A 275,972-nucleotide genomic window follows, 5' to 3' on the forward strand; every position below is an offset into this window, starting at 1 on the left:
CCGGGGAGATGTCACGCCGCAGAACTGCAGCTTATCCTACTCTTCTGAGCAATTGTTCACAAATAACTTTGACAAAAGGACCTTTTTCTGAGGCAGTCACTGCACTTGGTGGGGCTAACAGTAAAACAGTCAGACAGCCTGAACCTTGGTCTCAGCCACTTCACATCTTCTGGGGACCCATCTCCTTGCCTTTCATAGACCACTTATCCCTAACCATGCGGCACCAAGGCTCGGTGTCGTGCTCAGCTCCTGAGCTCACCTGGCTGTCGTGACCATACAAAGAAGTGGCAGAACGGACAGGGTGGTGGTGCTGGGGAGGAGGGTAAGGAGGAAAGAAGGAAAGAAAGGAGGATGTAGCTGCTGTGCAGAATGGTGACAGGGGAATCTCATCAAACATGGGAACACAGTGTCTGTAGGTGATTTGATAGTGTAAAGGCCAGTGACATTGGCCAAAAGAGAAATAAGAGCATGAGAGTGAGAAAGAGGGGTGGACAAAATGGTGGCCTTGCACAATCTGGTGCAGTGCCTGGGAGCCACAAGAGCGAGAAGCCATTTTGGGGTAAAAGACAGACAGTCTGGGTTTTCTTTTGGAGACACTGGACTATTAACAGCCATTGCTTGTCTCCCCTTGTCTCCAGTCCTTTTAGCCAAAGCAGCCTGCATACAAAGGGAGCCAGGCCAGGGCTAGCAACCTTTCAACCAATCTTTTTCACTTCCAAAGGTGGACCTAAATAGGCAGATGAGGAAAACTAGATGTTCCCTCCCAAAGGAGCAAGATCCTGCTATTGAAGGGTGGCATGGTACGCTGTTCTTGTGTGCGGACTCCTGGCACCAGTCCACACCCTTGTCCCTGACCATGCTGTCTTTGGTGTCCATGCTGTGAGGTGCTGGTGCCTGTTCAGCGGCAGCCCGTCCAGCCTCCATTGGCACGACCTTGTCCCACTAGCCCAGATGTCTCTAACACGCAGAGGAAGGTTACATCCTTACTCCCACGTGGTTACTGCCACCCATCATCTCCCACCCCAAGCTTGCACTGCTCTTTACACAAGCACAGAATAAACCCACAGCCACTGCTGCCACCACAAACCTCCTTGTAGTAATGTCCCCCGCCCCTGTCTAAATCATAAGCCAGGGCATGCCAGAACCATGGGTGGGAGGTAGAAATTGGCAAGAGACAAGGGGATGAGGAGAGGATGCAAAATCTTCCACTTTGAGTAGCTGGCCGTAACCAGGTCTCAGTCAGGGTCACCCATCTCCCCTTGCATCCTGGCCATGAATACTACTCTGTCCTTGGGGAAGGAGCCAAGCTCCCCTCTCCATCTCTTCTTCCCTCATCTGCATCCCCTTCCAAGCAAGCACCACGTCTGAACAGGCTATTTTTGTGCCAGTGGTTGTTAACTTCTCAAAATTGCCTTGACAATGCCTGTGGTGCCCACTCCCTGCCTCCTGAGAGCAGCTGCCAAGCTGAGGTTCCCCCTCATCCTCCATTAGCCACACGAAAAAAAAAGACCCAGAAAGGTTTTGTATTCTCAGCCCAGTCTGGACGGATGGGATTCAGCATCTGACTCAGCCTTTCCCCAGGTCGGGATTATTTCCTGCTCAAGTGAGATGGGCTATAGGGAGGATGCTTCTGTCTCTCCCTCGCTGTCCCCACCACCCCCCTGTCGCTGCCTGTCAGGCCTTTATCCTCATTGAGATGCAAGGCTGGCCGCTGCGGCCATCCGCTGAGCCGTCTGCTCCTGAAGGCACCTTCCCCCCCTCCTCCCGGGGCTGCCTGTGGAGCTATTCTTCAGCCTCTGCATTTCACAACAGCTCAAAGGCAGATGCATCAATCCTTTCAGGGGATGGGGACGTGAGGAGAATGGCAAGGGGGCTGCAGGCAGGTGTTGGTAGGTTCCCAGCCATCTCGCAAGCCTTGTCCCCCTCCCTGTCCCCCACTGGCTTGTGCCTGAGGCTTGGACTGAGGCATGGGGCAGGGATGGGGAAGGGAAGAGGATGGGGAGGAAGAGCGCTGGGCTATGCTGGCCCCATAGGCATGCCCAGCCGGGATGCAGGCAAGCTCCCAGCTGTCTGCACACTACAGCCTTTCCCCCATGAGGGGAGCAGGGATCCAACCCTGTCTGCTGCGGGTTTACACCAGGGACCAATTTGGCCCTGGTGCGGACAGCTGAGGGAGGGGGAACAACCCCATGGCCGCTAGCAAATGTGAAGGGTGGGGAGAGAAAGGAGGGGTGGGGACGGAGGGTTGTTCCTCCCAAAGTCGCCGCCTGCGCGAAGGGCACTCCTGTCTCGCACACTGAAATGGGTTGGGGATGATTCAGGACTGGGTATCCAGGACCCCCCCTCGACTCCCTCACGTAGCTGCTTCGGTCCCGCTGCTCTCCCGGCCCTGGCACGGGGCAGGAGGGAGGTCTGGGTCTGGCCGGCTCGCAGTCTGCGGGAGGGCAGCTGGTTCCTGGTGTGTGTTTTACCCGTAGGTGCCACAATCCTTTGACTGTGTGTTCGAAAGCCTTGAGTCTATACATTTAAGAATCAGCAAATTAGAAAAATTGTCCTGAAATGTTGGAGGGAAGAAAAAGGCAGGAAGGCAGAGAGGGATGGGGAAGGACTTAGAGGGAGGGAGGGAAGGGGTTGGTAAAAGAGAGTTCATCCAGGGGCACTGCCCTGGCTTTGTGCCCATCACCTGCGGGCTGGGAAGGAGAGAAAGAGGCAAGGACGAAAAGGGAGGACTGATTTCACACATTCAGTGCATATCATACAACCAGGGCAAGGCTTTCTTCCCAGGGCTCCTACCTGGGATGGCATCGCTGCTGTAGCCAGTCTAGAGCCCTGCCCAGCAGCCCGAACCGTACTCACAGCAGGGTTACAATTCACTGCTTCATTGCTCGGGGGAAAGATACCTTCTCCTTTCTTTCCTTTTTTTTTTTTTAATTATATATATCTTTTTAAGTACTTTTTTCTCCCTTTTTTGTTTCTTTTTTTTAAGTCTCATGATTTTCTGTAACAGCAGCTTCTTTCTGTATTGGTGTGGAAGTTATATATAGAGAGATATCTATAAATATATATAAGCCAAACTGCCTTACAGGTTGTTGTTTCGTGGGATTTTTGTTGGTTTGCTTTTTGTTTTGTTTTTTTCAGTGTTGTATGTGTAGCAGGCACTTGAGTTTATATGAAGATGTTTGCTTGGGAGCTGAGGGGCAAAGGACTTGGGAGAGGGAAAGGGAAGGAAGGACGGAGAAAGGAGCAGGGACTTTCGACGGGTGGCCACTGCTAGCCAAGGATGTCCAGGTAGATTGGTGTGGCCTTGCCCAGAGCATGAAGGATCTTGTAAATCTCCTTGATATTGAGCCGTTGCTGAGGTTCTCTCTGCCAGCAGCCCAACATGATGTCGTAAACTTCCTTGGGGCAGACTCGAGGCCTTTCCAAAACTCGGCCTTGGGTAATGCACTCAATGACCTGAAAGAAAGAAAAAAAAAGAGGCATTGAACACCAGCTGGGCGGTTCCTGGAGGATGTCCTATCCCAGCTACTTCTTGGCTGATGTGGTACCATTTAGTGAATGGGAGCACTGAGAAGCCAAGAGATCTGCAGATCCTCAGCGCTCACCTGTTTGTGTGTGGTTAATGATAATTTTACAGTGAAAAGTTTGTCTCCAGCTGCAGTCTTGCAGTTCCCAAAAACCTTCCTCATTTGACACCTAACTACCTCAATTCACTCTCCAAACAGGATTTCACAAGCAAATGGAATGAAGTTTTAATTTATGATGTCAGTTTTTTCTGCTAAATTGAAGGAGGAAAAAAAAACCCCTTAAAATCCCCAAACTAAAGTAGTATTTTGCACAGCTGAAATGATATTTGTCTTCCCTGAAAATCAAGAGTCCTTTCCATTGCAAAGCCCAGGAGAGTTCTATAAGAGTTCAGAGCACCTTTTCCTACCTCTATCTCCAAGGGCAGATTTGCCTCATTTTGACAGAGAAAAGCAGCTGAAGGAATGAAATTTCATCTCAAATCACATCTGTGATGGAGAAAAAAATTTGCAGTGCTAAGACTCTGTTCTGGGTCAGGTCGGTGCTGCTAATGAGAGAAATGTGAGCTCTTGGACAACACTGAAGTCTCTTCAGAGGGATGCCATTGGAAAGGGCTCCCCTAAGCGTTTGTTTGTCTTTTGCTCACCGGAGGAATGGATGCAAAGGGAAGGGGGGTATGATTTGTCAAAGAGCTCCTATTACCGTCTGGCCTCCTTGGTTGGAGTTGACGAGTCCCAGCATTGCAGTGTGCGAGTGACCTGCCACGCTCTGCAGATAAACACAGATCCCAAGCAGTGTGTTGAGGGAAGCCACCCAGCAAGGAGTGTTTGGAATTTATCATTTATGAATAGTAATGGGCCTGCCACACAGCTCAACAGATACTTATCGCTTTGCGTTTGCATATAAATACAGAGGGGAGAGATTAGGACCTGCTGAAAGCTGGGCGAGGAAGACACAGCATGCAGAGAAGCCTGCATCGCCATAAAGCTGCTGGCAGCGGTGACCTGTGGGAGGAGGTGAGTTACGGTTTCTGACAGGACATCCTGGACATGCACAGGAGCCCTGTGTTGGGTCCTTTGTCTCCAGGACAAAGGAAGGCCATAGACAGAAGTTAATGGACTGGCTGAGGCTTTCAGATGAGGTGGTGCCCTGCCTCATCCCTCTGCTCAGGCAAGGTCTCTTCCAGCCTTGAACAAAGCTACTAAAAATGCTCTGGGGGTATGAGGCCATGCGGATGCCGCAGGAGGGAGCGAGCATCCCAGCCTTGCTAATGCCCAACAGCCCAACAACAGCGGTGCTCCGCCAGCCTGGTGATTGCTGACGCTCCAGTCGTGGCAGCCTGGAGCCTGGCACAGACCCATTTAACCTGCCCCTCCACGGGGGTCTGCAGCTGCGGCCAGGCTGCCACTGAGACTTGCTCTGATGCCTCACCATCCAGGAGCTGGTGGAGGTGTCAGTCCCCTGCAATCAGCCAGGTTCTGCCCACCTCTCACAAATTGTGAAAAATGAGCCAGGTGAGAACTAATGTGGCTCCCTCCAGGATAGTGTGGTCTGGGGTGGAAGTCTTCAGCTCTCAGAAAGAAGTGGATACAACAATAGGAAAGGAAAGGATAAGAGTTTTCCATGGATGGTAGAAAAACCAATACAGCTGTATCTGTGCAGATTTTAGCCAGCCCTCCTCCCTCAAGGTTAGGGGTGACTATTCTCAGTCCTACTGCCCTGCAAAGGAAACTGAGGCAGAAAGCACAGGAGCAGCTGAGCTGTCATATTCCAGCATGCCTATCACCCATGGACAAGCTACATGTGCTCATTTGTGTGTGTTTGTATTTACCCTCGCAGGGAAATGCAAGAGCAGCTCATTAAATAGCGTGACAAATAACTTCTGTCGCTGTCGATTCCATTGTTTGTGTCTCTAAAATGTTTGCGTGTGCTACTTTGGGATATACAGTCAGGCCCCATTGAGCACACGAATGGGCAAGTATTAGAGCTATAAAGCAACACCTTGGATTTGCCATCTCTGCAACTCACTTAATTAAGGGATCTGTATCCAGAAAGCAGAAAATGCACATTTCTCATTACAAAAGGTGAAATTTCTGAAATCCATTAGATACACAGTAGGATAAAAATGTGCAAGGTTCCCACACACCGCTATGTCAATGCATCTTGTTCCTCTTCTATAATACCCCCTGCTATTCCGAGCAAAAATCTTCCAATCCATTTCTGCTGATGTGCCTCAAACCTCAGCTCTGACACTCCGCTAATCCCAGCCAGCCTTTCCTCCACACTTTTACAGTACAGCTCTATACTGACGGGCTGCAACTTTTGCTATTCAAAGAAATAACAAGGACGAACCTGGTCCTTGGGTCCCACCCTCAATGAACTGGGGCAAACCATGCAATAGATATCCCTATGGGAAAAAAACCCCACAGAGATGTGCCATGTGCTATATAACAGGCTTCAAACACTTTCTCATAAACTGAAGGCTGCAGTAAGGGCTCAGCTATAAAGTAAGGAGAAAGAGAGCAGAGGAAATGCAGGGCATGACAATAACTTAGATCCCAGCAGTAATTTGGGTATCCTCAGTTCTGGCAGCACCCCAAGAGTTTCTCAGATGTGGCTGTTACGGAGGTATGTCAGGAACTTGGAAGGGAGAGACTGAGGATGAGCCAGTGCACAGCTGTAGCAGAGCTCTTTGATTCCTGCATGCCTCAGTTTCCCCAGTTCTTAAAAAGTGATAATGACACTTCTCCCATGGTGAAGCCATGGGGGTGCCAAGGAGGGGACTATCTATGTACGAACTGCTTTGCAAGCAATCTGGAAAGGCGAGATGGTAAAAAGTACAGTTTCCAGCTGAGGTGTCTCAGCACTGTTGTACCTCTGTGTTTGAGAGCTGAAACCAGGGCTGCTTCCCATACGTGAAGATCTCCCAGAGGATCACCCCAAAGCTCCAGACGTCACTCTCTGTTGTGAATTTCCTGTACATGATGCTCTCCGGAGGCATCCAGCGGATAGGCAGCATGGTGTGTCCTCCAACCTGGGTGAGGGCAAAGGCACAAGGAAATCTGAGTGATGAGAGCCCCGAGGAAGGGGTCAGCCCTGACGTGACAAACTCAGGGCCTCCCTCTGAGCTACATCAACAAGGAGCTGTTCAAAAAAGCTGGGCTGGCTACTGCCTCCCCGACCACCCATGGGCTTACCCGGCAATCCCACCTGGTTAACATGACGGATAGGGAGTGAAATGTATCAAGATAAATGATGTCCTCTCCTCCCAAAATGGGCTTGTAAGGAAATCAAATTACAAAATGCCAAGAGTATAGTCCAGCCCTACAGTCTGATGAAGCAGGAGGCAAGGCAAGAAACAGTGTTCAGCAAAGTATCGTGTTGAGTTTTGCAGGGCCTCAGTGCTCTGAGGCACCCACCAGAAATACAGCGTGAGGTTCGTCCCTCTGCGGTGAGGTTTTCTAAAAGCCATGCACAGGCATCTGCACATCACCTAATTGCATGAAAGATTTTACGCTCATAAAACTGTGCTACAGGCCTTTTCAAAGAGCGCTTTGCATATGTAAATGACTGCAGGACCGCACTGCAAAAAGGCGGTCTGTTTGTAAAGAACAAGCTCTTACAGGCAGGGATATGCCCAGCTTTTAATGGAGGCAGGAAAGCCAGCCCCTGTGGAGGGTTTGGAAATGGAAGAGCCCATGGGTGAAGTCCCACTGGGGTACGCCAAGCCATGGAAAGGCACTTTCTCAGTCAGGGTCTTCCCTTCTCTAGGGCACATGAATCCAGCAGGTATACAGCAGGTTTGCAGGATACACGCAAACAGTTTGAAAGCAGATGGATTTACCTTCGGATTCACTAGAGATTTCCAAAAAAGTGTCTCTGAGCAGGACAAGTTTTTCTCTGTTCTGTCCTTCTACATAAGAAGCACCATCTGTGGGGAAATAGCTAATTGATAAGACCAGCCGGTGCTGGAAGCAGCATGGCTGCAAGTCTCCAGCACTCGTTTCTGCTGAGGGTAAAGTGTCCTAGGTTTTAGTGGTGATGAGAAAGAGGGCGTTTTTGGTACTGCTTGGAAGAACGCTTGTCTCATTATGGACTCCAAAAAAGCAAGTGCTAATAACTTTGTAGCACTGCAACTGAATCAAACAGACAGAAATCTCTCTGGTCCTATGACAGATCAGGAGAGAAGGTATCTGGTGTCTAGGTTTCCAGCATATGTACGGCTATTCAAAATAATGAGATTGTTGCGCTTGCTTGGATGAAAACGTTTTTTGTACAAACAAAAGCTATCCTCCAAGCTGCCAGTTTTCTCAAGCTGCCACAGGTTTCTTTGCCTGATTAAAGAACTAGCGTGGGGAAGGGTCAGTACAGAGGCACGCTGCAGTGCTTGGAAAGCAAGAGGGACAACGCTGGGGAGGTATGTTGGAAAAGGGTGTGAAATGGGTATGATGCTTAGCAGGCTTTCTGTACGGAGAGTGCGAGTCAGACTTCTTTGGGGTTTGACAGAATTCGGACCTGGGCTTGCAGTGTTGTACCCAGAGGTCTGCAAACCAGCCCTTTTTCTAACTCTGAAACAGCTGCTTCTTACAAAAAAGAGAAGAGTTTTTAAAGGTCTCGGGAACATCTTTCTTTCCTAAGTGCAGAAGTGCTCACAAGTGCGATGCATGAAGATAAAAAGCTCATTGCAGCTCTACACCTCCTATTTAGAAATGGCTTGGCTGGCATGTTCTCAGCTTGCTGCTCTGAACTCCCAAGAATGTTCTCCCGTAATGGAAATGGAAATATGCTTTTCTTTCTTTGTTCCTTTGAAACGCTGGCTGCAATTTTAGCTCTTTCCTGCATTCCCAGCTTTTACAAGTTGCTTTCCCTTCTTGTGAAGGGCTCTGAGGAAATGTTATCGACAGAACAGGACATGCATCAAACTTGATTGTTGCAAAAACTGTTTTGTGCTAACGCTTATTTTGTTCTCCTTTAAGTAGCACTAACTCTTCAGTTTTCCAGCAATCTCAAAATGATTACTTATTGCAAAGCTCTCTACATTTCAATATCCTGAATCTTGCAGGATCATTTGAGATTACAGGTAGTACAACGTATTGAGCGCACACAAACTCCCTTTTGAACAGGTCTTACGGCAGTTCAGAATCTATGAACCAGGCCCTCAGCTTACACAAACACAATTACAGCAGTTTTGCTTGAATGGGAGGGCCCTGATTTGAGAATCTGGACCTGAAAGCAGAACGGAGAAGCCAGTAGTTCCATCTCAGTTCTAATAAGCTAAGATAAAGTCAAGGTCTTTGGTCTCCTCTAGACACATCCTGGTGAAGAACTGCCAGTCAAGTGACATACACAGTCAACCGTTGTCCCAAGAATGTGATGACACAATCTTAGCTCATATGGTAGAGCCCAGGGACTGCCAAAGCATTCCTCTCAGCCCTGTATGTCATGTGAGACATATCTTTTACTAAAAATTAATCCAGTAATAATTAATAATCAAACTAATTTTGGGGGAAAAAAAAAAACAAGCAACGCCCAGAAATGTGTGGATCCCAAAATATGGCTCAGTTATGCTCATAGGTAAGGAGGTATTCTTTGCAGAGGTGTTCTTTGCATCTCAAACAAGGTGCCACATTTTTGAGAGGAAATGTTAAGTCTTGCACTCACTAGCTATAAGCAGAACAGGCATCAATTAAACTGTGCCATAAAACACTCCAATGTCTAGCTTAGCACATAAGGCTGACTATTACATTTTAAAGATTTGACTATCCCATACTGCTCCCCTTGCAAACTGATTAGGATTAAAATTCCCATTTAACAGATGAGAAAACAGATGCAGGAAGGCAGGGAAAGGCCCTGCTCTGAAGCTGCATAGTAAGTGAACACTAAGTCGAGTCTTCCTGCAGTCAGTGGTACCCTGTTATTTGCTGATGTAGCAAAATTATTTAGAGCTGAGCACAGAAGGATTGTGCTACTGATGCCATAGGGAGCAGAGTGTGTCCAGGGGGACAGAAATCCTTTGCATAACAGGTAGTGGCTGTGATCTGTGTTACACCAGTGTAGACTTACATGTGATTCCAACGGCTACATACTTCTTTTACAGGACCAGCCGTTGCCAAAAGCTTAAAAGCAAAACGGTGCTATTAAATCAGGCTGAAAAAAAAAAAAAAGATGCTGTGTTTTTCTTTTGCAAAGACAGTTTACATGGCATGTCCTTGGCTCTGGAAAGAATCGTTATCATGTCTTTAGAGAGAAGCTGAAAGTTTGCTTCCTTCAAGCCCCTGTTTGCTCTGAGCTGGGCCTGGCAGGTTTCAGAAATAAGTGACCATGCAGGACTGATGCTTGTCAGGAGCATGCTACTTCTGAGTCTTTTCTAAAACAGTCATGTCATCTTCCTACCCCACCTTCCCCACCCCATTCCCTTTGGGAGCCAGGGATGGGGGAGCCCAGCCGTCATGCAGGTTCATCTTCTAAACGCCCCTAAGGGTGATATGTCCTCAAACAGTGGCATTGCAACATCTCCCCTGGAGACACTCCGCAACCTGGAACAGGGATTTTCTTTCAAGCAAGTAAGGCAAGTAAATCCTCTTCTGTTCCTCCCTTTAAATCCTATGATCGCCCTTTCTCCTTGTAATTTTCATGCTTCATAGACCTCCAGACTGGCCACTTCATCCCATTGCCATGGCTGTCTAGCTTTGCCTGACATTTTTATCTCTCTAACTTTCTCTCCCTAGATCAACACCCCATGCCCACATTGCCATGTTATTCCCACTGCTTTGCTCTTTTGGTTTGCAGTACTATCCTGGTAATAAATAGAGCAATCAGTGCATATCCTCCGAATGGCCAAAGTCTCCTTCTTCTGTCTCCATTTCAAGATCACAGTATCACCTACTTGTTTCCATCCCTTTCTAATGGATATTCCCAAGACCAAGACCTAGTCTACAGCCACATGTTTCTGATAGTCCAGGGCACCTGGCCTCTGCTCTGAAGCCTCATTACACATCCAAGTCCGTAGACTTGCAAGATAACCAGCCACTCCCTTTGAGGAGGTTATTGCTGTATTAGATATGAACCTCGGGGAGCTGGGGGAGGTTCGTGAAAGGCAGTATTAATGGCCATTAGGGAGAGAGATAATTACTTAATGCTAGTGCAGCCCTTTGACGATGTAAAGCTATATAAGTGCTATGTACAAGCAGCATTATAAGGCTCGAGGTTTGTCTGCTATCAAGGAAAGCTGGTGTCTGGGGAAAAAGTTCTCCTTGTCCCAGCTTTCTGAATGACATCCAGCTGATTAGGAAGGGACAAGATGACATGTTATCCCCAACGAGTTCGACAGTACAGCAGCAGGTAGTGGAGCAGCAGTGTTCCATGAAGACTGTGCAATATAGCCACAGTTTGGGCCACTAACAGAGAAACCATGGAAATGAAAACCAGAGTATGAAAAACCCTCATGAGAACTGTGGACTGGTGGGAATGCAGATCTAACATGTTAAAGGCAGCTCTTGATGGGCAGCCCTGTTTTCCCCCTCCCGGCTCACATACTAGCTCCAGGGCTGTAGCCCAAAGTAACATTCAGAGGGGAGCTACTGAGCCATCCTCTCCATGCTCACAGCTGAGGGTTGTTTCATGGATCTCAGCTAAGAATGGAATTTGGTCTCTGGCATACTCTAAGGCTATGTTTTATTTTAATTTTTGTGCAGTTTCCTTCCCAACTTCGAAATAAAATAAAAAATAAATCAGTGCTTTTGTTTTCCTTGGTCATTTGACATTTGTTTTCCAAGGTCATTTGATAGCTTTCTTCCTGTTCTTGGCATACTTTAGAGAGGTTCTGCTCCTGCTCCTGCCTTGGGAAAGTCACAAGAACCACCATAGGTGTCTTCATATGGTGCAGCATTATTTGAACTTCCCTTTTATGTGCAGGAAGCTGAGACATTTGAGTTTGTACAGAATCACGTAGCAGTAGTGGAGACCTTAGCACCGTTTCTCTCCAGGAAAATCCACTCAACACAATCCACACGACCTAGCGATAAGACACACATTCTCTGATTGCTGTGTCTGTTCCTGCTGCTATAGGTAGGGATGACCTGGGATCTTCTTTAATTTCAGACCTGGCTGTCGTCCCAGGCTGGGCTGCACCAGAACATATGCCCTTTAGACCTCAGCTCTAGGAGCTGGGCGATCCCTGGAAGATACTTAGCTTCCCCCAACAGCCAGATGTACGTCCCCATCAGGACACATTAATTCCTGCTGTGGGCAGGATGTGTTATTCAGCAGTTCTGGACAGCCTTGTATGAATAAGAGCCACAGGTGGTTGGGTCACCCGAGAGGACACAAGGGCAAAAAAAAGCAATGCAAGCAAGAAGCAGGAAAAGCTTCTCTGTTTGGCTAAGTTGAGCTCCTGGAGAAAAACAAACAACCAACAAAACTGCTGTAGATCACGCCTTTGTGAGTCGAAGTTTGTCAGATCAGGTTGGGGCATGCAAAGGTGGTTTCTCAGGGATGAGCCAAAAGTGCTCATGGCTGGATCTCCAGGAGGAGACAGTCCTTCCCTGCCTTCAGTGCTGGATCCAGCAGCACTGAGAGACATTTCTCTATCAGATGTGCCAGTATTTTGCCCGTGTGACTCCTGACAGATTCCCGGGCACCTTTTGCAAAGCAGAAGGATTAACCCTGACATGCCAGGCAGAGCTGAGTTTTGCTGAATATTAGCTGTCCCACACTTCATAGTTTTAACTGTCACCTTACCAGGCTCTTACGTACCCACGTAGTTTACATCAGAGGTAGCTGAATTTAAGTGCAAGTTGTGACTGGATGCAATTCCTAAGTACTTTATCTGTAATTTCCTTTCAGCTTACCCAGAAAGAAGGGTAGCTGCTATAGGGTAGCTAGCTATATCTGAGACTGCACCATTGCCAGAATTACTTTGGCCTCAAAAAATCCCCAAGATGTTCCCCTGACAGAAAGGCATCGTGCGTTATGGCCATACCACCCCCAGGCTGAGCCTCTTCTAAGAGATTCAAAAGCCATCACTGCAAACTCTCAGCGTAGCCCTGTGCTTGCCTTCAGGTCTTGTGCCTTTGCTGTCCCTGCTGTCATAGCCAGTGCTGAATGTGACCTTAAAACCAGTCAACAAGACCCAAAAAACTTCCACCAAGCATTTTGACTCACTTGACTTCTTGTGTCCTCACCATGCAGCACTCCGCATGTGTCTACTCCGCTTTCTGGGAATGGCAGATCTGATCCCCTCCTAATCCTCACTCTGCACCTAACCATCTCCTCCGTTGCAGGCTCTGACAGTGCCGCAGTTTGGGGCTTGCTGCTCCCCTGCATGCCAGTGACTGAAGACATCTCACAGCAATTTGCAAGGGATCACAGAGGGGTTTTGGAGATTTACAGAATACTCAAAGCAACCTGTAGCTGTTTCTCCTACTTGCACGCAGCTGTGCTGGGTGTCCCAGCCTTGCCCAAAGCAGGGGAGATGCAGATCACCTGCTGCCAGAGGGGAGAGGTTGGACTTACCCAGAGAGAGCAAGGGGAAAGGAACCAAACGTCCCTGCCGTGAGGTGATGTAAGGAGCCAGATGGACCTGCTGAGGAGCAGGAAAGACTGACCAGGCAGGGTTAATGCGAAACTGAGAAGGGGGCGAGACCTTCCTGCTGTCAGTAGGACTGTTTGGCAAGGGACTGTTTGTTCCCCCCAGATGCACACACTGTGTTTAAACATGAGTCTAAAAATAAAGCCTGCCATTGACATTGTTTTTCCTTACTTCATTTAACAATCTACTTGCTTTATGACCTGTAATTCTGAATCACGTTGAATCGAGCGGTGTAATTTGCAAGCAGGGACAGCGGCCTTTCTCCCCCTTCCCCTCATCTCTGCTCCACTGAGTGTGTTTTAATCCCACGGTTTTCAGCATTCCTAATGAGCCATTAACAAGCTGCCAATTACTTATGCAAATGAGAGGGGGCAGACATGGAGGGGTGGCTGTAGCTAGAGGTAAATTCTGCTACCTCAAAACAGCCTGAGATAAATCACTGCTGCCTGTACCCAAGAGTCCTCTCAGTTATATTATCTGCCATCTAAAAATGCCAGAGGTAATGCAGAGGATGGTTAAGAAAAGGGAAACAGAGGAGTAATCAGACATATATTTTTAATTATGTTTGCCAATAATCTATTTGGTGTGCTCCTTACCACAGATCACCCCTCCCCCTTTCTTCCCAGAACCCAAAGCAGCAGCACCCACTGCTAGGAAAGGGCTGCACAACCAGCCTGCAGAGGAACAAAGGCCAGATTCTCATTTTCATATAAGTAAATGCTCCAAAAGCCATGACCTCCAACATCAGGACATAAATTGTGAGAAACCCCAGCCATGCCTCATTCAGCTGGGGAGATGTGGGAGCAGCACAGCAGTAGTTTGCAAAGCACCTAGTAAAGAGGCCACCACCAGGTCCCAGCAGGTCCTAAACCCCCATCCTAACAGTTGCTGCTAGAGCCTTCCCAGGTGAAGGAGAGGTCACCAGCCTCCTGATCCCCTGGGCCACCTATTGAAAGCTTCTTGTGGCCCAGAACAACAAGACCCCACACTAGGTTCTCAGACAGTGGAGGAAAGTGGTAGCACTGGGGAAGGATTCACTGGTGGGAGACCCAGTGGCTTCCCAGGAGTCCCACTGCTTGGCTGTGGGTTGGCACTGGGCAGCTGTGCAGAGGGGTGCATGCAGATGGTGGCCTCTGCGGTCTTCTGCACCACAGCCACAACAAGGGCACCACATCTGGGCTGTTCCAAAGCCACCAACTAAGCCACCTTTCTCCTGGTCACTGTCCAGATAACAGCAGAGTCTGGGAAGGCCACTAAACCTATTCAAACTACTGCCATCAGATAGTTTGTCAGGGACCGTATGGATTTACCAATTTGTCTCCACCAGGCTGGAGACCCTTGCACCACACCACACTTTTTTAGGACAGGTCTGCTCAGAGACATGCAATCCCATGAAACATCGCAGCTGTCGGCTGGTTCCAACTTCAAAGGGGATCTGTAGTCTGCAAAGACTGCATGTGCCAACTGAAATTGTCCATGACTGATCTGCATTATCATTTTGCAGTGAGCTGGTAATACTACAAGAAGTGTTTAATAGCTCAAAAGCTAATCAGATAGAGGCTAAGTTAAACCATCATGATGCAAGAAACGCGTCCATCAGGATTCTGCTCTTTTGGCGACACAGAGAATGAAAATCAGCTCAGTTTCCAGCTTCGGAAAGTAGGAAGATTTGCCCGATAAATCTTAACCTGGCAATATAATAGCAAAGTCTCAAAACGGCCTGAGAAATGCAGCTTAGGAAATAGGACCAATAAAGCACTTGCATGTGCGATCGCTCTATGCTAAAATGCTTTCAGATCGGTATCTCATAATCTCCCCTTCCATAGTCCCTCTCTGGCCTGACAGTGACTCCCCTCTGGGTAACCAGTAATGCTCCGGCTTTGTCTGCAGCCAGAGCCATTCCTGACTGACGACTATACATGATTTAGATAAGGCTCCATTACTTAACTTCTGGATGCTGGATAATCAGTTCAACTGCCTTGGTATTAATCATAATAATATTCAAAATTCATTAGCCTAGATTGTTTAGAAATCTATTTCTTGTTAATGTCAGATTCACTGAGCATAGGCCTGGCAGCATACAGACAGAAATATAATACAGTGCAGGGTATGGGAACTCCCTATAGAAGCAGTCCCTTTCTTTACGTGCAGCTAGACCGTGATCTGGCAGCTCCTGCCTCGTTTGTCATTTGTGAATCTTGTTAAGTAGCGTGAAACACTGTTGGTTGACCAAGGGGCATCTATAGAAATATATAGCTGAGTATGGAGTTTTTAAAGGGGAAGGTTAGATGCTCAGATCTGCGCCCACAAATCTTAATAGTATCTTTTATATCTAAAACCTGGGCAGGCAACCCAGAGACTTTTATGCGCAATCATGGTATGGAGGTACAAAAACCAAAAGTCTTTTTAAAATAGAAATCGGTTCCTTGCTTTCCTGAAAACTTACAGTACTTTAGAGGATGGGGCCTTACTGCTTTACCAAGCTGAAAAACTTTCAGCAATAAAATAGCTGGATCGTTCCTTCTAGCCAGTTTCCTGGCTGGGCCAATTGAGGACAGTTCCCAATGGTACGCTTCGTAATGGTTTATTTGGCCTGTTTAAGCATTTTGGGTGATGGTGCTTTCCTTCAGGTACGAGTTCTCACCCTCTGGTTGAACAGTGGTTTCTCAGCAGGGAAACATCACAGAAATATAGAACAACTTCGGAAGATGCATACGCTTTCTCTCCTAATGAAGGCAGTGCAGGCACAGATGGCATCTCAGACAAACACGTTGCAAGCCGCGCTAAAATAAAGAGCTCATCATCAGAGGCTGCAGTGTCACACCTAGTAATGATGTGATTAAACTCATCAGTGCCGGTGGGAAAGCTGTGCCAGCTCTGGCACTGCTGAATGGCGAGCTGCATTTCATGGCAGAAGCAAACCCCAATCCCCCTCCCACCCATGAGTTAGGCCACTGTAGAGAGACATTGAATATATGATGCTGATGGCTAAACTTCCTGAGATCTAAAATAGGGGAGGTTGCCCTGGACGTGCCCGTCCCATGCCTGAAGCATCCCTGTCAAAAGGTGGTGTGGCACGCAGAGGGGAGGCTGCAGACGGTGACAACAGCCAAAGAGGGACAGGCACAGGAGAAGAGAGTGACTGCACCCATCTGAGCACAGCTGCGATGGGGGAGCAGCAGCAGCACTGGGAAGTGGCAGAACTAAAACCAGCAATAGCCAAGACGGTGGCACGTGCAGAAGGTGAGGCTGGGGTTTGGCTGTAGGATTCTGCTGGAAAACAAGCTAAATTTGAGAATTTGAAGGAATCAAGCATTGCATCCTCTTCTACTCTATTTTTCCACCTGAGACTTTCTGTGCATTGAAGTTTCCTCCATTCTTTATCAAGTTTTCCGGATGCCCTTGAGTAGGACAGAGTTGCTGGAGCCCCATGCATTTTAACCACTGTGTTAAAATTCTTCCTCCCTACTTTGTTTAGCCAGGAGCGTAAATAAATAAGCAAACCCACAAACACAGGAACCTGGTTCCCAGGTGCCATTAGAGCCTTCGAGCACTAAGTGGCCATCGCAGATATCGCTAGTTGCCTTCTGCTCCCCTTCCTGCAGCCAGCCAGACGCTCCACCCCAGTGAGCCCCGCTGGGACCATTTCACAAACCCAGCACCCGGTAGGACACACCTGACTGTTTTTGCCGTAATATAGGACTGCTTCTAGATGGTCAGCTCTCCGAACGAGGTTAGTTTTCCTAGAGGAGTCTCTAGCCACCAGCTCTCCATTAGGGTTAGCCACAAGAGGAAGGACGGAAGGAGAAAGTGAGTCTAAAGAAACCGCTAATGTTCTGCAGTGTCTGATAGGATGAATGACCCCTGCAGACATATGCTGAGCAGACAGGACAGTCCTCAATTATGTCATTGCTGGAGCATTTACTTCAAGGAGAAACGTGACTACAAGTGCTGGGCTTAAAGCCTTGGCTGGTTTCACTGCCTCTGGATAAGCCGGTCTAGTCCAAGAGCGTCAGGTATGTGTGTGCAGCATGCACAGGCAATGACACATGTGTCTGCGTATGAAACAGCTTTACAGCCCAAAGAGTAGAGCTGAAAAAAAAAACCTATTAAATTTCATTCTGTCCTCTTTTCTTTGTGAAAGAGGGCCCTAAAGGATTTGTTAAGGTATTGATGGGTGCCAATCCATATACCCCACAGGGCAACCCACAGCCTCCCTCAGGAAATCACAAGCAAATCTTGCCCACGTGATGGAAATTTCCTGCTTGCCACACTGTTTTTCCCCAGCCTCATCCCCACTGCATCATCCCTGTGCTAACTTCTATATACTTCTCTCAACATTTTCTAACCTTCAAGCTCACAACTTTGTAAATATTTGCAATCAGGTAGCACATCTCCTCACTCTGGTCATTCTTTAGACAAACTATTTACATACGGCTCTTTCTATCCTCAGCAGTCAATTGCTTCACACTATCTTTGTTTCTGCTGCACCTCTCCAGAAGCTGTCGACCTTTGGATACTCTTTGTGGGGCTGAGTGAGGGACATGTAGTTGAGGAATAAAAGAATATTTAAAATAATGATTGCTGTAGAGGCATACACTTTGCTCTTTGACTTGGGTTCTTTACATGGATGGTTTCAGAAGAGCATTTGTTTCACTGGCACACTGAAAGCCACAAGCTTGCTGGGGAACTGCCACCCCACAAGGGACTCTGCTTGGTTTGAAGAGGACAGGGTTTGTAAAGACAAAGTGCAACATGGCCTGGGGTGGGCACAATTTCACTTTACAGCGATACTTGCTGTATATTGATCAGAACCGGCTCGGTGCTTTATTAGCCACCCGAGAGGTGCAATGAGCTGCTACTGGAATTTGTGCTTAATAATCAAAGGCATTTGTCATTCTTCAAAATGCTCCATGAGTAGGTGTTTGATTTGAGTGCGTGTGAAAAACAGAGGACAGCAATCCAGAGCAAGAGGCAGGGAGGCAGTAGGCACAGGTAGGGTGTCCTGCTGCCCACCCCTCGTCCTGACCCACGGGGCATCCCCGCTGCAGCATCCTACATGGCCCCGTGGACACCATCCCACGGGGCAGGACCCAGTGGCCGTGCAGCTCTGTGGCTCAGCAGAGTCCTCCACTACTGGCAAAGCTCTCCCTGATGAAGCTTGAAGAGCAGCCGCCGTTGCTGCCGTTCAGCCCCCAGCCGCCTGGCACATGTAGCTCCCTCAAAGCCCTCCTTTCTTTTTTGGCTTTCCCACATTTTCTAGACAAAAACTGCTCTGTTTTTTTTGCTCCCTCTCACTGACAGGTACAGGTGGCCTTGCTGCCCTCTCATTCCACCTCCCCAGCTTGAATTTTAAACTATTTAACAGCTTTAAATTCGCCTAATGAGGTTTCAGTCTGCACTTTGCTGCCATCCTTCTGCTTCTCTGACACAGGGAAGAAGAGTGGTTTGGAAACCTATCGTGGACTTCCCTGCGTTGGAGGTCTAATTACATGGTAACTGGTGACCTTGTAAGTACAGGGTAATCTGCTGTGTAATACCAGGGTAAATTATCCCAGTACTTCTGTCTTTTCCACTGCAGCCTTCTGCAGAGATGGAAATACAGCCGGTTAAACGGTAATTAATCTTTGAACCGTTTGACACTTGCCCAAGCTGGTGAGGAGTAACCAGCAGAAGCACTCTGGCTCTGCGTGGGGCAAGGGACCGGCTCAGGAGCCACTGCTCTGGGAGTGTCTGGTGTCACCCAGCCAAAGCAGGGGCCACTTTGTCACCCAGACTCTCCGCCTGGGGAGCTGGCTGGGGCAGCGGGTACGGGCTGCTTTCTCAGAGCTGGATGCGGCTGTCTCCTCCCTGCCCTGCGTTAGGCATCACTTACTTGGAGGGACACATCCAGAGTCATCTGCAGGAGGAAGGGGGCACCAGGGGCATGGGGATGCCTGAGGGGAACAGGCACCCAGCCTGTCTGCGTTAGCAGGATGGGGCCAGAGGTTCAGAGCGGCTCATCCGTGATGGGGGTGAGCCGTCGGGAGCGCTTTCTTACCCTCACTCCGAGAGAGGTGCGTGGGAACGGCACCAACGCCTTCCTCTGAAACCATCCAAACCAGCCAGGCACAGCCCCAGGCATTCACCCTGCAAAACTCCAGGAAAACCAGCCAAGAGATAAGTTTTCTCCCTCCCTGCTGTGAGATGCACTTCGTTCCTTCCCATGCTAACAGCCTGTCGCCCCGGGGCTGGGGGTTGCCTGTCTGACCCTTGGTACCTTTATGGCAATGAAATATATTTGCACGCATTTTAGACCTGCTGACATCATTCCCTCTGGAGAGCTTTGGGTTTTTATAGTAACCACGGTAATGATTTTCAGATTATAGACTAATAAAATATTTTAATTTGTTAGGAACATTAGGGTGGGCCCTGTAAGATTCTTATGACATTTAAATAATGCTTAAAAAAAGCGGGGGGGGAGCAGGCTCTGCGTGCATTTCTTTTCCAAACAGGAGCACTGAAATAGAAAGTCAAAATCCCACATGCTGGTACCAAGATCAGCTCTGACACTTCCCCTCCGTGCCTGTTTCACTTGAATACCTGCCAAGTTAAATAAGCAAACATAGGATTTTGGTGTCCTAGTTGCAAACCTGTTTTTGTCAAGTGAGCCCTCCTCCTTCATCACTGGCTGATTATGCTGCGTGACAGTGACCCGATCTAAGTGCGTGCGACTCCCTGTGCCATTGCCCTACGGGCTGGGTCAGAACTGATGGGTGCTGCAATGGGTAACACAGCAGTTTTGCACTTCTGCCTATACTCACCTACTTCTTTCCCCCCCCCCCCCCATTCATTGCGCACTCTGATTAACTAGCTGGACAAGATTGTAAAGCAAGTAAGTCATGGGTCTAGTGCATCCCACCATTTCCCCTGCATCAGCCCCTTTCCTCTGGCTGGGTAGCAATTGCATGATTTGGAGTAAATAAGACTGCACTGAATAAAGCAGGGGCATTTTGGAGATGGAAAGTTGCCCTTGCAGCTCTAGGGGTTGATAAGGCTGATAGCTCTGTGCTTCGTTTCTTAACCTGTAAACTGGGGCAATGCAACTCACTGACTTCTCAAAGATGCTGTGCAGGTAATGACTTGTACAGTAAAGTAAAAAATGGCATGGAAAAGCCTGCCAAGAAAGGGAAAAATAGTCAAATGTTTAGCTCAGGGTTAGTTATACCTGGTAAAAGAAACAGAAGGTTACACAATGAATATTATGGAGAAGAATAGCAAAGAAGTTCCTTTGTTCTGTGAGTACTTCTGCCTTGTACTTCAACTGGATCATATAAGATTAACGGCAGGTGATTATGTAAAGTCTGTACTACGAGGCAGAGGCAAGTGTCAGCTTGGGCCTCCCCATTATCATTACCTGACCTTGCACGTTCCCCTTTGCAACCTCAGCATTTTTTTGTGGATAGGATTTCTGGGTGATTATTTTAAGAAAACTGTGTTAAATTTCTTGCTTCTCTGCCAGGTACCTGCTGTTTAACAAAGGGGCCATGACTAAGCATAGACTGGAAATTAGAAGCATCTACGAGTTAAAGCAATGAGATGCTGGGACTGTCTTCCCTCAGGAGCACATTTAATAGTAGTGCTTGATTATGAAAAAGATAAATCTAACGTGATTGATACAACAGGGGATAGGATTTGATGATCCAGGGAATCCCTTCCAGTCCTCTCTACTCCTAATGAATTTATTTTTTAAGGGCGGGGGGGGATGCAGTGCTCTACTGATGGCAAATCAACAGTGAAGTGTGTAGATACCTGCTGATGGTTAGTGGGTCTCCATCCCAGATTTAACCACTTCCCATCACCAAGAAGATGGGGCAGGTCTCTCTCCTGGTTCTGCCCATCCTGAACATACCAAGCAGAGGTGGGCACAAGAATCCTACCTGCTTCCCTCTTTGCATTTTCCAACTACTGAGGACTTCCAAAATTCACTCCCCTTGAACCAGTGCCACAAATGTCTCAGCTCAGAGGTTCCCTATGTATTTCTAAGGTACTTACCTGTCTCCCAACACCATAATGACTGTGTCCCTTGCAATCTTTTTTTCATGTGAATCTCCTTGGTGAAGATGAGCAGGGATCACCTTTTAACAATGGGAAACTGAGGCATGGAAGGGCTAACTGAATTTCCTGTGGCAACAGAGGACATTAATAGCATGGAAGGGACCTGCAGCCCAATCCAAAGCTAGATCTCACTGCTGGGACTCTTCTTCTTCTCCGTACATCTAACAGAGCTCTCCCTTTAAGAACGGGAATAGCAGAGCAGAAAGCATTTTTCAGCCCAAGTATTCACTGGTCTGGGATTCCCATCCTCTGTCAAGCCAAAGCGGGGTTTCTGAGGGCACAATGCAAGGTTGTTTCAGAAGGGATGCACAAGGAAAGTGGTTATGTTCCTTTTTCCCCCCCGAGTAGTTTTAATTTTTTAATTCCTACTTGCTAATAAGATAAAATGCTGTGATTTCTGCAGGATTAAATGGTGCAGGATAAGCTAAGGGAGTTTATTAATTAGCATGCTTTCAGGGCTGGTAAAAAAATAATAAAAACAAGCAACACGGTTGTAGATGATAGCTGTAAATATGACTCAAGCATTACTTGCCATGACATTTTAGCCAAGGGGAGGCTGTCATATTAGTGCTGGGCATGGCACTCTGATAGTGAATAAAAATCATAAATGAGAGGGCAAGGTTTTCTCTCTCCAAAATGTGGCTATTCACAGACATGTGCTACATTTCTCCAGGGCCTGATCCTGCAAATAATACCAGGTATAGCAATTCTGTGTGTGAGTGCTCCTCTGGCTTCCCAGGGATTGCTTGGAGCAGTGAGTGCTAAGCCCAGTGGTAAGCGGCTGCAGGATCAGATTCATAGTGTGCCAAGAATTTTGGATAAAAAGAGCCATAAAGAAGTCACATATTATTATGTCACATTGCAAAGGTCAACCCCAGTATTTGTTCTGTCATAAGGACATGATTGAATGGCAAAAAAAATAGTGTCAGGGCACAAGGGAAAATAATTTTTTAAAAACTGCCTTCAGGGCTGAGGATACAAAATTACATCAGTGCTTAGAACTAAATTCCCATCCACACCCCACAATTCAATTTTGGCTCAGAAAGGCATAAACGTAACAAAATCACCTTTCGGCGGCACGTCTTCTTATCTGCTGACATATCCCCTGTAAAATCAGCGATATCTAAACTCACATTCCCATGTGATTCTGGCAACAGTCAGGAACTGCCAGAGCCCTGCTCCGTCACGGATCCCGGGAGGGCTTTGAGAGATCCACTCAGCTGCTTAACACCGTGTAGGCATTCGTTTAATCCCCGTCACTGCTGGGGCAGGAGGAGTGGTGGTGACGCTGGGAGGAGGCTGGGCGGTGGGACAGCGAGTCCTTCATCACCTGGCCAGGAGCATACACCTCACCTAGCAACGTCACAGGGAGGTTTGGATAATTGGACCTCGGTAATTTGTCCCAGTCATGGTTACTTTGCAAATATTTATGTCCATCTCTCTGGGCTTGCTGGCACAGGGAAGCTATTGAGAAATAAAGTGTGGAAGCCATCACTTTCCTGCCTTAACTTATGAGGGGTCATAACTGCTCTGCACAGACAGTGTCTTTGGGTGGATTACCTCAATCCACTTCCAAAACGGACTCAAGCAAAGGCTCCCCAACTTTCTGGATCAACAGACCACTTCCTTGTGTGCCAGCAGCAAAATGACACAGGACAATCAAGTTCAATGTTTGCCCCTCTCACAGGCTTCTGCAGCTCACCTCCAGTAGCCTTGCAGCTTGCTGGCGGTGGCTTCTGGGATGCTGTGACAGCTGGGGACCCACTGGGCTGAACATCCCTACACAGAGGCTCCAGCATGCAGTGAGCACCACGGGATGATGGCTCGCCTCTGTGGGAGGGACGGCAGGGTGAACAGAGGTGTTACCAGCCCTCAGCTGGCTCGCACGGCTCCTGTCAGCCACCACCTTGGCAAACCCAAACTCCTTTGCACTGCCAGAGCATCGAACCCGCACCGATCTCTCACTGCCCCTCCACTGGGCAAGGGATGGGAGGAGCAGTGGGGCAGTCATGGTTGACATCCACTCAATCGCAGCTGCAAGCACCCAACCGGTCAGACACCGAGGCTGTGTCTAGACTAGCGGACAAAAGGCGTCAGGGCTGGCATATGACGGTCCAACTGTTCAAATGGTCTGGTTTTATTCCACGCCAATTTGACAGCGTCCAAACAACTGTTGAGAGGACAACACAAGTCAAGGACAGTTCCTGGTGAGCAGTGCAAATGCCACCCTGCTTGGAGGCACGGAGCTGTTTAGCTGCATGGAGACAAACCATGCTGCGCTAGCTGCCATCAGAGCCAGAGGACGGCCCACACTGTCCACTAGTGCAGACACAGCCTGAACACCCACGGAGGAAGATTGCACTGAGGACTTTTGCATTCATCCCATATTATCTCACCGTACAGACAAGCCCCAGAGAGTTGCTACAGTAACATGTGCAGTTGCCATCACACGCAAGAGCCCCTTCGCTGCCAAACACACTAGACCCGACCTAGTCCCAAAGCCGCTCAACCCCACGTGTCATTTCATGCTCAAGCGGCACCAGTCCCCCGCTTCCAGCTGCCCCAGGGGTCGAGATCCACTCACTGTTGCAGCTGCCGGCGGTGCCAGTCTCTGTCGCTGCCACGCTGCGCTGAACTGGCCCTTCGGACGCGGCCCTTCCTGACAGTGAATGGGTGAAAACAAGGGAAGGAGACAAACAAAAGAGAAGGGAAGGGTGAGAGAGGGAGGGAGGGATGGGGGGGGATGAAGCAAGAGGACAAGAAGGGAAAGGGTATGTCTTTAACCGAACCGTACGTCTTTCACTGGCTACAACATCCCAACACTGCACAACCCTTGCTGCGAGGGCACAGGGCGGGTGAGACCCCCCTGGCCCTGGTGACCACCACCTTGGACCCCACACCATCACCTGCACCAGTACAGAGGGAGGGCGAGGGACGAGCACTGGTGCTGGGCAACAGTCACAAGGTGCTCTGGCCTCCTGAAACTTCTTCTTGGACTGTGAAGCCACATCCCTTGGGGGACCCAAAGTCCCTCTCTGACAGGAGAAGTTTCAGGAGGCTTGAGTGTTTCCTCTGTATCTGGTACTTAACCATCCTGCTCCTTGGCCATCGCCAGCCCTCCTGGGCACAGTGCAGGGACCCATCTCTCTCTGCCAGCAGAACAAGACCCAGGCCTGATGTCTTTACTCAAGCAAGTTTGGGTTAGCCAGAGTTAAGGGCATCGTTGGCCAGATGTCCCAGTGAAGAACCTGGTACATCACCCTACGTTTCCCCAAAAGTCTTTGTCCCATCAGTACTGTTGCAGGTTGGGGGAGGAAGCAAAAAACTCATCCCACAGCTTCCGATCACCCGCAAATCTGCCAGCGCTTGCAAAACTGAACCTTAGGAGGGGACAAGGGAAGCGCAATGATGGAGCAAATAATGCAGCACTACTTTTTCCCGTGTATCAGAGTAGGAAAGATTTGGGGAATGGGAGGATAGAGAAGGGGTAGGGATCTCAGTGTGCAAATTAGGAGTGAATGACGAGCATAAGGTCTGCTGACTTTCTAGTAAGGAGTTTGTGTTCCCACCGGGACAAAAAGGAGACAAAATCCCAAGATGAAAGAGCAGTTGGTGAGCACGGTGGTTTGGGGGAAGACTTCTGGCTGTGCTACTCAGGCTGACAGCAGCCCAGGGAATACCAAAAATATGGCCTCAGGGTGTGTCCAGCTAGTCGTCACCCTGGGCGCCTTCCCACCCCGCACCAGAGGCGAAAATTGAGCTGCTAAATGTAGCTGACAGCTCATTCTGCTTGGGGAATTGCCCCATGAATGACTGACTCGCCTCCCTTCCCAAAAAGTTGAGGTAGGAAATGGGTGGGGGAAAGGCTTAGAAAATTGTTTCATGATGGTTGTTTAAATTACCTCTGCATTACAATGTTACAGTTAGGGAAAAAGAAAAGAGAGATCTATCGCATAAAGCTGCATCCTAAAGCCAGCTGTGGCAGAGGTATGGACATTGGAAAAAAGCAGAGCAAATGAAGTCATCCAGCAGTGGGAAAAAACATCAATATAATATAGTGCAGAACAAAGCAAATTCTACCTCAAACACAGAGCTGAAAGAGAAACATCTTCCTCTGTCAGATCTATTACCATGCATTTATTCCAATAACAAATAACTAACCCAGAGAGTAACCCAAACCTGATTTATTCCTCCATCTAAGTAAATATGAAGAGGCAGCCGAATCTGACTGTAAAAACCACTGATCTCATATGTTTTCCTTGTATGTATTGGAAAAAATAGGAGTGGAGTTTCTGCCTTGCTGCCAGGGGATGCTGGCAAAGCATTTGAGCTATAGATATTGTATCTTGTCACTAATGACTGCAGGGAACTAAAAGGGATTTGGATTTTTTAATGCTTCACATTAATTGATAATTTGGTCTCAGAATCCACAGCGGAACACAGGATTTGCTATATTGGATCAGTCTAGTGGCCCATAAAATCTGGCATCTTGCCTCAGTGATGCTTAGAAAAATTATCATCCAGTGTCTTTGCTTATAAGGTTGCTGGCCACTTCTGTAAGGCCATACAATTGTAACAGAGGAAAGGTCTGTCTGGCCTGCCAACCCCAAAACGTGGCTTTGGCAGGGCTATATTACATCTTTTTTTTTTTTTTTTTTTTTAAATGCAAGGAAGAAACCCTGTAACTACAAACATTTTCAACAGACATGCTGCTGTTTTTCTTCTTGGTCACCACAGCCCAAATAGCGAGAAGGTAAACTTGTGTTTTCAGAGGGCAAATGAGAACACGACTGGGGCCAGAGGAGGGGAGATGCCTTGTACTGAGCAGAACAATATTGATAAGGCAGTGTAAAGATTTCCCTCACTAATTCCTTTAGCAATCTTACCATGTGTTGCCTGCGTAATTGGATGGGGAAGAGAGAGGTGGAATCACTTAAGCGTTCAAAGCTCAACACACACCGAGAAAAGATTCCTATTTTGTGTGTGTGTGCAATTTTGTGCATCGTTGCCCCTTGATTATACATTGAACATGCTCTCTTTGACAGCCTAGCCCTAAACAGCCTGTTTATTAAAGACAGCTGCTTGCAAATAGGAGCTTTCTCCATCCAGCTGGCGTGGAGAAGGAGCTCGCTGTGGCTGTGAGGGAGGCAGGACTATGAAACAGGGCGGGGATCAGGAGAGGAAAGCCTGAGGAAACTCTGACCACACAGGAATCAGGAGGAAAAAAGAAAGGTAATGGTTTCTCTCCATGCAAACATCTTAATTAAGGAGGACAAAGAAGATATTTGTGTCTTAATTTTTCTAGGGAGATCTTCAGTTTGTCTTGAAGCAAGGCTTTTCACACTGGGGAAAACCTTTAAGTCCATCTATCTCACTCAAAAAGTCACTACTCCACTCCAAAAATCAGAAAAAAAAAGCAAGCCAAATCGTAATTTATCCATGTTCCCACTAAACTGGCTTATAACTTCTCTCCCTCCAGTTCTTTTGCTGATCATACTGAGGTTTGGGGATGTTCCCCACCTTTCCCGACTGATGTGTGATCTCATGGCTGTCCCCATGGTAAAGGAGAGCTGAGATCATGGTCCTGCAGGTGGGAAGGCAGGAGGAGGCCAGTGGCCAGCTGGGATGCAGTGGGGAAATGGGTTCAACAACATAGAGAAGGTGAGAGGGGAGGGTTTTACACATCCAAGTCTCCCCTGATTGTAAGTGGCAGTGCCCTTTCCAAAGCGTGAACGCTTTGTTTCCATATGCTCAGGAGCACACACACTGTTTCTGGTCCACCTGGGGCTAGAATAATGAAACTCGCTGGCATGTGGTTCTCCACCTTCTTCTGCTCTAGCTACAGTTTAAATCAGGCCATCTTGGTAAAACACAGGAACCATCAGCTCCTCTGGCCTGCCCTGTACAAAATCCTTCCTTGTTTCCAGTGATGCCACAGAGAAACATCTTTTGGCTGGATCTCCACCATGGAAGAGTCTCTGTGGCTCAAAACTAGGCACTGTGCTCTTTTCCATGTATCTCTCAGCTTTCAGGCTAATGGGAAGTTCAGAGTGGGAACAGCGGGAGGAAGGGACCACATTGCATGCAGGCAGACACTAGCAGGTGGTTGGGAACCATACTTGGACAATACAAATTAGAACAGGGGAAAAAAACAGTTTCACAGTCAAGGGGAGGGGGAAACTACTCAAGGATGGGTGGAGATCACCCTTTCTGGATCTGTTGGCTGTACTCAGGGAACACTGAAAATGGAAAAGAGTCCTGCTCTCCCTAGTTAAGTTTTATGGGAGGGGAATTGCTTTGAAGGAAAGGGTTCCTGAAATCTCTGCAGGAAACTTGCTGTCTGAAGTTTTCACAGCAGAGGTGAACAGGCTTTCTGAACTGACCTGAATCTCTGACTTCCTGGGGACGGTGTCACTACCCCTCAGTTGGTCCAGCATTTGACTGGTTACTCCCAGTACTCTCTCCAGCTCCCAGTAAAGCAGAGATCAGCCTGGACAGTTTTTAAGAGCAGCCAAAGTCCAGTCAGCTGGGTCCCTGACCTCAGCCAGAGATGCATAGGGGGGGAGTATGGAAACAGAAAAGCCCACAGTATATGTCCCACAATATCTTCCAGTCCTCAATAATCAGTGGCACAGGGATTTCCTGAAACAGGGGAGGTATTTTGTGTTTGATAGCCCCTGATAGATTACTTTGCTTCTACAATTCTGTTCAATCGCTTTTTCAATCCATCTCAGCTGTTGGCACTTACCATCTCCTGAGACAAGGAGTCCCACCACTTTACTACCCACTGTAGCATCTCCATTGGATCTGAACCTGCCATGAACATCACCAAGTCTTTTAGGTCAGGAAATACTGAAGAACAAACAATTCCTTCCTATTTGACTACATCTATGATCTCCGCAAATGGAAGGTCAGGAGTTAAAACTGACATCAGGAAACAAAATATCAGGAAGCTAAACTGAAAGGCTTTGAACTCCCAGCTCTCTGGAGCTCAGTCTAATGGTTGGGAGAAAGCAAAAAGCTCAATTCAAATGTCTGGGAATGGGGCTGAACTTTGATTAGCTCTCAGTAAGTGTGTGAGGGTTTGAGTGGTTTGGGGGGAACATAGAGGGGTTAAGCGTGGAGGTCAGTGTTCGGGTGAATATTGAGACTATATTAAACAAAAAATCTGAGCCAAATGACTTGTAATGCAGCAGCAACATATCCTGAGCAGGAGAAGAGGTGAGCGTGGAGGTCAAGTACCATAGCAGGGAGTTTTTATTTCCCAAAAACAAACTGCTCTTTTGTGCCTGTGCTTCAAAGAAGATGTCACCAGATTGTGAGAGCTCTTCACCTGCCACATCCCTCTCATTACTGGAATGAAATAAATGGCAACAGCATGAAAACAGCAACTCAAGCAGGAGAAAGACAGGTAGACAGTGAGGAAAAGGGGAGGAGGGAAACAGGGTGGGGGTGGATGTCTTGGCAGGGTGGAGAATTAAGGTAATTACCATCTCTGAGAAAATGCCAGAAATACAACTCAACCTAATTTCCCCAAGTAATTCCTCTGCACTTGAGCTGCTTTGTGTGAAGGGCTCTTAATGTTTCAAACAAGAAGAAGGGGGAAAAAAAAAGGCTAAACATTTGTTTTTCCCTCAGTGTAAAAATGGGGAAGTGTTGAAAAATGTCTGGCTAAAACACAAGATGATGCTGTTACATCTTCCTTTCAGGAGATAAGGAACTGTGCCGCGAATTCAATTTGCAGAGGTTTTTATAGGAGCCACAGAGATATCAAAGACCAGCACGTCCGATATCACACCGACTTTTCCTGCACACAGAACACACCAGGACAAGCACAGAGACACTTAACCCACGCACCCACATTGAGCGGTTCCCTCACCTCCCCTGTTTCCAGCCCTACTGCAGGTTAGGGGGAAATTGGTTCTTTTGTCCCCAAACCACCAGTCAGGGCAGTTGTGAGGCACCATGGCATGAGCCGTCCACACCTCACGGGGCACAGAGGTGTCATCTAGGGGGAAGGGTGCAGTGAAAACAAGGAAAGAAATAACAAATCAGGGGTTGGGGTGATGGGACACATGGGGTAAACAGACGCTGAGAAGGGCATGTAATACTTTCAACAGCAAACATGGGCTCTGCCTAGCTGGCCCCTCTGTATCAGTACTAGGGGTTTCCAGGTCACATCTCCAGGTCACTATGAGACTATCCTGCCCTTACTTACATAGGTAAGCAAGACATGTTCTCCAGGATCCCACTTAATACAGGAGAAAATTAAAGTATTTTTCACTTCTAAGTCCTTTCCTTAGTGCAACATATATTTACAGATATGAAACCTTCCCAGCACCTTGGCAGAAAGGATGGGGAGAGGGTAGCACATTATATTTTTCACTTCAGAGAAAGGTTAGAAGAGACAAAAGGCAATGCTTAGCTGCTTAGCATCTGCACAGCACTTAGGTGCTGGAAATGGTACTGGTGTCGGAAGCTGAATGTGGCACAGACATTGTACCATCCACACAAGATTACACACAACAGTCAGCACAGCCAAGGACTGAACTTGCTTTCCCCACCCATCGACATTGAAACAGAGCCTGAGCACACTGGCTGGGTGCACAGAGCCTGGCTTGCTCTCTGTCTGGAACTAATCCTGCCAGTGTACACCAGGTCTACAGTAAAAGAGCTGAGAGTGGTAGCTTTTTTTTTTTCCCCCAATGTGAGTCAGTACCATATCCCAGATAGAAATTCAGAGGGAATTTTCCTCCCCTCTGCTTGTTGGCATTCCCCTTCGTAGGCGATGCTGCAGAGCCCCAGCACGCTCATCGCAGGGCTCCTTCTTGGTGCTAACAGGGCTGGGCAGCAGTTTCCCTCTGCTAGGCTCGATCTCCCATGCTATAAACGTGCTGTGTGAGATGGACAGCAAAGCAACAAAGAGAGCATTAGAGGACACGAAAGCGGGTGTTGTACAGCTGAAGGATACACACGGGCATTAAGGAGCCCTGGCAAGGTTGCACAAAAAAATGCCAGTGGGAGAGTACAGCTAAACCTCTGCAGTGAGTTCAAAGCTGGTGGGAACAGAGCACCGTTCAATGATGGTCTGCTCATTTAGGGACCCTCTGTCTAGGAGAGTGTGGGTCAAACTAAATTAACTTTCAATGTAAGGCTTGTCTATTTGTCTTATCTACCATGCTGAATGAGCTTCCAAAGGAGCACGACCCAGGCAGCTGCTAATCCTTGCTGATCTATTACTTGCGTGGAAACTTCATTGGAAAAATAACTGACTGTACCCAGGAGAAAGAAAACAATTTTGAACTCCAGAGGAGAACTAAAGTAAGAGATGGTCTAGATGGGAGATGGTCATCAGGAAGCAACCTGACAATGGGTATTGAAGATTATAAAGAATATGGTTTTTTCTCTAGCCATTTTAAAGAAAGAGAAGAAAGAAAATGTTTACACAGTAAACCTCCATGCTTCAGAGGAGGAGATATCTGCCAGAGGGATCCTCGACTTTTTAAAGAGCACTGACCTACGGCCAAAGTCATAGCAGAAATGTTGTTTTGGATCTGATGGTCTAAGAATGCGAGAGCCAAGGTTCATAGGAAAAGATATTAATCTTTTATTAAACCAACTCATACTACTGAAAAAAAAAAAAACAAAAAGAACCCAGAGAGGGTTTGTGTGTCTAAAATTCATTCTTTTTTTCTCCTCCAACAATATCATATGTTCTAATAAAAGATATTACTTCTTCCTGCAAACCTTGTCTCTCCCAAATCCAGACAATGCTCCAGACTGGTGAGGACACAGAAGCAGGGAGCGGTTTTTGTTATTATGTTTAGCTCTGTGTTGCTAGAAATAGAAACATATTTTCAGAGCCCTTTGCAAGTCCTGCATGTGTCTTTTTTTTGACAAGCAGGTGTCCTCTGCATGATGAACTGTGACCTGGAGTACACTCAGGACAGACCTCTGGGAAAGGACGGAGCTAAATCCCCTAGAGGTTTCAAGTCCAGCCCAGGATTTGGGGCAGGATGCCAGAAGGGTAGGACATAAGAGACCTGGGCAGAGGGATGTCTTAATGAGGTTTAATGCCTATAGAAATCCTTCCTCTACTTGACATGTGTCTTCACTGCTGGGTTCCCACCCATGTCAGGACATTACCTTGGAAGTTATTACGGACTGTTGACTATGATTTAAGACTGTATTCTCTTCTAAAGATGAAGAAATACTGCCCTTTCCCTGGGCAGCTGCCACATGATTTTGTTTTGGAATGGAATTACACATTTTGGGGGAAGAAAGGAAAATGATCTGGATTTTACTGGAGCACAGGTGAGTTCAGAGGCACAGAAGGGCTCTGGGAGCAACTAAACCCCAGTCTGCTGGGTGAAAGAGCTTTGGGGGTTCTAAGCCCAGCCCCGGTGATGCCCCCAGCTCTGGACAAACCCCGTGACAGCCTCCAGCTCCCCAGGCAGCGCTGGGCAGGCACCGTCCGCCTGACTCACTGCAGACTCCATGCCACACTCAGCTTGGCTGAGGCACAACGTCCCCGACCTGCAGCGTCCCACCACCTGCTGTCACAGTCCTGAGTCATACCTAAAAAAATCGCCTACTCACACCTTTTTTTTTAAAGAAAACAACAAGGAAAACAAAATCCACCCAAATCTTTTCTCTGCAATATGGATATATTCCATCCTGCCTTCCCACAGAGACCCACACCAAAGATTGCACAGCGCATTACACAACACATCACAGAAATGCTTCTTTAGCATCCCCGCCTTTACTCTTCACACAGATGCTGGGCTACTTCTCCCCATCTCCCCAGTCCCTCCACTTTCCTCTGCTTTCAAATCAGATGCTGTTCCACCTCTCCCCAACACCTACACCTCCACAACCATCTTCTCTCCATCCTGCCTTGTTGAAAGAAGGTTTAAAGGCACCAGCTGACGGGATCCCTCTGTGATGCACAAGGAAAAGGACGCATCTGTCTTCAGGCAGAACATGGAGAGCCTTGCGGAGAGGGGAAACAAGCCTCTCTGCTGCTTTTGTTACGCAAATGTTTGTTTTCTGTATCCAAATGTGTAACAGGAAATTAAGCAGTTCACCTTTGTTAAAGCACTTTTGCATCCCACAAATGCAGGAGCCAGATGGTGTTCTTTCTTTGTTTTAAAAGATTAAAAATGGGAAAGAAAGGAAATGGCTAGGAGCTAATTCTCAGCCTGGAACACACTCACATATTTGCATGCCCAGTTATCCATGCTCGTGGGACCTGGGCAGGAGCAAACACGGGGACCCAGCAGACTAAAGTGAATCTGCTTGCAGAGAGCTCCAGATCTGTCACTTTGAGTCAGCTTTGAGGTGGAATCCTTCACTGTGTTCCCAGAAAATGAGAAATTACGGTATTCTCCCTGGGCTGCAGCTTGGACACACCAAGCAATATTTTCTAGAAACCACCTGAAGCAGAACTTTTCTCCAGGTCCTACTGGTGGGAATGGCAGGCTGTCGACAGGAGAGAGCTGCTGTGCACAAACACTGACAATCAGACTTGGGAATATCACCAGGCAGGCTGTAGATGTGACCAGGGACAGCACCAAAGAGTTTCAAAGTTAAACTCTTCAGCCACATCTCCACCTTCCATAGGTGAGACCCAGGAGCAGTTTGGTTCTCACACTTGAGCTCATTTGCTCTCTGTCTGCATCCATTCAAAAGCCCTCCCTTGGGGTACCTTGGTGGATTTTATGATTTTTGAGTGATTTTATGCACTCAAAAGGATTGTCTCAGGAGCCTTGCAGAGCCAGTTTTCATGCAAGGGATGTTACGAATTAAAATTGCGAGGAAGATATAGAGCACGAATGCACAACTGTTGTGAAGGTATATAGTTTTTCTCACCTACGTTTGCAGGAGAAAGTGCATGCTGCTTCTTACCAGAGTTAAAGTCAAGTCTAATACAGTCATTTCACACGAGCCCTGTGTAGCTTCATTAATGTCACAACCAGGTTTCTGTTCAAAGGGTTGACTACTCTTGTTCATGGGGAACTTAGAAGTGCAGGTTGCTATGTAGAAACCAAATAGATTTCCCAGTCCAGAGCCAGCAAGGCTCACACCAGTTCTTGCAGAGAATTAATGCAGCGGTGCTGTGCAAAGGCAGAGGGAGAGGAGAGGACAGGTACGAGGTAGTGGTGGATGGGGAAGGACAGAGATTGTCACATAAGCGTAAATGCACCAGAAGGATGAATAATGAGATCAGCTGCACGTGCTCTCCCGGTAAACATATCCTACAAGGTAGTGGTTAGAGAAGGAGACTGAGAAATGAACCGATCTGGGTTCTTCTCATACGCTGGGAGTAGTGTGGCTGGGCTGTGGCTGGAGGAAGGACGAAGGACACTTGGCTCCTGGACTTCTGCTCCTTGCTGGAGGGAATATATGGCCTGGATGGGCTTCCCAGCTCTGCCACTGAATCCTGCTTTGGCCTTGGGCAAGTCATGTAAACCCTCTGCTCCTCATGCCACCAATATAAATATGGGCAATCAAAATCTTAATTTGCTAGGACCCCTCTTTGGACTGTAACAGGAAAAGGTCTCCATGCATGCAGAGCATGGACTTACTGATCAAGAGTTTTAAAAGTACCAAAAGTCAGTGAAAACAGAGAAAGGAAAATCAACTAAGAACAAAAGGTCCGAAGCTCAGCTCTTGCTCTGGTAAACAGGTGATAACTAGTTATTGCTTTGGTCATGCATGGCAACTTGCGTTAGCAGAGAAAACTCCACTAGAAAAGCCTTACGACACTGCACCAGGTAGCATGGAACAATCCTCAGCAAAGCATTTTGCACAGACAGGATGAGGTCTACAGGACACCACCACAGAGAAGACAAAAAATCCCACAACACTGAACTGGCCTATAAAGATCTTCTCAAGTCTCACTTTTTGGAGGCCCTCCCAGCCTTCACATGGCAATAGCAGCAAATTCTCCCATTGCAGAGAGAAAGTTTGGTGCTGCAGGAACACAACCTTGGCTGGGATTGTCTCCAGCGGTGTGACACTGACTGTGGTTGAGGTAGGTCTAACATGGCAGAAGAAAAGGAGCCAGGCAAGAACGTGGGTAATCACACAGGCTGCTTCTCATCCTCTCCTGTGTCTTCTCTTCCCCACTCGCTACTTCCTGAAGTTTCTGCAGTGATGGGACTGTCGCCACCTCTATTCCCTCATCACCACCCAGTAACTGCACCGAGATCTTTTCCCAACATGGGTTTTTGTGCTGCACAGTGAAGATTCATTCCCTCACTGGTAATTAAACTTAGTGATAAGCCAATGTCCTGGGCTGGGAGAGGTGATATGTCTCAGCAGAAATCTGATCACATTTTTCCTCCTCCCCAACACAGTAACTCCACTTGGCAACTGCTTATCACTTAAAGAAAACCTTCTGAATCAGATCAAGACCATAGGTCAACCCTTTCTCGGGTAGCTGATAGAAATCATCCAAAGCCGAACATCCATGTTGTAACCAGAAATAAACCAGCCTTAGTCCAAGCATCAGGCTAGAAACCACTGCTCCTTAGCCTGAAAAGCCCTTCCCTGCTGATGGATGGCTCAGCGACAAATGCCTGCTCCAGTGCGTTTCAAACTCTGCACATCACAGCTTCTCCTGTGGCTGAGGAAGGGTGAGAAAGACGCCGTCCCCCCAGGGAGGCTGCCATCCTTGGCAGATAGGGCAGTGCAGACAGGTACAAAGGGAGTGTTCAAGACAAGGGGACAGCACGAGCACAAATCACAGAAGAAAAGGCTAGAAAGGCATTCCTGACTCATTGAGTCCATCCCCAGAGACGAGTGCAGGATTAGCCTCTGCACTAAACCCAGGCATTTTTATCTAGTTGCTTCCTGAACTTCTTCAATGACAGGCCCTCAGCAACCTACCTCTGGCAAATTATTCCATTGTCTAAATGATGACCCTGCTGGAAAAAAAGTGTTTTGAGGTCAAACCTAAATTGCCTATTATTTCCTCTTCCATATTTTATGCACTTATCAGTCAGTCTTTCAGTTGCCTTTTCTCTAGGTCCCTGTATTAAGTTTCTTTAATCTAACACCAGAGTTCACAGCCTATAGTCTTTGTCATCTCCTTTGATTACCTTTAATTTATCAGTCTTCAAAAAAGAGGGAGAAAAAATAGGAAGGAAGTGAGAATGGGATTCAGAGCCATCCCAAAGCACATGATTGTGTGCTGGGGTATCACAGAGAGCTCTGTGTGTAGGCATCTGCATGGATGTCTGAACTACAAGCATGCCCAGGACTGAAAAGGAGTGAGGCCAGTGGTTCAGGAATGCCTGATCGACATCTGTGTGCATGTTTCAGTGAGGGAATAACCAAGGAAGTGAGCCCAAGTGCTCCAAAAACTGATTTATTGTAACATTTCCTAGCCTCCCTTTGCTCTGAGCATCAGACTGCTGCTGGAGCTGCCTTACCCTGTAGTAATCAGTGCTGTAGACATCTCTTGACATCCCAAAGTCTCCAATCTTCACCAGCAGGTTGGCTCCGACCAAGCAGTTCCTGGTGGCCAGGTCTCTATGGACAAAGTGCTGGGAGGCAAGGTACACCATTCCAGAGGCGATCTGGCTAGCGATGTGGAGCATCTGGGATAGCCCTAGCTCCCCTTTGGCTTGTCGAGGCTGCCCATCCACGAGGATCATAGCATCTGGGCCATGTGCCCTATAGGGAGGAAGAAGCAAAAAGCATAGAGTTGGGTCTCAAAAGTGACCAGGAGATAGGAATCCCACACGGTCGCTGCTCCTGCTGGGGTAGGGACTAGCCCCCAACTCTGCACTGTGAGGATGTACACACAGCTCCAGTGGAAAGAAAAAAAGAAAAGCTTAAGAGAATAGGAGGTTGGGGGAACATTTGGTGGGTGAGAAGGTGCCATACATCCTTCCCCTATCCTTACTCTTCTGCAAGCAACCTTTTACAGCCACAGATGGAGACAGACTGCCAGGACAGAGGGACCATTGGCTTGATGCAGCATGGACATTGTTGTCTCACAAGACCTATGCAAAACTAATGAGCCTCCAGATATTTATATATGTGCTCCCATTAATTCTTACACCTTGGAAACCTTCCCAGAGGTAGAGATATCACCCCCTTTTCTTCCACAGCCATCATATTCTTGCTCCCTAGTCTATTAATCCCAAACAGCCTCCTCTATTTCCTCCAAACACCATATCACCGAACAACCTCCCCCTGATCAATACCAATACAGCCAGAGATCACATAAAAGGTTTCAGAGGAACACCAGAAGCTTCATCCCTGGAAAATACTTTTTATACCCTAAGCTATCCCAGAGGTAACACAGGTACTGTAAACTGTGAAGGCACAAGCAGAGGTACAAAAGTTAGACCTGGATGTCAGCAGATGCAGAGAACATCCTGGGCAACAACGGGAAATATTTTGCTGAACCAAGTGCATTGTAAATGCAGGACTGAAGGTCAGTCTCATTCTTGTCCTGTCCCCTTTTTAGTCCCCTCCCTCGCTGTGCACCAAGCCTGTCTTTGTGATGTCTCTTCCCCTGGTAGAGCTCACCCTGTAGTAGCCTGTGTGAAGGTGGAGTAACAAAAGCCCTCATATTCAGGGAAAAGCAAGAGATTTTGCTGTGACCTTCCTCCTTGTGACTAAGATACAGTACACCATTTCCTCTGAGGCTTTCATACTGTTCTCTTTAAAATGATTCTTGGCATTTCACCCCCGTCATCAGCAGTAACCCCACAGAGAGCTAGCGAATTGAAACTGCACGTACAGAGCTTTTCCTCCTTCTTGACATGGGACTGAACAACCCACAAGATCCAAACTGTTTCCCTCCTTTGTCTCTGTTCCCTAATTGCTCTGTTGGGCTTGAGGATGCACCAAAGGGATTAGCGTCCAGGCATTTGGGGCTCAAACGATAGTTTTTCACATGCCCTCATCTTCAGCTACCTCCTGATGCCCTACCACTGGGAACATGGCTCTGAAGGTCCCCTCCTGGTAGAAAGGACAGCTGGAAGAGGAGAGCAACTCGAGAAATGAGCGCTGACGAGTCAGGAGTGTTTTTTGGGAGCCACAAGTGGGTGATGCTGCAGTGAATGTGGGATGAGCTGGCTGGGAGCAGCTCTGCAGGCGGCAGCGGGGGAATCTCGAAGGCTCGCAGGCATGGTGAGAGCAGCAGCACTCTGGAAGAACTGCTGGGGGCAAGGAGGAGCTGCAGAAGAGTGTATGCAGAAATGACTGCCTGATGTCTTATTTAAACAGCCCACAGGCGGGTTTAGCCTAGGAAATCACCTGGTGGTGACAACAGATGTTGACAGCAGGTGAAGCTGAGCCTGGACTGAGCAGGTTAGCTAAGAACAGCAAAGCAGGACAAACAATAGCTTCTAAAACTGTGCCGGACAGTTTGTGCCAGTCATGCCTTGCAGTTACACCATATTTAGCTGCAGTTGATACCTGTTGTCATCAAAGGTAAACATTCCTAGGGGAGAAGTGAAGGATATATTACTATCTCATTACTGCCACCACCTTTTTCAAATACAATAATGACCCCCAAATAAATGTCTGTGTCTGAAGGGAACAGGTGATGTTTAAAAAATGGTCAGCCAACACCTTTATTTCACTGGCTCTTTTTACATCCTACTATATAGGACACATCTCGGTATGTCCTATACAATACATACACCTCCCTCCCTCCCTTTCTCCATCCCATGTAGGTATAGTCCAGAAGAAAGATGTGTCAACACATTTATGAGATTAACAGGAGGGATAATAGCACATTTAGTTGCATCAAGAAGCCTGAAGGGAATACAAGAGGGGTCTGCATATCTCTTCTTGGGGAAAGGGGCTTAATTCAGCTTTACAGAAAGGCCAGAAGATTGGGTGGATTCCCTGTTAAAGAACAGTTGGTGGTTTTTTCAATTATGGAGTGATGGAGGCTTTTGCCAACATGGGGAAGAAAATCACCCCTCTGGCTTCCCCTGCTGAAATGCCTCCTTCTGTCCCAAGACAGTCCGACTTGGGGGGCTGCTCCACGGGAAGGACCGACACAAAAACATCAGAACTATGCAACTTTTCTAACAAAATCTGCTGCCTTTCTGAGTTAACAGCAAATGGCAACAACTTACTAAAGACTGCAAAGAGGGTTTGTAATGGCAACATGCAAACATCCCTACTTCCAATTTGCTGCTGCCACAGACAGAAAACAAAGGCTAGAAAATCAGTGACAGAAGGAAAGGGAGGAAGCGATGGAGATATTTGGTGAGCAGAGAGGGAGGGCGGTTGCTGCAGACCCCGGAGCAGCGGGTCTGTGTGCCCGGGAGCTCCCAGCCTTGCCACGCACACAACGGGCGGGCAGTCTGCAGCCCCTGTGTACACCATCCCTAGGGATGCCGTGCTCCCTGGAGAGCAATGCCTGTATTTCTCCACGGCAGGATCTTTTCACTATCCCTTTTCTATTAGCCAGGACACCACAATTGTAGTCTCCCTGGTGCAGAGTGCAGGGTAAGTTGTTGCACCACCAGCAATGGTCTTACACACGGGGGCCCTGGGAGGCGTGTAGAGCCATCCCGATACATGCCACCTCTAGCCCAGCTGGCAGGGGTTGATCCCAGTGCTTCCCCTTGCCACACCAGTTCATTTTACAGACCAGCAAAGTTCTCTCTCTTTTCTGGGAAGCCCACAAAGGTCTAACAACACTTAAGGGAATATATGTATTGTGCTTTTCTCTAGGAAACTGGGTCTAAAGTAAGCCTCTTCCATTTTATCGCTTTTCCAATTTCTGCAGTTAAACTGGGAAAAGTCCATCTGAGTGTTTCTTACAGAGTCCCAGTGCCCCTGGCCTCCGGTGCCTGGAAGGAACTGTCTCCTGCTGTGGGCTGGGTGAATCACGCCGCAATAAAAACTGCTACTCACCAGGGATGCCAGGCACTTCTGCACCACCGACATTCTCTGACACCCTTGCAGCCCCCATCCCTCACCATCACTGCTGTGAGGATAGCAGATAGCTGACCTGCCAAACAAAGCCCAAGACTCTCTTTCCATATGCCCCCTTAGGTGTTTTGCTGGGTATAAGCTCCCTTGTTCCAAAAGCCAGCTTCCTTTGGGACACAAAGGGATTTCGCTGCCTATCACACACCAACAGGCAGAGAAGGGAGCTCGTAGCTGCTTGCTCCATAGCTGCATGAGAAGGAAAAGCTGGCAGCCAAATGCAGCTGGAAGATGTGGGGCTGCAATCCCGGGGACCGCACATCTGGAAAGTTTCTTTTCCTTCATAAAGGCCAAAGATAATACAACAACGAGCTTTCTTCTCCGGTGACACCGGGTCAGGCCCTGGCCTCCCAGGGCATGAGCGTTTCTCAGACAACCCAGGGCAGGGGTGGGATGTGGGGATAAGGGGGCACATGGCTTCAGCACGATATCAGCCTTAGGACCACACTGTTGCGTGAAGCAATTACACAAGGCATTGGCACGAGACATCCCTCTGAGACAGCAGGAGAGCCTGTTTTGGACTATACTGTTTGGGAGGGCAATTAGAGCAGTGAAGGAGGCTATGCCTCAGCTGTAATGTCTACCTCCTCTAAGGAGAATAAGGTTGCTGGTTCTGCCAGGAAAAAAGATGGGGCAATTTTCTGCTCTTCTTTGTGAAGCACTTCAAGAACGTGGTCTCTCATGCTCTATTTTAGAATGCCTTCCTCCAGTCATGAGGCTGAGGCACTGTCCTTAACTCTGCGCCTCCAATCTGTGCTAAAACACTGTTTCAGCCCAAGGCACGGTTTCATGCCAGTAGGCAGAGTTCAATCCACTGCTGCTGGGAGGTTGCTGAGCACTAAGACAGGGTACCACAAGAGAGGGTCCTGGGGTAACCAAGGCTGCTCCCCTTTGAACATGGGTCTGAGGAGCTCTGCAAAGCTAGTGTAGCATCAGCCTTCACTTGTCCTACCTTCTCAAGGATGTCATCTGTCCAGAGCCTGAGACAGGGACTGAGCTACAAAATCATATTTCAATCTATCCACAACTATGCCGAAATGAGGAGGGAAACTAATGCAGGGATGTTCCCAGCCCAGCCACTGCCCTGCAGATGCCCCAAGGGAGCTGCAGACAGTTGACACTGCTTGGCAGAGGAAAGAAGAAACCTTTGAGGTCCCTCCCCATAGCTCTTCTGGTGTAGGTGATTGCTTAGAAATTAAAACCTCGGGGAAGGAGCTGTGTTTCCTGGTCAGAAACTGACTGTGATGTGGAAAAATAATCACCGACTATATCCCGAGATCTAGACCTGCTGTGCTCAAGCTTCTTGTTCCTGCTGCAATCATGTTCACACTTAGCAGTCAAAACAGGAAAATATCAAGGGGCCAATTTTCTAAATACTGGGAAATAAAACTACTAATTATTTCAAGAGGTAAGGACCACTCCACTTGCATGCAGGTTTCAGAGCATAATTTCTGTATCATGGGAGAACAGCACCACAAACATCCTCCCACAGTTGCTCCCCGTCCCTTCACCGCTGGCGGATTGAGGGCACACAAGTGATCTGCCTCACGCTGATGAAATGGTTGAATGATGACTGGGGGGGCTCCAGCAATTTGCATCTCTCTAGAGGCAGGGAAGGCAATTTCAGCACTTTGTCAGGCCTTGCCTAGCTTCTTGTGTAGCGTGGTGGCACAGGTTAGGATAGTTTGTACCTCAGTAAGCATCTCTGTCTAATGAGGCTTAGGGAACAAGGACGAGGGATGGACTCCACAGGCACTGCCTGAGGCCCCTCCAGCATTTCTCAGCTCTTTCCTGAATATAGGAATGAGAACTAGAGAACAGTAAATGCCCAGGATACCAATCAGAACAGGGACTACAGCAAGTTTCTCAAAGGAATATTTTGGTTATGGTGCTATTGAACCAGGAGCTGGGTGACATGGGCAGGATGGCTAGCGGCCTTCCTGCTTCAGCAGGGCATGTCTTTGCTGGGTAGATGGGACTCGGAGCTGCTGACAGCCATGGCTCATGTCCTACCCCCGCAGGGCAGAGAGGGATTGCAGCCACGCTTCCTGCAGCTTCAAACTTGCTGGGGTGGGAGAAGACAAGTCTGGTTTCCATAGCTCACAGGGACCACCCCTGGGACTACCTAAGAGGAAATGCTGGGGTAGGGTTAATAAAGCACCAAATCTGGTGAGGACCATCATCTCCTACAAGCTGTCCTTGGAACAACCAGCTCTCATTACCCAGCCCACCAGCATCCACATGCAGGGGCATCACTGGTACACCACAGACCTATAACAAGCCACACTGAGGCTGCGGAGCAGTTCTACAGTATCTCCCGCGCCCTCCTTTGCACGTACCTCAGGAACTTGTTCAGGTCCCCGTGCTTCATGTACTCGAAGACCATGATGAGGGGGTCGCCGTCACCACACACGCCATAAAACTTGACGATGTGCTCGTGCTGCAGGTTGGTGAGCAGCTCTGCCTCCCTCTGGAAATCCTTGCGGGCTGCCAAGGTGGGGTCTTTCAGCGCCTGAAAGAAGGGGCACAGATACGCACAGGGTGGGCTCAGGCAGGGCCAAAGCCAGAACTAACGGGTCACCGTATCAGAGAGGAGCTGATGAGGAAGGGAGGGGAGAGGAACCGCTGCTGCCAGCCCGGTTACACTGGGAGGGCTGGCAGTAGGTGCCAGTGGCACCACCTCGGCATTTCGTTCATGTAGTTACCGGCCCAGCAGGTTCCCCAACTCATTTCCCATGCAGCAGCAAACATACCTCAGAGGGTAATAGCTTCCAATTATTCCCAGCTTGGGCAGGATTTGTACTGGTGACCTAGGGGTGAATGGCTTCATATCTCATTATTATTAAATTCCTGAGCCAGCCAGTCTTTGCTATCTGCCTTTTATTTTGAAATAGCTGACTACACTGCCTTTATTCAGAAGATGGATTTGCCTGGCTGTGCAGTTATTGTGTGGATTTTTCAAACTGCTTCTGAAGAAGGACACTGTCAAGTCTTTTTTCATAATTTTTAAAATCATGTTTTTATTCCCTGCTGTTTATAATAGCTCCCCTGGCAGACTGATGCTGAAATCGGTATCCTTATTGAGGATATCTCATCTTCCACATTTGAGCGCACCACTTTGCCGTTGCAGGGTAACTTGCAGGCTCCAGGCTGCGTGAACCAGCCTGACATCGCAGGGTTGCTATGAAGATGTTGCCGTGGGTGCAGCCGGTGATCGGGGAGGGTTCCCCAGGGTTGGAGGCCACTTGTTCGTGCATTATCGTGCAGTTGCATTGAAGAGCTAGTTTGAAAGCAGCATGTTATCGTCCCAGGGTATCAAGGGAGGGCTCTTCCATGAGCACTTAGTAAAAAAGTTGAAGTTCAGAATATCTGACAAGATGGGATGAAGATGGGATGGCCACGAGAATCAGCAGGGTCTTTGCAAACATTTAAGGAAATGAAGAGGCAATTCTGGTTTTGAGTTGCTGGGTCTCAGTAATATTCTCCCCATCCTCCACATGCCAGGCCAAGACTGTTTAATACCAGTGCTGGCTTTAACCATGCAGCCTAATGGGAGTTGAAAAGGATTCAAGGCAACTTGTTTTAGTTACCCCCAGATTCAATCTGATGTGCACCGGATCCCCCTCAGTGGTGGGGAACATAGGTAGCTCTCCCACAAATACGCCTGCCCCCTTTTCCCCATGCCTTGAATCTCCCCGTGCTGCCAGGAGAGGTGGCGTCAGCAGGTGCAGATTCCAATTTAGGTGCAAAAAGGGATGTTAAGCATCAGAAAGGGGTCAAATATGCTGCTAATGCACCTCCGGCTGGTCCATGGCACTGCTGGGTGCAATGCCATGAGCAGCGGAGCAGTGAGTCCTCCAGAGTAGTTGCTTTTCCCCTTGGAGCAGATCTCCTGTGAGGTTTTTACCCAAGCCTTAGGACACTGCCTCATCTCCTTCTTCTGCCCCCAAATTGCTAGTCACATGGCATAATTTTAATTCTATGTCCTCTGGGATAGCTTGACTAGAGATATTTAGATGGATGTTACACTGTGCAGATGGCAAAGCATCCATCCTCATCTCAGGCACCCAATTACTTTTAGTCATTTAAGATCTTCATAATGTTGATGCTACCCTATTTTTCCCCAGGAAAACAGTCTCCCTCCCCCATCACTCTTTTCTCCTCCTTTTTCCTCTGGTTGCATGTAATATTTCAAGCTGCAGTGAGTTTACGCTTCCCCTTCTTCACTCGCAATCATTTCTACAAGGTGTTAGGACTGTAACTGTGTAAGTATCACACACCAAAAAAAAAAAAGATATTCAAAATAGCACATTACTAAGGTTGCACAGCCAAGCATTTAGAAATAAGGGAAACAGGAGCTGGAAGTGGTGGAACAGGGAAAGAAGACCAGGACTGGAGGAAGAGAAGGGATGTCTCAGCAAAACCACTGAAATGCCTCTCCTAGGAAGGTTTGGGATGGGTTTTATTTGTGCCTCCATCACACAATTTCTGTGACATCTGGCAAGTCACTCAGCATCTGCAGGTTGCAGCCATTGTCATGAAGTGTCAGTTGTTCCAATATTACCTGGAAAATCCCCTCTCACGTGTCATCAGGACCAGGTCTGCTCAAGCTCCGCATGTTCACTGCAGCAGCAGAAGTCAATGTGGGTCTGGTACCTGCTGTCCACGGGGCTGGAAAGGCAGGTTACTAACTCCATCCTCCACCTAAGTGGATCTTTTCAGCTCAGTTTCCTTGCTTATCCATCTGCCCTCTGCAAAATGGGGATGATACAACTCCAGCACCTCGCTGGGAGGCTGTGAAAATGAGCGCACTCGCATCTCGGGAGCCCTCAGACACAGGAGTGAGCATCACAACGAAGCAGTCCATAGAGAAATGAAAAATACGTGTTCAAAGGATGTGCCCTGAATACCAGCCCCTCCAACATTTCTGCTACCTGACTTTGTAACCTCAAGACTCTTCGCTGAATATAGTTTTTGTGCATTTCTTGGGATGTTTTTAGAAGCAAGCTGAATAAAACAGGAAGCTTGTCCATGCCATCACATCAAAACTCAGCGTATCTGCGTGGCTGCAACCTTTAGATCCGCTGAAAATCTGAGTCCATATAACCGAGTGAGTAACACAGCCATTTTCTTTGACCCTGGGAGGGAGACCCTGAGCGTGCAGCAGAGGCAGACTCTGGGCTGTGGACTCAGCTGCCCTAACCAGCACGTCCTGCTGCTGCCCTGAGCTGCAGTGACTGGGGAGGTAGTTCTCAGCCTTTGTCAGGAGCATGAGATCTTCAGGAAATGCAGCCAAATCTCAATTTAATATGTAAAGCCTTTTTTTCTTGCCTATTTTTTTTTCCCCTGAGACTTATAATGTGGCCCAAATTAGAGGGCTTTTTCCCCTCACCCCTCCTTCCCCTCGAGCTGGCAAAAAGCCAGATTTCAAGGCCCTGCTCTAAACCGGGATCTGTATGATCTTGCAGGATGAAAGGCACTCTGGAGATGTAAGCTCATAGTAGCAATTAACAGAAACAAGTTCGGATGCTGTTTTTGCCTACATGCAAATGAAACTCAGCAGAGACTTGAGAGACAGGATCGCGTAAGGGATGGCTGACACTGATAGACAGGTATCAGCCATATAATCAGGCAATTAATCATATGGGTAGCTGCGCTACCTCGGCTTTAACCACTCTCAGAGGTGAAAGGTGCAATCTTGCAGTTCACAGTCAGAGCATAAGAGGACAAAAAAAGGCTTGAACTGTCAATGACTAAAACAACTCTCAAGTAATTGAATGCCTCCAGCATCCTGGAGAGAGTGCTGGAACCTTTCTCCCTGTAGAGCACCAGTTCAAATGCAGATTGACTTCTTCCAAGCAGTTAGGAGGCATCAATTAACTCCCGGGGATTAGACTACGTGTGTCTGCCAACTGGTGCCACTTGAGAGGAGAGCACATTTCTGCACTGAGTGGTCTCCTCTGCCCAGAGCCACACTGATGGGGCACAGCTCACATGAGGACCCTCACAAGGATGCAAACAGCACAGCACAAGCCAAGCTGAACTTGTGTTGGCTCAAAATCACCAAAACAGGAGCGATCTGTGGTTAGGCAAGCAGAAGCTGGGTTGCTTCACTCATCTTGCAGCAAATTGATCCCAGTAAATTGGTTTGTCGTGCTTAGTTTTTAAGTGCTCATTTTTGCCGAGGTCTTTTTCTGTTTCTGCATGTTCCACAAAGAGATAAAATCCGGAAACATAAGAGCCTGCTCCCTCGCGGAGGGAAGGTGGACTCCACACTGCGCTGCTGCAGCTGCATGGGAGCTTACAGCTTCCAGACCAGCTTCTCCTCCCAGTCTGTCTCCTGGCCACGTCAGCAGGAAGAGAGGCTTTGGCATTGGCGAGAATAGACGACCTTGAAGCTAAACACTGAAACTTTGTGTGACTAAGTGGATTTACCACAGTCTCCGGCATCAGATAAACCTCCGCCTCTGGCCCCCAGCCCCCCCCGCTTCCCTTTCCCACGCAGGCTCATCCAACCTCGCTTCGCTGGCCAGCCCCTGCCCTACTCTCTGCCATTCGCCCTTGGGATTTACCTTCACTGCCACCAGCATTTTGTCGTTGGTGGGGCTGAGGTTGTAACACTCGGCCAAGAACACCTTCCCAAAGGCACCTTCTCCCAGCTCCCTCTTCAAAACGATGTCTCTTCTCTTAATATGCTGGACATCTGTTGGAGGGAGGGGAGGAAGAGGGAGAGGGTTGAGGGAAGAATGAATCAGGGTTAATTCAGGGAATGGAAAACAACTAATTCAATTTTCTAGCAAGCTGCAAAGGATCTGAAATTGCTTTGCAAAAACATCTACAGGGATCTTTTTACCCACCCATGGAACGCAGCCATCTCTGGGATGGAGCTAGTCTCATGCAAAACATCTGCGAGGAAAGTACTTGAGGTTTATCACGTTTTCACTATAAGCTCGCAGCAGGCTTGTCCTCAGGGAGAGGATCCTTTGGGGCAAAATCTGCTACAAAGACCTGAATCTCTTTGGAATGTTCCTGGAAATAATTCATCTCCTGCGAGGCATAGCAAAGGTCACATACTTCCAATGCCAGGCCAGGCAAGATTAGAAGGTCCTGTTGAGTTTTGCATTTCAATCAGGTTCAGTTTAAACCCAAACTCGGGCAGATTTTTGAGGCTGAACCTTGGCAAGTCAAAGCATTCCCAAGGGGAGGAGGACTACTGATCCCCGTGCACCTTAGGGCACGAGCAGGAGCCAAGCACTGCCCCGCAGCAAGACCCTGACCGTGCAGCCATCTCTTACATGACTGTTCCCTCAGACACAAGGTCATCCCAGGATAAAGTCACTGGCACAACAGGCAAACTCAACCCATTAGTTTCAATGATCATTTCCACTAACATTTAGGATGGCGAGGACTGACAGAGAATAGCAATCGAGGTTTCAGGAAGAATCAAAAGAGCAATAGCTATTCATTTTACAAAGGTACAGAGGCCTATGAAGATTGGTCTGCCCAGCTAACAGGGTCATTCATAAGGGCTAGATCTACCCACGTACTAGGCACGTACAAGGGAAGATAAGTGACTAGCAGGATCTCCAGAAATGATGGGTCATCATGATTAGATGCCACTGGTTGCTTGGAGAGCCTGGGGGTCTCCATAGTCTCTTTTGGGGATGACACTAAGGCACAGCTACTTGCTGCCAAACCTCTAAGCACCTTTCTGGCATCACAGTACCCGTACAGCTCCTCTGGCAATACAAAGAGGTTTTTTTTAATGCCTGGAATGAAGCAGCTAGAGATGCACAGCCATCATAGCATTTTCTGGAGGAACAGCACCCAAAACTTCATTGCTCTAAACTGCCCTTTGCTGGAGCTTACTGCCTCCCTCAAGAACTGTGGTAGCACAGACTACCCTCAGCTTCAGCCTGGTGGTCATGGCAGGGCAGTAAGAGCTACACACTCTTTTCCAGTGCTTGGTGAGGAAAAGCTGATGCATTAGAGGTCTCCTCAAGCAGAGGCATTAAATGGGACAGTGCCCTCTTTCCACTCCTACCCTGGGGCATTCATAACTTGGCCTTGCATCTGCTTGCTCACAAACTGGACTGCTTTTGAGTCTTTTCCACCTCTTCCATGTGCCACAGGAGCTGTACAAGCATGCACCCCCTAGCTCAGATGCATTTCCCTTGGGGCACTGCAGATGCAGGAGGTGGAGGTGACTAACACTGGGTTTCAAACTGGCTGCAGGGAAGCATCATTAACAGCGATCACAATCTGCCACCAGCTCTTACCACCCAGGTGCCCGAATAGGCACCCACATCGACCCGAGGAACCATATGCCCCACAACAACATGGGTACCACTTAATGCATCAAAAAGCCAATGGATTGGAAGACTAACATCCTTATGGCTTTCATACAATTAAGTTTTTTAATTAGGAGCTCTCAGGCAGGTTTAAGGAGCTGCCATCTCTGGTCCTTTTGCTTGTTTGGGAAGATGGATGCTGCGAGATTGCATAAGCAATGGGCCTTGTAATGAGCGATGTCTCTATAAAGAATTCCTGTTGACCTTTTCATTAATTGTTCAATAGACTGAAAACTCTTAGTTACCAATATTAATAATATTAGTAACGTTAAGGCACAGGATGGTAGGCACATCCAAAATTACTTTGGTTTTAAATCTGCAGTGACAGCCAGGGAGAACAAATCACATGTGGATTTTGCCTTCTCCACCTGGTTTAGTTGACTGTTTAAGGAGTACCTTGAGGAATCTGAAATATTATGTGTTGAAATGTTAAGTGATGCACTTGGGTGAGGAAAGTCCTAATCTAAGAGAAGCTCAAATGGCACCAATTTACTTAATAGAGGAAAAGGGTTTTTTTCCTCTTTCTCTTGGCAAGCATTTCTATAGCACTCATCACTATAGTACCTAGGATTTGCTGTATTGACAAACCATGTATTTGCATTCTTGGTCTCCTGAATAGCAGCAGTCAAGAAAGCTGCGGGGAAACGATCTTGCATTAAAAGGAGCCCAAGGACACTTTAAAAAACTCATAATCCCAACAGAAATGTAGCAATTGCAATCCTATTGCCCCATTTGATGTGAGATAAAGTCAAAAAGGAAACTGTCTCAGAATAACCAGCGATACTATTTGAGATTATTTACACTTCTGATGAGTAAGTGGTAAGATCATGAGAACTGAAGCAAACCTCTCTTTCTGAACTCCCCAAGGTCTTGCCCAAAATTTTCAGCTCCCAATTTTTCCTCCCAACAACATCTTAATAAATGATAAGAGCCAGCATCCAGGCTGTGTAATTATGTCTACATTATTAAAATAATACCGCATCTGTCTTCAAGACCAGATTTCGCAGCAAGTGGTTAGGGTCACCTGAGAAGCTTCAGGGAAAATATGTATGAAGAATTTAAGGAGATATGGTGGCAGACGGAATTGAACTGAGGGAGGAGCAATCCTTTTGAAGTAGTAGACTCACATAGCACTGCTGGATTTAAAGTAAACTTGGATGGTTATAAAAAAAACAGGGTTCATGAAGTTGATCAGTTTGACAGCAACTGGACAATCTTAATGTAGAGTCAGAAAAGTACTTTTGCTGATCACAATTTCTCTCAACCTCAAATGGCCATAAATTTTGCTTCACAGTATTTTAGACACAAATGGAATAGTGAGTGAGTTATAATAAATTGCTTTTTCACATGCTATAGGCTTAAAATACTGAAGTTTACATCAAATTCTTCCATTCACGGTGAGATCAGCATGATGATTAATTCTACATTACTATTAAATATGGGCTTTAAACATAAAGCAATGACAAACCTGCCCTGGCACTGTGCGAATGGCTGTGTTATTGTGCTAACCTTGCATCTCTTTGCTCGTCTGTCCTGGCTGTAACTCATAAGGAAGGCCGAGTAGCCATGAAAGATGCTGTGCTGCAAGGGCACCTGGGAGGTTCATCTGCATAAATCTGTTTACCTCCTCCTGGAGAAAGCTGAGCCCTGTCTGATAAACAGCTGGTGTTTATTTGTTTTAGGCAGGCAGTGGTGTGCTAATCTGTCTCAGCTGTGTTGCAGTCAGCCCTGCCGACAAGGTGTATGCAAACTGTCTTCCCATAAGTACCACTCTTTTTTTTTTCTTCCCCCTGTACCATTAACTTATAAAAACAAGCCAACAAGACAATTCAAAAGAAGAATCTAGGCAGGAGCCACAGTAAGGCCTGACAGGAAAATAACCAGACTTGACAGCATGATGGGAAGTCATTCAAGGCCGTGCTGTATCTACAGGAAGGATGTGAGCGCACGACACTGAAGTAATTCCAGTTTTAAATGAAACATCTTGCAGTTCTTGTTTTGGGATTACTGTGTTGCTGCATGACACAGAAGGAGCGTTGGGCAGATTCCCCACCTTTCTTCTTGTCCATCAAGATTTAACATATGGAGAACATGTTTCAGGCTCTTGCCTTCACTGTTGTTCTGAATAACACATGAACCACATCAGAAAACACTTGACCTGCAAGTGGTTGGAAATGCCTCACGACTTCAGTTCAGTGATGTAACATGTGGGTAAGCAAGAGTATCAGCAAGAGAGTAAGTCTGGGACACTGCACTCACCTTTACAAATTGCCTCCAGATCAGAAAGCTTTCCTTTTCTCTGGAAGAGTCAAGGCAGAAGGGTTGCGGCTTTGGATCTGCGATGGGATCTTACCTAACCTCCTCTGAACCTTTTGCAGGATGGCTGACTTGACCTGTGCTTAAAGTGCACTCAGTCAGAAAAGTGGCTGTCTAAAAACAGGAACTTCTTCCTCCCCGTATTTGCTCCCATGTGTCCCTTAGTCATGTCTGCTCCTCTTCTCGACACAAACATATTCTAGTTTGCTAACCTTGTGAACCAGCACAGCCATGGGATATAGGGGAAGAAGAAGAGGGAACAAGATTCATTCTGCTTTTCTCATACATCAATCTACCATATCATAATGGGTCACTTCTGCACTGGCTCCTGGGATGGAGCCTGGAAAAGCCAGAACTTCTTAATTTAAATCACTGATTCAATGAATCTTCACCCATCTTTTACACTCATACTGTAGAATCTCTCTTCCTTGTGACAAGGTCAAGGCAAAAAGACCCCAACTCAACCTCCAAATCCCCGGTAGAGCATACAGAGCTGGTAACAGACTGCGTGCGATGAAAACACACTTTTTCTAATAACCACCACATTTCAATCACATGAGCAGAAATCGGGAAGTTGCATGGCTACATTTAATGAATCTAATTTTCCAATTATTGTCTCATTTCCAAATCAGTCCTGGGGGTCAGGTGAGGAAGAGGTGGGTTCAATGACACTGCAAATTCTGCATTTCAGATTCCCATCACAGCCAGCATCCTTAAAACCCTGGTTTGATAATAGTCTTGAAGCCTGGATGCACATGATGAAGTGTTTGGGCACAGATGACTACAGTGGGAGGTAAATGGACAAATCAAACTCCAAATAGAGTAAACCACGAGCAGTGCCAATACTTAAGTTACAGCTAAATGCAAAACTACTTCTAAGCTGAATCATTTACACCAGGTCTGAAATTAATTTCTCAATCTCCTTCTTTCAAACTCCTGAACAGTGGTCTATCTGGTTGCTGTATTTCTAGTGGGTTTCCTGTCCTTGGACTCTTAATTCACGAACAACATGTAGCTCACTGGCGAAACAGAGCAAACCTATGTAAATCTTTCCTTTTATTTTTGCCACCCTCTGTATCAGCAGCTTTCTCTTCTAGCCTAGAAAAGACAAATATGGATTTTCTATCAGTTTCTTTTCTCCTCTACACATGGGCCCTGTTTTGCCTAGAGGCAGGTCCTTTCCTGCACCTCTCCATCACCAGCTCCTCCCTCCCTCAGCTTTGTCACTTCATGCCATTTCTTCTTCTTCTCTAGTTCTTGCTCCTCTTGCTGTTCAATCCCTGTTTTAAAACTGATTTCTTTCAGATGTTTTTCTAGGGTATCCTATTTGAGTCTGATCCTGGGCTCTTTGTGGTAATGGTCTTGATTTTCATAAGCTTCTAAAGCCTCATTTGCATCAACAGCACTTTATAAATGATAACAACAATGACATTTTTCAGTAGCGGTTGAGTCATTTGCTGTAACAACCAATTTATGCCAAAGAGTTGTCTCTTTTTTCTTTATACATGTTGTCCACAAAAAGGTAGCAAAGTTCTGTTAGTCAATATGATTCATTCACTTCTTTCTTGACTCACTGCTAAAATAATTCTTATGAATAAAACCTGCATAGCTTCCCTGCTCCATGACAATTAAAATCAAATAAACAAAGCTTACAATTTACACTGGAAATCTTGTCATTAAGACATGTAACTACCAAACAGAGTGCCTTTCATTTCAAGCAGTCAACTGCAACCTGGATGTCAACCAAACATGTTGATGGGTTACCCAATACACCTGATCAGAGCAAAGTGTGCAGATCAGGTAGGACCAAATCAAAAAGCCTTGCCGCTGGAGGGCTGATAAGTCATTCTCTCACAGATCTGTCTCATAGTGAGAGAAGATAATGCATAGGCTAGCTGCACAGAGTCTGAGTCTCCCTCCTGGCCTGGTGCAAATCTATCAAAGTCAATGAAGGATATTGTGAAGTACACATAAACAAAGGGAGAATCAGTCCCATATAATTTAAAAAAATAGAGACATAAACAGGCTGTTTCTTAGCTCCGTATGGACTCTGAGTAGGTAACCCTCCACTTCTGGTGGCTCCTCTCTCAGCTCAGACATAAGCCACCTCTGGGAAAAGGCCAGGATACAGGCTTCAGCAGCTCGGCACTGTGCCCAGGTGCTGGTTCTTTGCCAAGTTCCTCTGTTAAGGCACCCTTCAAGGACTCAGCTTCAAAAGAGTCATGATTATAAGCACCAAGCAGTTCTGACAGTCCTTTCAAAGAGACCCCAAATCACAGAGGTTTATGTAAGGCATATCTGAATCTCTGGGATCTTCGTGGAGCAGGCACAGTCCTTGGCCCATCTGGGCTCCAACACATGGGTGCACCTTCCTTCCTACCCCCTTCTTTGCAGGCCGTGTGGACAACACCACCTCGCTCAGACCTTTCTCTTGACTTTGGGGGCAGTATTTCAATCTTACTAATTCTGCATGACAGCTTTAATAGCCATTTGTGTGTGTCCACACAGAAAAGTATAGAGAGAGACTTTCTCACATCTTCCATCCATCTCTCCTTTGGCCTTGATGGAAACAACCTGAAATGCAAAGAATGCTTTCCCTTTTACTGTGTTACTCCTCTTTTTGCATCCCTTCTCAAGCTTTTCGATCTCCAGCAAACCAATATACATCATTGGCTTCACAGCCTCTCTTCAGACTGTTTTTCATGTCTTACCAAGATGCTGGCAACTTGCTTCCAGGCAGACCCTGGTGCCTGACTGTATATTACGTAATCAAACAGTTGTGATCATACTCCTTCATAAAGACCTTAAAAGACAATAACTTTATGTTTCTGCATTTCTTTGCATTTTCTTACCATTCCCTTCATTTCTTGGGAGCAGCTGCAAGGCATGAGTGCAGGTCCCAGATGTGAAGGAGGCATTATTGCCCAGCTGACCCAGCAGACCCGGAGCTAATGCAGTACATGCTGCTAAATAGACCTTGGTAAAAAATAGCAGGTCTTGATGCATTTAGCTGGACAATCTGGGCTAAAAAAAATTATTCAGGCATACCAATCTGCACCAGGAGCTGACGTTCAGTGTAATCAAGCTCAAGAAAACAGGAGAACAGAAAAGCAACCTGTTCAAGCCAGATCTCTGATGCTTTGAAAATACCTTACATCCACCACTTCCAAGCATACCTCCAGCAATTAGGAGATCATCAGCTCCTCTGGCTTTTGCTGTTGCAATAGTAGGTGGAGAGGAAGCCCTGACCCAAAGGGCTGCCTTTCACTCGCCAGCTAACTCCAGCCAGCCTTGATTCGAGGGAGAGCCCGCGTTTCTGCAAAACAGCCCTCAAGCTCCACAGAGTGATTTGATTAGCGGCATGGAGCGACTGGATTAGCACCCGCTGAGCTGCCGTAACTTGAGCTGCTGCATCTCCACTGCAGCACCAGCACCGATTGCCACACAGCAACCGCCGGCAATGACAGTCTGTAAGTACAATGCCCTCGGAGCTAAAGGTAAGTGCAAAGGGAGTGTGTCTGGGTGTGTGTGCATGTGTAAGGGAGCTAACAGAAGGGCAAAGCACAACCACCCCTTAAACAAACGACTCACCAGATGCAAGCCCAGAGCCCGCCAGACTCCCTCACCACATTACGCTGAAAACCATTTGGAAGCAGGTGACATTACCTGGCGTGACATACCTGCAAATCTTAAACCCAAACCAAAACAAACTCTCATTTTCTTCATGAAAAAAATCTGAAAAATAATAACGTTAGAACACACTTGGCACCACCCCACAAACACTTTTTAAGCAAAAACTTCTGTCCCAGCTTAAACCACCTGACACTCCTATAAAAACAAAACGTGATATCAAGCTCTTCTCACCCATTTCAGTCTCATAAATCTGAGTACTAACTACTTAGTAGTTATTTTATGAAGAGAGCAATATAAAGTGTCCCATGGCTACTGGGTGCTGAGCAGTCTCAGCAGGGATGCGTAACACCGCAGAAGCACAGCTATCCTGGGGAGATCCCAAAGCAAAGGAGCTGCAGCAAGAGGAAGGCTCCTGCGTATCACCCCCAAACAATGTTTGACAATGACTAAAGCAACAAAGAAAGGAAGCCTCCAGCACATCTGGGCCTTGCACAGCAGTGGGCTCTCCCCTTTAAGACAGCATCTACCTCCTCCTCTTTCTGCAGATTTGTGACTTACTGAAATTACTCAAGCAAGAGCTCATCATATCAACAGGACCCTTCCTTGATCCAAAAGGTAAATCTCTTTACCTATGCTGTTGTCAATGATTAAAATGTCCTTTAGTATGGAGACCTGGAAGACTTCCCAAAAGAAATCTAATGTTCACAAGGCTCCCTGCAGCTGCTGGGGTCGGGGTTAGGGAGCAGGCACACAGCTGTAAGCGGGGTCCTACTTGTGCCCCAACCCAATCTCTGCCCAACCTACTTGTGCCCAAGGCACATGTCAAGATCCCCTCAGGTTAGGACAGACATCCTGGTCCCCCTTGCTGCTCTCACTGCTGCAAAACCTGACCCATGCCTCTGTATGCTCCGTATACACCAGCTCTCCTCAGCTGGCTCCCAGGGGAACACGAAACACTGCTGATGGGACCAAAACCTTATTAACATTCCAGACAAAAGACTTAAAAACCGACCAATGATTCCCATCGTCTCCTGCACCTTCTCAAATAATTTCTGGCTGACACTAAGCTGCAAAGCCAGATTGCCTCTCCAGCTTCAGCAGTCTGTCTCCTTAGACATCCAGCTTCACATCCCGCAGGGACGCTCGGGCTCTGCCTTTTGTATACAAGGGTTAACGACACAACTGGGCTCTTCTGAGGAGGAAGACTAAGCCCAGCCCAGATAGAGGAGGGACTGGAGTGGGCTGCAGAGGTCTTTGCATTGGGTGAAATGCCCAAGGTCATAAAAGGGACCTTACACAAAGCATCATCCTCACCGACTCACTGGTACGCTCCAGCAGCTCTTGGAAACAGGGATTGGGATTCTTGGCAGGGTGAGAGGAAAAGGGGAAGAGAAAGCGGAAGGGAGTCTTTCTGGTGAACGTGTTTTCCTTCCACCAGCCAGGCCCCTAGATCCCCCGCTGCCAAAGCACTCAGAATAAAACATTAATTCAATACCACACATTTAATTACACATTATTTGAAAGTGAATTTATTTAACGGAGGAAAATAGTCTTCAGAGAGCATCTGCCTCCCTCAGACTCATGCGTCTACAGGGAAGGGGCTTGGAGAGGAGATAGGAGGAATAATGGTTTGTTTTACATCAGCAGCTATTGCTGTTCAGTTCATCCCTTCAAAAGGGGAGATTTAAAGAGATAGAGTTGTGTTTTACAGGAACTTACCAGCTGATTTGATTTTCCAGCTAGTTTTCACTTGATTGGAAAGCGCTACTGCAGACAGATATCACTTGTCTTTCTTTTTTATTATTTTTCCGAGGGAAGGGAGGGATTACTGGTGGAGGGATGGAGGAGGATTCGCTGCCCCTCGAGGGACCACGCAGTATTCAGATTTCAGGCTTAAGGCTTTAACAACGCAGTAATCAGACACTTAACAGCATCTTATTGCCGAGATGGATAATCACAAGAAAGCTGGAAGCGACCAGGTCTCAGCAGGAGCCTCGCAGCTTTGAGACCATCTCCCACCAGGAACACTGGGGCTTACCTTCTGCCCCCGACGTCTCAGAAGCTCTTGGCTATCGGCTCCCCCAGCCTGCGAGTTCACTGCCATGGCTCTGCCTGCTCTAGCAGGGCCAGAAGCCCGGCAGCGCCTGCTTTCAGGCAGGGTCGAGCCTCATATTTCCCCAGTCAAAGCTCCACTGCAGAGAGATGGGGACCGACTCCAGTACCTGGCACAGGCAGCAGCTTCTCGGCGGCGTGTGAATCACGCTGAGCTGCTGCAAGGCCAGAAAAGAGCTGCCAGGTCCTTTGTAGGAAGGAGTTTGCTCTCAGTAAACTCAGCCTGAGCTTTCGCCTTTGCTCTCCTCTGGGTTTTGGCACTCCTGCAACATCCCAGCAGGAGGTTGTCACTCAGGGCTGGGTTAATTGGCTCATGCCACAACAGGAGCCTTTCTCCCAACCCTCATCCCTGTGCTGGGTCTTCCTTCCACTCCTTAATTTGGGAGCAGCACCAAAAAACTCCCTCATCTTTGCAACAGCCTTGATGAGACAGCAGTCCCCACCTGGAGTGACAGGCAGACGCCAAAGGTGCCATGCATCACCGCTGCTAGCACCCAGTGCTCCCTCCAACAGGTAACAGAGAGAGCTCAGCCCAGCTAGTACTTACCCCCACAGCAGGGTACATCTCTGACCGACAGACGTCCCACGGTCAATCTATTGCCCTTTTTGGCCTCACCATCCAGATCCTGCTGGTGCCATCCCGGTCCCAGCAGTCAATCTCAGAGCCATGCTGCAGTTTGCTTGCACGCCCAGGTAGATATTGCAGCACTGGGTTCAGGTCACGGTATTAAGCTTTTCCTTGCAATTTTGAGGATTTAGGGGGTTTTGATACTACTGTTTCAATGTTGTTCAGTCTCTGGCCTGATCCATGGTTTGAAGGATTTAGCCATAGGTGTATGCTGCTTCTGCCTAGTCCGACTCCGCTGTCATTGTCTTCCTAACGGCTTCTGATCTTAATGTGCCCCCACCATAAAAAATTCCAGATATATTAAATATGCTCTGGGGACTATGTGACCATTAGAAGGGTGGCATTAAAGAAAGAGGTATGGTTTGGAAGTGGTTTGAGCACTGAACTACAGTTGTGGTCCCTAGTGCAGAACCCACTCTGAACAGAGTAAGAGCTGGCCCCAAAGTTGGGTGCAAAATGAAGAAGTATTTTTAGAAGCAGCGCAGTTCCCTCCAGATATGGAAGTGTGAAAAGACTTTCAGAAAAATCTGTTGTGACAGAATTTCTGGACCGTCTCAAAGCAGGAAATTTGGTGAGAGGGCCTGGTCTTCTGCATTTCGCAGCTAGAGCTCCAGGCAGGTTGGAAACGCTTCTGATTGTTGCCAGCCTCACCATCACCATGAAGTAAAAGGACAATTTTGGACAAAACATAGCATCTTCCCAAAAAAAGGGGTTTTTTTCCTTTTATTTTTCTTCTGTTATCTCTGGGTACCTATTTTGCCCTGTGTCTTTCCTTGCCCTGTGCTCATTCTCCCAACCACAACTTCCTTCGGTGGTCATTAAACAAGTGGCTAATGCAGCCAAACTCATGGAACAAGAAAATTCCAGAAGTGAAGCCATATGGAGTAAAAACATGAGGTGTTGAAAGACAGATCTCAGGCTCAAGTCATGATTTCATTAGAAAGCCTCTCTCCAATTTGCCCAATTTCCATCTCTCCCCTTCCTTCCCACCTCCTCTGACTCCCTTTCTCGCAGGACCGACACAGGAGGTGCACTTACGTCTATGGCTTGATGAGGTGTTCCCTCGGACTCATGTTTTCCTAACACCCCAAATGGACCTTGCTCCATCTTTGTTTCTGCCTGAGGTTTCCTTGGCTTTCTCTCTACTTGTTCTGTCTGCACAACCCCATCCCTTTCTTCATCCTGCCAACTTCTCCTGCAGAAGGAAACCCCTGAAGGAGGAGTAATGTGAGACAGCTCTGCCTGCTGGGCTCTAAAATTACTGTGGTTTGGGTGATTTCGGCAATTGTTATGAGGCAGCAAATTATGCAGAGAGGAATAAAGAGAAGGACGGATCGTACAAAGGAATTAGCTAATCTGATGGGAATAGCAGCTGGTCCTTGTTTAGCTCTCCAGGTCTGTGCATAGTTGGGCCTTCCTGTACTCTTTTGGTCTATGTCCGAGTCACAGGTAGGATGCAATGAATATTGGGCTGGTGCTCCTGTGATGCTTCACACAAAGAGAAATCCACCTTTCCTCTCAGGTCCCCCTCGCTGTTGAAAAACGAGCAGGGTAATGGCAGGACAGCTCTAGACGAGAGAAAGGAGCCTACTAGTACCCTGGGTCCATCCTGCAGAAGAGGACCTCTGAAAGGCAGCGGCTCGGCCATGCATCGACTCCAGAGCTGCTCCATGGTGGGATCCGACTCGTTTTACAGACACTGGCGGAGCGGAAGCACTGTCGTGCCAACACTACCTTCCTCTCCTTGGCAGAAACAGAGCGCTTTGAGGAGTGAGAAGTGAACCAGAAAAAGTTCTCCTTGGACAAGGCTTTGGAAATCCCTCATCACCAGGAGTTCAGGACTATTTAAGGAACGACATGCTCTTATTAGGACACTGCCCTTCCTCCCCTGCTGGTACTGCTTTACCGTATTCCTGCCGTGTCCTGCTTTATTATTACTATAAATGAAAATCCATCTTGGTTTATTGTCTCTGACAGCATGGGGAGAACATGGGGTAATAAAACACTGTATATTTGTCCATTTGTCTGTCTGTCATCTTTCAGTGATGTCTCATGCCATTATGAGCCAGACGGTTGGGGTGAATTTTCACAGAAAATCATCACAAACTTCACTGCATGCAAGAGGGGAAGAAAAAAAAAAAAATCCTACAGTTTTCTCCTGTGGCAAAACATCAGTGTCTGCACCAGGGGAAAAATACCCAGTTAATTCTTCTTAAGGGCCCTGGTGAGACTTGAGAAAACATTCTGCAGTGCTGGTAGCCTCAGAAGACATGATTAATTGCAGATGGTGAAAAGGTGCATGTTCAGCTTTAACCGAACTATGTGCGAGGACTGGATGATCGCTATGTTGGTATTCAAGACACAGGGGGAAGGCAAGCTACTAGGATCTTCAGCTACAAAAACAAGATTTTATATATATATTTTTTTATATATATCGTATATGGCTTAATAGCTTAAATTTAAATGTGTATACCAGAGTTTTACAGCAAGAACGTACTGCTAATGGAAAGGACCAAAATGAGCAAGATTGCTGAGAAAAAACGGAAAGGTAAATAACATTTTGCAGTTAGCTGAGGATGCAGAGGCATAAAAAGGACCTCCCAAAGCTGGCAATAGCAATTTGTAGATGAATACATGTAGATGAATGTGGCTGATGCTGCAGAGCACGGAGGGGGGCATAATGGTGGAAAGATCTCCAATGTGCCATTAGCTGTTGCTCGTCACTAGCCTAGGATGGGTCTCATTTAATCGGAAAATGTCTTGAGCAAGGGTATACATGTTGCTTTCCTGAATTGTCTGAATCAGAGGGCCAGCATCAGATATTGGGATGGTAAATGGAAAAATCAGAGGCCAGTTTCCACTAATCTAATCCATCAGTCTGCCTGCAAATCCTGTTTCATTATTGCAATCTGAGTTTGGAAAGTCACCCCAAATTCAGCTTATATTATAAAGGTCACCTTGATGTCTTTTCTTTATCAATCAGAGTTTAAATCAAGTCCGTTAACCTTTTCCCAGGGCAGAGATTTTTCAAGCTGGTAATGGGCAAACCTACCAATATCAATATCTGAGTGCAGATGAGCACCCAAAGTTCAAAACTTCACTCAGACTTCTTGCATTTACACAGCCATGCTGCAATTTTCCTGCAAACAGAGCTCACATCAAGTCATCCGAGGTCTCCAGACTAGAAACTGGAATTGTAGAGAAAGCAGACAAAATTAAAAAATAATGAAGGAAAAAATAATTACCAAGCTGTTCAAAATCACATCTTCATTTCTGGAAGGAGTTCAATGAAGGAAAAGATTCCTATGCTGTCCAGCTTGCTTCGTTTATCCTTTCTCCATAGATAGCGCTGTGTCTCTGTTGCATAAATTGCGGTCTCCCCATGCCACGTCTCCTCCAGTGTGGCTATATTCCCAGTGCTGCTCACAGTATTGCAGGAGGGTCAAAGAGGTCCTCTCTCTCTCTCTACTTCTCTTCTCTCGCTTGGGATTCCTCTCGCAAACACATCCCAAATCAGGAGAGGCACTGGGCACGTTTGGGACCTCAGCCATAGTCAGCGCTGGTGAAAAATCACTGGCGTCCATGGTGTTACAGCAGGGATGACTCTGCCTCCTGCTTTCAGTGTTTCCTTGCAGATCGTTAGCAGACATTACGAGAAACACAGCTGATTAGGACTGACCTCCAGGACATCACCTTCTACCTCTTTCCAATTGGAAACACTTTTAGCAATAGCTCCTTTCTGTCTCTTGCTCTTAGGGCAGATTTCCACCCAGGCTTTTATTTTAAATCCTACACCAATGCTTCTACCCGCAGTCATTAATCTCTGATGCTGGTCCTTGTCAAATACTTGCTGAAAATCTCAGTGTACTATATCCACTGAATTTCGCTTATATATAGTGGCAGTTAGCTCCTCGGGGAACACCAGCAGATTAGTTGAGTGTGACCTCCCACTACTTCAAGCCACATAAATTTGGCCTTTATAGAGCGTTACTTTTCCAGGTGTTCTCCCACAACATCCCTTAAAGTTTAAGAAGATTTCCAAGAATTTCCCAGAGCAAACATTAAACTTACTGCTGTCTCTTGTCCCCATTATGTCCACCACCTTCCAACTCTCATCCATCTGCCCTATTTTAGACACGCAATTTAAAATGTCAGCAAAGAGCTTGGCGAGTCGTGTGCATGCCCACAGGTGTGTATGTTACAGCATGGGCTCTCCATCTGTAGAGGATGCTCACCTTGTCCCGTGCCCTTGAACAGCTGGCCACTGATATGGGGAGATGTTTCTCTTCATCCTCTATAAAGTTGGATGCAATTTTGGCAGATGAAAAATATTTAATAATCCTCTCTTCTTATCGCTGATATAAGCTGGCTTTTGTTCTGTCATCAAAGTTCTCCGTATATCACTCTCAAGATAAGCACTTTTCCTCTATATCCTCCGTACCAGCTCACTGTTCTCCTCGAAACTCCAAATCCCTCCTTGCTCTGAGGCCAGTTTCATTGTCTCTCAGACATACTTATGTGCAAAAGGACCTTGCTGTCTGAAATACATTCTCAGAATCTTCCATGGCTGCTGCTTTCCGTCCCTTTATTTTCTCCTGTTTTCTTCTTCCTCCCCTCTCCTTTCACTGTGATATTTAAGCTGTGCCCCATCATGGTCTCTCTCTCTTGCTTTGCCAGCCTGGCATACGTCAGTCCTTTCATCCCGTCTTTTACTGTCTTTATTTTTACTAGACTGAATGTTTAGGGCAGCCTTCCCAACTGTATCTTAAAGACCTGCATTAAAGCCCAGCCAGCTTTCTTCAACTCATTTTGCATTCCCTGTGAGTCTGCTCACCAAAAGGCCAGTGGTTTTGTTCGGCTGCCCTTTCTGCAGACCCTCCTCAGCATTTCAGCTCCGCAGGGAATATAATCACTGCGTCCTAGGTGCTCTTCAATTTCAAGTGTATTTATTACAGCTGCTCAATTTCCTTTAATCTCTCATTTCTCCTTCTCCTCCCCCCACAATTTGCCTTCTTTTCACTGAACTGTAAGTGCATTGAAGGAAGTTTTTACCTCTGACCCCCACTGCCCGCTCCAGCCCCGTCCCTGCACTGACTCATACTGGGTGCCTTCTGCACTGATTATCGCTCGTTACCCGTGTGGCTTAACGAATGTGCCCAGTCCTTTGCAAACAAGTGCAAATATCACAGACAGCACTCTCCCACTAGTGACCCCTCGGGACTAATTGAGGGAGAGAAGACAACACTTTCATGCACAAATTGCCTGTATCATCAGCATCGAGATGGAACTGAAGACTGAGAAACTCTCCCAGGCCTGTCTGAGAGAAGGAAACCTTAATGACAGAGTGCCCGTGTCTGCCAGAGTCTTGTGAACCAACATACTTCTGCAGGGGGTTGAAGTATGTTTTTATGTAGGGGATGCGTGCCCCTTCAGTGAGAAGGTTGAGCGTAAAACCACAAGCGTCCCTTCAGAGCTGGAGCTGAGACAGCCGGAGAAGCCCCAGCTGATATGAAAGACATCAACATGCCTTCCTGTATGTTAAGCTGTGTGAGCACACACGCACCCCGAGGTTTAATTGGTGTATTAATGTATTAAAGCACTGACACAAACAAACAGGGACCGCTTTCATAAGCTACAAAATCCTTGAGTACATTGTAATTAGCTGGGCTTGTTAAACCACTTAATAAGCAATAGATAGCATGTGTCTGATGCCCCCGTGCCTTGGCTCAGTGGGAAAGACAGGCAAGTGCTTAAATACGAAATGAGTTCGGTTCTTAGGTGAACCCTCAAGAAAGATCATTTCATTCCCTGTCATAGGGAGCTTCTGCCCAGGGCAGACACTGCTGAGACCAGTGCCAGGGTCACAGGTTTCTCTGGTCGCAGTCTCCATACTTCCCCTGGGGTCCTGTTCCCTGTCTGGCCATGCACTCCCATGTACTCCCATGTGCCTCAGTTTCCCTTCCTGAAAATGGCCTCCAATACCCTTAGCAAGTCTTATTGACTGTTGATTGCAAAAGTGCTCTAAAAACCTTCAAATAGGACAGACACAGAAAAATGGAAGCAACGCAGCAGGACAAAACATCATGTAGACAGCATTTCTCAGCAGATCCCAAAGCTTTACAGACTAAATTTAGATTCATAGGAGTCCTTTCTCCTTGGCAATCCTGTCCTCTCAACTCACTACACAGCGGTTTCACAGGAGCAATCTCACCCCTCAGCCTTGACTGGAAGGGGACGGGGGGAAATGCATTTCCCTGTGCTTACCCAGGGCCTTTATTTGGGGACCAAACCTGGAACCTGTTGGAGTAGAGACTGTGTGAAGCTCTCTGAGGGTACGCCTGATTCGGTTAAAGAGGAAAGAGCTGTCATGTGCTCCCTCCACAATCAGGTGGCTCCCAGGTTGCGTCTGGTGGTTTCCAAGGAAAGGTGGGAAGGGCAGGCAGTGGGAGCATGGGGGAGAAAGCACAGTGTCGGATACAGCGGGGGTTTACCTTTTCAAATGTTGGGCTTCTTTCCTTGCAATGTCTCATCTTTTGGGTATTCTGGAGAGGAAATTCCTAAAAACTGTTTCTGAGGCAGGTAACTGAGGAGTGTCAAGCATTTGGCAGTGTCTGAGCCTGCGGGATGTTGATTTGGATGAGGTATGGTGAGGGGAATAGACTCACATACAACACAGTGGTGCTACCTCAACTTTCACCAGCTCACAAAGTGGACCAAAGTAGCCAGAGCCCAGAAATCATCCAAAACACAGCCCAAAATCTTTCTGTCCAGCGAGTCATTACTAGGACTCATGCTGTGATCACCCTTTTCTCACTCCTGAGGGGTTCCAGGAAGGGGGAAAATCAGCATGAACACAACCAGAGAAGGCGAAACATCTCTAGGGTTACTCAGCATCTCTGAATGCGGAATGGGCAGGCAGTACCTTAATTTTATCCTAAATTCCAGCTTACACCCACAACAGTACCACCAATGAACGCGCTCCTGCGCCGTGGGGCTGGCTATCCAGCACCTGACTTAACTGTCCCCAGCACATCACCACGCACAACAGCAGCTTTCAGAGAGCGAGCTGAGAAGCTCCTTTAAAACACCGCCTCCACCCAAGTCCTCCACAGGCACTTGCAGCTCTGCAGCTATTCCTAGATCCCCACTGGATTCTTCTTTTCATCTTTGTTCTGCCTCCTATTCTAGCGCTGAACCCCAGGTCTGCTGCCTTGGAGCTTCCTCCAAACGCTGCATTCATCCATTTTTAAAGGTGACCTTCCAACTTTAAAAGAAGTTAGCAAGCCTCACTGTCTTCATTTGCCCTCTCCTTCTTTTCAACCTGCTCTTTATTATGAATTAAAAAGGGGCCTAAAAGGTTTCTCTATTAAAAAATAAAAACTTTAGAAAGAGCACATGTTTCCAAATCATTTCTCTCCCAGTTTTGGCAGAGGCCTTCTTGGGTGTCACGGCGCTTGCTTGCTGCAAACTATCAGCTGCCAGCTCTGATGGTGAAACCTGCTTGGGTGTTTGGCTTCCTCGGGTCCCCACGGATGCCTGCCATCCCCACCCCACCACTGGCTTCCCCCTCCCTCGTGCTGTCGCTGCTGTTTGGCAAAGCAGTGCCCTGAAATGTTCTGGGTGAAAAATAACCTTTGAGGGAGCAGGGATGGAAGTGGGGTTATTTTTAACTTGGATCGTATTAGACACCCGGGTTACACTGTGGCCTCAATAAGCTCTTGTGCTGGCACAAATGAAAAGCAGCAAATAAATGAAATTCTCTTTATCTCACCTTCCTGCCAAAGCTGCATCTTACAAGCCCTGGGGCCATATAGCAATGGAAAGGGAAGGTGTCTCCAGCCTTAGCAATAATAATATTACTCTTGCCAATGAATTGGTCACAGTAATTAAAAAGGCAGTAACAAAGCAACATGGTAGTTTCCTGCTGTTGTGGTACAACATTTTGCTATTTAATCAGGACAGGCAGGACCTGAATTTTTACTGCAATACAACTGAAATAAGAAAGAAAACTATGATTTTATAAAATGAAAGCTCAACTTCCAGCCCTTCTCTTTGATTACAGAATCAAACCAAAAAAACGCAAAGGAAAAACAACCAACCAACCTCTCTTCCACCAGTGTTTTCACTTTTTTGACTATGAGTTCTGGTGCTATTCTGACTGGTTATGTTGAATATTTCTTTTTGCCAACAGGTCAGGACGCCACAAACCAGTGCCATGCAGCCACGTACTGGATTTAGTCATTGGCATCAGCCTCCACCCCAGAAACTCTAGACATTTTCTGTGCTATGGACATCTGGCCAGGAACAAGGCTGACACCCACAAACTCATTTCATGCTGACCACCAAGTGACCACAAATGAGCAGGAGCCCTTATTCACAGGTGCCACACCGAGCCGGGAGGTGCCTGGCTCAGGCAGAAAGCAGCCAGCCTCTCTTTCCAAACCATTCAATTATATTTTCCCCTGCCGTTGTTTGCCAGACCTAGTGTTAACCCTTCAACCCTGCTTGACCCCAGAGCATATCTAGGACTCTTTCATTCTCCATCCAAGCCAACATGTCCATGTTTTTCCCAGGAGCCCCGCTGTGCTCTCACACGCTTACTAGGACATACCATTTGCTCCTTTAAAGGCCGACCATCAAGCTGCACAAGGGAAGCAGCTGATTACAATTATCTACTGAAAGTGGGAGAGTATTTCAGATTTTTAGGAGAAAAGAGGGCTTCCCAAAGCAAAGGTAGGATTGCAAGGAGAAGGTGCTACCAGGTCAAGATTTAGTACAATAAATAATGGAAGGTTCCTTGCCTCACACCCTCGTCCTTTCCTTAGCTCTGAAGCTCAGTTTCATCTTTGGGCTATGAATGATTCATGGAGCCTTAAAATATATATAATCTATATCTCCTAGAACAAAGAGTCTTTATTCAGGGAGTTGTGAGAGAGCAGGGAGCATCATGTGCGATGCCTGCACTTGGGCTGGGATTTCCCTTGGGAAAGGACACTCGTGGCTCCCCGTTTCTTTCCAGACCCAGAAGCTGTTCCGAGCTTGAAGCTCAGCTCTGCAGGAGACCCCAGCTCTGTCTCTACGATACAGGGATGTGCTTGCTGCTGAGGGTTTCAAGAATTGCTTTCTTGAATCACGCCCAGGAGCAGCTCAGAGCCAGGCTCTTCTCATCCATCCCTGGCAGCTGGAGTGTACAAATACCACCAGTGCACTGCAAGGGACTTAAATCACTTATGCGGGATTACAGATGGGGAAACTGCAGCAAAAACTTACCTCCATGTCACAGCCTAATCCACTGAGGACTTTACCATCCAACTTCCAGTTCTCTGCCTTGGGCAGTAGATCACATTTAATGATTGTCTCTTCCCTTGGAAATCCAACACCACCTTTCCACCATCAATATTTGATTCCTACTGTGCATACAAACACAAACATACATGCATCCCTGAACCATGATCAGCAAACATCTACTTACTTCTCCAGACAAGAACATCACTTCGGGCAATTCCATGGATGTTATGTCAAGTAACCTCCTTTCCGACCGAAGAGATGGCCATCCTGTGATTTCTTGTTGGGGAACCTAAGCACGGGCCTGGCTAAGATCTGGTGAAAGCTTCAAGCCCATGTGGATCCATTCTTGCTCAGAAGGGAGCAAGGCTCAGAAGGCAAAAGCACAGGCAAGAGATGGAGAGGTCTTTAACAGGGCAGGCTTGGCAGCAAAGTCCTCCGTGGCTCGTGTCCAGCAAGCTATGGGATGCCTCCTTCCCCGTGCTGGCAGGCCAACAGCCCAGGTAGCCGGCAAACTGGAGCTTCATAGTGCCATAAACTAATGGCACAGACATGCCCCAAAAGGTTGAACCATCCTTTCAAGGGATCACCCAAATATATTCCTGTGCAGCCCATTTGTTTTCAGTGGTCCTTTCAGGATCAAAGAGCCAAGTTTCAGTCTATGCTGTATCTACAGCTCATGATCACCACATTTCCTTGCTCTTTAGAGTCTTAGAGATCTTCTTCCTTAGAAGGGACATTGTCGATCCTTACCCATGTGGGTGTACCTGACGATATCCTTCATGCTCAAGAGTCGTCTTTATTTCCTACGGGTGACTCTGGTTTTTTGGTGAGAGATATTCTCCTTCCCTTGTAAGACTGCTATTGATATCAATCTGCCCGTTTTCTTTGAGGTTTAGGCCAGCACCATTGAATCCAAGGAAAGGAATTTGGCACAAGATTAAATGCTTCACGCATTACAGTCATGCAGAGGAGCTTAAGGACCTACACAGAACAGTACCCAACTCCCAGGAGTCCCCTCTGAGGTTAACAGGATTAAACTGAACTTTCAGTTTAGTCACAGGACAGGGTTTTCATCCAAGATGCACTGTCAGGGACTTTGCTGCCTTATTCTGAAGCTGTGGCTACAGATCTTCTGTCGGGATTGAGTGCCAAGTGTTTCATGTGGCTGCAAAAGAGGCGATCCATCTGAAATGCACGCTCTGCTGGCACCAGACAGAAGGGTTAAGGCACAACAGAGCCTTTTACTGCTTATTGCCGATGAAAATGAGAGCCTGGCGCTACCATCAAGTAGCCACCCTTGCAGTTCTGTGCTCCCGAGCTTTCTAAAGGAGTGAACAGCCATGCCGAACACCTCCCACAGCTCTGCCATACCTTCTGGCACCCTGGCAGCATTCCCCAGGCACCAGCCCTGACCTGGGCGGTCAAACAGGAGCAACGGTGGGGATTAACCCCAGTCTCCAGCAGCACTTGGCTCTTCTGGTTTTCGGCTCTCACACAGTGCCAGATCTGCAGCATATCCAGCCAGAAAAGCCCCTGCTAGTTCCTGAACAGGGACTGACAGTTTCTGACTGATACTGTCTAATGCAGTCAGTTATCCTTTATGCATTTAGAGCAGATCCATCAAAATGATTCCTGCCAGAGGTCTGAATTCAGCATATTTCACACAATAGCTCCCTGGAAGGAGAAGAATTACACTTACCTGTCTTTAAGCAAGTCCTTTCTCAGTCGCCTGCAACGTCTGTGCACCATGAGATGTGATGGCTCTGGGGGACGTGTACCTCTGGAGTTGTTCTAGCAGCGCTGAGCATATGACTGGAGTTTAAACACTCTTAAACTTGCAACCCCCCGGCACCATTCAATGAACAAATGGGTCTCAGGAAACACAAAGCCACCTTCAGCAGTCTATGGGGGACTGGACCATGCACTACCAAGGAAGGAGTGATTGCGCACAGCTGCTCCTTTCGTCCCCAAATATTGCTTGGCACTGATGCAGCAAAACCAAAATGCTCTGTTGATCCAGAATAACTCTAAAATTACCAGGCAACAAGGCTGCATGAGGAAATCTGAGCAAAGGTACAACTCTCTAACCTGGTAAGATGAGCTCACATTGGTGGTGTTTAAAATGTGCATGCTGCATTATCATGATGCCACCTTACATCCCTGTTACTGGCACCAGGGACTGAATCCCAGCAGGACCAGGCCCTGGACACATGCAGAACATCAACTTGCAAGACCACGAGCTCCTTCTCTCTTGTATCAGATGTTGCAATACGCTCCACCGCCTCACCGGTCTAGTCCACTGGTCTAGAGGAATGCAAACGTCCCTCCCTTCCTCTCCCAATTATCTTAATAAACAGCCTGGACACATCTCTGACTCACTTAAGATAATGATGACCTGGCCATGATTAGCTTATTCAGACATCCTGGCAGTTGACCGAGCCTAATGCGACTCCAGTCTGGCTTTTTCTGACTTCTCATGAAAGAGGCTGACCTCCAGCAGTGGCTGCACTGCCATCAGCGGATGGAGACCCACATACAGATCAGACACAGGCTGCTCCCAAAATTCAGGCTGGAGCCATGAAGGCTACTTGCTCTGAAAACAAGCTTTTAACTACTCCAAAGGCCTGGGGAGCAGCAGTTTTTCTTGCCTGCAGTCAGACCTGGTGGGGTGGTACCAGTCCCAAGATATGAAACAGAAACATGGGGTTAAGGATAACCCCAAACACCAGATGACCGAAGATCATCTCTGCATATTACATTTCTGGCTGCCTGTCTGAAACATTCACTCATCCAACCTGAGAGCAAAAGCAGCACCAGTCAGCTAGTCACACAACAAGAATACTTGAAGCAAACCCTTGGAGGAAAAAGGCCAAATAGTCTGAAATCATACGCAAATCCTTACAAAAAGTCAACTCATCTGCAGGAATCGGGCACAGGTCACAAATGACTCACTAACAGCAGAGCAAATCATTTAACCAGTGCTTGGAACAAAACCCTCCTCTTTGTAGAGAACAACCAAAATTTATTCCTGCTGATTAGTCAGCAGTTCCACTCACAAGTTCAAAATTAATATCAAAGTTCAAATGTAATTGTCTTGTACTTGCACTTTGCTTTACTGCTGGAGAGACCATCATCTTCACTTAGCGAAAGAATCATCCCGCATTTATTTACCAGGGCTGGGAGTGTGGGTTGGGATTTTTTCTAGCTCGTAACTTGACAAACTCAAAGCCTGAACTCCACCTCAAAGTGCTGTCTGGCAAAAGCTCAGTTAACACTCTTTTGAATTTCAGTATTGATTTCAATACGAACAGACACTTACCATTTCTCTGGAAACCAGTTACCAAATCTCAATAAGGAAGACGGAAGAAAAAAAACCCAAAACTCCAATGGTGTATCTGAGGAGGTGAAATTCGGAACTGAAGAATGATGTCAGGAACTGACACAACCAAACTGAGCTGCCAGCAGAAGCAGAAAGGTGTCGTATCTGCACCCCTAAACCCTCTGTGTCTTCCCCACATGTCAGTTTTACAAGAAACACAAAGGAAGCCACATTGGGCAAATTAACTTATTTTTACCATCGGGTTTCCTATGTTGTTTTTTAGGGGTCAAGGCAAAACAGTATCTATGTAGCTATGTACTACTCATGGTAGGATGTCCTACAGCCTGTGGTGCACCCCTGTGGCACAACAAGCTCGGGCCACCGGAGATGTGGGGCTGGCAGCTGATGCTCTGTAGCGTCAGACCACATGCTGGCACCACCAAGGAGCCTGCCTGTCATGAGGAGAGCATGGAGGGGAAACCACAAAAAATACAGGCAAAGCAAAATGCACCACAACAGCAGAGGAAGACACGTTGTTGCTTCGCCAGGTAAAGCACCTTTTCCAGCTGTGCATGTGCCAGTCTACCCTCACACTCTTTCCCCTTCAAAGCAGCTGTATGCACTTTCCCACAGCTTGTTACACTTTTCTGCTAATTGATCAGGGTCTGCAGGCAGTGGTAAATACACAGTTAGTAAGGACTCTGACTCATTGCATAAACCGCACCAGAAGCGCTTCAAAACGTTAAGCAAAAATGAAGTCACCCGGCATTGATTTCTTGCATGCTCTCTTCCTGCTGCTCCTCCAAACCTGTGGTTTTTAGCTTTACTACTGTGTCTAGGCCTCTTTATCCTCTGCTAATGCCATGGCTTAACCCTCAGGATCCGCAGCTTGTTCTGGGTACAAATCAGAGCAGAGCAGCGATGCACTGCTGCAGTTTGCTGAAATAGCAGAAGCACCTTCCTCTGACTGTCCACAGCTCCTGGGACTTCTGCCCTACCACCCCAGCCACAGACATATGCTGGAAAGGCCAAAGACCTGGTGGTAGAGAAAACGACCACCTTTGAAGAAGCTCCAGCCTCTTGAGAAAGAAGGGTTGATTCCTTAAAAGCACATCTAAATAAACAAAAAAGCAGCAAAGAACATCAAGACTCAGCTGGTCCAAGTTGGATAAGCAGCTATGGAGACTCAAGATACCCCGATCGTGACCTACAGCATCAGACACATCAAACACTCGCCTGCAGCAAGTCCAAGGCCAAGGTCCCACCAGACTATGCGTTGCTTCCATCATGCAGAGAGGTATTGTGCCAGAATCACACCATGCCCATCACACTCACTCCAGGCATGAACTAAAAGAAATGTGACTCCATCTTTTTAGAGTCAAAACACAAGGAAACAAAACTTTGCTTCTCTCCTTGTTCACGTGCAGGCTCCACACTCTACAAGAACCAAGAAGGCAGGGTTGTGATTTTCAGGAGGAAAATCACCACTGCCTGCACCCTACCAAACCAGTACCCCAAGCTCCTTCAGTAATAAGCTCTGTAAACAGCTCAGGAGTCATTTGCAACCAGTGTGGGGAGGGAGAGCAGGACAGCAGTATCAACTCACGGTCCAGCTGTCTTGAAGAGCACAGAACCTTCACATGGGTACATCAGGCAACAGAGGCAACCAAGAAGCAAGCACAAGGAGAAACAAGTGCCCAACCCCTCTGCAATGCATGCCAGAGCCCATGGGCATAGTTAAGGTAGCTCCCTGGGAACTAGCAGCATCAAAAACATTGTAGGAATTCATATCTAAGGAATCGGTTGCCCTGAAATACAAAGCAAAGTGAACTAAGGCTGACCATACCAGCAACCTAAGTAATTGGCTAATCAGCCCCCTGTTTGCAATGTTTCTGGGCTGTGAAACCTGATAACAGACCCTGGAGTAATGGGGAGGAGAAGGCAGAGCTTCCAAACCATGTTTGTTTTCCACACCTCAAAAAGGAAAGGGAAATAGGGATGAAATCCAATGCAGCTCAGCTGCCCATCCCATGTGTAAAGTTATATGTCAGGAGACAACCATTTGTCTCAGGCATCGCAGACATCCCTGGAAAGGTAAAGATCTCAGCCATCACCTAATCCTGTGAGCCAGAGCACCCAATCCCTTCCAGAGGCATACTCATTAGAAGGGAATAACGTGCAGAAATTCACTCATAGCATTGTTTTGAGACATTTACTTGAAAGTCATGCCAGGAAGTTATAGGCTGCTGGAAAACATGTTTCTATTTTGCTCATCAAAACTCTCGCCAGGTTTTCTAAGAGGGTTCCAGCACCATCCACCAATATCAGCTCAAACACACCCCCAGCCTCATGCCCACAGTCACCTGCAGCTTAAAGCACAGCAGCTTTAAGTCACATTAATGACATCTCCCGTTAACGATATTAAGACACAGCCACTAAGACACATCCTCATGCTGAGCCCACACACTGCAGAGTGGTTCCTCTCTCCTCCTGGAGCAACCAACCGTCCTAACATGAACTCCTGATGTGGAACCCAAGTGCAGCACTCACCTGTACCCCACCACCTCTGCATCAAACACATCCTTGCTAGCTTAATAGGAGACTAATTGTCCCTGATGAAGGTACAACAGTCCAACACCCAACAGGAGAGCAATTTGCACAGCCAAGCAGGGAGACCTGCAGCAACAGCATGTCCTGAAACAAAAGCACTGCAGCCAGAACAATCTTTTAGTGTCAAGCTTCCTGAGAGATAAGGCTCCTAATAAGACTCCTTCCACTAAGTGTAGAAATTTGTCTTGGCAAATCCTGACACCATCTCCCAGCAGTACCACCTTGTCCCTGAGGATATGACCACTTTGAGCTACAAACAACAACAGGTTGTCAACTGAGATCATCAGCAGCTAAGCTCTCAGGCAAGAAAACACCTTTGTGCCTGATGAGAGTGACAGAAGCAAGAGCTACACCTGAGCAATGTTCACATCACAACTGTAAAACCCACCCTCCGCACCCCCTGGAGAAGCAAACAAACCAGACTCCCCACACATGGACCATCTCATGAAGAAGTAGACTATAGGACGTGTCATTCTGAACATTTATTTATTTTGTCTTCAAAGAAGAGGCCTGATGCAGCTGTTTCGTTAGAAAATAAAGTGTTTATTAAGAAACTAGACATTGAACACCCCTATAGTCTCTGTGAAAAGGGACCGTCCCATTTCCCATTAGCACAGGATGATAGTTATGGCAAGATAAGAATGCTCAAAGATGAAGGAGTCTCATTGACAGAAAATGAGGTAATGATTTACAATAATTAAAAATAAAATAAAAATTTAAAAAAAAACATCCTTAGACTTGCTACTTAAAGCCACCAATCGCAAACGGCCATGACTGGCTTTCGTTTTCAGCAGTGAGGAACCAGAGACTTTAATTGGTGTTAAACAAATTGAGACATCGATCACAGTGGGGAGAACTGCTTTAAATTATGCTGTACGGTCCGGAGGATTTCTTCTAAGCAGAGATGGACCTGAGCTGCAAAATTCAACCCTTCCTCTGCTAGGGTGTTTGGATATAGGCTTCTGGTCCAGGCCCACAGATGTATCTCTACGACTGATACACACAGTTGAGAGCAGAGTCCCCTGAACAGTGCTAGGGAGAGGAGACAGTTCAGACGGACAAGACATCCCCAGGTCAGGTGGGCGACTTCCAGGAGATGGGGAAATTCAGTTCAGACAAGCACCCAGTGATTCACACGCTTGGCGAAGCTCCTCCTCACTCTGTGAATCTGCAGAATTGAGGTGTCAATAACACATGGCCGCAGGTCCTCTCTGGCGGCGCACCTCTTGCATTTCCAGCTCCGATGTGGGCAGGAAACATTGTTGGGAGTTTTGGTCATGGTTTCTGAAGCCATCCAACCTGAGCCAGGCCTCCTCGTCCTAACGCAGATGCCCCCCTAAGGCATGTCCGTTAACTTAAAGCAATCTGCTACCGTTTCTCCTGTACTCTTCTATTGCACTTTACCTTTTTATGCGAATGAACCAGGAGAAGAAGCAAGAGAATGGAATATTCCCAGGGACATCCCTCTGGGAAAGCTGATAATAAAACCTCCTGGCAATCTCCAGGGTAGTTCATGCAGGTCACCTGTAAAGGCAGGATGAAGCAGAACATCCCATTCTGAGGCTTCTGCCCAGTTCTGGCGGAGGGGGACCGTGACTCTTTCCAGTGGCAGCGACCCTTCAGGGCTGGTGATTTAGCGACATCCCTGAAGTGATAAGGTCGTCCCGGGCCACCAAGAAGGCAAGCAAAGCTGAGTGGCTGGTGAGCAAGCTCCTGGTTCAATACTCCTCTCAGAAAAGGATCTGGCCACACCTGAAGCTTTTGGAAGAGAAAATCTGCCTTGCTTATAGGTTATCACTGATATGTGTGAGCAAATCTGTATTTCCCGTACACGTGATGTCCAGAGAATCCAAGGAAAGCCCTGCAAGTTGCTGCGAGGGCAGCTGGCTTCTCTTGAGGACAGGCTCAAAGGGTTTACTTTTCCATCTGAGAGGCTTTGGATGAAGTAAGACAAAGGTGGGATGGGAGAGGGGGAGAGAATACGAGTATCGGCCAGAGAACAGGATCGATATTCCTGTTTATGCCAGAGAAGAAGCAACAGAATACTTATTTTTCCTCTCTTTCAGTCAGTCAGCCTCGAGCTGATGGTTCTGGGTTCGAATCAATCTCTAGTTGGGTGAGAATACAGGGGAGAGCTAAAGGGGGCTGGAAAAGGCCCAGCAACTGGGACCTGTGTGCATCTGATATGTTTTTCCACTTTGCTTACTGCTCTAGTCCTGGCAAGGACACAGACCCTCCTGCGCTATGGATTGTCCATCCATGCGGGAAGTCCAGGCAACTCCTCAGATAAAGCTCATCATTCAAGCAGCAGGGAGAGACCAGAGTACGACAACGATATAGTCAGATCCAACGAGCCGCTCTAACACACACAGACAGACAAACAAAAAAAGCCTCCTAGAATATGTGCACTTCAAAGATAACCACATTCTCTTCCTGTCAGAGAAGTAAGATTTTTTTTTTTTCCTTCCATTATTATTCCTTCCAACATTATTTTCTGTGCGAGAACTGGGAGCGGGGCTGCCTTTGTTCTTACCAAAAGTCTTCGTTCTGCTTTAGTTTCTTCCAGGCTCCCCGCCTCGGCTCGCTCTGGGAGACCTCCCATGGCGGTGCCACACAAGGGGTGATGGCGGCATTCACTGGGTGTTGCGAAGACACAAGCTTACAAGGAAAACTCCAAGCAGGGAGGACATGACTAAAGATGTCAGTTTGGTTGGCTTGGTTGGTTTTGTTTTGTGTTTTATTTTAAAGCAAAAGTACAATTATTTACTGTGTTATTAGGATGACTCCTTTCAATTGGGTTTTAATTCTCTTTATTTGCTCTCATTGCTGCTGTTGTGCCTTGCAGGAATATGTAACGAACACAGCGACCATTGGAGGAAAAGAACAACCCTGTTATCTGGTGACAGAAAACCACAGTTTCAGTTGGCTTTAACGTGTGTACAGGCAGGGCTGTAGAGTCCTATTAGGAGGAGACCTCAATCCATACAGACCACGCTTACTGCTTCCCACCATTTTGAGGGCACAGCCTATAAACTTGACATCAGAACAGGGACTTTTAAGGAGTTTTTAAAAGCCATGACGTCCTTTGCTGAAATAAACACTGACATCCTCAACATAAATGCCTTGGTTAAGAGGTTTGGAATGTCCAGGGAGGCTTATTGGATTCAACATAATTTCTCTGAAACCTAAAGGGGAAAAAAAAACAGAAAAAAGAAAAAAGCAAAATAAAGTAAACGAAAAAACAAAAAAGAGCAAAACTAGAAAAAAAGAGAGAGATATCGACACACATGTAATTATTAAAAAAGAACCAAATGAATAACCAGCAAACGGCTGCCGTTAAATTAAAGCCAAAACGCCCTCTCCAGGCAGGGCTACCTCGCTCTGTCTTTCCATAAAGAACAGGCAATTATTTCATGTGGTGCGTGCAGGCACAAGTGCTCTGAGGACAAGGGGCATGCAAGCAGTCTGGACAGAGAACCTGGAACAACTCTCTTCTAGAGGTTCTTGCTAATCAGGGGTGGAAAAGTCCTAATTCCTACCTCATCCATCTTTCCCCTAAGCAGGGAGTGAGGAAAACAGAGAATCCTTCCTATGTGTACTTTTCTCTGATGATTTATTTAGTCTGGTTTAACATTTCTGAAGCCAAAGAGTACCACTGCAAGGCTGGGGAGACCTGACTCTCATAATCCCATAGACTTCCTTAGCCCCAGCTGTCCCATCTACACCAAAACCTGCACACTAGAGGCATCTTTTCCTTGCACAACCCCACCTCTTTAAAAGTAATTTGAAGATCTAGGATTTGCCAGAAATACTGAGCAGGTGAAAAGGAAAAATAAGTGGAGCAGAGAACATAGGCATGCTCCTTCCTTCAGTCCCAATGAAGTTACTGGGCAAATATAATGTTTTCAAGGTCCGTATTAACCATCTTTTCATAATGCTCCTGCCTTGGGATGCCCCAGCCAGGGAAACCCACTACTAGCATGTTTCTAATATAGAAATGATAAAATTACTATTAAAGATGAGCATTATTCTCTGAAGCTAAATAAGTGCAAATATTCAGGACTTGTCAGAGCATAGTTCTCTGGACTGGAGGGAGCGAACCTGTTGTGGAGCGCTGTATGTGAGCTCCAGGAGGGAATCCTTCTGCCGAGACATCCAGTCCCACGGCTCTCTCCTCAAGGTCTGACTGAAGGAGGGTACGTTCTGGTTCACTGTTAGGACACATCCTCATGTTTAGCCTACATTTTCCTTCTTTCTGACTTGAACTCCTGTTTTCTATCATCTTTTGTGTTAAGTCCTGCAAATTCTTGCAGAAAAGACCCATGCATTTGTCTTCAGGTGTCAGCTCATAATTTTTTACATTACTTTCTCAGACACCTGTTTGTAACTATTTCTACAGCTGAGGCCATCCCAACGGACTGGAAAGAGACATGGTAGGAATAGGCATAGGTCATTGAAGGTAGCTGCTAAGACTGCAGTGAAGTTGCTCTTAGCTCAGATCAAGTATGTGGACATCGGAGGCTTCTACGCCGGCTTACCAAAATCCCCAATACAGATCCACCGAGCTGCCAGCTCCAAGACATGCATGGCAGGATCCTGGGGATTGCTCTTATCTGTCCCAACTTCTTATGGGCCCGAAGGGTTTTTCCAAGAAAATTACTGGGATGTCTTGGCTACACAATTGCTCTAAGGTCTGGAAAATACTCCTGCTCCTCATAGGCTCACAGGATCCTCAACAAATCAGGTAAGTTAGTCCAAGTCTAGAGCAGCATGGAGCAGCTTGGATGCCCTTGTGAATTGATCTCAGTAGGAAAGGTGCTTTCCGCTGGGCTAGGAACAGAAAGTTTCTCACATTGAATCTACACCAGCCAGACGATTTTTTTTTTCCTATTTCTTCTTTCTATTTTTTCTTTCGTATCTATTTATATTTCTTCCCTGCACTATCTTATTCCATCTGCTCATCAGACGCATGCCTCTTTTGATAAACCTGAGGATGCAGACAAAAGCTGTTTGTTTGGTTTGGAACTGTTTAAGCTTATGGGGGGGAAACTATCTGTTATTCTCAGTGGCCCTGAAGGGCTGATCCACATGGGAGAGTAAGCCAGGCTCGGCTTCAGTTCATGTGTCATAAACAAAATTCATAGGCAAATTCCAAGTGTTGAAATATCATTAGTAGCGAGAAAGAGCCTAGCTCAACTCTCAGAGCCAAAGCAGAGCTTAAAATGCTGATGCTTGGAAAAGTGTATGTAAACTAAGTCCATTTTTTATCAGAGTCACTGGGAGACAAATAAACATGGCATCCCTGAACGTCACTATTTATCGTGTTTTGTTTTTCATAATATAAATATATTTTATGGCCACCAAAGGATAGCTGGGAAAGTCTATATTCAACAATACCAATTATCTCCAAGGAGCACTCCTGTCTGCTTTATTTTCTTTGCAGTTCTTAGCTCTGCTAAATTAAGGCAATTCCACTTCTGCCGGACTACATCCAACAGACCTAAAAACCCACTGGGGACACACAGCCTCAGCAAAGGGACATGTGAAAGATCAGCAAGACTGAAGGCTGGGGATGCTGAGGGCTTTGCTTTTTGTCATCAGCCCTATGCTCTGAATCCCAGCTGCAGGGATCTCCATTGGCAGCATGGTCTTTGCAGAATGGGACTGCAGTAGGGGTTACCCCATAGTAGACATGCAGTCACTACTGAGGGACGGTGAGGAACGTGGAAGGAGGACAGCCTACGTTTCTGAAGCTTAGGGGCTGAACACACCTACCGCTGACTTGGGAAAGCAGTGCAGCATCGGTCATTTTGGCATCCTCTCCTTCTGATTTATTAAAGTTCCCAAAGAATCTGAAAAAAAACATGCTTCTCTCCTGACTGGTTTTCTCTCTTTCCTCACTGCTGTCTCCCATATTGTACTGCTACCTTCAACCCCATTCTCTTGTATGGAGCAGAAACCAAAAAGGCTCTTGCTAGGTTTATGTCTTCGCTGTCAGATGTGAGATGGATGATGTTCACTGAGATGTCCAGGGTTAAAATGGGTGAATCTCAACAGGTTCAGCATTTGGATGCTGCTATGACAAATGTCATCTTTCTACCATCAAAGCTATTAGCTCATGAAAAACTAGCTTGGAGTCTTAAAGAATGTGGGGTTTTGTTTTACCTTTTTCCCAAAAGAAAAAATAAGAGAAAGAAAAGTGTTCACCTTCTTAGAAGGAGTTGGGAAAATTTTAAAAACAATCCCTTTTGTGGAGTTTCACATTTGTCAGTGCTAGTTGGAAAAAGGGAGTAAAAATACTATCTTTGACATTGGTTGTAGGTTTGGAGGGAAACTCCAATAAACAAGCCTGAAAATAGTAAGGAGGTAAAAAATCCCATCCTGTAGATTCCAATCAAAAGCATTGCCAAAGACCTACAAAGTTGGGAAGGGTCTGACAGATTAAACTTTGTGCTTCTCCCTATTCTAGTGAGACCACTTTTTAAACTAAAACATGACACTGTCTCTACTGTTAGCCATGGTATGGTTATGGAATAAATGTATGGAGAGTGTTGGAGAATAGGGAAGGAGGAATGAACTCAGATTTGCTGTGCAGCTCTAACAGCTTGAGATGGAGGGGGCAGATGGGGCATTTCTCTAAGCAGGCTGGAAGGATGTGGCAATGAAAGGACAAGAAAATTGAAGGCAACCGAACCATGCAATCAGTTTTTGTCCTCAACCCTGGCCATCCACTTAGTCCTCCAGAGCTGTCTTGTGTTTCCAAACACCCTGGCTCGTGGGTCTCAGCCACCTCTGCCCCATGCACATACCCAATCCAGCCTACAGACAGTGCCCTGCAAGGAACACCCTTCTCCACTGACTGAGAGCAAGACTAAGGAGACAAAGCGGATAATTTCACCTCGCCTTCACTGTTTGCCTTCTGGTAAGATTGCAACCATTCAAATATACCATGCTTCTAGGGCTTTTGAGATCTGAGGCTGCTCCAGGTCACCTGAAAAGAGCAGCAGGGAACGTGACACGGGCAGGTGAGGGAACGACGCGGAAAAAGATGCACAACTCCTCACGGCAGCCCCATCTGCTACAGCAGGAGTGGTGCAGCCCAGTTTTGAAACCCAGGGATGGAAACTGCTTCTAAAACAGCAGCATAAATTGCTGTGCAAACGGATGAGAAAAGCAACGGGATGCCAGGTAACGCCTGGCAAAAAAGGGTTAAACAAAAATAGCAAATTTGAGGCAACGAGCTAGCCAAACACAACACTGCTATCCACACAGTCCACGTTAGGCAATGGAGCTTTGATCTCTCTTCTGTGTTACGGCAGAATTTATGATATAAGGGAAAAGCAATAGAAGGCTCCAACAACAGTGTACATTTTATCTTTCTCTATGCACAGATATGAAGTATGAATAGCATCAAAGAAGGCATGAAAACCATCAAGCCTGGCCAGCATCCAAAGCGAAGGAAACAGCCATCCGTCTAGTCAAAGCCAGGACTGATATGTCTATGTCTGAGGAGAAAGCAACACAGCAATCCAGGTTTCCTGTCATGGATGGGTTCATCTGCAGGGCTAGGATACAAAACCCTCTTTTGTTTCTTCCCCCCTGCCCTCCCCTCCCCCCTCCCCCCCCCCCCCCCGCCAACATATAGCAGGGCGAGATGCAACCCAGCCTGAGGTCTCGCTTGACACAACAAAGCAGGTCAGAGAAGCTCAGCAGAAGCACACCATGAGGTTCTCCCTGATGCTCTCAGCTGCAGATAAGCACATCATCTCCTCTACTGTCCAAGGTAAAGCCAAAGAGCCTAGACCTCCTCTCATTTACACCAGCCCAACACTGTTGACCACAATGGAGAACCGCAAGAAAATTCAGCCCACAGATGAATTTCACACCAATACACAGACCTCAAGCAGATCTTCAAGTAGATAACAGCTCTTTTAAGATTCACAGAAAGGCTCCGAGAGCTACAGAAATGCTTATGATTGTTCATTTTCATGGAAACAGGATCCTTATTCCCCTCCACAGCAGCTCACCTTGTATCTTTGTTCATTTTCCATGGTTTAACCTCAGGCATAAGAGTCTCCCACTTTAGTCAATGAGACTTGACGTCACTGGAAACCTCTTGGGAATGTGCTAGATGGAGCTCTAGCTACAGTTTGTGACATCTTCATCTTCTCCACAACCCAAAATCATGAGCAGGGGATCGCAGCACTGCATGTGTTTTTGAGGGCAGGAAAGGGAAGAGACGGCTGAGAGCAAGAGAAACAGCAGAAGCAAATGGGTCCAGAAGATCCCATTTCCACACAAATTTCTCTCTTACTTAACTAGAGCAGAGGAAGGGGTAGGAGAATACCGCAGGCCCTCAACAGCTGAACAACGTTCCTTGAGAAAAGGGCAGCATTCGCAGCTTTCCACGCAGTGAACTCTTTAAGACTATGTAAGATTCATTAAACCTTTGGTCGGAGGAATTCCAGTATCCATTGCATTTCTACTGTTGCCGCCGTTAATGCGGGCCATGTCCATATTAGCTGGGATCACTAGTTTGTTTTCTCTGGAACTCTTTCATCGATGGAGTAGTTCCAAGATACTAAATGATGTAGCCTGATAGCTCAGGAGGCAGAGCTCCAAGATTCCCCACCGATCCCCCTCAGGAAAAGCCCCAAAGTAGGAAAGAACTTACCAGGGTATAAAATAAAAAATAAGAAGGAAAAAAAAGAATTAAAAAAATCTATTTAAGACCAAGGACAAAATAAAAAGGCTATTTTCAGGTCTGAGATGCCCTGTGATTTGAGTCAAAGCTACCCTCCCTGGCCAGAGGTACAGCCAATGCTTTTCTCCAGACTACACAGAGGTGCAGCTATTTAAAACCACTCGGAGGCCCATTGCACGATGGAAAGCAGCCAGATCAGTTGGGCCTCATCGGTTTTGTTTTCGTTAGACTGAAGCCAGAGTATGTGAAATGACTTGTAAGAGGACCAGGGAAGGGGGAAGGACTGGGCACCCAGCAGTTTCACCCACAACATGCAGAGCTTAGTCTCTGCCTCATTTAAATTGTACTGGGTCAAAGAGAAGGTACCTGAGCAAAGAGGATGGATGTTTTGTCCCTCGCAACACTCACGGCCATGCAAAGGTGTGTGGCAAACCTCTTGGGGTTTATAGGTCAGCCATGAGAACAAGCTGCAGGAAAGCGTTTGCAAAATGCCTGAGAGTTTGGTGGTAGCTGACATCCTGGGCATTATCAAGCTGTTGCCCTGCCTCTGTCCCTCTGTATGCTTGCACCGCTATGTCCAAGAGCCTTCTCCTCTGCAATTCTCACTGCCTGAAGGAACAACCGCGTCTCCCTACCTCCGCAAGTCCCCATTTCTCACCGCCATGCACTCGCTCTGCCTCTGCACTCCACAAAGCCCACGGGACCCGGCATGAAAGATCCTATCACAACAAGTAATACATCCTTTTCATCGCTTTGGTTTTCAAATATATTCTTTTGTCAATTTTTAATTTTTTTTTTTCAAGTCAGCCCTTAGAGTGCTGCCAATTTAAGCACTGTGCACAGTGTTACAAGAACTCCTCATTTCCACTTTGCCTGACAGGTATCCACATCCTTCTGACACCGCCTCTGTTCCCCAGCCGCTTCAGATAGCAATAGTTACCGTAAGCGTTTTACACAGAGTTATTGAAACCACTGACTAATCTGCCCAGAAATGAATATCCACTGGGAAAGAATCTGGTTGGGCTTGTGTTCCTTAGTTGCTGATTAATTCCAATTATGTTACAGCTGATCCACCAGTATCACAGATTGCCACATCAAAGAGCCAACCAGCAAAGGAAGCCCCTAAGTTAGAACAGCAACAGCCCTGTCACAAACTTCTTTTCAGCCGGAGAGCACTTCATAAACATTAATTCGTTACGCCTTGCTCATTCCCTGGGGAGGCAGGACCTGTTATATTCATTACGCAGGTGGCAAAACAGTGGCATGGAGCAGGACCACAGTTTCTCCAAGGTCCCCGAAGGAACAAACACCAGTCGTGAGCACTCAACAGGGAACAGCCCCAGCTCCCAGACTCCTGTCCTCTCCAGGAGCTCTGGGGTCTAGAAGGGGACAGATGTACTTGGTAAAGCCAGATGGCTGGGATATGAGAGCAGACACCAAAAGGAGACACACACAGTGGGTAGGAAAGCACACAACTGCTGCAGTCTGCAGCTGGGACCTTCCCTGCCCAGGCAGTGCCAACGATCCTCTCCTGCTCTTCAGAGGACAGGAGGAGGCTGTTGGAGGAGCTGATCAAGGCCCAGGATAAATCCTTGCTTGCTCAAGTCACTTTACTCTGCCATCTGCTCCAGCAATACCTTACGTCATCTAGAAAGGCCAGAGCTGCCCTCCAGGAAGCCCAGGAGCGGTACGAGTCCAAGAGCCTGAAGTGTTGGGAGGAGCATCCTGTGGGGAAACGTGATTTCGTGGAGTTTACAAGCTGAGGATGGAAACTGAGGAGCACGGGAGATCTCGGCAGGCAAGGAGGCGCTGAGCACTACCGAGAAGTTGTAAATGGGAGCAGGAAGAGCTGAGGGCAAAACCACAGCGTGAGCAGTGGGGAGCCTTGAGGAACAAGGTTTTGTTGATTTTTTTAGGCTGTTTGAATGCTGTGTTGTCTGGAATTATTGTCCTTCATCTGTGTCTCTCCAGTGCTCCTACTCGGCTGATTGTTTTGGAAACGAAGGCTGCCACCACAGCTCTTCTCTTCGTAATTGCCCCACTAGATGGTTCTTGAAATAAGTTGCCTTCTGCACCAAAGTATATTAGAAGAGTGTCATTAATCTTCCCAGGGAAGAGCTCCCAGCTCCAGATTTTGTTTCGAGATTATATTTTGGTAGCTGCCAGTATGTGGCAAGCTCTAAAACACACACCCCAGGGCACAGGGAGGGCTGTGCTTTCCCCAGGGGAAGAGGGGACAGCAAGCAGAGGAACGCAGGTTTGTGCTGGGATCATGCTACCCCTAAGGAACAATTTGGGTACTGCCCACCAAATGAGGGGCAGGTATTTGTGGTGGCCTTCATTCTGCAGGAGGGGAGAAAGGGATTTGCTCCCACAAGACACACATGAAACATAGTATGTCTTTGCAAAAGAAGGTATGAAATGCCTGGAAAGATCCTTGCAACTAGCAAAGCAGAGATGAGATGAGTGGGGAGCCCCCCAGGCAGTGCATGGGGGGGGGCTTTTGGAGGGGGCTGCTGCTATGCAAGGAGACCCTCACTCCACCCAAAGTGGAGGGTGAGCTTTGCAGAGCAGGGAAGATCTGGCACATCACAGCAGGGCAGCAAATGAAGACCTAAGCCCAAAATGCATGGTGGCTGTGAATCACCAGTCGTCTTTCAAAGGAGGAAAGAAGGATCAGGGTCTCTTTCCTACAAGCTTTTTCCAGCAAGTGGCCTAGCTGTGAATTTTTGCTCCAGCAGTCAGCTCCAAGCTTAATGAACTACATCACTGCCTGACCCTTCTCTGACCCAGTTTCATTTTGGGTCTGAAAATAAGTCTCCCTCTCACATCAAGTCACCTAAATGTACAAGGCATTTAAAGCACTTCAGCCCAATCTTATTTCACACCATTAATTCTGTGCAAGCCTTTGTGTCTGTCTGCCCCCCTTGTGTCATTGGCGTGTGCTGATGAAACATCAGCAGAGATGAGGGACAGGGAAGGGGGCTGAGCTCCCAGGCCTCCAGATGGGGAGGCACTGCAACATGGAAACTCCCAGGATAGTGCGTATCCAAAACCCATTTTCCCCCTGCCAGAGGATTTCACGCTTGAGAAAAAGGGAAACAGCTTTACTTAAAAAATAAGTTCTTTCCTTTTCTCCATCATCTATCATCAGAAGTCCTGCCTGCCACCACAGCCAGGACATGTCCTCCTCTACGTACGCTGCTCCTTGAAGCAAGAGCTGCCCACACCAGGGCAAAAGCATGCAAATACATACACTTCTAATGACACTTTCACATTTGCACATGCAACTAAACGTAAGAGATCACAGTCCACAGCCCTGAATTCAACCTCAGTGTCAAAAACAGCCTATGCACAGAGGAAACCGAGCTGAGCGATACCAAAAGTGCCGGCAGAAAGCGGGGAGAGTGTGCACACAACCTGCTGCATGTGGGACACGTGGGATGGCCAGTGGGGAAGCGTGTGAGAGAAAAGCGGCGAGCAATGCTGCAGCGCGGAGCACGTGGCAGGGAGCAGAGGAGCGCCAGAGAGGGGCCGGAGAGCGCGCGAGCGCACACGTGTGGGGCTGAGAGCATAACGCTGCTGAACATTTACTCTCGCTTTACATTACGGATTTAATGGCTTTTAACAGGAGACTTTGTAAGCGATCAGGAATTGGAACAAAAGGAGCTGGGGGAATAATTATTCTAACCAGGGGAGCTAAAGAACATGGCAAAATCGCGTGCTGAGCAATCATGCTAATTAAAGGCACCCAGAAGAATCAGGATAGAAACGCCAAATGGTTTTCACTCTGCTGCCCTAATCCACTAACTGCCTCATCACTTTGACTCCCACCAGCTGTGGGAAGGACGGCTCTGGGTGAATCAGTTTGTAGCAATAAAGGACGGAGCTAAACAAGTGACACGGGGGAGTTGGTTCCCTCTGCAGTGGGCTGAAGCGATGCTTGGCCTGCCAGACCGAAGAGTGGCTGCTTTGCACTAGCAGCCTGGGGGGGACCAAATGCCCCCACTGCTTCCAGCTGAGCAGCAAGGATCCAAACACACTTCCCAGAAAGCAGAACAACTGCTGGCAACTACCAGCATGAGGCTAAACACAGCTGACAGCCACAACCCTGGTCCTTTAGGGCCGGTCAGCCCTGCTGCGTGACTGCCTCTGCAATTAGCTCTGTTACGTGGCTCGGCACGGTGGCTGTCCTGGGCTGTGTCCGAGGAGCGTGTTTCCAGTGCCACAGCAGAGCTCTGGCAGCACTGAACGTGCTGCTTCCTTGTCTACACAGCTTTGGTCATCACTGGTTTGGGTCCACTCAGGTTGGTGCAGGGGCTTTCAAAGGTAAGGACATCTTCTATGCAGTGGGCATCATCCTGATCTTCTACTGCTGAAAATGCCAGCTGGGGTTCATGCCATGCTAGCGTCAGAAAAGGAAGAACTAACACTGCAATATGGGCAAATTTTCACCCAGAAAAAGTGGAGATTAGGAAAATGTCCGTGTTGTATGGAAAGGAAATGAACACAATATTGCTCCAACAGACTAGAGACTTTACAGGCCCAAATAAAAACTCCCAATGCACTCAGCCTGGTGCAAAACCCAAGACAGACTCCCCAAGGAGCTGCTGAGCCTCGACCTGTTGGGAATATCAGGGGAAGATCTTCCTCGGACATTGCTGGAGTCCAACAGGGCATTACATGCCAAGGCAGATGGGTGCAGAAAACACAATTTACAGAACAAGACACACAGCGGTGAAATCACACGCTGAGTACAAAGAAGTCTCTCTCCTTTCCAACCTCCAAGAGAAGGTCCACCTCTGATAACCCCTTGGGTGAGATGCTAGTGCTTTTCTCTCCAGCAGTGCGGACCTGGGGTTTGTTGCAGCAGTCGCCTGCGTTGGCACAGAGTGAGAGCTGTACGTAGGGGAGCTGGGGCAGCAGAAAAGCGAATGCTAACAATTGCCATCAAGTAACAGCTTTCTATTTAAAAAGCAATGGTTTGTTTGTTAATCAACAGGTCCATTAACACGGAGCAAATGCCTCTCTAATGGACACCCACAGGATCACAGGCTGAACTATTTGTGTGCAGCATCTTTTGATTGATTCACCCTAAAGATCATCAAGTAAATGAGAGAGGATGTAATATTTCTGCAGGAAACATTCCACAGCGGATACATTGATTGCGACACTCAGCCAGCTGCTGTGTGCCAGTCTCTTCTGAAAGAGACTTCATATTTGATTCTCTGATTAAATATTTCGAAACCGAGAACAAATCAGGGACATTGGCTCGACCGTGTCAGGCACTTGGCCCATGGAGACCTGGTACCCTGCCAAGGAGGATCACATGAGTGGCCAATGTCCAACCTGCTCCCTTCTTTTCCTGCCCTCAAGGCTCACGATCCCGTTCCCTTGGTCCCTGCCCAGCCACACAGATTACTGCCGCTCCGCTGCCTGGCCTCTCCCTGCCACCGCTAAATCCTTGACCCAAGCCAAGGGACCCACCTGCTTGGTGGCACACCAGGAACACAGGTCTGTTGACCCATTTATTCAACTCCTACCTGCAGCTAAAGCTGCAAAATCATGGTCCGTTTTGCCTGCCAGTGCCTCTCTGACTCCTGCTCTGTCACCACAACGAATCCATTTTTCATCGAAAACCCACTGAAGGCCCAACGGGACAGGAGCAGGCAGGGCTGAGAATGAGGAATACCTTGAGAACAAAGGAAGAAAGTCCAGGACCCATAAGGAAAACAGCAATGAAACCATCAGCTGAATAATTTGCCACACCAGCAATCTCAGCTGGCAGAAATGGCCCACGAGCCAGATCTAAGCAGTTGCTGCAATCTTCAGTTTGCAAAAGCAGGTTCTTTTTCCCACAGACCAAACACTGGGCTGGCACCTCCTTTATAAGCTGCTGAAAAAACACCATCTTCTGAATGAGCTCTGCAAAAACACAGTGACACTTCCAGTTTATAAGCAAGCCCTGCCACCTCTCACCAAGCCACAGCCTTGGAGCCGTCGAAGCCGCCCTGAACAAGACCAGCGGGGCCAGGAGACCAGGGCTGCTGCCACCGCTTCTGAAATGACATGCTTATTTCACATGCAAATGAGACCACAAATTGAGACCAGACCCTCCTTTTCCCCTCTGAGCTACTCATAAATAACAGAGGCGTAAGGCAGGTGAAGGGTCTTTGAGGCAGGTGAAACACAGAGGTACAAAGGACCGAGCATCTAATTGGAGACAAAAGGAGAAAGCTAAACACTCACCCAGGTCCCACGGGGAGACACAGCTAACCCTCCCCTCCAGAGATAAGCTCCATCAAAGGGCGTCCAGCCTGTTGGAATAATGACTCCTTGAGGTAAATCAGAGGTGCCAGCAGCTACAAATGAGGGCCTTTCTCTGCTGCAGCTTCCATCCTTTCTCCCCTTCAGTACCGGCAGGAAAAAAAAATAAAAAGAGCCTGCAGCTCCCATTCAGGTTGAACTACATGTGCCATCGCAGCCTCACAGCCAGGCAACAAGGTAAGAGCTGCAGGTATAAGCTTGGCCGTGGATGCTGGGCTCCTGCCCCCACTTCCTTTCTTTTCAAAGAAAATAAAATTGAGTTTGTATTGACTACCGAGAAAATAAGACAACATTATACAGGACACGACCCTTCACAATCAAATTAGGTCATTGCAACGCCATAACTAGCACGGAATATGTAGCCCTGATAGCATATAGGATCAAGGAGAATGATTTTATGCAGCAAACATTAAAAGACAAAAGGAAAATGAATCACATCAGGACATGAAGCAGAACCAGAGTGTGAGATAAGTTTAGAGCGGCAGGAACAAGCAGCACTCCTGTCTCAGGGCTTCCCTCCCAAACCCTTCCTCTGGCCCCATTCAAACTGACCTGCCACTTCTTAGAGCTCATAGTTAAAAACATGGCAAGTGCTGGGAAATATCTTTGCCACTTCCTGCACAGCTTCCTCGCTTCCCCATCCCCAGAGCTCTGATGGTTTCCAAAAGAGTAAAGCCGCTATTCACAGAACAGGTTTCCAGCTGTGGCCCTCGCTGTGTCAGCAAAATACCCAACAGCAACGCACTCAAGGTGCTGATTTCAGGAGTGCTGAGATCTGTTTAGATAGGGGATTTAACGTCCTACTTTTGCTGTAAGTCACCACTTCTGTGTCTATATATACATTGCACACAGATCATCAGAAAATAAAAACCAAACGCATGGTCCAGCTGTGCAGACTTTCACCATCATGGTTTGGCACTCAGCTCTCCTCCCATCTCCCTCCCCCACATCTGAGAGAGCTCACATCTCTCAAATATCCCTTGTTCAGACCCTGTTCCTCAGTGTACCCCTACATAGGTCCCCATCCCAGCTCTCTCATACCCTCTCCTGGGCGCTTGGTCTCCCATAGGAAAGCCCTCATCACCCAACTGCCGAGTGATCACCAGCAGAGACAAATCCATAAAGCTGCTTCAACCCAAACATCCCTCTATGAGAGGGGAGGGCAGTCTCCAGAGGACCCGCTGCACATGTTGGTAGGTACTTATGGTGATGTGGAGGCCACCGCGTGTCTCTGGAAAGGTGAGGGTGAGTAGCACTAGGTGTAGCAGCAGTGCTGTTCATCACTATATCGAGACTGTGAGGATCTAGATGTGGAGCCTGGGCTCTGCGTGAGCTGGGAGGTGAGTACTGTCACCCCAGGCAGGTCAAAACCCAGCTCAGCACAACCCCCCCGTGCCTGTTTCACCCCATCAAGCAGAGGAATATGCACCCAATATATTCATCCTGCTACATGCAGGAAGGAGGACACAAACCTTTATAAAACCTATGATTTACATAGCAGTCTGTGGCAGTGGTTTCCCAACTGCATAATGAGTACATTAACTTTAGCTAAGCTGATTCTCCAGAGATGAAGAGATGGAAAAGAATAATCGAAGCAAACTGTTATAGAGTTTTTGATTAAGCAGCTGATGATCAATAAAAGTTATCTGCAGGGCACAGAGTGTTAATGAGCTACCATTCCTGTAGCAAAGAAACACCTGAGCCCATGTCCCCCGCTCGCCACAGCCCACCGAGGTCAGCAAGACCTGCTCCTCCAGGACTGACAACACGAGAACATGGGCCATGGAGTCCACAGGTCTCTTCTGCCCTCGTTCCTGTTAAAAGGGCGATGGTGGAAGAAGGAAAAGAAATAACCTTAAAGAGGAACGTGGCTAGAAAGAGAGGAATGAAAAAGGTTAACAGCCTGATTCAAGGCTTGAGATGCTATGTTTGGGGGAAAAAAAATAAATTGAAAAGGCATTCATCACCTTCTCAGACAGCTCCATTAATTTAAAGAGGCCTTAGAGCTCTGCAGCTGTAACGCCGGCACCCAGCACACCTACAGCAGGCAGCAAGAAGGACCAGCCAGCCGGGCTACCAGCTCTCTGCAACCAGTGATGCAAGGCACAAAATGACCCACAGCACATCTCATAATTACTATCCCGTTAGCCCTTCCCCCACAGTGATGTCACTGCAAAGAAGTATTAGGTGTTAAATCTTAACACTTATCAAGATCTTAAATTCATCCCCAAAGATTCTAAGGCATTAAAGAGTGGACTTTATAGAGAATTTCTCATAATAATGTAGCCACCTGTTTAATAGCAAGGCTGCACAAGGGTTTCAGAGAGCAAGTGGAAAGGAGAGCTTCACATTAAAGCTACAGAGAAGAGACGAGACTCACATCAGCAGACATAGAATATCATTACCTCTGCCTGAATTTAGCTATTTCACTGTAACTAATCAATTTTACTCTCCCAGAAATGTCCGGAGAACTGTTAGTGACCACAGGGAGCTGCTAGGATCTTTGTTTTACATTTCCTCCCAAAGTTGCCTCCTCTGACAGCCCAGCCCAGCCTGCCCACAAAAGGGATTTGTTTTCCCAAAACTCACTTAGCCTTCCCGTCTTTGGAGGGTCTAGGGAAAGCTGAGAAAAAATCAGCAGACAGGATACTCTTTCTGGAGTGTCCCAAAGGGAACAGAGGGGATGAACAGCACATTAGGATTTCTCCCCCAATTTCTCAAATTCTCACGGAACTGGGGATTGCAATTGCCCTCTGCAGAGACTGCATCAAGACAGATCATTAATACTACTCGATGCGGAGGATCTTTTGTATTAAAAAAGCACTGCAATTACTTAGTTCAAATCTCTATATTATTCATAAGATCCATATCTATCATGGATATAGTATTTACACTGCTATGGGGAAATGTAATAAATAAGGCAATAAGCGCTTCCTTCCTCCAGATCAAGATGAAAGTCTGCATCTTGGAGAGCAGCGCTTTCCTTGGGCAGCGAGGCTCATATCCCAGGCTCCCCACTCAATTCCTTCAGCCAGGAACTAAAGCCAAGGTAAAAAATAACTGCTCTTCCTCTGAGCCCACCACTCGGGCTCCAACTCCAACCAAGCGGGCCAGGAGGCAATGCCTAGGTGGAATGAGGTCGGCAGAGCTCCTAGGAGGTCGGCAAGGAAAGGTCTCTTCAGAATTAGCCAAGAGAGCAAAGCAGAAACATGTTAGACAGTAGCATGGCCCCCATGGAGGTGGAAAGGAGAATTTGGTCTAACATGTCTGGAAAGGAGCAGGAATAGCTCTGAATTGCCGTTTTGTGGGATCATAGTATACAGCTGACAGCTCCAAGAACTTGTTTGTCCATCTAAACCCCTGACTCCAAAAGACTGGCTCTGAAAGGACTTCAGGTGGCAACTCATAAACACGCAACACGGTCCGGCAGGCTGAACATGGGCCAGACTGCTAGGTGTCAGCAACCTGGTGTGACCTTGAGCAAATTGATGTCTTTCCAGCTGCCTTTCCTCATCCATAAAATGGAGATGAAGATGCTTGGCAGCCCCTTGATGGGCTGGAAGGAGAAATGCCTCTTTCCAGGAAATAGTGGAGGTGCAAGATGCCAGGTTACTTCTCCTCATTAAGGTTAAGACATACCCCATCCCTCAAATATTCAGCTGCCTGCTATGCTCTTAGTAAGATTCCCCTGACATTTGGGCTCTGCTGGGATCTGGCATAAGAACAGGACAGTCCCACCCCACCCCATTTCTGGAATTTGCCCAGAATTTATTTTTAACACAGCCTTCAGTGTGAACATTTGTGGTGGGATTCGTATGAATTCATGCTGATCTCTGACTCTAAGCTAGCCTCATCCCGGCTGCGCCAATAGCCAGAACCGTCGAAAGAACAGACGGCACAATCTCCCCCATCCTGAACAAGGTGTCTAACACAGGGCAGACCCAAAGCATCCTATCTCCTTCCACACGTAGGAAGGAAGCTTTGGGCAGACACCTCAGAAGGAGCTTCTCCTGCTGTCCGGGGGTCACTAACTTGGCCTAGAGTATAAGACACATCAAACAGGGCCCTAAGCTGGGCTTAAAATGATCTTTCAAAATCATCTAGCCCTTTGCCAAGCTCTTTATTTCTTTTTGGTTTTGGATTGTGAGCAATGGGATAGAGCGGAAGCTGTGGCCCATCTGAGAGAAGACTTGAAGATTGGGCTGCAGCTTTCTGGTATATCAAGACCTCAGGTATGGCTTGAAGCATGAGGTCCTTTGCTTTGGTATACACCTGATGGCCATCATCTCCCCTTACTCAATGCTCCACATCAATTACAGTGCAGAATGTAAAATGACTGATGCTTTTAATACAAAGGGCCTGTCATTTATTTATTAGCTGGCGACAGGCCCTGCAGTCCAGGATGGATGCATTATAAATCAACTGCATTTCTAACCATTAAAAATTAATCCAATTCATAATGTAGGACACCCATAATTTCCTTATTAGTGTTGAGTGTGAAGGATTTCTCTTTCTCCTCCCTTGGTTTTACTTTGCTTCTTTGATTTCCCAAAGATCTTGCTCATCTGAGGATTAGCTTAGCTTAATCCTGTAAGAGGGAGGGGGAGGGGTGGGAAGGGCTGGGGGAAGGGAGACAAGAGCTGAAGTCATTTTGTTCCAGTGTTTCCTTCTAATTGCAAATTTGCCGTATATACTTAGGAGACTTAGCTGCCTTGTCTCCTAGTCACACTTATGGGAACCAGAGAAACTGCTCGTCCTGAATTTAAGAGATGCTTGTAGGGAAAAAAAAACCCACATAGATCCCTTTTCCCATGCAAAGGGAAAAAAAGGAGGTATGGTGGTGGGACAGGGAACGATGATGTAAAACCTGTTAAAATGTATTAGCAAGATAGGAACAGGTGTCCAAACATAAACCAGTACATTTCAAATAGATCAAATATATATATATGAGATATATATATAAAAATAGGTAGGTATCGTAACCTTCAGCCTCTGTGTTCCAATTCATTGAGGAAAAATAGGTTAGTAGGGCTGAAAGAAAGGTGTAGCGTTTTTGCAGACCCACAACTGTGACAGAGAACCGCAGGTACTGCTGCAACATCAGCCACAAAAAGGAACTTGGAACTAACATCAGGAAAAGCTGAGTCTACATGAAGCTGTAAGTCATTGTTTAGTTTGAGTACTGCATCCCATATTGACCACGCTTAACTGCAGACGGCAGGACAGCCCGATCGTTGACGTACACACAGAAATTTTCATGCTTTCACTGAGTCAGTTTGTTCCTGTCTCTTAAACAGATCTGTCTAGCTAGGGGCAGGGAGAAGGAGCCCGAAAAACAGATTCAAGCAGGGTTCAGCATTAGGTAACTTACAGTCTGTTTAGGAATGAGCGTGCAGGAATCTAAAAATGGATTATGCAATAAACCCTGCTTTAATGGGAGACAAGCCCAGGCACCGAGAGCAATCCTTACATGCTGTGAATTCAATGTACTTTTCACCTCAAGACACTTGCATACAAATCTTACATCAGCTACATGTGGAAATGGGTTTGCTGAGTTCTCAGCCGGGTCTGTTCACTTCAGTAAATCATGCCAAGTTCAACAAGGTTAGTGCTTTACTCTTAACCGTGGTGCGAGACAGCTGCTTCAGTAGCACACCTGCAGAAGTGGTGCCTTCATTAGCAGCAGCATCTTCCTCCATCCCATCAACATCAATGGCAGTGAACCTACTCCCTGTCCGCACCCACAACCGACGAGAGCAAGACAGCCAGAAGGATGCTGAGGCGGACTGGAAATGTTCAGCAACCAAGAATGACAATTTCTGCGTTTTTGTTGTATTGTACATGAACTAATCAAGCTCCGCTCTATAGAGAGCGGCACTGCTCCGCCTGCCCCGTGCCATCGGGAGGCACGAGCATCACTGCCTCCCCAGAGCCAGCCACCACGCTAGGCTGGGAAACAAAAGCCCCCTTTGACATGAGAAGCTCTTTAGGCAGAATTTCTTTTTATGTGGGTTTTTCCCCAACTTTCAGGGCTGAACGGGGTATTTTGGGCTGTCTAGCCCAAAAGCAGCACTCAAGGTAAGTTTTTATATTTTTAGCCTCTACAGCTTCTCTGCTAGATCCTGGGCTGTACTTCTTGTCCCACAGGGCAGCGCTACTAATAATGTTCCTGCTGTGTGTGCAGTCATGCAAAACTGCTCCAACTCCTAAACAATAGCGGCAATTTTTAATCAGGAATCGTAATTTAACCGGAGAATGAACAAACAATGAGAGCCTGCAATCTTCTAACCAGAGAGACAGCTCCTGTCTGACCGTGATGAGTCCCCATGCACTTCTGAGAGCTAGATTTTAAATGCGAAAACTGGTCCAGTTAGACTAAAAATTCACAACACAATGTCCTTGCAAACTCTGGGAGCTCCCGGTGCCCTCAGGGGTACCCCACGGCCACAGGCACATCCCCCTTGTCCCAAGAACACAGAGGTACCCTAGCCTCCAGATATTTTCCCAACAGCCAAGCATTATAAGCCGCAGTAAACTCATTAAAAACAAGATAAATGTTTAACTGATGGCCAAAATAAATCAGTATCACAACTCTACCCACACGGACATACACATACCAGCTATTTTTAAAGCGACCCACAGCCAAATTCACACAATCAATGAGCCATTAGGAGAATACTCTTGAACCTCCTTCGTTACCCCTGGGGTAACACCAGGTCTGCCCAAGTTTGCAATAGCCTCAGGTCATGCACTGTGTAGCTACCTCTTGTCTTGCAAGGGACGAAGCCACAGGCATGAGGAGCGTTGGCTGATGAACAGAGCCCTCCTTTCTCTGGCACGGACACCTCCTTCAGGCTTAAGAGCACCTTGGGGTCAAGAGCACTACAAGCACAACTGGATAGGGTGAAGCACCGATACCTGGGCACGCAGCCAATAACGTAGGGAATGAAAGTCTGCTTTATCCCCATTTCAACCCACTCCTCTTCCCTCATCCTGCTACAATGAGTCTTGACTCATGCCAGACCATGGGTGAAAAGCACGCCTGTGCTGCCAAGCTCCGTACACCCACTAGAAATTGGAGATGCAACCATCTTTGATGGCTTCGGGCAATCCCCGGCAGGGGAACTGCCTAGTCCGGAGCATCGTGGCATCCCTGGCTTTGCTGAGGAAAGGCAGAGCTGTGAGGGTGCTTAGCAGAAATCCACGTATACTTCGGCAGCATCAGTTGTGAGGCGGAGGTGATCGGTGCGTAGGTGTCACCTTGCAGGAAGCTGAGCCATGGGGAATGAAGAAGAGCTGATTCAGCAAGTGTTTTATACCATGCGCATCCCACGGTGCATGGGTGAGCAGGTGAAGAACACATGCCCATGTACGCAGGGACGGTGGTGTGTGCGTGGGGGCCAGGGGGTGCTGCAAGACCAGTGGGAGGGTGTGTGAGCTCCTATATGAGATGAGTGGGGGGCTAGATGCAAGATGGAGTATCAAGAGTGCACATACACATCCTCCATGAGATGGTGCATGTCTTGGGCAGTCCGGTCCAACCCATTTGATGCAGGGACAACGCTGCCAGGCAGCGAGAGCAGCCTGCTGTGCTAGAGCCACTCCAAATCCAGGAGGAAAACAGCTCAGGACCTCCCCTCACCTGGCTTGTTAAGTGCTTGACACTTCACACATCATGGGCTCCCTTTCTGAAATCACCCCAGGTAAGCCCACCCTGCTTGCTGGCCCCACAGACACCGGGATTAAACGGTCCAGAGGAGTAGGCAGAGTTTTGTATGAGAAAATACTTCCCCGTCCACTCCTTGATGTCTGTATCCAGGAGTATTTCCATCACCAGGGCAGCCTCTCTGGAGGCAGGTCAACATTAGCAGCCCAAAGCCATGTTCTGCTTGATTTAAGGGTTTCTCTTCCTACTGGATCCCCATCACCAGGAACGTCCTGCCCAACATGTCATCACCCACCGCAGCTCTGTTGCCAGCGTCGCTTCCCCACGCCGGGGCTCGGCCCCCTTTGATCTCAGGTGTTGCTACAAATATCTTCAGTAAACACACGTTAAAGTAACAGAGATAGGATCTAAAATCCAAACAGCTGCAGGAGGTAATCGGCTTGTGTGCAAACCAAGTCAGATGCACACCACATCTGGAGCAAGGCAGGGCTGCACTGCTGGCTACAGCAGCTCCTTCTAAAGCAGGCAAGGGCCCGGCAGAGCCACGTTTCCTACTCTCCTTTTCTTTCTCTCGGTACAGCCACACAGACAACGTCTGCAGAGCTGGCTGAGGGGCAAGGTATACGCAACGGATTTTGCCAGCCTTTCCAAGACCAGCCTGAAGAACTCTCATTTCTGTAGCACCATCATGGCAGGAAGGTCTGCAGGTTGACGCACTGAGCATGAGGTTGCAACTCAAAGTACAGGTGCAATAGGTGGGATGGGCACTCCGCCTCTGCAAACACAGGTTGGACTCCTGAGTTCTGGAAAATGTGGATATTTCTTCCGCTTGCTCTTTCAGAGCTGGGTGAAACGACACAGAGCATAAAATAGCCACAGGTAAGGAAAACCAGCTGAGAGGGTTGGGAAGAGCTGAGCAGGTTGGATCGAGTCCCACTGGCCATGGGATCTCTCCTGTTAGTCAGATGTTGCAGCCTGGAGAAGGGGACGAGAAGGCAATGCTGGGCACAGAAGTTGTTCATTCCTGCTCTGGGAGGTGACAGAAGCAGTAATTTTTCTTGCTCACACTTTTCTTCAGGTACCTGCAACATCTGCTCTGGAAGCAGCCAGCCAGAGCCTGTGGGGTTTCTTCAATATCCAAATCTTTTGCAGGACGTTCACGTCAGCACTTGGAGCTCAGAGCAGTTTCTATGAGAGGCAACCACAAACCAGAAGGAAGGGAAATCTGGAGGCAGAGGGTCATTGCAGCGACCTCCAATGCCTTCCACCTGCTGGCAGCTGAGTGTTGAGGTCAGGGCTTTTCCACAGACTCAAGCCAGAAACCCAGGCTTTGCTAGGACAAATGAGGAGACACAGAATAGAGTAGCAAAACACACATAAATGAGAATACAGCTACTCATAGGTCCTCATTAAATCCTCTAAAAGTATCTCATGCAGGTTGACTGAGAAGGACAAGACCATAAGACAGTGAGGACCCCCAATGCAGAAAAGCCTCGACCCACAAGTGCCTACTTCAGAGAAGCAATGAGCATTGGGTCCTGTTGGAGAAGAGCCTGAGGCTTTCATGTTAAAGGAGAGAAGAGGAAAAGAGAAGTTTGGAGAAACTGGAGAAACAGCAGAGAGCTGTGGGAGGAACTGAGACCTGTACAAGCTGGTCCCAGACTGGGCACTGGGCAGCAGAGTGCTGCTGTCAATTCATACTGGGCTCCACATTTATATTGCATGAAAATAATATTTGACAAATCCTCTTATTCTGGGGCGGGGGGGGAAGGAAAAGTTTCTCTTTTCCACTACCAACAGGATCAGTTTTCTTTTTTAGCCAAATGAAACTGCAAGCGTTTATGGCTTTATTTTTATGTTGTTTTTTTTGGCAAAAATGGGAACATGAACTGACCAAAAATAAAAATGCTGCATATTTTTTAGCTTCCCATGCCCAAGAGGAACAAAACACACTAAGCAAACAAAAAGAATTTACAATGGTAAGGGTAAATATCCTTCCCATTTTTGTTTTCAAGACCTATCAGAAAAGACGTAAGGAAAGCTATTTGTTTAAAAAATATGATTTTTGAAATGACCACAATGTTCCTTTTAGACTGTACTGAAATACCAGATAAAGACAGGGTACTGAGTGAAAGAGTACTGATGGCACTTTTATTGTGTGATTTGCCTTGTTTTTTTCTGAAGTACTTCTTTTTAGCCGATTACCATGTATTTACAGTTAGTGTAATTATATCTAATTACTTAATTAGCATGAATACATGTAATTACTAACTTCGAATATGTAATTATGTCAGGGCAGCCTGTAATAAATGAGGTTGAAAAAAACCCTCATTAGGACTCTGCGGAAGGACGGCTGCTCCACCCGTGTGGAGAATGCATCCCAGTCCCCAGACTGCGCCAGTCCTGGAAGAGGAAAACACAGCCAGCTCCGGTCGTGTCTGGCAACAACCTCCACCAAAATCAAACCACTTGCCCAAAAAGTCTAGCTTCACAGCTCTGGTGGAAACTGAGCATGATGAAACCTCCACTGATGGGATACAGGAGGAGATCTGCAAAGGATCCCCAGATTCATTTTCTCCATCGAGGTTTGGATTTTTTTCTCTGATTTGTGTCAGAGACCTCTTTAGTCAGACAAGAAATATGAAGGAACAGAGCAACTGCAAAACTGTGCTGTGGCATCTGAGTAAAGCTTGAGAGATCAGATCCAGGAACTAATCTCCATCTGATGCATTGTGCTGATAATAAATTACTACTATTAAAGTAAAACAATCTTCCAAAATGTTTCTTCTGAAACATTACCAGTCTTTCACCATAAAAATCTCCAGCTACTCATAATTACCCATTTTGCAAATTCAAATCCTGAACATCAGGAGATGGAGCTAAGGTTAAAGTTGCCGTTACTGCCAAGAAGCATATGTATGAAAATGATGTCCTACCAATAGCCTCATGAACTTATTTCAAGCTGATGCTTCCTTTTTTTCCCACTGATAGGAGCTATCAATTGTAATGAGCTGACTTTTCCTGCCCAGAAGGACTGATAGCCATTTTCTGGACACAAATGAGGGTAGACTGGACCATGTTTTGCATTACCGAAACCCCTGACCATAGGTTGAAGCTATGTGGTCCTACACCTTTCTCCTCATCACATATTCTGACCACAGTGCTTGCTCCACGACAAGTCCTGTTCTTCTCTCATCTCTTTATTTCCAAATATAGAGAGATGCGAACTCATCACAACCTGTTGCTCCTCCTGCTGACATCTGCCAAGCAGATATGCCACTTGGTTTCTCTTCCATGTGCAAAAGATCAGGACAAAAAGACTATTTCAGCTTATTCTTCTGAAATCGATTTGTGATTGGACTGTCCCCATGGCCAAGCTCTTTGCTTAACTCTCCAGGTAGGGCTGAGGATGGCTGAAACAAGGATTGGTTGCAAACCCTAGTGCTGCCCAGCACGCCATGGAGTTAGCGTAAAGATGGGGGGAGCATCTTCTCAAAGACTCAATGCTTCATCACAAGAAAACAGGATGGTGCAGTTTCTTCCATGGTTCTTTGAGAAGCCCTCAGCCAGGAAGGGAAAGAGGACCCTGAGCCAAGCTTGTCCCTCCTGCTCCTCTAAATCAGACAGTAGCAGAAAGGGGGTAAGAAACAACTGCAAAAATCCCAGAAGGTCAGAGGTAAGAACTGGCTCCTGCATCCTTCATCCCATCGATGCGAGGACAGCACATCCCCAGTGAGGAACATGTCTCTATCTCCTTGAGGACACGTTAACGAGAAGAGCCCACAGGACAGTATTGCACAGCGGGAGTGAGGGGCTGCAGCTCCGCAGGCAGGGAGCTGCTCTCCATATTTCAGCTGCAATTCCATTATGCAGAGCTAAGTGGCTGGGAATAAACATCTGTCATCCCTGCGTGATAAGCGATGTTTGATAGTATAGAGGGTGACAGAAATCTATATCACATCAATGTACTATTAATACTGCATTAAGCATATAGAGTTTGCCCTCCTCCTTGCAGCGCGGTAATGGGTATCGGCATGTCCTCAACCCAGACAACATCCAAGAGCACAGGGATGCTTGCAGGAGGAAGGAATGAGAAAAGCTTCACAATGGAGAGAGAAATCGCTTGCTGAAGATGTTGCTCTAGCAAAACCTCCCTGTAAAGGAGAGACACTGGGTGCCACAGGGCACCTTTGCTCACAGCTGGTGGGTGCCAGGAGGGAGGTGACAGCTTGCATGAGTACAAGCTCAGCAGGGTATCGAGGCATTCCCCAGCCCAGAGGAGTTCTCCTCTCTACACATGACAGCACATGAAGAAGTGTTTGTGTCCAAGATCTGGACAGGGGAAAGAAAAACCCGCCGGCATGAAAACCACAGGGAGAACGGGAGCAACAAATATTCTCCAGCTCAGGTTTAAGTTGAGCAGAGCACATCAGATCAAACAAAACCCTTACAGTGAAAGCTCCCCAGAACATGGTTAATTTAAAAGGTGAGTTATGAAACTTTCCAGCCTCAAGCAAAGCCACCAGCGAAGTCAGAAGTTTTCCCCAAGTCCTGGGGACTAAAATACAATACACACACCAAATCCAACCCTGCCTGAGGTCTCGAAGCCTCGTGAATGACAAGCAAATCTAAAAAATATAAGGGCTTTCAGCCTGCCAGCATCCAGCTGTGGTTTGCCTCTTCTTAGCACCCAAAAGGAGTGTCTGGGCGGGGGGGACTTTGGTTTCAGCCCCGCTGCCTTGCAGCCCCGGGAAACCTGGAGCTCGGGGGTAGCGATTTGCTGTGGATTTCCAAGTGTGCACAGTTATCACCAGTGTTGCATTTCACCCCTGTGGCACCTTCCACGGGAGAAGCAGCTCCAGATGCCACCCCCAAGCATCTCTGTGAACTCTTCAGATCCTAATCAAATAGCCCCGTGAAACTTCTGAGGCCTTCCCCCGCAACCAGCCCAGCTCTGACAAGCCCCACAGGGCAAATGCTCAGAGCAAAACTTAATCCTTTGAGGTTTAAGCTTTGCTACTGCACAGCTGCAACAGCACCCACGTCTTGCAATGGTTGGCGCATAGGTTAAAGAGATTCGAGAGAGCACAGGAGGGGAAAGAACAAAATAGGGCAAGGGGAGCCCCCCCTCCCAAGCCATCAGAATTTGTAAATCATTTTGAGATGAGGTGCTATAAGAAATGTAAAATATATAATTAACGGCACAGAAAAACCACACTACATTCAGCTTCTTTGCTCCTGCCTAATCACCGCCCTCCTCCTCCCCCTCCCCGCTCTATAAACAGACCAAATTTAGCACATTAAAATGAAAATCAAAGGGAAAGCCAGGCGCGTTCATTGGGTACACCCCATCGCTCCGGCAAGCGAAGCACGGTGCTAACAGCTTGGGCACCGGCTCGCAGCGCCCGGGAGGGGCTGCCCCAGCGACACCTCCACGGGAGCAGCGGCTGCAGCTCCACACCCCGACGGGAGGAGCGGTGGCCGGGGAGCAGCACGCTCCTGCCAAGCACTTAATGCTGAATGAGTTTCTGCAGGTTGGGAGATCGGCCTCCTCCCTGTTTGCAGGGGCTGAGTTATGTCTCCTGTGCTCGTGAGTCAGCAGCAGCCAAGGGGAGAGCAGAGGCGACTTCAGTGCGGCACTCCCTGCGTCCTTTTACCCAGCGCTTTTATTCTACGCTCAGAATTTAGGCGCGCAAAAACGGAGAGGACCACTTGATCGCCACCTGCTAGTCTAATGAGCCCAGTTCACAAGCCAGATTTATAAGGGGAAGCCGCAAAAGCTTTACAGAAGCCCATGAAAACAAGACAACCAGCATCTAAGCCTCCTGTTCTTTATCTCCACGCATCTGCTCCATCTATGGCCACGTGTCCTGAGCTTCTCCCTGGCCCAGTGGGGAGCCAAGGAGGCAGCCCCATGGCTGGAAAACTGCTGGAGGAGGAAGGGGAGGCAGGTCCTTTCCCCAGCCAGGCAGGGGTCACCTCCATCCCCACGCTCCCAGGCGGCTCTTGCTCACGCCTGGGACCTCACGTTCGGAGCCAACATAACTGGCTTCGAAAGGCACTTTCAGGCAAGGGGGGGAAGGTGACTGGTGGGTGGCGGAGGGAGGGTGAAGGGAGGTGAAGGTGAGAGTGGAAAGTCTTCTCTGGAAGTATCTACATGTATGTTGTGATTTCTGAGACCTGAGATTCACTTTGGTTTCTGGACCATACCAAGACCCACTCTCCTCAAAAACCTCCTTCTCTTCTTCCTCATCCTTTTAACCTCTTCCTCCTCGCCCTCCTTCCCCCAACCCCCAACCCATCCCCTGGTCCTCACAGAGGGCTCCGACCGGATCGGGCACTCACACGTGTCTGGCTTGTGGCAGTTGTGACCTTGTCGGAAGTACTGGGGGTTCTCGATGACAGGAATGCGGGTCATGCCGATCACCACTGTGTCCGGGCCAGCATCCAGGGACGAGGGCGTCGTGATGCCATGGTTGATGTGGTGGAGGGGACTGGCTGAATCCTCCTCTCCGCTGATCACTGCTACGGGACCTGCAAACACCACGCACATCTGTCAGGCACAACAGGGGAAAGGGGACCCACGAGACCTATTGACTGCGCAGGTACGGATCGTTGCTGGTCGGCAACGGATCACCACCAGCCCCTGGACAGGATGCCTGTCCTAGCACTCCTGGCAGTTGTCCCATCCCCAGGGCTAGTTTCTCCAGGCAGCTCGCAGGGCATGGAAGACACTTCAAGTCTTCTTTCCGGGTTTTGGGGTACCAGGCTAACAATCCTGCAGGGGTTAAAGTAGCTACAGGTGACACCACAGCAGAGGTGAGTCCCGCACAAAGTCCTCTCCTAGGGCTGTCACAAGATAGATCGGTCGCTGTGGTGCCTGTATACCCTGGCATCACCAGCGTGGCAGAATACATAACTGAGCTTAGACTGGAGAAACATCACCCCCGAAGAAGATCTATTTCACCCCAAACTCACATGCACACCATTTCTCTTGCCCAGCGCATTACCCATCTTGTTTCCCCTCCTCTAGTTTCACCCGGGCACACACACAGAGCCCTTCAGTCAGGCTGATACCTACAGGGACCCACGATGTACCGGAGCAAATCCTGCTCAGCTCATGCTGCCTCCCACCACCACCACGACGGTGAATGGCAACTCTTCCCCCTTACCCTCCTGACCCCGAAAAGTTCACAGCATCATTAGACAGCATCAGGATGTCAGGCCTTAACGTATTATTCCCCACTTCCATCTATTCTCACCCATCCTGGGGTCTGACCTGCAAACCAACATCACAAACACCTCCATCATGAGGTGAAACCATCTAATCCATGCTGCAACCGTTCATGCTGCGTAAACACAGGATCCTGAGGAGCTGGGCAATGTGGGGACCTCACTGCAACCTTCCATGAGGACCTCCCCATATTCACGTGGGAAGAAAAACCACACTCAACTAGAGATGCTCTTTTTCTCCTGTCTGGATGCTACCAGGGGCTACCAGAAGCTCAAGCAAAAATGAGCAGAGATGCTGCATTGAGGCTTCAAATCTATTCAGAGAGGCCAGTCTTTTACCTGCATCAGATAGAAAATGCCTCTCTCCCATCAGTAATCTACTTCTAATTGGACAATTACTTTGTTATGTAGTACTAGCAACAAAGAGGGGAGTTTTCAAGCCATTTTACTCTCTGAAGCTTCTGGGAGGACAGGGCGAACACCGGCTCTATGCAGTCATTCTGCCTGCATTAATCTAGTTTAAAGGCTGCTCAGTTTTGGAGCTTCAAGTATTGTTTGTTCTTCCAAGTGGGATATAATAAAGTTATTGTGTAATTAGCAGAGTCCTGGCAGCCGTGACAGGTGTTTTAGTCACAAGGAAAAAAAAGTCTCTCCCTTTATTGTGAATTTTTCTGGCAGGTTCTGGCTTTTTTTTACATTACTCCCCGGGCCCGCGTGACTTCCAGCTTTTGAGACGCAAAGGCAAAATTCAGTTCTTGCCGCAAGATGCCTCTGTTGGGACTATGCACACTGTATTTCTCCAAACACAAAAAGCAAACAAGCAATTTCGGTTTGAATTACTTTTGTTCTTTCGTGATGTTAATTCTTTGCAGGTAAACCAGGAGGATTGGGTTTTGCATGGCGTGCACGTTCCTTCAGCTGTACCATGCACTGCTGGCCAGCCCGGCTGTGGTGGGAAGGGGAAACCTCTACATTTCAAGGTGCAGTTCACAAAACAAGTCATAAAAATATCAGCTGGTATAGACCGGTGTAAATAATTTGAGGAGAGACCATGAAGATCTCCCTTGCAGTGGAGCAATGGGAGAGGCTATTGAGGGCTTATTGCTTTCCCTAAGCAGCCAAGGTGTTGCTTCAAAGCAGGTACCTAATGAGGCAGTGGAATGTGAAAGGCCTCTCTAGTGAATGATATGAAGGAAGTCTTCCCTGTCCTCTGAGAGCAGAAATCACACCTTTGTGACAAGGAGCAAAGAGGACATCTCCTACAGCATTAGTACTGGAGGGAGATGGTTGGTTTCATAACCAACCATGGGACGTACGCCAGGCTGGCACAGACCCTGCTGGGGACATAGTTCTTGGGGGCTCACAAAGCCCTGCCAGCACTTACCCCTTGCTGTTCTTGCTTGCACAGCACCTCCTCATTTTTAAGGAACACGGATCATGGCGGTGTTGCTCTGACACAAGCAGGTTAGAAGGACATGGCTATATCTAAAAGAGTAGGGCACGATCAAGGAGGTCGGGTACTTGCGAAACTAAGTACAGCCAGCGTCTATTACCCAATGTTCTGATGGCAATTTCCTTCCAAAAAACAGATCCAGAGTCTGACCTTCTTTACACTCCACAGGTTTTTTTTCTGCAGCTCACTTCTTAGGAGAACTTTCTACATGTGTTATCCCTAGTTCCATGCCTGAAACCTGTCCAAGATCTGTTGGGTAAGACGTAACCATGTCTCAGCTGATCCACAGCTGCACTCCCATTCTCCAGCAAACTCTGGGTCCTGTGAATGGACTCAGCCTCTTAGTCATCCAGCTCAAGTCAATGCTGCCAAGCTTAGACATTTACAAGATCTACCAACCCTTAAAAGCCTCCGAGCAGAACTCTGATGCTCCGTGACCATGTCAACCCCTTCCTATTTCTGCAAAAGCGTGAAACCCCAAGAACTGCCAAGGCACTTGCAGTCCTGCCACCACAGGGATAGTACACCACATAAAGCATATTCTATCCTTGCAATAATCCAGGGACAGTTTACTGCCTCTGACTGTATTTCCAGGTCTTGAAAAAAAAAACAAAATAAATCACATTCTCAAGAGTCCTAAGGAACACACCCGATGGACGCAATGCACTAGCTTTCAAGCTTTCAGAAACGTTTCTGATGACAGTTGGCACTGAGCTGGCATGGACTATAACATACCATTCAGCCAATTCATCCCAATATCCTGCACAGGATATAACTGGATTAAAGACATAATTTATAGTTGAGGACTTCTCCAAGTTTCTCTTATTAACTTTTGGGGTGGAGGGGTGTGTAGAAATCTGGACATTAACTCTTACAACACAGTCATGGCTCTTTATCACTTTCATTCCCATCTCTTCTGGCTGGTCACAGCTGAGATCCAGTTCCCTCTAAACACACAGCCGCTCTGTTGCCCCTCTGAGACTCAGACGAGCGCTGGACTCACTGCGCAAGCCTGAGACAAACTTTAAAAACATCATTGATATCAAGAAGTCACCGATCACTTTTATAGGTTTGACTATTGCTCTGACACTCAAAATATATACTGCCATTAGTAACTCCTCGAAATAAAGCAGCTACCTAGACTTCAATTTTTTTTAATGTATCTTGGCAATAGCATATATGTTTTGCTGTTAAGTAGGTAAAGAGGTTGAGTTTTGAGGTATAATGCTGACGAATGGCTTTATTTGGAAGAGTTCTTACCGGCTTCAGCAGTGCATTTTCCAGGTAAGGTAAAGGAAAAATGGAGTAAAAACAAAAAGAGAGTACAGTTTTTAAGATTTAGGTTTACCTTCCACTTGACAAAGAAATGGGCAGAGGGACATAGAAAAGAAGCCAGTTTTGTACTGTAAAAATGCAGAATAATAGTCAAGGATAGCCTGGGGTAACGCCTGATATGCCGTCTATGATCTTGAAACACAATATAAAATATTTTGGAGCTCCTCTGAAACTTAAAATCTAAACAGTGATGCAGTAACTGTTTCTGTGAATAACTCAGCCTGTGCTACAGACAAACATACTGTGGTTATTAACTATAAAAAGAGTCTATTTCTTAATACTTTAAGAAGCCTTTGTATGTTCTGAGCATCGAACGTGTCACGTCTATACTCTGAAAGGCTTTTGATGGCTCTCCTTCCATCCAAGCAGGGGTCTCGCCAGCCAGCAGCATCCACACTGCCTGCAAGGACAGAGTTTGGCTGTTCTCCGTGCTAACCCCATGCAGTTTTCCTGCCAGGGAAACAACATCAGCAGCAGTGATGGAGCCACAGAGCTGCAGGGAAAGGCTGGGGAGATATTAAGGATGCCCCAGGGCTACCCCTGGGCGAAGAAGCGGTCAGCCCCTGCTCCAGCCCAGCAGTACAGCCACTGCCAACCTGCCCCTTGGCAATGCCAGCGGGAGAGTCAACCACGACAATCAGAAAATTAGGGTCAAAATGAATCTGATGTTAACCAAAGAGCAGCAAGGCAGCTTGAAAATGTTGCTTTTGGAAACATCACAAGGAGCAATACTGTTCTCCCTTCCCTCATCTCCTCTACAGCCAACTCCCCTTTCCCAAGAAAGACGCCTCATTCAAACACCACCGTTCCCAGCCTCATCTCCACCCTCTTTTCCCCCCCCAGCCTCCCAGTCAGGCTATGCTCCATCCATCCCAGCAATGTTCCAGCTCTTCTTGCTTTGAATCCATCCTGATATCGTGTCCACAAATACTGAGCAAATACTCTTCCAGATTGCCCTAAACTCTCTGCTTTTCAGAAAATCTCCTATCGTTCTCTATTCAGCACTCTTCCCTGTGGCTAAACTGGAGTTGGGCTTGGTGTTTTCCTTCAACTCCTTGTTTATCTGGAAGCTCTGTAAAATAGAATATACCTTTTAGTCCATGTCTGTGAATCGCCTGGTTCGTTCACATTGTTATATGGACAACTTGTTACTTAAGAAAAATAAAGCAAATAATAATAAATAGCTGAGGGACCCCCTGTTTGCATGATCTTATCATAATGGTAAATTATTTATCAAGACTAATGTTTCTGATAAAACAAAGGCTCAGGAATATAGGGTACTTTATAAATAACCACAGATTAGAGAAGATAAGATAATGGTCACTTCATACGCATCCATAACATAATGAATGCTCCAAGGCAGATAGGTGAAGAAACAACAAAAACTCCAGCTTGCTATCACAGTAACCTCTCCAAAGCAACAGAAATGATTGAAGGTGTAGAAAACATGACCTCCAAGGGAAAAATGAAAGAATTATGCTTTGTGTTGAGAGGAGAAGACTGAAGGGACACATGATAACAGCCTTCAAATATGTAAAAGGTCGCAGCGAAGAGAAATATGATAGCTGTTCTCCATGTCCACTGGGGATAAAACAAGAAATAATAGGTTTAAATTGCACTGGGGGAGATTAGGGTTTGAATGTTTTCTCTAATGCCTAGCAGTACGGCTGGTTGAGCACTGGAACAGATAACCCAGGGATGCTGCGGGAGCTCAGCCACTGCCGGGCTGGGAGGGGAAAGGTTAAAGAAACTTCTTTCAAGGACAGTTTAGCTACAGGGCCTGACGCTGCTCAGAGCGCTCCCAGGCTGCAGCACTTTTCACCTGCAACCAAACCACCCTCAGCAAGGAGTGCTCTTCCCTTCTTGATACTTCCAAAGAAATTCCAAGCAGGGACCTTGCCAGCGCTGCAGACCAGGTTTGGGCAGCATCTGAGGCACCGTGGGTGCAGCACTGGACCGGGATGGGGCCATGGTCTCTCCAACATGGTTTCAGAAAGGACAACTCCATCCACATCCCAGGCCATGTGCTCAGGACAGAAACTGAGTTTGCTGAAGCAGAGAGCGATGAGGCGAGTGCTCAGGGCTGCAGGGCAATCCCCCTCTCACCACCCATGCCTCCAGGAGCTGTCGCTCAGAATATCATTTTTTGATCAAAAATGATCACTGCAAGAGCTAATTGTGCCATCTATGTTTGCCTGTGTAATACAAAGGAGCCATATAATTAACCTACTTAATTAGGAACTGTATATGACCCATAACTAGAAAAAGAAATGCTCCCCTAGTAAAGCGGGTCACCATGCGTTGTATAGCAAGCACTGAAGCAGACCTCATTAAACTCCAATATTTATTATATATAAAATCTTCTCCTTCTTTGACTTCAAACCTCTGTTGGCACTTCCATATTTCCCTGATCTTAATCTTAAATGCTGTTCTTCAAAGGGCCATATCACTGACTGGCAAGTAGATAATTCCAAGACAGGATCTCTCAGCCTAGCTTTACAACTCAGAGCTATGGATATGCATATACAGGTTTATTTTTAACACAGATAAAAAACTAACCCCAAACTTCAATTTATCAGGAAAACAAACAAAAAAATGAAAAAAATTAGAAAAAAATTCCAACCTTTTGCTGGAGCTGAAATCAAACCATCCCCCAGGGCTGATCCCTGCACCAGCAAGGAAGGGAACTGAAACTCATAAAAGAGTAAGCGCAAGCACAACAAATACAATTAAAAATCTAGCCGTGCTCAGAGCGATATTGCATTTACTGTCTCATAAAGAGTGCCTTGTCCTGTCAGGCAAACAAAAGGAAATCAATTTCTTAATTTTTATTGGCAGATGTGGGCACGGGGCCAAGTCAGCGCTTGGTGCCTGTGTGGAACCTGCTTGGAGCCAGGCTGCCGTGGGCTCCAGCCCATTCCCTGCCCTCCCGCAGTGGGAAGCAGCCTCTTCTCCAAATCCCTGGGGTCACCAATCCAAACCGCAGGATGGTCCATCACATGGAACCTCTCCCCCTGAGTCACAGCAGATCCCTCAACTTGTACAAAACACTGGGCTTTAACCAGTGACCTCCCTAATTCCAGTCCAGTGCACTTGCTTTGTCGCCATCACCTCAACCAGGTCCAAGTGGCTTTTCCCACACCCATACAGCTCAGTTCTCTCTCCCTGCCCCAAATTTACCCTGGGATATCCTCGCATCCTTGCACAACCCCTGCAACACGCCACAGGAGCTGGAGGGCATGACTGGAGAGGCTGGCCCGTACGGCACGGCTCTTGCTCGAACCACACCATGATCAGCTGCAGAGCGTGCAAAGGTGCCGACCCTTCCTCTGCCATGGCCCATGGGGGACAAACTCTCCCATCAGCTTTTTGGGGAAATAACACATATAAAAGGTCATATCCTTGAGCTTTGCAGACAGATAAAGACTCTGAGAACATAAATTTGAGTTCTCAAAGGGGTCTACTCCAAATCCTCAGCTTCCAGCCCCTCTGGCAGCAAAGGCAGGAGCAAATGACCAAGCAGCAATCCATTTTCCCCTCTCCTGAGTGAGATGATAGGTTTGGGGCCCTGACCATCTCGAGGAGGTGAAGATCCCACTGAACTTCAGGGTGAAAGGGAGTGAGGGACAGGCCCGGGGGCCCTGCACCCACCACTGCTCAGGTTGGACACGTGACTCTTCCCTCACCCTGCTGCCACTCTCCACCCTCTTATAAATTGCAGATGCATTGTCGTACTAAAAAGGACAACGTCAGATCCGTTGTCAGTGGGCGATCCCTACACAGGCAATCCTTAAAGCACTTCAGGATCTTTCCTGATGAAACAGTCTGCCAAAATGCTGCCGTTTACTAAAGCCCCTTTCCCTTTTTACATATTGACGTTTCCTTCTCTCTATGATTTTTTCAGGTGTTTGCAGGGAGAGAAGGCAGCTCTTGCTGCAAAGGAGGACACAGCAGCCCTGCACATTCCTCCCCTTGCCCGTGCCAGCCTCTAGCCGCCCAGGCAATGCCAGCATGGAGCATCACTCCAGCCCCATCGGGGGACAGAGAATCCCCAAACCTCTCCCAATCATCCTATGTCCTTTCCCTCCTCCGCCTTTCTCAGGTTTATTTATTGAGCTTAGACACAAACCCTATAAGCACTCACACTCAGGAATGGAAACATTAAGATCAAATCGTATAAAATATAAAGTCAATGCATATGACGGCACAAATGCATAAATCCAGCAGATCAAGCAACAGAAAATGCTTACAGTAAAAACGACAAGACAATCTGATAATTAAAAAGGGAGGGATCTGACAAGCCAGGGCCGTGGATGACAGCAAAGCCAGCCAGCACCTGCAGGAAGGCAAAGCAGGAATTTTTACATCTAGGCTTAAAGCTCCCAGCCCAGCGGTACCAAACCTCTTCAGCTCAGAAGGCATACAACCAGGAAAGGGACCGCAAACAGGGCACGGGGGTAACCAGGAAAATATTTTAGATCCTGCCACGCAAGGATCTGCTGACTCTAAGTATCGACAAGCCAACACCTTTTCCCACATTATAGGGGATGGATTCTGGGAAGCCACTTCATTTGCCAACAGGAAAAGGTGTTCACCGCTGAGGTCAGGTGAAACAACTAGTTGTAGTACAGACAACAGAAGAGGAAGAAAAGTGCGTTTTATTCGATTGTCGCTGCAGGGAGGAAAACAGTATTTTGTCTGGCAATGTCAGTGCTGGCATTCAGACCATTCCCAGTCACTTTCCACCTGGCTTCCCCCCATTTGCTGGTCACAAGCCAATTTTTCCCACTGCTGAGCGTGCATGCTCCCCAGGGGATGTGAGGAGCCAGCCAGGGTCCAACACATCCATCCTTGCAAAGAAACCTCCTAAGATGGTATCTTGGCATGGCAGAGCTGGCACCAGCAGCTCCCAAAGAAACGCGCACCTGGATGAGGCAGAAGGAGCGAGCAGAGGCAGCCGGGGATGCGGCGTCTGCGCACAGCCGAACCACCCCCACGGCCCCGCTGCAGCCCTCCTGCCCCAGCCCCAAGATCAAGGCTCAGAAAGGGCTGGTGGGGCATTTGGGTGGCTGTTGGGTACCAGATGTACAATGAGACATCAAAACGAGGTCCCCGCTGCCTTATCTCCCATGCACAAGGCCATCATTTCCATCCTTCTGTATGGGATCAGCTCCATTTGAAGCCAAAACCTCATTTTCTTCCCCCAGGTCTCCATCATGCCACTGCACCCAGCCCCCAGCTCCAGAGCTGGGCACCACCCTGCCTGCCCCAAATCCTCATCTTATTACCATTTACCTTTTTTTCCCCTTTCTTCCTCTTGACTAAAGGATTGCCTCTTGTTTTTTTCCAAACAAAGTCACCAAGCTGTCACCTCGGGGGCACCTTGAACTCCGGAGCGGCACAGGCTTTACGAGGCGAGAGCTGGGCAGCGGCTGGGTAAAGGCCTCAGCAGCGCCTATTAATCTTTTGGCTCACTCATCCCTATCACAGACACACCGTAAAAATGATATAAGCATTTCATTCAAACAGCGCTGCAGAGGGAGTGGGGGAGAGCATGGGACCGATTGATTTCCAGTATGTCTGCTCTTTACCTCCAGGTATAAATACAACAGCAAAAATCAATCGGAATAACATCATATCAGCTTTCTAATCTCTTCTGTTCGCAAGACGCACTTTATATACTGCGGCATTTCCTACAGCTTGTCTACAGGAGGCCCCGGCATCTCCGCACCCCCCAACCCACCCGTGCGCAGCGAATTCCTCGCTCTCAGCCCCTCTGGTGAAAAGCTTCAGGATCTGCACATCCAAACCATGGCTCTTCCCCTGCTCCATGCGGGAGGTGCCAAGAGGTGTCCCAAAGCAACGTGCCTTGTCCGCGTAAGAGCAGCACTAACACGCACTTGCTGAGCCCCAGGTCATGTTCGCATTTCCTAAAAGGAAGAGGCTGGCTCACTCACACCCCTTCCCCAGTGGATGGAGGCTTGCTTAGGGTTGATGGGCATCCAGGTGTGCTGCCAAGCACACCGAGGGGGACAGTCCCGCCGACACAGGGACACAGGCGGGGCAGCAGCAGTATATACTTTCCTCACACCCTCAGGACCCCATGGCTGTATTCACCCAGGGGCTCGCACATGGCCATGATGGCATTTTGCCTCCTCGTGAGCATCCAGCACACACAAACACCCAGGCCCGGAGCAGGGCTGCCTGCTCAGCACTGAGCAGATGCATTTCCTTTCCTCATTTCCAATTTATCATCAACCCAAGGCTTTTATCCTCCCTCCTGGCCCCCAGCCACAGCAGGGTGAGACTGTGACAAACTGATAAACATTTTCCCCGAGCCCTTGCTCGGGTGAATGTGCGAACGCAGCGTGAAGCTGGAGAAAGGGCTGCCTGGCGAGGCATCAAGGGGCCATCTTCTGCAAACTCCAGCTCAGCACAGAAGCAATGCTCTCCCCCACCTCAAACCAGACCTTGGTTGAACAGCTGCAAGATGGAGAGAAAAGCAGAGGTGTTTTAAGCTGTACCTCAGTGTTATCTTGCAATTCAGCCAACAAAGAACATGCACACAATGTGCATTAAGGCTGCGGCACCTGCATCACCTTCAACACTGTGGCCAGCGTTGAGTGAAAGCTTTGGGATGTGGTATCTAACCTGCTCAGTGTGGAGCTCCCTCAGTACAAGGGGGCCACCAGTGATGTCTCGGTGAGGGGCTCCATGCACGGTTCCACCACCTGCGTGTCCAGCCCGCTGCTGGATTGCTGACCTGAGCCAAGAGCACGATGCTGCAGGAACCTATGTCTGTGCCAGGAAATACCTAAAACAGCAAGAACCACTGAAAGTCTCAGAGGCAACAGCTGGGACCACTACTGCCCTCCTGCCCAAGGGTTTTCCTGACTTTTGCCGAGACTGATGCACAATCCTGCTTAATAAACACCATCCATGTAGAGAAAGCCCTGCCAGCAACAGCTCTGCAGCACAAGCCAGGGCAGCAGCACACACTTCCCACCAGCCAGGACCGCTGCACATTGAGGGCAAGCGCAAGCGTTGGGCATGTTTCTCGTTAGCTCCTTGACCGGGTTCACCAGCCGCCTCTGTCCCCCTCCCACCACTCCCCTTCCCATGCCTTGGCCGCTGCAAGATCAGTCTTGGGTCATCTTGATCTACTTGGAAAGCTTAGCCGCCATGAAAGCAAAGCGCTTGTCCTCTGGCTCCAATCTCTTACTGAAATTAGTGCCAATGGAAGTGTCACTATCAATTTCATAATGTTATTGGATGGACGTAAAACTGGGCCAAGTCCCATATTCCTGACGGGCCATCAAAGGAGTGAGGATTATGGGTAAGGAGACAGGCAGCCCTGGCAGGAAAGGCAAAGGCTCCAGATCAATTAGCCTGACGAGGCTATCTTCCAGCCACATCACTTCGTGCTGACACCAGCGCCTTCTCCCCGGAGCCTGGCCGCCCCTGCTCCGAGAAGGTTTATTTTCTCCAGCGGTAACCGGAGCCTCTCTGAGTCCAGGGAGCTGTGCATCTCCCTCTCCAAATATCCAATTTATGAGACTCCCAAGGCACTGAGGGATTTTGCTGTCATTACAGAATATTAATTTTCAGGCCTCCTTATTTTGGTTTAATATTCTGTCAAGATAAAAAAAATCACACATTAAAAATAAATAAATAAATAAATGTTCTGCATTGCTCAGAGGTTTCAAATGGAAGGAGCGCTCAAAATGTAAATTACCTGGCACAACACACGGTTTGTCTTTGCTCTGTGTTTTTCTTCTTGGGTTTTTTTCAAGATCCTGCTTGGACCATGAAACTAAACTGGTCAGTACCACCATCTGGTTCTCATGCAGCAATTAATAGTGCTTGTAATTTTTCAAAGTTTTCAGCTGTTGCTTTTTTGGTCAACTTTTGACCTTTTTGGTTTTAAATGGAATTTTTATGAAAACATCAAACAGCCATCGAGGCTGCAGATGCCAATGGACGGGGTTCACTTCCAGCAGACGCCCCGCATGCCCAGTCCCTGCCAGCAAGCGAGTGACTGCATTCGCTCAGGGTGTGAATTTGTAGCCCCAAACTTAAAATCAGACCCGTGATGTTTACTTTCAGGCCAAAAGATAAATCCTTACGTGGTCAAAAAATAATAAAAAATCCTTGCAACCATAGTTTAACTTGGTTCATGCATGAAGGCAAAGAAAATTTGAAACTTGTGCCTCTCAGAAAGTCAATTTTTTTTTCCCTCCACAGCCCTCCTTGAGATGATCTGCAGCAGTGATATCAGTCTCTCAGATTTATTCTATCCCAAGATAAATAGTGTGTTGCTTACAGAATCAAAACGTATTTAACTTGTATAATGGTTTAAATCCTGAATCCGCTCCCACAATATTATGAGACTCTTCTGGAATATGAAGTCCATGTCAGAAATATCCACAAACAAATAACCAAATCCTTTTTCCTTCATGCTGAGCAATTGGGAGAGGAAGCGGGGCCGGGGTTTGGGCAGCCCTGGTGCTCCCCAACCCATGATGCTCACATCAATAACGGCGCTGGAGATGTCAAGCTTTGCTGCAAGTCTAGGGATCAACATTTGCTAAAGGAAAAATCATTAAAGAAATGAGGTTTTGCAGGTTTTCAAGAGCCTGGTGTACACTTACAGGTAGGGGGGAAGCCCTTGACATTCTCAAGGCAGAACTGATTGGAAAGGGACTGATGCTTTTTGGGTCAACTAATACCAACTGCAGCATCAATACACTGGTGTCATGCCTTACTCCAAAATTTATAGTCCTTAGTCATAAAAGTGGTGGTTTTGCTTAAAAGTCACAGAAGTGGTCCCTAGAGAAAGGCTCTGAAATGACAGTTTTCTGGGAGCTGACAGCTCATTTGCAATGAGTATCACTCTTTTGGGGTTTCCACCTGCCTTGCTGGGACCCTCATCAACTTTGAGAGGGGTCCTGTGAACAGGGAGATAAAACAAGCAGGGGATAAAAGGTTGGGAGATGCAGAGGGGGACAGAAAACAACTCCCTACTTGGAGAACTCGCTGCATTGCCAATCCACCAGCCCAAACAACCCCTTTAATAAATTAGAGAGCTATTCATTGAAATGGCTTCCTCTGTCCCCACGCTGCCAGTTAATCTGTAATTCAGATAGATCAGTCAGAAGGCAAGAGTCCAGCATATAAAATGATTAATTCCTCCAAGGCCTGGGGAAATTTCCCTTTCTAAACAGCACAGCACGCTCCCCTCCTCAATGGCGAGCTACAGGCAAGACGCAGCTCCCATTGGAGGTCAGCGAGGAACGCTGCTTGCATTTAAATACAGCGCTAGCAAATACATCACCTGTCACCGCACCACTGGGTTGGCAGTCCCGGGGGGACTCTGCCATAGCCCTTGCAAGGACCTTGCTTCGCACTTCCCAGCACCTTCCCGCCCTGCAAGTCCTCCAGCACCCAGCTAGAAATGCTCAGACACTTGCCACCCTGTCAGCCTGACACCAAAGTTTTTCAAGACGAGAGTTTTTATGCAGCAAGAGTGTAAATTGTCAATTAAAGCAGGCTGGTCTGCAGAAATGCAGCATCTACTGATTCCAGTAAAGAAACAAGCAGCTGGTGCCCAATGCGAGTGTGGAGGTTGGGGCAGAGCACATCCCATCTCCCAGCTCCCCCACAGGAATTACTTGCGGTTCCACCTCTGTCCTTTACAACATCAGGAGCTAACCGGGGTGCTGGCCTCTGGCTGGAAGACACCAGTGAAGAAGCCATACAAACAGAGCAGCTTCAGAAAAGAAATGAAGGGTGGGCGTTATCCAGATGGACATGCTGCAGCGGGTGGCTGGGAAATAGGGACAAGTCATATGAAGCTCCACGTGAGATCAGAGGCACCTGAACATGGTGCCAGCCCTAGAAGCTGCAAAAACAAAACAAACATCTTCCTGCAGCCAGGATAGAGGCATGAAGAAGGGGAAAAACCTTATTAAAAAGGACTCTTGAAAGGACGCAAGAGACTGGGCATCAACAGTTGTCCCAGGCATGGCTGGCACAAGCAATGGCCTGACAATATGAAGGGACATTAAGACAGGATCTTCAGAGTCTCTTTTTCATTCTGCTGGTTCTTGTAACCTCAGTTGCCAGCTTTTAAAGCATGAGAGCGTAAGAGCCATCACCAGGCAAATCCCTACACATATTCCACATCCTATTCCCAAGCTACTTCATCAACATCCTGAAGGCAGGTGGGAGGGAAGCTGCCTCGTGTTAGCCTGTGAGCCACGAGGGCAGAGAAAGATGGGGCGTTCGGCATTTACCTCCATGACTAAGTGTTGTCTCCCTGCCCCACACCCCATGCCCCCAAAACACAACACTTGCTTGATGGCTTTGTAGCTCACAACAAGAGACACGACAACACATCCACACTGGGAAGCCAGCCTGAAGACGTGCAGAGGTCATGCGACTTCTCCATCTGCACTGTCGAGGGAGCAGGAAGGAGTGAGTGGGATAAACAGCATCCTCACCCACAGCATGGTGACGGGGGGGGGTAAAAAAAAAAAAAAAAAAAGAAAAAGGGAGCTTGCACAAGGCTGGTGACTTTCTAGTTGGGAGTAGCACGTGTCTGCTGAGCATCAGGTCAAGTGCCCCTTGCACAAAGCCTACTTCAGGCTGCCAGAGCATCCTGCAGCAGACCTGCCAAATTAACCTGCCTGGAGGCACGCATCGGGCTGGTAGCACCCTATGGACCATGGCTCAAGGGTGCAGGCAGCACAAGCATGAGACCGGAAAGCAGCACGAGGCAGGGAGAGCTGCAGTGGCGGAGGCACCTGGACCACAACCAAGCCGCTTTCTAGAAGCAGCTATCAAGTCTCTGCAGAAGTAGTGGAACGGAGCCACCTTTCATCCTACCTCTCAAGGAAATCATCGCTGCTGTTACGCAGACACCATTATGTCTCCAGAGCCTTTTAACTGCAGCTCTTTAGGGCTGAGTGGGTTGATAGAAATCTATTCACAGGGCTGACATCCCTTGGCTGGGTAGGGACATTGCCACCGACTCAGCGGCTGGGGATGGATCACAAGATAAGATTGGCAATGGGAGAAGTCCTAGGCAATGCCAAGGCAGCATCTCCTGGGGGACCTATCCCTACTCCCTTGACAATATACCACAAAGGCCAGGGCAATTTCTCATCTTATTATTCTAGAACCTCCTTTTAAAGAAAAACAAAATAATAATAATATATGTGGGCTGCCTGTTTTCCTCTGGTTTTGTGCTCCCCCTCTAGAGGGGACCACCACTCAGAGATGGATGGCTGCACGTGTATGTCAGCCACAGCAGGGCAACGCAGAGCAACATAAGGCCGTCTCGTCTCCAACACCCCCACTCTCCAGGTAGCCCTAAGCAATGCCAGGATCCAAGCACCAGGCAAACGAGAGCACAGGAACACGGCTTGGCCAACGGTCTCTTGGACACCTTGCCAAATCCATGTCCGGAGCAAAGGGATGCAGGAAGCTCTTACTGTGGGACCCTTGAACTGCATTGCAGAGCCCTCTCTGAGCTTGGCAAAGCCAGCCGGGGGCTGCTTTATCATATCTGCCATCTGCTTGTTTGCTTTGCAATCCTCTGCTCCTCCTGGCTACGCTCAAAGACTCCTACCTGTTCTCCGAAATCTTTGCTGCGTCTCAATAAACAAACGACAGGCAGGGATGAGTGCGGGGAGCGGGTAGGAAGGGGAGGCGGGGGGAAGAGGAGAGAGAATCAAAATTTAATTAAAGATACTTTTGCTTCAGGGCCTCTGAAAATTACAAACTCATAAATCTCTTCGTTAAATGCCCTGAGCAGTTGCTATGCCAGGCCACCTACCAGTCCCACCAGGAGGGCCATAAAGCGCGAGCACACAGCTCACCGGCTCCCTCCCTCCACCTCCACCCTGCAACATCAGGCAACCTTGAACAGCCTGTCAAGCCCATGACAAGTGTTTCTGCAACCAGGAGCTATCAATCTGCAGCCCCATTAGCTGCGCGGTGCAAGGAGCTGCTCGTTTCGTTTGCAGCCGTGGCACAATGAGAGGTGGGAGAAGGGTGGGTTGCGGGGCGAGATAAGTCATAGCAAGATGGGACCAGAAGACCCTCAGGACATATTGCTGGAAGTACGAGTTCTTCCAAAGCATGTTTTCTAATGAGAATGGCCAAAGAACAGGCATAAACCAAGACATGGATCCAGAGGGAGTTCCGCTGGCTAGTGCCCATCTGAGGGCACTATAGAGAAAACCCATCTTCTGATAATTCCCCAATGAATCAGCCCAGTATTTTCTTCCATGGCTGAGATGAATCTTCACCAGGGGATGCATGCGTGCTGTCCAGCCCAAACATACTTCTCACAAGGACGACACACAAAGATAGCGAGCATCTTCCGCCTAACAGCAGCAAGAACAAGCTGTTTTACCGTGTTCGTCGTTCGGCACGCAACGAGGAACAGACTGAACGTCCAGCACGCGGGGGTGTTGCACAGCTCTGCTATATTTAACACAGCTCTCAGTACAGTCTCTGGTAATGCTACGAAACAACACGTCTTTGCCAGTAGCCTGTCATAGGAAGGCTTGGAAAGGAGGAATCTGGGGTATTTTTCACCCTTTACTCACAACCAGTCACAGCTTTAAAGGTGGGAGAAGAGTCTATTCTTGGTAGCATGGTCAAGTCTTGAGCCTTCTCTGTTAACAAGCAGGTGGTTGGTAAAGTGGTAACGAAATCTTGCTGACTTTCCTTTAAAGTGGGCATTAGTGGGTGAGAATGGAAAGTTTCTTGCACAAGAAGAGAGTGCTACATAATAAAATTATTTGCTGAGCCATATCCTTGGCTAAATTGCAACCGGAAAATAATAAGGAGGTAAAGAGAAGCTTTCAGAATCACTCAACCCACCATGGGCTACACTTTGAACCATATCAGCTATTGACCCATCTAGTAACACTTATTTTTCAAGAGATTAAGTCAAGTGGGATAGAGTCAAGTGGATTATGCCAGGAAGCCAGGGCAGATAAAGTAAAAAGTTATCTGCTAGAGAGAAGACAAGTGCTCTGAAGAAGCATCATCTGCACCAACTTTTACAATTTCTAGAACCAAGCTGAACGCCCAAGTCTTTCTAGGAAACCACAAAAATCTCACATGCCTCCATTTAAGCAACTATTGTGCTTCTGCTTCAGGTCATGAGTAGAAGCATAAGAGCTGAAAACTGAGGCAGGAGTATCTGTAACAGGAAAGCTTTGGCAGCCAGCCAGTTCTCCAGACCTTCCCAGCCAAATTCTCCAAAGCATGGTTTGAAACACCCAGGACAAATATAAGACTATTTGAATCAAATTCTGAACAGCCTACAAAGGAAGGATGTCAACAGTCCACTCTGAGACTTCGTTTTGCGTTTCTAGACCATCTGCTAAAGGATGAAACCCCTGTAGGCAGACGAGGCAGCACAACAGACGCCATCGCTTCCAGTGGGTACCTGAGCACTGGAGGGGCGCAGGCAGCCGCCGAGGCTGGTTTTCCCACAGCTCAGCTCCCCTTGTCCTGCTGGATCAGGAACCCACAGCAGAACTGGAGCAGGTCCAAGTCAGGCTTTTTTCATAAATGGATTTTCCTGGCTTTATTAAGCTCTCTCTTCCAAGGCTGCTCTCCAAATTGGAGACGCAATGCTTGGAAAGCTACAGAGTATGGAGACTAGAAAAAGCAGCAGCTTTCCATGCAAATGACTGCTCTGGCAGGAGCATCAGTGAAGAGGACAAACAGTTCAGAGCAGGATCCAGGCAATATAACCAGTGTGCGTCTCTCCTAGTCTACAAGATTATCCTGATACCATCCATGTCTATGGACTGGTTGTGCACCCATCTGCCTACATAATTATTTACAGTATCTAAGTATTTATCCACAGCACTTATTTTTCTAAGCGATGACTCCTTATTCCATTTATCTTTCTATAAAGCTATAATATTTGCCTCTATTTTAAGACGATAGCGCTTCCTTTTTTCCCCAAAATTCCCAAAGCAGGGCAGTTCCCAGGGGACATGGCTCCTTCCTCCCATGTCCTCACTGCAATTCAGGGAGGATTGCGTGGAGGTGGTGGGGTGGGATGGAGGTAGGATGTGTGCCCACAGGGCAGCAGCGGCTGGGGGAAGGTGGGCAGGCAGGCAGGAGGACGCATCCCTGCGTGCGTGGGGGTGCGCGTGACAGCAGGCATGCAGGCAGGGTTCAAGCTTAGAAGTGTGGAACATGCTGCCACAGGGTATTTCTTTTTCAGTGTAAGCTGGGATGGCAGCTGACCCAGCTTTCTCCTTCTACCTGCCTAGTCGAATCTCCCTCTTTCCACGGCACTCTACATGCAGAAATGCACAAACCTGGCAATGCTCTGCGCTTGCTCACGCTCGGATAACATTGCTGGGGATGACCATACCCAGTGCCTCTCAAGTTTGAGCCCCTGTTTTTCCTACAGGTGTGTTCACAACTCATATCCTCACTGCTTTTACGGAGTCAGCAGCAGAGACCAGCCCCCTCACCAGCACGAGCAATGAGCACCCTCAGACCCCATAGACAAGGGAGGTGGTGCTCAGCTCTGCATCCCCCATGCTTCTTTATTTGTAGCATTGCCTTCTGCTTTATCCTTCTCTTTTTTCCCCTTGAAGAGTGAAAAAGGCAAACAAGAGCTTATAAATTATCAATTCTTGATTGATTTTGCTGAGAAAAGCAAACATAGAAGAATAATTTAGCATTTCAAGCAGGGAACGGTGATGCTGCTGAGACAGCTCTATGTAGGCAGAGCACTCCTGAGCTGCCCAGCAAGATGTCCCCGCTCCAGCCTCTTCCTCCTGACCTTTGAAAACAGACAAGCAAAACCATAACCTTTTCTAGCAGCTGCCTTAGAAGACAGAACCCTGTACTTCCATTAGCAGGACAGTCCCCTTCCAACCCAGTTATCTGATGCTGCACACACATGAATGCAGGCTTCCACCAAGAAGATCCCGTGGCATGGTGGTCCGGGACTGACCCAGAGCCTGGGAGATAGACTTCTGCATAAAAGCCTACAATTTCCACCACAAAAGCTCCATCGCAAGCTAGGCGAGGCTATTAAGAACAGGTCTGTAAAATCAGTCTGCATCAAAAACTTGCCGCTGCGGATGGTTCATGCAACTGCGGTTTTCCCGTTCACACATAGCTGCGTACTAGTAGATAGTTTGGAGCTGTTTTCTATCTGTGGACTCCTAAAAAAAAAGTTCTGCCAAGCGTTCACAGCTCTAGAGTTTTTCCAGCATCATATGCAAACTTTCTTGCCTGAATCTATGTGGGAAATGACAGTTTTTCCCCAAAAATCAGCGATAGCAGCACCCCATTGTCTGCTAAAAGGCTGCACGTGTCATGGTTCAACCATTTCATCGAGACTACAAATGACACCGTACAATGTTACTTAACCATACATGCAGCTTTTACCTTCTGTTTATGGAAATAATATGATACTGTAGCTAAAATGCTTTCCAAGGTAGCTGATAAAACCACCCAGGGATTATCTGCAAAGTCAGAGGCAGAGGAGAGCAAAACAAACCACCCCACATCCCTCGAAGAGCTGATATCCGGGGACTGAGACATCCACAGTGCTGCAGACCACCAGCTGAACCCCAGCGCTAGACCAGATGCTAAATGTGCCATAGAGAAAGCAAAGCTATTACCTGTGTCTTAAGCCAGCCAGCTGCCACACACCGTTACACCGGTAACGGTGACGGTTTTTGATACGTTTTGGGGTTTTTTTAGATACATTCACTTCGTCCCATCCCTTCTGTTCTGTAGCCTTTGGCCGCAAGAGCCCCCTGTGCTAAACAAACATACAAGTCCAGTAGCTGGGTTCTGGATCTAGGGGAATATTATTCGGTTGGCAGCAAAGGCGTTTATGCATGTGTCTATCTCAGCGTTGGATTTCAAATCGTCTGGGGTCTTTACTTGGGTTTAATTCTGAAAAGAGCATTTTCCACGCTGTCTAAACCTGGCTTACTTCTCCTCCTGCCTTTTTACACAGAGTGATTTCATCTTTGATCACACAGCAAAAAAAAAAAAAAAAAAAAGAAAAAATATATATATTATTTAGAAATAAATAAAGATGACGCTGAAAGAGGTTGATGGCTCTTGGATGGGAAATTATATTCCTTCACTGCTGCAGTAATGATCTGATTAGGATCCAATCCTACCACATCCTTCATGCGCTAAGTCATCTTTACGGAGTTGCAGTCGCCTGAGGCCAAGGGATGGAGGGGGGGCGTGAGGGAGGCTCTGATACAGTGCGGTACCGAAAGGATTGTGCATTCGCCCTCTGGTCACCTTACAAAATAAGACATTTCCTTGGGCACTGAAGCACCTTTTCTGGGGATTTTGGCAGCAATATCTTTTTAAAACTACCGTTCCATCCCTCCAAAATAATTTATGTGCATATTTGGATCCTCTGCATGAGCTGGAAATCCATCCATCCTTTTCGGTCTGTTATTTCCCCCCTCTCCCCCAGACTTACCACCTTCCTTGCAAATCTGCCTTTCATCTCTCTCTCTTGCTCCAGTTTCCAAGCTGCGTAGGAAACCAAAAAAGTGTGCCAGCGCTGCTCCACCAAGCCCTGTTCCGGCTGCTTCTGGCTAGATTTTCAGGATATAGTCAGAATATCCAAGTTTTTCCTTTTTCCCCTTTTCAGAAGTTAAGTTCCTCTGATCCAGACAACGCTCTCAGCCCAGAAAAACTGCTGGGAAACTTCCTACCGTTAGCTGCCCTCCTCCCGGCTTCACACTTGCCATGATTTAGGACAGGCTCCCTCTAAAGCAGCCTGAAACCCAGCTAAGCTCCTCATGCAGAAATGCCCGCACACATGTGCCAAGCCCAGAACGAGCCATGGTACAAGGTCCAAAGGTGTGACCCCTGGTCACCCTCCAGGAATGACAGATGGACAGAATATCAGTTCCCTGCCAGCCTGGGGGAACTGGCCCTGTCCTGGGAGGCTCTGACCATGACAGAGGTGCTGCACCTGCAAAGGGCTCAGCAACGCACTCTGGACTCAGGATGAGACCATCACATCTGCCAGGGTGATGCCAAGGTGCCAAAAGGGTTCAGAAGAAGCTCCACAGATTTTCAACAGTGGCACGTCCACTGTAATCCTATATTGACCTGTACCCATACAGCTGCCCCACAAATACCTCCCTTCCCAGTCCGACACACAGGGGATGCTACAGGCGTCAGGAGAAAACAGTCCCCACTCCTCATGCAGTTGGGAACATCTCTCATCCGGAGACATGGTGCGTGGCTTTTTGATGTAATGCTGTTACTGTTGCTGGTATGCACACTCCTGTCACCACTACAAAAAATAACTCCTGCTTTTTTTCCCCCTTGTCCTCTTATTTTCATATTGACTTTTTTGTGGCCAAGGAAATATAGCCCTAAAGACGATGCAAGGACAGGGGAGGTGGAGCAAAGATCAAAGATTGCAATTCCTTGTAGGAATTGGAGATCTGTCAGCAGTAAAGCACTAATAATAGAGATTAAAAGGCAAATAAAGGGGATTTTTTTCCTAATTAGCCTACAAAAGCACACATGCAGGACCCTGCCTTGTTGACACCCAAAAGGAGGTTTCTGTAGATCTCAGATGCAAGAACAAATCACTGCCCATGCCATGGTAGCATCTCCGGTGCCCAGAAATCAGGGAGCTTTGCAGGGGCTGTAAGTGCCCTTTACTTCCACTACAAATGGGTGACAAGGACAGGAAGGCTTGAAGAAGCCTTGGTCAGCTGCAGAGCCAGGGGCACAGCTCAGGTCCCCTAAGCCTCCACTGCCCGCATGTGCTTGGACACGGGACTTCCCTGGCCAGAAACCTCAGCCACGCACGGCTCCGGTGCTGCCAACTCCCATGGATATGGGCTACCAGGAGGATTCCGTCCCTTCCTCACCCCACCAGGGCAGGTATATCACCACACAAGTTCAGAAATAGCCAAAATGGACCATGAATCTGTTCCTGCAATTCAGGAGCTGGGATATCGAACCAAACGGAAGCCCAGGCTGGTTTGCGGACTTATGCGTGTCCAAGAAAACGCGGCAGAGCACGGCTGTAATTTGTCATATGCCACCTAGAACACAGCTCGCACAGCCAAAATTTTTTATAGGCAGTGACATAGAGGAAACAAGCTCGGGCCCAAGTGACTTCATGGCCAGAGATTCCCGGCTACAGCCTGCCCCAGTCTGTGCGCCGTACCTTGGTAATCTTGGAGGGTTGCGCCTAACGTCGTGCATACGAGAACAGCATATTCTCTGTGTACAGTTCAATCTCCTTTATCGGTCATTTGGTTCCAGCAGATCTAAAGACCAATTCAAATATCACAACCGTAGCGTTACACCAGGGGAGTGCAGGGCAGGGCTGCACGAGGCTATCACAGCAAAGGCTGCAGACTGGGAACCGTATCGGCTCCAAAAACCTCCAAGAGCTGCTTGTGTTGTCCGTCAACACAGAAATAAATCATTGCCTATGCCTCTATCCACACACCATCTTTCTTATTTTCTTCCACTCGGCAGTACAAACTCAGCCAAATTCATTAGTTTAGGTCACGTTTATGGATGACACACGCTGTACAGCCACGAAACAAAAAGCAAGCTTGGCTCTTGGGTGCAAAATACTCTTGCTGTGTCCATTGCAACTGAGGTCACGAGAAAAACAAATTCACTAGAACTTAGCGGGTGCATACTACAGCTTTGTTTCCAACCACAAAACATTCCTCAAAAACAATGGCCAAGAAAGCGCTGTTGCTCTTTAAACATTACATTTCCCAGGGGTAGGCATTGGGTTATTGAGTGTAGGGAAGATAGGGGGAAAGCTTTCGTTCCTGTTTGGGGATTCATTTGGCTGCATTTCTTTTCTCATCATAAGTTATGTTTTTACTTATATTTTATTAAAGCATCTAGAAGCCTTTGGGAATGGATGCCCAGGCATAAAACAAAAATTAAAATGAAATTAAAAAACCCCAGCGGGATGAGGATTGCTGCCTTCTGCATGCGGATTTTGTCCAGACCCGAGACAAGGCTCAGCCCGATCGCCCTGCTCACTCCAACCCCATCACCCTCACGGGTGCCGCTGGCCATCTGCAAATTGGTGTCTCCACTCACCCACTGCCCCTCTCCTCCAGAGATGGTGGCTCCTGCCGTTCCCACGCCTCTCGGACTTGCCCCACGGCACTGGTCTGAGCGGTGAGAGAGCGCGAGCCCTCACGCCTGGCTCAACCCGCTGTGCTGGCAGACATCTTGTGCTCGTGCATACATCAAAAGCTGCTTTATGAGTTCAGACGCTCCCTTTAACGAAGCAATGGGGAAAAAAAAACCTGCTCTTATGCTGCTGAACACAGCTGAACACAGCTCCTTCCTCCTGCCCCCTTTACAAATTACAGGGATATTGTCACTAATTATCAGGCTCAACAAGTGAAATTCTCCAATTTGCTACAGACACGCTGGAAAACCGATGCAAAAAGGGGGGCTCAGCACAAGGAGGAGAGGGGAGCGTGGAGGAGCCCTTGGGGCAGGGTGCTGTGGGGCAGCCCCACGGGTGCCGGGTCCCGGCGCAGGAGGGGGTCCCACCGGCGGTGGTGATGTGTTTGCGTTTCAGAGTGTTTGCTTTTTTTTTTTGCCTGATGTTTACTTCAAGCACCGCACTCTGAGGGCTTATAAAGAGGATTAAGTGGTGAGGAGGTCTCGCAGAGTTAGGAGGAATTAATCAAGCGGTAATCAGAAAGGAAATTAATCTGAAGAGTTAATTAATCAGTCAAGGCAGGGAGACTGCAGCCAGTCGTCCCTGTCACGCCTTCCAGGTTGCTATTTCATGCACCGGCACGGCAGCAGGGAAAGGAGAAGGCAGTCCGGGGTAGGCGGGGATGCTCAGCCACCCCTCCACACTTTCTAAGGAGAGAGCAGAAGCCCAACAAGGCCAGGAGGTTTCCATACCCCCATCCCATCTCGCAGGGACCTCGGTGACGACATCTCTATCCAAGCACCACAGGGCGAGCACTCATTGTCTGCCCCCCTCAGCCCAGCTCAAAAATTTCCAAAGGCCAAGGCATCCATTTCAGAGACTCTTCCACGCTCCTCTTACCTCTTTCCTTTGGAAAAGGGATCTAGATATGCAGCCCACAGGTTTTTGATTGCTTAACTGATTCTATACACCCCATGTTCTTCTTCCAGCATCCTAAATAGTCTTTTTACTTCTCCATTGTTCAACTCTTCTAAATATGCACCGCTGGGATCACTTCCCCTTCATTCTGGTCTAGCTGCATTTTATATATTTAGCTTTTCTTTTTCTTAATCTTTTCTTACAATACATTCCCTGCAGAACCTTAATCATTTTAGTTGCTCTTCTCTGAATTCCTTCCAAAAACCATCAGGCAGAATGTTTTGCAAATTTGCTCTCATCCCTTCCGGACTGCATTTTGACTAATGCCTGTTCCCCTTGGGATGAGACATACCCCACGCAAGCTGCCTGGTGGGGGATGCTCAACCTTCATTACAGCCTGAAGCGCTTGGGGGAAGAAAACTCCCCAATTCACAGGGGCTGCAACACGACGCATCTTTGAACTTACAAAACCTAGACCAGTTTGCAAAGACGTCTGAAATCTCATTAATTTCACCTTTATTATTATTATTAGACTCTTTTTATGCACAGAGTAGACATTTAATTGCCTGGATGTGGAGAGCAGCTTCTATTGTGTGTTTTATAGACCGCAAGCAAAGATTAATTTCTACGTGCAGCCAGCCCGGAGCTGAGCCCAGGGTGCGAGGGGTTATCCAGCATCCCCAAAGCAGCTCCTTCAAATCCCCGTCTTCAGAGGCCAGCAGGGCCCATCCCTCCATATGGTCACCCCATGATCACTGAAAGGTGCTTTTTGGGGCTGCTGCCTTCTGTGTGATGATAGCTCAAACCCAAGCCAGCTCAGCTCAGGCAGGTTGCGTTATCCCACAAAACAACGGTGTCTTCCCCCAGCATCAGCAGCCCAGATACACGCCATGGTGATTAGGGAAACAGCAGACAGACCAAGGTTCATCTTGCTGAACCAGGGCCACCTCTGCAGTTAAGGGGGAGGAAGACATCTCCATCTGCCATGTCTCGGCAGTGCAGGCAAAATGACCTGCCTGGTGCAGGTGGTACCATTGCCAGAGGATTCGGGACATGAAGGAAGCACACATTGTAATAAACCATCAGCATTAAACATCATATTAGATACACAACCTTCTTCCACCCAAACCGTGTCAAAATAAAAGGAAAAAAGCTGCATGTCACAAGAAAGGACCTGTGGAGCTGAGAGCTGGCCAAGGGGGTTGTGGTATGCAGAGCTGATGAATGACTGGAGAGAAACCAGTTGCAGTGAGGATGCCGGGTGGGGGCTAGCTGGCCGCTCTCAAGCAATGTTCTCCATCAGCAGAAGGTGCCATAAAGTAGCTACAGCAGTCTCAAAGGAAACCACATCCACTCCACAGCTTCAATAGCTGTGTAAGCCCTTAAAGCATTCATTCTCCTTGTCACGCCATTCCCTTCACACCAGTTTTATTTCCAAGGAAGACTGGGAAGGGCTGCCTTCTCTCCTTGAGCAAACGCCTCACACAGAAAGCTCCCACATCACCCAAGGCTGTCCCCCCTCCCCTAAACCATGAACTTGTCTCTTTTTCGTTTTGATACATAAAGGCTATTTGCACACATCCTCTAGAAAGAAAAGTGACCTTGAAAAAAAGGAGAAAAGGCAAAACACCCTCCTGCTATTGCCTAAAACAAAGCGAAGCTCCACAGAGTCCAGAGGGGATGGTGAGCTCCCTCCGACACACACATTTCTGGATACCCTGACCCAGAGAAGCAGCTCCCCATGGACGCTTTTGTACAGGGAAAACCCTGCTCTTCTCCCATCCCCCCTACACTGCCTGTCTGTAAACCGCTGGATCCATTTCATTATAACTCAATTCTGCTGTGACTGCCGATTATAAAAAATTTATTTTAATAATTTATGGTCTGCCCAGCACCTCTGACCACCGACAGGTATCCAAAATGCTGGTTCTGATCTGGAAATCTCTCCATTGAGAGCCAGGGCCTTGGATACCTCAGCAATTGATGCATCTCGGTGTGGTACCCCAAGAGCCGAGATAAAAGAGATGCTGCTGCTCTTCTCCACACTGATAATGCCACAAAGAGGGCACATTAGCAAACAGCAGCTCCTTCCTTTGAAATATCCCTCCCCTCCTGGCTCCAACAGAGACCAAGGAGTGAAGATCTAGTCCCTGAGGGGGGTTGCCACTGTGTATTGACTTTTAGGGGTGTAATGATTTTTATTTTGGCTTTTCAGGTGGCAGTTCAAAGGAGAAAGCATTAACCCCTCGCACAGCATCTGAACTGACTGCAGAAGGATCCCACGACATTGCCTGCAACACATCCCCGGGTCACACAGAACTGGAGACGAATAGATAAAAAACTCCAGGATAAACTGAAAGAATAAACACCGTGCACATACACACAAATATGAAAGCTTGGATATAAATATGCGCAGATAAACGCACACCCTCTCAGATGATGCTCTCAAATGCACTATTCCCCAAATCCCTGTAGAGCAGCAGACCATCTCCAAGGTCATATTAGCGTGGAAGTAATGTAATCCCATTACCCAGACTCCTTCTCCCTCTCTTAGTTTCTGTGTTGATGTTTGCTCTCTTAATTTTAAACAGCAGCCGTGTATCTTGTGGCCCAGCCTGGGACTGCTTTGCTCAAGTGGCAGTAAACACACGGCTTAATTCACTCATTCTCCAGTAAAAAAAAAAAAAAAAGCCTTTCGTGCATGAAATACACGCATCCACCAGCACGATGATCGAGGCAGGGCGTGCTGAAAGCTGCCGTAACTAACTCGGACTCGGGGAAAAACCGGAGCACGCAGGGCAGTAAGCGGAAAATCTGTACATACTGCTCTTGTCGGGAGAAAAATATCCAAGCGGCACATAACTCAGCTGCCAACAACGCACCGCACGAACCTCCCCGGTGACGGGGATGCAGCTCAGTGCTTGTGCTAATTCCCCAGGCGAGGGACAGGGTCATTAAGAGAAAAGCTGCACCGAGTGCTTAACACCATGGGAAGCAGGGAGGGAGGGCGAAGCAGCCGGCAAAGCAAGCTCTCAAGAGAGAGAGGATGGCGGATAGCGCGGGCAGGAGCCACCACGGCCCCTCTGCCCCATGGCCAGCAATACTGGTCTATACAAGCCCTCTGGCAGCGTCTCCAGGGAATTTGTCCTTAAGAGCAGAGAAATCTTTAGAGAATTGGGCCCTTGGGGTCACCTTTTGGAAATCTGGCTCTGCTTCTCCAGTCCAAGCCCTGAATCCCCCTCCATGCTGGACACCATCCTCCTCCACTCCCCCAAAACTTTCCTAACCATTCTCCAAATCTTCCTGAAGTTCAGGCCGTTGCTCTTTGTCTATTCACCTTCTGAAGACATCTCTAATCTCCCTTTTTTTCCTTTTGCTGCCGCAGAAGGCTGTGATAATGTATCCTCCTTCACACCTCATCTCTTCTAGCTGACACGATAACAAAAAAGTTCAATAATAACAATCTCCAACAAAGAGCACAGTGAAAGAGCGCGGGAAGCACTTCTCATCAGCAGATGCCAGAGAGATCTGCCAGGAACATGCATCTCAAAAGACACTGAGCATATGCTTAGACTTCTCCTAAAACCCACACGTGCCACTTTGTGGCAAGCCCACGCTGAACAAAGGCCATGAGGGGGGCTGGTCAATGCGTACACCCCCTCCTTGAGGAAGATGCTCAGGACAGCATTTCAGAATCATAGAATAGTTTGGGTTGGAAGGGACCTTTAAAGGTTATCTAGTCCAACCCCCCTGCCGTGGGCAGGGACATCTTCAACTAGATCAGGTTGCTCACAGCCCCGTCCAACCTGACCTTGAATGTTTCCAGGGATGGGGCATCTACCACCTCTCTGGGCAACCTGTGCCAGTGTTTCACCACCCTCATTGTAAAAAACCTCTTTTTATATATCTAGTCTAAATCTACTCTCTTTGAGTTTAAAACCATTCCCCCTTGTCCTGTCACAACAGGCCCTGCTAAAAAGTCTGTCCCCATCTTTCTTATAAGCCCCCTTTAAGCACTGAAAGGCTGCAATAAGGTCTCCCTGAAGCCTTCTCTTCTCCAGGCTGAACAACCCCAACTCTCTCAGCTTTTCTTCACAGGAGAGGCGTTCCACCCCCCTGATCATTTTGGTGGCCCTCCTCTGGGCCCACTCCAACAGGTCCATGTCTTTCTTGTGCTGAGGGCTCCAGAGCTGGACGCAGTACTGCAGGTGAGCAGAGGGGCAGAATCACCTCCCTCGACCTGCTGGCCACGCTGCTTCTGATGCAGCCCAGGATACGGTTGGCCGCCTGGGCTGCGAGCGCACATTGGCAGCTCATGTCCAGCTTTGCATCCACCAGTACCCCCCCAAGTCCTTCTCGGCAGGGCTGCTCCAATCCCTTCATCCCCCAGCCTGTATTGATACCAGGGGTTGCCTCGACTCAGGTGCAGGACCCTGCACTTGGCCTTGTTGAACCTCATGAGGTCCACACAGGCCCACTTCTCGAGCTTGTCCAGGTCCCTCTGGATGGCATCCCGTCCTTCAGGTGTGTCAACCACACCACTCAGCTTGGTGCCATCTGCAAACTTGCTGAGGGTGCACTCGATCCCACTATCTATGTCATTGATGAAGATATTAAACAGTACTGGTTCCAGTACGGACCCCTGTGGGACACCACTTCTCACTGATTGCCATCTGGACATTGAGCCATCGACCACTACCCTCTGGATGTGACCATCCAACCAATTCCTCACCCACCGGACAGTCCACTCATCAAATCCATACCTGTCCATTGTAGAAAGAAGGATGTTGTGGGGGACCGTGTCAAAGACCTTACAGAGGTCCAGATAGAAGACATCTTCCCACGTCCACTGATGTAGTCACTCCATCACAGAAGGTCACTAGGTTGGTCAGGCAGGACTTGCCCTTGGTGAAGCCATGCTGGCTGTCTCACATCACCTCCCTGTCTGCCATATGCCTTAGCATAGCTTCCAGGAGGATCTGTTCCATGATCTTTCCACAGAGGTGAGACTGACTGGCCTGTCGTTCCCCAGGTCTTCCTTTTTTCTCTTTTTAAAAATGAGGGTTATGTTTCCCCTTTTCCAGTCAGTGGGAACTTCACCAGACTGCCACGACTTTTCAGTTACGATGGATAGTGGTTTAGCAACTTCATCCGCCAGTTCTCCCGGGACCCGCGGATGGATCTCATCAGGTCCCATGGACTTGTGCACCTTCAGGTTCCTTAGATGGTCTTGAATCTGATCTTCTCCTACAGTGGGCGGCTCTTCATTCTCCCAGTCCCTGCCTTTGCTTTCTGCAGCTTGGTGATGAGGCTTGAGCACTTGCTAGTGAAGACTGAGGCAAAAAAGTCATTGAGTACTTCAGCCTTCTCCATATCCCAGGTAACCAGGAATCCCGTTTCATTCCGGAGAGGGCCCACATTTTCCCTAGTCTTTGTTTTATCACCAACGTACCTGTAGAAGCTTTTCTTGTGGCCCTTGATGTCCCTGGCTTTAGGATGCTTTTGCCCTAAGTATGCTTTCATCTTTGGGTCTCCCAGCCTTTAACCAAGTCTGATGGATGTCCCCAAGGCTCACTCTGCAGTTAGTGGTGAGAGAGACACAGCTCCAAATGCTTCTGACTCTGCCTAATGAGGAACCCACCCCTCCTGGACGGTGGTGGAGGGTGTCTGCAGTGATTAGTCTCATTAATCCTCTGCGAAAGCTACTCCAACATCAAACTGAGGAACTATCCAAGTCAGACTTGTTAGCACAGGGTAAATGAAAATCCAGCCTTGGTATTTTAACAGTCTACAAGGCATCATTTCTGCTTGGATGGCCCTTAACCCTTGCACACTCTGGATGGCTCATTCGGCTGCCGGTCACAAAAGGGAGCCCGACCCTGTCCCTGTCTTCTCATCAAGACCATACAAACTTACTTGTTCTGAGTTACTGTGAATAAAGCCCTTTTACTCTAGTTAATGAAACAATTTATTAAGTACCATCCCCTGCTCCCATCATACATACCTCAGCACTCATTAGACATTAAACCCAGGATTGGTGAAGGATGTTAGAGGAATTTCAGTAGGATTTGTCTATTAATTCCCTTCACTACTTTTTAAACTCCCATGCTTAGAAAAATGCTGGCACACATGTCCTCCTCAACAGGTAGCTACTAATGAAATTACCCACCACTGCTTATTCAGTAAAGCTCAGCTGATCCGGTGGGAGAACCCTCCCAAAAAAGTACTGCCAAGATGGTGGGGCTTGGAGCTGCTGTTACAGATGGCGAAGGCTGGAGCGGAGGTGCATCACCAGGTCCTCACTCCTCCAGAAGTGCACACACAGCATCCCCCCACCTCCCAGCCCGCATCTCCCATGTCTGCGGCACGAAGAAAGGCACAATCGCAGCAAAAGCCTAATCTGTGCATTTGTGATACGCCCCAGAAACAGGGATAAACTACCTGAAACAGATGAGGACTGCTTATTTCTTTATCCTCTAGGAGCCAATATTTACTAGAAACATTTTCCTCAGCCTAGGACTTCTAGGAGATTACATCTTGATATCCTGAAGACTTTCTTTGGTACCGTGATGCGTTTGACCCCCTGTGCCTCAACAGCTGCAGCACAAGGCATGAACGCAACCAACGCTGCCTGCAGTGCTCCTGCTCGTTCAAAACACAGGCATATGCACACCTATTTCCAGGCTCAGGACTGATGAGTTAAAACTCAAATCTTCAGTCCTGTAGTAATTCAGGAAGGGGCAGAGATAATTCTGTTGAACCTGATCTGAGCATGATGGAGACGTGAGGTTAATAACTGCAGGCTGCCGCAGAGTCCCCCTGCTCTGCACTAGCGTAGGATGGCCTTTGGCTCCAGGGAGATGGGTTTGTGTATTTTGCTCTAGTTTTATTGCTACCTGATGGAGACAGTTGTATGTTCCTTCTCAATAATTTAAGCTGACAGAGCTGTGCTGGATTCTGTATCAACCAAACCTCTTTGTCAAGGCAACATCCTTCAGTAGAAAGTCTGAAGGACTGCAGTATGTTCAGTGGAGCCACATCCACGGGTCACACATCTCCCATAGCTACTGTCCTTACCAGATAAATAAAAGAAATCAAGATTCAATCACCAACTTTCCATCTCCCACACTGCTAACCAAAATGGGAAACGCCTGCTGCTCCCTCCTCCCTCCAGCCTCCTCCTGCCTTCCCCATTCACATCCCAAAAAAAGACAAAAAGACGCAAGCACTGCCTTCCCTCCCTCCCCACCGCTCAAGACACACCAGCACACTTAGGAAATCATTAACACAAATTACAGCCAAGATTATTTATCCTTAAAGAGCCTGCCCGACAGCAAATCTCCCTCCAGCCGCTCCCGGGCTCTGCAGCTCAGTGCAGATAAATAGGCACTTAGCACCAGCTACTAACAACTTCATAAAGCATCTTCCTACCTTTATTCCCCCGCGATGCCTGCACACTCGCACGTGCACACACACGCTTGCACTCCGCACGCACAAAGCACTCGGAGAGAGGAGTTTCCTTCTTCCCTACCTGCTTTGGTAAGGGTGACACGAAGCATTAGTCTATCAAGTGCGTGCCTGGGCCGCTGCATCGCCTTTCCTTCATCCTTCCACATCCTCATTTCTTCTCATCTTCCAACTGCAAACTTCACCATGCCTTTGCACGTTGTAAAGCACCTTGCTGTCCAAAACGTGCTGTAGATAGTGATGGTGCAGGGGCCATAAATGTGTATTTATGTTATTAATGATGTTACGGGGGTAATGGGTTTAAACTAAAGGAGGGTGGATTCAGACTAGATAAAAGGAAGAAATTTTTTACAATGAAGGTGGTGAAACACTGGCACAGGTTGCCCAGAGAGGTGGTAGATGCCCCATCCCTGGAAACATTCAAGGTCAGGTTGGACAGGGTTCTGAGCAACCTGATCTAGTTGAAGATGTCCCTGCCCACTGCAGGGGGGTTGGACTAGATGACCTTTAATGGTCCCTTCCAACCCAAACCAATCTATGATTCTCTGATAACGTTTTCCAAAGACACACGTGCCATAGAAGAGAGCTTGGAGATCCCAAAGCATGCAGGGCTTTGTATGTACGTGCCAGCTTAGCACTGATATCTGAAAGTATAATACTTCGAAATGGTTCCTGGGAAAAGCTCTCAAGTGCTGGGTTCAAGACTGAAGGGTTCTCCGCTAAGAATGGAGGATGTTAATGGACCTGTAAGTTATCACGAATTTGCACAAAAGCCTGATGGCTTTGAGAACCACATATGGGTTTAAAAGAAAAAAATATCTAAGGGTAAAGCCTGATCCAGGGAAAATGTATAGATTTTTGCCACTGGTTGGAAATCAAGATTTATCCTCAAGGCACAGTTTCAGGCAGCACGCTGCCTCCCTGCCTGCATCCAGGAGGGTTTCGAAAGGCCGGTATCACAGTGGGTTGCTGCACCACAGGTCAGCAGAGCAAACAGAAATTTGAACTAAGGTACCTTTTGCAAAAGGCGAGCTTACACAGTTTTCTGCAAACTATCTATTAGCAGGTAAATAAATGCCAGTTTTGGTCTCATCCACATAATTAAAAACAAAATAAAGAAAAAAGAGAGGCATCTGGCAGGCATTTAAAGGCCCAGTAGCACATGTCAGTAAAAGACTCAATCAACAAAATTTAATAGCACCTCTCCTCTTTTAAGAAAAAAGCAGAACCTTATTCCTTTTTGGCAGATTAACAAAAAGCCTGCTCATATGACTGCTCTCAAAACCACCGGCTGAAACCCCGGCAAAGCTCTGGCAGGAGCACCCCCAAGTGAGATGTCCTTTGCTGAAGCATCCCTAGACCCAATACAGGTTTTAGCTTCTCTGCTGGGATGCACTTAAGAGGAAGCAACTTTCTTTGGTGTGACCTGATCACAGCGAGTTCAGCAGAATTTAAATCAATGCCTTTACCTATACATATCAAAAGGTAGGAAGGTGCCCTGCTTTACCCTCGCAACTTCAGTTTTAATATGCCAGGGTGGAATACATGTGCTTTGCTGATGAGGGGTTTTGGCACATGCTGACATCCCATTAACTCCGATATCATCTTAATAGACAGTAGCAGCCAAGAAGCATTACTTGAAATCTTTAAGCAGAAAGAATAAGCCCAAATCACTCCTAAACACACCAGTAGCATAATAAACTTAGATAGAAAAGAAACATAGTGAAGACCATATGTTTTGTTATTAAGAACTAAATAACAATGTAAAAACGGGGAGAAAAATCTAAAATCCAGCTGTCCTGCAGCAGCAGAGTGGGAGGGGATTTCTGCAGACACCCAGAAGTGAAATCAGGCTGTATCTAATTTCAATTTCTATCACGACACTTTAGATGAAGGGAGATTGAGAGCAAAGAGGAGATAGAAGAATTCATACTCTTTAAAAAAAAAAAAGAGAGAGAAAGAGAAAATGAAATAATGGTGAAAACAGCTAAGCAAAGTCCTACTGAAAAATTCAGCAATATTTCCTCTCTCGGTCCCACGCACCAAGGGGACAGACCTGCAGCAGTCTATAGCAGGATACTCAGCAAAAGCACTCAGCAGCCCAAAAGGCATGAAGTCTCATTACCAGATGCTGCTACCAATTTAATTCCGAGCAGAGAAACTTGTCAGGAAGGCAGACGCGCTGTAAATCTGTAAAGACATTTCCCTTTATATACACGTATATGCACACATATGCACACAATTTGCATTTGTTCTCCCGGCTGATGTGCAGAAGAAATTAATAAGCTTAACTTTAAATTTATAGTAAAAAATCAAAGGAAATATTAAGAAAAAAATTATTTAAGAGCCTAAATGATAGTGGAATCAAGAGGATGAAGCAGTTGGTCTATAAAAACAAATCATGCTGAACTACCTTCAATGCCTTATTTTCCCCTGATTGAATTACAAAATTAGTCAATGAAGGCTGTAATATATTCGGGCTTAGTAAAATATTTGATAGTGTCTCAGAAAAAACTTCCTTGAAAAATTAATTCAAACTGGCTTGGATATGAGCACTGTCATACAACAGCATTAATAACAATAGTAAATTTGATTTACGTGGCTCTTCCCTGCTAGTGCCGGTCTGGGTGGCACAAATATGGCAAAGCTTTAAGCCAGAGAGGCTTGTCATGGGGACTGGTGTTAAGGCTGGGTTTATCTACCATCTTTATTAGTTATTTGGAAATGAAACAAACCCACTGCGTTAGCTAAGGTGTTGATATGTGTCTGTTTAGGAGGCAGAGCGGGACTGCAATTATTTCGAAAGCCACCACTGATATGGTGGCTCAATGACTGAGCAGAGTTGGCTCTTTTTCACCGGCTCCGCGACCTTCTCATGAGCCAAGCGGCGCCGAAGGCACAAAGTCACACAGGCAGCGTGTCCCTTAGGCAGCAAACGCGGGCAGAAGTAAGAAAACCAAGATGCAAACTTCAAAAACATTAAAGAAAAACAAATTTTGGAGATAAATCACCAATTTACTGGGAGGCAGAAACCTGGAAAACAGCTAACGACCAAGTGGGCTGGTGGTGACAGCAGGCTGCAAACGGCTTATGAGCCTGTGAGGGAGCAGGACCATGCTCTGCACAGGGAGATGTCCCCATCAAGTGCCAGGGGACCAAACCTGGGGTAACCCCCAACCCTGCCGGGCACAGGGCCAGGAGCCTCCCACACGCCGAGGAAACTCGACAAAGGGCAGCAACAAAAAAATACGATGACAATGCTGGAAGGACTGAGCTGGGATGAAAAAGGGTTTGCATCCGCGTCCTTGCCTAACGCTGCAGGAAGAGCCAGCTGCAACGACCCTGGGAACAACCAGCAGTGCTGAAACTGGGGGATGGGGTGTAAAAGCATGTAATGAATTAACTTAAATAAGTTAATTTAGTTCTCCGGCAGCAAACTGCCCTGCCCCTGGGTCCAGCCCCCACAGCACCTTTGGGGACCAGCACAGAGCAGCACAGGGACCCTGCACGTCACACGTCCTCCTTGCAGCTCTCAGCAGCCGGTTCCCCAGCGTTACACCCCACCAGTGGAAGGGGTGCTTGCCCTGCCCCACCGTGCCAGAGCCCCTCACCGGCTACTCAGCCCTGCTGCAGCATCCCACTGCTGTGTGCACAGAGGTGAGCATGGGAATTTACCCAAAACCCACAAGAAAAAAAGTCAGAGAAATCGATTAAGAAATCAATAAGAATATTGATCCTAGACCATTGTTACCTCGAAATTATGGGGGTTTTCTTTCCTTTTTATAATACCTTCATAAAAAATATAACATAGCTTAATAGGTAAGACCATGCTAATTATTCTCCACAACATCAATCAGAAAAAGCACACATGGTTGCTACGAGCACTTTGGATGAAGGCACGCTTTGCTTATTCACACGGACCGTGCACCTGCTGACTGTGGGAAACTCCGGCTCTGTTTTCCTCTTCCCAAAGCAGGACAGAAGCTGGAGCCCAGTGGAAGCATCGCAGCCCCTGGGCCAGATCCGGGAGTGTCCCTGGATGCCATGAGAGGGTGCCGAGAGGCTCCTGAACAAGAGGCAAGCAGACCTGGCCGGCAGCTCCCGCAGAGCCCCGCAGCTTGGGAGGAGAAGAGGCAGAAATCAGCCCATCAGGACGCAGCTCCGCATCCGTGATCCGCATCTCTGCGCTGCATGGCGAGAAACGCGTCTCAGTCCAAAGGCAGCAGTGGCTTTACCTGCCTCTCCAAGTGCCAGCCCCACTTCGCGTAATGATTATTAAGCCCTGTCAGCAGATATGAAACCAATGGACGCAGCTCCACAGGCAAATGCTTCGAAAGCCGCTGAGACGCCCTTGCTCACAGGTTTTCGTTATCTGTCTGGAAAATTGCGGATGTCACAAGAGCTTTTAGAGCATCAAGATGAAATCGTCTTGTCAGCAACAAAAGGGCCAGTTCTCCCCTGCCCCAATCCCAGCAGCTGTATCAGCACCGCAGGCTTCTGTGCGAGCGGCCAGCGTTGCATCAGGACACCGATGCTGCCAGCGCCGGGGAGCCTCGCTGGCACGCTGCCCGCTCTGGAGATACCGCGGCACCAGCATCTCAGCCCAAGAATCTTACTCTAAAGGAAAATCAGGGTGAAGGAAAACAATATTTTTCCCTTCACACTAATTCACAGCTTCTTGTCTGACTTTTGACTGCATTAGGCTGGGAAGAACTTGCAGTTTGCTGGGGAGGATGAAGTACACCCTGGGACAGAGAGAAGACAGAGATGCAGGTTCCTTGGCACCAGCTCCTCCTATTGCTGGTTCAGGTGGAATGAGGAGCAAGCCAAAGAGTTTTTAATCCAAATTCCAAGCAGACCCATCCATTTTCTCTGCCATAATTGTATGGTTTTTCATGCTCTGTGGTTTTTGAAGCTGCTGCAGTGCTCTGGCTTGGGCAGCATCAAAGACAGATGTGGCAAAACCACCTTGCCAGAGGCCATGCTTCTCAATGCGGCTCTGATCAAAAATGGCTTTTTCCTTTTCAGCAGGAAAAACCCATCGCTGGTCACAAAGCGAGGTCTTTTAGCAAGACCAGAGGCTATCCAGCAGAGCCACAAAACCATGCCAACACCAGGGTGCGTAGGATGCTGGGCTGCAGCTGAAGGGTCCTGAAGTGAATCAGCCCCTTCCACAAGAGGCTGGTAACTCCTGCAGATGCTAAGCTGAGGTGAAGTAAAATAACGAAGAAAAACTTTTCTGCAGCTATCAGGTTCTGGCAGATACAGGGAGCAAAGGGGTTGTGAGACACAGAAGATGGCCATGAGAACCAGCTCCACGCTCTTCTCACGCCGCAAGCCTGAGAGCAGAGGGGAGATCCTGCAACACGGCCTTGAGTGTGGAGCAGAGCATGTTGAAGGCTGATGACTGGGCTGGGGTGAGTTTTCATGGGTGCACTGAGCATCATTCCCAGCATGTACCCAGCATGTACCCGGTCCACTTGCTGCCCCTCAATACACCCTGATGGCAGCAGCATCTCATACACAGAGCCCAAAGGGAGATCTGTGGCCAGTTTACATGGCCACAGGCAATGAGATCTCCTTTCCTGAACCACATGGCAGGTCCCTTTCCTGAACCACATGCCAGGTTCAGGATAACAGAGCATTCCTTCCTCTATCCTCCTTCACTAGGAGCCAGGGCCATGGCATCAACAGAAGACCACTGTCCCAAATAGAAACTAGATTATAACCCTGCCCCTCAGACACAAAATATGAGAATCCAAATATGATTTATTCCTACTGTGCACAAAATACTACCCCGCTGCCTTGTGTACAGGCTTTATCTTCTGGTCCATTGATTTTTAATAGCATAGTTGTAGATCAAAATGAGATGCCTGAGCATCACAAGGGGTTCTGCACCGCTCCCACCTTCATCAACAGACACTAAACACTATTACTGATGATGGAGTTTCTTGGGGCTGTCCAGGACACGAGCAGGCTGTTATTGCACCGCAACAAATAGAAGTTGGAGATGGAACAAGCCCATAGAACATCAGATGCTCCAGTGCTCTCTACAATTTGCTTCCTCAGAGCTTTCACCAGTCGAAGCTTGAGCAGCCCAAGCGACAGTCCCTATCTGTTCCCTTATTCCGCTGTCTCCAAATTTCTAGGCACTCCTTCAAGCACGTTCAGCCCAGGTTCAAAACCAAGCAGCACCGTTCTTTCTTTTCTACATTTGCCATCACAGCTCCCAAACGCTTCTCTTGTCAATCTTGCTATTTAAATCACAGTTACCCATCCCTTGATCAAGGGCGAAGCTCTCCTGCTCCAAGGTTTAAGGACAGAGTGCCAGATCTCATCATCCCTGGCTAAACACCTACAGCAAGTCACAAGGAGGAAGAGGTGATGAACTTACCAGGGACATCCTCCCAGAGGACCATTTATCAGCATTAACAGTAGCAAAATCTTTTTCAAAGAATAATTGGACAACTGCGGTACAGAAACTACAATTAAAATATTAATTAAAGCCCTTTGCTTCCTCCCACGCTGCCCTGCACCTTATTAAAGCCACATCAAAGTTGACACTTAGTTGTCTGGTTGTTGGCCACCTTCAGAGAGGCGCAGGAAAGCGCAGAGGACACAAGGCTTGTGGAGATGGTATCTCTTCATCAGATTAATTATATGGGTTAAAAACAAAATAGCCTATCCTGCTGCTGTACATGGTACCTGTTCTGGGGATAAACAGAATAATTCTGGCTCTGTGCTGTCAATCCAGCATCTTTAACTAAAGCAAAGCCATGTGAAAACAGACAGACACCATCAGACCAAGCAGTAGACACAGGTTGGAGCCCTGGAGGCAGGGAGCAGGCAGGCAGGAGCATCACTGCTGCGGAGAGGAACCTCCTGAGGATTAGCACCTTCTGCAAGGTCCTCGGGAGAGGTTGCTCAGGTGATTGAGCCTGGATGATTTCACAGCTGTGGAAAAGATATATGCAAGCAGTTGGATGAGGAACTGGGGCGACTCAGTTGCTCCTGAATGGCAAGTGGATGAAGGCCATCTTCCCAACCCTGTGGTGCGAGGGAAGCAGCCATGGCTCATTCTCATCCTCTCTCTCCTCGAGGTTGTGCTCACCACGTACGCAAAGGCAGAAGCAAGCACAGTGCCACAAGCAGCAGGGTCCCCAGCACTGCTGCTTGTTAATGTTTTGCTGGTGGAAAAGCCAACACTCTGAGCCGGGAACAGGGACAACTTCAAAAAAATTATTAAAAATAAATAAATTTCAACATCTTTCCACCACCTCGGCTGGGAGTTCACATCACATCAAACCACAGGTAAGATGAGGGTCACTCGTGCAGCTTTTGACATTGCAATGTGAGAACCGCATGTGAAAGTCAGCAGTGAGACACCTGCTAACGCAGAACTGCCCCGGGCAAACGCCAACCACGCAGTGGGGGTCCTTTGGGGTGAGCGCTGCACCCGGGGCTCCAGCACCCGGCTGGTGACCAGAGCAAATGCATGCACCCATGAGCGAGGGAGGTCACGCACGGGAAGGAAGAGCCTGCAGGAATGTGGCATGAAGGAGTCCTGGGGCTTCTCAGGTCACCTGAAAACTACTGATCTGACTCTTTTTTAACTGCTTTTAGTAGTTGCCTAAAACAGACACTTCGGTTTTGTGAAAGCAACTGAAATAGATAATGGCTCGTCAGTGCACTTTACATTGCCTTTATAAATAACCTATTAATACTTCTGGGAGTGGGAAAGGGTTTTATTTCTAGATCTAAATAAATCCTGATCTTCTGCTAACCATTTCTGCTGCAGGGTCATTTGATGCATCTCTCCAGCCCTCCTGGAGGCATCTCTCCAGCCAAGGGTAGCTCCTTGCTCCGTCAGGCAGCAATAAGTGACAGCACCACCCCATCTTTCAAGCCTTCACCGGACTAACACCACCCAGGACTGAAAGAGGAGGAATGTGAGCGTTAACTGCCGGCGGGAGAGCGGATCTGCCTTCACAGAGAGGAGACACAGAAGCAGGTGCCTTGTCACAGCACCCCAGGGGAGAGGTGGGATCTCTTGAAGGTTTGCCAAGGAATCCAGGGCTGCATAGCTGCTTTCCCTTGCTGCCACCACACCAGCTATGGACTGCATGCTCAGCAGAGGGCGAGGCACTTATCAGTTCCAAGAGCTTTATGCTTTATCACCCTGAAGGCACTAAATAAATAAATAAATAGCACAGCTTGCACTTCAGTGGAGTATAAACAGGTATTTATAGAAAGAAGCCCCAGTGAAACCACATGCCCTTTCAATCCACTTCCCAGGCAAATAAAACCAAGTAACACTGAGCACAAGAAGTATATCAAGGGGCTTTTCAAAGAAACAGAAGGATACCAACAAGGAAAAGCCCTGACCTCCAACAGCCCCACACGGTCGCTCTGCCTGTGCGTTTCAGGGGGTCAGCCCCTCGGCACCGCTGGGCTCTGCGCATCGCACACCCGGGCTCAGAGGAAGCAACTGCAGTTGGTTCCCATTTCCAGTTCGTAAGCACAGCTCACCATACATCCCTGAGCCGCCGTGGTTAGCCATGGCTTTTAATGCACGGCTGTTTCTCTCCCATAGCCATGCCAGGCTGGCTGATGTTACTTTGCTCTCTCTTCCTGCTCCTGCTCCATAGCAGGCTCCCAGGAGGATGAAATGAAAGGGGCCTGATCACAGATTTCTCCTGAGCAGCTAACTCTTAAGGTGCAGGCTCTCCAAGCTGCAGAGTGGTTTTTCATTCCTATACAGCTGCAAACAAATAATCAGGGAAAAACAACCAGTGCATGATTATAACCAGACTGGGCCAAGGCAATGTGGGTCAGAATTAAGCCTCATCTGAAAGGTAGATCATGGCTCTTGTATATTATTTTTTTCCCCTTTAAAGCTGCAGTAATAATTGTGTGATGAAGGAGGAAAGCAAAAAAAAAAAAAGAAAAAAAGAGAAACAAAAAAACAAATCAATGAAAGCAAAAAGCCAGGCAACCAAAAAGCCAGGTATCTTTGCAGGAGCTGGTCCTCTTGAATCAGAACCCTGGAATTGTTCTGCAATCAACTCAGCGGACAGTTACCATCTGTTTATGGAAAAAAATGTTAATAACCCCCAATCATAATCAAATAGGCAACCACTTTACTTTAAGTACCTATTAACTAATGCTAAATTACAATGGAACAGCTCTGCAAGTACTTCTGACATCCACATGCACATCAGCAGCTCCAGCACTTTGATAAGGGCTATTAGAACAAACACCAAATGCTAGCGATGTGATTCCTCAAACATTACAGAAGGTGTGGGTTGTATTTATTTACTGTTTTTTTGTTTCTCCCCCATCTCCTTGTTGTTTCTGCCTATTCAGAAAGAAAATATGTATATGCCTGTGTACAGACGTACGCACCACCCACCACAGCAGACCCCATGAAAGCCTGGTCCCCTGTGTTTTGTTTTTCTGTCCAAGGCTGAGCTTCCATATGGATTCTCCGATGCCCAGAAAGGCTCGAGGCATTGCCATCAGTGGGGCATCACCTGAGTTGTCATCCTCTATTTAGCCCCCCTATTTCCATGATGCCTGTAAAGGCATCTCTAAGTCCTTCCCCGCTCTCCTCTAGGTGGAACCGGCCGGCAAATCCAAAAGCTGCTGCAGACAGAGAGAAAAACCAGGCGGGCAGAGCTGTACACACACGCTTACACGCACGCAGAGGAGCAGCACGATCACATGCCTTATTTCTTTAGGAAATCAGATTAAAAAGCAATCGACTCTTTGCCAACTGTAACCAAGTCTGAACCATTAGCTGGCACTGTCTCCACCCGAGGAAGAAAACCTCAATTGGAGAATGCAAGTAGTTTTTAATCTCAGAGCCTGGAAAAATAGTTCATCTCAGCAAAACAAGTGCTCTTGTCTCTGAATTTTCTCTGGCATCTTTCTCCCCGTATCTCTGCAAACTCAATTTTTTTTTTTTTTTTTTTTAAAAAAGTTGTGCAGTACCGGGAATACATCACACAAATATGCATGAGCACACGTTCTTTATCCCTAGGCACTTGCAAATGTAACAGAAAACAGGCAAAAGGAGCATATATTTGAGTCCATCAACCTAAGCATTTACACAGCCTCCATCGCTGTGCCATCCGAACATTTTGTTAGTCCCAGGACTTTTCTGTGCCGTTATTATTGTTTTATGAAATTTCATTTTTGTTAGTCCCGGGACTTGCGTGTGGCTTTTTTATTATATTATGAAATTTCATTTCCTGTCATCTGCTGGGATTAAACTTTGATGAGAAGACTTGGGTTTACGAGGCTTGCGGTGACAAGCCTGACCCCAGAAGGTGAGGTATAAAACCCTCCACCTCCAGCGGGTGCTCAAGGAAGGCAGGACACCGAGCCCAGAGCCGCAGCAAGCGACAACTGAGCGTGGGATGCCAGACTCCTTACTCCCAGGTGGTCTATCCCACCTGTAAAACCCACTCCCCTGGGACACGGCAATACACCGAAGTACCCTGACTCCCAATTCCTTGCTCTTTAGATCCCGTTCTTCTTCCCACACTAATACAAAGCTTTAAAAAGCCTCTCAGCTCCCCCTCTGGATACATCATCCTTTAGCAAACGGTTGCAGCCCATGTCTGCAACGTCAATCCTTTGCATTCACTTTTCCCAGCAATTTCCCCTCCGCTGCCTCTGTGTTGCCCATGTAACGCCACGTTTCACAAAAAGGCACTTTGTTTGCCGTTTTTCTGCCGCCTCCACCACCCCAGCTCCTGTGATCCCCCCCCGCAGCTGCTTCAGCCAACCCCTATCCCTCCCAGCTACAGGAGCCAAAGTCGACAGGCAGCCAGAAAGGGGATCTGACCTCCGCCATCCCATGTTAATGAATGCCCTCTCCGGAGGGAACAGGGAAAGACGAGGGGGATGGCACGGAGCCAGCCTCCGCGAGCTCAGCCGAGGGACGCCAAGGAGGCAGGAGCACAGCGCGTCAGAGCCCCCTTCACAAGGAGCTTTTGTTGATGCCACCGCTCCAGCCCATCAACAGCGTGCTTGGCAGCGCAGGCTTTTCCACCGCTTGGCTGCTGGCTGTATCAGTAGCCAGGTCATAGCCAGAGCGATGGCTCTGCCAGGACTATCATGCAATGCTCCAACGGTGTGCTACCAGCCAGAAGACAAATGTGGACACACCATCCTCTCGTAGTCCTCTCCCAGGCATGTGCCCCGAGACTCAGTGACTTTCTTTTCAGCAAAGGCAGCTGGGATGTTGGACACTTTGCAGCCCATTAGACCACTTTTAAGACTGGTGAGCAGGCTGGCCCAGGGGGACTTTCCAGCCCAACATGACATCCAACCTTGTCAGTCCAAGTCCACCTCTCTCTCTCTAAGAGATAAACCATCTGCCTAACGCTAGGAGACGCAGAAGGAAGTGTCTCAGAGTGCTCTGAGAGACTCACGAGGTGCTTTGGGTAATGTGTCCAACATGAGCACAGAGTGTTCTGCATCCATGACAAAAACAACAGGAAAAACCTGCTCCTGCAGGCCTGCCAAGCTGGGATTTCAACAACAAGTGGCAACATATCAGCTGGCGACGAACAGCTCCTGATTCAGGGAGCGATGCACTTTCCCAAAAAGACTCAGGGTTGGGATTTTTTTTCTTTGTAAATGATAACATGCTGGGTGCCATACAGGATGGCTCCTGCCCAAGAATTAACTGATAATGAGGGACCCAGAGGAAAGTGCCAGCTGAAGGAGACTTGGAGGTGGTTGCCAGCTGCACTGTCCCACACAGGGTGTCAGAATAAGGTAGGACCTGTTTGTGAGCCCCTGAAAGAGCAGCTCAGGACCACGCAGTAAAGTGATGTGATTATTTGGACAAGGGCATCACCTCATGAGCAGAAAACCTCCAGGGAAGAGGAAAGGAACAGCAGCGCATTAGTGGAGTGAAAGAGGAGACACCGGGAAAAGAGACATCAAGCACAAACACAAGCTTCAAGGTATCATTCCCAGATTGGGACCAACTGCAACAGCTCAGCTGAGACCCTAAAGCAACCAAAGGAGAGAGTAAGGCTCTGGACTCATGGACCTGCAGAGCAGCAAGGAAGGAGAGTTCAGAAGTTGCATTTTGGAAAGCCTGCAGCGGACCGTGACATTTCTTGAGGGGGTGAGAAATAAAATCAGTGACAGCTGCCAGGGCAGGCCATAGCCAGGGTACCACCAAGCACCCCAGCCGCTGCAGGTGAATGGAAGAGTTGCCTTTGTGTTGTGGATGAAAGTGGTGAGGTTTGGTAGGAAGCCTAACACAAAGAAGGGAGACACAAGCTAAAGATGCAAAGCCTGTTGGCGTGGCAGTCGACAATGGCGCTATGGCTGAAGAAAAAAGTCTAGGCAGAAGAGATGCTGGGGAAAAGCGGGAGGCTCAGAGCAGGTAAGGCCATGTGCTAGGGAGGCTGTCCACAGGGCAGGAGGATCTGCAGCCTCCAACGGGGAGCAGAGCTTAGGCAGTATGAGTAGGCTGCCCATGGTGGTGCCTATGACACTTGTGACTCATGAAAGAGCTACCTCCCTGGTTTTAAAGAGGTATTTAATTTCTGTCAACTCCATCTCTCCAAGCAATGTCATCAATAAAACTTTTAGAAACTCTACGGGGCTGTGGTTTCATATCAGAGTTAGAAGAAATTCAGCATGATGAGGAGGAAAGCAGGCTTTTCTGGCTAAATAATTTTGCCTTCCAAAAACTGAACACACAAGGGCCCATCACAGCACCCCTCTGGTTTCTGGGAATGCAGAACATCCACTAACACGCTTATCCAAACACCTCTGAACACGTACACACATCTGTTCACCAAGACTGGTTACTCACATAAGGTTCACTCTGCTTTGATTCTTCCATTAGGGTCAGAAGTTACTTTTCCTTTTTATATTTGTATCTCTAAGCTCCATCAGTGACAAATGCCCAAGCACTTCCAAAGTGTTCTGACACATCCCTCCAGAAGGCACATAACATCATCCCAATTTTACAGATGGGGAAATTAAACCAGAGACAGAGGTTAAGACAACTAATTGCCTACGGACACTAAGTGAGTCAGTAGAAGAGCTGGGAATAGATCCCAGGAACCGTGTCTTCCATTCCTCTACTCCACCCACCAGTCAGTACACCCTAGCAGATGGTTCTTATCATTGGACATATGGACTAAATATTGCTAAATTGGTGTAGAATATTTGCTATTTAATTAAATGTCCTGTCTTCCATCTCCATAGGATGCATAGGGGAAACTCCAGCCAGAATCCCATCTGGACCCACTCAGGAAATGTCTCCTTAAAGCAAAAAAAGCCCTAGGCAAGCATAAGAAACGTTCCTAAACTTATCAACCTGCCCTGCAACGCAGACCCCAGCAAGGCCAGGAAATAGGCTGCAACTCAGGAGGTTTGGAAGAAGCTCATGTTTGTCAAAGTCTGGCTTCAAATGGTGTATGCGTGAGCCACCAATTAGCCTGGGAACTACTTTGTCGTGTGAAGGTTCTTCCAGCTTTCACTGGGCACCACCAACGCTGCCCAACTGGAGATACCAGCAGAGTCACAGAAAACAGATGGCACAGAGTCATCTACTTTCTTCTGGCATTAGCTCTATCACATCACAGCACTCGGTGTTGGTAGGACAGAGAGACCAGTTCCACCTGGCAAACATCAGACGTTTTCTCGCATTCCAATCACTACCAAGGACACTTGAAATAGCTCCTAAAGTGGCTATTCATGACGCAGAGAAGGAAACCTTCCAATAGAGAGGCAGAAGAAAGAGACCTTCCACATCGCTGAAAGACAGGTCAGCAATAGCTTTCCCGGCATGGACCTCACAAACTTAGAGCAGCGTCTCGGTCCCCATTCACAGACAGGCACAGAATGGGTGCACCCGCCTTTCCAACAGAACCCAAACCAATTTCACATCCTTCTGTTCTCCCTTCACACCCTGCGCTCTGCACCCAGTTCGACACAAGGGGAAACCCATGCATCATCCGGTTCGCAAAAAAGATTTCCTCCAAGAACATGCTCTCCTGAGTACAACTCCCTCAACGCATGGCTGGAGGGAACAGGCTCAAAGCTCTTCTGGGCAACCTGTAGATGCCGTTATGTACCGATAAGGAAAACACACGCATACTTCTACCCAGCAGAAGCACATACAGGTGAGAACCACCAGCCTGTACCTCTCCATTACTCTCTCAACAAACAGAAGAGGGCTGGACAACATTCTCTTTAGAAGGTTTTGTACCAATACTGACAATGTAGGAATAAAACCACAACACCTTTCCACGTGTGCTATAAGAGCCGGGCAATCCTGGAAGGTGCCTCCTGCTAGAGGAAGGTGACTGCACGTACCTTTCATCCCAAACTTGGACCGCCGGCCATACTTGTTGATCATAATAAAGAGGACGACCAAGAGGACACAAGCAAAAGCTGCCAGCCCAACCGCTATGGAAACCTGAAAGGAAAAAGCCTGAGAGTCAAGACAGAAGAATTTAGGAGTCTAGATTGGAAATACAGCACCTCTTTGCCCAGTTAACCTTTCTGTAGGCTCATACCATCTGCTGCAGCCCCGTGGATATCAGCTGTGGAGGAAAACATAAGCGAAAGCAAAGGGCTCTGGCACAGCTTGGAAGCATCACAGGCTGTTTTGCAGGACTGGGAGGTTGGGGATCTCCCTATCAGAGATGTCATTCTGGCACCAGTTCTCCCCAGCCTCTCAATCCATACATCTGCAGGGAAGGAGGACCTCTGGTCCAGTGTCTGGGCTCTCCCTTCACTGCACCATATCATGAGCCTCTATTTGTGACATCACCACTGTGCCATGATGTCACAACACTAAAGCTATACTAACCTGAGCTGGGAACACACAGGAGCAGCAGAAAATTCTTTAGAAAGAGCAACTCTGTCTCCATTCAAACATCCCTCAGGACAAAGAATGAGGGAAAATAACACACCACAAAAAGAAAACAGAAGAAATTAAGTAGAACTGGTTTTTTTCCCCAAAAAAACCACTTGGTTTTCCTAAAGCCTCTAATGGTTCCCTATTTATTGTAATTTTTAGTAGTAAATATTTATACTATAACAGTGTCCAAAGTCCTTCACCGGAACTGTAGTTCCACTGTGTCAGTGTACAAGCAGAAGAAAGAAAATCTCCTTGCCCTAAAGGGTTTACAATTCCAGGCTTATTTTAATATTTATGAATATTTATTCCTTCAAGTCTTTGCTCGAGATACTTTTATTGCATTGAAGTAAACAACAATTTCTTTGGCATTTGTCCAATTGTTCTCCTGTACTGGGTCTTGTGATGCATTTAGACTTCGCTCCCTTTTACAAAACTGTATTCTGCTATAATAGAAAATAGATCATTTAACCAAGAAAAAGTAATTTCATTTTGCAACCCTTTTCCCTGCCCTTGATACATTAGCTACGATATTTTTAAATTTTTTATTTTACCACGCTCTATTTTCATCCCCCAGCTTGTTTTCTGTGCTTTATATTTAATAATCAGTGCACATTATTACTCCAGTCTCACTGTTCAAAGCTTTCACTTCAGTTATAGGAGATTTTCAGTTGGGCGAGAACTGAAATGAAGCTGGACTGAGTTTTGTTCATTCTGTTAACACCTGGTGGTTTTCAAGACCTTAAAAATTTCACATAATTAGAGCAATTGTGTAACATGCTAATTTTTTTTCCCAATATTTCTACATGATTTTTTTGTCTTTTTCTACCCGGGTTCTGCAGAAAAAAGATAATGTTGAGATCTGATAAGCCATAGACTTTCTTTCCTCTTTCATTTTTGGCATGCCCTGCAGAGCAGGAGAGAGGGCAAACTGGCATTGACAAAATTGAACCAAGCTAACTCTGAGTCCCTCACAGGGTTAAACTTAACAGTTCAATAATAGTATGAAACACACAATTGCCTGTTTGTTTGTTCTCTGGGTGCTACTTTTTTTAGAGTGAGAATTTCTGACCCTGCCAGCAGCAACTTCACAGGATGCCGTATTTTCAAAGAGCTCCCTGGTTCCACACTGCAGACCCAAGAGGATCAGATGGTTCCTGTCAGTATTTTATTTGTCTGACACAAGACACAAAATCCTTCTGATTGTTGTCTTGAGTCATAAAGGAAGAGATTTTCCTTGCAAACTTCTCAAAACTGCACAGGAATGTAAATACTGAGTCATCAATAACAAGAAATGCATGCAAAACCATTCTGTAGAGAAGAGGACAGGACTCACCCCGAAAGTGTCCTCCTCCGGTTTGTGGGTCACAGTGATCGGTGGGGTGGGACTCACTTCATAATCACCGACTGAAACCAAAACACCGAAGAGAGAAGATTCAACATGACTCCCATGGGACTACCGAGGCACCAGCACATCCCCAAAGGCAGCACCTGACCTAATGAGATCCAGTTCACCCCTAACAGAGGCTGCAACTTTCTACTTCAGAAGGCACTAAAATCAACCATCAGAGAGTTCCCTGTGCATATCAGTGGAGAAAACACAGACCAGGACAACGCTGATGTCACTCCAGCCTCACAAATGAGAAACGTTTGGGTGCCTGGTGTCCTAGGGTGGGTGGCCTCCTCCGCTGAGCTTCCTCCTAGAGTTTTCAGAAATCTACTGGGCTAAGTAGGGTTAAAACACAAGACTGACTCCAGCAGAACTTGATCCAAAGAAACAGTTACTTGGATGGGTTGGGTTTTTTTTTTTTTGGGGGGGGGGGAAGGGGCTTGGGGGGAAGAAAGAATCTCTTGAGGAAACACTACAGAAATTGAGTCCTGCTTCTCATCACACTAGAGAGCATGTTGTAAATGGGCCATGACACACAACTGCTTTCGGGATTGACCAGCCCGCATCTAGTTAAGACCCCTTCCGCTACACCACAACCAACCAGTTAGAGTTTCAGTGATATTTATCTCCAGCCCTGCCATTTAAGACCTCAAAGACTGTCATTTCCACTATAGGACCTTCTTCAGGACATCACTAGAGAGAAATGAGCATCTCCTGGGCTCTAGAGATTGCCCAATTGATCAAAAGCTCCCCAGCCATCTTGCTCATGCATGGGGATGCCAGGGTTTTGTGCAGCCTCCACCAACTTGCTTTTGGCTTCCTGATTTTTCCTCCAGGAGCACGTAAATCACAGAAGGGCAGGGGAAACCACAAAAATAAAACACCCACAGTATGCAAAGGGCAAGGAGACACTTACTTGAGACAAAGTTGTCCGTACTTTCTGTGGAAAGGACAAAGAGAGAAGCAATACAGTTAGCAGCATAACAAAGGGAGAGTGGCCTCATTCTCAACACACTCCACCGCCTCAGACACACTCCACCACCCCAAAGAGCCCAGGAAACCAAAACATTTCATATTTTGTCCTGTACAGACAACTGTAACTGGAAATTGCTGCACATGTGCCAGCAGGACATGCTGGAGGTCAGGATGGAGAGCACGGGGGTAACTGTGCAGGGCTGAAACAGGAGAGGAGGGATGCTACTGCCAAAACAGAGGACAATCAGCAACACCCTGTACGGAGATTTTTGAACAGTTGCTAAACAACCCTGCTTTCAGCAGGTGAGCAAAGCTCAACAGACACTCAGGCTCAGCAGGATGGAGGTGGAGGGGAGAGAAGCAGATTTTGCTCAGGGAGAAAGTCTTACAGGGACGAGGACCATCTCCCAGGAAGGACACCCCCCACCTTGGGGCAGGGGGTTAGAGACCTCCCCTGGGTTCCCTCAATAGCCTACTGAGCCACTCATGAAAGCTAATAGCATCTGAACTGGACATGGAGGCTGTAGCTGTCCTAGAGCTGCCTCTTGCTCAAGATAGCTGCACCAGTTCCTGCTGTCAGTCACTTGAATGCTCCAGTCTATTCAGTAAAGCTCCTTCAGCTCTGAAGGCGGCCAAGGCCCCAGATGATGAGGTCTAAAGCTCTTGGTGACACTCAGTTTACATAGCATGAGAACAACGTCAGCTTTCAATTCACTCGTCCATGTAAGAAATTGAGCCTGATATTAACTGGAGTTTACACAGCTTTGCTGGCAGAGGGCTCCTGGAAGGACGCTGAAACGTTCACGCTGAAGCACGGGTGAGGTTTGGAAGGGAAGTGTAAAACAACCCCCGCTTGACAAACACAGCTTTCCAAACCAGGGGAAAAAAACCTGAAAAAATATTTTTCTTTCAAGTCAAGCAGAAGAGTTACTTTCCTTGGCTTTTTCTAGCAAGAGGGGAAGGGATAAAAAAAAAAAAAGGAAGAAATATTCATTTGGAGACATTTTTTTCCTATTAAAGCAGAGAGAGTCCAGTTGTAAAACTCTTGCTGCTTCTATATTTATTTTCCCCTTTCCATTTTTCTCTGCTGGACTAAGCAAATTCAACAGAAACCCACAAAAAGTTTTTCCCACTAAACCCTATTTTTCAAAGCATAAAACATAGCCAAGAAACGTCAGCCAACTTGAGTTCTGTGAGAAGTTCCCAAAAAACTCAAAACTCGTCAAGGTGGGGAGGTAGGTACATTAACCTTTGTGGATTAAATAAGGAGATGGTAGCCTATGGTAGAGATGCCAGTGACAACATGCGATGAGATTTTTTTCAGGAGATGACACAAATCTGTCCTGGGAGCCGCTGCCCTGGCTCCTAGAGCCACAACATCGCAGAGAAGCAGGATATGGCATGGGGCATATCTCCCAGCTCCCATTCAGCTTCCAACAGCACCTTTCTCCTCTCAACCTGGGAAGCACAATCTGGCACAGTACCAACAAGAGATTGCAGACCAGGGGTTTCTAAAAAAACGTGGTCACAGGTCCTTTTTTATGCTGATAGGAAGTTTTCTAGACACTATGCTTTCATTAATTAATTAAGACTAATAATCTCATCCTGGGTAATGACAGCAAAACCTTTGCACATGTGAATAGCTATAGGCAATAAGCTTCTTGAATGAACCACACTGGGGAACCTTCAATTTATGGCATTTTCTGGAAGAATCTACCTTCAAATGGGAAATTATAAATGTCAGCTGCATTGAGTGTTAATGTCAGCTGTGGCAGTGGACGGAGCAACGAACTTCAAGGAAAGTAAATTACATCCTGCATTGGGCTGACAGGGTCCGCCAGGGTAAGGAACGGCTTGGGACTTCAGATCAGAAGAAATAAAAGAAATGGGTCAGTTCCTGCTGAGAGATGGTTCAGGGTCTGCAAGTACTCCACACCAACACCACATACAAGGCGTGGGTGAAGCTGCACTCGCAAGGGCAGTATTTTACATATATTTCGCACAAATGGATTCTCCCAAGAGCCTTTGACACAAGTGGCTCTTCAAACATCAACGTGTCTTCCCACGTAACAGCATGGCTCAGATCCATTTCCAAAACCAGCTCTCCAGAAGAGCAGATCTGCCCCCTTTTCTGGAGGTCCATCACCTACTTAAGAGCTGTCCCTATTTCACAGATGGGGAAATTGAGTCACAAAGGTGGGACCTAACAGAGCTGAGACTGCAAACCTGTGCCTCTCTGTACCCACCTACATTTGATAAGCTGCTCTTCTGCCCCAACAGCAGGAAACATAAATAGGTCAGAGAGCCAAACGGGGCATCATCCTTGAAGCCTGATTATAAATTTTTCACTCCCATCCATATCAGCTCATTTGTTCAGTTGTCAGATCTTCAAGGCAGAGATTTGCGTTTGCATTTACAATATTTGACCTGTGGGAAAACTCTATGTACATATATGGTGTGATATAAATAATAAATGAGAGTACCATTGGTATTTTTCTATATTTAGCAAACGCCCTATTTTGATGGATTTTTTGGGCTGCAGGGGCCAATTTACAGCTGCCACTTTCTCGTGGCATCATTCCTGAAGGCAGCAGCGTGCACAGATCTTAACTCCATGATGGCCAGTGTGGCGTTGCAATGCCAAGGAGGAGACTAAGACCCTCCATGCTCCTACAGAGCAGACAGGTCACCACAAAAGTCTCTACTGCGCTCCCCAGAGCTGGATCTTCATGTCCTCAAATGCTTTTTTTGCAGTTAAGCCCTGAATCACTAGGGAGTACAACAGGGAATTCCAAACAGTCAGTTAAGAAATCCCAGCAAACTGATGCAAAGCGACTAATTGAGCTATCGCATCTTTTGTAGACCTGTCATCCTGGAATTGCACATGTCATATTCAGAAAGAAAACAATCCTGACACTGCTGCATCCAGTTATAATCATCTCACAGATGCAAGCTGGAAAAAAAAAAAAGGGAAGAGCCGCATCACTTTAAAGGGCTTTCCTTTCTTTGGCTTATAACTAGCAATCACATACAAGAAAACTTTCTCCCAAAAAATTGGGCAGCCTCTTCAGGGGACCCCAGACAAGATCCAAAATAATTGACCAAACCTACACCCTTTTCTCACTGACATCCCTAAAGATCTTAAAAAAAACCAAACCAAAACAAAAAAAACCCAAAACATTGCAGAATATATTACACAACAAAAATATCTAAACCAGTTAGTCTCTCTCTGCATTAAAGAGTTGTTATGACACCAAAGCACACTTGAGTAGGAGAATCATACTGGTCAGAAGAGGCCTCCAGAGGTCACCTCTTCCAACCCGCTGCTCAGACAAAGGCCAACTTGGGTTGTCAAGGCCTTGTCTAGGTACAAGGATTACTGGTGGGACCATAGTAAGACCTTTGGATTGCAAGCAACCTTAATGAGATAAACTGAATATCCTACCTGGAAAGGGCTTTTCAAGGAAGTGTCCTTTGATGGTTTGATTGGCTGAGCCCAGCTGGTTGGTGGCCACAATCGTGTAGTTGCCATTGTTGTAGTGAGTGGGTTTGTTGAAGAGCAGGCAACCCTCAGACACTTCCCCTTGTTGGTAAAACTCCATGTGGATGATCTCTGTCTCCCGGAGGACCTGGCCGTTGTGCAGCCAGTGAAGGGTGGGAGCTGGATTCCCATGCACTGCAAATGCAATGCAGTGTTCCAGGTGTAGCACCGGCTCCTCCAGGGTTAGGATGCGAGGGGGATCTAGCAGAGAGAAACATGGCAGGCTCACAGCACACCTCCACCCACATCACATCTCTGTGCACCATGGAAATTAAGATTATTGAAAACACAACCTCCAAAATCCCTTGTTCCTTCTACTCTTCCCATGGGTATCTGCAAAGAAGCAGCACTAAGTCACAAGAACCATTCCACGCTCCCCAGAAGGAGGATCTGAACCGTAGCCAGTCCTCTTGGGCTCACGAACAAGGGGTACAAATTAACGACAGGGATGGTCCTTTCACCAGCCCAGAAACAATTAAACTTAGAGTTGCCCAGTCTACACGCTTACTGCTGCTCTCCTTCCCTCAAGGGATCACAGGGAGGCCGCCTGTCCCCATTAAGGAGGACACTGCGACGTAGCACTGTTACATTACACGTGTGCAAGGTGCCCCTTGGGAGCTCTCCAGTCACACTGAGCAATTTTGGATTGCATAGCTGTGGAAGCAAACATCCCTCAGCGGCTGCCTGTCCTTGGGGGTTTTGACTGCCTGAATATCCCAAAGGAGTTCTCACCCGCCGAACACCCTCCAGGGGTGTTTTAATTAAAGGGAGTAGAGTGGGAGAGCGAAAAGAAAAGCAGAGACTCCACCTGCAATTTATTGCATATGCATTGTCTTCCCCCCCCCCGGGACACACCAAGAATTCAAATGTTGCTCTGCCATCACTTCTGAAACCCCATTTACAACGCCTACATGTAAGGTCCCAAACCCCAAGGCTGGCAAGGTCTGAACTAGAAGAACAGAATTTTGTGCAAAGATGAAGGACACGAAAAGATGTGGGTCTTCCCTAAAACTCTCCTTTTCCTGGTACCGTCCAGCTGCCAAGACAATCCATGGGGCATCTACAAGGAACAAAAACAATGCACCAACTTTGACCCATCTTTTGGAAAAAAGACGGTGAATTTCTCAGGCAGTGAAGGTGGTAGAAGAAAACAAGGTGAAGAGCTGGTTGGAGCTGAGCAAAATTCTCCCAGCAACACCCAGCTACCCTGAACCACACAGCCACCTCCTTTCACTGGCAAGCCTAGATCTGCATGTGGCTTGTTCACATCTTCCTGGCAAGGAGGATTCAAAACAGGCAGCCACCTACACACACAAACCCAGACCTCTTCAGCGTGAAATTACAGCTTGAGTGATGGGTCTGGGCAACAAGAGCAGGGGTAGCAGAAACTGTCAGCAGCTTAGAGGATTACACAGGTGAAAACAGGCATTGGCAGGGTGGTGTTTAAGGTGTGGAGGAAAAGATGCTAAAACGCAGTGCAAAAAACACCCGCCTGCTGACCAATCACCTCTGAGCTGATGCGGACTTTAATTACCTCCGTTCTTCAATCCATCAATAGTACTTATTGGGAGGAAGATGAAAGTAGTAAAGCATCTGCTTTTCTCTTTCCAATTCCCCTGTGACCCCTTGTCTTTACAGTGGCTCCTGCACTGCGCTGGACATGCAACACACGTGGGTTCACCAAGACTAGCCAGAATCCCACATGGGTCTCTGCTCTACCTGGCAGGGTTGGGGTGGGGGATAGATTTTCAAACTACAGAGTAAGGGCAAGTATTACAGACACAGCAACATATAGTAAATCTCAGCTGCTTGAGACCACAAAGCTGTGTAAACTTCCTCTTAAGGTCAGGTTTGTGTTAAGTTATATTAGAAAGCACAGAGAAAGTTTAGCTACTTGCAGCTAAAAGTGAACAGTTGAAATTTGACATGTGCCTGTTTACACGGCGTTTGCAGTTCAACTTTGTAGGAACAGACCTTGGAGGAAGCGCTAGCAGCCCTGAAATCAGAGGCAAGATTTACACTGGCTTTAGCAAGGGTGGCATTTAACCTCTCACATGGCATCAGGGCAAGCAACTCTGTGTTTGTAAACAGAGTTTTAACCCCTCTACAGCTTTTCCTTACTCTGCTGATCTTCCAAGAAATAGGTGGAGAGATGTCCACCACCAGTGTGGCACTGCTGCTCCTTTAATGCGCATTTCTGCATTAATGGAAGCAGCAGGAAAGCAAAAATACTGACCCTTAAGAGAGAACTGTGCAAGTATCCACCGCCTCTTCACTGTGCTCAGCTCCTAATCCTCATCCACAAAACAAGTATGTCACAGGTAGCAAGTGGCCATGCATTCACACGGTTCCCAGAGCAGCCCTCCAGCCTCTATATGGTCAAGGTCTCTCCACTGCTACTTACAGTAGACGGTGAGCAGCACGCTAGCATTGCTCATCCCCACCACGTTCTCAGCAATGCAGGTAAGCAGGAACCCGTTGTCCTCACTGGTGACATTCACCAAGGTCAAATTGATGGCATGAACATTGGTCCAGTTGAGGTTGGTCTAAAAATCCCAGAGACAAATACAGACTGAAGTCAGTGTCTGTTGGCTTCTCTCCTCCCTACTCCTGCCTCCAGAAGCTAAGGATCCCAGTTTCCACATAAGATATGAGAAGGTCTCCAAAATCCAAGAACAACTAGGATCTGGGTGAGGGGAAGAATATCTACTGGAAGGGGGAGAGCTGCAGCGTTGTAGCACTGATAAACATGGCTTGCCTCTAGAAAAGCTTGCTTAGCTGCCTATTTCAGCTACAGCTGTTGCAGACACCTCTGTAAAGAGGTAGTTTCATTAGAGGAGACATGAGTTAATTCAATTAGGGAGCACTGAGATACGAAGCTATCTCATCTTCACTTTCCAGCCATAGAGAAGGAAGGTTTTGCTGCCTTCAGGTAGTTCCCAGGTTCTCAGGTGGATAGGGTACGGCCTCAATTTACCTTTGGATACAACCATTTCACATTTCTTATAGCAGTCTCCACCATCTACCTGACCCTCTGCCCTGCATGCACGGACCTGGGGAACCCATGGCAGCTGCCTTGCCCTTGCCACATCGGGCGCAGGCAGCACTGAGGTCCTGTGGCCCCTACCTGGTGCGTGTTGATGGAGTGGAGATCGGCCACCGTCCAGTCAACGTCGGGCAGCGGCGAGCCTGAGCCGTTGCAGGTGATGACGGCATTCTCCCCTTCCCGCACTGTCAGGTTCACGTGGCTCACGCTGATCTCGGGGAGGTCTAGGAGAGCCAGACACCGAGGCGCTCAGATGTGGAGCAGCGTTTGCTACAGCCAGCTGCAGGGTGCACACACGTGGACCCAGATCCTGCCAAGCTGTTTCCCAAAATCAGCCTCCAGCACCCTGGGATAAGTAGCAGGAGGGCATGGCCTTGCCCTACCAAGGGAAGGATGAGATGGAGACGAGGGAAAGCATAGACACTGGAGATGTGCCAGCTGAACAGACCCTCCCATCACACTTGAATCCAGATTTGTGTCCAGTTCTGGCTGCCCTTCCCTTCAGACAACCCCCCGCTTTCCCATCTCTTTTACTCCCACAGAAGCTGCTCTCGAGGGCAGTCACTTGGGACGGGAAAGCTGTGTGAGCTGGGAGAGGATCCAAAGTGTTCCCACCTCCAGACACAAGGCACAGAGTGCCTAGTACTCCGGGCGAGGAGAGTGTCCCTCTAATTTATAACAATCAAGACAAGATGACCAAGGATGTGTCCTCATATTAACTGCAGCTCTCCTAATAAAAGGTGCCCTTGTTCTTCCTTGGTGGTGGCAGAAAGATTCAGATTTATGGTGGCTCTGATTTACACCGCTTCCTTACGTGCCGCCACAGGCACCAAATATCCTTGCAACATGAAACAAGACAGTGCTGGTTGCAAGAAGAAGGGCAAACGGCCTTTTTGGATGGGAAAGGCTTTCTAGGCTCATCGTAGAGACACATTGGGTAGGCAGGGCAGGGGGGCACTGACCAGTGGTCCCCTCCCATTGTAGGGCAGCAGCACCCATCACGCCAACCCAAAGCCATGGATGGGGATACACATCCTTTCATTGCCATCAGGGAGTGACACCAGGAGGGAAGCAACATTGCACTGATTTGGGGGGATGCCCAAAGAAAGGAGGCAGTGGTCAAGGCCTTGCAAAGTTGCATAGGTGGCCCTGCTGGGGCAGCAGGAATCAGCAGAGGAGGAGATGGGAGGGACACGTATTGTCTCGCCAGGTTAAGCTGGTATCAAACGTGGCCACACCAAGCCACGCCAGCTCTCAGCACCAAAGGACAAAGACAAAAGGGATGTTATTACAACATCCCTTGAGTCGTCTTAATACTTGAACAGACAAACTCTCCTCTGGAGCAAAGCAGATCAGTGTGGCTCCCTTCCCTTCCAGGAGACTGCGAGGTCAGAGGAGGTGCTCACCCTGCACACCAGCACACTTGTGTTCCCAAATCAGCACCCTGCTGTCACCTCAAGTCTAATACCACCATTGATGGAGTCACCTTCTCCTCCCGTCCCTGATCCCTAAGGATTTTTTTTTTCCTCTAATCCTTGCAGATTATTCTTCCCATGCAGGGAGGAAATTACAGCAGTCTTTCAAGTCTTTTTAGTTCATCCACATGCAGGCACACTTTGGCCAGTTTCCAGAGCATAATAAAGGGACATCGTGAACTTGGAAAAAAAAAAAAAAATCATGCAAATCCAAATGTGCATGCTGCTTTCTACTACTGCTATAAGAAAAAAACCCAAATTCCTAAAACAGAGAACAATCACCACAAAAAGGAAACCTCTGGTTTTCCTCCTCTTTTCAGCCCGCGAGTTTGACAGCTGCTTGCGTATAGACAGTTTAATTGTTCTGTTGAAGGTACACCTCCTTTCCCTTACTCTGCAAGGGATGCTTTCCAGTAATGGCAATAGCAGAGCAAAAACTGACACCAAACAGGCAGCTGATGCGCGAACAAGGTGAAGGAAAAAGGGATAACTATTGAAGATGCCTCATGTTGCTCCTGGGGCCACTGAGCTCTTTTAAACATCAGCAGGAAAGAGAAAGAGATATAAAGTCACTCCTGCCTCTTCCCTACAGACATAGGCTTTCAATTGAAAAAATAAAACAAAAGAAAATGAATACAGATGTGTATTTCCTAAGAGTAATTATGAAAGATAAGGTGGCAGCATCTTTTAACAATATGCTGTTCCTAGGATTTGTTAGAGAGAAGAGCAACATGAAACATATCCTATTTCAAGACATCACGTAGACTCATTGCACACACTTTGACAAGCAGCAGCATCACACTGAAGGAAATGCCCCAAATGACCCGATACCTTCACACAGCCCCACACTTACACAGATACTCTATTTTTAATCCACAGACTACCCCAATTAGCTTCAATTGTCTTGCTTTTAACCACATGGTGGGATAATGCTACACCATGTTCCCCAAGCAAATGGCTGAACTAGAAGTGCGGGACGGGATAGGACAGGGCTCCCTCCTAGCACCCTCCTGCCCTCCCATGCACCCAGCCCCAAGAGACCAGCATGGGCCTTACCGCACTGGGTGATGTTCATCTCCTGCAAAGGGATGATGGCAGCATCCATATTCATGCAGTAGAGCTCCTGATACTGCAGGTTCGCCTCACCCTTCTCCTGCCAGAGCTGGATCCAGCGGATGTCACAGCTGCAGTTAAAAAGGTTCCTCTCTAGTCTCCTACGGGCAGAGAGAGCGTGAGAAAGGACGGTGGGGTGGGGAAGGATGAGCAGGGCCATCGTCTGGCTCCAGGCTCCCCGAGGAGGATGACCACCATGCAGGTGCAAGGGACCCTTTAGAGCTAAGGGAGAATCTCCTCCATGTTATTTGCCTGGTCTTCTGGCACATGTTGTTTGCGTCTCTCCCGACTCCAGAGTGACCAAGGTAAGACATCCATGTGTTCACACAGTCTCCTTCACGCACGCACACAAGGTTTTACATTTCCCGGGGCAGCACATGGATACACGCAATGTTTTTCACCACAAGATCTGCACATCTGCAGCTCAGTCCCACAGCCATCCAGACACTCAAAATATTCATCCCTCAGCAAAGGAGCAGGCAGCTCCCCACTATCCTAAAGTATTGATTCATGTCTTCAAATCCCACTTCAGTGGAGGTCCAAGACGCTGCTGGGCAAAGCACACCTCCAGCCCCCACAAGCGCTCAGTGAAGCTGGCAGCTCTTCTCCCGAGTACTTTGTAGGAACACAGCCTCCTGGTGACCCAGGACATGAGCTAATGCGCAGGGTATCATGCATTTTAATCAAATCAAACAGCACTGCACTGAGACCCTGCTGACCTGGCCAGGAGAAATGGAAAAAAAGCACTGCCTTTAATGTACTTCATTTAAAACACACTTACACATAGTTTATATACCAGGGATGTTTATTATAATTGATTTTCCAACCTATTAACCATTTCATTTACATTTTTAAAGTCCTGCAGCTCTCTGTGGAGATACAAGGAGGGCAGGTCCCAGCAGGGAGGAGAGCCCAGTGCTCAGCCAGGACAGACTGAGTTACCAATGTGGGTTGCAATGATAACTTGAGCAAAACAGGAGATACAACCTGAACAAACAAAATATCTCCCCATTTAACTGTGAAGCAGAGGAAAGTAGGGATCAGAGGAGCCAGCACTACAAAAGGCGAGCTCAGTCACCCCAAAGCAGAAGAACACCTCCAAAGGTCAAACGGTAGCTTCATGCAATATCTAGATCCTCCTGTCATACAGGGGAAAGCTGTTTTTCTGGTCTGTTCCATGTGTTACTGCAAAATTCATGCTTGCTTTTACAAAATTAATTTCACCAACTAACAGAATTTGGAAACAACCTTCCAAACATGTGCAGCTGCTGTTTCATTAATACAGGACTGCAAAAGGAGAAGGAGGAGAAGGGGTCTTCTGGTAGCACCCAGGGGTGTTAAACCTGAACCCTTGATGTCACTTTGAATTTTCTTATAGAACAAGATGCCATCTGACCTTTTTTTTTTTTTCCCTAGAACAGACACCAGATTAAACTTCACTCTTTTCATTAGCTCGTTCCTTTCCCATCAAAAGCACGTAAACCTTTGCAAGACAGGTACAAGGCTCAGACAAGTGACTCAAGGGCCAAAACACTAAACTTAACAGACCAGAGCAGATTAGTGCAGTGATTTGGTGGGATTTGAATGACGAGGCATTCCCTGCATGCTACGACGGGTACTGCCAGTGCGTCTCACAGGCTTTGCATCCTCTTCAGCATGGCCACGAATCCACATTCCCTTGGGGATTCTCCCAAGGTCATCCCTACCAGCAGGACATGGGATGGCACATGGGTAAGAGCCGTGGGCTGGGCTAAGGGCAGATCATGTAACCGCAGTTGTACCCTGGGATCCGGCAGGGAGCTGGGGGACCTCAGAGGCAATGGGGGAGAAATTCTGCTCTGTTGCAAGTATCCTCACGAAATGAGGCTGCCGGGGAACGCTGCTGTCCTAGCGCTTAAGGGCAGCTCTGTAAGTAATAGACGGCAGCCTTCCCGGCCCATTGCTAATTCATGAAGTCCCATGAATAATACAGGAGCAGCGGGCTTCAGGGCAGAACTTACCCAGGACCTGCCCCAACATCAGTGATGTAACTTGCTCAAGACCCCCCACAGGGGCTTTTGCACAAATTAACTCCCATCACTGGTTGGATGTGCCAAGTGCCACCGGCAGCTGGCATGGCACTGCGGGGTAGAAGGGGCACAGATGTGTGCATTTTCCCTAACACACATTGCAAAAGCACTCTTGACACGTGGGAGATGCCCTCCCTCCTTGCTTGGTGCCTGCCCTGCCATGCCAGCCAGCTCTCCAGAGAGGTGCACAGGGATTTCTATGCTCACACTGTCCTGCACCTGCCCAAAAACCTGAACCTCCAACTCTCTCCTCAGACCCCATCAGTGCCCCAGCCTCAGGGCTTGTAGGGATCATTAGGGGCCACAGCTCCTTCCAGACCTTCCTCCCATGACTTCTGTAACACGTCATCACTACCTACGACCCTGCTTCCCCTCTCTTCAAGGAGAAGAAGCACCTTGGAGAACACAAGGTGCCCTTTGGCAAAACCCACTGTGGAGCCAGAAGTCATCGCCATGTGCTGTGAAGATGTCTCCCATCACAGCGGGAAGGACAACAACTGGTGCTGAAAGGCACAGCAGGGCAGCCAAGAGGTCTTCATTGCTATCGTGGGCGTAATGGTTGCAGCAGTGCTGCAGTGAGAATTAAGCCAAGGGGCTCCTTCTCATGAGACATATCCAGCACAGCTTACTCCTGGAGAGGACAAGTAAACCCAAAGAGCATTTTTTTGCACACAGCTTTAGGCTGGAAATGTTGTCAAAGCATCACTTGGTTACAGGTGTTCAGGAGCTGTGCATGGTCCCACACCTTCTGAAGGCCTCATTAAAACTGAAAACGCCTGTGAGAAAGAGCAAGTATTACAGCCGCAAGCAAGCTGGGGTCTCTCTGCACCAGCACAGCTGCTTTCTGCACCAAGGAGTTGGCCTGAAAAGGGACTGAACCCTCACATGAGCCAGAGCCACCCACCAGCCCCTAGGCAAAGCACAGGCTTGCAGCCAGGCATGCTCCGGGCACAGCCCCTTCACACAGTGGGCACTCATGTTTGGGACACAGGAAAACTGGGACAATCATGCCCTGCACTGTCATTCGAGGGGACAATGACAGAGCTGAAACCCCAGAGCCATCCAGGCACCAAGTCAACTCTTCAGAGAGCGCGATGCTGCAAGCGCCTGGCTGAGCCCAGCTTTGCTCCCCGCAGAAAGCTGTACCCATCGCCTGCCAAAACTGCCTGGACAGCCTACACCAGGGTGGACCAGAGCAGGAGAGGGATGCCATGAGCATCCCAGTATGTACTGGGACAGCCAGGACTTCACATACACACACAGCAGGTTTTTTTCAGGCTAGGCAGCTAGATGAGACAGACGCCCTGTCCCATGCCTCCCCACTCATCAGCTAAAACAAAGCTGTCTGCAGCTAAAGTCTCTCAGAGGGCAGTGGAGATCCTTGCCACACTTATCCTGTCTGGTTTGATTCACATAAAACTGCTGCCGGGGCTTGCAATTAAAACATTCTCCTACCTCGGGACTCAGACCGCTTCCCTAAGCCTGAGAACCAAAGAGCACCCAGCAAAGACAGAACAAAACCTATTTTTGTTTTTCATTTCTATTTATTTCCCAGAACCACGGCTTCTTTTGGCGGTCCAGCCAGAATTGTTGTTTCCGAACCCCTACCAGAAAGGGATGGAATAGAAAGGGAAGAACTCAGACAGGGAGCGATGCGTGGCGTGCGACAGCTGAATTAGCTAATGCAGAGAGCAGGCAAGGACCCACTGCCTAGTTACAACTCTATTAATGTGACTGTTGGCGGCAATAAGTTTTTAAGCTAGAGGCACAGACGATGTTAAGTTGAACTCATAACATTAACAGAGATGCTGCTGTGCCCCATCCCAACCAAAGCCTCTTACTGTAGCGTTGCAGAAATCTACTGCAGGGCAAGCTGGCAGGGACTGCTGGTATTAGAAATGCTGAAGGGCCGGGCAGAGCAGCAAGATGTTCAGGACTACAAGGTTCTACACAACCAAAGATGTAATTGGATCCAGAGTCTTAGGTCTTTCTGGGAAGGAATTTCTTGAAATGTCAGCCCTAAGCTCTCTGAGGACATGACAAAGGAAGCCAAGGACATGACAGAGGAAACCAGCTGTGACTTCTGGATAAGAAAGGCTCTAAGTCCAATGTTTATGAGCTGTTGCATGTGTCTGAAGCTGAGTATGCACAGGGAAGCATCTGACTTAGGAAAGCTGTGCACACATTAGCTCGAGCCCTGCTGGTCAAGGTCAGCCCGTGCTGTGGGAATTAGGGCTGGAGTTACTGGAAACCATTCCAAGCCTTGCTTCTGGCCAGGAGGAGAAAAATATAATATTCTTTGGAAGTGTGCCTCATTTTTGCCATCCTTTCTTTAGTGAGTCAGCAGGGGAAAAGCTCAGCTCTGTGTGACAAGAAAAGAAACTCTGCTTTAAAGCAATACCATTTTCCTCAGTTTGAGATGCCTTGAATGCAGCCAGGCACCTGTTTCAGGCCCCAAGTTCCCATCTACCTGCCTGCTCTCATAGCGTGGCATGATCTTCTGCTCTTTCCTCCTCTGTGTTCACCATGAGTGGCTTTGTCAGGTCTCATGTTCCCTGGCAATCTCCAGGTCACATCAGTTGTAGTTCCTCTCCTCCCGACACTCTCCCGGAGACGATCTTCCCATCTCTTCCCTTCCCACATGCTCCACTGCTCCAAGCTGCCTCGCTGCACATCGTGGTTTTGCCTTCGATGACTATCCTCTCTCCAGATCCACGATTGCCTGGTAGCACTGGGGCACTGGTACTCAGTAGGGTGCCTCTGGTGAACCACTGCAGATCTGCACCTGCTTGTCCCGCCAACCCTCCCCGTAGATCTAACCCTCTCAAGAAGAGCAGACTCTTGCCAGCATCTACCTGTCCCTGGGGACTTCTGGCCTCTCCACAGCCGTGCACAAGTGCTGCTGCTCTGCCTGCCTTCCCCAGGCTTGCTGCCTCTGCATCGGTCTCTCTGCTCACTGCCTTCTTCCTTTCCAGAGAGTTTTGGCTCAACTTCAAGTCCTTGGCTGATGTCAGTCTGCAGCTCCCTTTCTAGCTTTCACCAGTGCTTCACACTCACTTTATGTGGGCCATGTATTCTGTCTCCCTCCCAGATTCTGGAAGCCTCCTTAGAGCTCAGCATGCCAAAAATCTGTCTTCTACTCACCCATCCTCTGCATTTCTAAAAAAAAAAAATACAATATTTCCCACTTTTGTGCGTCCATTACTTATTTCTCCCAATCTTGGGGATTTGTTTTTCCTCGTCAACAGGTCCCATCCTTCTAGCACTCAGGACCATGATCAGCCCCCAGTAGATAACATATGTCTTTACCTTAATTCCCAACATCTTTATGTGAATGATTATTCAGAGCCCATAGCTCAGGCTACACCTCCATGCTGTCTTCTCTCAAGCAAATCCAAAGTTCAGCAGGACAGTCTCATGGCCCCAGGGAGGACACTGCAGGCACATCCCCCTGCCCCATTAACACCGATGTCCCAGTGATATCAGCTAAAATATCCCTCTCCTGTTACGCTTTAGGGAACAGCATCATCATGTTGTTCTTTCTGGTACTGACCGTCCTACCTGTGCTCACATGGATGGAGTGTCCTTAGTGACAAAGGAAAATTTGTCAGGAAGCACCAGTGACAAAAGTTTCTTCAGAAAAAATAAACTTGACCAGGCTCTTACTCCAGCCCAAAAACAGCAAGGCAGACCCTACGGGCATGCGCATTTGTAGGTCTAAGTTGATCACTGGAGCTCGTGCCAGGGGGTTGTTTGCCAAGACCCCTTTCACAGCGCAGTGACAGGAGATGTCCGGCCGAGGCCCCAGCCCCACGTGGTGCCAAGCCTTCCCGCGGGACACCGTGGACACCACGCATCACATCAGTGCTGCATTCCCACCCCATCACCTCTCCCTACCAACCAGCCCCATCATCTCTCCCATTTCTATCTGCATTACTTCCTTCATCAGTCGGGGCTTGCTATCTCTGAGAAAACCACTCTGAGCACAGCTCCAACTGTGCCAAATAATTCATATCCTTCCCGTTTGCCAGGCTGCAGAGCGCTGGCCCCAAGTGACTGTGCTGACGCCGACCAAAGCCACCCCAAGCACACCAGCTTCCCTGTCAGGATCACCGTAGCAGGACAACGAATGCATTCATCATCAGGTGGGGATAAGTACACTTTGCTGCCCAAACAGCAGCATCTCAATTCCCTTTGTGGCTGGTATTGGTCTTTTGAGCCCGACTTGGGCTGGCAGACCTGGGACATGCCTGAAGAAACAAAATATGACCAAATGAAACAAAGCCGCATAAAAAGGAGCCCCGTGGGAAGCATCCCCATTAATCTGCAGGCTCACCGTTACCCCACGCCCTGCCAGTGCCGCTAGTTAAGGACTGCAGCCCCATTTGCTCCTCCACTCTTGGGTCTCTCTTGGGTAACAACCATCAATCTGAGTTTTGCCAGACAGTGCAATGACAATAAGTAAAGGTCTAAGAATACAAATGACTCATGCTATTAAACTTGAAACCTGAGCCAGGCTTGAAAAATATTTAGAGCTGTAATCAGCGAGGAGACAAATTCCAAATTCAGCATTTTAACTCTGCAAGCCAGATTCCCCATCAGAAGGGCGTTCCTCTGTTTTCTAATATCACTATTAGTATTTTTCATTTAACAATTTGACAGAAATAAAATACACTGCAGTAACACCGGTGATAACACACTTACTCCCACTTGAAAGACTGTCTTCATTCTTTCATAAGTCACTTCTAGCTTACAGCTCTATTGATCATCAGTGAGGATGAATGGAGCTTCCCAGGATCCTCTGGGACAAATCTTATATTTTTTTTTTTTTATTCCAACCAAACAACTATTTCTAAAATTCAACAAAACAGGTCATCAGGGCAACGCTCCATTGATTTCATGTCCACTTATTCTTCAAGCACAGTGCTGAATGCTCTATCAATAATTCAGCAGGCTGAAGGCCACCGGTGCCCCAGGAGGGACACTATCTCATCGCCCATATCAGAGCTGGGAGGTGCTCTGATTGCTAGAGAGCAAGGGAGTCATTCACCTAAAAAGCAGGGATGTCTTATAAAGCATGTCCATGAGCTAAGGAAAAACAGTTATCCCTACCCTGCAACAGATGAGGATCAAGTATTTGAGGAGATTCACTCAAAATCCGGCCTAATAAGTATTTCTAATGTGTTCCCAGAGTTAGTCAACTGTTTACTACCCCAAGCATGACTTGTTCATCATCCCGACGTTAATTAGCCAGATGCTGTGAAGTTAAAAGAGAAGCAGTTCTGCTCTGGTGCTCCCATACCCGGGAAACCCTCCCAAGGATGGTGCTGCCCACTGGAGTTTTAGGTAATTATTCACAGACTTCAAAATAAGTATTTGGAAATCGTTCCTCCACTCAGCCTCCCCTCTTCTCCCAGGAGATATCTCCAGGGTGGGACTTACAGTTCAAAGAGCCGCAGGGTCTGGAAGAGTTGCCATGACAGAGTGGTGAGCCGGTTCCCAGAGAGGTCTCTGAAAATTAACAAGAAAAAAAAAAAGTAGTCGTCACGGTAAATAATTCCTCCTGCACATGGCCCTACCGCCTCCACAGAGCTCATTGTCCTCCTCTACAGGGAGGCTGTCAAGTAATTTAGGACCCAAGTTTGGATTTCATAATGAGAGATTTTAATGAGGATGAGCCCAAATGGAAGTTTCTCATTTTACTTATTTTTTTCCAAGGGGGAAAATGGTTTCTATCCTGCTGTCATGTTAAGAAAAAAATCCAAACAGAGCAAGATGTGTCCGATTCTTGCCCATGAATCTGGAGCTCGACCAACCATAAGTAGAAAGAACAAGTCTAATTTCACACCTCGAACAAAAAAAATCTAAGTACAAATGTCATGTTAAAAATAGTAACAGCCAGGTTAAACTGACAGCACGATGATTACCCAAGGTGTCATCATATGACCTGCAGTAGCTGTGCACTCGAAGTGTCCCCGTATGGCTGTGTGTTGTTTGCACCCAAGGGTACCACCACTACAGCAGCTAACAGCTCCCCATCCCTCTTTCCATCTGCCCAAACTTGCAAAAACATAAATCTCATCTACCTGGGAGAGCTTTGCAACCCAGCAGACATCGCCTCTTCAGCTGAAAGCCAGAGAGGATAAAAGAGTGTAAAAGCAACCAAAGTACTAAAAACAAGAGGAAGAAATGTGTTTGGGGCAGACTAAGCAGAAAGAAAAGCCCCAGTTTCTAACGGCATGAGAAGATGGTAATTAAATGCTTTCTGTAGCGGGCAGCCTTCCCAGGGATGCCCAGCCAGCCTGAGATCCACCAACCGAGGCAGCAGCCCACGGGGTGAGCAGAGGGATGGGTGGTCACAACTTCTGGCAGAAACTCAAATCCTCCCATATCTATGCTGGTCTCCAGAAAACACAGGAGGTGCTGCCTCGCATCCTTTGCTGAATCCAGCCTTGTCCCCGCCAGCTCCCTCCCCGTTGCGAGCCACCCGAGCAGGCTGCGGGCAGGCAGGGCAGCTCGGTGCGCGGCTGCTGGCATCCTCCTGCCTCAGCCCTGCTCGCTGGAAAGGGTGGTGAAGGGCCAGAGGCATGAACCCACCTGGAGGTTCATTAAACCCTCGGCTGGCCAGAGAGGAGGAATGGGACAAGGTGGCACAGAGGTGACAACGGGCAGCCCAGCCGTGCCCGGCTCAGCCCAGAGTCTCTGTTTGCTTTGCAGAAACGCACTAAAATCAAGACAGCAAATCCTGGAATGGCTCCTGCCGGTGCAGGTCTGATGCACGAGGATTTGGGATGAGAGATTCATTTGTCGTCTTACAGCGGGTTGCAGCAAGGGCAGACACGTGTTGGGCAAATGCAGAGAGGGCACAGCCCAGGGACTGACAAGGGAAAAGCAACTCTGGTCCTGTCCCACTGCCACCAAGCGACACTGCAAAGCCCAAAACCCTGCAATTAGGAGCGGGGAAGCCGCTGCAGCTCACGCAGCAAACCATCATCCCAAAGGCTCTCCACGAGCCTGGTAGAAGAATAAGCCCAAACACCATGATGGCACAGTGCGGCATCATTAAATTCTGGCTCTGCTTCACATCAGACTATCCTGCTGCGGAAACCGCGGCAAACCACAGGTACCTCGTTTCACATGACTAAGATGCCACCATTCCTACGGCTGCAGACAAACTGCTTCCAGCCTCCGATAGTTTAGAAAGGCGGCAAAAATAGCAGGTGAAGCTAAGTGGGGTGGGGAGGGAAAATACTGCAAAACTCCCTCTTTTATCCACCCCCAAGCACTGAGTACCTGGAAACTTTGCAAAGGCAGATGAAAAGTAGGAGGGAAAGGAGCAGCTCGCTGCTACTGAAAAGCGAGACAGTAAACTCCCTCCCCCAACCCAGGGAGAAAAAGGAAGCGTAAAGGGGGATGCATGAGAGACAGCAAGATGTGGGAGAGAGGCAGAGATGCAGAGGAGGGAGTGAATCTTGCTGGAATGTCCTTTCTCAAAGGTCATGTTTTGCTACATTAGGCAGAAATGTCAAGAGAAAATTGGATTCTGAAAGAGAAAAAACAACAGGCTTTCCACGCAAATAAGGGAATCAAAAATAGCATGATCGTGTTATTACAGTTTAGGACACAGAGAGATGGAGAAAGGAAACATCCTCACTAATGCAAGGAGCTTTGCCAGGCAGATGTGCCCCGCTTCTCATCTTCTGCAGTCCCTGGAAACCAACTACTACCACCTCCTCCCTCCCCCAGACAACAAACCACAGCAAGTATTAAGCAAAGAGGAGATGGGTCTTCACTCGCACAGATCTGGCAGGAGACTCTGCTCTCAAAGGGCAAAGCCGGTGTCCGATCCGACCTGACCATCAACTTCTGCAGGGTTGGTCGGGGGACCGTTTCAGATCAACCAGGACACACATGGGGAAGAACATGTTTGTCGCTGGAAACAGACACCTCAGATACTGTCAGAAAGGTCCTTGCAATGGACCCTTGCACAGGTCCCTGATCTCAGCACAGAGGCAGAAAGGGGCTGCACACATAAACACACTTTAAAAATACACCATTTCGGTCACAGAGCCAAATGCCCCAAAGGTCAGAGATGCCAGGGTTGAGTTCCCGCATGCAAAGGGTACATCTGCCGACTTCTGCTGCAAAAGATACGGAGCTCCTACTCCATAGGAGGAGAAACCCCACTGCACAGCACTGATTTCTCCCCAGAACAGATCCATTCCGTGCGCCGGATGGGGCAGGTTTCCCGGGAAGACAGCGTGTGATTGTGTAATTAAAGACAGTATGCATACGAGGAGATTAAATTATGGCTTCATGGGTAAAGCTCTGAGCTCCAGCACTTTGTAACTCCTGTTCGGCACTCGTGAGGTTCCCCCTGTGCTCAAACCTCAGCTGCATGCACTGAGCTTCCCAGTATTTTGTAGAGCATAAATGGGGAGGACTGGGGAAAATCAAGGCCCTCCCAGCCAGGACTAGCCCTCTCCCAGCTCTCATTCTGCCTTTCTGCCACTGTTTCCAAGGCTGAAAGTCCACTGTCACCTCCTGATCCCCATCTTTTGCAGCAACCTGAGCCCCCACCCTCCTGCAGCCATGGCTGGGCAATGCCAGGTCTCTCCTTCCCAATCCATTCACCTTCCCCCCCATCCAGCCGCTTCTCCCCAGCAGGCTGAATCACACTACCCATCGTTCTCCAGCCACTCCCAAATACTTCTCAGCCCCAATCTCCTTACCCATGTCCAAATTTCCTACAATCTTCCCTGCCTTTACGTCCTCCCATCCAACCCAGTACCCCAACAAGAGCTGCCGCTCCTCATCTCCCCTATATGCTTCCAAACATGCTCTGCAAAACTTCTCCCCTCCAACTAGATCAAGAGCCATTTCTGCCTACATAAGGAAACATCCCAGACCAAAATCAAGTCTTCCAAGCAAAATCTGCTCTTTGACAAAGTTTCTTTCCCTCCACAAAAGGAGGGTGCAGGTGCTCTGCAACAGAAACATCACCAGTATTTTCTAGCTTGAGCAAAACAGCCCATTTTCCCCCCCTCCATCCACCACTTCAAACATCTGAGGTTTTTATTTGAACCTAGAAAGAAATAATAATAAAAAAAGTCAGCCAGGAGCAGGCATTCAACACAGAAAACTTCAGCCTGAGCAATTAAAATCTGGCAGAGTTATAGGAAAGTGGAAGCAGTCCTGTAGCAGAGCGTGCCAGACAACCTTTATAACAGCCTGTGCCTCAGCTCCACCTGTAATAAAATACGGCACATCACGCGCCGAGGAAACACGGGGTGAGGGAAGCAAAACGCCTTCCCTGCGTATTTCTCAGAAGCAAACAGGAGCCGGTCTCTCTCAGGACAGACCTGCCACCAGGGCTCCTGGAGCACATTCAAACTGCTTCTTTGCCATGGGACATTTTCTCCATCATTCACACACAAGACGCTATTTTCCACAAAGACAGTCTTTAGAAATAGCTGCCAGGCTCCTTTTTGCCTCCAGAGCAGGTTTCAAAAGAGTTGGGTAGGGAGGAGGGGTTGGATGAAGCTCGCCTGGACCAGGTCCAGGGCAGCAGACACCCAACCCACCCGTGACTCAGGCTCAACACCAGTCCGCTCTCCTCCCGCCGCAGCAGCCGTGCTCCTAAGACTCCTGCTTTGCAGGTGGCTCGTTACACCATATCCCCACCAGCTTTCTCCAACAACCCCATGCACACCTCAAACGTGGGACATTATCACTGAGTGACAGCAAAGTCCCAGTTCTTGCTCTCTCCCTCCATCCATTGTCCTCCTGTGCTTGAAAAGAGGTGGGTGGACGTGGGACAAGAGAGGGATCTGGATCCGTGCAGCCCAGAACAAGTGGAATTTAGTGCAAGAGGAGACGGCAGGTTTTCTCTTCCCTCAATTACTCAGCAGCCCAAAGTGTTTCCACTATTAAAGGCATTTTTATTCAGCTAAATTAAGCTGGATGCCTCATTAATGAGACCAACAAGCAGGAGCCCCTGTAATTAAACTGTAAGCTATATTACGTGGTTCAGCCCAAAGCAATGGCAGAAATGCTGCTGCTGGGGAGGGACCCTCCTCGCCTGTCCCTCCTCCACGCATCTCCATCCTCCGCTCGCCCTTATTTCCAACCTGACACATTTACTTCTGCATGAGAAAAGTTTTTCACACATTTTAATAACACGGTGCCACCCTGAAAATCCTGATGGGGGGGGGGGGAGGGGGGGGAGATTAACTGTGCAGAGCAGCTGGGGCTGAGGGAGCACGAGCGACTGCCTGGCAGAAATGAGAGGCAAGATGCACATCCTCAGCTGCGGTCCCCAGTGCTGGATATGCCGGTGGCACCGCGTGGGACTCCCTTGATATCCCCTGTGCTCTGGGCACAAAGGGTGCTTCCCATCATCTCACAGCTCGCTGCAGCCTTGGCTGCGGATAAGAAAATGTCAGCAGCCTCACATGCTGCTGTAGGGGTAGGGGTAACTCCATCTGGGCTTCATTTCTGCAGCAAGTACACTGCCTCAGCTCTGGGTTTGAACAACAGAAACACTGGAAAGTCACTCTGGGGCTTGTTCGTCCCTGCCAGGTAACTCCAGTGACCTCTAAAAGCAATGTTGTACTCCCCATCGCCCGCCCTGCCCTCCTCCTCCTGCTCTCTCCTTTTCCTGTTTAGTAAGCAACTTTGCTCATTAAAGGAAAAAAACATACTGTCCTCCCTTAATGAATGTGCTAAAATTATTCCAGCAAGTACCAGAAGCTGTGGCAGTACAGGCCTCCCCACAAATCAGGCTCTGCAAATATTAGACTCAATTGAAATCTCCAATAGCTCAGCACAAAGCCCCAGCAGGACGTGCTTGAGATAGAGCCTGCAAAAGCACCGGGCAATGCCAAGCGCCTGCAAGCCTCGCACGCCCGGAAAGCAGAGTTAGCAGAACAGGACACGGTGTTAAATTGGTCAGCCTGAGATTTCATAGGTGCCAGCAGTTCTCCTGTTTGTGCTCCCTGTCCGGGCTCAGCACCAGGACATGTGTATTGGTGCTATGGAGGGGTAAGACAGTTTACAGAGGTCCTCCAGCCATGGTCTGGCATTAGCTACAGTCCAGTTCTGCTCCTCAAGCAACTCCTTAGCAACACCCAGGTCTTTACTGACCCCAAACACAGCAGAATCAAAAAGCCTCCAAGGTTCAATCTTCCTTTGTGAGTTTGACCAGCGTAACTAACTCCTTTCTCACGTCCATAGGTACTGTCCTGTGCCTTGTAAGGCACACAGCATGTCCCATCACATTACCATCTCATTCCCCCCGAATTATTTCTTGTTCTAGGGCTAGAGCCAGAATTTTTAATAATTTCCCAAACTCAAAGCATCCTGCATCAGAGGAGAGCAAGAAACCATCATCAGTGACACACAAGAAGAGACCCTGCCACTCCACATGCACACCCGCTAGCCCTGGAGGTGCGATGCCGGAGGAGGAACCACCAACTCCTCTGTATCTCCCAGTTGCACGACCTTGATTCGTAAAATCCCAGCTGTCACTGAAACAGGGCTGAAGGAGGTGGAAGGGGCTGGTCTCCTGCATTGTTCTTTAAACAATAGCATTACAAAACAGAAGTTGTGAGCAAGTGGGAAGGCGTAAGGCACCACGCCTCCACCAGCAGCACATCGGCCCCACGCCTCTCCTTCCACTGCCTTTGCCAACACAGCAAGCCATCTCCTGCTGCTGCCTTCATCCCAGCCCATCCCAAAACACTTTAAAGGCCATTTTAAAGGCCATCTCCAACCCCATGACGCTTCCACACCCTCCAAGTGATCTCTTCTGAGGCATCTCCCAGCTGCATGAAGCTTTGTTTGGAGAAAAATCACCCCTCAGAGCTTGTTGTTGCTCACAGTTTTGGTTCAGCACACGGTACAGATGGGAAGCCGTCACCTCCCCTATGCTTCGGGGTGGATCAGATGCAGGGATCTGGCCCTCTGGACTACAGTCATCTCTCCCTTGTTGTGTGCAGTTTCCACTGCTCTTCTCCAAAGACATCTGGGCTCTCAGAGGACTCGAGGAAAGGTTAAAAGCTGGGTCAACCCTGCAGTTGCTTTCCCTTTGCCTGCCAGCTTCCCTGCAGGGCAGAGTCCAGCAGCATCCATGGAACATGTCAGTCTTCTGCTCAAAGCAAAGAAAATTAACCTGCAACAGGCAAGAGCCCTTCCCCACGGCTGCCCTTCTGCAGCTGAGATGTCTTCAGGGCTGCTCTGCCCCCACCCCATCTTTTCTCTCCCAAACTGTAGTAACTTTAAATCCATTAAGCCTGGTTTATAACTGTATGCTGGGCTTTTCTCCCGCTTCGGCATACAGAAATAATATGGAGATGGGCGCCGACTGAGAACAAGGGTTGCCAGCTGACAGCTCCAGCAAGGGGTTGGGTTTATCCTGCCTGTTTGCTTCAAATTGCATGTTTCTTTGAGCTAGGAGCAGAGAACGACTGCCTCCCACTCGCAGGTTGCCAGTGGACCCAGAGCAAACCTGACCGCTGTGTGCGAGAGAAGGGAGCTCTGTGCCGCGGCAAGGCAGAGCTCGAGGGATGGTACGGGGAGAGCCATGCCCGAGGGGCATTTCCCAGCATTCCCAGTATGTGGTGACACCAGACCCCAAACATGTGCCCTCCCAGGCTCCTGCGTGTTTCCCACCGCCTCTCCCTTGAATACACTGAAGCAGCGTCGTGGTTTAACCTGGCAGGCAGCCAAATACCACGCAGCCGCTCACTCACTCCCCCCACCCCCAGCGGGACGGGGAGAGAATCGGAAGGGTAAGAGTGAGAAAAACTCGTGGGTTGAGATAAAGACAGTTTAATAGAACAGAAAAAGAGAAAATAATAATGATAATGATAAAATATACAAAATGAGTGATGCACAATGCAATTGCTCACCACCCGCGCTGACCGATAACCAAGTAGCGATCGGTACTTCCTGCATCACGCCTACCCTTCATATACTGAGCATGACGTCACATGGTATGGAATACCCCATTGGCCAGCTGGACTGGCTGTCCTGATTATGTTCCCTCCCATCTTGTGTACCTAGCTCAGTCAGTAGGCACGGGAGCTGTCCTTGGACTAGGAGGGCACTTAGCAACAACTGAAAACATCAGTGTTATCAACATTCTCCTCATACTAAATCCAAAACACAGCACTAGGAAGAAATTTAACCCTATCTCAGCTGAAACCAGGACAAGCAGCAAGGACAGGCACTCGGGAGGTACCACCCCAGCTGGGACGTCACCCCAAATGCGTCCCAGGCAGGCACTGGGAGAGCTGGACAAGGTCCACACAAGAGCCTCAACTTCAACACATTGACCCCAGAGCTGTTGGGACAGGATCTGGTCCTCCTGCACCCTCCTGAACTAGGGCTGTGCTCTCAGCTGTTAGAGGGGTCTTGCATCAGATTTATATCAGAAAAAAAAATCCCCACCTACCTGGATGTCCAGAAAACAGTGAGCCCTGAATAATCTCAAACACTGCTCTCGCAGTGGGGGGTAGTAAAGAGAAAAGTTAAAGCTGTGCCTGAGCCCCAATTTGCCTGCCTCGGGGAGGGTGTCAGAGGCTGCAATGGGCTGGGACGGTACCAACGGCTCTGCAGAGCCTCTGAAGAAAGGAAAGGGTACAAATACGAATATATATATATATATATACACACACACATATATATATGTCTCCCAGCAATAGCAAAACAACAGGGCATAAGGCAGGCTAAGCTCTCGGCAGACACTGCTAAATGGTTTCCAATTAATTAACTGATTACATGATAGAACAGAAGGGGATTCAAGTGAGTGCTGTTGACCTTTAAGAATAATTAATATCATCAGGATCGCAAAACTCGTCCAAGAAAAATAATTAGGAAGATTCTAATATTGCCTCCAAAGCCACATCGAAGGGGGAGAGGAAGGTTCTGGGTAATTCAGAAATACAATTCCCAAGTATTTGCTAGCAAACCCATTTCTCCCTTACGCTTGCTTCCGCCTGCAGAGCTCACACACACACGTGCTTTTTCCCTACCCCCAGTGAACCCTCCCTCTCCTCTCCAGATCCATTTTCCCCATCACCTTTTCTACACCCCATCCCCTTTTCTACACCCCATCCCCTTTTCTACACCCCATCCCCTTTCTGCTCCATTTCAAACTTCTTTCCTAATGACTTCTTGCTCCAATCCTTTCTTGCAACCCTCTCTCTCCAGACCGGTTCCTGTCCCTTCCACAGCCGCATCCCCGCCCCTGCTCATCTTTGACCAGCCCCGAGCTCCGTGCTCTGCCTTCCTGCACTTCAGGAAGGAGCCCTGGACCTTCCACATGACATGGATTCACTTTTTATCTCCAGTCACCACTGGCAGCTTCATAGGTTGACAGAAGGCAAGGGCTACACGTAATCCCAAAAAAGCCCTTCCCCGCTTTTCCTCAGCAGTCAAATCCATCACAGAGGCTGGTCCGGGAAACAGATGCAAGAGATGCACAGCAGCAGAAGAAAGTGAAAGATGGGGAACTCGTGACTCCCTTTTCTCCCATTACACCTCATCAAGCACATGAATACTCCTACCTCACTATATTTTTCCTTGCTTCTCCTCTTCCAGTTTGCTTGGCCCACAGGTCCTGCATGGGAGAGGGGCTGGAAAGCCATTGAGCCAGGCAGGAATTGCGGTGGTGAGCTTCCCAGGGAAGGTCGCTTGAACACACTGGAAGGGAGGTTGCATGAGCAACTAACATTTCTTACGAGGGAAGAGTGAGAAAAAACACAGCCCTGGAATGAAACCCACCTTTGCAGCGAATAAATTTCCTCTGCTGCTTATTATCGTTAAAACTTCTGTGGCTTGACACTTCACTAAATTATAGATAAAAGGAAAAATGGTCTTCCTGGGCTCAGAGAAGCAGCCTGCTGCCAAAGAGCTGTGTTTACACCAACTAATGAAAAGAAAGCCTGCCATTAGCCTACAGCATTCGCCCCACCTCGCTGGGGAGCAGAGCTACCTGCACCCACAGCACAGGGGGCCTGGGAGCAGCGGCTGGACGCCATGAGGGACCAGAGCTGGGGAGAACGCAGGGGCAGTGGGCTGGCGTGGAGAGGTGCACGCGTGGGGAACGGGGGACCAAAGGGACCACGCCATCAACCAGCAGAGATGGCAGCTGCCACCTCCCACGCTGCACAGAGGCTCCTGGCCGCAGCAGGAGGTGAGGCTGACGTGCTCCAGCTACGCCTCATCAAACAGCAAGAAAAACACTCAGCTTAGGAGACAGACAGCACCAAGCAGGGAGCTGCCTCGCACCAGACTGCTGCTTCCCTCCAGGAGCCCCTGGGGTGGGGATGCGGAGTAGGGAGACACCTGGGAGCACACCTGAGCACGGGCATAGCCTTTTGGGTAGAAATGCTCCTGTTTGCAGCAGCTGAGCACACAGGGAGGAGTGAATCCTCTGAGCAGAGACTGCCTGCAGCTACACCTGAGCCGTGGTATGATGTGCCTCATCACAGCCCCAGGCACACTGGGCTGAGGGGAACAGGGAACTGCTGGTGACTTAATACAGAGTCCAGCAAAGCCTGCTTGCTACACTCCTCACTTATAACCATCCCAAAAGCAGAAACGTGTTTTGTCTTTGACAATTAGCTCTGTCAAAAAACACAAGAATGTCTGGACACGGCAGTTACATGTTTCCTGCTCTTCTCAATACATGTTGTACTTAAACAGGAGAAGTACCTTTCACCCACCCTTTATCTTCAAATATTGGTCACTGTGAGGAATATTTTCAAATGAAAAGACTAATCACCATGAAGCACCGAGTGCTTCAGACTGCAGCAGGCATTCCTTCATTATTCTGAGACAGCAAATTACCCACAATTATCAACACGCACAACTGGATACAACAAACATTTAGCCAAAGCCCACGGGTTGCGGTCGCAGTGAGGCTGGATGGCAGTTCTCCTGGAGAACTACTCATGTGAGAAAGCCACCGACAGCAGCGGCGTAGCGGTGCTGCAAGACGACTCCATTCACGCTGCAGAACAAAACCAGTTCCAGGAGCCACTGCAGTTCAGAAAGTTTATATTGCATCTGTCAAACAGGCATCTCAGCAGACTTCATAGTGGGAGAGATGGAAGAATAAAGGTGCAGCTGGTAGTGATACCAGGCTGGCCATCCCTCAGGTGGGCTCACATCTGATGGCTTGATCTATCCTGCACCTGCAGCCAGGTGTGCACAGCCACTGCTCCACTCACTGCCCTGGGGTGCTTGGCTGGGGCTGGAAGGGGAATGAGGTTGTTCCAAGAGAAGGGCAAAGGAGGCAGCGGGGGCAGGCAGGGAGGCCAAGCTGCAGGTTGGGGCTAGGCAAGAGGCAGGGAAGCTGGGAGGCTTCAGTGCGGGCAGGGAGGCTGGGTCAGAGGCCAGGCTGCAAGCAGAGAAGCAGGGAGGGCCAAGAGGCCTGGACAAGGCTAGAGGCCAGGGCCCATGCTGCAGGCAGGTGGCTGGGGCTGGTTCCAGGCTGCAGGCAGAGGGGTCAGAGCTGATCTGGCAGCAGGGAGGCCCAGCTGCAGGCAGAGAAGACAGAAGGCTGGAGAACTGGGTTGGAGGCAGGGAGGCCTGGAAATCTGGAAGGTGGGAGGCAGAGAGGCCAAGTCACAGGCAGGAAAGGCCAGGTCTGGGTTGAAGGCTGGGAAGCAGGGAAGCTCAGCTGCAGGCAGCAAGATCGGCATCTGAGTTGGAAGCCAGGAGGCCGGGGCCGCAGGCAGGGAGGCCCAGAGGTTGGTGCAGGCAGGGAGGTTGGTGGTGCAGGCAGGGAGGCCCAGAGGCTGGTGCAGGCAGGGAGGTTGGTGGTGCAGGCAGGGAGGTTGGTGGTGCAGGCAGGGAGGCCCAGAGGCTGGTGCAGGCAGGGAGGCCGGGAGCCTGCCGGCCCTGTCCGTGGTGCTGAAGCGCGGCCCCGCAGGGCGCACGGTGCCGGGCACGGCCCCACCCCACGGGACACCCGTGGGCACCAGCAGAGCTGCCTGGGGAGCAGACTCGGGAAAGGCCATGCATGACCTCACGGCATGCCGGAGGACAGCAGACATGAAACATCCTCATCCTCAGTCACTAGCAAGTCTTCAGACATGGTTACCCACAGCTCCTGGGGAAGACAAACCTCTGGCTCTTGCTGGCAGCCTTGTAAATATCCCACGGTCTCTTGCATCTGACATAATTCACAGTTCATCCCTTCGCAAATACAATTGGGGGGAGGGGTTGTTGGGAAACTCCACCCCCTCGCCCAGTTTTCTAATAAAATTTTATAATTCCAATAAAACACACGACTGCCTAACTTAATGACATTTAAATTCTTGCCTAGTCACACACCATCATGAATTAATGTCCCATCATTCTTGCCCTGTCATATCTTATTGCTCAAATAACATATGATTTTAATGTTTCTATTTTTCTGCCCTGGTACTTATTGCCTGTACATCAAAAAGGCAAAGGCAGCCTTGCAAGCATACTGTTAGTAAACCAGTGTCATGGAAAGAAAAATCTCAGGTGAGATAACTTGTGCGGTCACTTAACTTTCACTTATCCTGCCATAATTGTTCACTCTCTCTCCCAGCAGCTTTCAGGCAGGTTTCCATGTCCTCAGGTCTCTTTTGGGGCGGGTCCTCCTCCCTGTGCAGCACCTCTCACACTGGCATAGGCAGGTAAGACATGCCTTGCACTACATCTAGTCAACTGAGCCACAGGGTTTGGGAAGCAAGCAAAAGGGACAGACAGAGGCTGTTTCTGGAGTACCTCCGTGCTGCAGTGACCTCAGAAGCCTAGGAACAAGATCCAGTCCTTGTCATGCCCAAATCTCCAGAAATGAGCTCATTCTGTGCTGCTGGTGATCTCGGAGATGTGGTGAGGTTTAACCAAGACATAACTACACCTCATCTTCAGGATGACATCCGAGAGAAATGTTTGGCCTCTCTTTGAAGGGAAGCTCACAACAAGGCACCCATCAGGCTGTTGTTGTACAGTAAGAACTATGTCACAGAGGACTAGTCCTCCAAAAACCCCAACTTGTCTAAAGTTCACATTTTACCCCAACCCTGAAACAAGGTTTGTAAAAAGACACACAAACACACACACGCCCCCATGTAGGAACAGCCTCATTCAAGACATCCCCAGAATTGTCTGTGGCCTTTTTTAAAGAGGGGATGAGAGAAACCAAGACCTTTGCAAATCACAGTTGCCCATTTCACACGTCTGCCGAAAGACAATTGATCAAGCTTCAGAAAGGGAAATAAGTCTCATAGGCACACAATGCAGCTGGAAAGAACATCTGAACATTTCAAAGGAAGGAAGGAGAGACAAAGCCACAGCAAAATCCTGAGAGCGCAGGTACCAGAGTGATAGGCATAATGTAAGAATCTGAGCAGGCAACAAATATTTGTGATAGTGTTATTATAACTCATCTTACATTGCAACAGCATCCCACAATTCAAGGCCAGGTTTCACTAGAAACTGTACAAGGTGTTACACTGCATATAGATCAAATAAAAGCTGAGGAAACAAATGTTATTATTCCTGGTTTTCAGATGCGGAACCAAGGCAGGACAAGTCTTGCCGCAAGGTGCACAGTGCTTGAGTTGGGAACTTTCTTTCTTAGGTCCCACTAGAGCACATCAGTCACAAACTCACGGCTCAGCCTCCTTTTACAATACAATAAACCCTCTCCACAGCCGAGCGAAGCAGCCTGGAGCCAGGAATTAGTTACCCAGCCCTCTGAATGCAGGTCAAATGATTTCGACCCAGCCTGAAGGAAAGCCACAGTCCTGCAGGGAACAGGTCTTTTCTCTGGCCTTGTGCACAATGGCTGGTAAAACACAGGACCCACCTCTGCCGCTGCAGAAAAAGGAATAGCTGCAGTTAACTGCTTATCAGTCACCTGCGGTAAGGACTGGGAATAAACATGCCATCAAACCACTGCTGCTGATTAGCATTTCAGCAAGGACCTGCGCTACACTGGCATCCAGGGGACAAAGCAGATGGGGGGTGGGGGTGGAACAGGAAAGTTTATGGAAGCAGAGGAGATGTTACTGCTGTTTATTTTAGTGACTGCGCTATAAGCATGCCTAGCATTTTATAGAAGAACTAGAGACACGTGGGGAAAAATGCCTTCCTGAGTAAATCACAGCAGAAAGGTTTGCTCCTAGAAGGGGCTGGAGCAGGAACATCCTTAGAGTACAAACGGGAATCAAAGGGTACCCAAGCTGCCCGCCTGATTAGGGATAGTAAAGGAACATTCACCTAACGGAAATTAAAGGCTGTTTAAATCTTTCTCATACTTCTTATTTTGCCTGTATTCATGGAGAAATTCAGTTCCTATTTAGTCCATTTGCAAATGGACTAAATTAATCACATTAAACTATCAAGGAGGTGGTTTAGGTAAATGCGTTTTACTTCAGCCTCCCAGTGAGCTAAGAACTTACATATAGTCACATACTGTGCCTCGGCTGATACACACGGACTTGTTAGGCTGCACTGACTCGAGAGTATGGACGGGAAATCAAGAGCAATTAACACATGACAGTTTGGGTTAGGAGGAGAATGCCAGGATGGGTATGACAACAGTGCAGTGATGAAAGGACAATGCAGGGAGAAATCATCAGGAAGGAGGAAGAAGGGTAATAGGACATCCAGGATCAAGCGGAGGGTTGCAGGCAGTCACGGGGCCTGGAGCTGGTTACAGGAAGAGAGCAAAAGAGAGTTTAACACTGCTTCATATAAAAGAATGGCTCTTCCAGAGCTAGGCAATAGATCATTAACTACAAAGCAGGGGAAAATGACCCTCAAGCCATGACCGAGAGGGAACAGGGCTATACTTGCAATAATTCAGTGTCTGATATTTTGTTTATTTCTTTATTTAGTGCAAGATCTCGATCAAGCTCCCAGACACACAAAGCAAAGAAGGTGAACCTTGCCAGCTTTGCAAGATGGTTGCCTGCAGCCCTTCAAAAGCACACGGGCCTCAGTTGCTGAAGGGCTTCGAGTGCTGTCCTGAAACAGCACTGAAGAGGGCAGAGAGCGACTCACCAACCTTGTGCTGCCTCAGCCACCTCAGTTTTCAGGGGATGCAGCCCTGTTTCTTTCCTATCAAAGCCTAAAACCATAACACATCTCTGGGAATTCCCATGTCAAAGCTACAAACTACATCCAATACCAGGGTACCAGTTCGTATGACACTGCACATGGCTAACCCCATCCTCAAAAAAAAACACAACCTACAGAGGAAGTTCTGGGAGGCTCCAGATTAATCACAGCTCAAGTTTGCGTATGAAAACAAGCCCATAGATCAACCAGCTCAATCTTTCACCAGGCAAAGCAGGTCCCTGAGCATTCCTGCCAGCACCTTCCAGATCTTCCCCAATCCTCATTTTTGGGAGAAAAAGACTGACAGGATCACACAGATAAAAATGCCTGTGGAGCAGAAGATAATCTGACCATACCATATTCAAAAAACAGTTACACTCAGCACAAAGTACTCCAGGGCCTCCATGTTTAAGACTCTTGGGTGAAGATTGGAAGAGAAAGCTTGATCCTCAACCCCATCCTTACTCTGGCAGGCAGCACTGAGAGAGCGCTCTTTGACAGGAGCTGTGTCTTGGCCAGCCCACAAACCAATTTAGAGCATGTATAAACCTCCAGAAGACAGTTTAAGAGGAGCCTCTGAATGCAGACAGAAATAGCAATTATTAATTTTCTAAATAGAAATCTGACTACTTAAGCCTTATTTAAAAGTGTGCCTGTCTCTATAATTACACAGCCTTAATTTGTTTTCTTTACTACACAATAAATAAGGTGTGCACAATTACCCTCTGCAAATACAAGGCAGTGCCTCCTGACTGGCTGGCTGAGTACGCAACCGCTCAGGAAACATTTAGAGGGAATCACAGTCTCGCAAGTACCTGCTTCCCAGTAAAGGGGGACTCAGGCACTGCAAATGTCAACTTGTCTAGCCCTAGGCACAACCTGCTGGGAGCCCACTCTCCTACATGCACAGCTCTACTGTCCCACAGCCAGCGAAGGCAGGACACTTTGGCCAGCAGCAAACAGGTCCTGTCCTCTCCTGTGCACTGATTCCTGGTGCACTGCGAAGCTAAGCTCTCCTGTGGACTTCCCAGTGCCTAATGAGGAATGTGATAATGTTGTATTCTTCCCAAGGCACTACAACAACCTCTCTTTACTACTGCTCTGCCTATTTTCATGATACATGTAGGAACTTGATATCCTCATGACTTGTAATCCTCTATCTAGTTCAAATAAATTGGCCAAAGCATTCCAGTGTTATTAGGAGAAGGACAGAGAAAGTGAGAGCGTGCAAGACTTTTTCCTCAATAAGCTGTGCTAAACACAGCGACATAGTAAATATGTATTCACATGGTTTATATGTCTCAAATTTAGGAACCATATCATCCTAAAGTTTTCTTGTACAGCCTCAAGCCAAAGACTGAGGTTTTCTGTCAACACCAAACATTTCCTACATTCACCTGCGTTGCCTGCTAACACTAACTTCCACAAATCTTGGCTACAAGGGCTCAGTTTTCCACAGCCTAGACCTGCTGGTCCTTGCATCCAGTGCATGGTGTTCTCCAGGACCATCCCCGTATTAGCCAAAGGGCTGTCAAAGCTGCACAGAAATGGGACCAGGAACCCACCAATGCAACTTTGCCCAGCGAGACCACCTCCAGTGAGGGCACAAAATGACACTGGATGATATCCAGTTTAGATCAGACCCACATCCATCCCCATTCAACATCCAGCCAGTACTTGTTCTGGACGGAGTCAACTGCTTCAACCCAACTGCATTAAGAGGTAGATCCGCGTTGCAAAACCCACTGTTGTATTTTGGATTAATTGCCTCTGCAGCAGTGATAGGCTTCACAGCACCGACAATGAGAGCGCCCTACCTCTCCCCATTCAAGGAGAGGGGAGAGGGATCCAAAGCTATTTCTAGATCCATCCCCCTTGCTCCCAGTCACCCACTGCTCCTTCACTGATTAAGTTGGCCTCAAGCCCCTTACAGTTATACAGTTAATTTCAAACCTTAAAGGACAGGCATGACCCTGCCAGGCTGCACTTTGAAGCACTTTGAGGTCTACCATTTGGGCAACTGAACGCTGAAAATCCCCTTCATGGGTTTCTCACCTTTCCTCCCTGACTGTGATGGGGAAGGGGGAAAAAAAACAAGCCAAACCTCATGCAGAACCATTATCTTAAACAAACCCCCACAAACCTGAGCTCCTGCAATTAGAGCTGGGATAAGTGATCTGCTTGTGATTGCACAGCTGGGGTCTGAAGACAAGTATGTGCACAGAGGAAGGGCCAGAAATAGAAGTTGCTGGGAGAAGGCAGAGCTATCTGGCCCATCTGAGAGGAGGAAACCTTGATGAAAGGCACTAGGAAAAAACTCACTTCAGCAGGAGGCTGGGATTTAACCCAGAATGGGGACGGAGGGGGAAAAAACCAGCTTTTGACTCCTCACAATTGGTACATGAACTTCATGTGGAAAAATGCCTACTGCTGCTCAGACCCAGCTTGTAGCACTCTGCAAAGGTCCAGCCCCAGGTCCCCACCACACCGTGCCAGCTCTCCCCGGCAGTGTCATTTATTAGACACATTTGCCATCTTGTTGACTCAACTCCACCTGCAACCATCCAAACAGCCAGCAAAGGAGAAGGAAAACCAGGGTGGCAGCAATAACACATAGCAGTAACTCAACAAGTCTTAAGCACACCATCCCATGGTCCCCAGCCCCGTGCCCATCCAGCTGCAGCCAGCCCTGCCGCAAGGGGATTGGGGCAGTATCCCTCGCTCCTGTCGGCTACTGTACCTGGTTACGGCAGCCCAAGACTTACAGCAGAGCGACATTTCCATTAATCCTTTTATCCCTGGCTCCTATGTGCAGCGGCTGTAAAAAATGTCAGGCCCTCGGCGAGCTCCCCGGGAGGTAGCAGCTGTGGAGCAAGGAGGCACCCCGATGTGCTTGCATGGTGCCGTGGCCATGGAGGGGACCCCGGGCAGCACCAGGTGCTTGCCAGGCTGCACAAAGCCTCAGGAGCCACTGCACTTCCCCTCATCAGGGAGGGAGAACCCCAGAAAAAGCAGCCTAGCTGCAAGGGAGCAGTGGCACCGTGGCCCGAGAGCCTCTGGGGAGCAGGAGGGAGCCACCATCCCTGCAAGCACCAGGTCTCCATCCCCAGGTGCCCGGCATGTGCTGTGGGCGACATCCACCTTGCAAACATCCACGCTGCCAGGTCCTAGGAACAGCATTCAAAACCCACTGGCAAACACTAACCAAATAATATACTTACTTGCCTCGAGCTTCGAAAGGCAAGGAAAGAAAGATGTTAAGAACATGATCAATCTTACATGGCCCAAGCAGTAAACAAACACATATTTCATCACCACATACCAACCTTAACTCTTGACACAAGATGGATGTGAGTTTTTTTCCATCTCAAAAGTAATCTCAAAAGACAAAAACAAACACTTTTGGAAAAAGCAGCAGCAATTGCATGTGTACACATTAGCAACACATTCAGCCTCAAAATGAGCGTACGTGGCCTTCTAAACTCCTACGATATCCAAACTAATTTCATCAGGAATCAAATGTTATTCGTTTTATCTGCTAGATACATAAACAGCAACTGCACAATTGACAAACAACCCCCCAAAAAAAAATCAATGGGGAGAGGTATTCGGAGAGAACACTTCCCAGTAAAAAACAACTACAGAAAACACAAAGCAAACGCTACAAATCAAAATAACAAAGCACAGAAATCAGGAAAATCCCAGTGGTCAGCATTAAGGAGTGTTTATGATGACAAAATAAGCACTTCTTTAAATTCAAAAAGGCTCCGTGCTTGTTCACAATGCCCTTAACTATTCATGCCCTTTGGTACTGCAGATCTCCTATTTAGCAAGTACTTTACCGTCACTTAGCAACTGTAACTGCCTTTCCAAAAAGGAAGCTTTTGGGGTTTTTCAGTTCACATCATTTCCAAGCAGACATCAAAAGACAAATCTGTCCTGCTTTGCAGGTCGCATCTATCTCCCTCCGCCAGGACCATGCCCATATCGATGGCCACATGCATCTGCAGACTCAAACGGATGTGCGCTACAGCCGTTTTTCATGGAAGAAGCCACCAGCACAGGGATACACACACTCTCCATCCAGCCCATCAGCTCGTGCCCAAGGCCAGTGGCCTCTCACCAACCCCTTTTCACCTTTTATATCTATACCAGAGCTGAGAAGGGTTTGATCTCGGACACAGTCACTTTGACAAGTTATTTCAAGCCCATGGAGTGTCTTGCACACTGGCCTGAAATTCAGGCTTTCCTTTATCGCCTTGGGAAAAGTAAATACATACCTAGAAAAGAAATCAGTGCCCTTGGCCTCAAGGATGCGGGAATTCCCCGGGACACCGCACCCGCTGGCTAAAGATGCCCAACAGCTGGACATTTGTGCAATGTCCCATGATAACAGGATTCCAGCCTCTCCAGCACAAAACAGCCCTACCCCAGGCCTGCTGCAGATGCCAGTTTAAGAAGTCAATAATTAGGAGCAGAGCTGGCAGCCCCATGCTCCAGGATTTGTGCCGGAAAAGTGCCTTTTGGTTATAAGCTAACAAGTGGGGCAGGCTCCTCCGGATGTGTGCTGGGGTGTGCGGCCACCCCCCAAACTCTGCAGAAAGGGAAATGTGCACCAGCCACCGCAAGGCTGCTAACAACACAAGCGCTCATTAGGGCGGCAATCAAAGCCAGGGCAGTTATTAGAAAGCAAAACCCATCCGCTGCCCAGCAGGACTTCACCCCATCCTGCATCGCAGCCCATTGCACTTCCCTGCGCCTTTGCTTTTCCTTCTCCCGCCCTTTACCACCCTCTCCCTCCCTTTCCTCATCAGCATCCCCCTTCCCTCCGCAGCTCTCCCCGATGGGCACTTTGGGGATCTGCTTTGAGGATCGCCTTTCCACAGGGGGCAGAGGGAAAAGGAGGCAGGAGCTGCCAGCACTCACATGTAGCGCAGGTGAGGGTTCTTGGCAAAGGCGCGTGGCTGGATGTTTCGTAGTCCTGAGTTCCTGATTGTCCTGCAAAGAGATGCAGAAGGGCAGCAATGGAGTCAAGGGTGACGACTGCTCTAAAACCCTGTGCTCAGTGCCCGAGGTGCACTGGGAGCCCTGCGGTTTCCCCTCTGGGAAGAGGAACATCTCTTCCCAGACAGCCTCTATGAGTTACAAGCAAAGAGGAAATTGGGCTTTTCAGCTTCATCTGATATGGTGACAGCACAGGCTCAGCACAGAGCAGCTGCTGGGCAAGACTCTCCCCCCACATCCACCAAGGCTTGCTGGAGCGGCCCAGAGCTCCTCTCTTCTCCCTCCATCTTCACGAGCAGCACTGCCTGACCCCACAGCAAACCTAACCCCCTGCACCGCCACCTTCCCTCCCTCAAACCCACAAGAAAACCCTTTTGCTTGCAGCTCTGGTAAGGAGGGGTAAGTATTTTGCGTAGGGAGTTACAGACATTGAAGAGGGAATCCTTTTCCCACCCTGTTTTGGAGAAGCTGTATCAGCACCGTGACCAGGGTTTATTAATATCTGCTGCAGACAAAAGTATGCCCGACTCCATCGCTGCTTTCTTAGGTGAGATGAGAACAGCAGCCAGCCTGCTTACAAGGGGGGGGTGTGTGTTAAAAGTACAGCTTGCTGGGGTTTGGTTATCAAGTGCTCAGCAATGTACACCTCTCCTCCAGCCTGTGGGCGAGCTGTAGCTAATGTAAAGCTTCCCGTGAAATATATTAGCAGAGTCTGATTAACCCTGAGCAAGCCTCTGCATCTCATGCAAGCAGCACCCAGGGCACTCCCAGCTCCAAGAGGAGGAATTAAGAGATTGGGAGGTATCCTCACTTGGCCAGGCTTCCCAAGCGCCTGGCAAGTCCCTTCAATCTCCTGGACCTCAGTTTCCCCTCCATGATGCACAAAGTCATTCTTTCCTGGTGCTCGGAGGGTTGTGCAGGGAGATGCGATTCCCTTATTGTGCACCGTGACGGCGAGTGCGTTAAATGAGGACCAACAGCCTGACAATGAAGGATTGGTGGACAGAGTTGGAATTTCACATTGTGGAGCACAAGCCCAGAACCAGAACAGCGGGGGAGAAGAGAGGTCAGGGCTGATGTGTGTTGACAGAGCCGTCAGGAGCTGGCAATCTTCCTTCTCACAGACCCAGCAAAGACCAAAAAGCACTTCATCTCCATTTCACAGAGTCTCATAGCAAAATACAGCAGAGCCAGTAGCTTAAACCGGCTCCGAACATCGTGGCATGGAGACTGCGGATGGAGGGAAGCTGCAGCTATTTGCTGGCAGGAAGGGGCTGCCCAGTGCTGTTTTCCTCCCCGACACACAGGACATACTCACAGCCTCTGGAGTCCCGTGTACAGCTCCATGTCAACGGCGTTCAGCGTCTGCAAGTTCTTCCAGTTCTCTATGTGTCTGTGGAGAAGAAGGAAAGGCTCAGCTGTGGCACAACCAGATGGTGCCTCGGCCCGTGCAGGGGACAGCGCACAGCAAGAGGTCCTCATGCCCTACCACCTGGCCTCACACCTCTTCCCACCTTCCTCCAGCCAAAACCTTCTTGCAACAGGTCTGGGGATTAGACTTGCTCAGGCTTCAGCATCCACATGCTCAGACACATACAGTATGAATCACGCTGCCAAAACAAGTAGTTTCTCATGCTGCTTTTTATTCTGTTTTCCCAAATAACATGGTTTTACCAACAATTTCACATGTGGAACATGCAACCAATCCATTGAACATCCTCGCCCAAGTCATTGCCCCTCTCTGCACCTCGCTGTGCACATCGGTAAAACAAAGACACGATCGAGACGGCTCATGCAAAAGAAGTGAATGGAAATAAAACCTCTCAAGAAAAATTTGGGGCCTAAATGGGAAAAAAAAGTTATATATTTATCCAGTCTCTTACTGGGGTGGATAAACAGGGTCCTAGTCTGTGCTGGCTGGAAGTGCTGCTGGCAGGAGAGCACCAAACTTAGTTTGGAAACTGTGCCTTTATTATAAATTCCTCAGTCGCCCGGGGTGCTCTGGCAGGTATGTTATAGAGAACAAAAACAGAAATAGATCTGTCACCGTGGGATCGTTATTCAGTAAATATTAGAGCTGGGGGAAGGTGACAGATCGACAGCCCCAGAGAACAGGGTCCCCTGTTATCGGCAGCGCAGGAGCGATGCTGGCAACAGCGTGACCAGCTGGCTGCGGCCACAGGCCTCTGCTAACAAGCTGCAGTGCTGTGTGGTGGGGAAGGAGCTCAGTCCTCATCCCCCTTGGCCAGTTCAGGCTTTCTCCCAGATTGACTCAGACACCCTCCCACCAGAAAGCACAAACATTTTCAAGAGGGTCTTTGCTGGGGAGCAGGTGGAGGTTCTCCTCTCTCAAAGTGAGCTGAGAGAGGGGAAAAACATCTGGCTGGTCCCTTTAGACAATACGTGAAAGAAGCCCAACTTCGAAGTTTACGAACACATGCACTCAAGCTCATATCTGCCTTGATGCAATAGCTGGCTTTGAACTTGGCCCTGGAGAGGGGAAACATTTCCAAGTGATGCAGGGTTGGGGTGATAAGCCAACACTGAGAACCATCCCATGATTCTATGATTCCACGCAAGAAAATTGCAGGACCCCATGTGGTGGTCCAGAGGTTGAGTAAGCAGAAGAGGGACCTTTGACCATTTCCAGAGCAGTCACAGGGGCTGCACGTTCCTCCTCCAGGACTCGCTATGCTTTGTGCTTGCACAAGAACAAACGAATTAGCGTGACAGAAGTATACGGACCTATTTGAGCCATATCCCAAATACCATCCAGATCAAGAAAAAAAAAATACAAAGCCTGGACTTTGTCATCTAAACATATTTCTCTGCTCTCACCATGCAGATCCAAGAAAAGCAGAGACCCACAAGAGTCACCTCTGCTTTCCACATGTTCCGTAATTGCCTGCATACCCAGAGGGGTTAGCGTAAGGACGCAGCATAAGCTCCCAACCGGCTGCTGCATGACTGTGTAAGTTACGGTTCATCCTCAATGACCTGCTCATCGGCTTGGATCGCCTGTGTCCCAGACAGAATGAGAAACAGGACATTATTACAGCCATTTCACATTCCCTGCCAACATCTAAGGCCTCTGCGAACACTTGCAGAACAAAACACAGACTGGGAGGAGTCAGTCAAGAAATCCAACGGCTCATCGAAACCCTTCCAAGACAGGGCAGGACTGCAAGTGCAGGTCCTAGGCCACAAGATTGCAGGACTGAGTTATTGAGGACTTGTCACCAAACAGCCTGGCCACACTGGGCAAGGCTAGAAACACAGGATGAAGGCATTTCCCACCTGCAACTCCTACAACCCAAATGAGAGGGTCCTCCAAAAGAAAGAAAGAACATGGGAAGAAGCAGGAATGGGATGATGTGGGTTTACCACCAGGGCATGCTGAAGCTACAGCATCTAAGCAATGACCTTCAGGGAGGGATGGAACAGCCCTGAGCCAGGAGCTGTGGAGCAACCACAGCTGGGAAGGAGGCGGCGGCCAGATTGGCTTTTGTTTTATTGATTGTGTTTGCTAAAAAGAGTCAGGGTTATTTTTGACCTGACACTCAAAGCCATGTGGGCAGCATTCTAGCAAAGGCAGAAAAAGACATGCACAAGCATGACTTTCTGATGACTCAGAACTGGGGTACAGGGGTCTTGGGGCCAGCCGCCTCCCCCCCGAAGTGATATTACAGTAAAGTGTAAATACAACTCCACAACCTGTGTTCCAGCCTCCCAGACGAAGCCCATGAGCTTCCTGAGCCAGATATGCTTTGGTACGTTATTTAACATAGACCCACAACACCCATAAAGGGAGAGACAAGAGAAGCAACAGTGGAAATAAATACATACACACACACTTACGTATAGGATAATCCCCCAACCCAGCAGCTGCTTTACGTAGAGTGCAGTACAGGGAAATAGCATCATCTTGAATTAGGTGTGCAGGTCAGCAAGGGACTTTGAGTCCTTTAAGCTACACAGACACTTCCCTTCTCAGGGACTCCCAGAAATGGCTCTTTTCCTTTTTTCTCTGATTTTTCAACTTAGCAGGAGTTGCACCCTTGCTCCTAGAAGTGGCAAATCAGTCTTGGTTCACAGGCATCTCAAAGATAGACCAAGAAAATAATTTTCTTTGGTTCCCTATTGCTTTGGAAAGAATAGTGTAACTTTGCACTGGTTGGGTTCGCCTGAATCCACTTTAAAAACAAAACAGAAATGCATCTTATTCTGAAAACTCAAGGAGTCAAGCTGTGATTGCTAAATTGGCAGTGGTTGCACAGGAAAGCAAACCAACCAAGCAAAGAAACTCCACCCCTAAAACTTAAGTGCCTCTTCATGTCCTCCAGTATCTCAACTAGCTCCCCCTCTTTTCCTTCCAGGGTTTTGCTTGCCCTAGAAATCTTATATCCTCCCAATTGCTGCTGAAGACTGAGACCTTCCCTTCTCCTCTGCCTCGGTTCATTAACCTGGCAGGAACATGGGTGCTGGGTTCACGCCAAGTACAGATGTGACAACCCCCAGCCCTGCCCTGGTCTCTGCAATCAGGCATTGAGGTATGAAATACAGTCAGTGGGTTACTCCCTCCTCCCTGCAAATGTCTCTAAACATATATTCCTATGGCATTCCTCAGTTATTACTGAGGTAAGCTGCTCTTCTGCAAGACACAATAGCTTCAAGACCGATACCATACTTCACAAATCCTGAAGGGCTCACCATGTACACATCCACCTAGACTCATTTCCAACTTCTAATCGAGACCATATGAGGTGCATTGCTAACACAGATGAGATTGCTCACTTTTTTTGGGGGGGGGAATAGAGGAAAGGGGGCATTTGTTTAAATACTTGCCTCCTTCTCACACTTCTTGTCTGTTTGGAGGGTCCTGCTCGTCCAGGTCTCCTTGCACTGCAGAGCTGCCATTATACCATGCCTTCTATAGACCGATCAAAGTCCACCTTAAGAGTAGCTAGGGCTTTGCCCTCCCAACTCATACTGAAACGCTGCACCAGAACTCCCCTGCTTTTCTCATTTCTTACGCAAATGTACTCACAAGCATTTTACATCCATTTTCTCTTGTATCAAAACTGTCTTTGCTTAAGCGGCTCTTTTTCTTTCCCGGCATTTCCTCCTCCCTCCTTTACAAGCAACAGCCAGACCCACCCAGCTATCACTTATAAGTTACATGAGGCCAGCTCTTCTAAGGCAGCGCATCTGTACCAAGCAGTGAAGTGCAAGGCAAATTGTCTCAAGTGCCTTGAAGAGATACTAACTCAAGTCCCAGACGTGATGCAGATATATTGCTCAGGCAGAGTCCTGGTAGCGAGGTTATTTTGCTTCTGGTTTCAGACCCAGCACAACTGACGCTCACGTTTGATGACCTATGCAAGAAGGACCACTGTGATAGACACTGTAATAGAAAATGGCTCTCTGTTTTCTTCATCAGCCTATTTAAGTCCCTTTTTCTTGAATAAGAGTGACCGGAAATACAGAGCGGTCTCCAGGAGGTCTCCCTTGTATAACAGCACAAGCAACTTCCCAGTTACACTGGAAACACCATGACTTGCAGCCTGAGATCACACTGGCCTTTCTCACAGCCCCATCATCCTGGAGGCTTGTTTTCACCCTGTAATCGAGCATTGTGCCAAGCACTTCTATCCACCAGGTCGTTTCCAACCAACATCATTTCCTAGCTGGCAGCAAAAGCCCCATTACACCCATATTTGCATTCATCCCACTTTGCATTACAGACTCTCTCTTCGTTTTGCTACTGCAGCTCTTCCCCTTGGCCATCTTCACACCCCACTTTGTGTTCCCACAGCCCCAGCACTGTGCCAGCAGCAAAGCCCATGAGCATGCTCCTGCCTTTTGTGCCAGTGTCCTCACGAAAGCAGGAGCCAACATCACCTCCAAGTAACCTCAGCGGTTATCTCCTCTTTCAACACCTCCTACCGCCCCTTCTCCATTATTCAGCTCTTCACCTACAACAGCTGGGCTATACTGTGTCTTCTCCAGAAAAACAAACCATTTATGATGTAATGCAGCATCATATTAACCTCTCACCACAAAGTCATCTCTTTGCTGAGGAAATCAGTTACCTTTCTAAAGGAAGATATGGGGTTAGCCTGACAAAAGCTAACTTTAGGAGGCCAACCCTGCATCGTATCTCAGCCTCCATGTACCTACAGTTGTGCTTTTACAACTTGTTGAAAGCCTTGTAGACCACTGAAGTCAGACCAATGGTCAATCCACAGCTTGCGTGCTGTACCCCAATTAATAGCAAACTCATGAAGCGTGAAACCCTGTTTGCCAGCTCCACAGCTCATGGGCATCACATCTCACTCCCAGATCCCAGGGCACCGTGTGAAGCCAGTAGGGAGGCAGGTGTCTTTGCCCCTGCATCATAGAGAGACACAGAGATATATCTGCAATCTTGTCGGTGACCATATGGTCACCAAGTCACCGGGTTTAAGTTTTAGCTGGTCTCCAGAAGTGCCAGGACCTTACCCCAGTTGCTGGAAGGGGACCGGTAGCCACCAACCCCATGGGAATGGTGGTTCTTTTCATTCCCAGAAGGACACTGTGCAAGGAGGTGTTTGACAACACAGGCTGGTGTCACCTTCTTGAGACCGCACAGCAAGCCTGCACAGCTCCACGTGCTCCCCTTCCAGCCCAGGGCCAATGCAGCAAGGGAGACTAGAATATCCACTGGGATTTAAACACAGCCAGGCTCGTTTCGTCCCACATGCATGAGGCAGAGATGAAAAACAGCCTCTTATGCCAATTTACCAAGTGATTAGCTTGAGGCTACTTAACGTGTCCGGCCTTCCTTCACTCTCCTCATACGACAAGGATAACATTTATCTAATCTCTCTCAGCTTTTCAAGCGCTATGGTCAATAGCTAAAAAAGCACCACGTATCTTCTAGCATGTGTACATACGTACTACCCAAATCTATATCTAGCCCAGACCGGAGGGGAGCGACTTTTCATCAGGATGCCATCAGCTCCATGCACTGCCAGAGCAGATGACACGTCCCTGTTAGATCCGTGCCATGCAAGTGGCACCGCTCATGTTTGCATGCTGGGCAGTGAATAAACTGCGTGCCAGCAAGCAGGCAGCACCCCAACACACACACAATTATATATGTGTGTGTGTACATATATATATATAGGAAAAGCAAGCAGAGCGTTTGACTCCTCTCTCTTGCAGGACAACAGGAAAATTGATTCATCATCCAGGCATATTATACCTCGCGATCCAGACAGAAGCATTAGCTTTCAATTACCTGATCTGTTTAGCATTATAAACAAACCTCCTGGCACGCCAGCTCCAGAGAGTGCAAATATGAATTTGATTGCGGGGGGGGGAATAGAGGGAAGATGTCTCTTACAACCCTTGACCAGTAAGACCTGCCTCCTCCAAGCAGAGGTGCTGCAGATGTTGATGGGAAGCCCTGGAGGCTGGGAAACCCGTGGCACTGGGGCAGGTCCCACATCCCAGGACAAAGCCACGGTGGGGACTGCCAGCTCCTTTTATGCATCCCTCACACCCCACGTGGGGCTGAGGAAGCCATAAAGGAATCAGCCATCTTTCACGGTATTATAAGGCACTTATCGCATACATTTAATAACCAGAGGCACGAAGGACTTGATTCCCTCAATATGGAAGTTATAAAAGTGAATTGGTAACTAAACATTAAAGGCAAGTGAAGCGGAATAAAGACTTATGAGGGCAATATTTTCCCCATTTAAAGCGCAGGCTTCCCCTTCCCAAAAGCACATGGAAAAGTCACCCAGCAGCAGATAACTTTGCATTGTTAAGGATAATTTGAGGTCAGTGGGAAAAGGGGGGGTGGGGAAGCAAATCCAGCTTTGTAGAAACAATTATGAGCATAACCCCACAGTGTAATTGTGATTCGTCAAGGTAACGATCATAAAACACACCACTGTAACACAGCTCCCTCTGCACTAGCAGATCTGCTCCTCTTGCCGAGGCCACGTAGGGATATGTGGGTGCTACGGAGGATGCGAGGGGGGTGTACCCAGTCCCCATCGCATAGGCCTGGCCACCTCCAACCCAACGATCCAAACCAGCCCCTCTGGAACGGCTGGGCAAAGGAAAACGCCCCAATCCCTCCCTGGCTGGGGAGGGTTCAGGAACGATACAGCCATGCGCAAGCCACAGCAGTGTGGCGTCGCAACAGTCTTCCTGAAGAAACCCAACTGCTACACACCACAAGCAACTCACAGGGCACCAGGCGGTCAGAAGACGACTCCCCTACAGGACATCTTTCAGATGAGCCCAGACGAGCTTCACGCTCACCCCAACAGCATCTGCCTGGCCCCAGGCTGGCTGGGAGCAACCATGAGGTGCAGAAGAGCTGCTACAGCTGCACTATCTAACAAGATCGCCATATAAAGATACCCTACTGTGGAAGATACCCTGAGAAACAGCTTTAAGCTCTGCTGAAGCACATGTTTTTTCCAGGCACTGCAATTAAGCAATGCTGCCTGGCACCCATAAGGCTGCACAGGAGCTCTACCTAAAGGAAAGAGGGAAAGTGACTGCGTTTCAAAAACAGACAGCAGTGCCAACATGACCAAGACCTCACCCTTTGCTTTTGTCCCCAAGGACACGAGACCCTCTCAGGCACAGGGTGCCCTGTGCCCCGTGTTTATGTGTTCATCCATTTCCCCTCTGTGATCTCTGCAAGCCTCCAGCTCACCCCCGGGCAGCTGCCACATCCCGCACCAGCTCTGGCTGGTGACTTATTGAGCAGAGAGCATCCCTTCCAGGGACAATGTGTCAGTATTACTAGAGGACAGTGGGCTGCCTGGACCCAGCATGGACAGATTGCTGCAGCACACGGGAAGCCGTATGTTCCTGTTATTGTACACTACATCCAAGGTTTTTCAGTGCAGGAAGAGTTATACCCAGTCACTGGCTTTCAGAAAGGAAGAAATAGGTGCAAGTGAGACAGCAGAGCTGAAGAAGTGCTGTGGGCAGCAGTGCAACCACCATCACAACAAATACTCTCCTTAATATCCCATCACTATTACTCAGCTAGTGCTGGGAGAAACCAGCGCTGGGGTCCCGAGCAAGAACTGAAGTGTCCAAAATCACCCCAGAGCTGAAGAAACTTCGTTTGTCAGAGACGAGCAACGCACAAAAGCTTCAGGAGGAAACTCTCAAGGGCTGCAACATCTCCTACACAGGGAGCAGGGTTGGGGCGACGGTGACCCTGAACCCCTCTGTGTACAGGCTGGGCTCCTGTCTTGGCCCTGGCTCCTTGCCTGCCACCTCGGCACCTCCCAGCTGCTGCAGGCTCTCTCCCCACCTCTTTCTTATTTATTGCCTATCACTATCTGACCCTTGCACAGTCTTGGACATCACCCAAAGTCAGAGAGCTCCTCTTCACAAGATGAGAGGAGCATTTTAGTCCCACAGACATGGACATAAATACACAAACGCAACCACCTTGGAGGGAAGCATCAGCAAGAGCGAGAGCTCTCCCCCCACCTGCAGCATCAGCCGTAGCTCGCTTCCCTTTTTCTCTGGGTGGCAGACCTAAAAATGATGTTATTTCCCCAAAAGGGCATTTATTTTGTTACTCTCCGGCAGGACAGCCTCCAAAGCCAGTTCTCTGTGCCTGGAGAGGTGTGTCCTACCATTAGACATGGATCTGGGGTACGTGGAGCAGAGGCTTCTGCTCAGGACAGCTAACATCAACCCGCGCGTATCTAATCACACCGCATCTCCAAAACAGCCGTGCAGCCAGCTGGGACAAGAGGGCAATACAAGGGGAGAAAAAGCAATTCCCCTGGGAGTTTTACACCGAGCATAAACCTCAAGGTGAGGCAGCACCCTTTGCTTTTCGGGGTGCAGGAGACCAAAAAAGCTCCCCTTTTTAGGCAGCTCCCCAGGCACCTGCCACGCCAAAGGAAAAGATGCTTTTATCCATAGGATTTCATATGCAGTGAGAACCAGCAGCGTGCAGCGTTTTGTGGTCTTTAAAGATCAAACAGCATTTTATAGAGGAAGCAGCACGCTGGTCAAAATCAGCTTCGGTAATCATATTCTGCCTTATTAAACCCTCCCTGCAACTTCAAACTGGAGGTCATATTCCCCTCACACTCCCATCTCCGAACAGGTCCAGGGCTTTTCAGAAATTAATATATATATATAAATTCATACAAGCAGACAGAGCTGCCAAGCTCTGCTCCAAAGGCAGCTGTGTTTCCCTCCTGGAGAGTGCCTACACACATCAGCAAGACAAGAAGATGCACTAAAGGTACGGGATCGCTAGAGTTCAGCTTGGCAGGAATTACTCTTAGTAGTCCCAAAGAGTGTGTGGTGGAAAGGAAAGGAGCCCCCCAAAAAGGCATGGGGCTTTGGTGATGGGCAAGACAATGTCCTGATAGACCATATTAGCTCAGCTAGGACTCAAAGGGGAGCGCCGCCAGCCACATGCATGCATTGCACTTCATGCTGTGCTTGAAGACAGAAAAATGGATGGAGGAGGAAAAGGAGAAAATAAAATCTCCCACCAACTAGCTGTTACTGTGATATACGGCGCTGGGAACGAGGAGGCAGGAGCAAGAGTCCAGCAAGAGCAGACACGAGAGCCGGGGATGGGGATGCACAAGCACCATGGCAGGAGGGGGCTGCGGTCCTTAATTGGGACCTGCCGCCTTTCCTGGCCCTGCCTGCTGCCACCCACCCACGCAAACCCGCAAGCACGCTTTCTAAAACCACAGCCTCCACGGGAGTCTAAATTCGGGAGCTTTTTACATCCACATGAGCTTCATCCCAAATCCTATTTCAATGTAGCTGCACATTATCAGGCAGATCCTTCCCACTACTCCCATGCCTGGATCCCGAAAGCAGCATGGAAACCAGAGCTCGGAGCTGCAAACTGCAGGTGCCAAAGGGTCCCTCTGCTTCTGCGTGGTTATGGTTATTCAGCGGCTGAATCCAGCACCCTCCCTCAGTCCCCCATCCCACTTTATCCTCCTCCACTCCCCCACAGCTCCACCGCCCCCGTAGCGTGGCTCATCCCATTTCCCAGCTTTCCCACACACCCTGAACACCGGGAAAGCCGCTGCCCAAGTGAGGGGAGAGCCAATCTTTCTTGGACTCGTATCCCGCTCCCACGAAGCATTTGTTTTCCCAAATGGCTCCCAAGGAGCCTGAACTTTGATCCTCCAGCGTTTTGGCTCCTCAGATGTTTATGAAGGCTGAACAAGCGGGCAGCAATGCCCAGCTGGGCTGGCCGCAGGCCAGGCTCCCAGCCGCTCCGCTCGGGATGGCCACGGGCAGAGCAGCTCCAACCTGCAAGGAGACTTGCCGGCGTCCCATTATCTTCACAGTACCTCAGATCTGCCTGCCCAGCCCGCCGGCTGCTCCCTGTAAAGCCAAAGGATCGGGCAAGCTTTCCACGGAGTTTATTTTGAGCCAACTACCACGATCGCCCCAGGCTTGCATCTGCATTGCAAATAAATCGCAGCCAGTTCTGCCCACCCTCCCCAGCAGCGATGGAGGGGCTCCTCCATCACCCACGAGAAGGGCTCGGTCCCCTTCTCCCCAGCCAGGAAATAAAACTCCCTCTTTTTTTCCCCTTCCCCAAGCTTTTCCTACACACTGGCTTGCTCTTATTGCAGAGGTGTAAGAGCAGAAGCATCACTCGGGAGCAGGGGGATGTACACATTAAGACATGGTGACTCGGAGCTCTAGGATTCCCTGGATAGCAGATATTCTGTGGGAAGTCAGCTGCCTCTGAAAAGGAAAAGCTAACCAGCACGCGTATAAACATGACACAGGCAGGAGGAGGCAGGGAAGGGAAGAAAGGAGAGCAAGGAGGGAACAGACACTTTAAAAGCTCCTTTCTTACTGTGTTTATATAAACATGAAAAAAAGCGCCTTGCAAAAATGTTATAGGAGAAGACACTGACAGCCAGAGACGCGGCTAACCGGGTTGTGTTTGAGCTGATCCAGCTACACAAACAGCAAGTCTAGGGACCGTTTCTATCTCGTATCGCAGCTCCGTCTGCCATTCCTCTAGATAAAGGCATAACCGAATTATGGAGAAGCCTCTGCTCGCCCAGCACCTCAACAGAGAGCAGCACTGACACCCAGGGCTTGCCAGCACTCCAAAACCCGCCGCCCCCACCAAGCCCCTGCCCTTCACTCACCATGGGCACCTCCTTCACCAGGGCCAAAGGTGGGGTGAAACCCTTGAGCTCACGCTGGCCAAACACACTGCTGTCAGGCTGCACTGGCTGTTAAGCAAATACATTTTGCTTTACACCAGGAGCAAGGCAGGAGCACCCAACCTGAGTTACTGCAGCTTGGACAACACGTGGCAACTCATTAACCCAGTGCCAACAACCCCCCACCCTTCGCTAACAGGCTCTCCTCGCACAGTTTGAAGATGTTCTTCATCACCGGGGCTTGGGGGTTTGCACGGAGGTTTAAGGCCACAGCGGTGAGAAGCGATGATATCCAGTCCCAGACGGGCCCTGGCAGCCCACACGTGCTCCTCTCCATAGCCCAAAGCCACATCCCCTCATACGAAACATGAGCACAGACATGACAAGCCTGATAGCTTGGTGCTCCTGAAAATGAGCCTCTTATTTCCGAAGCATTCCCAAGAGGCTGGCGTTACACTGACAGATATAAAATCTCGCAAGAGCATTTGAGGGATCCAGAGGTCCTGCTCAGTTGTAATCGTGGAGAGGCAGCGAGTGAGGAAGCCAGGTTGCACCTTCTGACGGCAGCTGCCCTTTCACCACCTGGGTTGAAGATGTATTTAGCAGGACACATGTCTTCTTGGCACTGTTTAGGGTCACGGACCAATTTCAAAGCCAGAAAGCAGATCATCAGACAAAGTCCTTCCAGCAAGATTTTGTTGTTGTATTCCTTTTTTTTTTTTTTTTTTTTTTTTTTTTTGCAAAGAATCACTCAAACTTTGTTTCTTCTCCTGGGCAGCTGGAGAGCCAGGAGGGTCCCAGCACCAGCCCTCAGAGCAAACCACGTGAGCCCAGAGGGTTATCAGCAAAGGGAAGCTCATTCTGCACAAAGAATATGGACATTGTCTGCCGCCGGCCCCGGGCAGCCCTCCGGGGAGCGGGCTGGCTCACTCGCAGCCTGCAGCAGCTGGGGCCCAAGACCTTGTGCCTCATGCCAGGTTGGGGCTTACCGGGGACAGCAGCTGGCAGGGGACAGCCCTCCTGCATGCCGGCTCCTTCTCCTTCTGTGGATATTGCAATGGGACGGAGAAGGGCTGCCATCGTGCTCCCTCTGCAGCAGGAGGGCTGGGGTCAAGTCTCATCAACCTGCACAGTTGGCATCAACCCACTAATGTGTCCTCGCTCACAGCCTCCCTGTGCCAGCCGTGCACCAAGCTTGCAGGATGCCCACCTCATCTTCAGGCTTGCCAGATGGCCAGCAGACCTGCCCAAAGCCCCACTGGTGGCCCCCAAACCCAAGCCACCATCAAACCACAGATAATCCCCAACAGCACTGGGTCAAGCCTCTCTGGTATCTCCTGCTGCATTGCCAAGGCTCGGATTTAGCCTCTGGGACAGGACAAACAGTGTCACTGTGCCAGGCTTGTCCCCATAACTGCATTCCCAAAGCTTTCTGACCCAGAGGCATCATTTACACCCTTCTAGTTGTTTCGCTGACTCCCAGCAAGGGCAGGAGGCAGAGGAGAAGGAAGCAGGACGAGATCAGAGAGGACTGAGCCTGGAGCCAAGACGGCGCTGGGATGCTCAAGGGCAGAAGCTGCATCTCCCTCCCCGGGGGCTCTGGGCCCTGCGGGAAAGCAGGGGCAGGTGAAAGACATCCCTAAGTCCCACCTGAGCTCACACAGCCCCCAGCACCACTGGAACCACCTCTCTGGCAACGAGCATAGTGATGCCACCAGCTTGGGAAATCACCCTGTGCATCGGCAGCTGCGGCATCCTCCCCTGCAGCACGGCTCCCCCGAGAGCTGCAGCACACGCTGCCTCCACGCACCATGGCCCCACACGCTCCTGCCCCTGTCCCAGCCCCAAAGCCCCAGCATGGGTGCCCCACGAGGGCATCCCAGCCCTCCGGAGCAGCACGATGCAAGCATCAGCTCCGGTTTCCATATTTTAGGTGGTGAGAGCATCAGGGCTGCCTGTAGGCTGCCCAGCCACGAGGTCCCACACAAATTCACTGAGACAGGGAACCTCCCCTGGGTGAGAGGCAATACACCATCCCCTGGAGCCCCCACACACGTACCAACAGCTTTTGCCCATGACAGTTTTCAGCTGGGTTGTTTTTCGTTTTTCACGTCTTTCCCCTATCTCCCCTTTGAAAAAGCCTGTAGTTGCTATGGAAATAGTCTCATCAGTATGGGTGGAGCGTAGCAGTACCAGCCAAAACTCCCTGTGGCTCCCAGTTGACACCAGTGCCTAGGAACTGGCAGCACTGGAGGTTATCCCAAGCTGCACAGGGGATACCCTGAGCTTAAAGCAGCGCTTGGCACCGAAGGCTGAGCAAGACCCATCTGGGAGTCAAGGGCAGGGACCTGCAATTCACCGAGGGATAAACCAGGAAAAAAATAATCAAGATATCCTCACGCTGGCTAAGAGACGAGAGGGTTGGGAACAGCAAAAAGCCGCAGTCTCCCTCAGCAATACCTTTGCCGCGAGCAGGAGGTGGCCACACACAAGGGTAGCAAAAGCAGAGCTGAGCTTTGTCACTGGCCCTGCCACCAGCTCAGCGCACCCCTCCAGGGAGGCTTCTGTCCCCCTCTCTGTGCTCCCACCTCTGATAGGAAGCTAATAAGCAAACAGGGTGCAAATGGCAACCGTCAAGTGCTGTGAAGAGGGTTGGAGAGCAGAGCAAGAATCTTTCCCATCTGGCAAAAAGACCAGCGTGTTGGGCAATGCTATGTGCCCCAATGGACCCACTTCACCCACTGAGTCACCCTCTCCCATCCGAGGGCTGTGGCTGCAGACCATTCAGATTTTACACTGTGAGCCAATTCCTTGCTGAAAACACTGGCAGGGTTTTTGCAGGCGAAGGATCATCCTTCACCACTAGAGCTTGGAGCAAGGTCCCCAGGCACCAGAGACCAGCTGAGCGGGAAATGCATCTTCTCCATGGGAGTGGACAGCAGGCCAGCAGTGCTCAGTGCACACGGGGGGGGGCTACTGCCATGCTGGCAGAGGTAGCGCATCTGTCATTAACTCTGGATTTAGGGTAAGTGCTGGGGACCCCCATCTCCATCACCCCGTGCAGTTGGAAGAGAGGCCAAGACACCCTGTGAACAGCACAGAGCCCAACCAAGGCGTGCACGCCGCCTCCTGCCTCCAGCCATGCTGAGTAGCTGTATTCAAGCTGCTGGTGTTCATCACCTTGTCACCAGCTGCAGCCCATGACAAACGGCAGCTCCCCTAGCAATGACAGCAGGAGGCTCTCCCAGCTGCAGAATGCAAACGCAAGTCTCTGCCACTACCGAGATCACTTCACAAATGGCAGTTTAACCCTGATGTATCCTGGTGCCACAGCAATGACCTTCTGAACTGTGTGGTGGACAGTCACATCACCAAACCCTTGTCAACACTCATCGTGGACCACCATGCGTGAAACTCCTTTCACAGCATCATTGCACGCTTGGCAGATGTTTCCCCAACCGTTTGTCTCCTAGAGCAGGGATTTTCCTACATTCAGTGTTGATGCCACCGTGCAGATCTCACCAAGTTTCGCCATCCTCCCCCACCAGCCCTACACGAAGCCGCTGGGACTGTCACACAGCACATCCCACCCTCTGCTCTGTCCTGCCCGCAAAAAGGGGAAGCGTATGGGCAGCACCGTGAGGCACTATAGAACGTCCATTGGGCTGACGTTACTGGTGCCAAGGTGGATCTGAGCACAGCACGGAGCATAGCTGGGCCCTGCCAGTCCTTACAGGTGCACAAGCCTAATTAAAGGTCTAAACAATTTGCATCACCAAACTGCAAGGGGCAGATCTACCTCAGGAGCCATCCACATCTTCAATCTTGCCAGATTCTGAATGCTTTCCCAAAAGAATGCACTCGAGAGAGGACGGGCTTGAGCTGTTTCTGAGCCATTCAGGCTTGGTCAGAGATACTGTAAACAGGAGCCTGCACTCTGGCAACTGTCCTTTCCCATCCAGATTTAGCAGATTCAAGACCTAAAGCACAAAGTAGCAGCCAAAATGCTTCCCACTCCTACCATTTTGTCCCATACCCAGGGAACACGCAGTCTCTTTTGCTCCCTGCTGGCAGAAATCTCATTGCACCAGCCCACGAGATTTTGCTCCACAGTTTTGGGGAGCTGTTTTTGGAAGAAGCTGCACGCAAAGCTGCCTGCAAAGCAAAGGGTCTCTCTGCAAAAGCAACAAAGAGGCCTCAGTTGGCCCTGCCTGGACCAGGGACAGCAAACCCAGGCTCGAGCCAGGGACGCGGCCAGCCACCCGTGACACAGCCACCTCCATCTCACGACCCTACGCTGGTGAGCATCGCTATCTCTCATGCGACATCCCAAAGGCCTGTGTGACAGGCTGTGCAGGCCACGCTCCCGCAGCCCTTTTCACCCCCCGTGACCAAAAGGCGACCTCAGCGTTGGAGCAGACACCATCCTGTATCATGGAAAAATAAAGCACAGACTGAGAAAACAACTTATCCCTCATCATACACAAACATTTCAGGATGCCTTAAGATGCAAATCTCCCAACATCCACCTTTTCACCATCTTTACCCCAACCCAGCGGTCCCCATCAAAACCTCAGCAGCAGGGATGCTTTGGCGAGGCCAGGTCAGCCCTAGGGATGCTGCTACCAGGTGGCACAGCAGCATTTTGGGGGGCACCCAGGTGGCTGCCTGGCTGCACCCCACAGCACCCCGAGATGCCTGGCAGAGAGCTGCCGGCTGTGCCCAGTGCCTGCATAGCAGCACAGCACTTCAAATAAAAACTCCCCACAGCCAACACAGCGAATAAGATTACAACAAATATAAACTAATGATACAGCTGTCAAGACAGATTAGATTGCACAGTGTAAAAAATTGCAGGGCTGTTTAGTCACAACAATATAAGATTAATTTATCAATACAGCTTATGTGGCACTGGAGAGATAGCAAATTGAATAAGTGAATCTTTTCTACACCTTGCACAAGGAGGGAGTCTCAGACCCGATGGGCACATGGGTCTAGATGCCTGTGAGGATCCACAGGCTGGGATCAACCCAACGGGGCTGGTTTAATACAGCCCAGGGCAGGTCTGCAACCCCATCCCAGGCGTGGGGGACAGGCATGCGTGGCACCCATACACATGGCTCTGCACCCACACACTCCAAAAGGTGCCCACCCTTCCGCAGTACCAGGCTGGAGAGGGATGCTGCTAAATCAAGACACCCAGAAGCTGCTGCTGCAGGCAGGAACTTCCCAGACCCCTTTCCACAAGCTCCTCCAAGTCCAGCATTCCAGGTCTCGAGCCGTTTGTGTCATCTCACCTTTAAGCTCTGTCCCAGTTACAGCGTGTGTGTGTTTCGGCACACACAGCAATCAGAGGCAGCGATCCACCACGCTAACGCATGCAAAAATATGCACAGCCACCTCCACCCTTTGGGGGCTAAGTCCTGGCAGACACGGGCAAGCTTGCAGCCCTGAGAACATCTCTCAAGGGTATCCAGAAAGCAAGAATCCAACCAGCAGGTCCTCGGGAAATGCTTTCCTATTCATCCTGCAGCTTCTGCCCAAAGACTACAACATCCCCGGCGGGCCCGTATCATTTCAGATCTCTCATATGTTGCCATCTGTGGGTTAAAAATGTGGAAGTAAATAAATAGCTGCAGCGATAATGAGCCAAGGTTTCGATCTGTGAAGGTGAGAGCACAGCGGCAGCCGCCGATACGAAGGAAGCACCCGTTTCTATAAATATTGAAATCCGGTAATTATCATCATTAGAACTAGTTGTGATTTAGCTGTAGCTCAATCCCAACAAGTAAGAATGGCATTTATTTGCCACAATTAGAACAGCTAAAAATAACTCCCAAACCTTGCCTGGTTCAGCCCCGTCCCACCGCCCCCCCAGCAGGCTCAGCCTTGGGCAGGGAGCAATGCAAAGGGAGGATCACTTGAAGGACCACGGCGGGGTTGACGAAACCCTGTGCTCCCCCAAGGAGACCAGGACACCAACACAAGGCCACCTCATCTTCTAGGAGTCCTTCCCAGCTCCACTCCATGCCTTTCTCCCTAACTCTGGTTCAGCTAATTCTGCCCCACCACACCAGCTCACCGGTGCAAGGTAGCTGCTCCCTACGCAAAGCAACATCCCCTCTAGCAAGCTGCCTTTTCCATACTGAAAGTTTCTTTGCATTTGTATCAAAAGGCACAGATTTGCTTTAAAAGGCAAATGGAAAGGCCTGGCTCACCCAAGCCATCCCGCTGGCAGTGGGTGACAGCACCCGATTGATCTGAAATAGCCATCGCTGATGGACACACGTGTTTCCTCGCCTCGTGGGAATGTTATACTTATGCCAAGAGCCTCCACACACTTAGCATCTCTTCCAGGCCCCAAAGAAGTGCTAAAGGACTGTAAGAGCTCAGCGTGCTGGACAGACAGACACCTTCATGGATGAACTTTCTGGAAGACCTCATCCTTCCTGACCTCTACGGACAGGGATCAACCCCTCGTAAAACGTCCTGTGAGGGGCATCAAGTTATCCTGCCCTACCGCTGCAGGGTGACCAGGGGGCCACCACCTCTCCACAAGCCTTTAAACACGCAAGGACTCGGTCATCCTTCCTTGGGGACACATCTGCACTCCAGCTGCCACCAGCAGTTTCCCAGCCTTTTCCTTGATGAGAAATAAACACCTGAAGGGTGCAGGCAGATATTGCAGGAGGCAGCACCTTGAGGAAGATATAATCACCTCTCGGCTTCTCAACTAAGAACCTGACCCAGGAAAATCCTCATCTACTGACCCAAATCACCCAGGGCCATCTCCTTGTGCTTGCTCCAAGACTCAAGATTTTCCCCAAGGAAACATGCCCAGCTCCCCCAGTCAGGGATGTTCTTTCTGACAGTCACGCTGAATATTTTCTCCCGCTTATTCGATAATATCTGGAAGGGGCCGTGAAATGGGCAGCTTAGCAATTCTCCGCTGCGCGGGGGCGAAGGCGCTGAGGTGCTCGCTGCCAGGTCCCAACAACAGCCCAAATATTCATCCCAGCCCCACGGGCCACCACCTGCTCCTCCCCGAAATGCCTCCAGCCCTGGGATTTTCTCAGCCCCCAACCTCCCTCCGAGGGTAATTTGACTCCTCCGATGGCTTTTCTTTTCCCCCCTTGCTTGCCCCAAAACTCTCCCAGTTTGTCAATATTCCTGTAATAAGGTGCCTCAAATCGAGGCCACATTCCTGGGGTTTTTTAATTATTATTATTTTGGGGGGTTTCTGTTGGTTTGGGTTTTTTTTTTTAATAAGAAAAGCCAGTTTGTAGCTCTGCTCCCGCAGCTCCCCCTCTCCCCACATGCAGCCCGTCGCTATTTGTTTAGGGCCCTAAGCCAGTTTTCAGTCCATTTGGCAGCGTCATATCCAAGGCAAACTGAACTAATTTTAAGAGTAAGATTTGGCGAGACACTATATCAAATGCTTTGCTAAATCCAAATATATTAGGATTTCCACGTTCTGCTCAGCCACTAATTTTGCGATTCCATCAAAAAGAAAAAGCAATCAGGTTTGTCTGGCAAGATTTATTCTTTCTAAATCCCTGCTGTTATTGCTCATGCTTTCCTTATCCTCTAGTGCTTCACTTTCTTAATACTGCAGGACTGGAAGCGTTTGCTGGAAATTTATTTTTGCTATTTATACGGATTTTGAAAATCTGCCTCTGCTCTCCTCCGCTGCCCCCTGCCTTCCCCACTGCTGTTAGCATCCCTGTGCTGCCACCATACACATCTCCTCCTCCATCCTCCTTCCAAAGTCAGAGCACAGCGCTATCATAAGCCCAGTGTTAATACACAACTGGCCTCAGGCACAAGATACAAAAGAAAAAATAATCTAAAAAAAAAAAAGTATGTTTGGCAGCAGGAGAAAGGTCTAAAGGAAACACCCAGCTGGGTCAAGCCCAGGTCCATTGCAGAGCACCGCCAGCAGTTAGTATTAATGCCTGAATCAGCCAGCCTGGAGCATCACCTCGTTTTTCTTGCAAGTCTTCTGGCAACCACCCTTTGGGTCATCAGGCAGAGTTGAACCACAAATGACACTGGTTGGTGCCTTTCCAGAAGACACGCATGGTCCATGGTGGGTCAGGGACACCTATAAACCAAACCCTGAACCACTCAGGCAGTTGAGGAGCTCCTCCAGGCTTGGGGCTTGCAGAGAGAGGTCAGGAAGGGCTGTGCTTCCCTGCCCTAGGCTGGCACTCCAGCTTCCCGCTCGTACCTTGGGGATTTGGGGCACCTGGAAAGCCACATCACAAGGCACTCAGATCTCCTGCAGCATTTTCCTCCACAGGGAGTCAAGCAGAAGTCTCTAAACCCTATGTGCACGCAGCAGCTTTGCAGACAGCATCATCCCAAAATGCTCCAGTGACCCCATCCTGGCTCTGACTGTGCACCTTCTGCTGTGCGCTCCACTGACCTCCGTGGGAGTGGGGCAGAGCTGCTCACACATTTCAGGGTAACACTCACTCCTGCTCATCAGGAGGAAAAAAAAGACAGCTGTGTTGCAGGATAATCCGTTTCTGCTCACTAAGTCCTCAGACATAGAAAGGTTCAGTATTTTGCACACCAAATAACACCCTGTCTGGGTGCTAGGTGCTTGCGCACCCTCTGGACACCCCATCCGGCCGCAGCAAAGTGGCAGCACTACCAGCCTGGATCGAGGCCGAGCTGCCCGCACGGGCCAAGCCATCAGCTCTAGCCACAGCCTTTCCCACGAAGACACAAACACCTCCTCTTGCACCCCCTGACACAGCCCAGTGTGCCCGGGTTATGGACAGACAGCAGAGCTCACAGCACTGAGCTGATGCCCCCATGCTTGGCTTCCTACACCACCCTTGGGTCAGGTCTCTGCCAGACCCCTTGCCTCAGCTCCTGCATACTGTCCCTGCATCATCATAAGGGGAAAAAACCACAGCATGGTCATCCCAGCAACTCAGGGCTCAGAAACAGGGCACCAGCATCCAGCAGAAGCTCAGGTGATGGTTCTCCATTACCACAAGGGACCTTTGCTGCCCGCAGCTCCTTCTGTGCTCGCTGAAGGGAGCTCAGGTAGGGGCACAGCAAAGTTAGGCTACGGCATGACCCCGAGCACTCGAGGGATAAATGGAGATTTTCTCTTTACTCCGGCTATTTTTACATCTCAGAAATGTGTCCCGGGGGAGCAGCCCTCTCCAGGAGCCCTCCGAGGGCTGAGATGCCTGCGGTCAGGCACAGCCTCCACCAACACCCTCCAGTTTGCACCCAGCTGGCTGCAGCCCAGGGCCTGAAGATGACAGCCCAGCCCTGTCCTGCTTCCAGCACGAGGATGACCTTCCCCACAGGCAGCCGGGCAGAAGGCCCTCCACCACCTCCGGCTGGCAAGTGAGTCCCGGGGGAGCTGTCGGGAGGGATTAACCCATCCCGGGGCAGCTTCCCTCCATCACCGCACCCTCCCTCCCTGCATCCCCCCCAGCCTCAGCGGGGCTCAGGATTTACAGCGTAGGCAGAGCAAGGGGGTTGGCAGCAGAAAAGTGATGGGGACAGAGGATTTACAGGGAAGGGCAGGTTTCAGGGGAGGTGGAGCGAAGCAGAGGGTGATTTACAGGGTCAGCAGCAATTTACACAGCAGGTAGCACCGAGGAGGGAAGGATTTACAGGGGCAGGGGAGAAGTACTTTGTATGGGTGTTTATTAGGAAATGAGTGTCTCCTTCCCCGACCGCTGTGACCCGGGGAGGGGCGCAGGAGCAGATGGATTTGCAACGAGCTTCCCCCTTGCTCTGGAGGTCACAGACAGGCCAGCATCGGGGATCCTCCCCATCTCAGCGTGGCTGCACACCACAGCTGGCTTCTGCTTGGCCACGGCACCCTCAGGGTCATTTCAGAGTGTCCCTGTCCTGCCACCGCCCCGAGGCAGCACTCCAAGGCCAGGCTCGGTGGTCAGTCCCTCCAGGGAGGCTACAAATAGCAAATCCTCAGACATCTCCTCCTCAGGCTGGAGGCCTTTCCTCCTGGCACGCTCCACAGCCCCTCCCCGCCGGGGTCTGATCCAGCCCATCTGCTGGCAATGAGGCGGCATTTCTCCTGATGCCAAGGCTCCTCGCCGCCGCCGGGATGGGGCTGCCAGGCTGGCGACAGGCGGGCAGGGGTCACAGTCTGCCGTCCCTCCATCCTGGGGCTGCCAGCACAGATGCACACGAGTCGCATCACTCAGTCTCCAGTCCCATTTTCCAGTTGCTTCTGGCATCCAGCAGGAGCCAGGGTCTGGGATCAGCCCCACATGTGCAACCCTGAGCACATCGGTTTGGGCAAGCAGGTCCCTTCCCTCTCCCACTGCATCTCCCCCCCCACTCCTGAACTGCAGCAGGGCTGGCAGGGGATGCACCCCGAGTGCACGGTGAGGGGTGGCAGCACGTTTGGGTCTCCAGCTGTCACAAACCTCCCAGCCCAGGCTCGTACTAGCAGCATCCCTGAGCTGGCAAGTGCCAGGCTGGGCACGGAGACGCATGGGTTACGCGTGGCCTGCTCACGCTGCCAGGCGTTAACCTTAAGGGTTGCACACGGAGTAAGAAAAGTAAAGAAATATATATGTCCCAGCACCGAGACTCTGGTTGCCACTCCGCCACGTTGCGACATCCTCCCGTTGGAGCACACCGCACTATGCAGGGCAGTCGGGGAAGGGTGACAGGCGTCACGCTGGCCTCTGCCACCCCAGGAGGTGCCAGGACCAGCTCGACTTAATGTTTGGGAGCGAGCCAGGAAACCCTGCCGCCCCCAGCCCTTCCCTGCCACTGCTCCCCATCGGTGGTACAAGCCGAGGGTTGCCTATGCAGAAGTGATGTTTCCAATGCATCATGGCCCGGGGACCAAAAATTCAACCGCGCCAGCAGAAGGGTGCCCCTAGACGACGTGCCAACCCACGTCTTACATGCTCCTACATTTACTCTCCAAAAAGACACCAGGTCTGGTTTGCAACACAAAAGGTGGAGAGGTTGGTCCTAGAAGAGCCCAAGAAAGAGGGAATTCACTCACACTTCTCATCTCAGTCTCATTCACCAGACACTCCCCAGACACCCTATTTTGCACCAGAAGACCATATATGCTTAACAAGAGCAATCCCTGCAGGGGACACCCAATTTCTCGCAGCATTGGCTTGCTCTGGGGTGCAATAGGACCAGGTGCCGCTAGCAGAGGGAGGGAGGGGAAGGGCTCCAAGCATTCACCGCAGACACGCACGAAAGCATCGAGCACTGGCCAGCCCCGGCATGGCATAAACATGATAAAAATAAAGTTGTGAGCAGCCTACACAAGGCAAGAGAAGAAGTTTCTCGCTTTCAGCTTAGAGAGACAGCAGCTTCACAGTGCAGAGGGGTTACGAGTCACACTGGGCAATATCCCAACGCGTGAGAGCCCAGATAAGGTCCCATCGCTCGTAGGCGAGGGCTCACTCCCAGCACGGCCCGGCTGATCCCGCAGCTCCTCAGAGGCATCTCCCCAGCAGAGAAACATGGGCACACACCAGCACCAGGGCAGCATCTCAAGCAACCTCGTTCTCTTCTCCATGTAAAACTTCCAGAGAGGCACGATAGCAGCATCCAACCCTCACAACATCCCTGAACAAAAACCTATACATCTTCACCCAAACCACAGGCAGCGGCAACGCTATTGCCCCCACCCCCTACCCCAAAGTTTGACTAAAGCTCAGGAGTATCTTTGCTTTTATAAATCTCTGCCTTTTAATGATGGCTTCAAGGCTCAGAGAAAAAAAGGCCCATTAAACTCACTGAATAAGTTAATGGGGCAGAGAGAATCCATTTCAAAGCCACCCCAGGCTATTTTCCTCTGGAGCTAAAGCCTGAATAAGCAAAAAGGAAAAATTAAAACTGTACAGTGCTTTGCCAATAAATAACCCCCAGTGTAATCCACTACCAGGCAGGCCTCCATTTGCAGAGATAATAGGATGCAGATCAGTTGCAAACCACCTCCCCTTGCAGGGACCACCACCTTTTGATTGCAATTAGCTGTGCCATGGCAGGAACCTCTGTCTCCTGCCTGTCCCCTTCCACCTGCCTGGACAGGAGGGGGATGGCACATCCAGCACTTGGCTCTGCAATTCCCCAACACCCATGCTCCGAGCACACATCCCTGCTTCTCCGCCTCCTTTTTCCCAGCCATCCTGTCGGTTCATGCCCCTTCATCCCTGTCTTCTCCCCCTCCTTCACCAGCAGCACTGTGGGTCAGTCCCTCGCCCATCAACCAGAGCCCACACAGAGCCGCTCCTCCCCAAACACTTAAAAAACAAGTGTGTGTCCCAGAGAGGAAAAAAAAAAAATTAAAATCCCTGTTTGTAAATGTTGATCCTGCTAGATGCAGTTTGTTTGCTATTTAATATTTAAAGATGTTAATTAAGTCTCTGAATAAATAAATCTATGTTACCCATGCCTTTTGGAAGGCAGGGATCCTTCCCCCAGGGCCAGGGCGGCCTGGAGCACGCTGGGTGCTGGGCAGCCTGCCCAGGGCTGGGGACAAGCCTGGGCAAAGCCTGAGGATCCCACCACCATCCCTCCTGGAAGGGAGAACTTATCTGCAACATGAGGCAACACCAGGCACAGCTCAGGCACATCGGGGACTTTGGCCATTAAGACTCGGAGGGGAACACAGGCAGGGCAAGGCACAGAGGGGAGGATTTCCAAGCAGAGTTGCCCAAAGCGGTGCCTCTTGGCTCCAAGATCGGATCTCAGCTGCAACCAAGGAGCCAAGGGCTTGTGCTCCAGAGGATCAACCCACAAAGTGCTGGGGGGACACAAAGACAGGCACCAACACACACCTCCGCAGCCCACCACCGAGCAGGCACCCAGGGCTGCTCCGGGCACCAGCTACAGACACTTACCTCCCTCCCAGCTGCCCCCCCACCCAGAGCTCCAGGGCAGGCAACCCACACAGCTTCATACCTGAGAGCATCCCAGCTTCAGCTCCTCTTCCCAAAACCACTGCTGCAGCATCTTGCAAGGAGCACTGCAACTGCCTGCCTTCCTCACCCACAAACCCTAACACCCCTCAATGCCCACACCTCAGCTCTCCCACCTGATACCTCTTCAGCCTCATTAGGCTCTGCCTCTCCCAAATCCACTCCAGCTGTACCTGCACCTTGCTGTTAACCCCCTGGGTGCCAGGCCCCACAGAGCTCCCTGTTGTGCAGGCTCCCTCCCTGCCCAGCCAGCATCCATGCACCACATCAGAGCCCTGCATGCACTTCCCAAGCTCGGGTTTTGCTCCGATGCTCCCGAGGACACCCCCCAGCATCTGCCCCGACCTGAAGTGAGAGGCACAGCACCAGGCTGCTGCCCTGACATTGACCCAGCTCTGTGCTACTCTGCCCTCCCCGTTGCAGAGCCTGGGACAGCCCGTGAGGCTGCTGGCGGTACAGATATGTCCAGAGCCCATGTGAGGCTCAAACTAGGAAACAGTCCCCTGTAACACTCAGCTCCTCTGAACTGGCACCAGGAGAGCCCCAGGAGGACAATGATGCTCTCCACAGGCTGGGAAGCCAGGAATACACAGCATCCTTGACCCCCTGTCCCGCTGAACTTTGCTTGCTCCCCAGGCTGCTCAGCAGCAACCACCAAGTGACTCGATGGCTTTCAGCTCACATTTCCTGGGATGCATTTTGGCTGGGAGAGCACAGGCAAGGCAGGAGACAGCCAAAACCAGGACCCACATCATTGCCCCAGGAGCACTCAGCGACATCCTAGGGGCAAGAGGTTTGGGGGACAAGAGAGATCTTTCCAGCCACACAAGTCACAGAGCTCCCCAGAGGCAATCCCATCTGTACCGGGATGGACACGAGGGATGCCCAAGCTGGTCTTGCCTATCTGGGTTAGAAGGAGGGCTGTGGTCCAGGACAAGGGCAGGCAGCCCCAGGGAGCATTTGCACAGCTGCATCACAGACCAGAGAGCCAGGACTCCTGGTTCCCAGCCCAGGTCACTGCACAGTATTTCCATGGAGAGCATGGGACCAGGGATGAGGCCAGAGCTGCTCCTGGAGCAAGAAGGAAGGTCAGCAGCTGGAGGCACCCAGGCTGTCCCCATGTGGCTTCATGTCCCAGCAGGGTCAGGAATTAGAGCCTGGCATCACTGCAGCTCAGCTGAGACTCGTGTTCCTAATTTATCCTGTCAAAACCCTGAGCATGCAGGGTCCTCAGCAGCACCCAGATTCCCAGCATCTGCTTGAGCATTTCCACATTTCCTAGTGGGAACCACCTAGGGAGACCTAGTTAAGGGACAGCCTTGCACAACCCAGGAGGATGGGGACTTCACCATGCTCGCATCTGCTGCTACCCACTTCTCCGTATCCAGCCCAGCTAGCTGGGCACCGACTCCAGTGCAGCCTTCCAAGGGGCATCCAGGGCAATTTTAACCTCCTTTTCTTCAAAAAAAATGAAGCCCAAGCCCCAAGCAATATCACTGCTTTAACCCATGTCCATCACCCACCCCCCAACACACACACACCCCAATGCCACGATGCTGGGGACCCATTTGCTGTTGCATTGCAGGACCACTGGGTGTCACAGCCCTTCCACCATGCTGGCAGCGCATGGCAATCGCTGGCAGGGAAATAACCAGCCCATCTTGGGCCCAGCTGCCAGGAGAATGAGATATCCCTCAGGAGCTGCACATGGAGGATGCTGCAGGGTCAAAACCAGCTTCCTACCACCACCAGCTCTTTCCCCCAGGGCACGGGGCCTCTTTAGCCCTCCAACCTCCATCCAACCCCCGCAGCAAAGGGTTAATCAGAGAAGCAAAGATCATCAAAGTCACCCTGGAGGCATCCAGGGACAGAGAGAGCATCCTGTGCCCTCTTGCCTCTGCATCCAGGATTTCTCTGGGGACACCTCCTATGGATGTTCAATACAAATAGGACCGATACAACAGCCTTGTTTGTCCCCGCTCCATGCTTGACCTCTCCTTAAACCCTGGCCGGTGCTCGGCTGAAAGGTCTCTATCCCCTCTCTGCTGCTTGCAGGCCGCTTGCACTGCTGCTCCGTGCCTCAGTTTCCCCATAAGCAAAATGGGCAGAGCTGTAAAAGGCTTCCTTGCAGATCACGCACAGCCACAAGCTGGACGCAGACAGCAGCACAACACCCCAATCAGGCACCTCTTGCCCGGCACTTCAAACAGCCAGAAACACCTCCCCACAGCACCGGCTCTGGTTGGGTCAACACCTTCCAAAAAGCCACAATTCACCTCAATTCACAGACGGGCTGGAGCTGTATCGCTTACGGCATGGGTGTAAGAGCTATCAGTACACAGGGGTGCACCGACTGCATCCTCCCGCAGCAGCATAGAGGAGAAAGCCGTGACCCAGCACCCAGCCAGATCCCAGGGGACCGTCTGACAACCCGGGGTGCCCACCTGGGGGCCAGTTGAGCTGGGGAGCAGGTGGGAGCCCACCAAGAGGGGTACGTCAGCACGGACACCCCAGAGCACAGGCTCCTCTCCCGCACGCCATGCATCAGCGTGACAGCAAGCAAGCGGCGACTTGACCCCGCAGCCTCCAGCCACCCCCCGCGCTGCCCCGGCCCGCCTGGCTTACGGCTCGGTCCTCGCACTCGCCCGCGCAGCCCGGAGCCGGGCTGTCTCACGCTGCCGCTTGCCCTCTAGCGGCACAGCCACCCTCAAACGGGGGAAGAGAGGAGAGGATGAGCCGGGGCTGAGTCGGGCAGAGGGTGCCCGGGGCTGAGCCGGGCTCCGGCTGCCCCAGGGGGGCACAGGGCAGAGGCTCGGTTGGGGCTGGGGGTTATGGCACATGCACGGAGCTGCTCATGGACAAGCGCTCCCGCACAAACAGCCTCTGTCCCGAGCAGCCTCACGACGCTGGGAGATGAACGTGGGGACTAGGCCAGTGCAGCTGTGGTCCTGGTGCCCTGTGCATGGTCCTCCGGGACCTGGAGCATCGTGTGGGGCAACTGGAGCTGCCATCTCTTCATGTGGGGCACAAGGTGCCTGCTATATCCAACCACCATACTCGAACTGCAGCCTCTGAACAAGAAACTCGCCCCGCAACACTGCCTTGGCAGGGGTTTTGCTGTGCACCCCTTGGTGCAGAGGGGAGAGCAAGAGAATTTGGGGGAGACCAGAACCCACATGCTGCTGTCAAACACACCTGCTGAGAAAGCACCTACACAACCTGCCAAAATCCCCCCGCTGCAGGAAACCCAAAGCTCAAAATTACCGCTATTGCACAGTGCCCAGTAAATAATTACAAGCACTATTAACACTCACTTTTGGAAGCCTGGCAGGCTCAGGGTTTGGTTCTCTCCCCGCTTGACTGCAGCCCCCCTTCAATGGGATGCACCAAATCCAACCATAAACTCATGGCCAACACCTAGCACGGGCACTGCATTGAGCAGGACAAGCCAGTGTGCCAGAGTAGCACTGGGCAACATCGCTGAGCACAGCCTACCTGCAGGGCTCCCCAAGGCTGATCCCATGGGACATCCCATGGCCTGTTTGGGGTGTTCACTGAAAGAACCCAGCATTGCTGCACGCATGGATGGTCACAAGCCTTTGGGAGACCATGAGCAGTCTCATGCCAAAGCATATGAAGGTGTCACCCCCACAGGGGTGAGCTGATGGGGTAGAGCAGACCCAGAGAGCTTTCCCTAACCAGAGGCAACACATCTCCAAGCCTCCAAGGGCCACAAGGCAGGTCCTTCCTCAGTCTCTTCCCCTCCATCTCTGCTTATCCCCCCCAACGAAACACCTGTCCTAGACCTAAAGCATCCCTATCTCATCTCTCCAAGCCCAGGGAGACAAGCCAGTGGGCAGAGCTGACCTAGACCTCCCCAAACTCTGCAGGAGATGAGGGCTAGGGAGATGTCACACACACTCTGAAACCATCGAGGTCACCAGATTCTTCCGTCCAGGCAGCAGCTCAGGCTCCACGTTCAGCACAGAAAAACCCTGGGAAGTCCTGGCAGGCACCAAGATTGTCTCCTCCCTGGAGAAATATCTGGTATGGGCCATCAACAGAGCCAGGCAATGCAGACATGGCTGGGGAGCACTTGGGGACCCCAGTGGGATCAGGCACGAGAGGGGCAGAGACACCAGCAGATTCTGGCATGAAAAGGCAGGTGACACAACCCAACAGGAATCCCATGTCGCAGACAAACCAGGGTTGTAACCCTCAGGTGCCTGATGTCCTCTGCTCAGTGTTAGCTCAGCCACTGCCAGCAAATCAGAGCTAAGACCTGGCCCTGATGGCCGACTCCTCCAAAAACCACCTTTTATAATGCATCTACCCCAGATCCTTCTGCTCTGCCCCCACACGTCGCCTGGAGGACTGCAAAAGTACTGGAGGTCAGTACATCGCCCGTGCCAGGAAAGTGCCTCCCTCCAGGACTGGTCAGCAGGGAGAAGGGCCGTAAGAGCCGTGCAGCCAGCCCAGGAGATGCACTCAGCCCTGGGTGCCCCTAGTGCAAGTTTAGCTACTCTGGTGCACAGGGCAGCGCCCACCGTGGACCCAATCCCCTGATGCAAGGGGGACGATACGGGGACAGTCAGGACCAGTGCTCCTAGTTTAAGGCACCTCTAGAGCTTCAAGACCATATCTCAGCCCACCTCCTTGACCCAAACATCTCTGCACCCTTGATGTCCTCACAACCTTGTGCTACACCCACCACCCCCTTCCTGACATGCTTGGGGACAGCCGCTCTGCATAAACAAGAGCCCTGCAAAACAAAGCTGGATTGAATTAGGGACCTTTTCAATGGTCTCTGCAGCAGCCAAAGCCTCTGGGACCAGGAGATGGGAGGAACGATGGGATGGGAGGCTTCGGAATGCAGAGCCCTTCGTCTCTGGAGAGCAGCAGCAGACGAGGCACACTGTGGCTGATTCATAGAGGGGGGAAAAGTTTGTGCCCTGTTGTCTGAAGCAGAGCAATCACCAACTTGAGCACCACAGGAACCCCTTCCCCAGCTGTTTGGGCCACCAAAGCAAGTTCTGCTCCCTCCAGGAAGATGCTTGCCCTTTCTTTCTTCTCTCTTTCCCAGATGCAGGCGCACACAGGCATCACCGGTGCCTTGCCACTCTCGGCGCTGGCAGCGAAGGGGTGCTGCCACTCCGTGCACCCCCTCACTCTCCCCCACGCCACGTGCTCCCAGCTCCTGCACAGTGAGTGGGGGCTGCGCTGCCGCTCGCCCCCCACAGCACCCGGCTCTGACGCGGCTCTCCCACCCCCAGCCAGGCCCACGGGATGGAGCGGATGCTGCCGTGGGCTGGTGGGACAGCCCATCAGGAAACGATGGGGCTGTTCTTGTCCATGGGGGGAGGAAATGCTTCCCCTTGGCCCTGTGAGACCCCAAAATCCTGCATCCCATAGTGCTCCACAACAACCCACCTCCTCTTGACTTGCTCTGAATTCATCCTACCTGGTTGAAGGAGCTACAAACTGCACAAATAAACTCTGCAAACCCACCCATTGGGGTATTTTATCATAAGAATTCTCCCCTGGTGAGGTTGGCTAAGGGAGCACGGCTTTATATACCGGGGACATCTCCCTACCTCGAGGGAGCCCGGGGTGACAAACACGGGCCACCGCTGCCTGCCTGGCAGCATCTCTGCAGTGCCATAGCAACAGCTGAGAAGTAGGGAGGCCCAGATGGCAAACTCCTCCGTCCGTCCTTCCCCACGCGCCGTGCCGGCGCACGCAGGCGCTGCCCACGCTGCCAGAAGGGTAACTCCCCGGCCCACCCCCAGCACACGGTGGCATAGGCGAGCCCGGCCACCCAGTGCGCTGGCCAGACCCCCCGCAGTGCCATGGATGGGGACCCAAAGCGACAAACGCCCTGGCTGCTCGGTACATGGGGGCAGAAGGGGTTTTGTGCCACAGGACCCCCAAGATTGAAGTTCTCCCTGTGCATCTGGTCTTTTTAGGGAGGTCTTACAGAGGATGGAGGTCCATGCCACAGGGGTGAGACTGGGTTAGTGGAAGCTTGAGCATCCCCCTGAGTCACACCTGGCTGGGGAGACAGCAAAGGCCACCCAGCTGCACAAGGAAAAGCCATGGCATGAACATACCCCAGCCCCCCCGTCATCCTCTCCCCGAAGCAGGATGGGGAAGTCCAGCAGCATGACTCCAAACTGGAGCCATCTCAGCCGGGGTCCAAGCCAGCCCCTCAGCTAGACAGGACCCTTGGCAGCTCTCACAGGGATCTCTGTGTGCAGAGCCACGTCCCCAGGGATGCGATCTGAAATTGGATACATTTCTGGGCAGGCTGGGAAAGGGATAAAGGGACAGCAGCCAACCCAACCTTCTCCTCCATCTCAGGGCAAGAACCCCCCGCCCTTTCCCTGCTTCACCATTAACCTGGCACCACCTGGGTTTGCACGAAGGTTGTGTGCCACCGACCCCCCAGTCCAGCTGGGGCAGGAGCCACCCAGCCCTGGCTGCGGCTGCTCTGCTCTCCCTGAAAAGAAGGAAGATGGATGGGAAATCAGAAGCAGCAGCAAATGGAGTAAAGGCCATTCATTTGAGGGGTGCGATGGGAGGCTCGATGATGGGGTACCATGCTGCAGGCACCCACAGGGCTGGCCCACCCTGCCAGTTTCCACAGGCAGCGCTACAGGCTGGGTGTCTCCTGTCCTCCTTCTGTCGTCTTTGCCTCGGGGGTCTCATCAGCTGCTGAGATGTGAAATAACCCAAAGCTCCTGACAGCTTGGCCCCTGATGCTGCAGGGACCTGCTGGCATGGAGTGATGTCTGACCTGGCTGGGGGGGGCAAGATGGACAAGCCCACCAAGCTGGCTCACACAGCTTTCTTTCTCCAGTTCTCCGAAAGGGCCTTGGCAGCCTTTCATCAGCACCACCCAAGCTCAGATTGCCAAGCTGAGCTCGTCTTTCAGACATGAATAAAGCCCCACTTGGCCCCGGGGTGATTTCACCACCCTATACCCCATCACCTTTTCACCAGCAGCAGGATGGAGCAGAGACCACCACCTCCCCCAGGGCCTGTGGGGAGGACATGGCTGGAGCATCGTATCCCCCGGCCGCAGGGACAGGGCTAAGACTCCCCTATTCACCCCCCAGCCCAGTGGGCAAAGGTGCCTTTGCCCACTCGCTGCCCACAAACGAGGCCAGCCGCTTAAAGAAGCCAAGCCCCTGGCAAGCGTGGCAAGCAGGGGGAAGCATCGTTTAGTGCCCAGCTGAATCAGACCCGCGTGCCAGGAGTGATTCAGCGATGACCAGGCTGGGCTTCGACACACCCCTCACCCCAGCACCCAAGATGGCAAGGAGAGGCCCAAAGTCGAGCCGGGAGAGTGGAGGACCCAATGCCTCCCACACAAGAGCATGAACATGGGTTCAAGCCTGGCTCCAGCAGTGACTCCTGTGCTAGGAAGCAGCCCCACCGCCCAACACCATCCCTGTGCTCCCATAAACATCCTCTACGAACCACTGCCACCTCCCCAGGAAGCACAGACCCCAGGCGAAAGATTTCACTCGTACTCAGTCTCAGCCCCTCACAGCATTTTGGGGTTCACCCCAGTCCTGTGCCTTGGTCCCAAGCCCAGGGAGGGAGGTGGGGGGCCAGCAGCGATGCAGGGGGTGAGGGAACATGCTTTGCTCAGTATAGAGCAGAGGTGCTTACAACATCCAGCAAAAACTAGCACCTTCTCCTCCTTCCCCAACTTAAGAGAAGCTCCTCTCCAAAAAAACACCCAACATCTCTGTTTCTGGAGTTGAATCTTTCCCCCCTCCCTCCTCATTACGGACTGCTTATCAGCATTTTTCAATTTCAAAGCAGTAAAGACATTTTCTGGGCACAAAGGACTCCCGTAATACTACCTCTCGCAGCAGTTCAGATGTATGTGTGCATCTGACAGCGCACACTCGCTCACGCTGGCAGCTTCCAAACCCTTCGCAGCCTTTCCTGCTGCTCCCCGCCCCCCAAAGGGTTAAAACCAAACCACAACAAACAGCAAGCACAGGAAAAAACCACGAGTTTCTCTGACTTCCCCAGCATCACCCACGTCCCTCAGGCATCGCAGAGAAAACACTCCAGCACCGCGACGCAGGATAAATATGGGGCAATTGAAAGGGAAGAATTGCATTAGTTTCCCCCTTTACTTTCCCCATCCCTGCTGGGTTTGCAGAGGTTTGCTGGCAAGGTGAAGGCAGAGCTGGGGGTTCAGAATCAGTGGTACCTGCTGAAAACCTGCTTGGGCATCGCATGAACCTGTAAGCAAGCGGGGAAAGTGGCTCCCGTCATCTTTACCCAGCAAAGGTGACAAGCAGAGCTGCGAAAGAGCCACTGCAATTACTCCATGGCTCTGCTGCAATTGCACTGTGACCAAATAAAACAGCCTCAGGAAGAGACCCAGCAAAGCCCTCTCCCTCCTTGCAACTGTGCCATCGAGGTGAAAAAAATAAATAAATAACCCTCCATTACTCATTTCAAACCTTGCTGCATTTAACTGCCAGAATAAAGGATTCCACCTCTTCTCTGCTCAACTCCCACTGGCAACTTGCTCTGGGGGCTACATCTCCCTAAATGCTCACATTTCAATTAGCATTAGAATAATGAAATGGTTCAGAGTTCATCTCACCCAAAAATGTACTGGAAAATAAAGAGCGGAGATTGGAAAAGATGATTTTTTTTTTTTCGCACACACACACAGAGCATGATGGATTCAGGAGAAGGAAATATATTCCTTTCTCGACTCCAGGCTGATGAGATTAACATGGGCTTTGCTAACTGCCTCTCCAAACAAGGATAATGCAACTTCAAGTTGATTTTCCAGATAAACAAGCATGCAAACAAACGCAAAGTGCTCAACTAAAAATATCTCCCTGTTCCGATGCTTCTCCCCACCGCCACCACCCCGAGAGGAAAACACACAAACCCTACCGCAGCACCACAGCGAGTTGCAAAATTATAACAATGCGAGTTAAATAAGCTACTTAAGGGACATCTCACTGTCCTATTTTTTTTTTCCTCCCCTTAAAAAGGCGAAACCGCAGATCCCCAGATACACTCAGCCAGGGCAGGGAAGGGAGCATTTTCTGTTGTGGGGATAAAAAAAAAAAAAAAACGACATTCTAATCGGATCCAAAGTCTCGAAAAAGAACAAGCAGCTCAGAACTTGCTTTTCTTGCCCAATTTGGGTATATATGTGGCTGTGTGCGGCTGTGGCGTTCCCCCCCGCCCTTGCAGAAGCAAACAGTTAAAGGAAGCAGCAGCTTTAGCATCTTTGCCTGCTGCTCTCTCTTCTGCTAAGGAATCAGATCTCGTTTACTTTATTCCTCTTAAGCCTTGGCCAAACTGTTGCTGGGCTTTTTTTTTTTTTTTTTTTTGGGGGATGGGGTAAGGGGGAAAGCCGGATCTGCGTCCTCTGCCCGGGAAGCAGGGCTGAGCTCTGCCCGGCAGCGCAGCAATGCCGAGGGCACCTGAGCCCTGCACCGGCAGCCCAGCCCGCACCCTGCCGCCGGGAGGAGACGGCGCCCCGGGAGAGCCCCGGGGGGACCCCCACTTACATGGAAGTGATGTTCCTTGAGATGTCCGTGATATTGATGCTCGTGTTGCCATTGCTGCTGCCTGAATCCTGCCCTTCCAAGAGAGGGAAGAGGTTCCCATCATCCGGCTTCTTGCAGTTGATGTCTGTCTTGCTGCAAAGACAATTAGCAGGGCAAGCCAGCACCGAAAGCAGATAGTCTCCCCAAATGCTCCAGAGCAAAAATACCCTCCAGAAAGTGCACTTGGTAGGGCAAAGAGAGACATCCATCTCCGATTACTGCTTCTAAAAAAGAGGAGGAGGAAAGGGGGGATGGAGGGAGGGGAAGGGGGGGAAAGGGGGAAGGAAACAAAGACAGAGGGAGAAAAAAAAAATAACACAACAAAACCTCAAGCGATCAGATGCAAAAATCCTCCAGCAGATGAAATCATGCTGGCAGCTGGCTCGGAGAGGCTGTAATTCCCGCTACGGTAGCGGCAGCGGCAGCGGGCGGGGATGCATGCTGGCCCGGCCGCGCTGCGCCCGCCGCCCGCCGCTCCCCGCCAGCCGCTCCGGAGGATTGCAACGGCAGGCTGGGGAGGCAGCCGGGGAAATAAATAAATAACAAAAACGGTGCGAAAGTCACCAAGTCCCACCTACTGGGCAGAATTAAAATTGACACACCTGCAAAAAAAACACACAGAGGGAGAGGAGGCTGGGGAGAGGAGGGGGCGACCTCCCCTTCCCATCGCTTCCCTCCCCCGGCCTGGCCAGCCCTGCTGCGGCGGGCACAAAAAGCGGAGGAGGAGGAGGAGAAGGAGGAGGAGGAAGGCTTGCAAAGCGAGCCGGGCTCTGCAATAAAAAGGATTCCCCACCCCCCTCCCTCTCCACTAAAATCAATCTTAGGGGAAGGAGGGGGAGAGGGGAAAAACCCACCCCAGCACTGCTGGAGCCCCAGCTCAGCCCCGTCAGTAGAGGAAAAGTTGCAGCTGGGGTTAAATTTGTGCTGGGGGGAGAGCAGAGGGGCTCTGGCTCGGCTCCTGCTTTCTCAGGCTCTTTCGTCTTTCGGAGGAGGACGATGCTGCCTTTCGCTTGGTTGTTGGGTGGGTTCTCCCCCCCCCCCCCCCCCCCGCAATCCGGACAGAAGGGTGGAGAGGAAAGAAAGATTAAACTGAACTGGAAGAGAATAAGCGCCAGTGTGGATTACAGCAATTTAATTTTTTTTTTTTCTTTAGAGGATCCTGGCGAGAGGCAGATCAGACGGCTGGGTGGGAGAAAAAGCGACTGGAGAGCACCCAGGAAGGACTTTCTAGAAAAGACACACACACCCCCCCCCCTCCAAAATGCAACGGGGACTCAGCCGGCTGCCGGGAAGTGCAGGCAGGAGCACCCAGGCTCGGGGCTCCTGTCCTCCCTCGCCTGGCTTCCCCCTTCCCTCCTGCAGCAGATTCTGCAATCAGACATGCAAAAAAAAAAAAAAAAAAAAATCCTGAAAGAGGAAGACTGAAGTGTTGAAAAGGCTGAGCTCAGAGCGCCGAAATGGCATCAGGAGAGCAGTGAGTGCGAGCTGAACAGCAGAGCGAATTAAGATGCATGGTGCATTTTTGGCAAGCACAAACCCAAGCAGATCAGAGCTCTGCTTAATTTGCTCTGCTTTTCTACAGCGCTTTTCTGCATGCCTCCCCCCCCCCAATAGTTTCATGTCTCTGCTCCTCCGCACAGAGACACGGTGATAAAGGGACGGTGCTGCAGGCAGGAGCACGGGCGAAGGGAGGAACTACAGGTGTAGGACTCCAAATATTTCAAGGGTCTGCTTCTGCCAGGCACAGGGCTTTGCACAGGTAGGAGCGACAGGCTCTGCACGGGCTGAACCAACACCTCCAGACTCTGCTGTGCACCCCAAATCATATTAGTCCAGAAGACACAACAGGATTTGGGGCTAAAAAGGGGAAAGGAGAGGAAAAAAAAAAAAAAAGCAGCTGCAGGGAGGGTTTGCAACCGCGATTCATGCACCCATACCCCTCGGCAGGGAGCAGGCTGCCCATGGCCATGCTCACGGGGAGCTGCACAGCTGTGTCGCAGGCTCTGGGAACCACAGTGATTGCAAGGGGCTGCACGTACCAGGGCGTCAGTCCTGCTCCCATGGGGGCTTCTGAGGTGCCAGGCAGCTTCGCAGGGGCTCCTCCTGCCAGGGTTCCCTAGGGGAAGTGAGGGCACTCGGCTAGTGGGTAAATACCGAGGTGGGAGGGCTGGTTTCTCCCTGAGCCGCACCTGCTTGCAAATTCTGAAGTGAAACACCTGGATGCAAAGAGGTCATGGGGAGGAAGGAAGGAAGGGGAGGTCAGGGAGGTTGGTGGGTCCCCACCCCGATGAGAAGCAGCTCCCATCCTCAGGCACCTGTATGGAGACCGTGGCTGGGAAGGCACCAGAAAGGAAAACACCCAGGCATATTTTTTACTCCCTGCCTCAGTTTCCCTACCTGTGTCAGAGGGATGCCATTCTTGTGGCTCAGCACTGCGGCCGGACTGGAGAAGACACTGATGGAGGGCACCATGTCATATGCCCCTGCCCATGGGGACCACTGGGCACCCCACAATGCCCAGCCAGCTGTGGGTTCATCCCTCAGCAACACAGAGGACAGGGATGTCACACTACCTGCAAAACCAGTGCCCAGGGCAAGAGCAGGGCTTCTTTTATACTGGAGCTGGTGCAAGGTCACAGCCTCCTCGTGGCACTTGATATCAATCACACCATCGCATGTGAAACCAGTGTGAGGCCATCAGCCTCCCCTGGGATGTCACCGCAGGGCTGTTCAGGGGGTGGGGACACGTTCAGGGGGCCCACACCCACCTTAGGGACCCACTGCAGTCCCGCAGCACAGCAAGGTTCTCCACCAGGCAGATCAGCGCCGGGACCTGGGGGAAGCCACTGTCAGCTGGAGGTGCCAGGCTGGCACTTCTTGGCGTGGGGCTGCGTGCACGAGCACCCTGCACCCTCCTTGCCCACCCGGGTGGCAGCCTGCCCTGTCCCTCCGTCCCCCAGGGCGTGGGGTCGACCCCTGGCCTGGAGCAAAGCACAACTGCTAACGAAGCACAAACCCACCCAGAGAGGCTGTCGGGTCCTCCCCTGCAACCCGAGGCAGTTACGTGCCTTGCACTCTCCTTGCAAAGACGAGGTTTAACCCACAGAAAGTTGGGGAGGTCTCAGGTCGGCTGTCCTGGCTGGGGGGAATGCAGGAGCCCACCCACCCCCACGACATGTACATCCCGCTCTGCCACCCGGTGCCAGGCGGGCCCCGCTTCAGCAGCTGATGAGGAGGTTTTGTGCCAAGCCACGGCTTCCTCTGCCGCTAATAGATAAAGCCGCCGCTCGCGGAGGAAACGTGGCCGGGCAAAGCGGGGAAATGGGAGGAGCGGGAGCATCCAGCTGGGTGCCCGGAGGGCAGGCGGAAGGTAGGCAGGAAAAGAAAGAAACCGGGGGGCTGTTCATCCTCCCCACTGCAGGCTGCCAGGGGGGACTGGCGAGTTTGCTGGCAGAAGAGACTGCAGCGACAGCAAAGTCCCTGCCGCAGAGAGCAGACGGGCCACCAACCTTCACCCAGCACCAGAGCTGGGTGGCCGCTGGTCCTGCTTCCCCTGCTTGAAGCCACCACCCCTCACCGGTCCTCAGACAGACAGAAGATGATGCTCAGCGAGGGCAGCGCTACCTCTTGCACACCCAGACCCAAAAGGGGACAGGAGTATTTGGAACTGCCGGTGGTGGGAACACGCCATCCCTGCCTCCATCCCTGCCTCCATCCCTCACTCCTGTCCCCGTGGAAGAGGGAGGCAGGAGCAGGGCATGAGTGATGGGGCTGTCAGAGCGCAGAGATGGTATCTCGAGCAGAGGCCTTGCCGTTATTGCTCTGAGGGATGCTGGCAAATTGCTCTTTCAAGAAGCATCTCCATGAAGGATGAAATCAGTGCCTCCTGCGAGAACTCTGCCCCACAGGGGCTCAGGGGCTGGGTTCCGTCTGGCCTTTCCGTCTCCAGAAATTCCACGGAATGCACTCGGCCGAGACTAAACCCCAGTTCCTATGCAGAGAGATCCCCATCTCCCCCATCCCAGCTGCCCTCTGCATGGGGACATGAGTTACTACCAAAACACCCAGCCCAGAAGAAGGAGCAGTGCTGGGAGGTGCCTGGGGGACCCCTGGCCACAGACAGAGGTGAAGGCAGCTGTTTTGTTTGCATTTTTTGCTCTTCCCACCTGCCTTTAGCATCACACTCTCGGGCTGGCCGTCCCTCAGGGACAATCTTTCCTCCTGCCACCCCACTTCCCAGGTAAAGGCTCCCCAATGCACCTCTTGCCTCCCGGGACCAGCAAACACCACAGCCCTTCGGGGCATGACCAGAAAGAGATCCGTGGTCCAATATCTGCTCAGTCATCATAAGCTCCGACGTCCACTCCTGCCTCTGATCTCCGTATCGATCCGGCAGGCCCACACTCAGGCATGCACCGCCCCGCTCCCTATTACCAGAACAGCACTCGCTGCTTGCTGAAAATGATGAGCTGACATTTTTCTAGCCCCCCTCTCGTCCAGAAGGATCTGCAAATCTGCCTACAGCAGGACCACTTTGCACACCTCTGAAAGGCAGCCAGCCCCGGGGCGGGCAGAGCTGCTGTTTGGCAGCACGCAGCGATGCCGGGCAGCAGCACGGGGTGTGAGCTCTGACGGGAGAGGCAGGGAGAAGGGTTTCATCCCCTGCGTTGGGAATTTGGCTGCAGGTTCACGCACCCCTTTGCAGAGATACCCCGAGAAGTGCAATTTTGGAGAGGGTCCAGCTTGCAGGGTAAATGCCCAGGAGTTGCTGCCAGCTTTTGGGGAGGGGGTCAGGGCTGGTTTGGGGGCACAGCATCCCCCACAGCATCACTGGCATGGGCTGCAGGAAGAAAATATCAGCCCCTGCAGAGCCAAGAGGCGTTTGCCTCTCGCCTGAACCATGCAGGCACACGAGCATCAAAAGCGTTGCTCCCTGAAGCAGAGCTCCTTGTTCCCACCACCCTGGGAAGAGCCTGGAAGCAGCTTTTGCTCTGATGTCCGTATTACTTCTCAAGTGCTTGGCAGGAGGAGCCCCCGAGCAGCAGGGAAGGTCGCATCCTGCACAAGGGTCAGCCTGGCCCTGGGAACCTGCAGGGAGAGGAGCAGGGGGAGGCGTGGGGGGCAATCACATTTGGGCAGCGACAGCCGTGTGATGAAGGGTGAAGGTCTCAACTGGGGGAGGTGGCTGGAGAGTAGCCAGTGGTAGGAGACTCCAACCTTGGGTTGTCCTTGCCCATGCTGTGGGCATGTGGGGACAAGGGCAGGATGAAGCCATTCCGGCAGATGTTCTGTTCATAAACTCTCCAAGGCTGTTAGGAAAGCGTAGGGAAAAGCATCTAACCAGGAACCGTTTGCTAAAATAAACAGGAACAAAAAATTCAGGAGAAAACATATTCAAGTGAGGTCTAAAGAAACAGCCCTGTCATGAAGTTAACAAATATTGCTGTGCTTGCATTCATCGCTAGGACCTGAACCAGTCTCCCACCTAGGCAGCTCCTGAATTAATGTGTCTAGCCAGGGAAAAAGTCTGGTCATGGCGGTAGTGTCCAAGAGATGGTCCAGGGAGGATGTCTGCAATGGTCAGGAAAAAAAAGACTGAAATGGAGGTCTTGGAAAGCCCAAGGAACTGGGAGGAGGATAATGTGGAGCAGATTATAGCCGCCGTCAAGAAATCAAGGCAGTGCTTTGATCTGCCAGCAATGCTCTGCGCAGAGCTGGTCCATCTCTCACCGAGAGGAGAGAGGAGCAATCCTGAGACCCGGGTGGGGAGGCTCTAACAGGGGGAGGCTGCAAAGCCTGAGGGCAGCTGCTGGGAGAGGAGCTGGGGAGGGGGCTGCAAAGGAGTCCCAGGAGGTACTGGAGATGGCCATGCTGCGGGCAGATAACGGGAATTATAGTCCCGGCATTGTTCCTCTGATGCCCTGCCATCTGCACATCTCTCGGGGCGTTTTACGTGCTCAGAGCCGCTCGGTTGTAGGCACAAGTCAGGAAATTCCCGGGAGCGGTCAGGTCGTGCAGTCATGGACACAACCCCTGCCAGGTCAAAGGAGAAGAAGTCTCCGTCGTGTTTCCCCATGATTTTCCCCAAACCAAGCCTGTGCTTTCAAAAATCCCACGTTCCTAATTCAGTCTCTGAATGTGCAAGTGAGGCATGTGGGACTGCAGGGGGGGAGGGTCAGAGAGAGCCTGGAATGTCCCACAACACAGGACCTTGGTGTAAGAAAAATTGCTTTAGATTTTAAAAATAATCAAAATGAACAAAAAAAAAAAAAACCAAAACCTTCAGCTTATTTTGAAGCATGCTTTTAAGAACAAAAGGAAGAGCTACGTCCGTGCCAAGCGCTGTTTTCTTGCATCGCGGCGCGCCATCCGAGTGTCCCTGTCCTCCGGCTGGGCACCTGCGCCGTGGCAGCATCCCTCCCGCACCGCCGCGAGGTTCGCAGAAACTCAGGCTGCCGCTGAGATGCTGGGGAAGAAATTGTGCGAAAGGAATAGCAGCCGTGACACACGCCTCATCAGAGAGGTAACAACGCTCGTCTCGAGCCCCTACCAAGCCTCCAGGTTGAATCACAACTCACTGGAGAATGAACTCCTCCTCACCCTGAGCTCTTCCCGGCACACGTGCACAGAAACATACTCCGCAAACCCCGGCCGCCCGTGTGAGGAAATTAAGTTGCTTTAGAAGAAGTTCCCCAGCCTGTTTATGCCTCCAGATCTTTCACTGATCTTCCTTTCTGGGAGGCTCTGTTGACTTTGGGGAGAGGTGCCGGAGCAGGGTTAAGCAGGGAAGAAACTAATATAACCAAGTCTTCCTAAAATGATTTACCAAAATCTTTTTGTAGGGTGCTGCTCTCCCAAATAAATCTGGTGCAGTTGCTGTTATCTACAGCAGGGTAGGGAAGGCAGCTTTTACAGGGGTGTCAGGACCCTGATGTAGAAAGGACATATAGCCCCATCTCAGCATCACGTGCATCTGATGTGCTTCCCGAGTGTCAGGGGGACGAGGGACTTGCAGCCCCCACAGCCGACTGGGGAGATGGCTGCAGCCCCAAAAGGGCGTTATTTCAAAAATCTCTGCTACCTCTCTCGTCCCAAGGATGAGTTGAGTCAACAGCTGCTTCAGTTTCCTGGTCCGTCAGGGGAATCGTGAAACCCTGAGTTACTTCAGAGATCTCCCCATGCCAGGATGGGTGTAAGTGAGACAGCTGATCCCACTGTCAACCCACCATGCAAGGAGAAGAGACCATGCCGAACCCAAAGGGACCATGACCCACAAAGCCTGGCCTAGCCAGGAGCCCCGGGCTGAGCAAGCACGACCCCAAAATGCTCCATTCCAGCCACCTCACCCCACTCGGGACAAAAGCAAGCGAACGCAGGATGCTCCCCCTCGGCAGCTGGTGGCATCTGTGTTTTCCTACTTCGATGCCTCTCTGGCATCACCTGAAAGCCGGAGCTCCTGGAGCATAGGGTGACAGGCTGACAGCAGCCCTTGTTTCTCAACATGGGTTTTGCAGAGTCGTTAACAATCCCGCTAATGCGCAGCGTCTAATCTCTCCCCGCCCGGGGATGACAGCAGCTGGGGCTCAATGGCATAATTGTGTTTTGATCCTTTGTGCCAGACTTCCTAGACACACGCTGGGAGTTGATACCACCTTACAGGAGGGGGCCTTGCTGTGGGAAACAGCTACCACGAGTTCTGCTCACCTGGGGAGAAAGGGGGGCTTGGAGGGGAGCTCTGATTTTGGCCCTTCACCATTCCCATAGGGCTGGGCTAACGGGGTTTAACCTGGGAGACCCTGAGGCACACGGGTGCGCTGGTGGGGATGGAGGGATGTTGCCCTCAAGCTGGGACATGTGGTCCCCAGGTCACCCCTCTAACACTGCCCTCAGCCTCCATGAACTGCAAGGGGAACCGAAGGCAGGAGCCTGGTGTGTGAGCTGTGGCAAATGTCCTGCCAAAGTGTCTGATAAACAAATCAATAATTAAGGGAGGATGTACATTAGCCTTTGAACACACTCCAGGTAGAGCTTATTTTAGCCCTTCCAAGGAAAGCATGTGGGGTGAGCAAAGGTTGGGGGGGCTACAAAGGGCCAAGGGGCTGCAGGAGGATGAGGTGCAGGTTAGGGATAAAGATGGAGGATCAGGAGGAGGAGGGTGAGATTTATCAGGCAGGCAAGTTGCAGGATTAGGGATGTGTGTGGGAAGCAGCCAGCTGGGAAACTGTTGGGGGGCTAAGGAGAAGAGGGATGTGGGCATTTGCAGGGGCTGGAGGTGATGTGCATGAGCATGCCTGCAGGTGTGATGGGCACAAAGTCCCCATGCCAGAGCTGAGAAGTGAGGATGTCCCATGAGAGACCACCATGGAGGAGCTGACACCCCAGTCCCTCACCCCTTCCCATGCTTGGTGGGTGAAATCCCGCTGCAAGGTCTTCTGCTCCTCCAACAACAGTGGTGCTCAGCGCCTGCCCCAGCTCCTGGTGGGTTGGCTAGTGGCCACTGCCTAGGTGCTGGGCGCGGGGTGGAAGAAGTGCTCATCTCAGCCCCAGCCCTTACACACTGACTCAGGATCATCAAAGCAAGATTGTGCATCATGGCTCCGTTCAGCTGTGGCTGTTGATGATCCACAGACCTGCCCCATCAGGTGAACAAAGGGTCTAGATGCCTGCACATAAAGCAGCTGGGAGGTTTTCTTCTCCTTGAACTTGCAGCAGTTTTGCTTGCCTGCTCCTGCCTGGCTCCTTCTCCAGCCACATCCCTTGCTAAAGATCACTGCCTTCCCAAAAGCAGCCTTACCAACCTCACAGTCGTCTGTCCAAAGCTCAAGATGCCAAATAACTTGACAACCTCCTGTTCAGCCAACTCCAGACCTACAGTCCAAGAGAGCATCCTACAGTGGGAAATAATGATCTCTCAGGTCATTTTGGTTGGTGACAGGTACCAGCAGCTCAAGCTCCGAGGTCCCCATGCTCATCTGGGACACACTGCCAGGATAGAGGAGGCAGAGGAGGACACCAGCAAGCCCTGAAGATGTCTGGGAAGCAGTGCCATACTGTTCTCCACATTGGCACCCATATCATTCCTGCCCTGCCACTTTTAATACCAATGGGGAAAACAAAGCCCAAGATCTCACAGTGCAGATAAATCTTTGTTCTACTGAAAGGGGTAAGTCCCCCACATCTTTTAGCCCATTGCTGAGCAATTCTCAGCACTGCACAATTCCCCCTATCACCCCACCAGTCTGAAAGGAGGCTCTCCCCATCCTTACAGAGAAAGATCTGGCTGAAATGATTTATGCCTACTGCATATCTGAGCTGGCTTGCCACAAGCCTCTGCATTTGGGCTAGTGCTAGAAACCACACAGGAGCATCAGCTAATGTGAAACACAACCCACCTTTTCAGCAGGATGGGGTCCCCAGAGCCCATCTTCCCATTCACCCCTCCCCTGGCTCAGCACCCGCTCCCCCTGCCAGGCAAGGCTGTGGTTTGTGATAGCCAAATGCATCAAGAACTGATGGTGCAGCAGCATTAACCAGAGCCCTGCCAGCCCTGCTCCTCCCGGGAGCCCTGGGGAGTGATGGAGACAGACCTCTGCCAGCCGGAGGTGCTCAGCCACCCGCTGCAGAGCTTCCCAGGGGAGCCTGGGTTGGTCCAAAATCTCAAACATTGGAGACTTTTCCTCCAGCAAAGAGCTTCCACTATGAAGAACTGTCAGTGAAACCTTTGTGATGCAGTTCAGCTGAGTAAAATAAATAAAAGTGACTAATGACTGATTAATTATTAAAGGATCGCTTTATTTTTGCAAATACACAGAACATTGCACACAGCTGAAATTTTGAGATGGCCCCTACAGCTGAAATGACCAAGGATAGCTAAAATGACACCAGGTTCTTCCTTGTGCTGTAACAAGGAGCATCTGGATAGAGACCTCTGCTTCCCACCAAGACAGAAGTGGGTCCAGCAACCGTCTCTGTCGGCTGCTCATGTGCAGATTATACAAACGGAGTTTCTACAGCCAAGACAGATAAGCTGAGCCTCCAGACCACGCTCTGCCAGTCTGACCTGTCTGTGTGTACAGACACTGCTGCGCTGAGCAGGCAGATTCAGTAGCAGTTGCTTCATTATGCTACAGGGCTCCCCTCGCTCCCTCGCCTCCCTCAGTGATATGCCAGAGCCATCTAATGAAGTTAAGATAAATATTTCTTCCTACTGCCTATTAACACTGGCTAGAGGGGAGCTACTTCTCTCACCAGTCCTGCCACAAGCCCACACCGTGTCACTGGCCCCAGCAGCCCATCTCCATCCATTCTTGGGGTACTTCTCCCCATGTCCTCCTGGAGGTAGCCCAGGTGCCCCTGGTGCTATTTGTCTCCCCACCTGCAACACAAAGGGTTGCTGTGACTTTGGTGGGTGAGATCTGCCGGAGAGGATGGAGCAGGCTGTTCTGGGGGTCTGGCAGCTCTGGGTGCTCTGGACCCAGATCCACCACTCCGAACACACAGGGAGAGCAGGTAAAACACACCACCACGTACCAACCGGAGCAACCTTGCTGCAGGACATGGGGGGTGCGGTGCTGAGCCAGAGGCAAACAAGGAATTATATGGTCCAACGTCCAAGTCCCATGGCTCAGACACAGAAGCCCCAGGCAGAGCAGCCAGCACACCTCCATACGGGGGATACACACAAAGAGTGCATGGTTGCTTCACAGGCAGTTTGCATTGGGAAGAAGAGACACATTTTGTTATGAAATAATTCCCTCGGCACCATCTGGTTGGTTGCTCCATCCCCAAAAGTCCACCGGAGAGGGCCATCCTGATCCTAAACACAACTTCCCTCAGCAAGAACGTTTGTCTCGGTGCTAATTTTAATTTTTTGGTAAGGAGGAGCCCGTGAGGCACTGCAGCATCACATGTGCACCAGCCACGTCTCTGGAGGATCCCAAGAAAACTACCTTCCTGTGTCCCTTCCCCTGCCATCGCCAGCTGGCCACAGCCACTGCCCAAGCACAGAGAGGGCCGCTGCTTGGTTAAAATCCTGGTTATTAGGAACTCAAAGGGAAAGGAATGAACAAGTGCCAAATGGCGAAGGATAAAATCAATATGGGGAGAGCTGTTATTTAAGCTTCTCAGCTCCGGGGTATTACAAACGTTGGAGAGCAATGAAATAAAAATGATACATAAAGTGACAACACCATCATGTCTGTATAACTGACGCCCTTAGCAGCTGTTTGGTCTGAACAACAGAAGTAAATCCAAATCTGTGCCTGCTGCCCAGGGCTGTCTGGCACTCCTAAGGGGGCACTTTGTGATCAGAGAGAGAGGAAATTACAGGGTATTTTTGCCAATCGGATCATTTTTAACCTCCTTTGGTCACTGTGCCCTGGAAGCCCAGGGGATCACATAGTCAGTAACCCACTCCTCGGACCAGCACGCCAGCTCTTCTAGAAGAGGTTGGGTCTTTGCTGCAGGTGGAGGAGACCCCACAGGGCATGCCAGCAGCTTCAGGGGTACAGAGTGGCAGTGGGATCCCTGGGCACTGCTGCCATGGCCAGGACCTGCCCTCGCAGGACACCAGTTCCTTGGCCAGCTATGAGCCAAACCGCACCGCACGGGGAGAGATCCTACAAACCAGGAGTGAAAACACTAGGCTGGCATGCAAAATGTCCTTTCCTTGCCTCCAAGGCTTTCTGACACCCTCTTATCACCCTTTAAAGCTTCCCCACACCAACACAAAGCAATAGCATTTTTATTTCTCTCTATTGGTGGAAAATCGAGATTATTTTTTTTCCAGCTGTCCCTGCCTCTCCATCATCTCTCCTCCTATTGACCAGACCCTGGAAGCTTGTCAGCCCTCCCAGCTCTGCCTGCAAGCTGCTCCTCACTGCCAGCTCCCCAGCACATCCTCCTGCCCGGTCCTGCATGGGTACCACCGTTGCCGCTGGCGATGGTCGGTGTTGTGGTGCCCGGGGTCCCCCAGCAGCAGCTCGGGGCCATGGTGGGCTGCCAGATGGCGAGTGAGCCATGAAACACGGTGCTGGGTGCTTCGGGAGGCAGAGGGACACCTTGGAGGATGCAGAGCTTAAATACTTGGTTGTGGGAGGATGCTGCAGCGAGGGGATTCGTACTGCCACCTTAGGGAAAGCAAAAGAAATGCTTAACCTGAGAGCGGGAAGCGATGTCACTCTCGCCTTGGGTTGAAGATCAGCTCCTGCAAGGCCAAGGCAGGAGTTCAACCTCCCCAGCAGCGTGGGGAGCTGGGGGAGAGCGAACGTGTTAACCCTACTTACAGCTGCACTCTGCAGCTGCCGCTGCATTAACCCAGCTCTGGGAAAGCGCCCGGCCCCGCTCCAGCATGGGCAGGCAGAGGCTTTTAGCACAGCCCAGCCATTCCAGCACCACGCGTTATGGGTTTGCTGGAGGGAGAGGAGCAGCCTCCGGCTCCCAGAGCACCATTTAACCTCCTGGAGATGCTCAGGGATGCACTGGTGGGACATGCTGGCAGAGAGCGAAACGGTGCCAGAGCTGAACAAGGCAGCGTAGCCGTGCCCGCCGGCACTGGGGCAGTGGGGACAAAGCCAGCAGCAGGCTGGGGCTGGGGTGGCCAAGCTGGGTGGGGACAGGGAGGGGAGAGATGCTCTTTCTCCTTGCTCGCCTTGGCATGCTGCTTCTGAGCCTGGGGAAACCTGGCATGACCTCCAGCTCATCTCTGCCCAAATTGCCTTCCCTGGGCTTGTTCCCTGGGCTTGTTCCCTGGACTTTTCCCAACTTCTCCCACTCCTGCAGCCCATCCTGCAGCCCCAGCATGAGCTCACGGCTGCTCAGATCCACCCCACAGGGCTATGGTTTTCTCCTACCCTCCTGCCTGCACCCAGGTCCCAAGCAGCAGAAGAAATTGGAAAGGAAAAAGGGATTTTTTGGACTGTGAGCTTTCTGAAGGAGGACTGGGATCAGTGCTGCTTCGAGAGAGGAGATGGGACAGCAGGGACAAAACAGGGGGGCAGGGATGCAGGATGGGGGATGCTGACAGCGTCACATGGGATGGGATGGGATGGGATGGGATGGGATGGGATGGGATGGATGGGATGGGTTCAGGTGCTGCAGGGCAGGTCAGAGAGCTGCACTCTGTGTGGAGATAGACCTGGGAAGGATCAGGGCTGCAACAGCGGCTTGGCAGGGCAAGGAGCTGCTGACAGCCACATCCGGAGACTAAACATGGGCCAGTGGAAGAGAAAGCGTCTAGAGAAACCTGAGAGCATTGCCTGCTCTCTGCTGTCCCTGATGCTTGCAGTCTTCCCTACTTTGGAGGAGAGGTGGAAGGTCCCGGCTGCAGCCACAGACACTGCCTAATCCACAGGTTTCTCCCAGCCTCTCCAGCGTTCCTGGATTTTGATTCTTTCCACCTCCTCCCAAGCCCTCATCCACATCATCCCAGTGGTGCTCAGCTCCCGTACACGACCCCAGTTGAAGATGCAGCACAGAGCATCTCCAGGTGGGTGGTTACACTGCACTTCACCTACTGGAAATGTTGGGAGTAGGGAAAAAGAAGAAAGGAAAAAGAAATAGAAGCAGAAAAAACAGCCTCCAGGCTCTGCCTCTGTTTTTGTGAAACTGCAACTAAGTGGCAACAAAACTGGGGAGATCAGGGCTTTTCCCATTCTGCTCTACACAGGCTCAATTCCCAAAGCGGGGGGAGCACGAGAGACTGGGACTGCAAGAACAAGGCAGATGCATCTCCCCTTATAGACCTCCCAAAATCTTAACCTGGGAACACCAAGGAAAGCCGAGAGAAACTTGCCAAATGGAAGCGTCCCTGTAAGCAGCAGGTTAAGGCAGGTTTCCTTGGATACAGGGAGCACTCCAGCTGTTTAGCAAATGGCCAAGAGAAAACTCCAGCCTTGCTTTACAAAACAGGCAGGGATTGATGCCACCCTCTTCTGGCTGGTGGGGAGCTGGGAAGGGGACGTTCCGGGGCTGGCAGCGGAGTCGGGTGCCGATCACAGGCCGGGGGGACACCAGCTGTGGGGAGGGTGCTGATGGCTGCTAGGCTGGGACGTAGGCAACGTGGGGTCAGGCTCTTGTCCTGCGTTGATTTTCAGGCTGGTCCTTTGCAAAGTGCCCATCTCTAAAGAGTGGATGAGGAAGGTCCAGCTTTAGCCCAGCAGATAATCCATCTACGCTGATGACCAAGGTTCGTTACGGGTAATTTAGTGCCGAGGAGGATGCACCTGACTGTCCTGAGGGATGCTCTCTTGTCTGCATTTGCATCCCAAGCTGTGTCCCACAAGCAGGCACACAGCCTGCCTAGCTGCCCAGCCAGGAGCTGTGATGGGCAGCTGCCTGCAAAGGAGACTTGCCAGAGGTGTCCCTGCCCAGAGAGGTGGAAGGGTTTTTCCAAATAATTAAGCAAGCAACAAGGGCTGGGAGAAGCCTTCTGAGGAGACATGACACGCAGCTCTGTTCATAGCTGAAAACGTGGGTTACAAACAGCTCCCACAGGAAACACAAAATGAAAGAAATAAACTCATGCATAAGAGAAGGGAGAAGGTCTTCTGTCCTTCAAACTCACCCAACAAGCCTGGCCTCCAAATTCAGAAGATGTCAAGAGACACAAGCCCAATGGGGACAGTGGTGGCAGTCCTGGGAAAGGTCCCACATGTCCCTATGTGTCCATGGCAGCACAGCAGACCAAAGGGGGCTGGCTGGAAAAAGGAAGATGAAGTGCAAGGAATGTCCTGTTCATTTGGTATGGCACTTTCTTCTGTTTTAAAGCTGATTATTTTTTGGAAGGGGCTAAGCTGAGGCAATGACAATCGGCATGGGAGATGAGAATGCCACTAGGACAACTGTCCTAGAAATCAGTGGAGTGAAATTTGGGTGGTCTTCAAAACAAAGCCAAGGTAGTTCCTTTAATTGGAGGGGGAAGGGGTCCTAGTGTGCATGTTCCTGCTAGATGCTCGGTTAACACAGTGCAGCAATTCCCAGAACGGTGACAGAGAGCCCTGGCTGGACTGCCCCAGACATTCTTCTATTCTGCTGCACCTTCCCCTTCGCTTCGTCAAGTCATCGTTAGGCAAACGCTCAAAGATGACACCAGCAGCAACACAAGGGAAAGCAAAGCTTCCACGTCAATGCACATGACTTGACAATGCGAATAGCTTGGGATACACAGTGCGTAAGTATATATTATTAAGCAGCAATAAATGAACGAATTTCCCGTACTTGCCTGGTGGGGAGGGAGGATTCAGGAAAGACCCGGGGAACTGACAGCCTGAATCACTCCCTTCTCAGCTTATCTCTGAGTGGCTCGTTTGCCCTGGGTGTTTGAAAGTGATTCAATTAATATTCTTTGTGCGTTCAGGTATAATAAAATAGGGACAATTAAACCTAATAAAACTCAGGTAGTTGTGTCCTACCCTCCTTATGTCTTCTTGTTCCTCTTACAGCCTCCCATGAGAGGTCAGGGCATGCCTGATGGATTCAAATGGGGCAGGGTGAGGGGTCAGCCAACACAGCCCACTCTGGATAGTCCCAGATGTCCAAAATCCCGCAGAGGAGAAGAGAGAGACAACAAGCTCCCACTCCTGCATTGGCCCAGAGATCAGCCCAGGTGCAGAGGTGGCCTGGGATGGATGGGTTGGGACGGCTGGAGGACTAACGATCGGAAGCATGGGCAAAGTATTAAACAGGGGTCTCCCCGGTTACAGATGGGCCCAAGCTGAACAGATGAAGCTAGGTGGAAAGTAAACACTTGGCTCCATTGAAGAAAGCTGGGAGCTCACCATGCCTCTGAGGAACAGATGACAAGAGAAATCCCATAGTGTCCTCTTGAAGACTGGCCCTGATGTGAGTTGGCAATAAGGTGCTTCCAGTACTGTCACTAAAGAAGTGGGAGAGGCAAATGTACTCAACAGGCACTGCCACAGACAGAGCCCATAAAGGTCTGGGCCCAGTGCCACGGGTCCAGGCTTCTAGCAGCTGCAGTTGTGGGAGGAAGGAACAGGCCCTTGGATGATCTTCTTGCAGGGTCCAGCCACCATCTTGGAGCATCTGTCACCAACAGGGTCTCTTGTGCACACGGCGAAGGGACCAAGGCCACATCATGTCGAAGGCAGGGCTTAGGACCTGAGAAGTTACATGGAGAGCGCTGCATTTCTTCCCCAGAACTGGATGAAGAGTGTGTGGTTATGAGCATGGCCATCAATGAACCACAAAGCCTTTTAGCATCCATTATTTGCAACTGCTGCTGAGCAAACAAATGCGACCACATCAGTCACCGGGCCCATCCCCAGATGATAGCTGTTCACATCAGCCAATGCCTCTCCGCCAGGAAAGAATAGCTGACCCTGAGGGAGCATGGTACAAACCCATCCCCCTTTCCCTTCTGTAGGCTTGTCAGGAAGAGACAAAATGGGATATCTCACCTCTCCCTGCCTCTATCATGCTCGCTTCAAGAGGGTCACCATGGTCCTTGAATGATCATTGTGGGCCACATCTTCCTCCCCATGTCAGCTGACTAAGTCCCGCTCACGGGCAGGTTTGGGAGACATGAACACATCCCCATCAGACTCCCGTTTGCAGCCAGCAGCATGGAACAACTGAGGCCCCCAACACGGGCACCAACACTTAGAGGTCAGATCCATGTGAGGATCTTCCTTCAGCGCTTCATCACCTGCCCTGACATAGAGGAGGTCCAAGGCTGGGTGTCAGCCCAACGGGGGTCAAAAAGAGGAGGCTCTCCTGGGTGGCCAGGGGGATTTGGCTGGCATCCTAAGGGCTGGTTTCACTGAGCAGATGCTGGGCTTCCTTGGCAGAGCAGACAGCGAAGAGCCCTGCGGGTGCCTCTCCCCAACCGCAGACCTGCCCTGGCTTCGGAGCGAAGGCTCGTGCTTTGCCAGCACGCTGGGGCCCCTGCGCCCCTCCGCCTGCTTGCCTGTTTATCCTCAGGCTGCCAGCTTAACAGGATGGTTTATTTATTTATTTTATTGGTCTGTCTTTCTTTTCTCCCCCTTCTATCCCTCTCTCTTTTCCCTTTTGTCTTCTTTTTTTTTTTTTTTTATGAGTCGTGCCGCACTTCTTGGTAAAGCACTTTAATCCATTTTAATGCCCCAGTTCTGCTCCTCAGTGACAGCCTGGTGGTTAGTCTAATGCGTCCCGCTCACCTCGGGGTTACTAATGAGGTCACGGCGAAGGCAATCTCCAAACTGAATAATTCACTAATCAGATGCTGCAGACTCCAGTGGTAAAATTTATTTCTGACACCTAAACAGCAAATGGGTTTGTGGACACACACGCGCACGCACGTGCCTGCACGCACGCTTCTTCTCTTTTTCTTTCTTCAGAGCTATTTTCGGTGAATTGGTGCTGTGCCATATGTTTAGCGACAGTCTCACCACAAGGAAGACTGGCTTGTCCTGAGCTCAGGGCAAGGAGGAACTAGTGTGATGGGCAGGGGCATTGGGCAGCTCCATGGGATGGCTGATTAGGTGGGATGAGACAAAGATTTGGGGACAAAGGCACTCTCATGCCACGTACAGAGACTATCTGCTGCCAGTTTTCTCCTGGCCTTAACCTTGGGGGGACTGCCTGGCCAACCACCTGGAGAGACTCACCGTTGGTTCAGATACCGGCAGCTAAGGAGTCTTGGGACTAAGGACTAAGGACTAATTTTAGTCTTTTATATCTTTATAGCTGGAAAATAGCAAAAGCATGCATTGAATTGAAGCATCCAGCCTGTGGAGGGTTTGGTGCTGGCATTGCTATTCTGATACTCCATCCCCTCCAGGACAAGTCTCCCAGATCTCTGCTCACCTCTGCCACTTTGCATTATCCAAATAACATCGCATGAGTTCCTTGTTCTTTGTCTGTATTGAAAGCAATGTCCGTTACTTCTACATGCCACCCCCAAGCATCTCCAAGAGAGGAAATAGTAATAATCCAATTAATTAGTATTGCTAATAATAAAAGTCACAGGGAGTCATTAATAATAATTAACACTCCATATTCCTGGAGGAGGCAGCAGTCCGAGAAATTTCGCTTCTCTGTTGCTAAGCCAGAAAACAGGTGCCTGTTGTTACATGCCTGGTGGGTCCTCAGCATGGGGTGCATGTGGGTAAAACCTCCCCCTTGCCTTGGACCTGAACCAATACTGCCTCAGCAGACAGCCAGAGCTGGAAAGCCCTGGGAGGCTCCATCAGTGCCACCCATATCTGTCCTATGCCACAGAGGGGCTGTGTTTCTCCTGAAATTACCGGTCCTCCTCCTGATGCAAGAGAGGGAAGGTCTGGAGCTGTTTGGGTGGCAAACGGCTCTGTGGATGGGAAGTGCAAGGGCTGGAGGTGGCTAAGCTCTGTCTGAGGAGGATCTCATCAGGCACGGGAGGGCTCTTCCAGCTGGATTTGGGCTGTGCTGGGGGAAGAGAGGGCATAGAGCTCTTTCAGAGAAGAGCAGCTCCCCATCAAAAGTATAAGCTGAAGCTGCTCTGAAACGGGGTGGTGAGGACAGAGTGAGGGAGCTGGACACATGGAAGGGCTCATCCAGGAGTCTCGCTGAAGGAGGAATAACTGCTGGACCTGGCTGCAACATTGCTGAAAGCTTTGTCCCAGCCAAAATGTTTCTTGGAAACAAGCTGGTTTCCACAGCCAGGAAAGGTGAGAAGACACCAGAGAGCGGGTCTGCAGATGGAGATTAGGGATATGGGACGCTGAAGTGTCCAGGAGGGAAAATAATTCAAGCAGAGAGAGGATTTGAATCTGTGCTCCCCAGCCCTGAGCAAATGCCCTGCACACCCGCCCAGCTCTCATCCCTCAGTGCCTGAAGGTTTAGTTTTCCACAGTAAAGAAACAAACAACAAAATCTGAGAGTGGTGATGAAGTCGGCTTTCTCATTCTGTGGCCAGCTCTAGTAATTACACAGCTAAGTGCTCATTTTTGACGGGACCTCTACAAATTAGCTATATGGTTTGGCAGATCACCACTTTCCTGGAGATCCAGAAGATGATGTTAATCGCAAAGCCTGTGCGCATCGGCTGCAGAGGCAAGGTGCAGGAGAGGTGGCTCGGTGGGCATCCAGGTCCCCCAGCCTGGCACTGAAACTCCACGTGCAAACTTTTTTGATAACCCATCGCCAGTGTGAGATGCTGCTGTGCCGGACTGAAGGGTGCTGAGTGCTATGCTAGCAGCACAGGGAATTCGTGGGTCTAAAGAGGAGCGTAGGTCTCCCTCTGACTTACAGGCTCAAGAGGAGGAAGAGCAGATCCTGACGGAGCCAGAGCAGCTGCAGCCGGTGGGGTTCCCTGCCCCAGACGCTCGCAGCCCCGGCCGGGGAAGAGCTGCCGGGTGGTCACAGAGCTCCCACCCCCCCCCTGCCTCGCAGGAAGGGTCGAGCAGGGGCGAATGAGCTCATCCTCACCAGAAGTCACCCTTTGATGTCCAGCCGTTCCCCTGGGGTGCGGATCACATATGGCCCAAACGCGGAGCAAACCTTAAGATGCAACATGAGCAGGGAGTGAAATTCCCTTGCTGCTTCCTTTTGGTAACGCTTTCATGCTGACCCCTTTTTGCAGTGGTGTTTCAGCAATGCCTCTTTTTATGGCCGGGGATGAGGAAGCAGTAAATCCAGGTTCCAGGCGAGCGGCTAACACAGCATGGAGCCAAAATGGCCCGGTGATGAAATGTCTCAGCACAAGCAATGACCTGAAAAGATGCCATCTTTTCTGAAAAAGGGTCCACAGCGAAGCAGCATAAGCCCCAGTCTGGCTCTGGGGAGGAGGGAAGCATGCAGGGGACGACGGCGAGAGCAAAATGAGGCAGGTACCACAAGCACAACAAGGTGGTGAAAGGGAAGCCTCAAGCCCTTGAGAATCCAGGAGAAACAACCCTCACCAACTGGAGCAGGGTACCAGGGGCCAAGAGAGCCTCCTCTGAGCGCCAGGCACTGCCAGGCTCCCCGCCCAAGTGCTGAGCAAGATTATGTGATAAATGATTGCATTAGTCCGGACAGCTTCTCATTTTCCTCCAATCTGGCCTGTCTGCCCTCTTAGCACGGGGCTCCTGATAGCGTTTCTCCCTTCACTGACTTCATTTTTCCTGTTAGGTTGTCAAGCTGTCAGGGGGAAGAAAGGAGAAGCATGGACAAGGCTGTTACTGTCTGTGCTCTGAGAACATCCAGTGCCTCTGCTGTCCCTGTCCTCCCTGGCCCATCCCAGGCAGGTGCCTTCCCACCCTCTGCTCATCTTCCTTGGAGACCTCCCTGGGCAGCACGCACGTATCTCCACTTCAGCTCAGGAGACAGTGGTTACCTCTGCCTCTGACCATGCCAAGGATGCAGTGGGGTTTTGTAGAAATTAAGGTTAGAAGGGGTTTTGCAGACACTCTCTGGCTGAAGACTTATGCATTGATAACAGTTTTGGGGGAAAAGGCGCATAGCTGCTATGTTGGGGTGCACAGATGATGCTTATGAGCCCTTCTGAGTGAAGCAGATGCTCCTGTCCTGGTTGATTGTTGATGGAGGGAACCAAACTGACGGTGGGAACCAAGCCGATGGTGGGAACCAAGCCAAGCTTGTTCTGGTATGGCTTTCTTCTTTTCTGTACAGCCTGCTTGACGTTTCTGCTGTGAAGACAAAATGGGCAGGTTGGGAGAAAATTAGTTTTCATCAGAGTCTGCTGTGTAATGTTCAGCTTGGCATCCAGGCAGCCATCCCTCCTGGCACCAAGTAGCACCATGGAGTGGAGGTGGTGGCTCCAACAAGGCTGTAGCTCCAAGATCCTCTGGTCCAGACCAGGGACACGGTTAGGGTGAAACAGCCCTGTCACCCAGCATATCTCCAGTTCCTCCTAAGGCTTAGGGGGATGCTGGAAGAGGAGGTGGGTGAGATGATTGAGGTTTGGCCTGATTTGGGGGAGAGACACACAGCCAGAGCTGAGCACTTGGATCTGTCCTGGGTCCTTCAGGCTAAAAAGGTAATGGTCCAGACAATATTTTAGCTACCTTGCTCCCACATGGAGGTTTTTGAAAAACCCAGGTCTTGAACTTGATTTCCAGAGAGTACATTGTGCCTCTACAACAGTATTGTCAGTCGATACGTGCTTCCTAAACACCAATGTCTTCAAGTCCAAGTAACCCCTAGGTGGACATCACAACAGCATGCAGAATGGGACTCTTCCTTCCTAATCCCAACTCTGTGAGAGATGTTCAACTGTTCCCCTGTGTACCACAACCCTGTTTCTCCATTTGCTAAAATGGCATGATAATAATATTTGCACTTTCCGCACATGCCCAACACCGGTGACATGCACATAGAATAACTCTCCTAACCCCCTGTGAGGGTGCTGGGGAAGCCTAATTATTCCTAGTAACAGAGCACTCCTCTTTTTCATTTAGCACAGAGCAAGGAGGGACTTTCATGTCTTGTTCCCCACCACCACCCCTCGATAGCATTCCCTCATGTTGATACAAGGGTTAACAACCATTTGTAATCGCATCAAAGAAGCAGTTTAATTCCAAGGAGGCCCGTTCCATGGACTTGCTCCCCTCCACTGCATTGCAATGAGCAGATCAAACAGCACCAGTTCCATCGTGGAGATCAATCCGGGACAAGGGGAGCACGTCCGCGGGCTGGGAGCGCGGTGGAGACCACGGCCGGCATCCTGCTCCGCCAGTGGAAATCTTTGCAAATGTTGTTAAGAAAGGGCTGAATTAGGATATTGGGTACCAGGGAGCAGGGAATGGCTGCGGGCAGAGCCACGCAGCCAAGTGATGGGGGAGTGGGGTGAGCTGGGACGTTATCACTTTGCTGCTGCTCCGTGGAAAGAGCCGAGCTCAGTAAACACGGGGGATTTTTGGCTTTTCAACACCAAGGAGAAAACCACCTTCCCTGTGTGGGGTGTGATCAGCTGCTGGGAAGGGCTGAGGCAGGGTAACAACTCCGCTTGCCCATATTTCAAGATTAGGGTCTAGGCAAGAGGCCAGCATGTAGAAATTGGTAAAAAAATGCTGATTTTCTCTTCAAATACCTTCCCTGCACCCCGTCATTAGACAGCCTCTTTAGCTATTTACCTGCTAGATGGGTCTTTTTATTGAACTTGTCAATATTTGCATTTGCACCCTTTGAAGCGGGTGAAGCTTGGATAAAGCGGCAGAAATCAGGTGGATCTGCAAAATCTCCAGATTCGACAGATGAAGTATAATTCAGGAGGAGAAAAATCTTAGCTGGAGCGAGGGGTCAGCTCAGAAGGAAGATACAGAGACATGGAAGATGTCTGGGACATTAATTGCTAGACATGGGCTTCCTGAGGAGCCGGTGCTTCGGCGAGGCTCTGGCAGATGGAGAGGCAGTTGTGGGGTGCCCCGCTCCTGCCACAAAGGGGTGGGACCCCCAAGATGGAACTTATAAACCCTGATGCAACCACGAGAAGGTGCAGCTTGAGAGGCTGCAAAGCCTCCCAGCTCCCCTAAACCAAATTTCTACCCCTTAGCTCTCCTAGCTGTCACCACCACCTTGCCCCCGACCATGCTGTTCCCTGTACTGCCCCTTTGGGGACTGCTTTTGGGGTTTGGTGATGGGTTTGGTGCCTGCAGAAAGCACCAGGGTGGTGGCTGGGAAGGTTGGAGCACCATGAAGGGGTCCCCCAGTCGCCTGCCGAGGGGTCCCCGCTCAAGCATGCTGCTGGGAGGGGAGAGGACTCCTCTGCAGAGATGAGATCTCATAGTTCCTGGTTATTTTCAGATAATTAATCTCTCAGAAGAAGGAGATATCAGTCACTGCAGGCATGACGAGGTGTCAGCCTGCTGTTCGCTGACAGTAATTGCTTTTTCTCTCCCCCTCGCTGGAGGAAAACTGAGGCTCCCCCGTTGCTGCCAGCCCCTTCCCCAAACAGTCTTTTCTGCCTCTCTGGGGCCAGCGTGGCAGGGCCAGGGCTGGGCTGGGAGCAGGCAAGACTCCCCAGCCTCCTCCACTACCTCCTGGAAAAGCCTGGGATGCCTTTCCATGGGACGTGCTCCCTCTCCTCCCTGCCCAGCCCCTATAGAGACATGGTCCTGGAAGGGACCTTGTGGGTCGCAAAGACCAGCTCTGCTACTGATGAACTGCATCAGCCTCTAATCCCTACTCTCTGGGACCCCATGGAGTCTGAGTTTAAGGAGAGAGAAGCTATCATTAAAGAAAAAAAGTTCCCATCCATTTTCTTTTAGTGCTTCTGTCTGGAAGGAGGGTTCAGCTGTCCCATGGGGAACGGCTGATCTGCATTTTGACAGGGACACAGGACCCAGTGGACCATGTAAGTATCAATTTTCCAGAGTGGGCAGATAGTGTGTAATTATAGACCATGCCAGGGCTTATGGCTGTGCAGCATCTCTCCAACTGACACTAAAATGCTTATGAAGTTGTTTTGAACTTTTTCCAGGAGGAAGGGATCCAGCATGGGTCATCCAGCCCCCCGGCCCCTCTTTCTGCCTTTCCAAATACCAGATCAACCCATGCTCAGGGCTAAGCCTTGGGGGAAGAGTAACCAAGCAGTAAAGGGCTATAAATGCCAGAAAAGCAGCATAGGACTTTGCCTCCCTTCTCCAAAACAATGTGCAAAGAGCAAGAGATTGGGCTGAGACGCTTGACAGCTCTAAGAGAAGACTGCAGCTGAGAGGTTGCTTTGCGCTGGGCCATACCTATAAAGCCCTGAATATAAGCAGATTATAAAATATCTCCAGGGTCCTGGAGTGGATGGAGATGGACACAAGGATCTCCTCTGTTATTTCTTCTATCTCCTCAGCAACAATATTTTGCCAGGACCAACTCAAAGAGCAACCAGGCAAGTGCAAGCACAGGTCTGCTCCATGAGACATAGCGGAGGAGATGCAGGTCCTCACACTGGTTGTTACTGGGAGACTTGACCTGGGGTTCCCTGACATAAGCTGAGTCAACCTCCACCACCCTGGTACAAGCAGCATGGAGAAAGTCAGAGCCATCTCCAGGAACTCAAAGCCAGTCCAAAGCTTCGGCACCGAATCTGGCTAAATGGTCCCACCTTCAGGTGCAGCTGCCTCCTCACAGAAGTCCTCATCTTTCATAAAAAGAACTTCTCTGTGAATTATGGGGAACAAGCCACGTGAGACACCAGGCGGTCTCCTGAGAAATGTTTAGACTAAATCTAGGCTCTCCAGTGAGTCAGTAGCAAAGTAGGTGAGAAAAAAAAAATGCTTTTAGAAAAAAAGTGAGATGTTCTGAGAGAAGAAAAAAAGCCCTTAGAGCAGACATTTAATAGCATGGTCATAAAAGAGTTGAATAAAAAAAGGACATGAAATAACAGGATTGGTGCAATCTTTTCTAATTTCTGAATCACCGCCTCTTCTGGGACCCGTAAGCACGTACTGGGGGAGTCCACCCAAGCCCACCTCACCTGGCTAACCAGACAGATACATCCACACTGCTATCTCCTTCGCCAGCCCTCCTCCAAACAGCCCCCAGCGCATCTCACCCACAAACGATGGGACTTCTCCAAGCCCAGGATATGTCAGCGAGGAGACGCTGGTCGGTGGAGCAGCAATGGTTTCAGATGGCCCGTTCGTGCCATTCCCAAATAGCTATCTCCAAGTAGACACTCTTTGTGGGAGAAGAGAGATTTCCCTTCCAGAATAATTACTTCGCTTGGAAGCACACTAATTAGCCTGGAACAAAGTGGCTCGAGTGTCCGCATGGGGAGCTATTGTGGAATAGCTTATTCTGTCAGAGCTATTCTGGGCAATTTCCTCTCACAAACAGGCCATGAGATTTAATTTTCCTTCTTTCTACGAACAGATGAAAGGTCTGTTCTTACCAACCCCAAATCATCCCAGCCTTCCCTGCCAGGAGCAAGCGATGGGTTAAATGGTCCTGAATTCTCCTCTCTTTGGGACTCCCTAAATTCCTTTTTTTTCTGGGGGGAGACATAAATCCGGAAGATTTATACCACCAGGACTCTGGACCCTTTCCAAAGGGTGAGGTCTAACCCAGCATAAATTAACCCAAACAATGGCAAGTGAGGACAATGTTCTGAGCGTCCCATGAACATGCCGAGGGCTTACGCAATACATGTTTACCAGACAAAGGAAAAGACAGAGAGGAAAAAAAAAACCAACGCCAAGTGGCTCAGTAAACAGACGTACCCTCTCTTTACTCAGATTGCAGTTTTTCAAGAAATGCATTATGTGTTTCATTACCCTGTAATTAAATTCACCTTTCCCCAGCATGCGAGATGGCAATGAAAAAGGGAAGGAAGATACTGGGGCAGAAGAGAAGAAAAGACTACGGTGCTCATGGGGTTGGAGGGGCCTGGGAGGCTGCAGGGTGGGAGGGCACTGGCAGCTTTAACACTCAGGTGTCCCAGAGGTGGGCAAACTGGTGAACATCAAGATAGACCCACCTCTAGCACAAATGTAACCTTCTCACCTGGCTCTTCTGGCATCTTCTTGGCCTGATTCATTTTCTTCATCTCCCTCCGCACACAGCAGGTCTCGCAGATATGGAGAGGGAGAACAGACTAGAAACACAAGAGCAGCTTCACAGCAAAGCAAGAGAGACGTGGGAAGGACCGAGACCAGCTGCTCCGGGAGACTAAGCAGAGGGTGGCTTCAGCTGTGGGTCTGAAAAGGCTCAACGAGAGCACTGCCAGCCTGGGATGGCTGGGGACACCTGGGACATGGTGCATCAGGGCACTGCAGGGACACGGGACGCAGCCGGGGAGCCGAAGGGCTTCAGAGAGCAGAGGACAAACCATTCACTTTCTGCTTGGTAAAAGCACCACCACTTTGATTTCACTTGTACCTGATCTTCTCAACATCTGTCCCACTTTATGACAGCTCCCTTATTTAAAAATAAATCCTTGCAAAAAAAAAAAAAAAAGAAGAAAATAAAAAACAACTCTGCAATTTGTTCCTCCAAGCCAGGCTGCCTTTCTGGCCCTGATTTTATCAGAGTGGAGACAGGCTGTCCTTGCAGAATGATTTTACCATCTTGAAAATGATTACAGAGCTGCACAATGCCTTCAGCTCACCATGTAACGATATTTTTATACGCTGTCTCGTTAGATCACTGCCCGGGTTGAGGATGTTTTCAAACATTGTCTCTTCATGGTCGGCGTACCGCAGTACCAGGAATAGAGTGACGAATTGGAGAGAGTTCAGAGGGCAGCGGCAATAATCAGAAATTTGATTTACAAGGAAATGTTAAGAAAGTTGAATCCATTTTGCTTGGCTAGAGCGGAGAACTGAGCATCCACCCACAAAGATCTGGAAGGGCAAGAGGCAGACGCTGGGGAAGGTGGTACTTGGCGTAGAAGTAGAGGAAAAATTAATAAAAAAAGCACAGGTGCTTTCTCCAAAATATTTTCAGCAGATCTGGTATGGATTCGTGGAAGGATCACTGCTGGAGGGACAGGAAAACTCAACTGGAAACATTAGGAGAAAATGACCCCCAGGGGAATAGTTCTGCTTAGGCAGAGATGTAGATTACAAGACGTGGGTCTGCTTCTTCTCCAACCTCCCTGCTTCTTAAACCACCGTTGACCGGCAGCGACAGCCAGCCATTAGTGACCCAGGCTGCTGCCAAACCTGCGAGCTCACTGTCACCCCTCGGAGCCACCTGAGCCCCCTGTCCCCTGGCCCTGGGTAGGTCACACCACGTGCCTGAATGAACTGACATTATCCCAGCAAATAAAGTTCATGGCGTGTTGCACACTTGTTTTTTTCCCCTTTATAAATACACGTGCTATAGCATGGCTGCACTCTGTGAACCGAGGGTGTGAGCAGCCTGTGATTAGAGGAGAACGAAACGCTGATTGTGGGTTAATTAGCTAGGCTAATAAACTGCCTGTAGCTTCGTTTAGGAAAGAAACTGTATTTCATCACACAGAAAACAGTGCAGAACGTAGAGGGGAAGAGTGTTTTTCTTTGAAAGGTTGAAACTCAGCCCCTGGGAAGGAGGTGGGGAGGGAAAGGGATGCCCTGTGCGGATGCAGAGGGACACGGGCAGATGACGATGGGTGGAGGGTCTGGGTTCATCCCTGCTCCTGCCCTACAGCCAGGCTGGGGTAGCAAACCGAGGCTGCTGGAGGGGCTGGAGGAGCTGCAGGGGGAGGGTAGCCAAAACCACGCTGATGAGAAACCTTGTCTCCAACTGTGGTCCCCAGCGCTGAAATCCCATTTGTAGCCAAAGCTGGGTTGGGACCTGGCAGGGAGAGCATCTCGACAAGATGGGGCTGGGGGGAGCACCAGAAGGAGCCAGGGTGAGGGCAGGAGCTGGGGGCAGAGCACTTCTGGTACTGGAAAAATGTAAAGAGTTCAGCCAAACTTAGCCAGGGAAGCGGCATGTGTGTGAGATGACAGGAAAGGGACAATCCTGCCTGGGGGAAAGATTAAATGATCTACAATGCTTACACAAAACAGTTGTTTCCATTGCTCATCTCTCTGAATCAGACGTTTAGAGGTTTATCTGAAGCAGCTTTTCTTTCTATCCTTTCTTTCTTTTTTCAGTGGAGGAGCTAGGAAACCAGAGCACCAGCCCTCGCCTGCAATTTCCACTGCCTTCCTGGTGGCATTTCTGCTCCCAAACCTCCCCATGACAACCCAGTGCCCTAGAAAAAGCCAAGCTGGCTTCACTAGGCTCTTCCCACAGACCTGGCACCCAACCTGCCCGGCATCACATTGGCCATGGCCCCGCAAGGGCTGGTTATCTCTAGCTCAGCATCTCAGTCCACAGCCCAGCTTTCTCCTTCTACCGTGTCATGATGGGAGCGTACATGCGCGGCTCCAGCATAAAAATAAATCCTGTCCCATCACATTCCAACATATTAATAATGACACTTAATAACGTCTGCTTAATAGCCTCCATATTTGTGTGGGAATCTGTGACATACGGAGGACTGGACATGCTTTCTCAGCACACGCAGCGTGGTTGCCCCATATGTCGTGCAGCTTGCAAAAAAAGGAGAGGGACAAACAAACGGCACTCTGGGAAAAAAATAAGGCAGCTTTTAATTGAATTTCATGTTGCTGATAAAAATAGGGCTGACAGCTCTGGAGATCAGGGTCTTCTTGTTCTATAGTGGATATAAGCACCAGACGCTTATGGGTATGGCCAAATCCTGTCCTGGAGGGTTAGTGTGCATTGCATCCTCATCCCTCAGCCACTGTAGATACCAGGAATCAGCCGGCGTTACCCGAGGATGCTCAGCTCTCCAGGGCTGTGCCTCAGCCATGCCCAAGCCACGCCTGTGGTTTGCTCCACATACGGACAACAAATCTCATCTTGAGGGCAGCCAAAGTACATCCCTGAAGGGGCAGCCTAAACATACCATGTGAGTCTAATGAGCCCATTAACAAGCTGGATGGCCACCAAATAATGTCCTGTGTTTAGGGTCACACAGAACGGAGGGGAGTCTGGGGACAGTCCCAGAGGGGTTTCTCGCTAAAGGATGGAAGACCTCAATGTCTCCCAAGAGGAGCGCTCGTGGGTCGCTGGGAGGGGATGTCTCTGCAAAGTGCCCAAGCTGGGTGAGGTAGGGGTCTCCTGCAAGGATCTCTGGTGGAGATGGTGTGGGTGGAAGCTGCTGGAAAGGTCCCCCCATGCCGTAGGCATGGATTTCACCTCCCCGAGATTTCCCCCATTTGCAGTCCTGCTCCTCTCGGCTGGATTTCCAGCACAGGTTATATTTTTGGCTTTGCTCACCGAGTAATTAAAAACACTTATTTAAAAAATAGCAAAAACAAACAAACTAGAAATCAGTTAAACCTCACCAGATAAGACTGCTCTGAAGCAACCAGCAGCTACAACTACAGAAAGGCTTTGATTCCCAGCCCATCACCCTGGGTTTGGTGTGAGGGAGAGTCATCTTCCCCGCATAGAAGAGGCTGCTATTAGAATTTTTTGCAGTCAAAAACCCTTCCTGGGCAGAGCTGCATAAATCCCAGAGCACCTTTCCTTGTTGCGAGGAAGGAGACATAACTCGAGGTGACTCCCAGGGTCTGGAGGAAGGCCACCCCTCCAAACCACGCTGCCATTGTCCACCAAGCCCTAATGGTCCTGGTGAGAATTTTATCACCCCACATATGGGGTTTCAACTACTTAAATCACCTTCCTGTACAATAAGTAGGGAAGGCTAGAAATAATGGTGATGGAAATGGTAGTGGTGGGGAGAGAGGTTTGGACGTGGTGTTTTAAAGGTCTTCCTACAAAATCTTTCTAATTGGGCATTTACCTAAGCTGCATTCCCTGCAACACAAAGCTGTTGCTTAAAGCAGCGCATATAGCGAGGCAATTGCCTTTTTATTTTGCTGGTTATTATTCCTCACTGGGGGGGGGGGGAAGCTATCACACTGGATTTTTTATCAGGTTTCAGCCACTCTGCCTGATGTTCAATAAAAGAAAAGCTATCTCTGTTAGAGATGAGTAGCCCTTTACAGAACAGTCATTGCCTGCAAAGTAACCTTTAAGCACCTGGCTGTCTCTTAAGTTAATGCAGGTAGAGGATGGAGAGGAAGTTACAGTCACTTCTGCATGTTTGAAAAATGCAGCTATTTCTCTTAAAATTCAGCAGCCAGCCACACACGCTTTGATTGGTTTCATTGATGTTGTTGTTTTCGGTTTTCCTGAAATCGCTATCCATCACCTTCCCCCTGCCCAGCTCAGCGGCTCGAGCCCCTGCGCAGGCGGGAGGAGGGAAGCGGAGCCAGCCTGTGCCTTGGGGACCGGCATCCTGTCCCCTTCCCACCACTGCTGCTCGGAGCAGGAAGACCCTAAATCTTTCCTTTTATCAGCTCCTTCAGGAGAGGGCAGAAGGAGCCAGCAGGTTCCAAGCGAGGGTCTGGGCAGCTCTTAGAAGGGCTGGTGTTGCACCCCAAGCCCTCAGTGTGCCGGTCCTCACCATCACAGCAGCTCATGCTGGGTCATTCGTGCACCTGAGGTGCTCTCTCTGCATCTCTGGGCGTGACTGCGGCAGCCAGGAGTGGCCTTGGGGTGACAAACCATCCCCTGGTGCAACACATGTCACAGGGCAGGTAATCCCGTCCCACCAGGAGGTTGGGATCTCTGTGTGACTGCACCTGCAGATGCATCACACACTTCTTCTAGGGCTTGCCATGACCATAAGCTCTCCCACTACAACGACCCCAGCAAGGTAAGTTCACAGCCAGGCTGCTAACATGGGCAGGGTTTGCCTAAGTCTTTATGGCAGAGCTACGTTAGAGCCTTTGGAGGCCTTTGGGGTAGCAGTCTAAGACGCCCCCAACCTTGCATGACAAAGCTCAACCCTTTTGCAGCAGAGATGACTCCTGCAGTGCCATCCTCCTTCAGGGACCACCGCCAGGGTCAGGAAGGACAGCACTCAGGATATGGGGCTGCAGGATGGCCAAGCAAGAAGGACACACGTGGGTCACCCACTGCATCCCTCCACGCACATCCATCCCCATATGCTCTAAGCCACAACAGCAGGGAAGAAACCCCCACAGCTTTGCTGGTCTGGCTCTATGGAGGGGGGTGGCAGAGCCCCGCCAGCGAATACACACGCACCAGAGGAAACCTGAGCCCTCCCCACGCGACCCATGCCAAGGCTGCATCCCGTGTTAGGAGGTTCAGGATTTAGGGTACCCCCGGCACCTACTGCATAAGTGACAAGCAGCTGTCAGCAGCTGACGGGGGTCTCTGGCTGCCTGCAAATTTCTGCATTAAAACTGTAAGCTCTCATGCCTCACTTGGGACCAATAAAACAGGATAGGGTAGAGGCTGTCGTGATAAATGGGGCATAAATCACACCTCCCCCTCCTCCTTCCCCTTCCTTGGGGGGAGGTGGTGCTGCCACAGCGTTCACGAGCCCTGCCTCAACATGCTCAGACAGGTCCTCTTCTGCCTGTGCAGTCAATTAGAACTTCATCAGAAATCAATTTGCAAGGCCCAGCTGAGATGTACCTATAGATCAGGCGATGCCAAGTGATTATTACACTAATGGAATATTCCATTGATTAATTGAATATTTAAGTCCTGAAATGTAAGCCCCAATGTCTTATCTGCGGCTTGTTACGGAGCTGAGCAGCAGAGACGTTGCACCAGCGTGAGGAGCTAACCTTGGGTCTCGTTCTTTTTGGGGTGAAAGGCAGAAGGTCTGGTCCTGGTCACACAGGGGACATTTTTACCTCTTTGGTAGACTTCTTAGCCACCCTGAGACATCCTTCTTTCCTGTGACAGCAAAAATAATGTCCTACCTTTTTTAATAGGGTGGGCTTGGACACTTGTCCTGACTTGGATGTTATGCAGAAACTGTGCATTCTGGGTGATGGGTGAGAAAGTCCATGCAAAATAACAAATGCATCTACAAAAAAGCACATACAATAGCTAATGAAGTGAAGAAGATGCTGTTGGGTCCGTTGCTTGGACTCCTTCCCAGGGCTTTCCAGCTGCCCTCCGCGACTGGGCAGCACCCATTGCACCCACCGCTTCCTCGCTCACAGAGCTCCAAAAAGCTCAGCCTTTTGCCGCCTGTTGTGCAGCACTAGCTTGGATGGCTCAGCCCCATCCTGGGGACAACACGGCTCCTGTTCCCAACCCTGGGGAGAAAATCCTCAGTGATTTATTTTCTTTTTTATACACAAGCAGATGTCAGGGCTGCAGATCATAACCAGCAGGTCAGGAGGGCCACCCGAGGGTTTTCCAAGCTCCTCTACCCACAGCCTGAGAGCTTCTCCACACTGCAAAAGCCCCAGGTGTCCAGAGGGCAAAGGTGGCCAGATGCCTCCTGCGTCGAGCTTCCGGATTCGCCACACAGAGAGGGCCAGGTTACTTTTTCGGTGAAACACCTGGTTAAGTGCTTTGTTGGACGAAGGCCATAATGGCCAAGAGAGAGAGAAACAAGACAGAGATGGGGGAGAAGGGAGGGACAGGAGCAGCAAGTGGAAGAGAAGTGGGCTGCAGCTGGAGTAATCATCACTGAAGGGCCCAGCAGTGGGTTAAGGAATATTATTCCCGAATGGTATTACGTGATTAACTCAGCAGAAAGCCATTAACTAGATGAGCGAGAGAGAGGACTCCAGTCCTCCACACAGAGCTCCTGCTCCCATGCCAGACAGTGAGGTCTCCTTCCCCAACTTGAAGAGCACCACCTGCCTCTGCCCAAACCCTGTGGGTTGGCTGCTGGAAGAAGGAGCCACCCGACCCAGAAAGGTGACCTCTATGGCAGATGTCCAAAGGACTGGAGAGCCATTTGCTTTCCTCCCAGCAGGGCTACAAGCATCCCCTCGAAGGCTTCTTCCAAGGAGGTGGTGGAGGCTACAACGGTGGTCACTATTTTCAGAGAAATCATTGCCAGGGTAAACTGGATCTTTGTTCCCACCTGCTGCCTATCTGTGAGGCCTAAAGCGATGGCTGTCATACAACCAAGATGCACATAGGCTCCCCGTTGTTCCCATCTTCCCTTCTCCCTGTGTACAGCATCTGTCCTTCTTCCTGCTCTAGGTATTGGAAAGGACCCTGGATCCAGCCAGGCCGAAGGGAGCACATGGAGAACAACCACCATGCCTCGCTTCTGGCTGGAGAAGATCAGGTGTCCCCTCTGCGCCTCAACTTCACACCCGTCTTTGCACTGCCCTGGTCATCACTGGGGACTCCTGGTCTTCATTATTGCCCCCAACGTGTACTGGGGTTTTTGGCCTGAGCTCTGGCAGTAGAAGCTACTTAGCTGCTGTCATGGGAAGCAGCATTTTTTTCCCCTCTTTATGTATGTTTTTCTGAACAGGAAGGTAAAAGTAAATGGAGAGGAAAAACAAGTATTGATGGAACAGCTAGAAGGGAGAAGAAAGCTTTTCGTCTCACTGAGAGATCTGACCTTTCAGTGGTAGCTTCAAGAAACCTCAAGCAAATGTGCTTTGCTGGCATTTGCTGCAGGTGAATTGTTGGGAGTTTTCATCCCTTCTCTCAGGAGATAACGTCTAGACGTTTATTAACTTGCAGGCTCTGGGTGTCCTGGAGACCTGAGGAGTCTGGAAACCCCCAGCTGATGAGATAAGGCTCTGAAAAGACGCCTGAAGTCATGGCCCTCAGTCTTTTCTCAAGCAGTGGATCCCTATGAAACCCAGCATTTCTCCTGCTCAGCCGACCCTCTTGCCCTCATGCATGAACCTGCTAACAAGGCTGCAGTGGGACGTGGTTCTGCAGTGGCCTCATGCACTATTCGTGGTCTTCAAACCACGCTTTAGTCGCAAAACACAATAGACTCATAAAAGCAGCACAGAAAGATGGGCCAGAAATGAAACACATTCCACTGGGTTTGGAGAAAGAGAAGAAGAAAGTTCATCTGTGCTGGCGTAAAACCATACAGCCCCTCCTCTCCCAGAGCAATGAGGAGCAAAGTGTCCAGGCTGCCTTCCTCGTCGGAGAGGGCTGGTAGTCCCAGGCATACTGCTGACACCAGGAACCGAGGGGGGAACCGGAGATCAGGCAGTGAACGGGGTTGTGCTGTTGATGAGGGAGAAATTAGACGCAGAATGATGGAGAACCCATCTTACCCATCTGGCCTTGAGTTCCCTTAGCCTCTCCTCGGCCAGAGGGATGCGGGAGGCCCACGGCAAAGGTATTACAGCAGCGGCGTCCGGACACACGCTGGGGGAGGCATGCAGTCTGTCCAGACACGGGCCTCCATCTCCCGCTGTGCGCAGAGCAGGAATCTCTTTGGCAAGCCCTGAAACACGGCCCCTGGGGCGGAGGGCAGCCGAAGCAGCCCGGGGGCCGGCAGCGCAGCAGGCTGGCTAGTGCAGGGTACCACAGCCGGTTCAAACAGCGGTCACTGCTGACACGGGGAGAAGAGATAACATCGCTTGAGCGGGGTTTGCTGTCCCCCGGGCAGTGCAGAGAGGTCAAATGCTGTCCCCGTGGCTCCTGCCTCCCCTGCAGTCTCCTGCCAGGGGGCTGCTACAGCCGCTGCGTGCCCACAAACATGCGCACCATCTTGCTTTCCCTCTGCAAAGAGTGCAAACACCATTGATTTTAGAAGAAGAATCCACAGGCCTCCCCCGCCAGAGGTGTTTTGCACAAAGGCAGAAAGCCTGCGGCAGTTTTTCCATCCCGGTAGCCCTGCAAGCGGAGCAGCAGGCAGCTCTCCCTTCTCTGCCCTCCCCAGGCTGCTCAACCTCCCCGAGGACTGATCCTCAAGCTGTAGGGAGCCAATCCCCCCGGCTCCCTACATGCCAACCCCCTCCATCCCAGCCTTGCTAGATGAGACAAGGCAGGGGGAGAGGAGGCAGAGACGCAGTCCTGCCCACGGCAGCCCCACAGCAGAGACCCAGAGACCCTCCTTCTTCCCAGGGAACCCCAGCTTCAAACCTGGAAGACAGGGAGAAAAAATGGAGGTATCAAAACCATGGCATGAATCGGAGGGAGATTGCAGACTGATAAATATTTCAGAGTGACAACTATTCCTGTCCTTGAAAGTTCATTCATCAAAATCTCAGCAAGGCCTCCACATCCCAGGACCATAAATACTAAGACCTATTTTAACAACTGCTTTCAGTGTGGCCAATACCAAAAGTATGGAAACCTGTTACAGATCAACATATATCCTCGCATATTGCGGTGTAATTTATTGCACCTATAAAGGCTATATTCAAATATACTTCTTTTGTAATTACAGTCCCTGGCTGTGCGGGATCCATTAGTGAGCTGATTGTACCTTCTTTAGACACGACGCCACACAATGATGACGATGTAGAAACAATGGCAGGCGTTAGTATCGCAGCAATATAAGCAGCCTCAGTCTTACACGCAGGGAGAGTTTTACTGTCTGTCTGTGGAGGGGAAATTTGATCCAAAATCAGGAAAACCTGCTTGCTGTCAGAATAGAAATGTTGGAAACTTGGAGTTGTGATACTGTCCCTCCTCAGCGCTGATGTAGTTTCTGAGCGATGCTACGCCAGCTCATCCCTGACCCCTGCAATGGGTATCACAAACTCCAGCAGGCAGGCACGGGTCCCGCTCCTGTTTCCCTGCAAGCCTCAGACCCCTGGAGGACTTGAGGGATTGGGTTTTGGGGGGTATTTGATAGTTTTCTCCTTAAATTAACCCTGAATTTTTGAGTGGCCCAGATGCTCTCCACATGATGGAGCAGAACTGGGAGCCTCTTGCTAAATGCCACAGTAGGAGGGAAGCACAGAGCCTTCCATTGCATCACATCCCTGTTAGCGATGGCTTACGATGATAAAGGGGAAATTTGCTCTGCTCCTTTCTGTCCGACAAATAAATTTCATCCCCAGATCCTTACACCAGCCCCAGACTGCGACATCCCAGTACTGAGCAGCCGCCGGGCTTCTCAGTTCCCACCTCCAAGCACCATCTTGGCTACGAGCTCTTTAAGCAGAGCCTTTGCCTACCGGGCGCTCTTAAGCACATTTCATTCATGAATTAAGTCCCTGACAGCCCATATCTCTATGATCAATATGTTTGTTTATTAGCAGCAGCTGCTGTGTTTTAGCAAAACTGGAGGGCTCCAGCAGGAGCAGCGTGCTCTAACCGCAGAGCAGGGCTTGGGACGGGGAGGAGAAGGACCTCCTGCTGGCAAATGGGAGCTGGGCTGGATAAGATTTCACGCTAATGACCCTTTAATTGAAATCACTGCTCGGGACAGATTGCTCAGCTCAGGGATATCTGCACTGATGGCTCCCGGTTTGGCCACTCCTGAGATGAGTCCATTAACTCAGCAGCGGTGAACAAAAGCAAGCGAGAGGGACAGCGAGGGGTCGTCCATCCCCAGCAGAGCTGATCTGCACATCCAAGGAAGTCCAAGTCAGCAGCTGGTGTAAATGGAGACCCACACAAAGGGAGGAGAGGGTGTGCAGCTCGTTGGACCTTATGCTTCTGTTTCACTGTGTCCGCTGACCCAGGTTGGATGTGGCTGTCTCATTCTCTGGGCAGGGTTGTCCCCATGTGCTGGTCTTGTGTGTCCAGAAAGGGGAATCGGGACACCTGGGCCTCATCCCCAGGTCGTGGCATGACCTTAGCCTTTGCTTTGCATTTGCTCCACCTTCCTCTCCGTCTCACTGTGTGGATGTTGCAAGGCAGTAATATCTGTCTACCCCAATACATGCCAGGCAGGAAGATGGACACAGCAGAGAAGAACGGGAGCTGGAGAGAAGGGAAAATCCTGGTCTCCTGTCTTCTTGTGCAAGTGGCAAAGCAAACTCCCTTCCCGAGGTCCCTTTTCACTTTGCCTTCCCCTGCCACAGCAGCAAGGGCAGCATCGCACAGGAGCAGAGGCACAGGCAGGGCTGGAGACCCTTCCCCACCGGGCAGGCTCCAGGTGAAGGGCAGAACGTGGCTTTCCTCCCCGCGGAGGCTGGGGAGCTGTGATATGAAACTCAGGATTGGCACAAAGTCCTCAACAGCCGCAGAGGTGCTCCAAGGTACGGTTCCTGCTCCTTGCATCCGCCTCATTCCCAGCCAAGAGGGAACCTCCTCGTCCCAGGGGACTCTTTGTATCACAAGGTTCATTATGGGATGGAGAGTGCTAATGAAACCTGGGCTTGTTAGACGTAGGCAGCTCTTTTGGGCCTGTTTTGTAAGTGGAAATGTTGATGTGTGTCTCTTGCAATGCAAAGAGATGTCTGAGTGCACAGAAAGGAGGGTTACGAACCTGCTTTGAATGCATTTATTATTCCCATTAATTACTATGCCTGCTAAAGAGGACCAGCTGTTCTAGGAGGCTGTGGTACCAATTTATCAGGAGAAGATTTCAACAGAAGTCGCAGAGTTTTCCTCTGAACTTGGGAGGATGGAAGATGGAGGTTTTTTAATTAGAACTTGTTATTAATGGGAACGTAGCAAATTAAAAATAGTCTCCCTCCCCCCATCCCTATTATATGAAGCTCTGATCTCAATTAGAAAGATCAGGGACTAACCATTGAATGGGAATTACTGAGATGAAAACTGATTGAAAGACAAAAAACCAAAGAGAGAGGCATCACAGGGAGAGAATGGAGACGGGGAGCAGCAGGACCAGGAAACAATGAGCAGAGGCTGGTGGAGGCTGCCTGCAGCTGCCGGGCGTCAGAGGCACAGCCGAGAGCTGGTGGCTTTCTGCTTTCCCCTGCGACGAGGACACCCTCCCAGGGCTGCTGCTAGCAGGGACTGTCCCATCTAGAGCCGTGGCAGCTCACCTCTTTGGGTTGAGGCTTGAGACGTGCTGCTGGGCATCATTTGTACCCCAGCTTTGCAGGCTCAGCAGAGTGGGACCATAGCTCTGGCCTATATGGGCATTTCTATAGGAAGGGTAGGTCCCTGTTCTCAGGCTCAGGGCCATCTGGGGTGTCTCTGTGTAAGCCCGCTGGCAGGCACAGGCTCCTGTCTGCTTGTCATTGCACCTGCAGAACTGTCCCATCTCATCTCACCTTCTTTCCTCAACCTTCCTCCCATCTTACCTCACCTTCGTTGTATGGCCCCAGCCCAAGGGTCCTCGCCCCGGGCTCTGCCCTCCTGCAGGCTATGAACAAGTCTACATCATGCCCCCAGCTCTCTGGTCTTGTCCTGCCAGTTCCCCAAATCCAGCAGCATTGAGGACGCCCTGAAGCTGCTGAGTTCTCAGCAAGAAATGATCAAATTGGTCCCCAGGCCCTCCACCCGGGAGCTGTAGCCCCATGACCCAGGCGTGGAGCGCAGGCTGGCTGCAGGATCAGTCCCTGCTGCATCTGGATGGGCAAGGAGGGGGTAAAACAGCCTGGTGTTGGGACAGGGCTTTGTGTTTCGTTTGGATTTTGCCAATCTGAGTCACGCCAGGTTGGGGAACTGACGGTGAGGAGTCAAACCTGGGGTGATGCAAAGGGACGGCTGGGTCTGACCAAACCCATCTCCTGCATCCTGCTGTTTGAAAAACTTGGTTAATGACTTATTAATGAGAATCTCATCTGCTCCTTTCTCTGGTCACCTGTGGATCAGAGCCCCTGTCTTCCTTCCAGCAGATAATCCATGCCATATTCTAGGGCAGGCAGGGTCCTTAGGCTGAAATTACAGCCTTGCTTACTAATTGCTGCATGTTCTCTCTCCATAGGTATATCATTGCCAGCAATTAGCGCAAAATCCTTTCCCACTCTTGTTAAGTTCCTGTGCTGCAGTTAAATACTCCCAGATCCCATTTAAATGATTTCAAATGCAATTCATTCTGGCTCGTTAAATAATTCCACAGCAGTGTTTGTCGTCTTCTCTCTCTGTTTTCCAACAGCCACTTTCTCCCAGAAAGAATACGACAACTGAAGAACGGAGAAGAAGGGGGAAGGGGAAGCGATATGAAAACTGAGAAATTTGGGGTCCATCCTCTGCACCCATATTTTCACTTCTTTTTTTCCCTTCTTCTCAGGCTGAGACTTCTCCTGGGAGCTGCATTTTGAGATCTTATGGCCCAGGGAGAACAGGTCATGCCAGGGTTCTGCCCATGGCATGCTGCACCATGTAACCAACCACAGGGAGCTGCCTTGGGCTTCCTGCTGCGTTTTCCTGAGTCCAGGGCTGCGGATGGGTTGAGGGTCAGTGAGACAGCAAGTAGCTGCTCAGGTCCAACTCATGGTGCCCTGGGGACAACCTGCCTGTTCCACATGTATTTCTCCCACTTCCAAGCCTTATCCCTCCTTCCCCCATCTTCTCTTTTCCTTCCTGCACCAGCCAGCTTCTGTCCCCGTGTCCCCATGCTGCCGGTCCAGTGCCCCACAGCATTGCCCACCTCTCCTAGAAGACATGATCTTTACCTTGACTCCCACGTTAGGTGCAGAGGTAGTGGAGGGGAGAGGCCAAGATGGGCTGAGCTCGATGCCTGCCTGTCATCACCACCTACACGGCATCCCACAGCATTCGTCTCTCACAAGTCACAGGACACGGTCACAGTCACAGAGTCCTGCCCTTTGACCAGGGTTGCGTACGCCCCCAAACACAATCCTCGTGTTGTCCTTCCCGACGCGACCGTATTACATCATCTTTTGGTTTCTTCTCCTGGTGGTGCTGCCAAGTCTCACGCGTACACTGCACACTTCCCAATACTGGATATCTTCCTTAAAGCCCCAGTTCCCAGAGACAAGTGATTCAGCGAGACTCTCAGCTTTTGGTTTATACTGAGAAAAAAAAAGAAAAAAAAAAAAAAAGGAAAAGTTCTAGTTCTTGTAGCTGGGGGAAAAATAAATAAAAGCTGTGAGTGTTATTTGAGTGCAACTTACTGGTTCCAGAGCCAGAAGGCAAGTGGAAAGAAAGCAGCATTTAATATCTTTGTTTGAATTTGGAGACCAGACTGACGAGTTCTGACTGTCTGGGGTCAGCAGTACGGCATCTGTTGTGCCTCTGTGCTGGCGAGGAGGTGAAGGACCCAGGCTCGTCTCCTTAGGCAGATCTTTGTGGCTCCACAGCCAGGACTCAGCTCACTGCAAGGAGGGACATTGTGGCAGGGAAGAACTCCCCGTCTCCATCAGGAATATCCAAACTCCCACTGCAATTTCAGTAGCTTCTTATTCCCTCCTGTATCTGCATGAAATTCTGCCGCTTGCTAAATTTGATGGCTAACCCGTTCCCACCCAGAGACGTTACCTGAAGTGATGTCCATATGCAGCTTGATACGTCGGTGGCTTTCAATCTGCAGTCCTTGAGGCCTGGGGGTCCAGCGACTACTTGCAGCGCGTCGTGAAAAGGTTGCAAAGAAAAGCAATTTCCTTTCTGCCATTCAACAGTCTGTGTTACTGTTTGAAAATTTGTAGTGGTCCTTGCAACGATGAAGCTGAAAGCCACTGTGCTAAATGCACTAAAGATCCTGTGGGATGAAAGGTGGAAGAACAAGAGAGAGCGCTGTCATCGGGAGAGCAGCTGCCGGACTGCCTGTCGGGGAAGGAGGAGAAGGACACATGGGTGGAGGGATTCACAGGGTTCAGAACACGACTTTGTGTTTATTGCTTGCGTGTGTTTGTTTATGCCAGAATGAATTTTGAGTGAGTGAGGTGCATGGGTGAACTCCTCAAGCCACTTTGTTTCCAGGGTGGGAGCGGGCGACATTGAATGCTCACAGCTAACGGTCCTCCTGAAAGGCTTGGATGAGAAATGTGAGCTTGGTCGGAAGGGAATTAGCACTGCAAGGGGTGAAAGCAAACCAGAAATGTCACAATAGTGTTCACACAGTGAAGACTGCTACTGAAAATCACCTTGGCTAGCCACAAACCTTAGACTGGGATGCCATCTTATTCCCTGGCAGCCATGGCATTGCAAGGATGGTCCTGAAAAACACCCTCTAAAATAAATGGGGCAATGTAAGGGAAATCTCTGCTTGAAAAATGCGTGTCCCCATCTGTTAAACAATATTCAGGTGCTCCTACAGTTATGCTTCCTCCAGATTTATGCAGCGATGGCTTTCGAAGGCAGATTGTCTATGAGAAGAACAGATGGAGGGAAGAATCCTCCCATCCAAGCTTTGCACCAGAACTGAAGAAGTTTGTAATCTGGTTCTTGTTTACAGAGCCAAGGTTTCAAATTATGCCCCCTCTGGTCTGACTGGCCGGGTAGCTCAGGAACCCGTGGCGGAGCTGAGATACTCCTGATTTTACTTAGTCTTTTCTGCTGGTTTCCCATCGAGGGCTATTTTGTGAATGCAACAATGCTGTCATGTTTTCTGCATGGGCACCCACTGGGATCAAGAACACACGCCAAAGATAACAGGGCAGCCGAGCCGAAATTTCTTTCTTCCCCATCAATACGGGAGAGAATTTTTTCAGGTGTCTGAGCCGGCTTCCCAAGCTTCATGACCAATTGGTGAGCAAAGTCTCTCCACTACCCTGAACCTTTCCTCAGCACAAAATTTGCTATAAAATGGAAAAAGTAATTTCGTGGAAGCAAAATAATACTCAGTCATATCGGCATCTTAGCTCCCAATTTCTCTGTTTTCTGTATCTCCATCGATGTTCAAAGGAAAACAATGTGATTGTTAATTACAAACTGTTTCGAATGCATGAAAGAAACTGTTTCAGAGCCAGAACCAGCCGGAGGCAGGAAAGCTGAGAATACGACGTGTGCCGAACTGCTTTAAAGAAAGTCCCGTTGTAATTAAGGCTGATGCAATCGTTGTAAAAGACACAAGGTGGAAACATTACCTTGCTTAGCTTCCCACTTACCTCTTCTCTGCCTATTGGGTTTGCTTTGGACTAGGTGGAAAATGCTGAAATATCAAGGGAGAGCTTTGCCTTTCAAAGAAGTTAATGCATAAGTGATGGTGTGATTCATTAGTCATCTACTGATGCATTGGTGTTCCAGGGTCCACGGATAAATAGGCAGCCCTTATTGAAAGCCGGTGCTCCCCTATGCTCACCTTCTGCTAGCAAATTGGGGGTGCACAGGAAGGAAGAGACCAGCTGAAGTCTGGCAACTCAACCCTTGATAGGAAATAAAATGGAGCTGGAACTTGGTGCAACAGTTAATGCCCAAAACACAGTTGCTTTCCCCCACTCTAGATGATGGTCTTTTTAATCCCTTCCTGATCCAGCCCACCATGGGGAAAGCAATCACAACAACCTGATGATGTATAGGATGAAAGAGAAGCACACAGTTGTAAACAGAGAAGGAGTCTGGATGCAGTACATGTACGAGGTAAAATATATATAGGCGTGGAGCAAGGCATGTGCAGTATCCCTGTGAACACTGGGCAAGGCAGGAACAGGCTCAGATGCAGACACGCAGAGGTGCACCACACATATCAAGACAAGTTCCCAGAGGAGGTCCAGGCATGTGGCACATGGGCAGCTGTGAAGCAGCAGCTCACAGGGGAGGGATGCTCAGAAGGTCCCGGGACCAGCCCCAGGCACGGTGCGTTCTTGGGTTGTACACTCATAGCTCACTTCCTAGCAGAAGGTCCCACTTGAGCAGGACCACCCTTCTCCAAGCCCACCTGGGGCTGGAGAAGATGTGGAGGATGGCAGTTCACAGCAGAACATCTGTGGGGCAGGACAGGGGGGACAGTGGCTGGAGTATGTGTAGGAGAGCAGGGAGGAGAGAAAAAAAGGATGTAGAAGACAGGCTGGATTAGACACCCAAACCCAAGGAGGCCTTTGGACAGAGCCATGTGGAGGGGCTGTGGGAAGGTCCCAGGAGCCCAGGGTGGTTTGCAGCACCAGTTCACAGTCACCAGAGAGGGACTAGAGAGCCTGGTGTGCTTGTACCTGCCCAGCCAAGGGCAGCCGTGCCACTGCCACCTCTGACTCCCCTGGCTTCTTCTCTGCCAGAAATCACCAGCGCCCCGTGGCCAGAGCTTTATGCCTGCTGGCTTGCACTTCCACCCGCCCTGAGAATAGGGCAGCTGCCTGCTTTGCAGTTCAAAGGCAGCTGCTTTCATTTACCAGCTGGGCGGAGGCTAATTCGTAGGGAAGGAGATAGTGCAAGTAAGTGGTTGTGGTTACTCTCTCCTCCGATCTGCTGCCCACGTGCTCCGCGGGACTTGGAAGCTGCCGGTCGAAGGGGCTGGCAGGCAGGGCTCCTCTCCCAGCTTCTCAGCCGAGGCTGCTGCTGTTGGGACCCCTCTTCAGGACAGCCAGCCAGGCTGTCTTCTCATTGTCACCTCTTGGAAAGTACTCAAAGGGGAATGTCCCTTTGTTCAACCCTGCTCTGCTCCCCTTGGAGCCCCCTAAAATGTTCTCAGCCCCCCCCACGACTGCCTTTCTATGCCCCTGCCCTGGTTTCTCGCCCGCATCAGTAAGCCAAACCACCTGGGGTGCTTTGCTCTCCCCTCTCCAGTCCATCTCCTCCAGCTTTATCCGCCTGCCCTCGCGCTCCTTCGCACTCAGCCCCTCCTCCCCAAAAAGGGACACTCGGAAACGTGTCGGCTCCATCGCAGGGAAATGCTCCTGTGGCTCTGCCCCTCTCTCGACCTAATCCCAGCCCCGTGTCCCCGCATTAGCGGCCCCATGCATGGCCCAGCCCCTTCCCTCCTGGGGGGCTGCAACGCTCCCAGGGTGGTTTTTCTCCTCCGCCGGAGTCGTGCTGGCATCGGTGCCCCCCACCAGCCTGCTCACAGCCCCCAGCCAGGAGGCTGCCTGACCCCAACCAGCCACGCAATTATCTCCCCCTCCCCAGCTCCAACCGCAAGGAGCAGGACGGCCAGCGGTGACACCGCACCCGAGCCGGTGGCTGTCCCTAGGGCTGTGGTCTTGCTCCACATTGTGGCTCTGCTCCTCCTCCTCTGCTCACAACCTTCCTCCTACGGGAACCGGTGACTAATGCTGATGGCACACGCTCCAACGCTCCTCTCCGGCGTGCATCATCCCGGCGCGCGTGGGTGTGTGAGGGTGAGAGAGCGAGCGCGGAGGGGGGGGGAGCGCGCTTGCGAGAGTGTGAGACGGGCTGCGGGAGCCTGCGTGTGACGGTGACTGGGCGCAGAGAGAGCTGGAGCAGCGAAGGGACACCCAGGTGGCACTTTCTAGCGGGACGTTGCTCCCAGAGTCTTGCTTACCCAGAGCGAGTCGGGGCACAGACTTGAAGGAGCTGGAAGCACTGGGCACACTGGGAAAACCGGGACTCCTGGGTTTCTCTTACATGAGAAGCAGAGCAGGCAGGATGCCAGGCAGGATGGCTGAGACCCATAGGGGCAAGTCATGCCCCAGCCCCCTGCCTCAGTTTCCCCCTGGGCAACACTTAATATTGCCACAGCCATTATTTTTAAGTGGTCTCTCACCGGCATGGTGCAGCTCCAGGACTTGATATGGCACAGCTCATGATGCACCGAGCCATCAGCAGTGACCGTAAAGGTTGATGTGTGGGAATAAAGAGACAACAGGGTGGCCCAGCATTGCCCAGTGTCCCTTTTGTGGGCTGCTCCATCACCCATGGGGTGTCAGACCCTCAAGAAAAGGAGCCGCTCTGGGTCAGACACTTATGGGGACTGTTTAGTCTCCGTTTAGCTCCATTCCCCGCACAGGACACTGGTTGGTGGCTCCTGGGGGACACAGGGTGCTGAAAGATGCAGGATGCTGAGGGAGGCAACCCTGGGAAGCCAGATCCATGCAAACTGTCAACCCAGTACAGAAAAGTGCATTGCATTGAGGTCTCTTCTCGCCTGCTGTGTCCTGGCCAGCCTTGAGTGCCGACCTGCAATTTATCTGTGCATGGGTGCTCTCATGGAAACCTTGGATGTTGCTGCCAAAGGCTGCAGGACTCCAGCCAGGGCTGCCCTTGGTCTGTCGGAGGACACAGCCGGTGTTTGTGGCCGGGCTGCTGCTGTGATCTCAGGCTTTGGCTGCAGGATAAGTCCCAGCATCCAGGCCACTAGGTATGGTAAAACCCCATCTCCAGGGTCCGCTGTCCCCTCAGATCAGTATGTTATATCATTTGTGGCAGCCACAAACTGGTTTTGGGGTCTCATGCCACATCTGCCCATCTTCAATCACCCTGCCATGTGCCTGCCACCCATGCATGGCCAGGACAGCCGGGAGTGAGGTCCTTTGTCCTCGACTTCTCTTGTCACCCCGGGTGCACCTCCTGGTCACCCCGCCGCGGGGAGGCTGTCCCGTGGGAGGCCAGGCAGTGCTCTTAAACAAGACGGTTAACCATGCCTCTGTTCTCCAGGCACACGGGCATGTGTCTTGTTTTTTACAAGTCCACTTAAGAGCGGAGGAAGGGGTGAGCTGCCGGCTGCCGTGCTGGCGTCCCAGCGGGCTCCGGCGCCCCGCGCTGCCAACCGCAGCCCGGCGAGCCTGGGCGTAATGGCCTAAAGAGCGGCGGAGAAAGCCAGAGCAGCCTGCTAATGCGAGCAGAGCAGACAGCGCTGCCCGCGGGCTCCTCGCCCCCCTCCTCTTCCTCCTCCCTTAGCCAGAGCCTGCCCAGACGGGGAGCCCGGGGACTCTGGTTTTTCTCTCTCCCTCGAGAAGTCCCTGTGCCCTGAGACCCCTGACAGGGCTGGACAGGGAGACAGGACCAGGCTGAGGCCAGGGAAAGCCTCTGCTCCAGCTCTGCATCCCTGCGAGGGTTGCTCCGACGTGGCTCCACCCTGCCCTCACCCTGCCAGCTCCATCCGAGCCAGGCTGAGGGACACAATGTCCTGAGCTGCGAGGAGGGCAGAAGGATCAGGCCTCCGCAGACAGCTTGGAGGCTGGGAGCCATCTAATTGACTGAGGGTCTTAATTACCTGTGCACTGGATAGAGCCCATGGGGAAAAGAGTGATGGGCAGGCAGCTGGACCAGCAGGTACAAAACAGGGAAGGTCATCGCTGAAAGTTTGGGTAGCAGTATTATGGAGCAAGTGCCACCAAAACTGCATCGAACAGACGCTGCGTGTCCACGGGCAGGTACAAGCCATCAGAGGGGACCCTCTTGCACCTTTCCTTCTGCAAAGGGCCCCAGTCAGACCCTACACGGGGCTGGAAATGCCACCTCGTCCTGGCAGATATTCTGGGTCTTTGAAGACTGGATGGGGATGCTGGAAGGAGCAGCTCACTGACAGGTAACCCGGGCTGAAAAGGAGAAACCATTTCTGCTTGTTTGGAAGGAAATGGAGTGGCAGCTGTTGGCAACTGAGAGCAGGTTGTACCAAATCCATGCCACCAGGCAGGAGGCAGGTTCAATGGCTGCAGCCTTGGCCCTCCCATTTATCAGAAGAGCATTGTCTTCAAAGGGGACGGGGATGGATCCAGAGCACAGAGGGCAGAGATGGAGATCCCTCACCCAGGTCCTGCCCAGATCTCACCAGAAAAGTGCTATGGGACAACAAGGACAGATTTAGGGATGCTGAAGGTATTCAAGCCTCTGTTTGCAAAGTTTCAAGGCGCAACAGTCAGCAAATGTCAAGACAGCAGGTCAGCATCAGCATTGACTTAGAGGATTTCTCAAGACCTAGAGAATCCCCTCAAAAGCCCCCAGACCTCAAACCCCAACAACAATCCCGTGGCCAGCGGTGGCAGGTTTCACTACCTAGTAGCGGTGGTGGTTTGTCACCTAAACCTTGTCCATTAGCAGCAGGATGGAGCCACAACCAGGAGGTTTCATGGCGGGTCTTGAGCAGGTTTTGGCACCTACTGTTTGGATCAGAAACACAGTCCTCACAGGCACCTCCAACCATAAAAATGGACGGGAGAAGCAGCAAGCACTCCTCAGTCTTTGGCGTAAAAGCACTCACAAAGGAGGAAGAAGAGCACCTCAGCGCAGATGGCGAGGACAGAGCATCTGCCAGCCCAGCCCCACGTCCCCAGAGTCCTCCAGTGCAGGTCCTCATGCCCCCAGGCTCACCACGACCTGTCCCCCTGGCATGTCCCATCCTCAACTGCCCCAACGCTTCCATCCATCGCACTGGGGACATATTTCCCAGCCATCCCTCATCCGGAAGGACCTCAAGGCTTTTGGCAGCTGCTGCACCCCAAAGCATTTTCCCGGTTCCTACGTGAACGTCTCTGTTCCAGGAGAGCCCATAAGCACCCGGCAGTGGTTTCAGCATCAGGGTAGACGCGGGCTGGAAGATGCTGCCTGCCAATTCAGCAGTGCTGCGAACGAACGCCTCAGAGGGGTCTGTTGCAAGCAGAAAGCTGGCCAAATCCTGCTTATCAGATGGGATCTACCAATATCCCTGCTCACAGCAGTATGACTGCAGGTTTTTTTGTCAGTTGATGATATGAGGCTGAAATGAAGATAAATGAGAGCAGAAAGAAAAAGAAATCCCTCATCAAAACACATTTGAACTCAGGATAAAAAGCAACTCAGCGACAAGGCTTCCTTTTTTTCTTCTCCCCAAACTTTGGGAACTCGGATGTGGGTGTGAATATCACTTTAAGGATTTATAAAATGACACATGGCCTCACCTGTCAGCATGCCAAAATCTGAATGTCGGTTTTAATTACACCGAATATTTTACTTTCTTATGCAGAGGCATAATCAATTATCTTATTTAAAGGCATTACGATAATGTGTGTGTAAAATGGAGCCATTCCCTGTATTGCATTAGATTCTCTAATTATAGGAGAATGTTTGGAGCTAAAATGTCAGCCTGTCATCTGGCGGGTGTGTAATTCATGATCTGCATTCGCCGGCGCGGATGGAGCTGACAAAAATTGCATTCATTCCCTTCCACTGCTTTGGCCTCAAATTTGCCTGGTCTGGAGGTGACAAATCCCACCCCATCTCCCTTCCCAGAGCACAGCAAGTCCGTCCCATCCTGTCCCGGGTGGATGGTGCCACGGGGAGCTGAGTTTGACAAAGTGCTTTCTGTTGGTGGGTGTTTCTTAGTTAAACCTCGGCATGCCTGGAGATCAAGTGTGGGAATATATATCACGCTCTCGGCCGGTGTGGAGCTGCTAGGATGTGGTCATGGGCTCAGCAAACGGCTTCCTCGAGGTCCCACCCGGTGGGAGGAGACCCAGGCGGGAGCAGAGCTGGAGGCAGAAGACAAAACCCACCAGGGACTTTTCAAAACACCCTCATCTGAATTACAAAAAATGAAAGCCCTCCAACTCTCAGTTATTAAAGCAGAGGGATTAGATAAAAATAGTGTGCTTGTTTCTCGGGAGCTTAGTCCTTTCTCTAAGCCTCACCCAAGTAAAAGCAGCCTGGATGGCTTCGCTGCCTGTATTTTGCAGGACAGTTCATGATCGCATCCACGTTGTCACTTCGAGGTGGGCAACCAGGCAGAGCAGTGGGAGGAGAGAAACCCCTTTGACTTGGGGTGGGGGGAAGGAGGAGCTTGGGTTTTCTGGAAGTTATGAAACTTTCTCACTAAATGAGAAAGGCTGCGGGGGGATTGCTGTGACAGCACCCAAACGGCGATTGTGATCCCCGCGGGACGAGGGGCAGCGAGAAGCATCGCCCTGGAGCTGACACCTCAGCAATGCCATAGCGAAGGGGATGGTCCTGATGAAGGAAACGCAGCTGGTGGCTTTGCCATTGACCAAAGGGACAAACGACACAGGGAAGTGCTGTTGCTTCGTCCAGCTCTGGGCAATACCGCTCCCCAGGCAGTAACTACCCAGTCACCCCGAAAACAGGCACTGTAGGACCAGACACACCACACCGTGCGATGTCACGGGCTGTGGGCAGTGCGATCTCCCGGCCTGCCCCTGTGCCTGTGTCCCAGCTTTCAGACCAGGCCGCCTCCTTGATTTTCTGCAGTGACCTGGATCCGCGCAGCAGAGCAGGACCCGGGTCCCCCCTGTGCTTTCCGCACCACCCCTGCCTCCCCAACCCTCCAGTTCCCGGCACCGCCTTCCCCGCACACGGGTATCCTAATGCAGGCACCATCCCAAAGCTGCCAAGGATCTGCACGATGCCATTAAGGGGCTTATTAAAAAGTGATGCTCCAATTTAACACCTATTAGCCAGCACGGTGCCCTTTAGCGGTGCGGGGGAACCTGCAAATGGAAGCCCCGGCTCCCAGCAGAACCCTAAATGGCTGAGTTTAACTTTATGGCTCCAATTAGAGGAACACTAAAGCAGCACCGGCGCTGCGGATTTATTAACACTCATCCCATCCCCAGACCGCTGCTGGCCAGTGCCAGCAGCAGGCACAAGCGGGTGCTTTGCCGGCCGTGCCCGTGCCACCGTGATGCTTCGTCCACCCCAAGGGGAGGTTTTGGGGATCTTCTAGGGAAGGGATGGCGTCAAACAAAGGGGTATCGGGGGGAGCCGAGGGGAACCCATCCCTGGCGGTTGCTGTGATTTGAGTTTCCTATTTGGGGGGGATGTCAGCAGCTGGCAGGGTGTTAAGGCAAAGCAGGGAAAAGTCTCTCCGGGTCCCAGCTCTTCCTTCGGTCCGGATGAGCAGGGCGAGGTGCGCTGCGAGAGCGGGAGGGAGAGCAGCCGCCTTCACGCACAATCTGGAGTTGTTTAAAAAGCCTGTTTGTTCCAGGAGGTTTATAGGCCGCCTTTGCCCAATAAAGTAATTCTTTAGCATCTCGCATCACCCTAATTACTTGTCACAATAACGAGAGACAGCTCTCGTGTGCTGTGCTCCCTGGCCCGGCTGGCAGGAGAGACAGCGGGATGCACAAATCTCCGGAGAGGACGGAGACTTGGCGTCATGCGTTCCCACCCCTCGGCCCCAGCATTTGAGGTCATTTCCCCACGCACCTGCTGTTTCCCATTTCCTCATCACAGCTCCCCAAAGCAATAGCCCAAACGCCTCGCCAAGGGCCCCTCTCGCCCAGGTCGTGTTGCCGGTGGGTCCCTTTGCCAGCTGCGGGGATGGGAGCAGCGTTTCGGCACCGTGCTGCCGCTCCGGGACCACAAACGTCCCCTCCCTGGGACAGAGGGATGTCTCCAGCCCTGAGCCACTGCTAAGGAAAGCCAGGGCAAGGCAGGACAGCAGGACCAAGCAGGTCCTATTCCGGACCCTCCAGCAGCACATCGTTCCCCGTGGTGCAAACCACCCGTGGGGCTGCGGTCACCCCACGGCGCTGCTGCCCCAAAGGCTCAACCCCCCACCAGCTCCTACATGCCCCAAGGAGCAGCCACTGCCCACATCGCTGCCTGCACCAGCAAAGCAGGCAGGGCAGCTCCCACCTCGCCATCTCTCCCACCCTCCTCAGGCTGCTGTGAAAGCCCAGGAAGGATTTCGTCACCGCAATTTTCTCCCCGTCCCCACTGCTGGCTCGTTACCCGGCCTGCGCCCGCCAGCCTGTGCTGTCATTTCCTCACCATGAACAACGTCTAACAGCTCTTTTTCCCCCTCTTCATTCAAACAAACAAACAAACAAACCAACCAACCATTCCAGGCCTTTGTAACCAGAGGAAAATTAGTAGCAGGTGAAAGCAAATTTTAATGAGACCAAACTGTTCCTAATGTAGCCCAGGAAGAGCATTTCTTTCTCTTCCCTTTTGCTGTTTTGCGGTTTAAGTAAATTAGCGTGGGGAACACTTAAGTTTTTCCTGAGCAAAGTACAGGTCTAATGGAGAGCTTGCCCCGGGCACCTGTGTCCCCACTTGCTCCCCACGTGGACCCCCTATCATCCATCCTCCGCCTGTCCTCTGCGGGCGAATCCAGCCCTTATTCACGTGCAAAGCTCCGCAAAGTGGGAACTTTTCAGGCTGAACGGATAGAGAAAACCAAAAAAATCTCATTCCAGTTCAACACGAAATGTTTCATTTCATTCTTGCGTTACTTAACTTATTTTTTTAAGCTTTTAAAAAACAAGGAAGATCAACCGCAAACCCCAAACCCCCAACATTTGGGAACAAAAAGTCTCAAGTTTGGAGAGGGTAATGAACAGCCTGGATGTGGTCACACGCTCCCCAAGAAACGCCGCATCTTTGATCCAAACCAGAGTGTTTGACTTGAGTTCATTAGTACCTTTTGTTCCTCACGCCACTATTTTCTCTGCATTTGTTTACACGAAGGAAATCCCCCCCTTCCCATTCCCCAGCTCTGCTCACATATTAGAGGAACATTATGGGATATTTATAGCTCAGCTGAGCTTGCTAAATGCCTTCTTCTAGGAAAATAGTTCATCAAACTGTCTATTTTGACTCTTTGTTTAATCTCTCTTGCCCATCTGTTCCCGCTGCCGGAAGCCCGGCACCACCTGGGTCCGGACTGGCATCGATGGGCACAGGGGCACGGCTCAGTTTGAGGACATCGCCTGGGTTTAGCGGGGAGCAGCAAGTGTGAACCGGGTGTGAACCCCATCCCTACTGCTGGCTTTGTGGACATCCCTCAGTGCCATTGCACACCAAAATGTCCTCGGTGCTGTTGCACACCTGCAGCCTGGCTGGGCACAGCACAGAGCTAAACCCGCCCCAGCTAAGCCAGGTCTAGCTAAGCTGAATGCCCCATCGCTGGGGCAGCTGGGGCTTTGAGTGGTCTTGGGGCAGCTCCGATGGGAATAAAGGGACTTGCAGAGAGGTTTGCCTCACTCCGAGGGAAATGCCAGTCACTTGGAGCAGTTCTGGCTGGAGGAGAGGTGATACCCTATCTCTGCAGGAGGGGAGAGCAACTTTTCAGTTGGCTGCACGCATTTATCACACATTGGGCAATGCCAAAATGGAGCCCCCAGGGCACGTAGAGCAACGTGCCGCCTGCCACCAGCTGCCCGGCTGGGAAAGAACATCCCCCAGCACAGGGCGCTTCGCTGCACGGCTCCGCTTTCATTGAAAGTCTGGCAAACTTGACAAACTTTGAAGAAAAATCCTTGTGCCCACAGGCTGCCGGAGCCAGCTGTAACATTTGCAAAGCGGGGAGGGGGACGCCTCCGAGAATCCCACAGCAACACAGGAGGAACAGCCCGATGCGGGGAGCCTCCACTTTTTTCCATCATCCATTATTCAGATAATTTCAGAAAGGTGACAGGACTGCCAGCCTCCTCCCCATCCCCTTGCTGTCCCCGGGGTAGCTCCAAAGCCACATCTGTACCAGCACATCTGGCTGGTGCTCCTCAGAGCAAAAGCTTTGCTCACCACCTGAGGACACAGCTCCGAGGCATCCCACTACCCCCCCGCATCCCCACCTACGACTGCGTGGCCAAAAGCTCCTCTGCTCCCCTTTCTCTTAATATATAGGAGGGAAACATCTGAGATCACCGCGGTTTTATTGTCAGATTTGGCAGCCTTTTCATATTTGCTTGGATTGAGATATAAATTGAATTTGGTTTTCCTCCCGCTGACTCAGTTATTTGTTATAGAATAAGCATGTGGTAATGGATTAGACAGGGGAAAGAGATTTCTCTTTCGGGCGTGTGCACGAGGTGGGATTTGCCATGCCCTGTCCCGTGTTTTCCTGGTGTGGCTTTGCATCACTGATGACTTCACAAGCTCCTTCCCCTCGCTGTCCAGCCACAGCCGGATTTTTTTTTTCGTGGCAGACTTGTGCTCCTTTCCTCAAACTCTGCAATGTTTTAGTGCGAAGGAAATTTAACCAACAGTGAAATCATTTTCTAAATCTGCTCCCCACCCATATATCCTTCCTCCTCCCTCAGTCCCCATCAGTCACTTTGCTGGAAACAGCGCAAAGCATTTCTAGGGCTCTTCAGCTATGCCTGCAGTGATCTCCCTGCCCAAGGAGCTGTCAAGCTCCCTTTGCCCTTCCATCTTCCATTTCTGCAGACCAGGAGTAGCACATGATGCTCTCTGCATCCCGGCCACATCCTTCCCACCTCCCTGCTCGCAGGGAGGCCACGCTGCGCCACCACCGGCCCGAAGGGACTGGGGCCAGGGAGGAGGGCAGCACATGCGGCATTAACCCCCGGATCTGCCCACCAGCTCCGGCGTTTCTACACTCCCCATCCCAGCTGCTTCATCGGGGGTCTGGCACCCCCGGGCTTCCTCCAGTGCCCCCAGCCCACCTGGGGGCAAACAGAGCCCCCCAAATCCCCAGGCATGCTGCAGGCAGCAGAGCTCAGCTCTATCTCCCCAGCATCCCTTCTCCATGGCACCTGTGGAGAATTTTCATGGAAAACCCATAAAATCCTCCTGTCCCCAGCACTTGACAGGGGCTGCGGGTCCTCGCAGCATCCCTGAAGCCACAGCACACTCTGCAGGCGCTCGCACCGCAGCACCCACCCCAAACCCTCTGCCGGGTCCATCCCCACAAGTGGCACTGCCCCGAGGCCTGGCCACCCCATGTGCCCCCAGGGATGGTGGCACTGGGCTGCAGAGGGGTCCATGCCCACAGCCCTGCCCTGCTCAATGGGTGCTGGGAGTTGGGGCCACGCAGTGGCCATGTCCGCAGACACCAGCGGGCAAGCAAAGGCGTCAAAATAGAGCCCATCACATCATCCTCCCGCCTGCCCCCGCAGCTCTACCTCCCCGCTGCACCCCCCATTTGCAAACCACCAGGCGCCCGCTGCTTGCGGCTCCCCTGCAGCTCGGTTTGGCAGCCGCCGCAGGGCTTTGCCCCTTCCGATGCTCACCCCAGCTGCAGGGCTCCGGCACAGCACAGCAATGGCTCCGCTAATTGTATCAGCATAAACATGGTTTATAGAGCTGCCGCTGCCATTTGTCAGCTTTTCTAAATCACCCTGTGCAGTGGTCTCCATCCTTCACCAGAGCTTCAGCCCCTCTCCTGACCCTCTGCTGAAATTAGAGGTGCTGGGAGATCCCCCTCAGCAGCAAACAGCAGCAAAGGAAAGTTTGCAAAGGGCTGTCTGGCAGGGATGGGGCAGGCTGGAGGCACCAAGAGCAGCAAGGAAACCTCCACACCAGCCAGAGAGCAGCTCAGCCCTCCACACCGCTGGAGCACACCCTGCAGGGGGTCACTTAGGAACAACAACAAACCAAAAAAAAAAAAAAAAAAAACCCAAAAATTCCCCAAAAAACCCCAACAACACAAAACAAAACAGCCGTAAGAGAAAAGAAAAGAAGAGCTATACAGCTCTATCAAGAGAGGAAAAGGCAGAACAGAGCAGACACAACCCAAACCCCCTCCCAACCCAGCTGGGACCCTCAGAGCTTTTTATACCCTTCCCAGCTCTCCCAGGACATGCCCAGTGCCTGCTCCCAGCCCCTTAGGGCAAACACCCCATTTAACAAGCCCACATCAAGCTGGATATGAAGCAGCTGTGGCTCCTGACCCCCTCATCAAACCCAAAAACTCCTCACATCAGTGGTTTCACCTGCAGAAACCATCTGGCTCCAGCTCCCAGGCATCTCCCTGTCCCAGTGCCACATGCCCCGGTGCAGGGAAGGAGGCCAGAGCTTGCCAGAAAGCAGCAGCATTTCTGAGCAGAGCTCTTGCAAAATCCCCATCCTTTCCCGCACGATGCGCAGCAGAAGCAGCTGCAGCGTTCCCACCTCGGAGGAAAGGAGCCACGAGGCAGACGGAGTCTCTCGGCGATGAAGCACTGCAGCACAGGCTGCCAGGAGCCGGCCGGGATGCTCCTAAAGAGTATCCGGCAAGCCTCAATAATGTGAATCCGCTGCCGAAGCCCCGTGTGGCAGGGAAGCCCTTGGCTGTGGTTCCTATCGGGGAGGCTGATGGCCAGGAGAGCCACTGTGGGGCTGGACCGGTCCTGTTGATGGCTGCTGTGGGGTGACTCTTGACCTTCGAAGAGGCCCCCCCGCAAAATGTGTGTGGGTGGTTCCTGGAGACAACGAGGATGATGGAGGCCCTGGAGAGCTGGGTGTTGGGGAAATCTGGCTCCAGCAAGTCCACACGCAGCCAAGGGGGACGCGTGGGACACCAGCTCTGCTGCCTTCAGAGATGCATGCGTGGGGGTTAAAACCTGCTGCTCGGGTTGCGCTCGCTGTCGGAGGCGGTGGGGTCCCCTGGGCTGCTGCGTCCTCCCTGCCGGAGTTGTGCCGAGAGGGGAGCTCAGCATCCCTCCCTGGGGGTCCCCCCGCGCTGCCCCTCATCACAGCCTGCGTCACCCAGAGGTTGGCATCTTCAGGGCACCGCGCCCAAAATCGGTCCCGGACGTGGAAAACCAGCACGTTTCAGCTCCTTAGGGATTTTGGTGCTAAAGCTGCTGGGTTGCAGCGGGGGCTCTCGGCTGGCCCTGTCCACCACTGGTCTCTCAGCTGGTCTGAGCCTCCGTTCAAGCACGTGTGCCTCTCAGAGGTATTTAAAAATAGAAATAATAACAACCTCTTCTCTTTTTCCTGCCTGGTTGGAGAAATAGCTTAATTAGTTAATACGGGGTTTAATTTGTTGTGTAGCTGTGTGAAGAACTTGCAGAGGGTGAACTAAGTCAATAAGTCAAAGCAATGAGCCTTAGAGGAGGAGAGGGTGTCCCCACCGTGACCAGCCATGTCCCGCAGGGAGACCCGGCTCTGCCTCCAGCCTCAGCAAGGATTTCCAGGCCAGGCCTGAGGAGCTTCTCTTGGTGGTGAAATAATTGTGTCCCAGCGGAAAAGTTGGGGCAAATCAACGTTTTCTGTTTTGCCGAACAATTTCTGCCCACTTTAGCAGGGCAGCTGGATCTCAAGCAAGATGCTGCTGGCCCCAGACACAGGAGCCTCCCCTTCTCTGCACTGAGATGTGGGGCTCCCAGTATCCCCCCAGCACTGGGGAGAGGCAGGGAGGTGACCAGAGGACGGCTCTTTATTGCCATACACTCAAATCCAGTGGCGATGAAGACGCTGACTCCTGAATATGGATTTCAAAGTCTTTATCTCCAAGTGCACGGGGCTTGTACACCTGGGGAAACTGCCCCTACCTCCCACTGCCCGTATCTCCTGCGCCCCTGTCCCAGCTGCAGCAGCAGGATCTGATCCCTCAACACCCAGTCCCTTTGGCCAGCCCGGCCAGCAAGCAACTGGCCAGGGCATGCATTGTCTCAGCAAGCTCCTGCCTGATCCAAAACAACCTGGCAATTAGTGTTTATCCATAGCAACATTTAAAAAGGCATAAAATGGGTCTTTACGTGGAGTCACTGCCACGCTGCAGAAGAGGCTTCAGCACTCCTCATCCCCAAGACCGGGGCAGGGGACGAGGACCCTGTGATGGCAGCCAGGATGCTCACCGGCTGTTATAGATCTCAGAAACATCCTTAAAACCCCGGGTTCTGCTGGACCTTGTTAAGGGTCAGCTCTTAGATGGAGATGAGCAAGGTGGAAGAGAAAGACAGAGACCTGATCTAGCCCTTTGCTGCGGGCTGTTTCAGCCTGTTAAAGCACAAAGGGCTCGATGGAAAAAGCTGCACACAGACATACGGGCACACAGACCGTGCCGGCAGATCCTCACCCCCTTCTCCACTCCTTCTTCCCATCAGGCACCATCGTGCAGCCCTGGTGATGGCTCTGGACTGTATCGCACAGCACCGCCCAGTTTAAGCCCACAGTGTCTAGGCTGGGCTTCCCAGATACGCCCCCTTGACCCCACTGAGCACCGGCTGATTTCCCAGCAAGGGGAAGGGTCGGTGCTGGGCTGCTGATGGAGCTGGAGCTGGGGGGGGCTGCTGGGGTCCACCAAGAACC

At 49.8% G+C, this 275,972-nt stretch overlaps 1 protein-coding gene across 3 annotated transcripts; it reads right to left on the minus strand.

Annotated features, from left to right (window-relative positions):
- Positions 1–2,540: 2,540 nt before the first annotated feature.
- NTRK3 (neurotrophic receptor tyrosine kinase 3) lies at positions 2,541–222,268 on the minus strand. 3 transcript variants are annotated; one of them, XM_075159883.1, is made up of 18 exons: positions 220,110–222,268; positions 186,703–186,777; positions 185,307–185,378; positions 165,711–165,779; positions 158,143–158,300; positions 155,693–155,835; positions 154,970–155,111; positions 152,470–152,766; positions 148,966–148,989; positions 147,996–148,066; positions 146,113–146,215; positions 100,484–100,672; positions 45,757–45,887; positions 41,524–41,696; positions 35,650–35,893; positions 23,796–23,870; positions 6,401–6,559; positions 2,541–3,456 (listed from the first exon to the last, which is right to left on the minus strand). In XM_075159883.1, the coding sequence occupies exons 1-18, from the start codon at positions 220,355–220,357 to the stop codon at positions 3,271–3,273; spliced, it is 2,559 nt and encodes an 852-aa protein (XP_075015984.1). In that variant the 5' UTR covers positions 220,358–222,268; the 3' UTR covers positions 2,541–3,270. The 3 variants fall into 3 exon arrangements, with proteins under 3 accessions (XP_075015984.1, XP_075015985.1, XP_075015986.1); XM_075159884.1 differs by lacking the exon at positions 23,796–23,870; XM_075159885.1 differs by lacking the exons at positions 2,541–3,456; positions 6,401–6,559; positions 23,796–23,870; ... (1 more) ...; positions 41,524–41,696; positions 45,757–45,887 and adding an exon at positions 71,724–74,626.
- Positions 222,269–275,972: the final 53,704 nt, after the last annotated feature.

The sequence above is a fragment of the Calonectris borealis genome, chromosome 11, assembly GCF_964195595.1.
Source record: "Calonectris borealis chromosome 11, bCalBor7.hap1.2, whole genome shotgun sequence".
Taxonomy (NCBI): domain Eukaryota; kingdom Metazoa; phylum Chordata; class Aves; order Procellariiformes; family Procellariidae; genus Calonectris; species Calonectris borealis.

What these genes read in the sequence shown, in the direction of transcription:
- NTRK3 (XM_075159883.1), bottom strand. Translation starts at nt 220,357, where the DNA reads ATGGATGTCTCTCTTTGCCCTACCAAGTGCACTTTCTGGAGGGTATTT. An exon ending in CTGCCACAAGCCAGACACGT is followed by an intron (nt 45,888 to 100,483) that starts GTGAGTGCCCGA and finishes TCCCTCCAACAG; the next exon opens with ATGTCCAGCATATTAAGAGA. An exon ending in AAATGCTGGTGGCAGTGAAG is followed by an intron (nt 41,697 to 45,756) that starts GTAAATCCCAAG and finishes CCCTTCTTTCAG; the next exon opens with GCGCTGAAAGACCCCACCTT.